This window comes from Podarcis melisellensis, assembly GCF_964234715.1.
Source record: "Podarcis melisellensis genome assembly, chromosome: 5".
NCBI lineage: Eukaryota > Metazoa > Chordata > Lepidosauria > Squamata > Lacertidae > Podarcis > Podarcis melisellensis.
In genome coordinates this window covers 54,535,862-54,758,443 of record NC_138537.1, presented here as the reverse complement: position 1 = coordinate 54,758,443, position 222,582 = coordinate 54,535,862, and the positions used below count along the sequence as shown (strand labels likewise).

Genomic DNA, 222,582 nt, shown 5'->3' with positions numbered 1-222,582 from the left:
CCGTAGAATCTCCTGGACTTCTTTCCTCCCCTTTGTGGGTCCTATTGTTAATCATTTCCTCCTGCATCTTTTATAATCACCCAAATCTTCCACATCTCCATTACTGTATATCCAAAATTCACTATTAAACTCCAAGCGTTGTTCCAACGCTACTAACAATTTTAACTGTTTACAATGGTTTTTAAGATAAATTATAAATTTCCCCCATTCTTTAATAAAGTTTTGGTTTTCCTGATTTCTGATTCTTCTGGTCATTTTTGCCATTTCAGCATAATCCATCAACATAATCTGCCATTCTTCTCTGGTTGGGACTTTATCTTCTTTCCATCCATCATGAGGCATTCAAGCCCAGAATGTGATCTGGAAAGGTTTCAACAATCCTTGTTGAAGTTAAGCAGGTCATAACATAATTGAAAGGTAGCCAATGTGGTACCCTCCAGGTGTACAACTCTAATAATACCTGACCATTGTCCATGCTGGCTGATGCTAAGGGAATTCAAGTCCACATCATCTGGAGGACACCATGTTGACTATTCCTGGTCTAGACAGTGCCTATGCAGGAGTCCACCTGGAAAGCACTGCCTTGAATGATATCATAGAATAAAAGTGGGATATAGAAGCAATAAGCAAGTGTAATAATAAATAATCCAATCAGGCACCCCCCCATAATCAGATTTATGATAGCTCAGGTGTATATGTTGCTGCTGCATATTTAATAATACTGCACACATGCTCAACAACCTGAGGGCAGTAGTCATGAGAAGAGGTTAAGCTGTCATCAGCTTTCCACCTTTCAAGGTTTGTCCAGCAAGTGGGCTGGATCATGCCAGATCCTTGATGCTCATAAGCTGTTCCCAATAACGTTGAGACCTGTTTTTTTCTCCCTTTGGGGTGTCCGTTGTTCTTCTTCCCTCCTTATTTGAAACTCATTTGAAAAAGAAAGTTTTACATTGCCAGGAAATGAATGGGCTCATGTTCTTGTGAGTTTCTGCAAAAAAATGAAGGAATATTGTTCATCCACAAACAGTCCACTCATTGCAAAATCGTCTGGGGGTATGAAATCTCCAGCTTTTCCATGGCTAAGAAACCAGAGGAGATTGGATCCTAATCCATAATGTTTGAACAACGCAACCAAAATGCGCTGGTTCCTTTCTTTGAACATAATCAGACCTACTTACCAATTATAACACACATTTAATCGATTAAGCTTTTTAAAACAATATTTATATTGTTTACTTTGACAATAGCCCTACATGGGCAAGTATTATCCTCATTTTAGAGATGGAGAACAGAGGCTGAGTGATTTCCACAAGACTACTCCTTGAGTCTATGGCAAAGTGTATGGTGGATTCTATGATCCATTTCAAACACCATGCTATGGACAACATTCTCCACCAGCAGAGAATATCATAAACACATAGGTCCACTCAAGTGATCTGTTCCACAGTCAGATGCTTCAATGGGCACATGGAACTCTGCTACCCACAAAAAATTCCCATTAACTTCAATGGAAGAAGCTGATTCCCATTTAAAAATATGAAGCTGTTTATAATTGCTTATTTATAAACAAACAAACTCTATTTCTTTGTGTGCACAGGTTGGTCTGCTCCTGCCATCAAAAGGAATAGTTCAGCCAGCAGAGCTGTGTGTACATTGGGAGAACACTCCGGGATCTGGATTCAGGCGGCTGTGATTTGGAACAATTACTGGGAATGAATAAAGGAATTGAAAATCCAAAGCATGTCCCCCGTTTAAAATGACCACTGATCCCAGTTTTTATTATATTGTAGCTGCACATTGCCCATTTGCAGTTAAAAGCATAAGATTTGTAAAATGTCACCTCTAGAAGCGCTGTGGTTCAGATGGGCTGGCTGCTTCACACTTCTTGATGCATTATTTGTTGCCGGCATTATATTCCTTGCATTACCTGATCTGGATTGTGCATAGCTCTCTCTCTCTCCTTCCTGCACATTTCCATGATTTATACAAATACTTTTGCAGCTATATTGTATTTTATTTTTATCTTTCACATTTTATTGGCACCAAACTACTCGTGCATTTACAGTGCTCCCATGCGTATTTACCTATTTATTCCGTGATTATTTATTGAAAGCTATCTCATGCTCAGTTACTTTCCTACTTTCTTTTGCTTTAAACATTAAACAGATGCTGTATATGTTCAAATCATTTCAACGTAATATCTGATGAGCGAATTCTCTCTCTCTCTGGCTTTTGCTGTGTCAGTGGTTTAGTTTTCTGGAGGGTTTGCTTCTTTCTGTGCAATCATCATAAACAAATTGTGTGCAGTCACAGGCAGGGAAAGTAAAGTCAGCTGTCTGTCGTAAACAAACCAGTGTTTCTGTTTATCAGATAAGTGTATTATTTTGGGGTTTGCTAAGCGGTTTCATTTCATCACAGGGGTGTTGAAAGCCTGCATGGCTTTTTCAAACAGATTATTAAGACACTGGAGAAAGTCAGGCCTGCCAACATTCCACATGAGAAAGCAGGTACCTGCTTGAAGTACCTCAGTACTCATTGCTGCCTGAGTCTACCACCACCAATATTACTGCATTAGTTTACTTTGAACTTGAGAAGAGCCCGGCTGGATCAGATCAAAGGCCAATCAAATTCAGCATCCCATTTTCACAGCAGCCAACCCAGTGCCTGTGGGAAGTCTGCAAGCAGGACATGAGCACAATTGCAGTCTTTCAACTTCTGTTCCCTTACAACTGATACTCAGAGGCATATTGCCTCTGACAGCAAACATAGCTGTTTTGAGAGCTTTATCCGCCATGAATTTCTCTTAAAGCCGTCCAACTTGGTGGCCATCATGATATCTTGCAGGGAGCTAATGCCATATTTTAACTGTGCACTGCATAAAGAAGTGATGCCTGTACTAATTTTACTACCTTTTCATCTGTCTTGAATCTTCCAACATTCATTCACGAGTTTTTTTGAGATCAGGAGAAATACATCTCTCTCTTTCCACTTTCTCTACACCATGCATAATTTTAATTATAGTCTTACAATCTCGTAGGCTATTCTTTGTCAACTTAAAAGGCAAGAAAGGCTGATTAACTGAAAGAACATCCTTGAGGAACAATCACTTAAGAAATGTTCACATGTTGAATCCAGTCTCCGTCCCCAATAGTTGAGCTGTACACTCGTATATTTATTCACGTGGAAAAGACGATGAGCCTGGGCATCTGTGTACACAATAGGTGAGCTGTACAAAGCAACAAGTGTAAACTCTTCACACTCCTGAACATATGTAGAGACTGCTTGTACCTGTGTAATGTGTGAGCAAGTCTCCTCTGCTTCATGGTTCCTGCATGCATAGAAGGGGGCAGTGAAACTGTGCTGCTGCCTTTGTCCCCAACAGTCTGTGTGCCACTGGCTGCACCCTTTTGATGTGCATGCATAGAAGGTATGCATGGGAAAGTGCAGGATGGTGAGGACCACTTGTCCTGCTCCCTCAGCTCCCCACTCCCTTTGTGTGCACAGGTGCACCTACTCACATGCAACAGTACACACAAAAGCACCTCTTGATAGTAGGTATGGGTGAATCAGTCAATTCTGCTTTTTCTCGGCTTGTTATTTTCCCAATCTTAAGTTCAGTTCTCTGCCTTTCCACATGAGTTCACAATTCATCAGCGTTTTAGTGTAATATCCTCCCAATATATGCATTTTTAATGGCAATTTTGCCTAATTTACGTAAGTTTTCTAAGCAATCTCTCCCAATCCATGGCATTTTTGTGTGGCATTTGAACGATTGTGCATATTTTTTTAATGCACACTTTGCCTTAGTGTATGCATTTTTGTACATGTTACTTGGCGGGAGGACTGAACTGCAGAATTCAGAAAATGCGAATTTTGAAAAATGGCTGTGTTTTGGTGTTTTCAGAAAGTGGGTATTAGGTTGATTCCCCTTTAAATGCAAATGGCTCTAATTTGAGCTCTTGTGAAATGTGGGTGGTAATTTTGACCCAATAGTGATTCTCCTGAACATCCACAGGCTGTGTCCTAGTCTGTATCCCAGTAATGAGTATCTCAATATCATGCACATCCTGCAGCCTGGAAAATCCAGAAATGTATTACATAGAGATGCTTGCGTTGGGATACCCAAAATGCAATCCTATGCACACTTCCCAAGGGCTGAATCCCACTGAACCCATTAGGGCTTACCTTGGAGCAGACATGCATAAGATGGTGCTGTTAATGGGTTACCTGGTCCCAAACACACTCACACCACCCAAATACTGACTCCGTTATATCTATATAAGGCATCCCTGGGAGAGAGAGAAACTTGGAGCTATTTACAGAAGAAGACTTATGAGCCAAACACAGCTAATTCTCAGAGGGCTCCTGTCAGCAAAAAATACTTTGGGGATTGGAGCCTAAATCTCATTGAAATTCACGCTGAGACTTTCAACAATGTTCCCCTTAATATTTTTGAAGGATTCTTTGGGGAAATACAGCTGTTTGAAACTAAAACTAAAGATTTCATCTTACTTTATGATACCAATATTTCTCATCAGCAGTCACTGCAGAGTGACAATATTTTATTGTTCACAGGGCACCGCTCCTGAAATGTGACTTTCTTTATACAAGTCTCCAAAGAAACAAATTTCTAAAACTGTATATTTCTTGGGTGGGTGGAAGGAAGGTCTTTCTTGAATTTACTTATACCCTCTTCTTCCCAAATACCACACAAGCACCCTTAATGGTCATCTAAGGGACGATCCTCTTGATTTGCCTCTTGATTTAAAAGGACTCACAAGGATGTCTTAGGTGGCAAAAAGGGGACACCAAAGACAGATGTATTTATCCATCTAAGGAAATACAAAAGAAGGGGGATTTCAACCAAGGAAAAGTGATATGAAGGGGGTTTTCAGAGATGAAAACGAATGCATTTTCAAATTCGAGAGGGGAAATAACTTGCACATTCATCCTGTCAAAAGAATCACTTGCACACTCTTATACCTGAAGGAGCGTCTCCACCCCCATTGTTCTACCCAGAAACTGAGGTCCAGCGCTGAGGGCCTTCTAGTGGTTCCCTCACTGTGAGAAACCAAGTTACAGGGAACCAGGCAGTGGCGCCTGCCCTGTGGAATGCCCTCCCATCAGATGTCGATAAACAACTATCTGATGTTTAGAAGACATCTGAAGGCAGCCCTGTTCAGGGAAGTTTTTAATGACGGAGGTTTTAATGTATTTTTAATCTTTGTTGGGGGACGCGGGTGGCGCTGTGGGTTAAAGCCTCAGCGCCTAGGACTTGCCGATCGCATGGTCGGCGGTTCGAATCCCCGCGGCAGGGTGCGCTCCCGTTGTTTGGTCCCAGCGCCTGCCAACCTAGCAGTTCGAAAGCACCTCCGGGTGCAAGTAGATAAATAGGGACCGCTTACCAGCGGGAAGGTAAACGGCGTTTCCGTGTGCAGCTCTGGCTCGCCAGAGCAGCGATGTCACACTGGCCATGTGACCCGGAAGTGTCTCCGGACAGCGCTGGCCCCTGGCCTCTTAAGTGAGATGGGTGCACAACCCCAGAGTCTGGCAAGACTGGCCCGTACGGGCAGGGGTACCTTTACCTTTACCTAATCTTTGTTGGAAGCTGCCCAGAGTGGCTGGGGAAACCCAGCCAGATGGGTGGGGTCTAAATCAGGCATAGGCAAACTCTGGCCCTCCAGATGTTTGTGACTACAATTCCCATCATCCCTGACCACTGGTCCTGTTAGCTAGGGATGATGGGAATTGTAGTCCCAAACATTTGGAGGGCCAGAGTTTGCCTATGCCTGGTCTAAATAAATATTATTATTATTATTATTATTATTATTATTATTATTACCCCTACTGCATAGTTTGTGACAGGATGGAAGTTTGTCAAGAATGAGGGGAAGCCTTTTTGGTTAACAAACAAACAAACAAACAAACAAATGAACGGGAGAGACATGTGCTGACATGCTGTGGCCTGTGAAGAAGCCAAATCTCAACCAATCATCCCTGTACCTCTACCTAAAACAAAACAAGCACATATGCTGGCATGGGGGGGGGGAGCAGCATTTTTTGTCTAGTGCGAGGAGGGCTAGTTCAAAGGGGTGCAGGAGAAGGACTTGTAACACCTTGTATCTCATGTCACTGATACTAGTGTGGTAACCTTCCCCACAAGTAAAAGCATGCTAGAGTCTCAGTTGGCAGAGCCAATTGCTTATCAGCCACTTGGAATCCTGATTTGGACACTCCCGCGTCAGTTGTGATTCTGCCCCAATGGGAGCGTTTGTTGAAATGACACCACCATCTGATTTATTACTACCACCCCACCTCATATTACAACAACAGCATTTGGAAGACTACTCCCAATTCTTATTACTTTTAAAGTCAATGGGACTTAAGCACTTCAGTCCCATTAACTGCAGTGTCTCTTAAACCTCTTCTGATTGTGCTACCAAAGTACAAAATCTATCGTTCAGTATGATGTAAATACATTGTTTGCTACACTCCCCCGCCCTCCTGCACCCGTCAGCTTCAGCTGATGAATGAACAAGTCTACAAGCCATGTCTCAGCAAAGAACTGCCATGGAGCAACAGCAAGAAGGAATACTTAAAAGAGGCACCCTGAGCAGAAAATGACAGCTTTCTGCTCTATACTCTGTCAAATGAGCCAATGTGTTCTCAAAAGTTTGTCTAGGAAAAAAAGGGTTCGCCCTCTTAACTCTGTTTTTACGATAGAATATATGGTGTGAATTTAATGTTTTTGACAGCTGGAAGGTAGGAGCTGTACAACATTCGCAGACACCCCGGAACTATGCACCTAACAAGGGCATTGCAATACAGACAGACCCTTTCTCGCTTAATCAAAGCGTTGTCACGAGTCACAGCGGAAGAAAGCCATAACTAGTGTTTAAAAGGAAACAATAATGGGCCAAGCTGTCATTGTGGATCTCTTCTCTCAACCACCTCAGCCGTGCAGACAAACCTGCTTGTGTTGGTTCCCAGCGCACAGTCACAAGTGTGTTCGGTTTTAGACATGCTGCTGCAAATATTGCTCTTTGAGTGAGGGCGATGTTCTACCTTTGCTGTCAGAGGCAGTAGGGCTCTGTGTGTCGCGAATTCCTCGCGGCGCTTTTTAGCGAAACGCTCAGAGTCCCAGGTTTCTTTTCAGTGCAGTCTTTTTAATGTGAGCTATATACAAGTATTTACAAAAACAGTCCATACAGAGTACCTGCTCCTTAAGGCAAACGAATACTCTCCACCACAGCACCACCACACCACAGCACAACCACCACAGTTACTGTTGAACAGGCTTTCCTTTTAAAACAGGTGATAGCCAATCACATTCCTGCTGAGTCACTCTGACCCAGCACTTCACAGAGTATTGCATCAGCCTTTGAAGCCTGCAGACTTACTCATCATCCTGCGAATCCCAACACTGTGCACCACTTGCTGGAAATCACAGCTGGGCAGAGTGCTTTTGTGCTTGAGCCCTACTTGTAGACTTCCCAAAGGCATCTGGTTGAACACTGTGAGAACAGGATGCTGGACCAGCCAGGCCTCTGACTGATCTGGCTAGGCTCTTCTTATCTACTTAGGAGTATGCCCAAATCAAACCCCTGAACACGTTTGCTGATCCTGAAATATACTCGGAGTCAAGAGTGGATTTCATGCTCTTTATTCAGCTCATAGTGGTGAGGAGGAATGGAAGTTCCCCCAGAACTTCCACGTGATTGGGTCCCACGTGATTGGCTAATTCCGGGATTCTCCTGTAGGCCAATCAGGTTGCGGATTCCCTTCCACCTGGAGCTGGATTGGGTGGCTCCTGTGGACCAATCAGACTTCTGCATTCTGGATCCTATTGTTCTAGGACCAGTCAGACTGCTGCATTCTGAATCCTATTGTTCTAGGACCAGTCAGACTGCTGCATTCTGAATCCTATTGTTCTAGGACCAGTCAGACTGCTGCCTTTTGGATTCTATTCAACTCAGTACATAACAGATCCACACAGCCATCTCACCACAGGCAGAAGTGGATGGACACCAACATGTGGAAGGCATTTTCTGTAGCTGCAGCATGTTGTTGTGATTGGGTGGAGGTGGGACACAATCCAGGGAAACTGAATCCTGCTGCGCTCCTTCATTCAAGCTTCATTCAAGCATGCCCCTTTGGCCTGCATTTCCACTGGGAACTTTTACCTTTAGCAACGCATGCTGAAACAGTGGCGGCGCTTCATGCTCCAGCACCCAGGGGGCAGAGAGCAGGTGGGGCGGGGCTGGTGCGCATCCTGAGGGTGTGACGCGCCGTCTGCAGGGGCATGGCACCCAGCGCAGGCGGGGCAGCAGCTGCAATGGCACCCCACTGGGATTGCGCTGCCAGTGGCGGTGCACTCCTCCCACACCCCTCTTCCTCCGCCAGTGAGCCTAAGTCTTCAGCTGTTTTAAGAGACTTCCAAATAGCCATTTAATTTGCAGATTGCTACAATATTTTTGAAGAAATTTTATCACATGTCATCTGAAGCATATTCATTTGAAATTAAGGAGAGGTTGGGGCAGGTGGAATTGACCTGCCTTCCAAGTAATGGAGAGAGGAAAAAGCTCTGTGGTTTAAATGGCATCTTGATTTTGGAGCTTAAGTAATAGGCATTGGGTTCTCTCCCCGCCCCCCATAGACTTTGTTGTCGTTTAGTCATTTAGCTGTGTCTTCGGACCTCATGGACCAGAGCACGTCAGGCACTCCTGTCTTCTACTGCCTCCTGCAGTTTTGTCAAACTCATTTTAGTAGAGTACTGTGTCCAGTTCTGGGCACCACAGTTCAAGAAGGACACTGCAAACTGGAACGTGTCCAGAGGAGGACAACCAAAATGGTCAAAGGCCTGGAAACGTTGCCTTATGAGGAACGGCTAAGGGAGCTGGGCATGTTTAGTCTGGAGAAGAGGAGGTTAAGGGGTGATATGATAGCCATGTTCAAATATATAAAAGGATGTCACATAGAGGAGGGAGAAAGGTTGTTTTCTGCTGCTCCAGAGAAGCAGACACGGAGCAATGGATCCAAACTACAAGAAAGAAGATTCCACCTAAACATTAGGAAGAACTTCCTGACAGTAAGAGCTGTTCGACAGTGGAATTTGCTGCCAAGGAGTGTGGTGGAGTCTCCTTCTTTGGAGGTCTTTAAGCAGAGGCTTGACAACCATATGTCAGGAGTGCTCTGATGGTGTTTCCTGCTTGGCAGGGGGTTGGACTCGATGGCCCTTGTGGTCTCTTCCAACTCTATGATTCTATGATTCTATGAGAACACTGTCCAACCATCTCGTCCCCCAATAGACATCGTATTCTGCTAAAAAATGCATTTATTTAGGTATTTTTGGGTCCCTTCTGAGGTGCTGAACTAGAAGTAGTCACTATATTTGACTGTATCTTATATGAAGTAAAACTCATAGGTTTTAAGGTCTTCAGTATTTAATCCAAGGACAGATGAGACATTTAAATTTTAGTAGCACTCAGTTATATACCTGACATAGAAAAATGGCTGCAATCCTTTTTATCAGATCAGAGAATTGGCATTAAATGACAAAATATTAGTCAGACGATAGATCCACAAAGCCTATAAGTTCTGAAGCAGCTTCATTAAATCTATTTCTTTTTTAGGGGACAGAAGGGTATTGTCTGATGCTGCCAGTTATTTGAGGCACGGGGAGTGGTTTTCTTTCTCTTTTTTTTGAAAGAATGCTGCCAGATACTTTATCCATCTGTCCATCTGTCCATTTTCATATTTATTGTTTTCCCAATCACTTTATCCATCCATCTGTTCATCTGTGTAAACCCATTTTTTTAAAATTTTAATTTTTATTTATAGACTGACCTTAATAAACTCTCTTCAAGTACCGTGTGTTTATCACTGTCATGGATGAAAACATTATTAATGACAGGCGAGTCGAACAGGGAAGATGACTACCCTTTAAATTCCTTTTCAGCTGACTGGGCCGGAGCAACTCAGCTGGTTAGAGGTGGCTCCGATCGATAAGGTCAGAGTTCAGTCACTGTTCCCATCACTTCTATCATCCCCATCATTGCCAGCTAACGATGCCTGCAGGTGAAGCGTTGCAGCTTTCTACATTTATGAATTGCCTGGCTTTCATATTGAAGTCTCATCAGCCCTGCAGGATTTAGAAACACACAAGCACACACACACCCCACATATTGCTATAGATGCTTATTTTGAAATGTGTACAAGTAAAGACATAGAGGTCAATAAAGAGGAAGAAGAAATCCAGAGTGTTAGAGGGGGAAAGGTGTACTCTAGTAGCTTGGAAAGGAGCAGTAATTGTACTTTGGGAAAAAGTGCAAGAAAACTCTGGTTGCCGAATTCGATGAAATTTGGCAAGATTCATTTAAGTTCTCTACAGGATCAGGCTAGGATCCACAAACATCCCTGACACCTCTGGGCTTCCCCCAGACATCAGCTTTAAAGCAAGCAAACAAACAAACAACAATTCTATGGCCATGATTTGGAGCCCCACCACAGAGAAGGAAGACAGAGGAGAGAAAGCCAGTGCTGAAACTGTGACTTGGGGAAAAAGAATGAGATTGGCTGTTATAGGGCATTCCTTCCTCAGCCCTGCCAGAGATCCATCAGATGTGTGGCTCTGTAGCTGAGGGAAGCTGTATGAATGGGGTGATGGTTGGGCAAAACAGTAGCAGGGAGGATGGACTTCCCTGCACTCCAGGGAAGGCTCCTTTTTGGAGTTTTCCTTCTGTTGTCAACCAACTTCCCCTGCCTCCAGCTTCCTATTCTCCTTGTGGGTGGGCTCCTCACCTTCTGTATGGGATGGGAGTTCTGATTGTGTCTCCACTTTTTAATATCTTCTGGGTTTCTTTAATTAAAAGAAGCATGATGTTACAAAATTTCACACTGTATCTGTCAGCAGTCCAGGTTCCCAGCTTGATAACACAGTAAGCGTAGGTAATTAAAAAGGAGGATTTATTGCAAAAACAGACAGCTAGCTCCAGACGACTCTAACAAAGCCTCCGACATCATTACTCAAGATGACCCTTCTGAAGATTCCTTCCGGTTTCTGCAGAAGATATTTTACTTTCACACCTTATGTCTCTTGTTTTGTTTCCTGTCTAACACCCCTCCCATTCGCCGACTCTTCAGACTTATTGGATCAGCTCCAGCCTCTTCCTTTTCCGACAGACTGTCCCTGTGTCTGTGCGTGCCTGTTGGAACTTCCTGAGATCTTTGGCTGTGTTCCAGCCTGCTCTCAGCTACTGCCTTATCAGCTTGCCCATCAAGGTCAGGAAGAGCCAACATCTGCAGCTGCTGGCTCTTCCCTGCCTGACTAACATCTAAGCCTCTCTGTTCCTGGGTGTTCTTTGCAGTTGGCTGCAAACCTTCACTAGGAGCTGGCTCGTTCCTGACAGTATCCCTTGGCTTTTGAATTTGAATTTCAGAACAGGGGGTGTAATTAAGATAAGAGTAAGGTTAGGGTTCTATCAGCACAAAGGGTTTTCCTTTTGCAGTGGAGCCCTCTCCCCCCCCCTGCACACATCCATAATCTACTGGGTGTTCTCCTAACCCTCTAAAGCAGATCTGGGGAAGGCATGTGATGTGCATGGGGGGAGAAGGGAGGGAATTCCCATTGCATTAGTGAAAATCTTTGTGTCTTAAATAATTCTTGATTTTTATTTTTAATTTAAATTTTGCTTATATACACCATGACTCTGTTCCTCTTACTTTCAAGGAAAACATCATTGAGCAACCACACATAGCATTGCACAGATGCGAATGGCGGCACTGACTATATCAACCCAAAGATGATGATGTTCCTTTGTCTCATAGTGTGCATTACCGGGTACCCATACATCCATATAGCTGTGTTTAATAGGAACTGACATTGTGGACTGCCCATTCTTGTGTAAGTTCACAGGAGCCAACTCTACATTTTTCAAACTGCCACTTTCTCTACCAAGCTTACCACAAAATTTCAGATATGAGTATAATAGATGTTGGTTTTTTTATTTTTACTGAAAGAAACTCTAATACAATAGCTCATGCAAAAGATTTGTTTCACTTCCACCACTGCCAAGAGGTGACTGGGGCTGCTGTGAGATCAACTCTTCAGCATCCAATTCTTACGTGGAGGCATTCTTTTACTGTAGGCAAGTTGCAGAGAGGATTGGTTATTTGACACTTGAAGGCATCTTTATATTTAACCATTTGCCTGGGCAACAAGGACTTGCATGTAGGGAACAGGCTGATAGAGTACTCCATCCCTCCTCTCTGCCCAGCATAGAAACCAAAGAGGATACAAGAAGGGGGAAGCCCCCTCTTTGGTGCTCAGCATAGATATGGACTGACTCTCCACCCTCAGGCTCACAATCTACAAAGACACTACACATGAGGAAAAAGGAATGGGAGGGAGGAAGCGAATGCAAGCTCCTAAAGCTGCGCCAATTTCAGGGGCAGTTTTGGCTGTTCTGCCCTTGATGAAGAGCAGTCTTCTCCCCCCCAGAAGGACCTCCCCCCCCCCAGATCTGATTCAGCAGCAGAGCTGGTGACGATGTCCAGGCCAGGATGACAGAGCAGTTCCTGCCACATGGTTCTTCCCTCAGACAGCTGACTTGAGGGCAGTTAGAATCCACACAGGAGGAGACCTGATGCAGTTACCCTCCTTCCTCACAGATACCAGTGACCTTTGTGGGCTTATTTACAAGGCTACCATCAGCTTGAATTTCCATTAAAACTCTCATAGTTTTAAAGGGGGCCTGTGCAAGCTTCCCAGAGGATGATGTACAAGGGTGGGGTCCCCGTAACCTTCCTGGTGTTGCTGAACTAGGACTCCTTTCACATTGAGCACAGTTGGGTGGGGAACCTATGGCCCTTCAGATACAGTCAGACAGCAGTTCTCAGTCAAGGCAGCCCTTGGCTAGGGATAGCAGTTGTAGTGGCAATCTAAAGGGTCACACGTTCCCCATCCCTGTTCTAAGTAGACCAGCTGATAGGATATTTTGCCCAGATTTTCTTGCCTAAAGCAGGTTACTGAAAACTTCAACTCAACAAGTAGAATTGGAACTTTCCCCTAACCCAAGGCAGATTTTCTGTTTTTATATTTTTCTTATCTAGCCTCACCTCTTGACAACATTCAAAGCTTGCCCACATGGTGTTTCTGTAGATCAACAGATCAGGTCCCATGTAGGCCCTGTAGGATAATGATGGATCACTTGGTGGAATAATATATGATATTCTGGTAGGCAAGCTGACTGAATCACAACTGGTTTGTGGATATGGACGCCCAATAAGCTACATATCCTGGGGTAATCCTATAGACATCAGTGAGACTATACCAGAGTAAGTTGTTGGTATAAGCTCCTGGGTATGCCCCGCCAAAAAAAAACATGGATAAGTGACACTAGACCTACTACTTAATTACAGGCAAAAAATATATGCTGACAAAATATATCTCTGTAGCACCTTAGGAATTGTAGTAAAAGTCACATTAATTTCAAAATCATACATTTCTGGGGGGAGCTGAGTTCAGATTTATGGGAGATAATGGTTAAAAGGTGGCTATAAATGCTTTATGAGTTCAGTAGGCTGACATAAGAGCCAACCTTGCTGGGGGAAAAATTACATTTTTTATGCAGGCGGCTTCAAATAGGTTTGACAAATATTTGGTGAGACAACCTAAGCCTTGTGTTTTATCTTTGGGTGGTATAGCTGGGGACTTTATTTCCTGTTACGGTGACACTGTTTGATTATTCAAGATATTGTGTGTGTGTGTGTGTGATGTTGTTTGATCCCAAGTTGTATAAGAATCATTAGAATGCTGAGCTTCCTAGCATGGATCTTAATATTGGCAGCCGTGACATAAAAACTGAGCCCCAGACGTATTTAATCTAATATCTATAATTCTGACAGTGAAATAAGCAACACAAGTGCATATGATAGTTTGTGACACACAATTTTAACTTCATTCAGTCACTTTGCTCTTGAGCCATGGTTACCTGCAGGATAGGGCGATAAAACAAGGATGTACAAGAATGTGTCAAACGTAGGGCTTCCCTAAATTACACTCGGAGGCACAGATTAATACATTTAATACATTCCAGTCATGAGTGAAGTACTTATAGCAGCGGCAACGTGCTCCTTCAGTGATATCATTCATGGGAATGAACTACAGCTAACAGTGACAAGCTGGAAAAATGCCCCCACTTTTCAAACTGTACAAATGGCATTTGGACACAGTAACTCAAAACTGGACACTTCATTTCAAGTTTAAAGCTAGTGGCCCAGTCAAAAGCTATTACTCCATCTTCTTTATTTGTAGTCCATGCTTTTGTGCTCTTTAAGAATCAAATAAATACTGGTGTAATGGTTAGCAACTGCCACTTCAACGAAAAATACTGCTAAATTCACCAATAAGTCTTCTTTCTACACACTCAAATTTATGACACTGAGAACTGGAGCCGTTCCTATTACGATGTCTGGTTAGGGGGGCCTCTTTTTGAATGCAGAAGGAGGCTCATTTTAGTGATAAGGGTTTAAACCTGATCTACTTTTTCTTTGCTTCCTTATAATACATCTCTCCCCCCCCCCCCACCGAGGACTGTGAAATAAACAATCAATACCTGCAAGCAAAGGCATACAGAGCTAATCCAGTCTGCTTTGAAGTTTAGTAAGAAGCACATCATTTCATTGTTGGAATACTGGTTTCCTTGCCACAATCTGTATTTACGATTATTGAAAGGGTTCATTATTATCCCAAACACAGAGCTTTGAATCGGCCATCTAACACCACCATCGTTTTGCAAATATATGAACAATACACTGATGAGGAGGTTGTTTTTTTAGCGTGAGGACCAGAATTCATTTTAGGCAACCTTCTCAGGGTTGGAGGGATGTCACTGGTGGCCATAGCCAGAAGCAAAAGTGGGTGGAGAAACTAAAGCTAATTAAAAAAAAAATTACAACAGGCTTGTTTCTTCAAACACCTCTCTGTCCTCTGTCCAGGTAAGCAATTTGAATTAACAGAGGCCAAAGACACATTATAGCCAAGCATAAACACTCAAGCAAAGCTGGTGAGGGGTATGGCCTGAGGAGAAGGTTGTGTCTGGGGAGGGCTTGGAGAGAGTCCTGAGGTCCAGATGGAGAGGCCCAGAGGACACTATTTGGTCCCCAGGCCTGAGTCTCCCATCCATGAAGTAGTAAGTAGAAAGGTGTGCACACTGTTACAATTAACACTATGTTATCTTGCTTTTGAGTTTTATCTTTACCAACAGTGATGAGTCTGGAGACATGGAGCAACATCCGAGTCTGTGTCATAATTTAACCAAGCAGGCCTGTTCCCACTACTTCCATTGCTCTGTAGTTGTAGATGTTGGCCTACTTTGCCACACAGTTGAAAGCTAAGGAGACAGCAGAGTTGTAATGATTTTGAAGTATTTGTTGATCATAAAAACAGAAGGTCCTTCAGTGGCTTTCATGTACTCAGAATTAATCAAAGACATGCCGTTGTGAAGGAGCAGGTCAATACTCAACTATAAAAACCCTACATTGTGGAGAATACTTGGGAATAGAGGCACTTAGCTTGAAATTCATGGCGTGAATTCATTGATTAGAGAAGGAGGAGGGGTGAAAGGGTGGTGGAACATTACAAAATGTGTTGACATTACATGACTAGTATCTTCTCCTTAGTCTATGCTTGTATATTCAAACTTAACTCGTCCTACACATCAAACACATTTCCTCTTAACAATTCTCCCTGGTAATTGTAAGACAGTGAACCTGGTAAGCTTCTGAAATTTTGGCATCCTGAAAGGTGTGATGAAAAATGACCATCTTCCCCATTATTTCTCCAGCAGGTAATGTTGGATAAAGAATAGCAACTTGTTTGGAAAGGGATGTGGCTCAATATTCAAACATTCTTCCATGCAGCTGGCCCCAGGTTCAGTCCTAAGCACCTCCAGGTAACGTTGAGGAAGAAGGTCTTCTTATCTGAAGCCCTTTAGAGCACAAGTCTTTGTAGCCACTATTGGATTAGATGAGCCAATGGTCTGATTCAGTATAAGGCAGTTTTCTGTGTTCTATGTTCATCAGCAAAAGTATTTGAAAAGGTTTTTTAAAGTGGAGGGTCAGCTACCCATTGGTCTGAGGCCGTCTGGCATCACATGTTCTCTGACCAAATAACCATTACTGAGCTATGGTTATCCCCTATCCCCAGTTCATACTGGAACTGAATGGTTCATTCATGGCATACTTAGTTTCACCTAACAGCAAGTCCAGCTTAACTCTCAAAGCAAAAATCTATGGATTTGCTGCGGCGTATATTTGTAGTCATATGTGCAGCAAAAATCAGAACATGGTTTTTACTTTGAAGCTAGTCAGTCACTTCCAATATGAATCCTGTCTTTGCAGGTTGATAGTGTTAGAATATGAGCATTGGAAAGATTTGTGTCACTTGCCATGAATTTCACAGGCATTAGACACCAGGTGAAAGTGTTTTTCTATAAACCAGGCCTTTTACTGATTAAACAACCTACAGACTTTGAATTGTGTTTGTGGGAGGGGCATGTTACTGGTTTGTTGGTTGGTTCAGTTATGTATTTTCTGTTCTTGTTTTGTATTTTTATGTTGTGAACCACCCTGTGATCTTCAGATGAAGGGTGGTATACAGATAACGGTGATGATGCTTATCATCATCATCATCACATTTATTTCTCTGCTTTCTAGATAGTGATCCATTAAATTGGTGGTGTTATCTGGACTCCAGCAATGATGTATCATGGTATGAGTACTACAAAAGAAAAAAAAAATAGATTTCTGAAATAGAGGTGCTTTCCTGAGGACAGGTACCTGGTTCTCATACCACACACAAGGAACAGCTGTGCATTTGCTGTAGTATAAACTGGAAAGGCCTTTAGAAGTGATATGTGATAACTATAAGAGGAGAAAGATAAATCTGAAAAAGGAGAATGCTAAGCCAGGTTGTGTCAACCCATTTTGTAATGCTCTTCTACCTTTCCCTCTCATCTTAGGAAAGCAATGAATTCACAACCTGGATTTCAGATGAAGTGCTATAAGCAGTTTACAAGTATAAAACCAATTACAAAAAAAATATATATAAATACACATTCCACGCTATTCACTCAATTTGGGCTTTTTATAGTTGAGTATTGACACTTTACAAGGGCATGTTTTTGATTAAGAAAGCCACTGAAGAACATTCTGCTTTTGTAATATACTATTACATTACTTAAAAAAATTAAAAAGGGACCATGTCACTACTGTCTCTTTTTACCTGTGACGTAATTGTGACACCCTCACTCAAGACCCAGATGCATTTCACCTAATCTTGGGCCCACTGTGGAAAGTTTGAGAAGAATTTATTTTTTCACACAGCATTTTGAAGTGGCATGACATTGTTTAATAGCTGTGCTACATTATGTTTTATGATAGATTTGTTAGCTTTTAATCGTTGGCCTGATCCTGACATTTTCTGGGTTTATAACTGACCTTAGGCACATGAAGGCCTGTTTTAAAATTGGTATTTATTTTGTTTCTTAAGTAAACTGTTTCCAGTCTCTGCCATTAACCATGATGCTAAAATAGCTGCAACTATGTTTGTTTTTTAAAATAATAATAATAATAATAATAATAATAATAATAATAATAATAATATCCCAACCATGGCTTACTGCCTGGTGGAAGTTAAAAGACTGTTGGAGCCGCTGCTGCATCTGCAAGGTCGAGTATATTTAGCTTGTATGGGACAATAGTAATGTGCTATGACCAGCCTCCCATGTAACCTGTTTCTGAGAAAATATGCACTGGATCATGCTGCATTGTTTATGAAGTGTAGGTGGGTTCCCACAAGGCAGGATACAGTGATAACAGCAAGAACCTGTATTGAACTAGCAGAACTAGACAACAGGGGCAAAGCAACTGCTTATATCAGTGTTTCCCAACCGGTGTTCCGCGGCACACGAGTGTGCCGTGAGACGTTGCCTCGTGTGCCGCGAGATGCCTGGAGGGAGGCGGGCGAGTCGGGCGGCGAGAGGCGGGGCGGCGGCGGCGAGGAGAGGCCGCGCCTCCTGCTGCTGCCTGGCGCTCCTCCTCGCAGCCGGCAGCGCTGCCTGGGCGCCTCCGCGCGACTCTGCCTCGCTGGGTTTGGTCTCCCAGCAGAGACGGGTCACACGCGCCCCTCCCTCCCTCCCTCAGCCTGCGCGGAGGGAGAGCCAGAGAGAGGCATCGCTCCTGCGCGGCGGGAGAGGGAGCAGCCGGAGCGATGCCCCAAACGAACGCATGGGACCGGAGGGGAAATCCTCTCCGAGGCGGATTGAGCGCAGCTGAGAGAAGGCTTTCGAGGAGCTGCCGTGTCCCCTGGAAACCCCCTTCCCAGCTCTGCCTCAGCCGCCGCCGCCTCAGTTGCCGCCGTCCCTCAGTCCCTCGCTCTGCTGCCTCCTCCCACCCCCAAAGCTTGGAGGTTCCCCAGCAAGGGGGAGGGAAAAAACTTTCACTTTTGTGCGTCCCTCCCGGCGTGACGCTGCGCGCTGACGTCACGGGGCGGGGCTTTAATGGTGGTGTGCCGCGAGATTTTTTTTCAGTAAACAGGTGTGCCGTTGCCCAAAAACGTTTGGGAAACACTGGCTTATATACATTTCCGAAGGCCTGAGCCACTCCAACTCCCAATGTGATTGGCCGTCTAAACTTCCAAGCTGTGAATCATGACTCAGAGTGTAATGGCCAATGGCAGAGGCCCAAATCCTGAAATGTTCTGTGATTGGATATCATGTATCGAATCAGAACACAGGGGCTCAGAATCTTTAGTCCAGACTCAAGCTCAGGCAAGCACGGACCACTGAATACATAACAGTTCATATCTGTGCTAAGATTTTCTACATTTCTAGGTGAGGCAGAGCACAATGGCTTTGCATTGTGAAGTCTCACAATGTGAAGAGAATCTTCTTATCATCTCATTAACAATGCCCATTTGTGAATGGCGCAGACGCTTCTGCGCTCTGACATTTTAACAGCTTTTTAACTGCAGCTAAGGGCATAACACTCACTGCCCTCCATTCTTTAAAAGCATAGATCCTTTTTGTCTTCCTCGCCCAAAGGCTGGTTGTCTAAAAGGGCCACTGACTATGAAACAGTATCTGAGCAGCTTTGATCCCAGACTAGTTGAGGGCAGTGCTTTAAAATTGCACCATCCTGTCAGACCTTGATGATGCCATCAGAGCCGTTTTCTCCCGCTTTCACTCTGAATGCTTCCTCTCACCTTCCTTCATTGTCTTCTTCTCTCTTGCCCTGGGGTTAGGATAGTTATTGTGTATGGCTGAGCAAAAGAAGTTCTGGCTGAGTGACTGCATTCAGCAGTTGAGAAATCAGACGCAAAAGAGAGGGCTAGGAAAATGAAAAGCCACCTGCACTGCACCACACACACCTTGGGGAATATTATGAGCAAATGCTGAATTGGGGATAAATCTGGGAATATCCAGGGAAATGCTACAGCAGAAATGTGTCTCAATAAAGAGGAAAAATACATGCAGTGTCTAATCTGGAGACATTTCTAGGTAGAATGTAAAATTAAATACATGAGCACATGAATTTGTCTATACAGTCTCTCTTACAACTGGGTGTCTTTATATATTTTAGTTATATATTACCATTTCTCCATAGAGTGCTAGTTTGCACCAGTTTGTTTCTGAGCCCAATTCGAAGGGCTGGTTTGACCTGTGAAGCCTTGCATGGAACACTGTGGAACATTTCTACCCATACAAATACAGTGGTACCTCGGGTTACATACACTTCAGATTACAGACTCCGCTAACCCAGAAATATTACCTCGGGTTAAGAACTTTGCTTCAGGGTGAGAACAGAAATCAATTGGCGGTGGTGCAGCAGCAGCAGGAGGAGGAGGACCCATTAGCTAAAGTGGTGCTTCAGGTTAAGAACAGTTTCAGGTTAAGAACAGACCTCCAGAACGAATTAAGTTCTTAACCCGAGGTACCACTGTATATCTACACTCTGCCAACATTACATCTTAGGCTCTTCTCTGGGTGTCCCCTCTAGGATATTTTGGAGGGTGTCACTGAAAAAACAGGCCACCCTCACCCCCTGGTCAATTGCTCCCCAGGGAAGTGTGCCTAGTGCCAACTTTGTCATCCTGGTGCTGAGTGAAACTATTATTATGCTCCTGAGTATTTGGACAGCACTGATGCCAAGGCTTTTGCTGGCTATTGTGAGTTCATCCTATGTGGAGTGGGGCCTATTTTGTGCTGTTTCAGAAGACTATTTCTTTGGATGAGCACTTAATTCATCCAAAGAAACAGTTAACTACATTTAACAAATAATATGATTAAATCTCACATGGTAGCTTAACACTGGATGGGGCAGCACTTGTCTACAAGAACACAGGGCACAGTGAGGGGAGGTTTAAGCTAGAAAAAAGCACTTTTGGGGAGGCCACGATCTTGCGTGGGTCACATAACTTGCGGATCCAGATGATGGCATCCTGGATTTGTGCTGCATCGTGATGGAAGTATGTTGGTTCAATCACCACCATCTCCACAAACATCTGGAAGAGAGCCCTGCTGAAGGCTTAGAAAGCCATTGCCACTGATGGGCCAATGGATAAGACAGCTTCTTATATTTTTCCTGTTTGCTAAGATCATTAATGTCATGTGTCATCAGGTCCTCAAAGATAGTGACTGGCCCCAAAATCACCCACTGGGTTTCATGGCTGAATGGTGATTTTAACTTGGGACTCTTTCTAGTCAAAGTCCAACAGTCAAAGCACTACCTCAGGGGTAACTGTCATGGTGCCTTCTGAATGTTGTTGGACAGGCTACAACCGCCATTAGCCCCAGCATGTTGGCTCTCTGATTGGCAGTTTTAAAACACATGGTTTAATGACAATAACAAAATTAACTTGGTCAATGCACTTAACCTGTTACTTACTGCTAGTTGCACTGACTTACTTTGTAGTGTGGTATCTTTCCTTTCCTTTGCATCACTACAGGATAATTTTTTTAAAAAAAATGAATAACAACTTCAGATTTTGGTTTTCTCTAATCCTGAGAAATAGAATGAATCAATATGCTTTCCAAAGTTATGCTAAAAGAGGTTTACTTTTGAAATGTGACACTCTTGAGAGACCAGTAGAATAATTTTAGAAAGTACTCTATGCACATTGATGTCTTTGTAGGAAATATATATTTGAGAATAAATTGATAAAATAATTGGATTTCATGCACAGAAATACAGATTTTGAGATAGTGAAGGTGCTCCCTCACTACTGATTTCTACAGAGAAGTCAGGTTTTCTTTGTTCGGTAGTCCTGAAGAGCTTGTAGTGCTTATTTACATATGAAAAGAGAAGTTTATAAAAGAGCTTTCCTCTTTTAAATTATTAACTATTAGATGGACTAAAATCTGCCACCATTATCATCCTATAGATTGACACAAACGGCATATGGATCATTTTGAAGCTGAGGGTTAGTTTCTTTTTAAAGAGAGAATTGTTTTAGTTTTTGCAGGAAATTAATCAGGGGAATGGGCTTTGTAGTGCTTGGAGCACATCTAATCTGTCCTTTGTTCGAATTTGCCTTGCTCCAATTCCTAGCAATTGTAGACAACATCACCTTTTGTTGGCGAGCCACTTGTTACATGCATAATTAGAGACCTCAGTAGCTGTGTTTAAAGAAAAACTGTTTTCCAATGTAATGTGTGATCTTGATAATAGTATTTTCATCAAAGGTAGCAATTACATTCATTAAGCCAGGACTGGCATGGCAGCAAGGAAATTAAGTGGAAGGTGAATAAAAAGCTCTCCCATTTCTTTCTTCCTTTTTTCTTTCTGTCTTTCTTTAAAAAACACACACAAAAAACCTCTCTTTATAAGTTGAAATGCACCATGTTGAGCTGTTACTGCAAAATACATACTGAATATGGCAAAAAATAATAATAAAGTCCCCTTAACCTTTCTGAATAATGATCCTGCAGATATCTCAGGGACATCTACTATAGCTGCACTTTTCAAATGAAAGGGCTTGAGTCTACATTAATTTCTTATGCAAGTTTTAAACGAGCTCAACATACGATGCAGGTCTTTAAAGGCTCCAGGGCTCAGTAGGATTAATTCACTGTTCTTTTCACACATAAATTAATTGTTTTGTGTTCTCAAAAACCGCAAACAGCACATAAATCAACCAGTTTAGAAGACAGGCAAGGCTTTCATTATCTGTTCAGAAATTATTATGGGGTACCTTTTAAAAGGAGAGAGGAGGGGAAAACCAGAAGCACTGCAAAATTAGGCCTTAGTCTGTATTAATTAACTCTATCCTGAATATGAAGCAATAGCCCTGAGAAATTTAGCTCTGGAAAGGAAATGTTCTAGAACACTAATGGAAGACTGGACTCAGATAAACATGGAAGAAGACTTGATGCTTCCTTTCCTCCCCAAAGGTAACTCATGGCTGTCCCACAGCATATAGACAGAAATGGGCACAATATACACAGATTGGAAGAGGATTAAAGGATACTTACTTGGTGGCTAACTCCATAAACATGTTTAATGGAGCTGAGTGCCATTAAACAAAAAACAAAAAAAGCAAGGGGGAGATTTCAAGCAGTGAAGTGGTAGGAGAGGGTTTTCATTTTTTGTTTTACTTGTCCTTCAGCCATTTCTCTGCTCCAAATTGCCTTGTAGACACATCATTCTCCCCTGTGAGTTTCAAAGCACACATTGACCATCGGTGTGGATCCTGCAGCCTTCCGGATGTCGTTAGATTCAAGCCAACACTAGCCAGCAAGGCCAGGAGTGATGGGAATTGGAGCCTAGTGACATCTGGAGGGCAATAGTTTCCCCCATAGACCCGTGGTTTGAACTTTGCAGTGGTGCTGGAGATGTTACAACAGTTCCTAAATTTGTTGTGTGTTGAAAGGATGCCATGTTACAAGGGCTTTGCTTGGTCAAGCCTATGCAGACCTATGCAGCAAGGTAGTTGTCAGAGGGGAGCTATATTCCCCTTTAGAATATCCCCCCCCCCTTGCAAAGGCAAACACGGACAGTGCATCACAGACCCAGCCATAGCAATATCTGGCCCTCTCCAAATGTGAATTGTGTTTGCTTTATTATTTTTGTTTTATTCCTACAGTAGTGCTTTAGTGCAAAAATTAAATGATTTTTTAAAAAAGGAAGAAAGCAAACAATAGGTGGAAAATAAATAAATAGGGAAAGGACCATTTATAGGGCATGCAATGATACAGCTGCAAGATAAATCAAGTTAAAATGCTACTAAGTCACCTGTTTGGCAGGAAAGTATTGAATCTAGCTCTTTATCAAAACAGTTTTGTATATTTTAACCTTTTTTAAAAGTCTTCATGGATTAAAAAAACAAGTAACGGTAGTACAGTCAGGAAATGTAGGTGAGCCCATCATCAGTTGTGTTCTGAATCACTCTTTTGTTCTAGCTGATGTTAAAGAGGTGGGATAAAAATATACAAATGACCCATACAGTGGTACCTGGGGTTACATACGCTTCAGGTTACAGATGCCGTTAACCCAGAAATAGTGCTTCAGGATGAGAACAGAAATCGTGCTCCGGGGGTGCAGCAGCAGCAGGAGGCCCCATTAGCTAAAGTGGTGCTTCAGGTTAAGAACAGTTTCAGGTTAAGTACGGACCTCCGGAACGAATTAAGTACTTAACCCGAGGTACCACTGTATCTGGTTTGACTGTAGGATGGATCTAATTCTATTCGTGGGACACTCTCCTGCAAGGAGAGAAGTGATTTCCATCCTTCTTTCTATGTGTGGCACCTCCCTAAAAATTGGAGGATCTTCTGAAACAAAAAGGGAAGTGATGTGGGGGAGTGTTTGTGTGCATATAAAAACTGGTGAAAATTACCTTCTCTCCTTTTTCCACTGAAAGCTTCTACTGAATTGGAGTTCTTTTCAAGGTGTGTCTAGATGCAACCCTATATATTGAATAGTTACAGTCAAAAGTCTTCTGTATTTACAGGGGTCACCCTATTCTCCAAGAGCTAGCAAAATGAAATGTATTTAATGTATTTAAATGAGGTTTATTCTTCTCCTGATAAGTGAATTTGCATCTTCCTTCCTTCCCTACTTCCTTAAAATTTGACCTCCAGGAGTGAGATGTGGGGACCACAATCCATCCAACCTACCTGTAGTTTGCTCTTTTATTGTATTTTCCATTTATTAACAAATCACGTTTTTGAAGAGATGGCTACTCAGTTAACAGGATTTGTTACCACCAAGAGCAGATAAGCCTACATCTACTGCTAAGTCAACTAGACATGGATTAAGCTTATAGGAATAATTGGTAACAGAAGACTTTGCTTCTGGGTGAAAGCAAGTTGGACCAGATGGTCTTCAGAAAATTTGTAAGTTTATGCAATTGCCTTATACAAGGTTCTAGCTTAGTGGTCTGTTGAGCACATGCTTTGCACGCAGATATAATCACTGGCACCTGCAGGTAGGGCTGGGAAGGAAAGGAAGTACTGAGATAGACAGAGTAATGGACCAACTCAGTTTAAACCAGCTTCCTATGTGAAATGTGGAGGTGGGAAGCACACTTCGTCTCTCCCCTTCCCAACCCTAGAAGAAAACAAAGCCAGCTGTGTCCTAATGAAAAACTGAAGTCTAACAGTAAGAAAAGGAATAATGAATGAACACTTCACTACATAAAAAGTCAACTTGCTCTGGTGCCAAAGAGGACTTACTGTTAACCTTAAAAAAAGGGAAAGGAATACATTTAATTATTTCTACACTGGCAGGCTTTCTTGGCATACTTTTCCACATCTTTCCCCCTCCAGTATCTTTGATGTGACAGTGATTTAGGCATTTTTTTATTTTAAAAAAATTGGCCTGTATGGAAGAGCTCCTATGCCCTCTACTGTATAGATTTGGATATGTTCAGCCTGTTTACTGGTAGATGGATGTCCCTCTAGTGGCTGGCTTAAGAGGGGGATAAGGTAAGCAATCACACTCAGAACTAAAGTCAAGATTGACTCCAGTACATCATTCATGCTTATGCAATACCTTTTACAAACCATCCCATGAGGGGAAAACGTGGGAATGCTACATTCAAATAGGTTGCTGATGCAATTTGCCTCTGCTGCCCCATAAATAGACAACTTTAGGGTCAGAGGTGAGGAATGTATGCATCTGAAAATATTTTATTCCACGTAGGTTGCTAGAGGCAATTTGCCACCCAATTTTGAAACCAATGTGGAACCAACTTAACAAGTCCAAAATGGCAATCCTAATGGTTTTACTTTGTTTTAATCATACATGCACCTGAGAAGAGTCAGCATTATTTGTGAATAAACAGGACTTACAGAACCATCTAAATGCCATAGCCAAGTCCATTATTATTGCTTAGCTTCTCATTCTGAACCAAGATCACAAATGCATCCTTGCTGTTCAGTTGGTTTAGTATGAAAACATTTGGTCTCTTGTGTTAACATTGCTCATAATCCTTTTTCTTGACTGTGACAGAGAGTAGAATATTTTTTTTTAAGCTTTTGGGGTGCCTTTAAGGGTACCTTAATGCCAGAGAAAGAGTGAGCAGAGAAGAAACTAAGAGAATCCCTTATGTGTGTTCTTGTCCAGGTGCAGAAAGCAATCTTGTATGAATTGTGCTTGCATTTGCAAAAACCTTCCAATGTCAGCCTATGAAAAAATTAGGAAAGCAAGAGATAGCAATGTGTGCCCGAGAAAAAAGAAGAGAGAGAGACAGTGAGGAAGGCATCTAGGCCTTACTTGTGCCACACAAGATCATTCTTCAAGTACTATCTCCATAGAATGTAGTTGTAGGGTAGATGGATAGACAGCACACACCACAGTCAGAAGACATTATCATATGCTTTGTTGATTGAGAAGAGGGTGTTACGTGTATGGCATTCATCAACCACAATCTTATTTTACAGTTTTATTCCACTTTCACTTAGTAGATGCATTTGCATTTAATCATTTTTATAGCCACTTTGTGGGGTGTACAATCATGGTGGAAGACATACAAAAATATTTGTAACAATGCACGCAGTACGCGTGCTGTACAAAAATACTTCACGTTAGATGCTCTTCATACAAACTGTACCTTTAACTTGAAATACTCATCAAGGGTTTTCCTTAATGTTTGGTTTAGAAGGAATCGGATTCCGATCAGCTGCATACAGCCCAAAGCAGATATAATAAACACACAGTTCAAAGTGATAAAAACTTGTATGCTAGATGCTTAATGCAAAAGCCATTTCAAGTTAGGGTTGTAACATTCCCCCCTGCTGAAAGTGGATTTCTGCTTTTTAAAAGCTGCCTCCTAGCTAGAATTTAAAGAAAGCTTTCCCAGGCATGAGTTGTTATGAGGAAAGTTGTGCCTGCTGAATCTCTGACTGACACACAGATGTTAAAAGACCCAGAGCCCCTCAAGAAAAAAAAAGAGGCGAATGCAGGTCCTGTAACAGGTATATAGCAAAGTATATTGAATCAAGTAGCTGGACAGTTTTCATGAGCAGCTTTGTACATTGTATAACTGGACTATGTGGCTATACTTATTCTTAACCCACAAAGGTAGCTCAAATGTAACAAAGACAAGCTTTCCATATTTTTTAATACAGCTAGATTGATTGAAGGCACAGTGGGGACCTTGTCATAGAAATGTTATAGCCAATTACTGCCAGCTTAAAGAGTAATGCTACCACTTATTACTGGGGCTGCAATGTTTTGTCAATCAGATTACTCCATCTGAAACATTTTAATAAATTTAAAAGATGGCTCTATTAAACTTGCAGATCTTTGCAATTATTTTTTAATACAAGCATTCATTTTAAAAAAGAATGCAGGCAGCACTCCCAGGCTGCGGAGTGAAGGCACATGAGGCCACCATCTTGCTGAAGCCAAGTAGGTCTGGACCTGGCTGGTGCCTGGAAACCACATGGCCTCCACCTTGGGTTCCATCAGAAAAGAAAGGTGGGAAATAAATGAATCATCGAAGAGAGATCACATCTTCTGTCACACAGAGGATATGCCTCTTCTAAGATGGCAGAAACAACAAGAAATTCAACATGTGCCTGCTGAATTTCTGGTTTCTTCCCTTTTTTGGGAGGGGGTTGCCTTTTAATGTGTTGTGCTTCTTCCAAAATGTGTGCGTTACCTAACAACAAAGTAGGCTTCCTCACCCTCCCCTCCTCTCCCCACCTTCAGAACACTGCTTATTCTGTTCCAGCACTACTACTGATTAAACCCAGCAGCTATCACAAGATCTGAGCATACAAGGAAATGCATTTGCCCTAACGTCCCCATGCATGATCTACAATTTAGCCTCAGCATTTTTGCAGCTCAAGCTTGGACTCAGCAATGTTTCTTCCCCACATACACAACCAAATGCTTGCCCCCGACCCAATCTGATGGATGAACTAATATTAGTAACAGCAATATTTATTATGAGGGTGCTTTCCAATGGGCATTTTCTTCCACTAATAGAATGGAAAGAAACGTGTGTATGTGTGTGTGTACAGTGGTACCCTGGTTTACAAACTTAATCAGTTTTGGAAGTCCGTTCTTAAACCGAAACCGTTCTTAAACTGAGATGTGCTTTCCCTAATGAGGCCTCCCGCCGCCAGTGCCCTTCCACCATTCAGATTCCATTCTTAGACCGAGGTAAAGTTCTCAAACTGGGACATTCCGGATCTGCAGAGTTTGTAAACTAAATCATTCTTAATCCGGACTGTTCTTAAACCGAGGTACCACTGTATTCAAGTTTCAAATACGGCATATATAAAAAGAATGCAAGATCACCTTGGTTGGGTACTCTTGTCTGCAACAGTTTCACCCAATGAGGTGTGGAAACAAGGTGATCACACTTTACATGTATGTGACTTTGGCACAAAAATTAAAAATTGCAGTCTAAAAGCCAACAAAGAAAAAGGGGTTTAAAGGAAACTGATAAAAACCCCATTGGCTTCAGTGGAACCAGCACTGCTTTCTCACTTAATCACTTGCAACCCTGCACAATATTTCATGATACTGTAGTGCCACTGACACCAGAATCTTATCTTACCTTTTTATGTTCCAGTGAAGCAGTTCTATGTAAAATACCTTCAAGCATTCTTCCTGGCCATACCCTCTATAGTATTAATGACAGAATAGTGCCATGGAAATGAACATATGCCTGGGCACCTTGCAATAGCCAAAATTAACAGGACTATTCAGAAGCAAACGTCTTACTTATTGCTGGCTCTGAGACCTTAATGCATTTTTTCAGGATGTGCAGGATAAAGCATGAAGTACTAACTTTTAACCATCCTATAGGAAAGGCCCTGTATCACTTAGTTCCTTCATCTCCATCTTAACAACCATAGGACAAGTCTGTTCCAACTCCCCAAGTACAGCGTTGCGAATCAATCAAAGAGGTGGGTTATTTTGTCCATTATTATCCTGTTTGGGCCATGTTTTCAAGCACCGACCACTGATACTTGTGTAGTTCACCGACATGTATGGGTTGTAGGGTATTTTTTTAGTGTAACTTCATTACAGCTCCCATGTGGCCATCACACTTGTGTGAATAGAATTTCAGAGATTTCTTGGCTCCTTAGTTCTTTTTCATAGTTTGTATATTTGTGTGTTGGATCTTGATAAGCAGGTGCAAAAGTTCATAGAGCCCACATGGTAAAGCAGAAAAGCCTTGATAGCCCAGAATCAACTGAAGTTATCAGTTCTACAAACCCCAACGTGTAGATACAAAAGAAGGTTGATTTTAACGGCATGTATCATTACAGTTGGGAAAATTAGTTATTATGGTACATTACTGAAGTGTAACAGTCTAGTCACTTATGCTGCAGTCTTGTACATATTTAAAATTACCACAATTTTTCTTATTTTGTCTTAGAAATTGGACATGAGGAAGTAGCCCGTGATTCACACCAGTACTGCAGCGGTAATTAAATCTCTTGATTTTCAGTATTCTTGAGCAATGCATTTTGCGATTGTGTTCAGCTGGATATTTGAAGTTCCTTCATATATGGTACCTGAAACAAGCCATCAGGGTGGGGGAATAAATGAAGCAATAATATAAACAGTGATTTAAGCATGTCATGGTAAACATTAGATATGAGGCAAAGCTATATAACAGATGCAGAGTGAAAAAGGTCTGATAATACAGCCTCAAGTTCTATCGCTGGAGTATTTTTTGTTGTGATCAGTGCAGTATGTTAAACAATTTAGTAGAAACTTTGAATGTGGTGTGGTTTTATTACAAAGGAAGATGAAAGGGCAAGCTCACAAAAGTTATGGATTGACTCCAGAGGTGACCGTGTGCTTCCATTTGCAGAACAGGACTTTTGCTTCCTCTCCCCTTTTTCTGCAGCCACCCACACAACTGCTCTGAGGGACTGGGGGACCCTCCAATTCAGATTTGGGAGGCACGTGGAAGCTGCAGGAGGGAGGAATAAGAAGCCCTGTTGTGCAAGTAGAAGTCTACTCACAAATGTTCAATACCACCCTATAACTTGTATGTGTAAAGTAGGTATTGCTTTCATATCCTCTTGTACATATTTTAGTGGAGACAGTCCATTATGGCAGGCTGCAGATCAGTGGGTGATGAGACTGTGATATCCACACAGATTTGTACAGTCTAACATAGATAGGGCTGGTCATAATTTTGCTGAAGAAAAAACAATGCATTTCCTAACAGAAATTAATCCCTGTATCTTCCACATCCAGAGGCATGGGGCCTGCTTTTCACTCATGCAATTCTGAGCAGCTAAGGATTGGAAGCGAATAATATAGCCGCATGGTGGGGCAGGTAGCATGGATTTGCCTATGCAGCTGTATGCGAAGAGACTATCAGATCTACATTCTGGGTAACGAACAAACTAAGGTATCTAATCAGTTTGCCTGTAGGTAGCTGGGACAGTGAAGAGGGTTAGGAACCTGGTGTGGCTATGATTGTAGATCAAAACTTGACAAACAATCAGACTTCCAGATTCTTATAGACTTGCCGCTCAATATCCATATCAGGAGATGGAGAATGGCAAATGCGCTTTGTTGATAACTTTCTGATCATTCAAACTTAAACTGGATAAAAATGCTACGTTTTCATTTTCAGCAGATGATCTCTAAGAAACTGCTACTTACCGATCTTGCAATCCCTGTAATATTTCTCAATAGGATAATCTTTTGTGAAGCCAACTCCGCCCATCCATTCAATACATTTACTTGTTGTTAGAGTAGCAACCTGCAAAAAACACATGAAGCATGCTGTGACTTTTGCTCAATTCAAATCAATACTGTACTATCCTCACCGTGAGAATACTGATATCAGATTGGTGCCTTCACTGTACTCTGTTTGTCAAGCCTATTCAGACATGTAGAATGTTTTAATCGGGTATTTGGCTTATTGCTGATTTTAATCATTTTTTAAATGTTTAAAATGCTGTTTTTAATGGGTGATTTTCTTGTTTCATTCTTTCAGTAAGCCACTTTGAGGCTGCATTACAATCCAGCAATATATATATATATATATTGTTCTAAATTGTGTGTATATGGTTGTTTTATATAGGCAAATGTTTTAATTGTATTGATAAGGAATTGTTCCATATATGCTTTTATTGCAAATTGCTTCAGGATGTCTCATGATAAGCTACCTGTAATAATATAAAGCCACAGTTCAGTTATGTTTCATTTAAAAAGAAAAGGCAAAAAAGAACCTCAAATACAGCTTACCTCTGCTGCATAATACTTGGCCATGCTTGACTCTTTTATGAATGGTCTTCCGCTTTCTGCAAGTCGAGCTGCATTGTAGGTTAACAATCTTGCAGCTTCTATCTGTACAGCCACTTGCGCAATCTGATGTTGCATTCCCTTGAAAGAAACAAGTTCCATGTAAAACTAAACCTGAATGAGAAAATCATCCTCCCTTCCCCAGCTGCCAAATATAATGCTCAGTTCCTGATCCTATGAGTGACTGATATGGCAATTATTTGTCTGTTTACTCAGGTGTAAACAGAACTGTATTCATTTCCAGGTAAGAAATGAAGTCTAAAGTGCCAAAAACAACCAAAAAAGCAAGGGGAAATCATTACTATAATTACCATTTTATAAACACATCCTGTGGCAACTACAGTGAAATATAATAATGCAAATATTACAGTGGTTAACCAAATTGTAGCTTGAATGACAAATTACAAATGAACTTTTAAACAATTCTACCAAGAATTGGTAGAATTGCAAGAAATAACTGCATCATGGTAGAATTGTGTAAAAATTCGTAGCTGAAGGAGTTCTCACTCAAGTTATAGAAAGTTGTGCCACACAGATAGTCAGAAAGGTATTACTACTTAAAATGTTTTCTTCATATTTACTCACAGGTAATCCTTCAAAAAAAAATGTGGCAGCAGTTAAGAAGTTATAATACTGTGGCCTACAAAATATCTCTGATAAGCATTTCTTTTTTTCCTTTTTGTTTTTAGACCCATTTTACAGAATGCACTAATCGCTACCTGAAAATCAAATGTGCTTTTTCCAAATTGGAACCTCTCCTTTGTATATGGGATGGTGTGGTCGAAACATCCTTGTGCTAATCCCAACATCTGTGAATGAACAACAACAAAAAGCAAATGTTACTAATGTGACAATTGCCAGGAGTGATTGGAGAGATTTTGTATTCCAGAAAGACTAACCCTCCCCCAGCAAACTTAGTTATATGCAGAATTCAAAAGGCAGTGAAAGAAGCTAGAAGTCGTGTATTTCTAAGAGCATCTCACCATCACTTACATTTTATTCATTTAATTTTCAATGCCCCATCACACAGCATAATAATACCTAGTCAGTCGCCAGCAGTCCATTTCACTGCTTAATATGGAAAGTGATAATCTAACAACATTAATGTGTAATGCCTTGATAAGGTTACTTACTTATTAATACTGTTCTCCTAAACGTAATAGCTCAGGGTGGGCTTTTTTTTTCATAATATGCTGATTAAATTCTAAATTAAAACCAGGTTTTTAATGGGGGCGGGGAGAGGAAGGGAACCTGGGTTTTTGCTCATGACATCTCTCTTTACTTCAAGATGTTGGAACATAGTATTTCGTTAAGATACTCTTGGTGTGAGTGGCGAAGGGAGGCTTCTAAAGAAGGAGACTGAAACCTAGTCACTGTGGCTAAAATTCAAAGAACTATGCAACTACTTCCATGTGCCCAAGGACACATAGAAAAGCAGCCCTCATTACAAAGCATTTCTGAAACCCAAGGGGCTATTCAAAAGCAGCTTGCGATATCACATGGAAACCTCTTGTTCAAAGGAAAAAAAGGCATCCCATTGGGCATGCCCAATAATTGTTGGGTCCGAGCCTATGTGCTTAAAGAATGTTAAGCCATGATGTGGAGCACTTTACAGTGGTACCTCTGGTTACGTACTTAATTCAGTCTGGAGGTCCGTTCTTAGCCTGAAACTGTTCTTAACCTGAAGCACCACTTTAGCTAATGGGGCCTCCCGCTGCGTGATTTCTGTTCTCATCCTGAGGCAAACTTCTTAACCCGAGGTACTATTTCTGGGTTAGCAGAGTCTGTAACCTGAAGTGTCTGTAACCTGAGGTACCACTGTATTTCTCCTAGAGAAAGGAAAGACTGGGAGCGTGTAGGTAGGGAATTATGCAATCCAGCAGCCAGCTCCTAATCTCTTTAACAACAGTTGTGGAAGACTCTTTAGCCATATTCTGTCTTTCAACCCCTCACATGATTCCAGCTGGGTGAAGGGGAAGCGTGTGACCCCACGTTCTCTGCCATGTTCTGAAGGGCCCAGCCCTGCTGCAAATCATATAATGGGGGAGGGAGTAATAGGTTTTAAGTATACACACCTTCAGCCACAGTGTCTGGACAGTGGTGGCTCTCCTGATTCAGGTAATTGTAACTTGATGACACTTAAAAGGACTTTTGTTACAAGTCTGCAACATCCTTTTTGAGATCAGGACTGGTGGGGGGCAGTCAAAACTGTATACACTCTGTGTTACATCTGCATTGGACCTAAGTAATTATGGCCATACTTACCTGTGCAGCTATTCCTATTCTTCCCGTATTGAGCATTCCAATGGCATACTTATAGCCCTGCCCAACCTGCCCAAGCACGTTGGTCACAGGAACCTGAGGAATTAAGCAAAATCAATTAATTGCTAGTAGCCCTTTACTTCCATCTCCACATTTATTGATTTTAAAAATATAGATCTTTTGAAAATAAATGCTTCCCAAGGAGGTTTACAAAAATGCACACAGACAAAGCAACAAACCACAATACGACTTTGAAACCAGCAACCTCACTACGCTGCTTCCATACAACTGCAGAGCCAAATGTGTATTTTACATTCAGTTATGAGGAACATAAAAAAGCAAACTACTGTATGGCTTTCGGTTGACAAAATTTTTGTAAATTTGGATCAATCATAAATCAACAGATTGCGTTCGTCTGTGATTCAAATCTAAATTTGCTATATTTCTAAATGGGTTTTTTTAAGCCAACCTCCTGTGAGTATTGCACCATTCATCTTCCAAACTCATGCTAATTTATGCAACTGCATCCCACTGAGCTGCTTGTACTGAGCTACAGTATTGCAACAATTTAGCCAAATTCCACAGCTTTAAAAGGACTACTGCACCTTCACATTTTCAAATGTTACAGGACATGTAGATGTGGCTCTGATTCCCAGTTTATCCTCCTTCTTTCCTACATGTAGGCCCTCTGTATTACGATCTACTATGAAACAGGTAATTCCTTTATAGCCCTAGGAAGGAAAGACATACGGAAAATTAACCGTGCTGATAATAAGGATGGGGTAGAAATTCAATTCAGTTCACATTAAAAGCAGATATACCTAATTCACACATTCTGAAAATGCATCAATCCTTTGAAATCTGCAGTGCTCTGATTTTTGCAGGGCAGTTTTCCAACCAAGTAATGTAAGGTTAAGATTGCATGAAAATGCATATATCAGTAAAAAAAATAGAACACAAAACTCATTATATTAGGCGGTGTTCCATACAAAAAAAGGTGTAATGAAATAAAATACTAGCGCATGTTTGTGAGTACCTTTAAAAAAGGATTAGGAAACTTATGTAGAACTGTGGAGAATCCAACTTAATACTGGAAAAATGAGAAGCTGCGAGAAACCAGAATTCACCCTCCTAGCTTGGGGTTGGATTCCAGCCAAGGCTGCCCAGTCTTTCCTTTTCAATATGCCATTTAAGTGAAGATCTTTATCCCAATCTGTGTCTGTATTAGATCTGAAATTATTTCTATTTACAGATTGAGTTTTATACATGGATTTGTTTTTATTGTAAAAACTTTTAACTGTGAAATTGACTGCAGTGGTACCTTGGTTGTCAAACGTAATCCGTTCCAGGAGTCTGTTCAACTCTGAAAACCGTTCAAAAAACAAGGCAGTTTCTGATTGGCTGCAGGAACTTCCTGCACTCAAGCAGAAGCCGCGTCAGAATTTCAGCATCCAAAAAACGTTCGCAAACCAGAATGCTTACTTCTGGGTTTGCGGTGTTCGGGAGCTGATTTGTTCGGAAGCCAAACTGTTCTAGTACCAAGGTACCACTGTATATAAATAAATGTTCTGGATTGCTGGTTGTGCAATACAGTGCCTAATAATGAACAGTGCAAAACTGTACAACAACTGTGTAACCACCTTTCTTTGTCTGACTGCATCCTTTACCATCCCATCTTATCCCTGGTCTGCCATTTGTTCCTCTGCGTTTTGTGGAATCCAGTGTGCCCACCAGCTGAAAGAACCTGCACCTGGAAATGCCCTCAAGCGCCATTTCTGCAACGCAACAATGCCACCCATTCTAATGCCTCTGAATTCCATGTTGCTCTCAACTAACAGATTTTTATTTTAGTTCATGTGTGTATGCTGCTGTTCCTCTCCCCACCCCCCAAAAAATGAAAATCAAGGTAGCTAATAATATACCAAAATGAATAAAAAATATCATCCTGGAAATTCCTAGAGGATGAATGTTTCAAAAAGTAAGTTACCAACAATTAATGGAAAATTCTGTCACAGCAACCCCCAAGGAGGCGCACACATAAAGTAGCAACCACGCAAGATACCAAGAGCTTGAGCACTAATCTTCTTGGCACTCAAGCTGTAATTATTTTTAAAACTCAGGACACGTAATTGCATGCTATGTATTAAGCATATAGTGGACCCTCTGGATACGAATGTACTTCGTTCCAGGGGTCCGTCCATACCCCGAAAAATCCGCAAGTAGAGGTGCCGCTTCTGTGCTTCCTGGTTTGCCACGCTCGCAACCCGAAAGGGTCCACTGTAACATGTGATTTGTCCTTTGTCACTCACTAGTAAAAGGTAAAAAGGTAAAGGACCCCGGACAGTTAAGTACAGGCAAAGGCGACTATGGGGTTGCGGCGCTCATCTCGCTTTATTGGCCGAGAGAGCCGGCGTTTGTCCACAGACAGCTTTCCGGGTCATGTGGCCAGCATGACTAAACTGATTCTGGCGCAACGGAACACTGTGACGGAAACCAAAGCACACAGAAACACCATTTCCCTTCCCGTACCTATTTATCTACTTTCACTGGTGTGCTTTCGAACTGCTAGGTTGGCAGGGCAATGAAAGCTCACCCTGTTGTGGGGATTTGAACCACTGACCTTCTAATCAGCAAGCCCAAGAGGCTGTTGTTTAGACCACAGGGCCACCCGCACCTTTACCTTTTTACTCACTAGTATGGATACTCCAGACAGGGCTTCTCAGATGCAAATAGGATAAGAAAAACACCAGGGCAGGCAGGAGGGATTGGGAGGCAAAGGGAGAGAAAGAGAGATCAAGGTTCCTAACTCTGCTCTTCTGCTGTTTTTAGCAAATTTCCAAAGCAACAGAACAAATTCCATAAGTTGAGGATACAGGAAGAAAAAGGAAGACTGCCAGTATAAGCAAGGTACAAGTCTAGTTTATACCTCGTAATTAATCTTGATGCAATGCCTTAGTAAAATCAAGCAATAACTGTTTTAGCTACTTACTGCGGAAGGGTTGGCATTTGCCATCACCAAAAACACTCCTGCATGCTCAGCAAAGCTAATCCACATCTTTGACCCACTGATGATATAGTAGTCCCCCTTCTTTTCAGCACGAGTCTTCAAGGAAAACGCATCACTGCCAGAACCAGGCTCTGAAAGGCAGAAGCTGCCCATCTGTCATTTTAAAATAAAGTCAAGTCACTAGATATATTCACTCTGCAAACATTTTGAGAACATAGGTACAGCAAGGTAATCAAGTAAGAAAGGATTTTTTTCCCAACCAGTGGCATATTTAATCCACAAGACAAGTAAATCCAAGTATTTACACAATATAGTCTCTCAAACATTTTCGCACCACTCCAACTGAAAAAACACCCAACACTTTCTTGGATGGCACTGGTTGGAAAACAAAGAAGGGCTGTTACTACTTATTGTTTCAGTCAGAGCAAATGGTTACCTAGAATTCCACAATCTCATTCATCCTGAACATAGCAGTGCTATGGAGGAAAGGGGGAACAGCTGCTGCAATAACAGGGACACTGTTATGCTGTGCATTGGCAGTGAGAAATATACAAAAAGCTCTGCCACAGGCCAGTTTAGTGGCCTCTTTAAGGGTGATGAAAATCAACAGTTTAACTCCAAAAACTTTGAATGATTTGGCTATAAAAATCTTTTACCCAACCGAAGACTCACAGGAGTCAATGAGACACGATTATGCCTAAACTCAACTGGTTTAGTATAACTAGGGCTAGGCTGTGGATGGAGCTCTTAGGCTGCAGTCCTATGCAAGCTTACTTGAGAGTAAGCTTCAATAAATTGGTGGCACTTACTCCTAAATAAATCTATGGTACATAGGTTTCTGCAGTTCGTTCCTTAAGGTGGAAATTCTAATATGCATATTTAACTTATGTGCTTCACCTACCATGTCTTTCGCCAGTCTAGGCAAATAGGTTTGCTTTTGTTCTTCTGTGCCATACGTCGTAAACAATTTATTGGTTAAGGTATTCTGGAGTTCACACATAAGTGATACTGATGGATCAACCTTGGCCAACTCCTCAACCACCAGAATAGTGGAAAAAAAGGAAAATCCAGTTCCTCCATATTTGGGATCAAGATCAATACCCATCAACTGAAAAAGAAAGAACAAGCTGTTGTTAGGAGTGGGTGGAGAAACCTTATGAATTCTGACTTCTACTCAACTTCCATAATCTTTGCTAGAAAAAAGAGCTATTGGGGTGGTATTCTGCTAAGTTTCACCCAGAGAAGGCCCAATGAATTTAACGAACATGACTAATTTCACTTAGTTTCAATGGGTCTACTCTGAGTAAAATTTAGCTGAATACCATTCATTGATTCCGAAAGGAATTTTCATGTGTACCTTCCTATAATCACAGCCTCCCACTGAACTCTAAGGATATGTTCACAAGATTTGGCTATCAGCATGCTCAAGTTTGAGATCCGATACTGTGATCCTACAGATTTGTTTGTGCTGTTGTACTCCTGAATCAGCAAATTTTAGTGGCATAATACTAAAACATTATTGTTACTTGTGCCTCTTATTTAACTAAAGAGTAATCAAAATACCCCAAAGTGCAATCCTAGCCATGTCCGCTCAGAAGCAACTCCTTTTGAATTGATTTGGGCTTGCTCCCTTGTAAGTGGGGTCAGGATGTAACCTTAGTCACCAAATGTTTTCACCTGAAATCTACCTCCAGTGAAACTACTGCATAAATTTTCTATCTGCTAAGAAGAAGAAGAAAAGCTACAAATATTTACAGAAAAACGGAATGAAAGCTAGCAGTCAGCCCTGTGACCATTTTTCAATTATATCATTCATCCTTTTGCTTATTGTGTTACAAATGTATACGTACAGTACTCAGTGTGCAAAAGGAAGAAGCTACATACTGCATTAAAAACACCAAAATATGTACAAACCCCTTGTTCAAATAGCCCTTGTACAATAGAATCGTCCATTTTTGCATCAGCATCCATTTTCTGTACCAATGGTAGCACTCGCTCATGAGCAAACTTTTTCACTATAAGGAAGAAAAGATATAAAGAATCTCATTGTTAGCCTTAAGTTGCAGTGAAGCCAGAAATTTAACAGATATAAAATTCACAAATGTAAGTTAGATAGCACTAGTGGCTACAGTTAGATTTAGGTCTTTTGACTTAAGTTTAGTGGAGTGGGGGAAAGGTAACAGTATTTACCCACTCTGTAACATAGAATTGTGTACATAGACTTAAACTGACATTTAATTCTACAAAATAACAATTTTTGAAAATGAGCTAACAATTTATGGTTGGGGTGAATTTCTTGCTTACAGAAGTGATTCGTTCTCTTCAGTGCATTATTATAAATCACATGCCATGTAGAAAATAATTGATTTAGTGATGGCAGACTTCGCCCATAGAGATAGAATTCAAATACATTACCCATTTCTTTGATCATGATCTCCTCTTCTGTAAATGTCTGAAGTGGAGCACAAGTTACTCCCTCACTGGTTAGGTTTGGTAAAGCCTCAGATTTGGAAGATTTAAAGAAACTGGGTTGCCTCATGCAAAAGTTTATGCATGGAAGCATATTCCATCTCAGCTGTGGATAAAACATATTTTAAGAAGGAGAGAACAATACCACTAGAGAAAATAATCTTAGCCTGAAACTACAAATAAGATATCTCCATGAAATCTCAGGGAGCAAGGGCAGACTCAGACCAAAGTGACTAATGAGGACATCATCACTAGACTTGGGTTGTGAACAAGGATGGATATTATAATTTGGATTACTGGAGAAAGAAACTGCTCCCAAGTGAACAAAAGTGTCCTACAAGACACTTCAGAATATAAACAGGATGAAAGTCAGCCCTATATCAGGAATAGTGCCCTCCAGAAGTTGTGGGTTCCTATTCCCATCAGCCCCAACTAGCAAAGCCACAATCAGGGGGGATGGGAATGTGCAATAAAGTATCTGGACTGCACCATGTTGGCTACCCCTGCAATACAGTATGCCCTTGACCTATGTGGGGGTTGCTACAGGTGTTGTGGAAGTTGTCTCTGTCGATCATGTTAGATCTTTTGAGTCACACATACAGGTTATCATTTGATTTGCTTTAGTAATCAACTGATGAGCATGCACATGAACAACTTCAAGAACTTATAAGATGAAACAACATTTGCATAGTCCAAGACTGTAAATTCTGATTTTCATTCTTTGTTTTAAGCAATCTTCTTTCTCTGGCTTTGTTGCTGAGAACACAAGTAAGACCACTCCCTCCCCAATGTTAAGAACACTTAGGAGAGACACCTTTCAACAGAAATCTGTTTAGGATTATCGTGCAACAATCCTTTGACTTGCTTATATCTAACAGCATATGTGCTTAAATTTAACATTGAAACAGACCAAACTTAATTTCAGGCAGAACAGACTGAAAGGTAATTTCCATTTTGTTAAGGTAACTTCAGCCTTTTTGAAAAAACTAGATTATAAAGAATCTACATAGATTTTTGTTTAGCTGCTCTGTAAAGTGATGGTGCTATATAAAACTACAATAACTATAAAATAAAAGGGCTTAGTACTGGAGCCTAGTGGCCTGATTTATGTTGTTAGGTCCTATGCAGATTTAAACACATTGGATACATTTAGATTCAATGCAAATGGTTTATTTAGTTTAAATAAACTAAATAGGCTTATACATGCAAACCTGTTTCGGTGGGCTTAGATATGGGCTAAGTACATAGGATTGGGTTTTAAGTTGCAAGTCAACCCACCTTCACATTAAACAAATTCTTGCTGACAGGCAAGTAGACCAAGATTGCTCTCACTTTATAAAAAGAGGCAACTCCCTGTTATGCTCTCTTCCACTATAAAAATTTACAATGGGCAATATACAGGAACATTTGCAAATAACTCCTGAATTATGTAGAAAGTTCACACTCTAGGGTTAGGCCCTTGAAAGGGGTTGGCACACATAAAATAAGTATACTGAAGTATTCTACAGCTCTCTTTTCAAAAATACTGAAATATGGGTTACCAAGTTCTCTTGTTCATTCCTACAATAAAGGACCAACATGAATGAAGTTTTATTTCCTAAGTCAATCTTGAACAGCTAGCAGTGTTGAACTTAGTAGCTTTATAGTAGTTCCCTCTTTAATTGGCAATGTGTATTAATTTTCTTCAGAAGCCAGGCCTGATGCACCTACCAGGGGGGCATCCTGCTTATTCTACACTCATATCTCATAGTGCTGCCCTGATGATCACTTAAATGCTTACACCCAGCTTTGCAGCAGAGTTATATGCATTTTCATTCAGAAGTCAGTGTTCAGTGGAGCTGAAACCTTGATGTTTAGAACTGTTGCGTTAGGCTTATTATTATTACTGGCACATCTTGACAAAGGGTATGCAAATTTAGCCTACTCCACAGAGTGAAAAGGGGTGTGGGATGAAGGAGAGATCACCTCATGGCTCTCCTGCGCACAAACATACCATTTATCCATTTCTAAAGAGAGAGTGAGAGGTGCCAGAACTCAGCAGCATCTGGAAATCCCGTTCTCCGATCTGGCAACTGTGCCTCCTAAATCCCAAAACGCATGGAGACTGTATGCCCCCACGCCCTCTAGTCCAAGTAGAGTTTAACCACCTTTTCCCGTGCATCCTCCTGAAATTCAACAACGGAAGCTTTCTCCGTGGCTGGATCTGTGCGTGGACACAGCTCACCTGTACAGGTGAGGTTTACAAAGGACTCTCCCTCTTACCAGGGACCAGACTACCTTGCAAATCTGGACTACGTTCCTCTTCTCGCACTGGCTTCCCGACGCTTTTTGACTCGAGATGCCCGGATTCTAACCTGCGACCATCTGCTTGCAAAGCAGCCGATCCACCCGCCCACCTGCAGCCTCCACCTGCCACCTGGATCTGAAAACAGCCCCCCCCCCCGCCGCCCCGAGCTGAGCCCCTGGAAAACAACGGCGACATTTACCTTCGCGCAGCGCCTGAGCGAAGACAGAGCCCCTGCCGCCGCCATCCCTTCTGCCGCCGAAGGCCGAGCGGACACCGAACTTGCTGGAGGAACCCAAAGAGGAACCTTCTGTCCACCTTTACGGAAAGCCTGCCGCGCAATGCACTTCTGGTTCCCAATGGAACCCTCCTCCTCTTCCTCCTGAGGGGCGAGAGTGTTTAGAAGCGCAACGACTCTCGTTCCCCAACTCCCCGCCCCCGATAAGGAGCAGCGTCGCTTTGATTTTTACAGGCGTTTGCGCATCCCCTTCGTTGTCGCCCCCGCACGGAGCCCGACGGTATGCGACTGGATACCGGAAGTTCTACAGAACTCAAGAGGAAAATAAAAACAAGCAAACCACCCGCTTTGGAGAGCGAGAGCGCGCTGCTTCCCACGCCTCCCTTTGAGAACGGCGCGCGCCGGCCGCGCCTGCTGGCGGAGCTCTCGCGGGATTTCGAAAGGGGGAAGGACGCGGGTTACGCCTGGGCTCCGGGAGACACAACAAACATGGAGGCGGCGGCGGCAGCGGTGACGGCGGGAGTCGAGTCCACCTGCGGCTGGCAAGTGCGGCGGAGGTGAGGCGGCGGCGGGGCAAGCGGCGTCCGGGGGGCTCCCTCCGCCCGGGCGGAGCAGGAGGAGACCTCGTCGTGCTCCTTCCCCGCTGGCGCCGCGCTCTGCCTGCCTGCCGAAGTTGGGAGCGCAGGAGGAGTGGCGCCGGCGAAGCCCACTTCGCCGAGGGTCGGTCGGGGAGGCAGCATGTCGGGAGCGGCGCTCCGGTGCGGTCGGGGAAAAGGCTGCGCGCTGCCCAGGAGGTGGGTCCGGTGGGCTGTGGGGAGCTGACCCCCAGCAGCAGCCCCCAAAGGGAGGCTTGGAGTCAGGGTCGCGGGAGGAGAGGTGGCCGCAGGGAGCCTGCGCTTTGCCCGGGAGTCGCTGGCAGCTCATCTTGCCCTAAGGAAAGCAAGAAGAAGATGCAAGAAGAAGAGGATGTCTGGGCTCCTCATGCATCCTACAGTTGTGCAGAAGAGGGGTTTTTTCCCAGCAGGTGCCGCTTGCATGACAAGCTGCCTCTGTGGACATCTCCATCTCTGCGCAACTATTAAGGGGCGGCTGGAACAGGAACACCCAGTCCTGCCTTTCCCCTCCTGGCCGCCCTTGCCCAGCGAGGGAGGATGAAATTGCCTCTTCCCCACACAGCTGTTAAGAGAGGCACACCTCTCCTGCGTTGCATCTCACCACCCTGGCGGCCGGCCAAGCGGCCCCCCTTCACACTTGGAAGGGGGGGTGTCCAGAGGCAAAAAGTGGCTCCCCGAACTGTTCCTGAGCCGACAGCTCTTTTTGCTCCTAAAACATACATCCTCGAAGGATGCTAGCTGATACTGTTGGGTGCTCTTTTAGCACTACCCGAGCCACCCAGGGTCTAGAAGTGACACTGTTTTGCTTTGTGATCACTCAATAAGCGACACGGAGTGGGAAATGTCTGACTTGAACTGCTTGGAGATGAGAGGGGTAGGTAGTGGAAGGGAAAAGCTGCAAGTTGGGAGGTTTTTGCATGGGATTGAAGAGATGGAGGGCTGGGAGGGTGGTGTGCCATAGGCTGTGTGCATGGAGTTCTGTGGAATGAAAAATCTGAGTTCTATTCCAACTGCCTTCCAAACATTAATTCCCTCTTACCGTCTCCTTGGTTAATTCTTTAGAGTAATTATATGAGCCATAATGTTGAGGATTAAATTGGCAAAGTAATTGGGAGCAAGTATTAAGAGATGAGAAGATGAAGTGGTATCTTCCAACAAGATTGGATCATACTGTATTTGTATCGTAGTACTCTAGGCCGCTGATTTGCAGCATTGGACAAAATTGCTGAGAGTTCTTCAGCTCTGCATCCCTTCAAGCCTCACTGCTCTGATCTGCAAGGATGGGGAGATGGGTTAAGTGTTGCCAGAAAGGGCAAAAGTGACAATATACTGGATGGAAATTATTGCTCCCGCAGTGTGGTTAATACAGTATAGCTTTGCTGCTGGTGAAAGAGCAAGCTCTGTAAAGTTACTTCCTGCATTTTCAAGTTCTTCCTATGGTTTGTGTCACCGTTGGCTATATATAATATGTTCTCCAGTGCCAGTGGGAGCAGAGGTACAGTGAAACATTTTAGCTGAATAATATAGCTAAGTCTGCTGTAGAGTATGTAGCCAGCTCATTTTTGCTGTTGCCTTCAGGGTGAAAGTTGGCAAGTGAGAATAAGACAACAAATGCATGGTCATTCAAGGCTTTGTGGTGGCTGAAATGTTGATCTTCCTCCTTATAGCACTTATGTTCTGCCTCTTGCACATTTTAATGTATAGACTTTGATACAGGTTTTGTCATGTTAACTTTTATGTTTGGCAAAAATCACTCTCTCTTTTGGACAATGTGGAACTGTAGAAATGTTAAGGTGTTATGTGAGCATACTTGAGAAAAGTCTCAAATTTTTCTTCCTTCCTTAGATTTCTTATATGTGAGCGTCACATGTCTGTCCTGCACAGAGCAGACAAATGTGGCATGTACATAAACAGCTCAACCACCTGTTTCAGATATGTAAAAACAGCATAAAAAACTTTAGCATTCAGGCAATCCAGCACTTGGATTGTTTCCTGCAGCTACAGTTCATTGTGAATATCCTAAATAGGGCTTTGTACAGCAGTGTCAGCTAGGAAAAGAAAAGCATATCCTTCTTACATAGGAAAACTATTGCCTAGGTTTATTCATGTAGATGCTGTATTTTACAGAAGATAATTTTTTAGCATTAACTTGGTAAGGATTTTGGTATGGGAATTACTTAAGCATGAAATGTGAGTTATAAAACTAAGGTTTTATGGCTTTCCTTAGGTATAATGTACTCTGTGCGTATTTTCAACACTAAAGCAACACCATTATCAGGCTTCGTTATTTTAAGGCAATGGCATCTAATTTAACTAACTCAGTTTGAAAATGCGGAACTTCACATTTTGATTTCCCTTGAGATTGCTTTAAAAACAATATTGAGTATGCAAAATTATGTCTTTTTTTATTCTGCAGTGTTCAACTAATGGAACCCAAGTTAACTTAAATCTATATGAAGCTGATGACTACAGAAAGAAGGTAGGCAAAACTATTGTATAAAGGAAAATTTGAAGCAACTGTTGCTGAGAATGACACTAGATCTTGCTCAGCACTAACCTAGTGATACTTTTATTGCTTTCTTTTTTTGTAAACAGCTTTGATGGTTTTTCAACCGATAAAGCATGAATAAGTTTTATGAAATAAATAATAAATAAATAAATAACCCAAGAACAGCACTGCTGGATCAGACTGAAGGCCTATCTAGTCTAGCATTCTGTTCTCACAACAGGTGTCTATGTGAAGACCACAAGCAATCATGAGCACAACATCAGTCTGTCCTAGAAAGATAGGGCTGCATAAAGCCTATTAAGGTTATTGTCTTGGTCATATGCTAAACCATATTGTTCCCCACTTAAAAAACAGCAAGAAAAGGCCATGGCAGCACTACACAACTTGTAAACCATGAAAATGATCACATCTCTACTAGGAGCGCTGCTCCTAGTAGCCTTTGGACATGGATGTTTATGGGGTTGGTGTGTTCTCTGCTCTGCTGCCGCCCCTGAGACTTTGAGGCAGACATTGCCAATGCCATCTGGCTCCCTGTTGTGGGCATTGGGCATTTGGTGAGCTAGTGTGTAGTAGACTAAAACAGGGTTTCCCAAACTTGGGTCTCCAGCTGTTTTTGGACAATTTCCATCATCCCTAACCACTGGTCCTGCTAGCTAGGGATGATGGTGGTAGTCTAAGAACAACTGGAGACCCAAGTTTGGGAAAGTCTGGAATAGAAGATGGACAAGCCCTCTCACCCTGGAGACTGGCAACAGAAATGTTTGTAAGCAGCCTTGAAGACTTAACTGGTGGAAATGCTTTTTAAAACCAATGTGTGCCCTAATCTCATTTTCTTGTAGACTAGAAAGGTATTAATCAGAGAAGTGTATTTCATATATGATGGAACATATATTTCAAGAGTGGATTTTTGATGTCTGTTTCACTGATTTGAAGTTGATTTGGAGGATTAAGGTAAAACTGCTGCACACGCATTTTAATGATCTCTTAAAAGTTATGTATCTTCATGTGTCAGTAAACTGTAATGAGCTATGCTTCGGTTTTTTGTCTGGAGGGAAGTAACGAGGAGGTTGTTGGAATATGCAGTGCGAAGCTAAGTCGGAATAAGGGAGCTATGGGTGCAAGTGGGAATCCTGGTAGTATTACTATTTCTGAAGGCAGCACTGTATAGGGAAGCTTTTTAATGTTTAGTGTTTTATTTTGTTTTTATATATGTTGGAAGCTGCCCAGTGGCAGGGGTACAAATAAATTATTATTATTATTTATTATTACTGAGAGAAGATGGGGTAGAGTAGGCTGTCTGAAAAGAAGGAGGCTTAGAAGACGACTAGTTCTAATTACATTCTTCAGTGTACTGTGGATATTTTTGAGGAATAATGAAAACAAATACTGTTGCTAAACCTGGGTAACTGTCAATAAGACTCACACTTCAAGAGTCTGAAACCTACCTTTGTCATTCCTCCCCTCCCTTCCCCACAAGTAATTTCAGTGTATTAATTTGACCATAATTTGAAACAGAATACTTGAATAGATAGGTCTTTTTACCTAATCCAGCAATGTAATATGTGTATTTTCATTGCTTGCCTGGTGTTTACTGCAAAATTTTACAAACTAAATATATTTTTCCTGGCAAGACTGAACAAGTATGCCTGTTCAAATATCTTTTAAGTTTTTAAGACTTCCAGGTGACTAGCTGCCTTACTGTGATGTGATGCAGTGTGTGTAGAAATGTTTTGTATGCTGTCAGCCTTCAGAGAAAAAAATGATTTTCAAATGTGATTATATATACCACTGGTAAAGCCTTAACAGGACACAGTAAAAGGGATTTAAGATTGGGGTGAAAAGGTTGTTTTCAAAACAAAGTCTGTAAAATGAGTAACTGAAATGCTTCTGTCAGTTTTATATATTATTTTGGTCTACCATTCCTGAAGCTTTCTTAAATTAGTTAATAAATGGTTGAATGTTTTCCCCCTTTTTTGTTGATAGGGAAAGCGGGACATGTGTGCTTTATTACTTATCTAATATCCTGAAGAAGAGTTCAAAATGTTTTCTACATAAAAGGAAAAAATTCAGGTATGACATGTCTATAATTATTTTTTGGGGAAAAGGCTGCAGTTCTTAGAACTTGCCTTTAAAAGTTTTTATCCACATCTAATCATTTTGCAGCAGTAGGTTGTATGCCTCTCTTTTCTTACAGCACACCAATAAAATGGAATTACGGAGATATTTGGTAGAGGCCAATGGAAGTCTAACATGAATTTTTAGTAATACAATATTAAATCTTTTGTAGTGATAAAAGACACCACAAATTGCACAAAATCATTGGCTGGTTAATGATTGTCAAATGGATTTGATAGTCATTTCACTTTATTCCTTAAAAAAAATATAGCCAAGTGAAAGACTGGGTGTGGGAACTAGGAATTTGCTAGACTGTGATTATCATATATAAATCAAAGAAACATGGATATAATATTAAACTAGTGAGCAGAGCGATCTAAATTCCATCTGGGGAATGGAGCAGCCACTGCTATATCCAATGTTTTATTGCTCGTGCCCACCAGGGTAGCAGGGGAAGGGTAGCTTTTGATGCTTATTTGTTGAGGGGGGCAAATTGGTGGCAGTAGGTGGGCATCCCTGCAGAACCCTAATCCCCTCCATAAGTGTGGGTGAAGGGGTAGTGATTCCCCCCCCCTTGCTGTTACGTGTTTGTCATTTTGTTGTATTGGATATATATGTTTAGGTTATATTACGTATAAGCTTCTCTGAACATTCCTTTGGGGGGAAGAAGCAGAGTAAAATCTAGTGAGTCAAAACAGAACCTGCATTTTCATCAGCAGACCAAGAGAAAAATTTACATGGAGTGGAGACACAAAAGCGGAACCTTTGAAATGAGAGGTGTCTTACTGAGGTTTCCACTCATCAGTTCTTTGAGTATTTGTAGATTTCACAGTTCCACAGGCTACCTTCTTTCCCTTGCCCTTGTGTTGCAAAACACCAAATTCTAGTTACCAAGATGGTTCCTTAACAATATAAAATGAGCCTTGCTGGGTGAGACAAAGGGCCTATCTAGTTCAATAGCCTGTCTCCTATGTTGGCCAACCAGATGTCAATGGGAAGCCTGCAAGGCTTCTGTGCTTTGTTTTTATCTTTTTGAACGACATAAGTTTAAACTCTTGATAATGGATAACTGCCTCCTGGAAACCTACTTTCTGTTTTCTGAAGGGCTTGATGTAGCATGAGTAGGTTTGTTGATATGAACAGTATAGGACTTGGGCTTTTGTTAAATGTTAGACATCTTCACACAGTGAAACTTGATATGGGGAGTCCGAATTGTTTCCCGATTCTGCTTTGATGGCTGCCTTTTTCAAGTCACCATCTACCATCCTAGCCTACCTCATGGGGTACTTGCAAGGCTAACATGCTGCTCTTCAAGTGAGAAATCAGTAATGATTTTCAATATTGTGTGGTTTTTGTTTGAATCCTAAGTTGGTTTTTTATTTTAGGCCCACAGGATTGTGAAGTTGTAGTATGAATATGGGTGAAAAGAAACCAGAACCTTTGGATTTTGTAAAAGATTTTCAGGAATATCTGACTCAGCAGACTCACCATGTGAACATGATTTCAGGCTCTGTTAGTGGGGACAAAGAAGCAGAGACTCTTCAGGGAGGTAGGTTCACCATGGTACAATTCAGCTTTCACTTTATTTAAACAAAAGGCTGGTTATTGTAGAGGGGAGCTTCCTTCCACCTGTCTCCCAATAGCCTGTTAATAGTATTCAAACTAAGTACAAGATAAAGGAAGAAACTTATTGGGGTTTCCCTTCTCTTTTTACAGCAGGGACAGAAGGTGATCAAAATGGACTAGATCATCCTTCAGTCGAAGTCTCACTGGATGAAAACTCTGGAGTGTTAGTAGATGGGTTTGAAAGAACTTTTGATGGAAAATTGAAATGTCGGTATTGTAACTATGCCAGCAAAGGAACAGCACGTCTCATAGAACATATCAGAATTCACACAGGTATGACCGAGTCTGCAGATTTTGTATCTCTCTGCTGATGGTATATATACCTACGCAAGCTTTCTTACTGTGTTAAACATGTGTTTTCCAGTCAGGAGATTTGTATCTATCTGTTAATGATCTTTCCCCTTCTATTTTTCCAGTAAGCAAACTTGATTATTAAAATTCACTTTTCAGCTAAATGTAGGAAAACCAGACTATATGAAATAACCTGTGTGACTGTCTAGGGAACTTGTTTTTTCAGCTCTAGATACTGCTTACACTTGCGATGTTGCTGATCCTTTACTTGTTCAACTTACCCTATGTATCTTCCAGCATTTACTGGTCCTAAGACATGAACCATAAAACTCATCTTTCATTTGACTGTTGTTTGTCACAGCTAATTCTGCCCTGGTTTCCTCGCTGGCCCAAATAGGACTAATTTTGCCAGCTAGCCCTAGTGATCATCTAATGTTTATTGGATGGATTTCCCCCGTAAATTGATTTTTGAATTCTGACTTTATTGTTATTCACGTTTTATACTGTATTTTATGCTGTTTTTTGTTGCATCAATTAAGTGTTTTAAATTTGTTGTTAGCTGCCCTGAGCCCGGTTTTCTGAACTGGGAAGGGCGGGGTATAAATAAACATTTTTTAAAAAATTATTATTAAGGATTTTAAATGGTTGCTTTAGATATTGTAGTGCTCTGTTTCCTCAAGTGACTCAACTAGTTTTTTCTCTCCTTTTTGTTTCTTGCAAAACACATGGTATCAAAGCAACAATAAAATCTTGTATTCTTTCAGGTGAGAAACCACACAGATGCCACTTATGCCCCTTTGCATCAGCGTACGAACGTCACTTGGAAGCTCATATGCGATCGCATACAGGTGAAAAACCTTACAAATGTGAATTGTGCTCATTCCGCTGTAGTGACAGAAGCAACCTGTCTCACCACCGCAGGCGCAAACATAAAATGGTGCCTATAAAAGGTACGAGGCCTTCTCTTAGTAGCAAGAAGATGTGGGGTGTCTTGCAGAAGAAGACCAGTAACCTGGGGTATGGTCGAAGGGCGCTAATAAACTTGAGTCCACCTTCCATGGTGGTTCAGAAGCCAGACTACCTTAACGACTTTACTCATGAAATCCCAAACATTCAGACTGAAGCATATGAAAGTATGGCAAAACCAACAGAGACTGGTGGGTTACCAAGAGATCCACAAGACCTTATGGTAGATAACCCTTTAAACCAGCTATCTACTTTAGCAGGACAGTTGTCTAGCCTGCCCCCTGAAAACCAAAACCCACCCTCTCCTGATGTTGTACCGTGTCAAGATGAAAAGCCTTTTATGATGCAGCAGCCTGCCGCGCCAGCAGCCGTTCCAGCAGTGTCAACCAGTATTCCTCAGAGTTCATCCCCTACAAGTCCTGATCCTCGCCCTGCACATTCTCAAAGAAACTACAGTCCAGTCGCAGGTCCCAGCAGCGACCACAGTGCTCATGCCAGCACCCCGAGCATAAGTAATAGTCAGCCAAGTACTCCAGCACCAACTCTTCCAGTTCAGGATCCTCAGCTTCTGCATCACTGCCAGCACTGTGATATGTATTTTGCTGACAATATTCTTTATACGATCCACATGGGATGTCATGGCTTTGAGAACCCTTTCCAGTGCAACATATGTGGTTGCAAATGTAAAAACAAGTATGACTTTGCTTGCCATTTTGCCAGAGGCCAACATAACCAGCATTGATTGAATATAAGTTATACCATGCATTCATTTATCTGTGTTTGTTTAAACACATTGCTGTCTGTCTCTTCGTTGCTACCGGAAAGGTTGCGTGCCCTTTTGGAGGAATTCAGTTAAGCAGATTTAACATCAAAGGCAATTACCTTTACACGCTTTCATGATTTGCTAGGGACGTGCTTGTTTACCATGGCGGCATTCTTTACATGGTTCCTAAAATAAGAATGAGGTTTGTAGTGCAATTATTATTATTATTACTATTAATGGATAATCAGTGCAACACAATATATACTGACCTAACATAATGTGGATCTTCTCGATCAACACTTGTGTCCAAGTACTTAACAAATACTTAACATTAAGCTGAGCTACTGGAGTAGCCTTTAGTTTAATTCCGTCATACATAATGTACTCGGATATTTTCAGTGTAGAAGCTAGATGCAACTGTGTATAAACTGACCATCTCATAAACTGCTATAAAATATTGTGTAAAGAGTAAACAAAGATAAAGTTGATGTCTGCAACAAAACTTAAATCTAGGAAAGGTTTAATTGCTGTGAGGCCTTTAATAAAGCTCCTGTGGTAATAGTGAGTCATGATGTGGAAAACTAGAAGAGTAAAAATGTGAAATAGGGAACAAAGACATCCACTTTCCATTACTGCTGACCCTCTTTTAAAGGAATACAAGGAACCAGTGCCTAGTATTAAATGTCTGTAATTTTGAAAACTGTGTGCAGAAAGAAAACATTGGAAGGAAATGGGTAATGTGTTAAAATACTGTACCATAATCTTCATACTTAGCTTGCATTGCATTGCAAAGAACTTCATTACCATTTAAATGTTTAAGTGTAAGTTGTTTTGTCTTTACCTTCTGGTAGTAATATTTTTACCTGAAAATGAAGTGGCAAGGAGGTTATGAGATTATGATAATCCATTCACATTTCACATGGGTCATTTTATCTGTGAATGATGAATGTACTTCTTGAAAAGAGCGTCCTTGTCCAGGTAAACAGCAGTCGAAAGAAAACATTCCATACTAGGTTTTTTGTTATAGTTCTGGACTTGACAAAGCAAAAAGTTTATACGAGGAATCACTGGCTAATTACAGTGGATAAAAACTCTTAAGACATAGCAGTCAACTGTTTCTGCCTTGATCTAGATAAGTGAATAGGCACTTTAAACAAACTATGCTAGCAAAAACTATGGTGCTAGCTTACAGCACATGAATCCTTAATATACAGGGGAAAACACTTTGACATGCACTTTTATTGTATATCTTCGTTATTTTATTTTAAGGGAAAGAGAGGACTTTATACTGCTGTCACTTGCATAAGAAGTAAATATGCACATGCGCATACAAACTTACGATAGTGTGCTTTTATTGGTTTCGCATCCCAAAGTACGTGCCTTTGTGTGAATAATGGTCAAGTATACTCCTCTCCATCTTCAGCTCCTCTTTTGGTTGAGGAGCATTCTTCTGATAGCCAAAATAGGAGCACAGATTAGAAAAGTCCTTTTGAGTCAGTTAAGTCATCACTGGTCAGTGCAAAAGAAAAACCTTATCAGTAGGATCCTATCTCGTAAGATGTATCTTACGCCAAAGTCTACTTGAGCAATTGGGTCGTCGTCGTCCCCTCCTGTAGCCACATGGCACCACAAAGGTCCTAAACTATAATAAGGTGGAGGGTGCACAGTATTTACTGAGGTAAACAGCATATAGTTTGAGCAGGAGAGGCTACTGGCATTGTACTTAAAGCAGACTAAAAAACTTACCTTCCCTTGTTGGAATTTTTTGTCTCTTTAAGTTTAGAATCATTTTTCAGAGGAAAAGCCCTCTCAAGCAGCTATATTTAAGACCTTAATTTCAGTTCCTGACATTCTCTTAGGTATCTTTCTCAAAGTTAATGTTCAGTGTCTTAATACATTTCTGTAACCGTACTCAATGTTTGCATTCCGACGTATAGAAGTATTTCGCCAGAATATTCTTGGAATTGCCTTCTGCCTCTCTAAAATGGCATAGCACCAAATTAGTCTTGCAACTTTAGTGCCATATATGTTGCACTCAGGAAGTCAGTGACAAACTTATCATTAGTCTTGTTTCATTGGGATTGCATGCTATGACAGCAGAGAACCTAAAATATACTATGTATGTTTTAATTACAGTGCTGGGTATGTTGAATGGACTAACACAGCTAAATAAAGGCTGCTTGTAAAAATCCTCACGTATATCCTAGCTGGGTCATCTTTATGAAATGTCTATAAATGATCTGATTGAATGAGCTGTTGTAGAGCAATGGACAACATCTGGTGGCAACTCCACTCCCAGCCTGTTCATGTCTTCCCTGGCCAAAACCAGATCAGCTGGTCTTAGCTGACCATGAAAGGGCAGCCATGCCGAGAAGGATGACAAAGAGGCCGACTGACAGCATAGGTATGGGGAAAAGATAGGGCAAGAAGTGGCCATCAAATAAGGTCAAGTTGAATAAGTGAAGGAAGGAGAAGCTTTATTGGGGACATCTCTACTTTTTTCAGTACAGTGTGTTGGCAAACTCTGAACATTACTGTGTACTAGAAATACAAAATAGAATTGAGCAATAAAGGCCTATGGTCAGGGTCATGGCTTCAATTTTTGTAGAGTTCCTGTACTCCTTAAAGTCAGGCAGATAGTCAAAAGGTGAGGCTTGGAAACATGTAGATAACCTGAGCAATTGCTTCAGGTCATGGCAGCTTTTGAAAACACGAGGCCACTGTTGCGGTGGGCAGTGGAAATGGAAACCCTGTGCACTACTGTTTTTTAGAGACCTTTCAGCCAAAGAGCTAGTAGTGACACCTGAGCTGCAGCAGACAACAGACTTAAACCAACAAGAAATGAGCTGGGACTAAAAGCAGATGCTCACAGATGATGTCACTTACCATTGGGATCTACAATGCCAAAATGCTCAAGAATGTTAGTACAAGGTATACTAAGTACAATAGAGCCTTTACTGCTTCCACTAAGTAAGGCATAAGGATGGGATGTTGCAGACTCTGGCTTTACCACTGATACAGAGCAGCTCGTTTCAGTAACAAAACATCCAGGATTGGTGTTTTGAAAAAGCGTATTAGCCTCATTCTATGCTACAGCATCAAAATTAATTTCTAAACAACATTTTCCACTGTCTCTTTCCCCATATTCAGGCCCCAAATAAGAAAAAATTCAATAGGAACTATTAATTAAAGCAAAACAAAGTCTTAATGTTATAAGGAGCCGCAAACCCGGGAGTGAGTGTTCCGGTTTGCAAACGTTCTTTGGAACCCAAACCTCTGATGCGGCTTCCAATTGGCTACAGCAGCTTCCTACAGCCAGTTATAAGTTGCGCCTTCGTTTCCGAACGTTTTGGAAGTCAAACAGACTTCTGGAATGGATTACATTCGACTTCCAAGGTACCACAGTACCTTTGATGGAAACAATTCACAAAATGTGGAATATATAGCCGGAAGTACTATATGCATACCCTTTATAAATAAAAATGAAACAGCAGTCTGGGAAGCACTAGATGGAACAAATATGGAAAGGCACAATCCTTTTGATTCTGGTGGTCTTTAATGTACAGTATTTTATAACAGTTCTAAAGCTACACACAGAAATCAGCCATAGGGCACACCGGACCATAGGGCACACCGTTTTTAGGGGGGGAAATCAAGGGGGGGAAATCTTACTTCCCCCCCAGCCCCAAAGAGCAGCGTACAGGATGCACGCAACCTCTCCCTGCCAGAGGGGTTGCTCGCGGCTATGTCACAAGTCAAGGCAGCCAGCGGGATGGATCCTGCTGGCTGCTTTGGCTTCCTCTTTAGCCCCACGCAACCTCTCCCTCCTGGGAGAAGCGGCGCGGGGCTAAAGAAGCCATAGCCACGTGCCGCTTCTCCCTGCCGGAGGGGCTGCGTGCAGCTATCCCTGAAGCTTAGAGAGCGAGAGGGGTCGTTGCACACCGACGCCTCTCGCTCTCCAGGCTTCAGCGAAAGCAACGCAAAGCCTTTGGAGCACAGAGTGCTCCCTCTGCGCTTCGGAGGCTTAGCGTGCTATCGCTGAAGCCAAGGAGCCTGCATTCGCTCCATAGGACGCACACACATTTCCCCTCAATTTTTGGAAAAGTGCGCCCAATAGAGCGAAAAATACGGTATATGCGTTGTATATGCGATTTAACACTGTGCCAACAGATGGCACTGTAGAGTCCTGTTTTTCTCTACAGTACTTGTTTTCCCTGTTTAAATTTACAACGCTTTTAACAGGAATGCTTCTTTAATGTGTCTAGATCCAGCCATTGTTTGCCCACTATGCCCCTTGCCCTCCAGTTGTTGGACTACAACTACCATCGTCCATTAGACCTTCAGCCATGCTAGTAGGGGCTGGTGGGACTTTGAAGTTTAACAACATCTGGGTCATATGTATGAGTCAATGATCCTGGCTGCAGACATATTTCAAATTATAGCAAAGAGTAAAATATTTCAGAAGGTAAATCTCACTATCTTTCTTCTCCCTATGGATCCTGAAGCTTCTTGGTACAACTGGTATTTTTGGCAGTCAGTCCGAACAGAGAGTGAGGGAATTGGCCCAGTTTTTTCCCCACTGAGACATCAGATGCCAAATCTCAGCAATATCTAGTATTATTGCCGAACCCACATGCCACAGCGTTATATCCCCCTTCACTGAATATATAAAAATGCTACTACTTCTCACTTAAATATTTCTTAACAATGCCATCTGCCTGTTGGCTGAATAAAGAGGTTACATTTATATTCAATTGGTTATTTTTCTCATTTTCTCTGTGCCTCAAATCTTCCAAAAATTCCACTTTCAGCATATTTAGTTCATCTGCCAAGCTCTTCATCTCCTTTGGGGTAAGGTTATTATCTAGGGAAACAAAATATACAGCACATGGTGATTTACCTACTGTTATATTAAATTTATCTTAAACCAGGCAGACAGCCTTCTCCGTAGTGACACCCACCCTGTGGAACACCCTCCCATCAGATGCCAATTAAATAAACAACTATCTGACTTTTAGAAGACAACTGAAGGCAGCCCTGTTTAGGGAAGTTTATAATGTTTGATGCTTTATTGTGTTTTTAGTATTCTGTTGGGAGCTGCCCAGAGTGGCTGAGGAGACCCAGCCACATGGGTGGGATATAAATAATAAAATTATTATTATTTTAAAGGGGAAGGAAGATCAAAAGTTTAAGAGGTTTAAGCAAAGCCACTATTCTTTTGAAAATGAATAGAGACTTACCTTTTCAGGAGTGGGATCTCCAAAAGAGGAATCTTCAGAAATAGAGGACAACTGGCATGTATAGGGCCTTTGTGCATAAGCAGTGTCTTTAAATAATAGTCATAAACTGCTGCACATGTATGGTTTTGTTGCACTGTGCCTTTCTAATTTAAGTGCATGCAAAGCAAGTTAAGCAACCTCTTGCAAATAAGCATACCTTTAGCAGTCTTCATGGTCTGAGAGACAGCTCGCCTGACAGCCTGGTCTGCTTGATGAAGAACACTGGCTGCACAAATAGCACGATCCATTTCCTAGCCGCAATCAACCAGAAAAAATGTTTTTAGAACTGGGCTCATATATATCTTCAAAGGGTAAATTGGGGCATTATGAGCACATGCACTAACTGGGGTGAGCTTTGTGCACCTTCCTCCTTGCATAAAGGGAGGAGAGTTGAAGCTTCCAACAAATTTTGCACTTTCAGACAAGTGTGAAACTACACAGAGGGAATTTTGGTACAGAGCACTCAAAGTTTGCCATAAGAACCTCTACTGAACATTCTCCACTTTTCAGAAATGCTGTGACACAAGAAAATTTACAACCATAAGACATGTGAAGACACTTTGATTCAGTGAAATGAGGTGGAAAAAGGCAGACTTCCCTCTTGTCTGCTACAGAAGGCTAACACTCATTTCCTTTGCCATCTATTGTTGACAATGGGACCTGATGGTTCTGGTAGTTCTCTCAGTTACAGCCACCGAGTTGTCCCATTCAGAGTAGACCAATTGAAATGAATAAAGTTAAGTTAGACATGATTATGAACTTCAGTGAGTTTCCTCTGAGTTAGGACTACTATAGGGTGGGATTCATCTAATGAACCCCACTATAGGAAGCCCTGCATAATGACTTCCACTTGTGCAGTGAGCCTTCCCCTATACCTCATTGGTTGAGGGGGGTAACCCCCAGAACTGTGTGAACCCCCAGAACTGTGTGAACCCCCAGAACTGTGTGTGACGGGGGGAATTATTCCATCTAGAAAGCCGATGTGCTTGTGCAGATGGAGTGTTTCTAATGACACAACACTAAATTCCACCAATTGTCTTTACAGCACAAACTCCTTTATGAGCAGAAAGTGAGTCTTAGATTTCCTGTGTAGGAAACATTCTCCTCCAAAGTGGACAATTCTCCACCGGTGGATTATTATCAGCAGAAGTGCCAGGCATCAAATGTCTATTTTATTACCAATGTAATAGTTCCATATTACCTTTACTTCTGTATTCTCTTCCAGGGGTTTCACTGGATTTTCCAGAGCAGTAGATAGCAAATCAAGCACTTGAAGACTGAAAAAGTCAAGAAAACAAACATGTTAAAGAAAGACTAACTATGCACATGCAATGTAAGCACTCGCCTAAGGATGGGACCCTGGCATCACAGAAGTGTCCAAGGCAAGAATTTTGCTGAGATCAATGAGGTTGGACAGCAGAGAAAAGAGTGAGCAAAGAGTAAATTGGGATCTAATCTTGGATCTCAGGGTGAGCCGCAGTAGATTGGCAAGGGTTTCTTTTGTTTTCTGATTCTCTATTTATATATATACAATAATTTTTATTAGTTTTCAGTTAGAATAATCCAATGGCAGCCTCATTATAACATTGCCAAATTATAATACAATTACTAATCCCAACCATCCAGATGACAAATTATATAATTTAGGTGGCCTCCCACTTGCTAGAATTGATGGTTTGGTGATTTACTTCATAGTTCTGTGTTCCAAAATTTTATTCATCTCAATTGCAATCCAGTCAAAATAACAATCCCTTATACAACTGTAACATTAACAACATCCATTCGTCAGACAGGATGTTGCCTTGCATTGAGTCAGACCATTGGCCGATCTAGTTCAGCTTTTGTCTACACTGACAGGCAGCAGTTCTCCAGAGTTTCAGACAGCCCTGCCTGGAGATGCTGGGGATTGAACTAGGGACCTTCTACATGCTCAGCATGTGTACTATCACTGAGCTATGTCCCTTTCCGCAGCTAGGTGCCCTGCAGCAAAGCTATTCCAAGGCAAATATCAATGAATAGAGAAGCGCTGCACAACTCCAGAGTTCTACACTCTTCTAGGCCCGCAGATGTCTGTGAAGCCTCCATTTAATTCAATGTAAATAATTGCTTTCATACATACTTATCTTCTACTGAACATTCTGTAGTCTTCAGAATGAGGCTGTTCTGCTCCCAGGCGTATTTCTCTGGATTTGGAACTTCCATTTTCTGCACCATTGCAAGGATGGTTTCTTCAGGTAATGGTTGTTTTCTCCGACTGTTTCTCTCTAAACAAACATCAGCCTGACAATCTAGGAACAACTGACAGAAGCCCAGTGTATCTAGACAAATATAAAAATATTCCTGGATGATAGGAGGGTCATTTTAATCTCTCCATGGTTTCTGAAAAGTGTAGGCGTAACACACACACAGGAATTTTGCACACAATAAGGTGGTCTTCTGTATCACCATGAAGTAAGGATGTGGGATCCTAAGTATTTCAGAGTTTAGTATTCATTATAAATAGAGCTTGCACAAGACTATGTAACACAGATTCTCAAACACCTGTTTTGGTTGCCTATTTGCCACCAAGGCCAATTGTTCAAGGTTTTGCTTCTAGTATATAAAGCCCTGAAATGGCTTAGGAGCTAGGTATCTGAAGGAACACCTCTCCTCATATAGTCCTGCCCAGACCCGGTAATTGTTTGGGGAGGCCTGGTATATCAATGACTAAGAACTTCCTTTCAGAGCTTTGACTGGCACCTACTTTATCTTTATTTTAGAACCAGCTGAATTTCCTTTTCTGCCAGGCCTTCTGAAGTACATGTACATGTGGGAACCTGGTTGTATTAAGCCGATGGAATGGTAATAATTATTCGTAATGTTATTTTACTTTTGGTTTTCACTGGTTATTGTGTCTGATCCAAGATCACTTAGGATGCGGAGGTGGGACAGAAATGCCATAATATGTAAAAATGAAGAACAACACTAAAAAGCATAACACAAGTAGCATAAAAATAACATCAGAGGGAACAAAACTGCTAAATAAATTAAATTAAAATGGAATTCCCTGAAAAAATGACATAGGGACCAGGCAAAACTGCCTGATGAGAGTTTTCCACAAGAGGGCACTGTAACAGAAAAGGCGGTGGCAGCAGCAGCAAGATGTTATTATCCAGGTGGCTGCTATGGTGGCAGGTAATCCTCCAGGTATCCTAGCCCCAAGCCATTAGGGCTTTCTAGGTAAAAATTATAACTCTGGAAACAGACCAGAAGCCAGTGAAGTTATTCAAACACTATTGAAATGTGATCCCAACTTCTGGTACGAGTTAGCAGCCCGGCAGCTATGTTTTGAACTAACTTGCAATTTCCAAACTGCCTTCCGTAACACGTTGCAGTAATCTATTCTGGAGGTTAACAGAACTTGGACTGCTGTACATGTCCAGAAGCAGGTGTACCAGCCTCAGCTTGTGGAAGGCACTCTGTGCCACACAGACAAACTCTTGTTCTTCCGGTGACAAAGCTGGGGACAACGAGCACCTCAAGATGCAAACTCGATCTTTCAAGGAGATGGCAGCTACATCTAGAACTACTGAGCACCACCTTCCCACCCAAACTACCCACCAACAGTACCTCAGTAATCCAGTCCATTACTGAGCCCAGACACCAGTTCAACGCTCATCAGAATCAGATATTAAGGAAAGAACTCCCAACTCCAAAACACTGGATGCCCTTGCAGTGATTGGTCTAAATATTACAAGGGGCGGGGGGGAAGATGAAGCCCTATGGAATGATATAAAATAAATGTACCAAGAACACAAACTCTCATTATCCAGGACCACTTTCTGAAATTAGCTACTCAGGAACTAAGCCATTGCTATTCAGGGCCTCCAGTTTCTAAACTAGCTACCCTGTTCAGGAGGCAATAGTCCAGAAAACAATTGAAAGTTCCAGACAAATTGGCTTGGTTCTATTCTCCATGTCTCGTTCCTGGCACTGGTCATGGCAGCCAAAGCAGTTTATCTGTCTGAACCACAAAATGTATAGGATGTCAGGTGGAAGGAAACCGACATCTGCAAGGAGTACAATCCCAGCTTCACTACCAATGGAGAAATGGCCAGTTCTGTATCACAAGTTGCTGCCCGGAATGCTATCATAGTTTAGGTGTTCTATGTAGCAGCTTATTAATCTTTGGGACAGATAGGAATCCCTAAGATACAACAAGAGAACTTTGCTCTGCTCAACAAGGATAGGAATCCCTTTTAGCCATAACATCCCAAATCATGGTTTGCACTGTTGAGTCATAAGGCTGAGCCACTACCTTAAAATATAATATCAAACTTACACTGGCGAGCTAACTGGTACACTTCATATCTCATACTCCGATAATAAAAGTTGTCATCTAAAATAAAATATATTGGTCTGAGAGGGATAAAATCTATTAAATATTGACAAGATGCGGTGTCTTCAGTTCCTGTTCTTGGATATATTAATTCTTGTTCTTTCAGATAGCAGGCAAACCTTTTCCATGTTGTTTCAGTTCTGTTTGGAGGAGGAGAATAATGGCATTCTTTAATAAAATTTTGAAGGAAATGTTCAAGATACAGCAATAATTCATGACGGTATAATCTCCAGTGTGACATCTATAAAGTAAAAAGACAATTATTCATGGTTAGAGTTCAAGATATTGGATAAAAACTGGAAACATTAACAGCAACGAAGGTTTTGCTATTGGCTGCAGTGTTAAATGAACAGCATTTGTCCTCTTGATATTTTAGATGATTTGCTATTCTTTCTTAGCATCAATCATGCCTATAATTCTCTGCATGGCCCACCCATGCCATTTTAACCAAAACTCTTCCCTCCTTACAGGCATTGTGCTGCAAAATCCCAGTTTAATAAAATATGCTGCTACCAGTCTTCCCCAACTATTAGTGTAACTACCACAAAACTGTTGTTTCTCTTGCAACAAACATGCTAACCCCTCTACAATGCATGTAAGTAGTAACTCCAGCAGGGTAACCATGTGAAAATGAAATAGTAATAATTACACACTATTAAGTTTTTATATGCTACCACAAATCAACAACAGATCAAGTAGTACACTTATTCTATCACAGAAAGTAATTTAGCCTTTTATCTTTCTTTTTCTTTTGGTGCCTTAAAGGCCAACAGATTTATAGCACAACCCTAACCATGCCTACTCAGAAGGAAGTCCTACTGAATTCTCCCAGGTAAGAGGAGTTAGGATTGCAGTCCTATTGCAGTGTAAATTTCATGGACTTCACTGAAGCCACAGGAATGTCCAAGAAGGGATTATTTTGCAACAAATTTGTCTTTAAGGTAATGATAAGCTCTTGGTTGTTTCTGTAAATGAATATTAAGTAATTTCACATCTTCTAAACAGCTTGTGTTGTCAACAAATGCCCAGACTGAACTGACTGCTTTGCAAAATACCACCACCACCGGTTTATTTATATATTGCCTTTCAGCCCAAAGGGCCCTGAACCAGCAACCAGCATACTGAAATGCTGTAAAACAAGACATAACACTGTGCTGGTTTATCAGTCCGTACAGGGGGATCAAAACAGCAAAACATTAAGATTCAGAAAGGGAACTTTCAGCAGAAAATAATAGAAAACAAGATGCTTTTTTTAAATATGCAGGCAAGTCTTGCTTAACTTCATGTTACTAAAATATATACAGATGGTTTAAAAACGAGCTCACTTTTCTTGATGCAAATTGAAATACGCAAAACCTTCTGCCGGCAGCTGGAGCAAATCACAGCCGATTTAGAAGAATGGTAAGTTTTGTCATTTATCGCTGCCATGCTACAGCAGATTACTTTAATAAAGGACGTGGGTGGCGCTGTGGGTTAAACCACAGAGCCTGGGGCTTGCCAATCAGAAGGTCAGCGGTTCAAATCCCTGCGATGGTATGAGCTCTCATTGCTCGGTGCCTGATCCTGCCAACCTAGCAGTTTGAAAGCATGTCAAAGTGCAAGTAGATAAATAGGTACTGCTCTGGCGGGAAGGTAAACAGCGTTTCCGTGCGCTGCTCTGGTTCACCATGCTGGCCACATGACCCGGAAGCTGTCTGCGGACAAACACAGGTTCCCTCGGCCTATAGAGCGAGATGAGTGCGCAACCCCAGAGTCGTCCGTGACTGGACTAATGGTCAGGGGTCCCTTTACCTTTACCAGGCTCCCTCAATACCCAGATTTTTTTTTTTTACTATTTTAGCAAACTTGGTGAGCAAACCCCGCAGGTGACCCTAAAGCACCAGATCTCCTAGCTGGATTCAGCTGCGAGGCATCAGAAGGAAAAGGATCCTTGGCAATGACAGCGTTAGGAAAATAAAGCTGGGGCGCATCCTGCTGCCAACCTGGAGCTGCTGTGCTAGCACTGAAAGATCACCCGGGCAGGCGAAGACCTTTCCCTGGCCAATGAGAATCGCAAGACCACATTGGCCAATAAGGAGCAGGGGGCGGAGGCTACTGACCAACGGCTGCTGCTCGCGCTGTCCCGAGCTCTCCTTTGATTGGTCGAAAGCTTCCGGAGGGATGAGGTCGTCGTAAGCGAGGGGGACGCAGCGCCACCCTTTGCGCTCCCTCAGGACCCGGCTCAGGGCCTGCGCCGCCGTCGTTTTGCCCGCGGCAGGTAAACCGCAAAGCAGACACAGCCCCAGCTGGTGGCCTCCGGCGCGCCGTAGCTCTTCCGCCATGAGGCCCCGCGCTCGTGCAGAGCGTTAAAACTCCCGTGACTGGAAGGGACCGACCGCTCACAGTTCTGCGCTTGCGCAGTTGACCGCGCGGTAGCACTGCGCAGGCGCGCTGGGGAGGGACTTCGGCGCAGGGAGTTCTAAAGAGACTGAGCTTCCTCCTTCTTCCGCGCACCGGACTTCCGGGTTGCTTTCGACGCTGGGCTCTAGAGGAGCAAAAGCGGTCGTTGCACGTAGGAGACAAGCGGGGAGCCCCGGCACCCCTTTGTCGCTTGCAGTGATTGGGCAGCAGTTTAGGGTGGCCACATGCAATAGAGGACAAGGCAAGTTTGTTCTGATTGTTGGTTGCGCTGTAAGTTGCTTTTAATGAAAACTGCTAAACGGTATTGATAGAGCAGGCATATCGATCTATTGTATGAAAATAAATTACATTTCTAATGATTTTTCAAAGAGTTATTGCTTTTAAATATTACCAACTTGCAATAAAAAAAACACACGTGCAAATTAAATAGCAAAGTATTTTATTTCTTACAAAATAGTTCACGGAGATTGCCATTGAAATACAACTGTGTAAAGTACCGGCATTTTCCTGCCGGTATTTAATAGCGATTTGTGCAAAATTGCATACAAAATGGTTATAGGTATTAGAAAAAGTAGTAGTTGAAAAGTATTGTTAGAAGTTTGATTTCTGTTGGCATTTTCGGACCTGTAAGCAAACCTTACAGCCCACATTCTCAGAAAAATAAGCTTAACTGTGGGGGTTAAAACCCCATGTTGGGCAAAAGATTCCTGCATTACAGGGGGTGGAATAGAACAGATGATCCTTGTAGTCCCTTCCAACTCTCTGATTGGGCAGACAACTTCATTAAAGTGTTTTAAATGTCTGCTAAAACTTTCAGCAAGCCTATCTGGGCATATAATTTCATTGCGTATTACTCATTTTTAAATGCTACTGCTTTTATCTATTGCTAATTATTTTATTGCTTTATATACACCACTTAGATATTTTTTTTTGAGCCAGCAAATAAATACCCGTACAAATAATTTACTGTTTCTAACAATATAGCATTCACAGCAATCGGATTGTACATTCATTCACTTCCAAAACAAAAACACTGTGGAATGGGTGTGATTAGGTATGATTTTGACAGTGTGAGCTGTTGCTACAATATTGTAACCAAGATTTAAATTACTATATATTAAAATTAAATAAGGAGGGTGCATAATTATGCCCCCTGCCACAGGTTTGGAATATAGAAATGGAAGACCAGACCGTTAATTTAGGAGTACTTTGCCTACTTTAGTGCAAAAAGGCATATTGAAAAATATCCATTTACAGTATTTTGGAACTTAACAACTGTGAACTTGGGCAATACCAGTTGAGGACAAACAACTGGAGTCAGCCCCTATTCTCAAACAAATTAATGTCCACTTTGCCAACCATGTAATTAGCACTCAGAGTCTGTAAAATCCTGCCCCTGACCCAATTTTCAGTATCAGTTCTATCTCCATGCACTTCCTTTGGTTCTGCACTCACAATTCCATGCATATGCCGCCCCCTTAGTGAATTGGGGGCAAATTACTCAGAAAATGGTTTTTCCCCCTTCATTGTTTTTCATTCACAGTTTGTTTTATGTTTAAAGCAGCTGAATTTTAAGGAACAATTATTCACAGAAAAGCTGTGGGCAAAGCTAGATGAAGTATCTAGAACTCGTGTCATGTTTTAAATATATATAAAATGGGTGTGTAGGGGAGTGATTTCCATCAGGATTGCAGTATAGCGGAGGATAGGTTTCACCTCTCTTTCCTCAGCTTTGAAAATAGCTTTAGGGCAGGCGTCCTCAAACTTGGCCCCCCAGATGTTTTGAGACTACAATTCCCATTATCCACTGATCCTGCTAGCTAGGGATCATGGGAGTTGTAGACCAAAAACATCTGGAGGGCCAAGTTTGAGGAAGCCAGCTTTAGGGTGAAAGCTGCCTTTGTCGTCAATGAGACCTTTTTTCTAAGGCTAGCAGCTGTGCCTTAGGTGTGTGTTGTGTGCAAGCTATTTTAATCAAGACCTCCATTTCTTGTGTGCTGCAATCCCAGTGGTAAATCACCCCTTGTGCATCCTTTAAAAAAAATATATCAAAATTTGGAAACCTAAAATGATTTCTAATTGCACATTTAGCATTGCATCAGTTTGTCCCTGTGTTGGGAGGGGTGTATTTATGTATATGTCCTGATGGCTAATGTGACACAACACAAACAGTATTCTGCTGTCTAATACATGAGTTCTGAGACTGGTCCATGGACCACCAGTGGTCTACAAACTTAGTTTATGTGGTCCGTGTGTTGGTATTAAATAATAATACTGATTTTAGATGCATTTTTATTGCTTCTTTAATTTCTTATATTGTATTTTAGTGTATTGTAATAGAGTAATACCATAAAATACAATAGAAGAAGCAATAAAAATACAATTTAAAAATCATACAGCATCTAGCACAGCACATTACCGTCGTTATAACAGGCAAAAAAATAATCATTCAATGGGCCATCAATACCCTCAGCAATTTTCAAGTGGTCTGCAGAAAAAAAATGTTGGGAATCACTGATCTAATGATTAAGGCAGCCTTAGTCTATCTAGAGATTCAGAAAAAAATTCCCATATTCTTTTGTTACCGTTTCAACAGTTTTTTTAGAAATTAAAATGAGGTCTTCACTTGTATATTGATAAAAAATAATACTTTCAAAAATATGTAACAGGTTTAGCACTGGCAGATTTCTGCTACCCTCTCATATGTTTAATGTGTCCATCTAACCCTCTTGAGAAATTCTCAGGATGGAGTTGCATAAACAGGTCTGGGTGGGATTGGTGGACGTAAAGGAGGTCTTGATGGACGTGGTCCAAGGTTTGCTTGTATGGGTGGCCTAAAGGAGATAACATGCAGTATTAGTAATGTGTATTTGGTGGCATATTTCAGAGGCTGGTCAATAGTGACAGACTTTCTAGAAACATAATGAATACTTCCACCTACCTATCTCCTTACTTATTTCGACTGTATCCTCTGTATGAATGACAGCTACTCTGCCAGAGTTCTACTACTTTATGCCATGGGTAGCCAATAAGGTATCCTTGTTTTGACCACAACTCCCATCAGCCCTAGCCAGCATAGCCAGTGCTCAGGGATAATGGGAATTGTACTCCAATAACATTCTGGAACGAACCACGGTTGATTACCGCCTCTTGCACATCAACTGCGAACTCTTTGCACAAGTGAAGCCATAGGTAAAAAGAGGTGAACAGGAAAAATGTTTATGGGCAAAATACTGCTGAAGGCCTTGCTGATATTCACACCAGGGATCTGGGATTCAAGAACCTTTCCCTGGATATTGACTCTCTGAGAAGGGATTCAGTGGGCAGTTCAAATGTTGCTGAATCTCCAGTCTTTGCTCAGTTTAAATGTTTGCCCCAGTTGTAGGCACAGATGCCTGTAAAATTAAGCTGAAAAGATTTAAAAGTGCAAACCTTGGAGCAGGAAAGTGTGATATCGTAAAGATTCCAGAATTTGACGTCGTAGGCTGCAGAGGGAAAAGAAATGTATCGTAAGGCAAATTCATGGTTCTTACCACAGCAGTGAAGCTTACTGCATCTTTTCATTCTAGCAAAATACCACGCACTATTTTAATGTAACTGATCTAACCTTCTGCAGAATTGCATTTCTGAATGAAAAATCATTGTCAAATCCACAGCGCCTATGGAGAGCCGAAAGATTAGCTCAAACTTCATTCATCAGTAGTAACTTCAAAGAAGACATTGCGATGAAAAAAATAAATATTCTTACCCGCCTATTATTTACTGGGGGCTTTGGTCCACCTGGAGTGCTGCTTTGTCTCGCCTGCCGTGCATTTTCAGCCCTTAAAACGTAACGTAAACAGGTAGGTTAAAATAATACATGTCTTTCTCCATTAAATATTCAATTTGGTTCTGGTACACACCATCTTCTGGGAGAAGGCAATCTGAAGCCCTGGGACCACAACTGATTTTCATTATTTTAGATACAGTATTTTGCTGCTGTTCACTGTTTTAACACTGCCTGACTTAACCTTGTCACAGATGCAGCACACATTTCTGGTTTTTAAAAACCGATCTTATTCTTTTCATACCTTTGGCGTCTTCTCCGTCCTCTGAAAATACGTCTTTTAATTGCATCCCTCTTGACAATTGCAACCGCTACTATAATTAGCAGGGGCAACACAAGCAGAAAAAACACCAGCAGGCCATCACGAAGTGATGTATCTAAAGGAGAAAAGGCAATGAAAATTATGTGTTTTGCTTTTAATATAGGATTAATGTCATGGTGCAACAGAAGAGAAGGTTCCTCATCTAGCACCACCTTCTTCATACCCAGCCTAATCCCTATGGCTCAGGGATTCCAAAATTTAGGTCTCCAGCTGTTTTTGGACTACAACTCCCATAATCCCTAGTTAGCAGGACCAGTGGTCAGGGATGGTGGGAACTGTAATCCAAAACAGCTGGAGGGCCGAGTTTGGGAAACCCTGCTCTAGCTCATTCTTACCTATGTGAGTTGGGCCACTGTCTATGCTACCACCGTATCCAGATTTGTCACAATAAGGAGGTGCCCATCCAGGATCACAGTGACAATTGCCTTTGTTGTTACATACCTACAGGAAAGAAGGACCAAAAAAGAGGTGAAGAATTAGGCTGGGGATGGTGAAGCTGTTGGCCATTGGTCAGGGATGATGGGAGCAGAAGTCTAGGAACAAACAGAGGGTTTTCCACCCCTGCATTAGGCACCATTATGTTCTGACTTCCTTGAGGAAATGCTACGATGAACAGCTTTCCTTGACTTCGGAAGAAAAAAAGCAATGAGTACAACCAGAGCAAACGACAGATACGTATGCTATGGAATAAAGAACATGGGCCTGATTTAGTGATATGCCATTTCTAAATGTGTTCCATGATGCTAACATTGTCTGGCTCCAGATTGTGTCTGCTGAAACCAGCAGCATGCATGATAGTTCCCACGTACAAAACAGGTGGGCTGCCAAATATTTTAATAGTTCTTAAATGTTTCTAATTGTTGCTGCTAATCATTTTAATATTTCTTGTAAGCTGCTTAGAGATTTTGCTACAATCAAGTTGTATATAAATTTTGTTAAATAAAAAACAAACTATTTTCTTATTTTATTAAATTTATATCGCACCTTTTCTCCCAAAGGAGCTCAGGGTGGCATGTTTGGTGCTACTGTGCAAATATATGGGAACAGAGCTTACCACCAAAACAGGTTCAGAATTACGATTCTGTATAGTGGGTGAATCCTGATTTTGAAACTGGTCTGAAAGCCATATTAAAAGGGCTTCACAAAATTGATGGCAAGGTGCAGGAAATAGCTATTCAAACCACATGCTGCCCACTCCTTTACAGCAATTGTTTCTGGTGGCAATAAAGACTGCAAGCAAATCTTCTCAGTAGCTGAACTGCTTTTATAGCCAGAATATTGGAATATTTTTTCTGCTCTACCACTGGAATAATAGGATCATCATTTTCTTACTTACTGCACGGTCATTGCATGTTTTCTTTACATCACAATTGTAGCCAAGCAGGCTTGCCCTGACACACTTGAAATCAACACAGGCCTGAAAAAAGAAAAAGGAACACAAGCTTTAAAGTTGGAAAGTATGTCTTTAAAAATACCAAAGTGTAATGCAGAAACAACGGGCAGGCTCAGACTTCATGCTAAATCATAAGTTTGGATGTAACACTAAACCATAGCTTAGAATTACCTGCATGAACCACAATAAGCCTTGGGCTCACACCATCCCTCCTTCCTCTGAACAACTCTTTTGCAACCAAGGAAAGGAGAGCAAAAGATTTCACATTCAACTATTTATTTATTTGCTGCATTTTATCCCACCTCTTTACACTTCAAGGAGCTCAAGGTGGTATACATGCATCTTCCTCTCCTCATTTAATCCCCACAGCAACCCTGTGAGGTAGGTTAAGCTGAGAGGCAACAACTGGCCCAAGGTCCCCCTGTGAGCTTCATAGTTGAATGGGGATTTGAACCCTTGTCTCCCAGGTCTTGGTCCAGCACCGTAACCACTGCACCACACCTTTGTGTCGGAATGTGAGGAACTCTGGATACTTTAAACTCTAGTTAGTTCAAGCAAGCTGGAATCACATCACGGTTTATGATTCTGATTTGTTTGGGTAGCTAGTGTTTTAACTAACCAGAGTTTGGGCACAGTGGGGAACTCTAGTAAGTTTAAAAATGGAAGTGGATGCTTCAAATCTCATCCTCTGGTGTGTGCTAGAGAGGGAAGGAGGCTGGGTGCCAGCATGAGGCTTGCTGCAGCCTATGCATATAACTCTTTAACAATGGCTTAAAATTACAGTGGTACCTCGGGTTAAGAACTTAATTCGTTCTGGAGGTCCATTCTTAACCTGACACCGTTCTTAACCTGAGGTACCACTTTAGCTAATGGGGCCTCCTGCTGCTGCCACACCACCGATGCACAATTTCTGTTCTCGTCCTGAAGCAAAGTTCTTAACCTGAGGTACTATTTCTGGGTTAGCAGAGTCTGTAACCTGAAGCATCTAACCTGAGGTACCACTGTACATCTGAAACTTGAAGCGCACAATTAAGGAACCAGGTTTCTGTGGATGGCTTATTATAAGGTTTCCATGAGATACAAATCGGCTTTTTGTTCCCAGGCATGGCATCTGTGCCTTCTAAAGCTATATGGCAGGTTGCAAGTGAATAGCTGCAACTGTGGAATCGCTGCTTATCAGGAGATGGGGTTAGAAAAAAATGGTTGGCCGTACAAACAATACAAAAAGGCAGTTTTGGAAATACAGACATAACTCGGACTGTAATTGAATCCTGTTTGCAGCTATATCATTGAGCAGGGAGTTGGTGATGTGAAGGACACTCTCTTACCTTCCCTTCTGCACAAGCTGTGCCTCTGTTAACCAAAGCTGGATCGGGAACATCTGATCCCAGAGCAAAATCAGTAGTCACACACCTAACGCCATTTTGAATCTGGCTGTATATCTGGGATGGAAGATTCTGTTGACTGACAGATGTGCAGTGAATTTTGCCACATAGGCTATTGCTGCAATAAAAATGAAATACAAAAATTAAGGGAACACCAGAGTAAATATCAAAATACCATCCATCTTTTAATGTTTATACAAGCATACATCTGTTTGCTTCAGTTTTTAAAATGCCACCAATAACATGTTTGTACAAACTAGATGATCCATATTAGCAGTTTAACAGCGTAAAGTCTGGACCGCATGTATCAGCTTCAGAGCAGCTATCCTGCATGGTTTATGAAGCTGTGGGAAAGCGCTGTGGCAATGTGTTTCTACTTCCCATTGTGTGCCAGCTGCTCTAAGATTCAGTCCTGTATTAATCCAGAGTTCCCTGTTATATCCAAACTGGGGGACTCTGGCTTAATATCATTTAACTAATGAGGATAATAAACCAGGATTGTATTCCAATTTGTTAACCAGCATTAAGTTGGGGTCCCCTGCTTTAAACATAATGGCTCGATGCCAACTAGAATCTGTGTCAAAACCAATGCATGATGGTAAATGGGGAAGTGTGAGAGATGAGCATCAGTGGTGAACTTTGGGCCCTGTATGATGCTAAAATTCGGCACCCCTGCCTCTTGCACTCCATTCTAAAAGCATTATTTTGTCACCCTCTGCAGCGTGGCACCCAGTGTGACTGCACCAGTCAAACCACCTCAAACCGCCTCTGGAGCTTGGCTACAGTTTCATAAAGCATGGTTTATGAAACCATCGCCTATCCTCCATCAGGATTTCGGCTTCCATGAAGCAACAGAGTATAAATATGACTTCCTGAGTACTTACGCTTGAGAACATTTAACAAACTCTCCTTTTGACATTCCACAGTTGCCGAGCCTGTCTCCATTACTATTGGCTGTTTCAAAACAAGCATTTGGCCCTTTCTTTGCTCCTATAAAAACAACAGAACTGTATTTGTCAAAAAATAGTCCGTTTTCTTAATGTGTAACATAGCTGTTTCTGCTAACTTAATATCAGTTGTGTTACATGGCCTATAAACCGTTTAAAACCTACCCTTTCCAAAGAGGGATTCACACTGAGAATCATAATTCTGACAAATTCCAGCATAGCAATAGTCTTTCATATTGTTGCATGGGTAGCCATCCATGATATACACATCATCTGGGCAGTTGGGATATGTTCCATTGCAATACTCAGGGAGATCACAGGCATTCATTTTTGGCCTGCACTGCACTCCTGCAACCTTGAACTAGAAAACAGAATTTTATTTATTTTGTTTGTTTGGTAACCATAACAAAAATGCTGTACATGGAACTGACACAGGAGAAAGAGGAGTAAAAATGCCTGTGACAGAAGCTTGTAAAAAGGGAGAAGAGGCAGGAACAATTCCTAGTGCTCAGCTTCAATAAAAGGGTAAGTTGATAGGGTTGCTAGCAATACTGAAGGAAATATGGCAGAAGGTGTAGTTGTTCCAACCATGGCAAAAAAAAAGAAGGCAAGAAGCAGGGCCAGCCCAGTAAATTTTGCTGCCCGAGGGGAAGAACAAGATAGAGCTCTCCAAACACTTCCCACCCCCAATTCCATGTTCTGAAACCAGGGATGTTGGCGAATCCTTCAAGAAATGCAAGCAGAAATTGCAGGTGTTTGCTTATTCATCCTATATCTGGAACAGAAATTGATGCAGGATGCAATCGGTATTCGCCATTGGTGTTGTTTTCAATGTGCAAATGGTATGTAATTTATTATCTCCATGCCTTCCATTTGCATTGTTTCCTTTGCATTGAAATTAATGGTGTAGAATAACGTAATGATTACAAATGAATTATGTAAAATTTCACCCTAGAGGACACTGAAATGAATAGCACTGTTTTTGTCAGAAGCCAAACTGCAGTGGAATGGAAACAGCACTGCATAGGACAAGTACAAGGCGGAACAGAAACCAGTGCCTTCTTACATTCCTCACTGAACCAGTAGCTCAATTTTCCTTCAGCACTGGTTATGGGTCAGCATCCTTCGCCACACCTAAGCTAGCCTAGGGGGAGCAGGACATGCAGGGTGACACACACAGCTCTGTTCTCTAACACCTCATGGCTACTCCTCGCCCTCCAGTGGGCTTGCTTCTGGGTAAATATGCATAGCATTGTGCTGCACATGTACAGAAAGGGCAATCTAGCTTACCTGACACTTCTCACAGCACAATCCTTCAGCACACTCTGATCCAGCTTTTAGCTTGCATGTAGCAGCATCACAACAAGGGTTGGTGCACTCCTGTTAAGAAAAAAGACTTCATTTGGACACTTGAGTGCTAAATTGTCAAAAGCAACTGAATCCCTCCTTAGAGAGTCCCCTTCAACTGGGGGGGGGCACACATGTCTTCCGTTCTTTTTAGAGGCTTTGATTTGGAGGGCTGCAATTCTAACCCCCCATTTTTCAGGTAGAAAGCCCCATTAATTCACTAGGACTTGCCTCTGGGTAGATCTGGTCAGAATCACACTGCGTGTTTTAGTTTATTGCTTGGGAGGGTGGGCAGAGAAGAGAATTTGGCTGGGCATTCCTCCCCACCAGTTTCCATTGCAGTGAACCAGTGCTCTGTAGGAATCTTTTATCTTTGCTCCAGGGGCTTAGAAAGGGAACCAGGGGTGTGTGGATGTGAAGAGAGGGTGGTTTTTTTCTTGTACAGCTCTCTTTGTCTCAGGGCGCCTCTACCCCTTACACAGAACAAGGCAGAAGATGACTGAGGCACAGTGTTATAAATGGCAGTAAAACCTCCCGTTTCGTGATCCCTTCCTTCTTGACATGATTATTAAGTATTTACCTTTTGTTACACATGGAGTTCCCCTTGTTCTCATAACCCTTTCCTCTATCCATGCCTAACAGAGCAGGTGTGAGGGCACACTGCTCTAGGCAATGTGCACCATTTCTGCCTCCTGACAGAAATGGTGCACATTGCCTAGAGCGGTGGTAACCTCCACATCTGTCAGGGTGACAGGGTGGTCAAACAAAATACAAAACCTCCTCTTCCCCTGCCCTGTTCTTTGACTCAGTCTGGAGTAGCACTGGATAAAAAATTTCACTAACTCGCTGTTGCACTACACCAAACACAGGGTGGGGGTAGTGGGAGGAACAAATTAATGCACCGAATGCTGTATCTAAATAATATTAATTCAAGAAACACCTACTTCTGGTGTGCCACAATCACATTCTTCATTTTTATCCACAATGTTGTTGCCACAGGCAGGCTCTGTGTAAATATCACTTGGCTTGGGAGGATTTCGAAGACAGGTTCCTCTGCCTCTCAAGATGAGGTCCTCAAAATCATTGGCGCTGCAGCTGCTGAAGTTCTTGGACCCACTAGAAAGCACAAAATTGCCAGTGTTTTGCATATCTATTTGTCCAGACTATGAAGTAGTGCATTTTGACACTAGAAATCGTCTTATCAATATCAACTACTTCCCATTTTAAGGAATGAAAACTGTGTGCGCTTTTTGCAAAAGAAGGAAAGGAACAGAGCTGGGCCACCCATAAGGCCCACCTGAGAAGAGGGATTGACTGTTAAATCACTCTGAAAATCGTAGCTCTGTGAAGGGAATAGAAGTCTCAGCAAATCACAGCTTCCTGGATTCTTTGAGGGGAAGACATGACTGTTTAAAGTGGTTTGGTACTGCTTTAGGTGTATAGCGCAGATGTGGCCTTTGATGGATCTTAAGCACCAACAGAAGATTGGCAGATAGACCCCCAATCTACAGATTAAAAATAAATAATAGAAGTTGCTATAATAAAATAAATAAGAGCTCTTACTTATCTGAACCGTGCATAATGTATTGACCTGGACATCTTCCGTCATCATGATTCATTCCCAAATTGTGTCCTAGCTCATGTGCAACAACTGTAGCGTGAGCTATCACAGCGTCATGGTTAAACTGGCAAAGAGATCGACAGTGTTAGCATTATGTGAAGTGATAGAACCTCTGGAGCAACAGTTCCTCCTTGCCTATATGAACAGGGGGGAAACCATACACAGATACCTCATTTCTCTATTCTCTCTTCCCACACTCTCCTTCTGACATTAAAATTTAGACTGCAAATTCACTAGGGATCTATCTACTACCAGGAGCAACACTTCTGGTTAATCAAGAAAATCCCCTAGCGGGAAGTTAATTCAGGATCTTGGGAGAACATGGTTTATATCATATATCATATCATATTTATTTACTTAAAAAGCATTTCTAAACTGCTTAATATTTCAAAGACTTCCAAACAATGTATACTATTACATAGTAGATTTTGCATCCCATTACTGTTTTACAGATTAGCAGCCCATTTCCCCACAATCCATCATAGTAAAGGCAGGAAAGTTCTCTTTTCTTCACTCCATTTGCTTAAATGGAACAAGGAAATATGAATACACATCTATGGTTGTATTCAGCCTAGCTCTATGGAGAATGTTCCATCTGTGCAAGGATTTCTCCTTGTGCAAGGGAATGTTTGCCCTGTCTCCTGCCCACTAAATCAGTTCTGGGGTTTTCTCCAACCCTCTGGAGCAGAAATGGTGGTATGCAGAGCGAGACAGTGTGAAATCCCCTTGTCTTAGTGCTAATGTCTAGTTAAATAACACCCATAGGCACAATCGTATGAGAGACTTACCCGAGTAGTACAGGAAGAGCCAACTCAAGGTATATTGTTGTCTAGGCAAAAACTAATTATCTGCCCCCCTCCCTTACTGTATCGTTTCATGGAGGGGAGAGAGAGTGGTCGATTCTATTTAACACGTCATGAATAGTTCAAATAGAGCATTATAAAAAGAATACTGTAGTAAACTTCTGCCCTATAATTATTACTCATATTATAGAAGTCCATGTTCTACAATCTTTTATCAACTCATAATTAACTGCATTTGTCCAACTCGTGTTCATCAGCCCTCAGCGATACCAGCAAGCATGGAATCTAGAATCTAGTACTTTCTGCAACACCCTTAGCTTCCATTTTTAACACTGTCATTTTTTTTCTTATTTTAAAGCACAGCTCTTAAGCATTGATTCTATAGACACTTATTGGAAACAAGTCCCATTAAACTCAGTGGAGTTTGTTTCCAAGTAGAGATGTTGAGAACTGCACTGTGCAGTCCATGGGATATGCTTCAAAAAGTATAATCATGCCTTATAAAATCACAGAAACGTGTGCAAGAGGTTGGATTGATTTTAAAAATAAGAAAACATATACGGCTCTAATTAATTTTCATTTTTAATTGAAATAGAATTTGAGCTATCATAGTACCAGTGGCGTAGCGTGGGGGGTGCAGGGGGGGCCAGCCGCACCGGGCACAACATCTAGGGGTTAGGGTTAGGGGGCGCAAATCCATGGGTTAAGGGGCGCAAATTCACGGGTTGGGGGCGCAAATTACTTGCCTTGCCCCGGGTGCTGACAACCCACGCTACGCCACTGCATAGTACAAAATTAGATTCTCCTTCCCATTGCACTGCAGATAGCTATACCAGAAATTATCATTCTGCTCACTATAATCCTTTTTAATGAGTGGTTATTTTGTTTTGCTGTTGACTGCATGTCTAAACATATAATCAAGGCAAAAATTGACTGAAGCTCTGCCAAAATCAAGAACTGGACTAAATGTATACAATGTAGATGTAGGTATGCCTTTGCTAGGACACTTTGCTAAGACATCTTGCTTTTTCATTACATATCTGAAAAACATTTTTTTTGTAATCCAGTTTGAGATTCTGTTACTGTCAAACAGTATGTGTATGTATTTAAATAAAATAATTGATAAATATAACGAGCAACCTCATGGCAAATCTTAAGGTCCTGTTGAATTGGCTGGATTTGGCACGCATTTTCTACTTAATAGGCCAACATGTCCACAACTGAGAGAATATAGTGTACTTACTGTGCTGATTGACCCTCCGTGATTCGGACTACAGACTGTGCCAACAAAAGCCATTCCAACCGTTGCACCAAATGCACTTCTCCCTCTGCAATGCAGGAAAAGAATGAATGTAGTGCGTTTCAAATATGTTCTGGGCTGTGCAGTGCGATCTGTGACATCTAATATGGCATCTAACAGAACATACAAGAATTTCAACTTTCACATCAGAAAAAAAAACATGCTGAGTCCTCCTGCTTGCAGGAATAAGGTCAAGACCTGTATGTTAAAGTTCTTTCTGCTAAAACTTCAGGAACGTATAAAGCCCAGGTATGCGGAAGGGCTATGGTTCAGTGGCAAAGCACGAGAAAGGTCAAAGGTTCAAAGGTTTCTGGCATTTCCTTGCAGGGCTGGGAGAAACCCTGGACAGCCACTGACCAGTGGTCTGAGCAGCTTCCTAGATTCACATCTGTTCTGTGGCTGGGTGATGGTGGGGCTGGGAGAAATGTTCTCCTCCTCACTTAACACAACTATCAAGCCAGTCACTTTTGTTCTCAGCCCTATCCCTCTCCGCCTTGGATTAATCCATGAACCACAACCTCTCTTTAAATAGCGGCCAGTTCCCAAGATAAAAAAACAAGAACCCACACAAGGCACTCAACCCACATCTTCTGCCAGATTCTCAGAACTTAAAATTGCACACTCTGAAGGGGAAAACCAACACATGTGACCGGACAAAGCATATGAAGCATGCAGGTTAAGTGCAGTTTCCTAAACTGAGTTGTTCCCTTGGGCAGCAGAATCTCAAGAGTTCAAGGTCCCAGTCAGTAATCATAGATAGGTTTATGTAGAGAACGGGAAACCTTACATGATGAGGTGGCTGACATCATTTCGTGACCTCTTCAGGAGATTTGTCTCCCTCCAGGATGCGAATTTGCCCAGCACATCTCCAGCTGAACCACTATCCACATCTATAGGGTTTCCTTGAGTCCATATTTCTAGCCCAATTAGGACAACTTGTATATTTAAAGGACTGAACATCTGCACATACAAAATTGTCATTATTATGAAGATATAAGAATTTGATTAGGTATTGTTTCCCCCAAATCCTCGGTGTTTGTCCACCTCTACCCACCAAAGGAAGGTTGTGCTACAAGGAAGGTAGAGGAGCCACCTCTGCTTCATCTGCTCCCAGTAGGTATGCATTCAACACAGTAAAGACAACACATTCTTTGATGAATTGTGCTCCCCATCATGCATACAGATGTACATCTAAACAAGCTCTGCATATGATTCACATCCCACAGTCACCCAACCTTGAAGCATTTCACCAAAGGCCGTTGCTCCCAATGAGAATTGTATCTGTGTTGGGGAACAGGACTCTTCAGGAGTGTAATGGAATTTAGTGTAAGAAGCACACATTCACAAATGACCTAAAGTACCGTGATTGCCAAAACTGGCTTCATGGGCTCTTAAAAACCACACCAGGTTGCAGGGTGGTGGTGCTAATATTTCTAAGTCACAAGGAGCCTATGAGCAACTGTGGGGCTTGAGATATTAAAAAAATCCACAACATACTCAATGCAAAGGGACAGGAGTAGCAATTGACACTGCTGAAACAGTAGTGAAACATGGCTCCGCAATGCCTTTCAAGATGTAGGGAGCTGTGGTGGTGGGAGGTTACTGGGCAGTCCTGTCTAACTAGAGTTAACAGGGCATTAAGCCAGTTGGCAGAGCTCTCCACCTGATATAATTCCATTTTACACTGCTATGGTGTAAGTAAAAAGGTAAAGGTACCCCTGACTGTTAGGTCCAGTTGCGGACGACTCTGGGGTTGTGGCACTCATAATGCTGTCTAATGTTTTTTTTTTTTTAAGAACACCAAAGAAGTGGGCTCTGGCAACATTTTTATCACTAGTTATATCCCTAATTTCAAGAGTAATTTTACTGTTAGGCAGGGCCATCTAAAGCATATCCGGCGTCGTGGTGCAAAGCTCCTTCCGGCGCCCCCCCCCCCATTTCCCAGAGTTTTTTAGGGAGGACAGTGCTGCCAGCGGAGTTGGAGGAGGTGGGCAGTGGCTGGAGGGCAGTTCCTCCGGTGGGGAAGAGGCGAAGGCTGGCTGCGGCACCTCCCAGCTCAGCTGGCCACTTTGTGCCATGGTGGCCATGGCAGATGGAGGCTCCGGATGCAGCGCTGCTTCGGCGTGGCATGGCAGAGGGGGGCGAGGGCGGCGAGCTGATGACAGGAGGTGCTGCATCCAGCCTCTGCCTCTTCCTGGCGCCCTCCAAAACTTGACGCCCTGGCACACCGTGCCACTAGCCTCTTTGGGTAAGACGCCCTTGCTGTTAGGTACCGGTAAATCTGTGGTGCTTTTGTGTTGCTGGAGAAAGACACACACACAGAGAGAGGGAGGGAGAGAGAGAGAGAGAGAGAGAGAGAGAGAGAGAGAGAGAGAGAGAGAGAGAGAGAGCAAGAAAGGACACAAGCTGCAAATCTCCAGCAAACTTAGGTAGCCTTCAGGAGCACAGTGGGACCTATTTCAGAGTAAAGTTGCTTAAGATCAGCTGCTCTTAAACCTGCTTCCATGTACAAACAACACTCAGGAAGATAATGAGAAAAGCTCTCCATTAGCCCCAGGCCATGGGAGCATAGCTGTTTATCTCTATCAGCACTATTGAAAATCTGTCTTCACATTAGATGCCCTGTGAAGCATTTTCCAATCTCAAAGCTCTCTCTCTCTCTTAAATTAGGAGGACACACAAACCAACACACACCGTTGACTGCAAGGAAGTAATAATGAAATCCTTGCTTTTTAAGTTTAACAGTGGGATTACAGATACTTGGCCAGTATCAGGACTGATGACTCTTCAAATGGGAACTTCGTGATTTCCTGAATGAGTACCTGTTCTTCAAAAGCTCCCCTGGTTTGCCAAGTGAGTGTTCCAGTTTTCGAATGTTCTTTTGGAAGCCAAACACCCGATGGGGCTTCCGATTGGCTGCAGGAGTTTCCTGCAGCCAATCAGAAGCCGCAGTTTGGAAGTCGAATGTTTTGGAAGTCGAAAGGACTTCTGGAAAAAGATTCTGTTCGACTTATGAGGTACGACTACATAATTTTTTAATTGGAGGTCACCAGAATAAAATATTTTTTCCCAGAGATATCTTGACTGGATTCATTTTCTTTCTTTTTTAAAAAAATATTTGTATATGCATTTTTCAGTTACAATCAGTTATATTTATTTCCATTACATACATTTTCTCCTATCTCATCTCGTATGGACTTCCCAACCTATCTTTCCTTGACAACCTATTTCAGTCTCTTTGGTTTGCTGCAACTCTGAGTTTTCTACTCTTTTCCTCCTCTGTGCTTCACTTTTTGTTTTGTTTATTTGTTCATATGTTCATCCCTACTTGCAAATTTATATTTATACCACTTTGTTTTAGATACCCTTCTAGTTATTCCCACTCGCTTACCACTGTTTTCCTATTTGTATTTCTTATTTTGGCCGTCGTAGAGGCTACTTTGACATATTCTGTTAGTTTAAGCAACCACTGGTCCTTTGTCATGATTTCCCTGTCCTCTCACATTTTAGCATATAGTAACCTTGCTGCTAGGGATGCGGGTGGCGCTGTGGGTTAAACCACAGAGCCTAGGACTTGCCGACCCATGACGGGGTAAGCTCCTGTTGCTCAGTCCCTGCTCCTGCCAACCTAGCAGTTCGAAAGCATGTCAAGGCAGGAAGGTAAATGGCGTTTCCGTGCGCTGCTTTGGCTCACCAGACTAAGAAGCGGCTTAGTCATGCTGGCCACATGACCCGGAAGCTGTACGCCGGCTCCCTCGGCCAATAAAGCGAGATGAGCACCACAACCCCAGAGTCGGCCACGACTGGACCTAACGGTCAGGGGTCCCCTTACCTTTAACCTTGCTGCTGCTGTTGTGTAAAGGAAGAGGTTTTTAAACTTTATCTGGAATATGCTGTCCTGTTATAGCTAACAAGAATGCTTCTGGTTTCTTCGGGAAGGAGCATTGGAGCATCTTCTTTAGTTCTTCATAAATCATTCCCCGGATTATTATTTTTTGCAAGTTTGCATTGCCACCACACATAGATTAACATGCCCTCCTTGCCTAAACATTTCCAGCATAAGTTGAATCCTCTTTTATACATCTTAACCAGTTTACTAGGCATTAATTACCATCTGAAAATCATTCTTTGGATGTTTTCTCTAATTGTATGACATGCTGAAAATTTTATCATGTTGTTCCATAGTTTTTCCCAGGCTGATAGTTCTATACTGTATCCAAAATCAGATGCCCAATGAATCATTGCCTCCTTCGCCAACTCGTCCTTTGTCTCCCATTCCAATAAAATGCTATAGGTATTAGATAATAATTTTTTGTTCTTCCCTAGAATTATTTTCCCAAATTCTGATTCTTCTTCAAATAATTTTTCCAAGAGATGTCTTGACTGGAATCATTTTCATACATGCGCCCAGTATTTTCAGGCTCTCTTAAATATTCTGAAGGATCGCAAACCTAAATCTTACAGTTTTGTATGCTTTTGTTAAGCACAATTTTTGCTGACTCCACAGTATGCAAAGCCTGGCAATAAACAAAACGATTACACATCTGAACATAAGAAGAGCCTGATTCTGCTAAGGCAGGCCATGCAATTAGCCTCTGCACACTTACTAATTTGATATAATCCAGTTGCTGAAGAAAATATTACTGTTGTGTTTTGACATTTTCTGCAAAATAGTGTGATAAAGCACAGTCTGATGAATGTCTCTGTGATGACTTACCCCATCAACATAATTAGCCAGTTCTACTGTTTCCTTTTGTACAGCTTCAGCATCAGATTTCTTCCGCAAGTACTGAAACAATTCAAAATATAAGATGTTCTAGAGCAGGAAATTCAAATACTTTGGCAAAATGCATTGGGTTGAGAGAGAAATTACCCTATTTTTATCAACAACCATATACAGTTCGACATATCTCTTCTCTGGCAGAACGGCTCGCCTTCTCTGTAACAAGGAAAACAGACCACATGACATTACATAAATTTCCACACTGCATTTTTTTTATTTTGATGTACTTTAAATAGATAAGCTAACTATAAAAAGTAAATAAAATGTTTTAGGAGGTGCCAGGCATCTAAGGAAAAGGCCAATTCGTTGGCTGAACTGGCATTCTATAATTTTTCTAACGCACCATTGTAAGTTGGGGGGGGGGGTCAGTCTAGATTATGTCCTTGGATCTCATTCTGTGATCTTGTATCCAGTAAGGGTTAGAATCTAGTAGAAGAGGCTGTGGAACCTGCCAAACCAGTTCCTTTGCTAAGGTAATGGCTTTGACTGCTCAATTAAGTGCCCTAAAATCAAGATCTCAAAGAATAAGCAAGGCAGCAATAGCTACAACTAAGAGATGCTAGTCATTCTCCCCACTCATCTCATCTAGCTGGTTGTCACATGATTCTAGGTATAAGAACTATAGCAGGGGTCAGCTTTTTCAGCAGGGGGCTGGTCCACTGTCCCTCAGACCATGTGGTGGGTCAGACTATATTTTGGGGGGGGAAAGAACAAATTCCTATGCCCCACAAATAACCCAGAGATATATTTTAAATAAAAGCACATATTCTACTCATGTAAAAACACACTGATTCCTGGACCGTCTGTGGGCCAGATTTAGAAGGCGATTGGGCTGGATCCGGCCCCTGGGCCTTAGTTTGCCTACCCATGAACTAAGTAGATTGTGTGAGCAAGCGAAACATGCCTTGCTCTGTGCTGAGCCTAAACTGGACTTAGGGGTTCCCTGGAAACCAATGGGGAAGAAAGATCTATTGGAGCGCAATGCTGTAAGCCCTTCCATCCCATGCTCTCTCTCTCTCTCTCTCTCTCTCTCTGTGTGTGTGTGTGTGTGTGTGTAAATAAAACCATATATCTTAACAACACCACAATAATTTGACTCACCTGGGGTATGGAGCAAGCAGAAAGGTGTAATGCAAATTATCTGAGTAAAACTGAAATTAGTATGAAAATATCCTTTTCTATTTCATCCTTGCCCTCTTTTTATGGGAATATTTTAACTATGAAAATAAAGTATCACAGAGAGATTTGTTGGAAATAAACCACCAGTGTCAGTTAAAAACCAGAAAGGATTGCTGCTAAAAGCTGGAATAAAAAGTTTAGACAAGGTGGACTGTTTTCGAAAAACAATGTACAAATGCTTTTTACCCTTAGAATTTTGTCCGAATTGAAGGGACTGTGTGAGATATTTGTGTATTTGAGAAAAGTCTTTGTGCTCTGCTCGTGGTCATCATCTGGCACACCACATGAAAAGGGCTCATGGGGAGAGTTTTCTAATGCATAGAAGAAGTGCTCAAATCGATCTGATCCATTGACTGGTTCCAAGCCATATCGCTTGCCGCCAATATGGAGCATTCCCCTGAAACCACAGAAAGCAAGAAAAGTTACCTGGCCGTGTCCTGCTCACCCCTACCCACATCGATAGCAATTCAGCCTAAGTTAACTACTGCTAAACCATTCGTAGCAATAGCATTTATTACAACAATATATAAAATGTGTTAAGTTTCTCGAAAGGCTAGTCAAGTTAACTGTCTAGGCTGCCTACACCATAACCCATTAGTAGCACAAAAGTGTAATTCCCCCCCCCCCCTTAAACCAGGATCATTGATGCTCATATTCAACAGGTTGCATTCAATCTAGACTGATTCTAGATCCTGACATCTACAAGAATGGGGGTATGTTTCTTTGATGCACATTTGAAAACCATGATCAGGTTATCCGTGCCTTTTCTTCCCTGCACAGGTCCCAGGTGAATGAATGAATCACCCTGCTGGGATAGCTCAGTCGGTAGAGCATGAGACTCTTAACCTCAATGTTGTGGGTTCAAGCCCCACATTTTGCATTGCAGGGAGTTGGACTAGATGTCCCTTGTGGTCCCTTCCAACTCCGCAATTCTATGATTCTATAAGAAGGTTGACTGTGATCTTGGTATTCACCCTATTATAAGAATTTTAAGGTCATATATATATATATATAATAAATGTTCATAACTGTATATATAAACCACATGTCTGAAACCCCATAGAAAAGGTCCTGAACAAATTGACCTCAAATATTTCTCTGCAAGGTCAAAGTGGGAAACCTCCCCATTGTCTCTTTCCTCACAAATCCTGTCTTAAGGGCACATTCAAGATATGAACAGGGTGTGAGCCTGTGGCCTGTGACCTAGATTCAGGAATTAAGTAGTTATTATAACAAAAGAATGGCCAAAACCCAGATACCTGCAATCAGGTAACTTGCCAGACAGGAGATAAACAACACACTCAGATTTCTGTTGTGGATCACCTTTTCTGTGTTGTATGTATGATGTATCTGAGGGGTGGTCTTGGGCTACACCCCTTCTGTGATGTATGTATGATGTTTCTGGGGGGTGGTCTCGGACTCCAGGGTGGGCAATTAAAAATGTCTATATAAGGGCGGGCACACCTTTGTTCTGGATCCTCCTCCTCTCTCCTGCGTGTGGGGGAGCACCCTGTTGCAACAGTTACGATAATAAAGATCAGGCTTAGTAGCTGCTTTGCTTCTCAATATTCTCTGGTTGGTCTCTGTTATTTTCTCATACCGATAGAACCCACAAAAGGACTCTATATGGGCTCTTGGGTACCCCATAAGGGGAAAGGAACAATTTTTTTTCTTATATCAATCAACACAACATTGGGCAGGTGGGGTTACACCCCTGCATTGCAAGGACCACTTCCATTTGTTTTCAAACAGCTGTACTCTGAGCCAATGGAGAATCAATTTGCAATAAGCTCCCCCCCCCCCCCCGGAATGAAACTGATTTCTCAAGAAGTGCTCTACAGGGGCAAGAAATAGGCAATAGATCTCGATTGTGTCTGGAATATGTAGCAAAAGCAAGCGCTCAGACTCCCATTGATTCTAAAATAAAATTTCAAACAGATTAAAACGTATTTGCCTCAAAATGAAGTTAGAATGAAAAGGTAGTACCTAAGGCCATCACAGGTACTGAGAGCAAGCAGAGAGTCCTCAATCCCTTCAACAACTCCACGGTAATAACAGTGGGCCTGAAACCAAACAATTAATAGTGTTTTTCTTATGCAAACAACAGACGCAACCTGTAATTTGGTGTACACAACTATGCTATGTTTACTCAAATTGGCACATACACACACACACACTATGTAGTTTTCTGGATTCTGATGCAACTGAAATGCCAGTGGAAAACAAAATAGGTTTAAAGATGCTCTCAATGCAATTTTTAAAAAAATGCAGTATAAGCATAGATAATTTAGAAACATTGGCCAGCAAGTGCTCCAATTGGAGAATAGCCTCTACCAAAAACGTCATCTGAAGGCAGGCCTGTTTAGGGAAGTTTTTATGAATGATGTTTTGATGTATTTTTAATCTTTTGTTGGAAGCTGCCCAGAGTGGCTGGGGAAACCCAGCCAGATGGGCGGAGTTTAAATAAATTATTATTATTACTACTTACTCTGAAGAAGCACGAGCTCAGGGAGAAAGGGAGAAACATGCTAAGAGGAAGGCATGTTTGGCAATTCCTCATTGTGATCAACTCCCGCCCAGAAACCTATGTCCCACTGTGGAAGGACGTGTGGATCCAGAATTAGCCTCCACAGTCACGGACACACTGTTAAGACCATATTCATGGAAGACAATCTTACTCAACTACAAGTGATTGCCAAATAAAGAAGAAGAAAAAATTGATCCAAACCATAGCAAGGACTGTGTTTAGCAGAACACAATGCAAGGGCAGGTCTATAAACTCCCACTGCGCTTTGGAAGTGAGTTGATCCAACCTCTCTCTATTCTCTCTTATTCTGGCCAGTAATATTACAGTTTCTAAGCCATGTTTTCCCAAACTGGTGCCCTGCAGGCTCAAAACAACAATAACATTTGGAGAGAATCAGGTTGAGGAAGGCTGTTCCAGGTACATGAAGCATTTTTAACCAACCATCTTATAGCAGTTTAGAGCAATTTAAACCAAATTCAAGAGAGACAGTGTGGTGTAGTGGTTAAGAGCGGTGGACTCATAATCTGGTGAACAGGGTTCGCGTCTCCGCTCCTCCACATGCAGCTGCTGGGTGACCTTGGGCCAGTCACACTTCTCTGAAGTCTCTCAGCCCTGCTCACCTCACAGAGTGTTTGTTGTGGGGGAGGAAGGGAAAGGAGAATGTTAGCCGCGTTGAGATTCCTTAGGGTAGTGATAAAGCGGGATATCAAATCCAAACTCCTCTTCTTCTTCTTTAACAAAGGGCTCATCCAGACTGGCTCTTGACCAATGCCTAGAAAGCACTGTCCAAGCAGTTTTCTGCTTCTCCTGCATTTTTGGGCACGGGTCTAAGCAGTTTTGCCCTTGCTCCACTGCTTTCCACCAGAAAACCTGCTCTTTAGTAATAAAAGTAAAGGGACCCCTGACCGTTAAGTCCAGTCGCGGCTTACTCTGGAGTTGCAGTGCTCATCTCACTTTACTGGCCAGCATGACTAAGCCGCTTCTGGTGAACCAGAGCAGCACATGGAAATGCCATTTACCTTCTCGCCGGAGCGGTACCTATTTATCTACTTGCACTTTGACGTGCTTTCGAACTGCTAGGTTGGCAGGAGCAGGGACACAGCAATGGGAGCTCACCCCGTCACAGGGATTTGAACTGCCGACCTTCTGATCAGCAAGCCCTAGGCTCTTTAGTAATAAATCAGAGCAATTGCCAATCTGGAGAAAAGCTGGTGGATGGTTGCTGTGATTCAGCGGTAAAGATCAGGTTTTCCGGGGTGGGGGTGGGGAGGAGTGGCGAGGCAAGGGCTTGTCTCGATGAACCCTAAGTTTTTACTCTGCATAGACTGTTGAAATTACTAGACATAGCTAAGTTACATCCATTTATGTCAGCAGGCCAATTCTGAGTAAGACACAGTTGAATAGTGCCCCCAGGGAGTTGTCTCTCTATCTCTCTCACACACATACCTTTTTCTTTTTGTTTAGCCATAAAAATACCTTTCTTGAGGTGGCCAAGAAAGATAAAGGTATCAGGGGTGTGAGACAATGTCCTGGGGCACTATAGCTGCTTCAGAAGGGATTACATCACCTGTATCCTCATTGAAATCAGCCAGTTATTAATCTATAGCAGCCTAGTGAATCAGTTGTTGCTAAAAGGGGTCTCTCCATTATGGAGGGGGTCTTCCACCATTACTGTACCTTAGCTTTGAAGGGAGTAGTCTCCAATTTGCCATCTTTTCTGTAGGTATATAGTATAAAATTCTCACCAATAAGGTTTCTGAAAGCATAAAAATACATTGCATGTGATCTTATGTTGGTTTTCTTTTCCTTACTGCATTATCTGCAGATCAGGAAAATCTGAATTTAATGTGGGGTAGTACAGGCTGCCCCTTGGATGAGGACAACATCATGTGGACAAGAAGGAAAATATGTGAGTGTGGGTTTTAAACCGCTTTGAGGTTTCATTACAATCAAGTGGTGCATAAATATAGTGAAATAAAACAAATACATAAATGCATTGAATCAATTTTAAACTGGCGTGTTTACACAGCCACACTCCACTCTGACCACTATTAGTATTGACTGGTGATAATTTTAAGCTTTTCCAGGAACGGCGCCTTTCTGATACTGAAGACCTGGTTCATAAGATTGCTGTGCTTATTGCCTTGTGGGCAACTATTTGATCTGCTAACTCTTTGTTTTGTTGCCATTCTAGCCTGTTGATATGTTGCAGTTACCTGTTCCAGAGTTACCTGCTCCACATTTATCAGGATGTGGTTTGGGAAGAACCTCAACTACCCTGGCGTTTTACACTTGAGATGAATAATTTTAGGACTCACTTTATTTCTGCGGTTCTGAACTGTTCTGAACTGTTTTTAACATTGTGTTTTAATTGTTGTAACCCACCCTGGGACCTTAGAGTAAAGGGAGGGTAAATACTGATACTTATAATAATATTTTTTTTAAAAAAAAATATTGTTTTGCTTAGATCTCTTTCTTAGAGATCCTGAAATGATCCCAACAATTTCCCCACGTCACTCTTTATGACACAGAGCCTAATGGAGAGGGTATGTAGTTTAGGGGTATTCCTGGATTCCTTTGCTATGACTTGAGGCTCAGGTTGCCAAGTCAGCTGGATTCAAATGAAGTTCAGTCACAACACACCCTTCACTGCTCCCATCCCAAAATTTCTCTGCTGCATCCAAAGGTAAAGGGACCCCTGACCATTAGGTCCAGTTGCAGACGACTCTGGGGTTGCGGCGCTCATCTCACTTTACTGGCTGAGGGAGCTGGCGTTTGTCTGCAGACAGCTTCCAGATCATGTGGCCAGCATGACTAAGCCGCTTCTGGTGAACCAGAGCAGCGCACGGAAATACTGTTTACCTTCCCGCCAGAGCGGTACCTATTTATCTACTTGCACTTTGACGTGCTTTCAAACTGCTAGGTTGGCAGGAGCACAGACCGAGCAACGGGAGCTCACCCCATCACGGAGATTTGAACCACCGACCTTCTGATCGGCAAGCCCTAGGCCCTGTGGTTTAGACCACAGTGCCACCCGCATCCCAAGATAGCTTGTGTTAAAAAATTAGGCCAGGATCTAGAGACACCTGTACCCATGTGTACCGTACTTCTGCATGCACCCAGAAGAAAGCGAAATTTCTCCCTTTCTGGTACAGCCTCTCATTCCTCATAGGATGCTATGAGGCCACTGGAGAGGCACATCAAGGGCACTGAAGGCTGTTTCTGGAAGGAGGAAGCTGAAAAGTCTGCTTGCATGCACAGAGAGCACCATACTACATGGATCCTGCTACATGGGTCCATATTGGGTCTAACAGCTAAGTTCACCACAGATGGATTGTTTAATATTTTCCAAAAGAAAAGTATATATTAAGTATACAAATGAAAGAGCCATGTACAAATATAAAAAAAATTCTCAGCTGCTACACCTTGCCTCTCATTCCTGATAATTTGTACACAAATACACATTTTAATACAAGCTATAAAAAAATCCCTTCCCTTGTAGTCTGCCATTCAACAGTACTCGTCCCAGTGAGATTTCATTGCAAATATTATAGCAACTAAAATAAAACATGAAAAGGCCTTAGAATGGTATACGTAAAACATACTTATTTTTCTTTAATTTCAGGATATATGTTCCATTTCCAGTTTGGATCAAGTAAGACAACTGATTATCTAAATGCTCCTGAAAAATAAATCACATGCAAAACATAATACGCAGTTCTTTAAATCTTCATAAAACCAGCAGTGCCTCTTAACAAAAACAAATTGCTACAGCTTTGCTCAGTTTTCTAAACAGGCAACAAATCTGCAGAATTCAGTCTAGCAGGGCATTGCACACTCTAGCATTAATTCCTACCAATTAGTTCTTTATATTTACCCATTATAATAGATCCTCTGCATTTTTGGGGGGGGGGGGGTTACACGAGCTGCAGCTGGTGCACAATGTGGCTTCTACTGCTGACACAGCTACAGCATCAGCCTATTCGAAGAGCACAGCACAAGCACATTCAACACTGTGTGCTGCCTGTCAGCTAAAATTATAGTTGTAGCTCGCTTTGTAAACCTACCAGGATACAGTACAGCTCAGCCTTCAGGAATGACATTGCACTCCTTCAGGCCACTGATCATGGCCAGAGCACTGCATTTGGCAAAAGGCATAGTTGCCTTATTAATACATGTTGGAGTGCTCTCAGTATCCAACAAAACAGAAACATGGGAAGCTGCCTTATCCCAAGTTAGACCATTGACTCATCTCCCTCAGTATTGTTGATAGTGACTGTCAATGGCCCTCCAGGCTTTCAATCAGGATCTTTCCCAGGGGATTAAACCTGGGATCTTCTGCAAGCAAAGCATTTGTATTTGTATTTGTATGTGTTCTACTACTGAACTATGATCCCTCCCTGGATCCATTCATGCCGGGGAATTGTATTATGCTGGCACAGCTCTTCTTTCACCTGATCCTTTGCTCTGCTAATGTGGTGGGACACAGATTGGGACCTGAAGTCAAACATGCTTATCTTGTTTATAAACATTATGGAAGAACCCCCTTGCAAACAAATCTGAAGGAAGGCTCAATAAACACCAGACATCGTATAACCTTCTCCCAAACTTTGTGCAAACAAATCACGAGGAACGCTCAGGAAACCAGACATATGGAAGCAAACTCAGTTCCAAGATGGAGACCGCAACGGGGGCTGAATAAGGCTGTGTATGTACTCCTGTTTTCTCTGCATTCAGTGCAATTGTCTGGGAAGCAGTGTACATATCACTTTAGCCACATGTCATCTATCCTGTATTTTTAAAATGAAATACTGTGTTTTGATGTTTTGATCTGAAGAAGAAGAATAACATAGCTGGGTTTTAAGCATGTAATGTGTACACAACCCTAGTCCCTGCCAGGTGCTATAGATATCAGATGATACACCTAGGATTCTGGGATAATGAAGAAATTAAGATAGGACTGGTAATCCAGTTGCAGCCCTTTCCTGGAGGGCCTTATTCAACCTGCTGCCTCCATTTGGGAGCTGAGTCTAGAAGACGACAACATCTAGCCTAATTTTTGTACTTTTTGAATACTTCCTTATCCTATCACCCCCTGCTTTGTCTAACTTCTAGTTTGATAAAGAGTTTCAGATAACTCAAAAAAGTGGTACAACCCTGTGAAGTTTAGTTTGGTCCTAATAATGGTATTGCACAGCTATGGATTTTTTCTTATGGACAAACATGGCTGCTTTTGCTTTTTTATTTGCTTTGGACAAGTAGGACACCATATGAAGAACACTAAAGGGGGACAAAAATTGAAGGAAAAACAAACCTTATGAGAATGCGTCCAGCGCTTCACCCTGTCAGTCAATCTTTGAGGAATTACAGTCTCATATGTGGAATGCCTAGAGATCTGATGAGCATACCCTCCTAAAAACAAGGTTAGAGTTTTTCAGTTTGTGTGGAGAGACCAGCCTGATAATGTCACAAGAAGATTTATTTTATAATGCCCCAAAGGATCTGGACTCATCCTGTAAAAGGATTATAGAAAACAAGGTTGGAACCCACAAAACCTTAGCATACTTACAAGGTCAGCAGATTTTCTTCAAGCTTGACCCTACCAAGTCCAATAAATCTTCCTATCTCTCTTTAATTTTAGACAATTTCTAGCCTTTATGGTTTATGCAGGATCCACACAAAAATTAAATGTTAAAAACAAACTAATTCCTCAAAGCCTGCAAAAGGCTTTGTGCGAGATCCAAAGTAGCAGAAGCAGGAGTCCACTAGCACAATGGCACTTCTCCACCCTCCCCTTCTCTCTACATCCCTCAGCCTCTGTGCCCTCAAAATCTGCTCCAGAGGGTTGGGGCACCCTCCAGAACAGACTGAGGGGGGCACGGAAACTGGAGGAGAGAAACTGGGAGTCTTGTTGCATGAGTGGAGTTTGTTTTCTACAAGCGAGCAGACATAATTGGATCTAATCCTATAGTCTAAAGAAGGTTTACAATAAAATAAAAAAATAGAATGGAATGAGCAATTGAGCAAACAGTTGGCAGTATGCCATTGGTCAAAAAAAAATTATGACCGTCTAGAAACAAAGAAGACACCTGTTGAACAGGTTATCCAGAGACTGCCCAATACTAGATTCCATGGAACTGAGAGTTCTCTCAACAATTTTTTATTTCTGACTCCTTAAAATGCCTTTGTGCAAAAATGGGGTGATAAATACCTATATTTTATCAACATTCTCAGGCACCCCTTACTTGCTTTGTCTATTATTACAAACAGGGTGAGCCCAAGACATTTTGCTGTCTAAGAAATATGGATATATGTGTCCCCACCCCTCCAGGAGCATAAGCTGCCCAGACTGGTAGCTGTATCTTACTTCAAAACTGTTGATGGGATTGTGTCTTCTACAGCACCTGAGGGCTCCAAATTTGCTTGGGAGGTGCTGGGTAGTCTGTTTGGCCAGGCCCGTGTGGTGGTGGGCAGCCAGGTACTTTGAGCCTTGGAAGGCTAAGACAGACAGGAGACTCTGCCAGGGGCCTGACGGTCTTATGCTGTCATGCCAAGAACACCCTGTGCCTTTCATCTACCCTGGGCTTCAGACAAGCTTTGCACAGGCCTGTGTGAGGCACGCATGGCTCAGCCTTCCACTTCAGCCGCCTGAAGCAGCTACCTCTTTATACCTAATGATAGGGCCGATTCTTGGTCAAAAATATCTTTATACTCTTGGTCAGCTCCCTGCGGTAGTTTATTGTTGTACTTCGTTTTTAAATTTATTATTGTACATTGTTTTAATTGTTTATTTTCCTTCTGTGACTGTACCCCCAAGTGTGTTCTATAAGCTGGTCTCCGACCGTAATAAATTATCTATATCTTTATACAAAACAGTACAGTGGTACCTCGGGTTAAGAACTTAATTCGTTCTGGAGGTCCATTCTTAACCTGAAACTGTTCTTAACCTGAAGCACCACTCTAGCTAATGGGGCCTCCCGCTGCTGCCGCGCCGCTGCTGCACGATTTCTGTTCTCATCCTGAAGCAAAGTTCTTAACTTGAAGTACTATTTCTGGGTTAGTGGAGTCTGTAACCTGAAGCGTCTGTAACCCGAGGCACCACTGTACATACTTTTAAACTACCTCAGTGGTACAAAATTAACTGGTTCACATATTATGTTGGTCACTGGATGAACTATCAACACAAGTTGGAAAGGACCACAAGGGTCATCTAGTTCAACGCCCCTGCAAGGCAGGAATCTTTTGGCCCAACATGGGGCTCAAACCCACAACCCTGAGATTAAGAGTCTCAGGCTCTACCCACTGAGCTACTGAAGCAACTATAAATTAAATGTATGAATTGCAGGCCTGACTCACTGGTGTCTGTTCTTACTTCAATATCAGGCAAACTTGCTTGGAAGATTTCTGTCCCTCTATGGTGCTGTATAAAGCCTGTTAATCAGTGTTTATAGAAAGGTTCTCACTGAGTAAACAGCTTTTTTAAAAAACAAACCAAGCTTCACATCTTCTAGAAATGGTCTTTGAAATACGAAAGTGTCCTTCCCTAAAAACCCCATATCTGACATACAACTTGTCTTTGTTACCTGTAATTCTGCTCACGAAAGGAGTCTCCCTCCCCACTATGCACCAGCTTCCTTTTGCACACTGAAATGCACCAGGTTCATTTAAAAACAAACAAACATGCTACTCATTAACAGCCGAATGCTAATATAGCAGAAACAGTTTTTAAAGAACACAGGCTACTTTAATTTATACACACACACCCTCTTCTGCATAATGATTTTTCAAAACAGATCCTCTTGTCAGTTTGAAACATTTCCAAAACGCCACATTATTTAAAGGTAAGTCCTTCATCATGTGATCTTTCATACCTATCTTATATTACAGCAGCACACCATATATTCCTATTCCAAATACCACCCCACCCCCAATTTCTTTTCTGAACAATGGGATGTCAACTCTTTGATGCGACTTTGTATACTCCTTGCTTCTTCAACATAGTTGATGATTTGACGGCGCTTAATTTCCGCAATTTCCTAACCAGCTCTGGTTTATTTGGGTTATAGTTTACTTCACTTTCCTTGTTTTGGCTTAAAGATTTCTAGGTTGGCATATATAAAACCTGCATTTGGATTTAAACTTACAAATCAATACATATTACCAAAAATTGATCAGGACCAATACTCTGTTCCATCCTAGGACTCAGCATCCACACTGTTTGTTAAAGATTGAAGTGGGCGTGAAAAGTAAACTTTTGCCACATAGTTATATAAATAAGGAGCTTAAACCACGGAATCTTTTGCCTAATATGCTCCTTTTAGGCTATGACTGGTTCCATTTCAGGAACTGCATCAAGAGATTCTAGCTGCCTGATTCACAACTTCTTCTGAGAGAAAGGAAGCATTCTTAAAACCCTGGTCTGAAATGGACTTTTTGTTTTTGTAGCACATAATAAACATTTGTCCCTATATGAGTGCTAAAGATCACAGCCTAAACCACCCCTCCAAGTACTGATTTGGGCATCAAGCTGCAAATGTAAACTTCTAATTGCTTTTAAAACAGACAGAAAACAAAGCAGAACTTACCCATTGTTAGCACTGGTTTTCCTATGCTGGTTAGTCCTAGCATGATTAAATAATACAGGCAACATTCTGACATGGTTTCTTCCTCCAGCTTCGCTGGCTAAGGTGCTCCAGCCTGGAATGCCCCAGCAATTTCACCTAATGGCCATAAAGCAACAGAACTGAATCTCAGGACGGCAGGCGACTGACATAGTAACACAAGAATTCAGATAACACTTCCAAGGAAAGGGGAAGTGACTCTCTGAGCCAACACTGCAGAAAACTGGTTTGTCAACTTACCATTTACAGGCGGTGTAACTGGAGAAATGTACCCTGTCCACTTCACTGTAAAGATGACAAAACTAGATTCCTCTAAAACTATTTTACAAAGCCCTAAGGCTTTTTTTCACAACTAAAGTGAAAAACATCCGTCTTTTAGCCTGGAGCATGTCACTTGTGACTGCAGCAAATATAGGATAGCGAGCGGAAAAGAGCCATTAAGACATCCTAGACAGTGTATTATTTCAGAATTGTAGCACAGACACTGGTGGGTGGGGTGGAGATGTTGAAACAAAAGACCTAAAATCCACTTCCAGCAGATTTAGTTTTATTATGAGATGAGTAAATAAAGTATGACAGCAATGCTGTTGCTAAAGTTGCAGCCGTGTACTCAGCTGACCAGGAACTGCACCAGAATGATTTCATTTGCAAGTGGGTCCCCACCCAGCCTTAAAAATATATTAAAATTCCTTTCAAAAGCAGCTCTGAAGATGGAAAGTGATGTACCTACAATGTAGAAATACTTGGCAGTGATGAACTGAGATTTTTTATCAATGCATTTGTATGTTTTGTGTATAATTCCCAACCTGGTGCAGTGATGTGTCACCAGAGAAGCAGGTCCCACAGAGCAGCCTAGTCCCTGCCTTGAAGAATAGTGGGGGGAGGGAGCGTCAGATCGAGGGACAATCACTAAGCTCCCCCCCCCCCAAACAGTGGTGGTCAATTCTTGGCCCTAGGCTACATTTTACGTACTTTTTCTTAATTCAAAAGCCCTCTGCAACTTCAGACCTCTGACATGAGTAATCTCTCCTGGTAAGTCCACTATGCAAGTGGGTTTTCTCTTTCTTTTATCGTTGCCTAAGAAGTGTGCAGAGACACACAATTATAAATGCACTTTCTTACCGAAAAAGGATTCACTTGAGGCATTAGGAATGTGGCAACTGTACAGAGAAATCCATAAACAGTTCCCAAGCAATGAACCTCTCCCTTGACATAACCCTATTTCAGGCTTCAGGGAGTGGAGCAAGGATCATATGGCACCCCTACTTCTCTCACCTTCTGCAGCCAGACTTTTGCCATCACTTCCTGGGCTCCCAGAACTGCCACAACGGCAACATGCTGGGCAGCCAAGCTACCCACCGCAGTGGACAATTCTGAATTCTAATCCCCAGCGTCTTTCTTTTCTTGGAGAAGTCTAGAAAGCCATCAAATCAGACTAAAAAGTGAGCGGTGAGAGCTCCCTCACTATAGGCACAATTTTAGGAAGGTGGGCCATAGAGTTTGCCAAAAATACCTAACTGAAAAAAAGGCTCTTGCCTTTCACATGCCTCTTTGCAGCACTCATGAAAGCTGGCAAAATGCTCATCAGCCTTACCTGGAGTCCAACAACTTTGCAAAACCCACCTAGGATTGCATTGCAATCCTCCTGTGGGTGCTGACCCATTAGTTGAAGACCTATGAAATATACTTTTGCTCCAGCTCATAATAGTAATATTTAAAAACCAGTTTCCACATTGGAAACTGGCACCAGCAAAATTCTCTAGAGGCCAGTGAAGACATGCAACTGAACAGTTCCGCTTCTCCTTTTGCTAACCACAAGTAGGCAGGAAAGATTTGTTTTTGATCTTATGACCCTTTTGTAAGGCAGACAGGTTTCACATCTGGGGTCGGGGAGTGGCGGACTGTTCACTTCGTAGAATGCTAGAAGTTTGGAAGCAGTGTTGCTATTCCACACCCGGTTTAAAACAGAACAGCAATGATAGGATAGCATTAACTTGTCTATGTCTGGGAGCAACCACGGTGTTAAGAGGGAACACAACATGTCTGCATATAATGAGCACTGGCTTTTTCTTTTTAGTGGGGAGGGAGGAGAGATACAGGTGGCAATTTAGGTAGATTTGCCTTTGCTGAAATTAGATGTGTATTTCCATACGGGATCTCCGTTGCTGTGTATAATAGTCTCTTTTCAACATAATGATGTGGTGATGATATAAAGTATTTTAGACTGCAAGCTGAACTCTGAACCTCCATACCTGCAGGGTGCTGTGGAGTAGTGTAGCCATCACCAGATCCACATCCTGCACACTTACAGTAGCAATGGTGTTACGGGGTGGGAAGGGCCATCAACATCTGTGAGACCAACTCAGGATCTAGCAAAACCTGGGCTGGCTCTGCCTTACCCTTTCTCTACCCTCTGAACACCCCACTTCAGGGCTTTCTGCTGGCAGGAATACACCAGTGGGCCTCCTGCCTGCACATGCAGCAGGAAGGTGGTTCAATAGGGAGAGCCAAGCAGAGGAGCACCTCCACTTAATCCCAGCCCACCAGTTAGGCATAAATGGGTTTTGATTAATTGCTCTGCCCCACTGTAACCCTATGCATGTCTAGTCAGAGTTGTCCCACTGAGAACCATGGAACTTATTCCCAGGAATAAGTGTATATAAGACTGCATCCTCATGCTGTGTACACACTATGCTGTTTAAAGCACGTTCAAAGCAGATTTCCCCTCTCAAAAAATTCTGGAGATTGAAGTTTTTTAAGGTTGCTGGGAACTGTAACTCTGCAGGGAGTAAACTGCTTTTTTGGGGGGGAGGGGATGTGCTATAAAGGTGTGTGTACACAGCCACAGTATTAGTGAAGTTCGCTTAAAACATCATTATAGCCCATTTCTGTATAAATGTCCTGCTGTTTCCATTCATGCTAGTGTTTGTATTGTACAGTATTGCAAATCTGCACCAGTGACAATATATTCTACAACTAAAGATCAAGCAGGTGATTTTTTTTTAAAAAAAAGATTTTATTAGAGCCACTATCTAGTTATACAAGCTTTTGTGGGATCAACAGCCAGTGCCTTGGCTCTACTTTTGGCACATGAAGGCTATCACACACCCTTTAGTGATGATGACAACAGCAATGAGAACATATGCCAAGAGCGATGCTTGATCCAAGTTGTTTCCTCTGTCACCTAGATATAGCCAGGAGGGGAGATGCTATGAGGACGATCTTTCTTGGTTCAAGATACAGGACCCTGGTGAAGTTATGCCTTTGCTTTTGGGGCTACAGTTGAGATCCAAGTGAGAGCGGGATGTCACTGAATATATTGAAGACAAAAGTCGGGCTTTCAGCTGCATATTTTGGTTGTGTTTGTTATTAAGTTTATAGCCGGTGTCCTAATATATAGCTTGTATCATAATGCAGAAGCCCATCTACAACACGGAGGTGCTTCTGTGTAGCTGTAATTTGCCCCTCCAGTTTACAATAGCATGGATATATTGTTTGATACAGTGGACTACACTACAGGACTACCCAAATGCATTTTTCTCTATATATGCACACACACACAAAAGCACGTTGCATTTTGGGAATGCACCGCACCGCACTGCAGCCTTGCCCACCCCACCCCCCCAATTTGCAACGGGGGAGGCTAATGACACTGTCAGATCTGCGTCGTAGGGTTGTCGCAAGGCACCTTTTTTGAGACCCCATGTGCAATATGGAGTGGGTAATCTGGAGAGTTTATTTCCCTCTTCCTAGAGCGAGCAGAGTTTGCTGAGAGCTGAAAAGCCGAATGTAAAAATACAAAACAAAACCAGAACAAAATACACGAATGGCATTTTCCCCGCCCCCCACACAAGAAGACCTGGGTTTCAACGAGAATGAACTTCTGTCTCTGCTTCTACTGGGGCGGGGGGTGCGCGTGGAATGAGCGGGGCAGGATACGGTCAAATCCCTGCAACGGCTTCCTCCGTGGTCTCTCGTGAGCGGCTCTCCCCGTTTCACCACTCAAACCAGAGGGAGCCGCGGCGTCGAAAGAAACTCGGTAATCCAGGCTGCGGACAGCCAAACGTCGCCTTTTCTCTATGGTCAGCTTTCATCCTATCATATGCTAATACGTCTACGTTTGAAGCTGCGGAAGGGCGGAAGTTCCTGCGGGGAAGAACCGTCCGGTGAGCCCCGCGATCTTGAGAAGCTGAGTTCCCCCCTCGAGAACCGCCCCTCTCCCGCCGCCCTTCTTCTTCCCCGCTGCCCGCGTATGGTCCCGCCGCGTAGCATCCTCTCGGCGCCCAGAGCCCGGGGGGCTTCCTGCTTGCCATGGCGAGCGGCAGCAGCCTGGCGGCGGTAGCTGGCCTCGCAAAAGCTCCCGCCGCTGGAGGCCCCGTCGCGCCCGCCGGCCGCCTGTCGGCCGCCTGCTCCTGGGAGTGCCGGGCGGACCTGGCGGGAGTCCTGCGCCTGGTCCCGGAGGGGGAAGCCGACGCCTGCGAGCCCCTGGGACACCCGCTGAATGGGTGAGGAAGGCGCCCGAGACCGGGGTACGGGGCGGGGGGATACACACGCCCCAGGTCGCGGGCCTTCCTGTTCTCTGGAAGGAGCCCCGGGAGCCGTGGGAAGGAGGCGAGGGGCAGCCGAGACGTGGCCTCGAGGGGCTTGGCGGGGGGCTGCCCCTCTTCCAGAACCCTCCCAACCCCCAGAATGACCGCCAAATGCTGAACAAGCATCAAACAACCACAGAGGCTTCCGCGTCGTGGCTCAGCGGGCAGGGTGTAGGTGTGTTTTTGCACGAAAAGGATCCCAGGCTCATCAGTTCCCGGCGTCGATCCCTGCCTTGGAAACCTTGGAGAGCTCCTGCTGTCCACTTTTCCCAAATTGAACCCAAACACATTGCACTCGGGGGACCCGCTTCTTAAATCTTTGGCCGTATAGTTTGCACGGTTGCACTTGGCGTCTGCTGCGACCCAATTTGGATCAATTGGAAGACCAGTGGGTATAGCAGCAGCCTGGCAAGAATACGCTCTTGTCCTCATTCCACCTTTTCAATCCACCCTTCCCCCCCTGGGGTAGCTTTCTTACTTGCTCTAGAACAGTGGTTACCAATCTTTTTTTGGCCATGCCCCACGTAAGTATCTCTAAAATCCTGATGTCGTCCCCGCTCCCTCTGCGACATATAATTCTTATTATTCAAAAAGTAAATTCCTATTCACGTGGAGGAAGCCTAAAATGACATTAACTTGGTCTAACTCATTCTTGAATTGTCCCTACCCCCTAAAAATCAAATTGCCCTCCTGCAGGGCGTTTACACCACATTGGGAACCACAGCTCTAGAACAAGTCCCTTTTATAAGTTAGGTTCCAAAGTCTCAGCTCCATTTTTCCATTCTGGCAACCTTGCAGTGACCCTTCACTACCTAAAACAGGGGTCCCAATTTACACATGGTAGCTCCTGTTAATTTGGTTAGCAGCTAGGTTTCCAAATCAGGGTAGTAGCCTGTTCTCCACTTAGAACACCGCCAGGGGCTACAGAGGGAAGAGGTTCCCCCAGAACCGAACTAATCCACTAGGGGTTCAGTGGACAGTACTGGGTTTGATGGGACCACTGCTCTGAATAGGTATAAGGCAGAGTCTTGTATAACGTTTATAGGCTCCAAAGCTGAGTAAACCCATTGGACACAGTGGGCCTTACTTTTGAGCAGACGGCCAAAGTTGTAGTACAAGCTATCATGGATCCAAGTATGAAAGCTTATTTTACAATGGCAGTGTGATTGTGTACATGCACCAAAGTAAGTATTATTTCACTCAGTGGGGCTTGCTCACAGATAAGTGTGACATAAAACCTTTTTTAAAAAGTGCTCACAAGACCTTTAGTTGTTTTTGCTGCAACTGACTAGGACAGCTCCTGGATCTTTTAACAGTTTCCTCAGAAATAGATTTTTCTTAAAGGTACTGCTCCATCTCTCTGCAATGGTTAGCCAGAGGTACCAGAATCATTCTTTTTTAAAACTGTGCCTATGAATGGTAGCACTAATGAATTGCAGCAGCTACAGCTTAGATCTGCTACAGCTTAGATCTGAATTCAAGTCCTCGTTTTCCAAAGAAGCTCATTAACTGATCTAAAACAGTAGTTTCACCAAGCCAACAGTGGTCAGATACTCTAGTATCCTATCATTCAGACATAGAAAAAAACCGTATTTGAACAATGTGGCAACAACAGGGGTAGATCCAGTCCTGTGAGGTATATCACTATTCTCTCATTTATTATACAGATGCAGAGTTTAAGTTATATTGGTGATTATATCTTACCGTGCAATCCTGTGCACATTCATTCAGAAGCAAGTCTTGTTGTATGTCCCAGTGGAGTTCATTTGCACAGTGCAGTTGGCACCCACAGGTTCTGATCTCAATTTAAAATGCAACACTATTCACCAACTAATACTTGTAAGAGGAGTATTTTAAAACACACACGCACACACTGTCATGAGCAGTTTGTCATTAACAAAACTTTATGGTTTAGTAACTGAAACTGTCAGTGCTTTGGCTAAATGTATAATTCTAGATGGACTTTCCCACCTTCTAGTGAGAATGTTGTGGTTCTTGAAGGACGATTACACAATGACAACGTCGCTCCATGCTTACTGTACTTGCACTGTGACCCCCACGGTTCAGAAGAAATTACTGGTCTTGGCATTGTCAGTGAGGCCCGGAACATGGAAGTCTACGTTGGTGACGAGTACTGTGGAACTGGCAGAGGAGCAAAAGTCTTTACTGGCCAACATAGCAGGTCAGTTGTTTTCTCCTTTTTTCCAGGTTGCTGACATGTTAGTTTTATGTGGCACACTGAAAGGAAAGAACTGTATGCATTCCACTTCACAAAAAGCTTTTCTACCTGATCACCTGGAGGCAGCTCCAATGCATTATAAGGCTAGCGTACTCATTTCTTACAAGAGAATCATTTTTTAAGTTGCATCTTTTTAAAAACTCAGCCATGGCATTTCAAGGAACTGTGGATATATAGGAAGTTTCTTTTAAAGAATGGATGGGGAAACTGTTGTTGGACTCTCAACTCCCACCAGCCCTAGCCAACGTGACCAATGGTCATTGATGATGGGAGTTGTAGTCTAGTAACCTCTGGAGGGCCACAGGTTCTCCACCCAAGTTTTAAAGCAAATGAGAGACTTGTCATTTAAAAGATAAAGACCTAGTTTGAGATGGACAATTTGGATTTTAGATAAAGCATGTTGTCACACTGCATAACCAAATTTTGTTGTTTCTACTTCTTTTTTTTTTACCAACTTATGCATTGATATTGCCATGCAGACTGCTTTCTGCTAGTGCACTGAAATGCAAAGCAACATTTGGGATGCTGGTTGGGAGCTACTGTTAAAAGAAGTTTCTCCCCCGAAGAAAAAGTGTCTGCATCTGACTCACTGAAGGGAGGAGGATAGAGGGTGAGAGGTTAGCAATGACACCCTTTGTGGATAGGGCAACCAGCCTCATGCCGCAAAAGAAAGAAAAGGCTATTGATAGGTAAAACTGTAGGTGTACTGGACAAAGCTGATCCTCCAACTACATGCGTTTCAAGAAGTTTATATGGGAATGGCACTGGGACAAGAGCCTTTATTATGCTTGTGCCCCTATGGTGCATAGTGGCCTCCTTACCCCAGCAGTGGAGCATATGCCCACACTGCCCGGGGGTGTGTGTGGTGTGCGCCCCCAAGGGGGCTGGAGGGCACCCTCCTAAGCGTCACAGTCCGAGGGGGGCAGGGAAGCTGCCACCAACTCCCCTCCTGCTCTTCACCACCAGGTCGGGCCTGACCCAACAGCAGAGCTGCTGTGGCCAAGGAGGGTAGGTGGCATTGTTGCTGCCCACTCTCCTGCTCTCCTCCCCCAGGTCAGGTCTGACCCAGGGGCGGAGCTGTGCCCAGGCATGAGCGCTGCGACCAAGGCGCAGCTCCTTCTCGCTCAGAGCTAGGCTCCAGTGAAGGAGCCTGCTTTGGGGGTGCCTGTCTGTGCCCCCTCACAAATTGCATTTGGGGCCATGGCCCCCATGGACCCCCCCCCGCTACACCTCTGCCTTACCCTAAGTGTCAGGACACCCTCTGGACCAGCATGATTGCATATGGGGCGAGGGGATGCCACTGAAAGGACCCAATTTGTGCATCCATGGAAGCCACACTTGTATATGTGGTTCTCCGGATCATAGTCTTGATACATACATTTTTATACTATGTTTAAATCATATTTGGACCCATCAAACCACTCAAAATATATCAAAGTTGTTGAGATTTTCAGTCATTCTTTTCTTTTCTTTTCCTGGGCATCAGTGTAAGCAGTACCTTGAAAAACAGCAGTAGGCTAATCTGTGTTGTGCTTCTTGTGAAAAGCTGTTGCATAAAACTTCATGCTTGTATTTTTTTTAATTTTCTAGCAAAAATGACCAGGTTTCATTATACCAAAAGTCACTTAAATTGGAGTGCTCCGCAGCCTCTTGTAAGATTAAGGTAGGAAGTTACAGAAATTATTTCTTAAATTGTGTTTATCAATCTTATTTATTCAAAAAGGCAGCACCAACACAGTGCCATGTTCTGTGTTCTGTTCTGAGTACTGAAATAAAAGGATAAAATATGATTCCTTTCAAAGAGCAATGAGAGTCTTGTATCTACAGTCAGACCTAGTGTTGGCAACTGATGTGATCAGGAATCTCCTGGATGCCTTGCATTGACAAAGGGACCAGTAATCAATTTGAGCTGATGCTGGACCTTAAACAAGGAGCCTGTAGCAGGAAGCACACTGAGATTCTTACTTTACTGTGGAAATTTCTGGGAGAGAATTGAGAGGGGGAAAGACCCACCTAGGCCAGGCCAGTTCTGCAACAATATCCCAGCCATCAATTTATCTGTGAGATGAAGAGGGAGACCACTGGGGGAAGAGGTGACCTACCCCTGGCCTGCCAAAAGGAAAAAAACAGCCCTGCATCATGGTGCTCCCTAGACAGCAACTCCATAATAATCACCTTTCAAAAAGTTCTTTTTTCTAGACCAAGTTTACTGCTTATAATCCATAATATTTTGTAGAGATGAGTGACTATTTAACTATTTCATCAGTTCACTCCTGTCTGTATCCTTCCCCCCTGCACCGTCCAGCTGCTGTCCATCCCTGAAAAACAAAGGGTCCTCATCAGTAAAATCATAGTGCAAGTCAAGCCGGTCTGTGTGAACCCTGTGCCAGACATTGCTGCCCTAGGATCAGGAATAGACTTGAGCAAAGTGCAAACAATAATGGAATCTATGGGATCCAAATTATCACCTGGGGCTCAGCAACTCCTGGATATGGTTGTATTTCAACAGAAGGTAAGTTATTATCCTTTATTTGAAGTTATATATGAAATGACTATTATCAATGGAGGTGGAGAACGGACATGGGTTCCCTGTGAGGGATGTATGGCATTTGTGTACTGAGACAAATCGTATGAATGCACTTAGTGGGATTTCAGCCAATAAGGGCTGATATTCTCACTGCCTGGAGCGAGGGCAAGATTTGCCTTCTAGATTTCAGCTGTAGAACTCAGCTAGAATAGACAACAACATAGGCAGCCCTTATGTAACCAGCCAGATGAACAGAGCAAACTCCTTACAGTGGACTGGGGAGAGGAGATGTGGGGTTAAGCAAGGTGTCCGTTTGTACCCAGCTCTCCTAGCTTCATCCACTTCCCACCAGCTGCCGCCAATGAAGTGATGCAAGGGGCATTCAGTTGGCACCAACCTCTCTTTCCCCCAGAACATGTGGGCGGGAGGGCCACTGGCAGCAGTGGAAAGCCCCTAAAGGATGCATTCCTAAGATGAGGGTGCGGTAGGATTGTGTTGGGGCAAGATCCCGCTGCTGTCATACAACAGCATCAGACTTATCCTGTCCCACCTTCTGCCATCTCTGCCATGAGCAGCAGGGGCATGGATGTGGTGGCTACTCTGCAAAGCCTCTTCACTGTGTGCAGTTGGAGGTTGGATTACACCCTAATGGATTTTATCACTGTGATGTTAATAAGAGATAGGCAGTCCTTTAAAGCACCTCTAAGATCCTTTAGCAAGTAGGCAGTGAAGACAAGAAGAGTAAAAATACTATGGATACCCAGTTGTGGTAGCTTGATTGTATGATAGAAATGCACTTGTGCAATGGGTCTTCTGGTTTCTCTTTCACCACCTCCGGTCCCCCATACACCCCCAAAATCCACTCTGAAATGTCCCCCAACCTTCTGGAGCAGAGTTTGGTGGTGCACAGGGGAACAAGGAAGGAAAAACACCTTTTGCATGAGTGGATGCCTTTTCACGCTATGTTGAATTGCACCTTCTATAGTTTCCTCTGTCTGCTGCCCTCTTCCTTTGCTCTGATTGCCCACATTTCCAGGCAATTTTGTTCTTCATTTATTGTACTACAGTAGAGGTTCCTAATGTAGTTGGTTGTCTCCCCATTCCAATTGTTGTGCAGTATACAAAATCATATTCACTATACATTTCTGTAAGCAATATTAATTAGTACCCAAGGTGAACAGGAACCAACAGGGAGAGCGGGGTGCAATTCGGGAGCAGAAGGTGGTAGATATGTGATCAGAAAAGAACAAATGCTCTTCCAGGCTGAGAGGGTGATAAAATGGCAAGAGAAGTAATCCCCAACCTCACGTTGCCTGTTCAAAACGAACAAGCCCAAAACGATGTCCTTGATGGATAGGGCTGCATGTATTGGCTTGTTTGGGCTTCACATTTAAGTTGTTAACATTTTATTTCTATTAGAATGGTCTTCCATTTGGAGGCAAGTTACAAAATGTCTTTGGGAAAAACGGATTTGGGTTTGAAAACAATCATACCATTGATGGATTGAAAAAGGTAGTTGATATTGGAAGATTAGACCACTTGCCCAATGGGCCATCTCTTCCAAGAGCTCATGCAGCAGCTGGAATGGCTATAGAAGAATTAAAGAGGCATGCCGATATGAACAAACAGATTCCTAATGCAGAAAATGTATGTGAGACTCCAGGACCTCTGGCTCCACAGCCCAGCGCTGGACTTTCTCAGAATGACTTCAAAGGTTTAATCTCATCCTTTTTGCAAGAGCAAGGAAGTGAAAACCCAAACGCACACAACTCCATGCTGCTGCTTCCACTCCTTCAAACGGTATGCGGTCAAGTAAATCGGTTACGAATAGATGAAAGGAATAAGCACTGTGAGAACAGATCCGCATCTGAGGAGGATGGGATTCAGACTTTTGGGTGAGTCCTGACTGCGGAACTTCGCAAACTACTTTTACTTCGGCAATTTCACTAGTGGCCAGAGGGAGGGAAGGAGGGAGGGAAGGAGGGGGCGGTTGGGATCCAGGTCACCAGTAAATAAAAGCGGGTAGTACTGAATAGTGTGGGGAGTAATAGTTCAGGAGTCCCATTGACGAGACAGGAGCAGCTGAGCTGGAGGGGACTCTCCTTAACCTGGGAGTTCCGGTTTCCCCCTTCAGCTGGGGGGATCTTCTGTCCTTTAGAGGTGTTGCTGCGTTGGAGGGCTGCAAGTCTAACTCCGCAGTTTCCTGGGAGTAAGCTCCAATTCATTCAGTGGGACTTGCCACTGAGTAGACCATTTCTTGGAGGCTTTGCTTTTGGGGTTGAGGGTGTTTGGGGTTGAAGGTGAGCAGAGAAGAGAAGAAAAGACAATTTGGCTGGGCATTTCCCCCCACCAGTTTCCATTGCAGTGAACCAATGCTCTGTAGGAATCTTTTATCTTTGCTCCAGGGGCTTAGAAAGGGAACCAGGGGTGTGTGGATGTGAAGAGAGGGTGGCTTTTATTGTACAGCTCTCTTTGTCTGAGGTGCACAGGTAGGATGCCTCTACCCCTAACACAGAACAAGGCAGAAGATGACTGAGGCACTGAAATTAAGGACTGTGACACTAAAGACTTCTGGGGTTGATGGTGAATGTCATAATTTGGATGCTAACTAAAGCTGTGTGCATTGAGTAAACTAGCCCAGTAGGTGGAGGGAAAAAACCTGTTGCCCTGCTGTGCTAGTCAACTAATTGAAGTGACACAGTTTTGATTTTAAGCACATCCTGAGTGGAGTCTGTATAGTACGGTCCACATTTATTCAGGCTGTTTACTTCCTAAGGTGTGGAGCTGCTGTAGTTGTTGTGCTGTCAGAGTAGGCCTTTCAGGTAGAAACTCAGCAAAAAGAGCAAGAGGGCTCCCAGAGACAGTAGAGACAGCGTACTTCCAACTAGGGTGACACACATTGGCTTCTAAAGGGTGTTTGTTGAAAAGCAAGAGGGCTCCCAGAGACAGTAGAGACAGCGTACTTCCAATTAGGGTGACACACATTGGCTTCTAAAGGGTGTTTGTTGAAAATTAAGAACATTGCCACTAGCAATTTAAAAGGGGTATTTAAAATGAGAGTTGTCATAGTGATTTGAGGTTAAAAGTAGAAGATGGCAAATATCTCCTCTTTTTTCCTCTTCAAAATATGGCAATCCTATACTTAGAGTGAAAAGATGAATAGTTATAATATATATATATATAGTTATAATAGTTATAATTTCTAAGTTTGCGTTGTTAACTGTATAGTTCAGAATTAAATCATATTAGGTGTTCAGTAACATAGTCCAGAAACACACTGACTCAGTGCCTTGCCTTCTGTTGAGGCATTTTAATTTCATGTAGTTAATATTCACAGTCAGTTATATTTTGGGCTGGAGTAAATTATTTCTTGTGTGTCCATTTACTGCAGCTTGGAACAGCAGCCTGTTTTTCTGCACATGGAAAAGGTCATCGCCAGAAACATGGAACTGATGGAGAAGAGATTGATGGACCATATTGATCTGCGTATGCAGAAACTTCAGGAACATCTCGATCATAAAGTTGCTGCTCTGTTTGATTTGGTTCAGAATTCCAATAATGTTTCAAAAGAACATGATTCTGAAGAATGCTCAGATGGGAAGAGGTAAGCAGTCTTTGAGACATGGGAGGCTTCAATGTAAGTGTTTTCCAAGGGCAACTATTTATTTTGCAAGCTTTTCAAAACTATGTGTATAAGCTTGTAAATACTTGAGACCTCAGTATTTGTACTTGTTACTGTAATTTCCCCAAGTATTGTACACTAATGTTAGTGTTTGTATATCTGTAACTTGCAAAAAAACAACAACCCAACAACCCAATATTTTTTCGGTTCAGAGATCTTTTCTATATTTCCTTAGGACTTATTTATTCATAAACATTTCAAAAAAAGTAACTGGTTTTGGGTGTTTGCCCCTCTTTCATTGAACTAAAGAAAAGTTCTCCAAATAAAGTAGTTTGCAGGTTTAACTGTGGTGTCTTATGTCCTACTGTAGGCAAGAATTAAATCAATTCTGTTTTCAGGCAGTGACCAATTTACACACTTCCAATTGTCACACGACTGCACCTGCGTACATTGCAGTGACCTGGAAGGGACCAGAACGGGGGGCGTGGGCATAACAGGGTGAAGCAGGCTTACGTGTCCTCTGCTGTCATGCACAATGACCGGAAACACAACCCCCCTGCAAATTGGGGGTTGCCTGTATTCATTTATTTACATATATGAAGAGCCTTATTTTTGGAGAAGTGCAGATGTCTTCAATATAGGGGTGGGTGTTTTATCTTGGCTTGTCTGCCACACCGGTTCCTAGATGGTTCTTCTAAGGTCTGTTCCATTTCTTATCCATCATTCACTCATTCCCTTTGGCTGGCGCTGCAATATGCCGCACATGTTTGAGCACACTGTTCCAGAATTAGAATTGCACATAAGGTGATATGAGTTTCTCTGGTCTTACAACAGGAACCGGCACAATTTCTAACAGTATAAGGTGCTTGGTTCTTTTGTGTTTTTGTCACATTAATTCACATTCTGCTTAGAAAACCAAGTAGAAACAGATAGCTTGAGTGCCTGTACATCTGCATAAATGACCAAGTTGAAATCGTGGATCCTAAGAAGTGAAGGAAAAATATCTCCCATCCCCTCCTCCCCTATAGCCTCTTGCACACCCCTGAAAAGCCACTCCAAAGCCGCCTCCTGAAAAAAATGGGGCACTTGTTGCTGCTGGGGGCATGAGGGAACCTGAGATTTTCCTGCAATGAAATTTCTTTATGGCAAGTTAGCTGAAGATTAATGTCTGACTTGGGGCAGTTCTCCCCCACTCCCTCAGAGGTCCCCAACACCCCATCTCCCAGAGAAGCTCTTTGTGGAGGTGTGCTGGTGGATGCAGAGGAGAGAAGAATCTAGGAAACTTCCATGAGCTAACTTACCTTAAAATCCTAGTCAGAAGTACATTTTGCAGTTTCTCACCCATTTATCCTTCCCAGATAAGTTTAATTTCCCTTAAACCCAGTGGTGGACAACATCTCTGTGATGATTTTATAGGCTATACTTAATCTCTTCCCCCTTTTCCATACATCATATTTTAAAGGTAAGATTGATGAAAACACAGATCTTCCAGTGTGTCTACATAAACTTAGGGTTCAGACTGAAGCAGGGAACGGGAGTGCTCTGTTAAGGGCTCTGCAACTTCTGGTATCTGTAGCCTGGTTCTCGAGTGAATAAACGCTTCGCTGCCAGACCAGCCAGGAGGACAGCATTTGCAGCCAACACAACAAACGTAAGGGTATACAGGCTCTTGGATGGTGTATTCTGGCTTTCCTCTGGATGAACTTGAATAGAAGAATCTGAATGTAAAAAGCAGAAAACAAATGGGAGAGTAAAATATAGTTCAAAAATTTATTACCTCTATACCAGCATGTACATGTACACACCCACCCACACACCTGTATAATCATTGGGAAAATATCCCTTTCACTTTCATTCATTTGCTAGATCAAGTGAGAGATTGTTGAGGACGAAGGACACTGCTTTCCTGCAATTTGATGGCGATGTTATAAATGTTCATTTTCCATGTCCCTCTTCCCTTCCCGTTTCCCTTTTATGTCATGCATTTTACACTGTAACTGTGCAAGCAGGGACTGTCTTGTTTTATTTAACTGATTGCATAGTAGCCAGCATGGGATGCTTTTCAGCTGAAGAATGGCACATAAAGGCTCACAATAACAAATGAGTAAATAAATCAGTGTTGGGGGACCTGTGGTCCTCTAGGTACTGTTGGATCCAAACCCCTTCAGCTCCAACCCACATCGCCAATGGGATGAAGAGAGTTGGACTAACAAAAACTTGTGGAGAGCCATGGGTTCCCCATCGTTTCTTTTACTGATAGTGTTTTAAGAACAGGGATATCTGTGTATATAAGATCACCCAAAGAAGCACCAGAAGGCAGTCTTCTTCTTGCAATATACACACCTGAGCGATCCATATAGCTGAGATCTCTCTTCAGGAGGATCGGTCCCACTGCAGCCTCCCCTTTCCATGTGTAGGAGGAAAGCTCTCTCTTATGTCGAGGGCGACAACCTTTGGTGCAGCGAGAATCAGGAGCCTTGCTGTCACAAATCAAAACTTCGCACCGGAGGTAAACAGATGGCTGATAGCGTAGGAACCTGAAGGAATTGAACCGGAATCTCCCATAATGTTCAAGGACCGGATAAGCCACGTAAGTGTCGTCTTCTGCGCATCTGCAATAGAATGTCCACATCACTTTATAATGATCAGCAGTCGCTTGGTCCTGTTTGCAGTAATATTAGATGTTTACCAGATAGGATGTTGATGGACTGATGTTTTAAGTGAAGAAAATGTGGAAAACAAATTACTCTGTGAATCTGACACAGGACCACCTTGCCATCGGCTTTACAGAAATAGCCAATTGAATAGAGGTTTGGCCTAGTGGCCTGCATTTTTTTTGCAATTGTATCTGTTTTAATCATTGTATTTTGAATTGTTTTCACCTGCCTGGGAATTTAAGATTAAGGATGGGTAATAGTAACTTGAATTATTGACCACCACCATCATCATCATAGCATCAGTATTGGGCAGTATAAAGAGATTAGCTATAAGGACACAGTCCGTAATAGAATACTCCCCACCTGTTGGTAGATAATTTTATTATTGCTATTATTATTTATTAGATTTATACTCCGTACCTTCTTCCAGAGGAGCCCAGGATGGAATACACAGTGATACTAATGCAACTGAAACTTCTTTAAAAAGTTTAAAACAATATACTAAAACAGTTTAATACCACTAAAAGCAATCACCTACTCTCAAACTAATGATTTCAAGGTTGCAAGGGTCCAAAACCTAGGTAAACAGGAACACTATAGAAATTTCCCTATAAGTTAATCATGGCAGCAATGGATGTCCCTCACTAAGGAGTACATTCCGCAAATGTTTACAAACACTTTCCTTCACCACACTTCCTGTTCCCTGAGTCTCAGTCTTCTGGACTGTATTTTAGCCATGATAAACTACATAAATATATGTGCTTCTGATACTTGAGTCTCATTTTACCCTACAGTTTTTGTGATACTTCAAAAACGTACAGTTTTGCGTACACACACCACAACACCGTATTTCCGTTCTTTTCTCATTGGTCCACTGCTATGCAGGCTCCTTTAGTCTCAAATTAGCCCCATTTGTTTTCTTGTCCCACCCACATTCTCCAAGCCTTCTGACATGCTGCTCCCTATGGCCAAAACCCCCCACTTATCTCCTCTGTTCATCAAACTGTTCATCAAACTCTTCCATTGCCAACTTACAATCTCCACTATCCCTTAGTTTTCTTTAAGGGTAGAAATTGTGTCACTTCTTCACATTTGAATCCACCAAGAAGGACTTTAATTGTAAATGCCAACCATACCGAACGGCACTCACCCGCTTTTGACCAATTCATATTTTGGTGATGTAGAATCAAGGTTTGGTGACGCAGTGCAGGTATCCACAAACACTAACAGATTGGCGTCACTGGAATGCAGACTGACTTGTGCATAGAGTGTTTGGTTCAAGTCCACAAAGTATGGTGAATCAAGCATTTGGGAGAAAGAATCGGAATCGTAGAAGGCCATGCTGAGATTGAATCTCCCTAAAGCACTTTCATCATCATTTTCTACATTTTTTGTTTCATACATGACTTCTACAGTTGAATTGTTTTCCATTATACACCTCACAATGAGGTCAACCTGTTTGTGGCGGGTAATCACATTGCCATTTGGGGAAGCAGTGATGCTGTTGGTGTAAGTGATCGTGTGGTTTTCTCCCTGTGTAAGACAGAAACAAAACATTACCCACTTTCCTTTTGGGGAAGAAAGGATATTGCAATGAAGAAGAGCACGCAGTGGGTCTTGGCTCAAGTTTTGGAATATAAAAACTACAACAAAGTCATCACATGCTAGCGTTAGTCAGGCACATCTTTAAATGATTACAGAATGGCCCAGCCTTTTGAGTTCAGCCTCTTAGGTATTTAGCAGTTTCTGCACTGGAAGACAGATCCAAATGTCTGTATGCAGTAGCTAATCTGTATTCTATGTTTTGGGGTCAGCATAAGATAGGGAAGTGGAGTAGAGGGGAGGAGACACACCAGCACTTGCCACAGTATTGCTAATCTGTTAATTCACTTTTTATGCTTTCTATGCTCCGGTGTGGGACGCGGGTGGCGCTGTGGTCTAAACCACAGAGCCTAGGACTTGCCAATCAGAAGGTAGGCGGTTCAAATCCCTGCGATGGGGTGAGCTCCCGTTGCTCGGTCCCTGCTCCTGCCAACCTAGCAGTTCGAAAGCACGTCAAAGTGCAAGTAGATAAATAGGTACCGCTCTGGTGGGAAGGTAAACGGCATTTTCGTGCGCTGCTCTGGTTCACCAGAAGCGGCTTAGTCATGCTGGCCACATGTACGCTGGCTCCCTCGGCCAATAAAGCAAGATGAGCGCCGCAACCCCAGAGTCGGTCACAACTGGACCTAATGGTCAGGGGTCCCTTTATCTTTACCTTTTATGCTCTGGTGTGCATTTGTCATTATAAGAAATGCAACCCACAGTCCTAGAAAAGAAAAAGGATGTATGTCCTAGGGGACATTTACTTCTGAGGAAACGAGTGGTGGATTGGACTGCCCTCTGTCCAGTCCATGGAGCTCATTTCATAATGCATGCCTATTCAGAAACAAGCTCCTTTGAATTACCTGGGACTTACTCCTATTATGCAAGTGTGTATAGGATTGCAGTTTTAAATGTCTAATATTTGGATCATAAGCACAGGGATGTGAACCTTAAGTTCTATTCATTTCAGTGAATCTTACTGAAGATATTCCAGCAGAATCCTACATATACCAATGAAAAGAAAGGAGCAAATCTTAGCCTGGTTTGTTCTGTGACATTTATGTTTCTGAGATACTTCTGTGGTGTTCTTCATGATATACTTTCTTATTATCCACCTCTCTGATTCTGATGGTGCTGATTTTCCCAGGCAATCCCAACGAAGTGGAGAAAAAATGTTAAGATAAGTTCAAAATTTGTCTGGGTAGCTCAGGCTTAAGTGCCTCTGGATGTTTTTGTGTAGGTAGATAAGAGTGGCCTGGAACAGGACAGACTTGGGTCCAGTCCTTGTAAGCTAGACTGTCAGGAGGCAAGCAAGACAAGAAACAAGATGGTTTGGCATAATGTGAGCTCAAAGGAACAGTTCACAGCAGTATGGTTTGACTGTTTTGTTTTGGTTATTTTTACCGTTTTAACTGTTCCGCAGCTGTTGAGTGGAAAAGAAAATGTCACTGGGTTTAACGCAACTGGTCTGCAAGACGGGTCATTTAGCGTCAAGTCCTTTTCATCATAGCCAAGTGCATCCAAATAGGATTTGCTGAGAATAACTGTCATCATGTCTGAAGAACAACTGATGGATTCTGACAATATAAGGAGGGAGGAAAGCAAAGAATAAAATACAATTCATACAGAACTGTCTCTGCTGTGGTAATGTCCTAGTTATTCTTTGTGGGCTCTAGCACTGCCTCCTTTTGCACGGGCAACAAAATTCACACTGCAAGGACTACAATGCAGTGTCAAAGTTCATTCTTTGCAGAGGATAAGTAATTGCTTAAATTGGCCTAATGAAGTTCTTTCAATAACTAGTGGGGTATGTCCCTCTCTAATCAGTTCCAATCAGCAGCTTAACACAGGCATTTTGTATGAAATATATTTTCTGAACAGTCTTCAAAAGCAGCCTCTTGCCCAACACATTGCAGTAGTCCATTCTAGGTGTTACCAGAGCATGGATCATAATTGTGCAACTGGCTACGAAAGGAGCAGACATCCCTAACTGTCACATGGTTTTGCAGAATTTCAATCCCAGAGCATATGAAAAAGGCAAATTTGACCAGACTGCCTGCCCTGTTTCAGAGACTAGAGAAGATGCTATAGATCATATTCCTCTCTGCTTATTTGTACATACCACATTAATTAAAAGATCGGCATGTCTTCCATATAATGAATCTTCAGTCTCTCTATATACACACACAAAACAGTCAGGAATCATTCTAGAGAAATGAGACTTACTGTTGGGCTCTGGTGTTGGTATTGGTTCACTTGTGTAGTGAGCAGAAAAGCCCTTGTATGAATTGGCATAGTCTGTAGACAATGCAACGGTCATCGCATTGGAAGAAGACTGAAATGCAGCAGATTTGCGCCCACACACTTGTTCGATTAAGCCAGAGTCCGTTGTTGCACCATCATAGATGGCAAGGAAATCAAATCTGCATTTGTCATCTAGTTCTAGACTACAGACATAAAGAAAAATGTCAAATAACTGATGGTAGCAACAGCAGCAGCAGTTTTTATTTTCATCTATGTGGTTCTTCAGGGACGCGGGTGGCGCTGTGGGTAAAAGCCTCAGTGTCTAGGACTTGCCGATCGAAAGGTCGGCAGTTCGAATCCCCGTGACGGGGTGCGCTCCCGTTGCTCGGTCCCAGCGCCTGCCAACCTAGCAGTTCGAAAGCACCCCCGGGTGCAAGTAGATAAATAGGTACCGCTTTATAGCGGGAAGGTAAACGGCGTTCCGTGTGCTGTGCTGGCTCGCCAGATGCAGCTTTGTCACGCTGGCCACGTGACCCGGAAGTGTCTCCGGACAGCGCTGGCCCCCGGCCTCTTAAGTGAGATGGGCGCACAACCCTAGAGTCGGACACAACTGGCCCGTACGGGCAGGGGTACCTTTACCTTATGTGGTTCTTCAGTGACTTCCAGGTAACACACCTTAACTTTTATTATTTTTAAAAATATCCTAACCGTTTTCCAAAAGAAGCCCAGAATGGTTCTTATCCTGTTTTACCCTGTAGACTAAATGGTAGAGACTAGCCCATGGTCACCCAATGAGCTTTCCGGATGAGGGGGGATGTGAACCTGGGTCTGGTGCTCTAACCACTACACCACACTGGTTGTTGATGACACGGTCTCCCCCCTCCAGTAGTACAGTATGTCATTACATTTTCATGATGAGCAGGGGCAGGGCTATATAACATCATGAAGATGCATAAGGATACCACACAAAACTCAACGTTTTAGCTGGGATCCAAAGAGCTGCATAGGCTCATGCGAGGGCCTTGTGTTAGGCCAAATGAATACTTGATTTTCCCATGTTTTGCTTGTTGATCTATACAATTTCATCCCCAATAAGGTAAGTTGATATGAAATATGAAAGTATACTTGCAAAATGTCATTGAAAGTTAAATTTATCTTGGAATTTTCTTCTGTTTGAATGTGCCATACACAATATGCAAATTCTGGATGTGGCTTGGGGTAATTGGGGCTGACGAATGATCCAACTGGGCCAGTAAGGTGACCCCCACAGTTTTCAATTTCGGCTGTGAAATAAACAGTCACCAGTTATATTTATCATACTAATATTGTACAAAAGAAAATGAAGAATCAACCAGAAGTAGGCCATTCTCCTGAATATCTATGACCCACAGATATTTAGCATTACAGCTGCTAAATGGACATTCTTCAACGGCTCATTGGCAAATCATCATGCGCTGGCTCGGCCTTTGACATGCTTGAAGCGTATGTGACAAATGTCTATAAAAATATAGTTCACTTGGAAAGTACAAATTCTGGAGGGTTTCCTTGTTAAGCCTTTTACAGCAAGCATGACAAGGTCTGGATTCTTAACTTAAAGTGGCATGTGAGAGTGGAATACACAGGATAATAGAAGGGCAATAAAAGGGCAATGATAATAGAAGGCTTGTTAAATACTGACTAGCTAGGCAAGCTGATTCATTTTCAAGAATTTCCCCCCTTATTGTCACTTATGTTCGATGATGTTCGATGATGACTCACGTGAATCTGGTGAGATGAAGTAATAAAATGCAAATATGGTCCGTGTAAATTCTGTGGAGTCTGTTGATATGCGAAATGTTAAGGAGCCAGAAGAAGAGTGGAAGATGGGAACAGATATGTGGGTTTTGCACACTTGTCCCAAGAGAGGCGCATCCGTTGAAGGGCCATCATATATTGCAATATTTTCTCTGTCACATGTAGATGATGGATTGAATCTGGAGCGGCAGGGGAAAGACACCACTATTTAATAAATATATCAGAGGATCCAGCTTAACTTGTATTACTTCCGTCGACTCAGAAGTACACCCCCTTATGCTCAATAGGGCTTAGTCTTGGGTAAATGTGTTCATTTATTTCTGGCACGTATAAAACACCAAATTTATCATTTCCCCTGTGCACTTCGCAAATTTAAAAACAGTTTAAAAAATGGACGGTATTGAGTTACGTTTTTGCACTAGTGCAAGTAATAGTACTAGCACAAATAGGTTTCCTTCCCTCTCCTTCCTCTGAGTATGCGCTGTGCCATCCCCAGATCAGTTCTGGAGGGTCAAGTGAACAGATTTCCATCCAGGGAGGGGAAGTGCCATTGCAAAAGTGGAAATCCACTGACGGAACAATTTGCTGAACGCTACATTGAATACAGGATTGCAGCTTTGGAATTCTAAATGAACAAAAGTGTTTGTTTGTTTGTTTGTTTGTTTGTTGTGATTTAACAACAAGAAGCCATTTTGGAAAGTCCAGTTCCATAAGTGGTTCACTTTCTGCCGTGGAAGGCAGCTATTTGAAAATCACAAAGATACACAAAGACTAAAAGTAAAGGTAAGAAGACTAGCATTAGAGTCACACACACAGACACACACACACCTACCTTGAATGTTAGCTAAAAATAAGTACCTGCCATTGGCTATAATTCCCTGTGAATATAGTGCGATGTTTCCTTATCTCTTGCTATCCTTCCTTTCTATAGTTTACCTATGACACCTGCGGGTGTAGGGTGCTATACAAATTCAATAAATAATAAAAATAAAATAAGGCCTGAGAAATTAATGTGGGGGAAAAAACAATTTTAGATGCAAGTGCCAATAAGGGCTGTGAGGGGGCTAATACTTCCTTGAATCGAAAGCACCTTTGTGGCATGTGGAACTATCTGTAACCTAGTTTGGAATACTTGAAGTATACATTTTAACCTTTCAAATTGTTGTAGATATAATGTATTCCTTCCTTTTAATGAGATTGGAGCACATGATGTGTTATTTTATGGTTTTTAAGATTATGAGAATATTTGAAATATATACTGTGGCAAATAAACTATTTTTTAAAAAAAGAAAAGAAAAACTAGCTGTTGGTACAACCTTCTAAAATTCAGTCTTATCAGTGTACTTTAGCTGTTCTTCAATGAATCTCAAAGTACTTGAAAATTAATCCCAAATATGTGTTTTTCAGCTGTACTGTTCAGAACCCATTTAAAGAATACTCACTCATAGGAAGAGAAGATGAGTCGGATTGTTTCATTCACATGCACTGTTGTATTAACATCTCTCTGTATTTGCCAGATACAATTTTCATTTGCCTTGAGTGTAAGCGGCAGTGCTTTATAGTTATTGTTCAGGATACCACCACATGCACTTTTTGCTATTTTTATAAAATCAGAAACCATTGGTTAATCTCAGTAATATTTTATGGAAGACCTTGGCCTAAAACATCTAATGATCAATCACTAGTAATGATAAATATAGATCTCATAGACCTCTCAAAACAGCCATTTAATCATTTTATTGCATGCATTACAATATGCTTTGAATTAGAGCACCACAACAGTTGTTCTTCCAGCTGTAGACAAAATCCTTATCAACTGTTGCAGTCAAATATAATTTAAGCTGCTTTCCCTGTTCCTGAGCATCACTGTTTAATTTCCTAAAGTAGCAATTTGGATTTTTTAAATGCTTTGCAAAATGTGGAAATGCCAAACCAAGTATGAAAATTTAAAGTGACCATCACAGGGTGTTGTTGTTGCTTTTACCTACCCGGAATAAAATACTTTGTGTATATATATTTATATATATGCAATGTAAACAGTTAGATATTTGGTTGCCAAACATTGTTGCCAAAAAACATCTGGAAACAATTCAGAGAAAATGAGAAAATGATTCCCATTCTTAAATCATGCCCAGTGAAATCAACAGGATTCAGGTTCTAAAACTGCAGACTTTGTTTAACATTTAAAGCAAACATTGTGATTTAGAAGCAGTTGCATCCTAAGAGTGCATGGCTTTAAATCAATTTTTTAAAAAAAGGTTTTGAAACTTCCATACCTTGGATTTCGTTCAGCTTATTTTCAGAAAGAGTCGAACCAAATAAAAGTGCCAAGAAAATGCATTGCCTGAAAGCTTCCATTTTGCTGAAGGCAGGAGGTCACTTTTCCTGGCCCTTTTTATATCTCTTCTTATTTCATAATCATTCTGGCTCACATGGTTCGATAACAGCTTGCATAATCTTTGCAGATCTTACTGGTGCTTTGAGCTGCGGCCGGAAATACCTGTGAGAAGGCCACAGGTGTTGCATGACATGCTAGGTGTGCTAGATAAGCAGGGGTGGGCAGCTTGTGTTGTGTTATCTTCTGTGAAAATGAACACGTAAAAACCAAAGACCTTGAAGGTCCACCAACAAGAGCCAGTTGTAAAATAGAGGTTCAGGAGGGAAGGCACAATTTAACAGTTATGGGAAGGGGGCCTCTGAGCACATGGTCAGCCCAAAACAAATATACCCCTCCAGGTTTGTCCCTAAACATTCTTTCAGTTTTTGCGTGTTTTGCAGTTGCTCAACGTCACTCATTGCGCCAGAACTGACCTAGAGTGCAACCCTTCTTTGGTGAGAGATGGGGAAGGAGTGGCTATGTTGCTGTATACACATTATACCTTCCGTGCACATTCAAAGCACAATTTGGCCCCTCCAAGAATTCTGGGCACCATAGTTTGTTAAGGATTGCTGGGAGCTGTAGCTCTGTGAGGGATAAACTACATTGCCCAGAATCCTTTGGGGGAAAGAATGTGCTGGGAACGTCCTTGAAAGGCATGGCATGCGTGCAGCCCATGTCGCCGTAGATGAAGGTGGGTGAATGAGTGGGTTGTCAATTAGGCTTAGTGTGTTTTTGTAGGCTAAACATTGCTGTTTAATAACTGGTTGACCAGGGATTAGATATCTGTACGGCTGGTGGGAATGCATGATAGTAAGACCGGGATAAGGACAATGTATTTGGGAGAAGTTACTGGGCAGGGAAGTGTGTTGCAGCTTCTATCATCATTATTTTATTTTATTAGGAATGATGCAATTTTGTGTTTGTTGTATATGATATTTATCCACAATCTTCTTCTAAGAGAATGCTCTATTTTTCTTTTAAATATGCCACTTTAGATGCGCATTTTATACTTGACCTTTACTGGTATTATTTTATTTTGAAATCTTGCAGTGTTATGTTTGCTGCTTTAATTTAGGCTGAAAACTGCTTCGATATTCTTTCAAAATTATATATAAAATGATATAGGAATGACTTAAGTAAATAAGAGAGAGAAGTTCTTTTTAAATTTAAGACTAGAGGAATGCAGGAGAATATCAAGGGGAAGAGTTCTGTGCTATGTGCTATGACGACAAAGGTCCTTGTTACAGGTTTTCCATGATACCAGCCAATGAGCCTGCCAGAGTCACAGATGCGATGCTATCCAAAGCCTGAGGCACATTGCATTAGATAGTATATGTGTGTGCGCATACTGGTGTGTGCATATGTACACTTGTACAGATATTCAAGGCAAATTTTCAAGGTGGAATGATGCAATGTGTTTTCTGATTAGAAAGCTAATGCAGCTGTGTAAACATAAGCAAATCCCTGGTAAAATGGGCATTCAGCTCATCCACCAATGCAGCCTAAATATGTTCATTTTTGCTATTGCTCATATGACTATATACGTGCATATATTCTTTAATACTGTTTATACCATGTGCCACCTGTATAGCTCCAGCAGCAGTGTCTTTGACCTTTGATCAGTTTCCTCCAAGAGCACCTGGATCTGGTCCACAACCAACTGCTCAGTAACCTTGGATGAAAGGTTGCCTGCTTTCAATGGGGTTGCCCAGGTGGCCTGAATGTGTGAATTATGGTATTGATATGATTAGATACGGGACGCGGGTGGCGCTGTGGGTTAAACCACAGAGCCTAGGATTTGCTGATCAGAAGGTTGGCAGTTCGAATCCCCGTGACGGAGTTAGGTCCCATTGCTTGGTCCCTGCTCCTGTCAACCTAGCAGTTCGAAAGCATGTCAAAGTGCAAGTAGAAAAATAGGTACGGCTCCGGCGGGAAGGTAAACAGTGTTTCCGTGCGCTGCTCTGGTTCACCAGAAGTGGCTTGGTCATGCTGGCCACATGACCTGGAAGCTGTACACCGGCTCCCTCGGCCAATAAAGCAAGATGAGTGCCGCAACCCCAGAGTTGGTCACAACTGGACCTAATGGTCAGGGGTCCCTTTACTTTATGATTAGATACAAGGAAACATGTTTTTTTTTGACAGCTAGCTTTATTTGTTTTGCTAAGTCAGTGAGCCAACTAATTGTGATGACTTCAAGCCAAAGGTTTTACAGATCTTTCATATTGACTACAAAGATACCAGATGATCGGAGTTACAAAGGCAGATCAAAGCATGTATTCTGGCATCTGAAGTGCCAGCTTCTCTATGGAACTGTCTACAGTGATGAATTACTTCAAGATAATGCCACAAACAGAGTCATTATGCAAGTATCCTCATTGACCTTGGTGGGCATTGCTAGGTGACACTACTTAATGAAGGTTAAATGGCCCAATAACTTGCACGTGTTCTTGACCAGCGCTTATTTCTCTCTTACGCCTGGGCATGCAGCCTTGGTAACATCGAGATCTAGAGTCATATGCATTGCACACCACAATTTTGCACTGAAGATAAACTGTTGACCATTTGAAGTTGGGTTTAAAGCTGAAGCGGGTGACCCTCTGTCTATAAGAACCTGTATAGGTATAATCTTTAACACACCTGAAAAAAAAATGGAGAAGGAATGATAAGCAATTGCAATTTTGCCCAATAGACACATTGTTGCAAAGCCGTATTCCATAATATAATGCATTTCTGTATGCTATTTTCCAGGAATACACGCATTTATATTCATACTTGACCCCAATATGTGCATTTTTGTACATCATAGAACTGCACTGAGAAATTTAGAGAAGGAAAGTGGAAAGATGAAAAAAAAATCCAGGGAAAGAGGTAGGAGCCAATCATGGCCAAATACAAGGTAGAATCTACAGAGACAAAATAATAAAAGGATGGCTGTGAGGAGCTTAGAGTCCTGGCAGGATAGAGCCAGCTGAAGTGAAAGTTTGACACAGGGTCTGCCCCCCCCCCCCCCCGTGTGTGTTTTCTAATAATTGACCCTGTCCAAAGTATGCAGAAATGTTTGTCAGCTTATTCTCCCCCTTACCCGTTCTGTATTAGAGTATGTGTTGTAGTTGTGAAGTCATGAGGGCTAGGCGAAGCCACACAGGTGTCTACGAAGAATATTTGCCTCCGATTACAGTTAGAGATTTCGACTTCAAAGTTTTTGTTCTGGTTAATCTTCATAAAGTAGGGCATGGAAGCTACTTGGTGTGCGAAGGAAGATGAGTCATAAAATAAAAATTTCATATGGAATAATCCACTTTGCTTTCGGCCTTCTTCCGTGGATTCCATTTCATCTATGTTGTGCGTCAGTTCCTTCATGGCTCTTGGCTCCATTTTGCAGATGAAGATAAACTGAGGATTTACACCAGTTCCACGGCTGCTGACAGTATTGGAGAAACTGCTAACCCCTCCATTGTTCTGTTAAAGCATTAGATTAGGCAAAATAGATTGACAGTAAGTTTAAATATACTGTAGCAAATAAAACCAGAGCAAAAACAAACCAGGAGCTAATCAACAAAGCATAGTTTCCTGGGTCAGATTAAACAGGAAACTACAGTTAATGGAAGACTTATTAGCTAGGTCATTCATGAAAAGAGGAGTGAATGGATTGTATGCATGTCCACGAGCCTTGTTCATACATGGTTTACAAAGCCAATATATGATAATTTGAATGCAAAGGGGCCCCAGGGGGTATAATTTGGCAACTGTATTATTTTTTGAAACTCACATCCTTAAAGTTACTCAAATAAAAGCTATCAAATTATACCAATATGTCTTACGATCAGATATACACTTCCTTACCTCCCGTCTTGTCCCGCAACCATCATATGGTATATAGAATATAAATTCGTCTCTTGTAATCTCAGGTTTGCAGGCTTGGTCACTCAAGTACAGATTGCACTCAGAGCAGCCTTTTGAAGTAAGGTATTCTCTGCCAATAACTGCCTTCATGTATTCGGGCAAACATGTAAGTGTTACTGGACAGGGGAAGGGGAAAAAAATAAGAAGTATTGTTGGATACTATAAGCAAAGAAAATAATAATGTAATGTTGTATACATGCACATATGCCCATCGGTTAAAAGAAACATTCTCACAGTACATTAGATTTCCACTAATTCCTTTCTGTTGTAGCCTATGGTCACTTTATATTGTTTTTTTCAATTATAGTGCTTTATTGGATTGTTTTTAGATAATTTGGTTTTATTTCACCCAGAGGACCTTGATATTTTGATATATGCAATTCTTATATATTTGTTTAGCTTTTTTGAGCTGTGAGCCATATTGTAAAATATAGAGAAGTGCAACATCTGAAGGACCATTAGGTTCCAAACTGTGCATTAGTCCAGCAGGTACTGGTTAGGTCAGTTTGCTTAAAAAGGAGGATCGAACAAAATTCTTATCCATCTCTCTTCCCGGCTATATGTTCTTGTAAATATTATTTCAGTCAACAAGTAGAACCACCTTTCCTTTTCATACTTCACCATGGCCTCAAGCAACAGGGAATGGAGAAGAATGAGAAGGCTAATTTTGAGGCCTTAGGTAAAAACTATACATGGATTCCAGAAATGTTCAAAACAGGAGGTGGGTAGCATTTTTGTCACTGAAGGAGGAAACATCATGGTCCAAGATATTCTTATTTTGCCAAAGGCCCACAAAATGTCTTAGTGAAATGTTTTATAATACATTAATTACGTAAAAAGCAACAATATCATTTTTAACATTACCAGGATCTGTAGTTGTTTCATCCACAGGAGCTATGAAAAAACAAATATGTTGTTGATGATAATGATAATGATGTGATGATGATGATAATAATAATAATAATATTTAGACCCCACCCATCTTGTCAGTTTCCAACACATATAAAAACATAATAAAATACCAGACATTAAAAACCTCCCGACACAGGGCTCCTTCAGATGTCTTCTAAAAGTTGTATAGTTATTTATCTCCTTGATAATAGAAGATAACATATAAAGACTGTTTGTTTATGACATTTTAGGAATATATTTTAGCAATATATTTTAGGAGTGGTACCTAAATGGCTCTCCAACACAAGAGTTATTCCATGGTCAAAAACGCCAGGGTAGGCCCCAGTTTCCTGACAAATACCAGGCATTCCTGGTGTTGTGAGACAGCACATATTTTCAGCTCTAAAAACATGCATGTCTGAATTATTTGTATATCACAAAAATATTAATTATTGTTAATTATTAAAAGGCTTGGGGGGCAGCCTTTGCTGTCATATAAAAAAGGATTGAAATGAAATTACTCATTTTTAAAAGTGGCATACATATTTGCAACATAATAAAAGTTATGCACCACCTGCACTTTTTTATGCTGCTTATTGGCAAATTCCTACCTGAGAAACCCATTCTACAATGTCTACAGAGGTAGGATATTATGAAATCACAAACCTCATGACTCATAATGCTCACCTTAAATACAAGGAAAGCATTACGTCCTTGAGATAAGGTCATCTAGGCTTCCTCATTTGGCTTGCAGAGTGGTTTGGTCCAAACTATGGCTACCTATCAATCACCTAACATCAAGTGATGTCAGGTGTGGAACAGATAAATCCACAGAACCAAACAGAAAAAAAGGAAGAATCAAACGGAAAAGGAATAAGATTCTCCCCTTTCCAGCCACCGGTAGAGTTCAGCACTTTTTAAATCCAAGATACGCTTGCAAAGGATGGGAGAACAAGTGCACTCCCGATTCTTCCTTTCAAGGTGAGTCACCTGGCATCATGTAGCATCAGTTGATTGACATGTGAAAGGCTTCACTCGTCTGTTAACATGGCCTACAGGAGGTGGGGGATTTCTGGAAATGCTCCCCTGGCCAGATCCAGTTCCCCCATCACTGCTTTGAGCAAATGACAAGATGGTGCCCTCCCACATTCTGTGTATGGAATCCCACTTACTTAAACACTGGCAATGGGCAATGGGAAAGTGTCACCCACCACACCGAAGGGCCTACTGAGGGGGTTCAAGGCAGACTGTGTAGTAATCTGCCAACATTTCATTGCTATTCCCCACCCCTCAGCATCTACTGCAGCTAAAGGCTATGCAAAAATAGATTGACTGAGACCAAATCAAGTATTCAGATGCCTCTGTAACCATTATTGCAGATAACAACCTCTTGAGAGCCAGTGTGGTGTAGTGGTTAGGAGCGATAGACTCGTAATCTGGGGAACCGGGTTTGCGTCCCCGCTCCTCCACATGCTGCTGCTGGGTGACCTTGGGCTAGTCACACTTCTCTGAAGTCTCTCAGCCCCACTCACCTCACAGAGTGTTTGTTGTGGGGGAGGAAGGGAAAGGAGAATGTTAGCCGCTTTGAGACTCCTTCGGGTAGTGATAAAGTGGGATATCAAATCCAAACTCTTCTAAAATGTAATTTGAGACATTGATCTCAAGGTGTCACATATTAGGAAAGGGAATGTTCAAACCAACCTTTAAGATACAGATAGGTAGCCGTGTTGGTCTGCCATAGTCAAAACAAAAAAATTCCTTCCAGTATCACCTTAAAGACCAACTAAGTTAGTTCTTGGTATGAGCTTTCGTGTGCATGCACACTTCTTCAGATACACTGATACTTCTTCAGATACTTCTTCAGATACTTCAGTGTATCTGAAGAAGTGTGCATGCACACGAAAGCTCATACCAAGAACTAACTTAGTTGGTCTTTAAGGTGCTACTGGAAGGAATTTTTTTGTTTCAACCTTTAAGACAAATTGTTTATTGGATACCAGTCACGTAGGCATTAACAGATCTTATTGTTATCCATTATCCAGAAACCCAAGTTTACCTGAGCACATGACAGCAGCATCTTCCTTGTGAAGACAATTATGTATTCCCCAGCCTCTGTGGGAGCACTGACTCAAGCTGTCTTCATTCCCAGTGCAGCGGACATCATCCATAAGAATTGGGCCTGAGCCTTCACCAAATTGCGATTTTCCTAGTGCTGAGACAGCGTCTCCACAACCAAGCTTCCTGCACACAACTTGTGCATGGGTCATGCCCCACAAATCGTCACAGACTGTCCCCCATCTTCCGTTGTGAAAGATTTCAACCCGCCCTTCACATGCATGTCTTCCATTGACTAGTTTCACAGCTCCTTCTAGAAAGACAAAAGAGAAGGATTGTTTGCAATGCTTAGCTCTATATAAACTTTGCCACATGTGCTGCTCATTGGACAATTCCTCCATGGGAAGCCTATTCCATAATATCTTCATGTTTAGAAGAAAGATTTAGGATTATATTATAGAGAAGGTGAGGAGCCTCTTACCTGTTGGAGCAGGAGTAGTCTGGACCGGTTCTTGAAAAGAAAGAAGAAGAGGAGTAAGTAGAATATACTGTTGCTGGTATCAACACTGTAAATAGGACTAATGTGGTTTAAAATGTAGCAGTAGACGCTCCTTATCAAGAAAAGTAGATTAGATGAATGTCATGGGGGGTTCTTGTATTAAGAAGGGTGAAGAAAGTGGAAAATAGCAATCCAATTTCTGCTTCAATTAGGGCGATGTTTTAGTTATCAACTTTAGTGGCATAATGTGAACAATATCTCCTTTAAGTTTTTTTTTTACACAAATAAAACGGTAAATGGGTGACTACAAGTGGGAAGCACTGTAACTGCATTTAAGTGCCTATCAAACCAGTGATTGTACGTGTTACCCAACCAACAGCATTTTACATATCTGTTCAATATTATGCAGATAATATAATTCCTCAAGAATTATTTTGTACTATATTCAATTTTGGTTATTATAAAACAGTGTACTTTCAATCTAAATGGTCTTAAATGGTCATTGCCCCCTCCCCAGTGCTGTACACATGTTTGGAATGAGTCAGCTTGGTGAACAAACACAGGCTGTCCTGGTTATTTGGAACAGTAATGGCTCAGGGTTTCAGCTCAGGGTTATAGCCTGAGCATGTTTGGCAAGCTGCCCCACTGCAGACATGCTCAGAGCACGTCGGCTCCTCTAGATCCATCTTTGCACCTCTGGCTCTTCTGATGTTGCTGAACTACAACTCATACCATCCCTGGCTACTGGCCATGATTGCTGGGGCTTATGGGAGTTGTAGTTCAGGAACATCTGGAGGGCCAAAAGTTCCCCACAATTGGTCTGTGTCAGGCTTGCTCAACCTCAGCCCTCCAGATGTTTTGGGACTACAATTCCCATCATCCCTGACCACTGGTCCTGCTAGCTAGGGATCATGGGAGTTGTAGGCCAAAAACATCTGGAGGGCCGAGGCTGAGGAAGCCTGGTCTATGTCCATTAATTTTTAATGAACTATCAACCTGCAATTGGAAAATACCTGCGCAGATGACACTAGCATCTTCACTGCGGAGGCAATTATGTACCCCCCAGCCTCTGTGAGAGCACTGGCCCAAGTGCCATTCATTCCCAGTGCAGGAGACATCATCCAGGAGGATTGTGCCTGGGCCAGGACCAAATCGAGCCTGTCCTGGTGCTGCGATAACAGGCCCACATCCAAGCTGCCTGCATACGACACTTGCATCAGTTAAGTCCCACGCATCATCGCAGACCGTCCCCCACCTTCCATTGTGAAACACTTCAATCCGTCCTTCACATCTGTGTCTTCCATTGACTAGTTTCACAGATGCTCCTTAGAAAAAGAAGAGAGAAACATGGGTTCACTACTGGTAGATAAAGAGGCCCAGTCACAATATCGGCATACGGAGCAAATGTTTGTTGCCCATCTGAACTATCATAACCATCCCATTTAATTTTGCTTTTCAGTTTTTTGGGGGGTGAGTTGGGGGCAGTGCTTTTTTCTGGGGGATGCAGGGGTACATATACCCCCTACACATTTTGTGAATCTTTGTACTTTTCTCCATTTATTTCCCCCTATTTGAACTATAAAATGGTGATTTTCTTGAGTCAAAATGAGAGTACCCCTAAAGATTATTTTTTTATATAGAAAAAAAGCACTGGTTTGGGGTGAGGGAGATCAGCAGAGAAGTGCCAGTTGAAGTGACTGCACAAACCACTGACATATTTATTAATGTGGTAACCAGAGGCATTCTGGCAATAGGTTAGAGTAAAAACTGGAGGAATCCATATTTCACCCATACATTCCCCTCTGAGGGTGACAGAATGTCATCAAGTTCTATTGCCCCCAAAGGAACTTGCTCTGTTGCATTCAAACAGTGTGGCGGTAAGGAGCACCATGAGCTAGACACTCCAGGTTGTGGGCAGCTAGATAACTGGTTCTGGAACTTTTTTTAAAAGTCAAGGAAAAAATAGCTAAATAGACAGAGGCAGCGCTACAGCTCATGGACCACCTTGCAAATAACTTTTGTTTTATTCATCTTTTTTTTTTACTTTCATATTTCTGATTTTTCAGAATGTCCCTTTAAAATCTGCACAGAGATGGGATGGGACAGACTTACTTCCATCTCCAAGCAGAACTGGGACAGACCTGACTTTTAGAGGGTCATCAATGCCTAGCAACTGCAGGGATGGGTGGTAGCATCACTGAGAAAAGCACCCTTGAGTGAATCATGTGCAGCTGCCAGCACCTTTATTTCCAAAGAGGTGGCAAGGTGACATTGGGGGTATGGATGGTGCATGTGAGATATGACATTTATACATTTATAAATCATTTTGCATTTGTGGGCTGTGCATTAGTCAATTCATCCACGAAAATACCTATTCTACAAAGCCTGCATAGCCAAAGCTAACATTTAGTGTGATATATCATGAGGAAGCTGAGGTATCTCTTACCGTTTGAAAGTGTAGTTTCCTTGCTAATTGCAGGTCCTTGAAAAAAACCCCACAAAAGATGGAGAAGAAAAAAAAAGAGAAAGTAAGAGAAATATTGTGAGGAACACAGTTTTCCTGAAGTAATTTTTACTGTAGTAAAAATAGAGTAAGTTATGTAGTTTAGTATGCAGTAAAAGTTACTCCGTTTAGTACAGAAGGAATCAATGGTTAAAACAGACTTATACACACAGAAATATAGATGCATTTAATAGATTTAAATGCCAGTTTGAATCTGTATACTAAAAACTAGAATTTAGGATTATATTATAGAGAAGATGAAATGTCCCTTACTTGGAGTAGGAGTGCTCACAGTTGGTACTTGAAAAGAAAGAGAAAAAGTGGAATAGCAGAGTAAATATAACTTCAGTGAAATCAAAATTGTACATAGAACATAAAACGTAAGAGAATATACTTCTTATCAGTGACAGCCAGTCATGTTTTGCCACCTGAAGCAAAACCAGAATGTGCCACCTCTTGCCCATCTATTGTGCTGCCCTGCCAGCCCCCCATTTCCACCACCAGAACCCCCCCCCACTAGATGAGATCAAGAAACTTTCCACAAGGCCTTGGCACTCATCTTCTCTGCCCCAGTGGCAGGGAAGAGAAGCAGCAATACTGCACAGCAGAAAACCTCCCTCTCGCCAAAGCCTGACAACAGGGGAATGTTCCGGCAGAAGTGGAGTTGTGAACTGGGTACCGCCTATTTCACTTCCGCTGGTGGAAGCAGTTGCTTCACGTCACCTAATAGGTGGGCCAGCTCTGCTCTTTATAAGAAAGTGACTACTGTGAGTGCTTTGGTTCTTTTGTTTTGGTTCTTAGCCACAAAGCCTTAGCCTACTGGCTTGGACATCATGCCAGCCCTGTATGGCATAACATCAGTGTTGATTATTATTATTATGAAGACTTTGCAGTTTGTGGCATTTTGGGTCATGGCCCCAACAAAGAGTGTGCCCTGCTGTGTATTTTGAAAGTTTTCCAATGGACCAAGTCAGTTTTCTCTGCCCGGTGTGTGTTCTGGAGAAACCCACGAAACATCATTTGAAATATTGATCACAAGAAATTAGATATTAGAATAGGGAATGTTCTTTACAATTGCTTTCTTGCATGAAGCCAGCAAAGGCAGACAAGGCATGAAGCAAAGGTAATTCCCTGACATCAGTCACTTTCAACACAATCCTATGCTTGCCTACTCAGATATAAGCCCCATGGACTTCAATTAGACTTACTCCCAGAGAAGTGGATATTGGACTGAAATTTTATATACATTTTCACTAACCAGGTGCCGACCAGATGTTTTGGATTATAATTCCCATCATACCTAACCATGGAACATGCTGGCTGGGGGTGACAGAAGTTGTAACCCAAGATATGTGGAGTGCACCAGCTTGGCAAAGGCTTTCAAGCCCTAAAAGGCCTCGGTCCAGTATACCTGAAGGAGCGTCTCCACCCCCATTGTTCCACCAAGACATTGAGGTCTAGCACCGAGGACCTTCTGGCTCCCTCGCTGTGAGAAGCCAAGTTACAGGGGACCAGACAGAGGGCCTTCTCAGTAGTGGCACCCGCCCTGTGGAACGCCCTCCCACCAGATGTCAAAGAGAAAAACAACTTTTGTTGGAAGCTGCCCAGAGTGGCTGGGGAAACCCAGCCAGATGGATGGGACATAAATAGATTATTATTATTAATATTCTATCATGCTGCAAACAAAGAGTACCTGAGCAAATGACACCAGCATCTTCTCTATGGAGACAATTGTGCAATCCCCAGCCTCTGTGGGAGCAGTGTCCCAAGCTGATTTCATTCCCAATGCATCTGACATCATCCATAAGAATTGGCCCTGAGCCTTCATCAAACAGAGCATTAGCTGTTGCTGAGCGAGCGGGCCCACATTTCTGCTGCCTGCACACAACACTTGCGTCGCTTAAGTCCCACTCATCGTCGCAGACTGTCCCCCAAATTCCATTGTGGAGTACTTCAACCCGTCCCTCACATCTGTTCCTTCCATTGACTAGTCTCACGGTGCCATCTTAGAAAGACAAAAGAGAAGCATTAGTTGCCTCCCACTGGCAGATCAAACTCTATGTAATAGACATATATAATCTGCATTTACTTATTTACCAATTCCTTCATAATAAACTTATTCTACAATACTGTATATCCAGATTTAATATTATGTCTTGGAGAAGAGGAAACAACTTAGATGAAGGAGTAGGTTTTTTTTGCAAGGCTGGTTTTTTTGACAACAGCCCATAGATTCCCTAGCCCAGTCTATGGTACTGATCATGCTTGACCTGTCAGTCCAAGAAAATCTGGAAGGTCCAGGTTGGCCACTGCTGCGTTACAAAATCAGGCACTGCCAAATGTAAACAAGATAACCAGGTTGTCCGTCTGATGTATTAAAATTATTTTTTTAAAAGTTTCACAAATGCATACAAGATGAGAAAAACGTACCTGGCAAAGCAGGATGGTTAGCTAGAAACAGCAAAAGAAGAGGGGGAAAGGACCAAATCAAATACTACGTTCTTTGAAGAAATTATTTCCAATAGCAGGACTGAAAACTACTAAGGCTGCAGTCCTATACCCATCTGCCTATAGTTAGCCCCCTTGAATTCAGGAGGACTTACTTCTGAGTGGATAGGTGTAGGATTGCACTGTTATTAAACTGAATTATGCTGAGATTAAATTTCTAGCTGAAGGCTTACCAGAAGTAGTGGACGCCTTGGTGCTAGGCCGAGGTACAGGAGTGGTACTCAGAGGTGTCAATGCTAGTTGAAAGAAAACAGTTACCCAGGTCATATGCTTCCTCAGTTTTTTTTTATCCCTACAGTAAATATTTGAAATAGAAAACCATCTATTCAGTAGTTCAAACAGCTAATTATTTCAAACAAAAGGAAAAGGGGAAAAAAGGATACAAGAAAAAACACACCTTATATATTCAATACAATGTTAGCTTATAGCAAAAAAAAAAAAAAATGCTTTATGGAGTAATCCTATACAAGAGTTCAGTGGGATGTAGTTATACACTATACCTTTAAAGTATATTCTTTCCATCTGGCAATTCTAGGCACTATAGTTCACCCCACACAGAGTTACAATTCCCAGTAACTCTTAAGAAATTATAGTCCAGAATTCTTTGAGAGAAAGAATGAGCTCTGAATGTGCTTTAAATGCATAGGGTGTACAGTCACACTCTCTGCTAAGTGGTTATATAGGTTTACAGTGCAATCCTGAACATGCTTGATAGTGAATTGAAAAAGACTTAGGACAGCTGCATTACGTTTTTGTGCTTTTTAAAAGTGTGTTTTAAATGCATTATAACACTGTGACACCAGATGGTGCTGTAGAATTCTGTTTTTCGGCAATTTCCCATTATGAGGTTTACAATGCGTTTTCCTGAAACATTTTTTTGATGTGTCTGGATCCAGCTTTACTTTTAGGTAAAAATACTTTGGAAGGCACTATTAATTACCAAGCATGAAGACCCTCTAATATTATATATTTACTACAGTTCCTATGCTTATTCACTTAAAATGATGAATTATTATATGACTGGGAAAAGATTTACGGTAATTTAATTTAATTTAATCCAACAGTATCAGGAGGCCAGCACATTGACTCTACCTGGATCACAGCCTATTAATGGAATGTGCTATAATTATAAAATACCTGGTGCCGTTGTTGTTGGATTTCTTGCTGGAGCTGAGGAAAGAATTATAATAGTATCATAGATAAAAACAAACAACAAAAAGGAAATACAGACACATTTGTGGCTTCCACAGCCTGTTAGGGACTAATCTTGTTTCATCCATACTTTTGTATGACTCCAGAAACAAAAAATCAATAGCATTTTATTGGTTTCTAGAGAATTCTTCTGTTTCCTTTTCAGGTTTTGACTGCTGATATTTACCAACATAGCAAAATATTGTGAACTCAACTAGGTTTTGCTTTGTGAAAAACATGCATAACGAGAAGGAATTTTGTACTTGGATGCCAACATTAAGATGTATGAGTTCTATTAAAATAACTTACTGTGACATTATGTGTACCATTCAGAGAGAACTGCTTCACTGGTGTGCTGATACATGATAATTCATGCTATCTATACCCATCGGAGTAAAAACCTCAGTGAGACTTACTTCTGAGTAAACGTGCATAGGCATTGCACTGTAGAAAAGATTCTTCCATAGTGCTAGGAAGATGGAACTTGTCCCATCAAACCCTAGAAGTGCTAATGTTCACATTCAGTTGGGAGAGAGAAGGGACCAATTAGGCAGAGATTCAGCTTCTGAGAAAATACACCTGCCAATATATTTTCTGTGGGGGCATAGGTCTCCCAAATCCCAGGTTTCTTAAAACCCATTTTCATGAAAACATGATATTGGGTTGGGACTACAGCCCCATTGAATATAAAGGTTTGGGAATTCCAGTTCCTATAATTTCTAGCCCTGTCCAGAAGAATGGGCCATACATTTGATCAATCTCCACGTGTGGAACACGGCCAGGCCATTTAGATTTGCCCCCAACATTGTTCACTCTGATGAATGACACCTTATTTAGAGATGAAGAAGTTTTAAAGAAGGCCCAAAAAACCTTGAGAGACTATTTTGAGATAAATATGGACACCAATGTGGAAAAAAGAGTAATCTGGGATGCCAGCAAGGCGGTTATGAGAGGGTTCTTGATACAACAGAATGCATTAAAAAAGAGAATCCAGAATGAGAAGAAGGACAAAATTTTGGAGAAAATAAAGGAAGGCGAAAAAAATTGAGAGCAAAACCCAAGTCGCAGGAGATTTTGAGAGAAATAAAGTTATACCAAGTGCAACTTATGAAAATGATGAACCAAGAGATTGAGTGGAAAATTAAACAAATGAGACAAAAGACATTTGAGTCAGCTAACAAATGTGGGAAACTGTTGGCTTGGCAAATGAAAAAAAGACAAAAACTAAATACAATCACAAATTTAGAAGTGGAAGGAAGGAATATACAGAACCCAGCTGAGATCAGAAACTGTTTCCAGAGGTATTTTAAACAATTATATACACAAGGGCCACAGAGAGAAATCGACATAGACCGATTCTTGAAGGAAAATGGATTACAAAAAATCTCTCAAGAAAATAAATGTTGAGTTATAAAATAACTGAACAGGAGATAGAAGGTGCCATCCAGAATATGCAATTGGGTAAATCTCCAGGACTGGATGGACTGACTTCTAGATACTACAGATCCTTAAGGGAATGGTTAGTACAACCTTTGAAAGAAGTCTGTAATGAAATAATGGAGGGGAAGATGGCACCAGAGTTGTGGAAAGAAGCATATATTACACTTGTACCGAAAACAGAGACTGAAAAGACGCAGCTCAAGAACTACCGTCCCATATCTCTGCTTAATGTGGATTACAAAATTTTTGCAGATATTTTAGCTAAAAGACTAAAAAGAGTGTTAGTGGAAGAGATACATAAAGACCAAGCAGGTTTTCTTCCAGGAAGACATCTTTCTGATAATGTGAGAAACATAATTAATATCATAGAGAAATTGCAAGAGAATATAAATACTAAGGCAGTTTTGATATTTGTGGATGCGGAGAAAGCCTTTGACAACATTTCTTGGACTTTTATGAAAAAGAACTTACAGGGTATGGGGGTAGGCCAAGGTTTTGAAAATGGTATAAGTGCAATATATTCAGAACAAAAGGCAAAATTAATTGTAAACAATGTGGTGACGGAAGAATTTAAAATAGAAAAAGGGACACAACAAGGTTGCCCAATTTCCCCATTGCTGAGAGCATTTGCAGATGACTTAGTATCGACGTTACAGGAGCCAGAATCTAGTACTAAAAGGGTTTTAGAACTGATTTATGAATTTGGTCAGGTCACTGGGTTTAAATTGAATAAGTAAAAAACCAAGGTTTTAGAGAAAAATTTAACACAAATTGAGAGAGAGAGGTTTCAGAACATGACAGGTTTAACAGTGGTTAAGAAAGTTAAATACTTGGGGATCAATATGACAGCAAAAAATGGGAACTTATTCAAAGATAACAATGAAAAATGCTGGGGTGAAGTGAAAAAAGACTTAGAAATATGGTCGAATTTGAAACTTTCATTGCTGGGCCGTATCGCTGCTATAAAAATGAATGTATTGCCTAGAATGTTGTTTTTGTTTCAGGCATTGCAAATTGTGGACAAGATGGATTGTTTCAAGAAGTGGCAGAGAGATATTTCAAGATTTGTCTGGCAGGGCAAGAAGCCTAGAATAAAATTTAAAATATTAACGGACGCAAAGGAAAGAGGTGAATTCGCTCTGCCAGACTTTAAACTTTATTATGAATCAGCAGCTTTCTGCTGGTTGAAAGAATGGCTACTTCTTGAAAACACAGACATTTTGGATTTGGAAGGTTTTAACAATGTATTTGGATGGCATGCATATCTGTGGTATGATAAGGTCAAAGCGCATAAAGCATTTAAAAACTATATTGTTAGGAAAGCATTGTTTAATGTTTGGATAAGATACAAGGATCTATTGGAAAATAAAACCCCAAGGTGGCTGTCACCGATGGAAGCGAAAGCTCAGAAAAAGCTCAATATGGAGGCTAAATGGCCGAAATATTGGGAAATTTTGGAACAAGATGGAGATAGACTAAAACTGCTGAGTTTTGAGAAACTAAAGAACAAAGTGCGAGACTGGCTTCATTATTATCAGATAATGGAGGCATATAATTTGGACAAGAAAATTGGCTTCCAGTTGGAAAAATCAAAATTAGAAACAGAACTGTTAGAACCCAAAACTAAGAATTTGTCAAGGATGTATAACTTGCTGTTGAAATGGAGTACTCAGGATGAAACGGTGAAATCTGTTATGATTAAATGGGCACAAGATGTTGGACACAATATTATGTTTGCTGACTGCGAACAGTTATGGACCACAGGTATGAAGTTTACGGCATGTAATGCCTTAAGAGAGAATATTATGAAAATGATATACAGGTGGTACATGACCCCAGTCAAGCTAGCAAAAATCTACCACTTGCCCGATAATAAATGTTGGAAATGTAAAGAAACTGAAGGTACATTCTTTCACCTTTGGTGGACGTGCCCAAGGATTAAGGCTTTCTGGGAGACGATATATAATGAATTGAAAAAGGTATTTAAATATACCTTCTTGAAGAAACCAGAGGCCTTTCTCCTGGGCATAGTTGACCAATCGGTGTTAAAGAAGGACAGAACTTTCTTTATGTACGCTACAACAGCAGCAAGAATACTTATTGCAAAATATTGGAAGACACAAGATTTACCCACTCTGGAAGAATCGCAGATGAAGGTGATGGATTACATGGAATTGGCGGAAATGACTGGCAGGATCCGAGATCAGGGAGAAGAGTCAGTGGAAGAAGACTGGAAGAAATTTAAAGACTATCTACAGAGACATTGTAAAATTAATGAATCCTAGAATGATGTTGGATTGAAATTAAGTGGTTTCTAGCTGTAATGGTATAAAAGAATATGAAAAAATGGTTTTTTATAAGTAAAAATTCAAGGTTATAATAATTTAAGATTAAAGATCTGGGTAGAATAAAGAGGGAAAGAAACTGCTGAGCTAATAAATTGAATTGGAATACAAAAAAGGGAGGTCCGAGGAGGTCCGAGAAACAAGTAAATGAAAAATAATGTGATGAAAAGATTGATTGTTTTTAACAACTTTTATTTTCTACTTTTTCTTTTTTCTTTTTCTATTTTGTAATCTAAAAATCTTAATAAATTTTTTATAAAAAACAAACAAAACATTGTTCACTCTGAGTGGCTCCTTTTCCTTATAATCTACACATACAGTGTGAACATCTGCAGGGCGGGGAGCCTTTACTCCTACTGTGCCATGCTTCCTACGTCTAAGCTTTATGTGTGGATGCCAGGGGATGGGTCTTCTTGGGGTGTGCAACATCCAGGGATGGTCTGGTTGTGTGGCCTTCCTCATGCACTGATAAAACAAATGAGCAATTCTTCTGTAAAGGGGTTCTCAATTCCATGGAGATGGTCTTATATGCAAAAGAACAGTATTTTAAATAACAACAAATCATAATGCTCCCAGCTTTCAATTAATACTCACTACTTATAATGGGGCTCCCTGTAGTATAGGAAACATTTCCTAAAACAATGAAAGAAAGAATTTAAAAAAATATGAATTTATACTGCAGAGAGGTTCCTTGCAAATATTACTACAAATAATGAATACTGCATAATATTTAATGTGTGAAAACCAATAGAAATGTACATTACCAGAGCAAATGACACTTGCATCTTCCTTATGTTTGCAGTCATGGACTCCCCATCCTTTATGGGAGCATTTCTCAAGAGAAAACTCATTCCCTTCGCACTGTACTGCATCCAGGAGGATACTGCCAGAGCCTTGGTCAAAATGGGCACTTAGTGGAGCTGAAGTGGCTTCTCCACAACCAAGTTCTTTGCACACGACCTGAGCATCATTAATGTCCCATTCATCATCACAGACGGTTCCCCACTCCCCATTATGATAGACTTCAACACGACCCTGACAGCTGTTCTCTCCATTCACCAGTCTTAGGGAGAAAGGGCTTGCTGATGTTCCCAATGAAGAATTATCTGCAAAAGTTGAGGAAAAATGCAACCTTTACTAATATATAATACTGACAAGTGTAAAAAAATTGTTATAACTTCACATTAGTTCTTACCAGTTGTAATGCTCTGTCCTGTAGACTGTGGTGGTGGAGTTCCTAATTTAAATATATACAAGATACAACACTAAATGTTTAAATCTTTGACTACGTATTTATTTCAGTGGTGTTTACTACAGTAGTCAAATTGCAGTCAAACATAACTAATGCATGAGTGCTAGTTAATGCATGAAGGTGTTAAAACCACAGAGCTGTTTTCCTAGACTCAGGTCAAAGAAGGATGTGAAGCTTCTTCTCTTCCTTTCTCTCACTATTTTCTCGCCACGTAATATACCAGAACGGACATGTCTGAACTTGCTCTAAGTTCAGACCACATGTTTGAAACAATAGTGTATATTTTGTACCCAAGTGTAATCTACCTGTGTTCTCTTTGCTGCTGCATGGAACAGTGCATGAATTAGACTTTTGGATTTAGTAAGGAAAGCTTTTAAACGTACTCAATAGCATGCTAGAGAGAAAAATTCCTGCAGAATTTTACCAACCAAATGGCAGGAGGGACTGCTGCTAATACATACCAGATGTAATGGGTGCTTCTGTGGTGGCTGGAGGTCCTGAAAATGGACAGAAGGATGCAAAAGAGAAAAATGAAACTTATTTAAATACTCGATGAGAGAAACTTAAAGTTATATGGGTCCTAGTTACAACATCTTAGCAGATAGCTATCGGAGAAATATAATGTTTATAAATTGATTTATTCTGATTGTGCTATTCTAAATCCTAGAATGAGTTCCAGATTGAGCCAGGGAACCTGACAAGCAGATTCAGTTTCCAAAGTTCTCATTTCCTGTCTTTAAAATATGGCATCTGCACTTTTCCTTTGTGGTACTTTTTAGATTTGGAAGATGTCAGGAAGTGAGCCCCTTTCACTTAGCACTCTGGCCTCAATCTCATCCATCACAATAATGGAACATCACATCATCTAATGAAAGTGATTTGCAGAAGATTCAAAATGGACTGAAGATACTTCTTCTTCCCACTACCTGTTATGAAACCAGATGACTTGCTACCACAACATATGCCCTGATGCTAATTGCTATTGAATATGATTCTAAAGGTGGAAAGTAAATTAGATGAATTCCAGTTCCAGATATCCTTGGAATATCACTTACTAGCAGGTGATGGCTCTAAAGACAAAGAGCACCTGTCACTTGCAGTATATTCCAATGGAGCTCCAAGACTTGTTGTATTATTAGCTTGAGTATGCCCACATACAGTATGTCTTTAGAGTCTAGCCTATGTCTTTATTATTGAAATTAGGTCAATGGCTGTGCAGTCTTTAAATAAATGTATCATCAGATGCAGCCGCCCTGGCCTTCAGAAGTTCAGCACCACTTATGAGATGAAAGAATATTCTCTGTGGTGGATGGAAGGGTTTTTAATTTAAAAAACAGAAATGAAAAAGTATAACTGTATCCTTGCAATACAGGCAGAATATATATATTTGGAAATATTTAGAAGAGATGCTGCAAACACATATGGAAAATAATTGGAGGTACCTGAGCAGATAACGCTGGCATCTTCCTTATGTTTGCAGTCATGGACTCCCCATCCATTATGAGAACAGTCCTCAAAAGAAGATTCATTCCCTTCGCAATGTACTTCATTCAGGAGGATGCTGCCAAAGCCTCGGCCAAAGTGGGCATTTGTGAGAGCTGCAGTGGCTTCTCCGCAACCAAGTTGTTGGCACACAACCTGAGCATCTTTCAAGTCCCAACCGTCATCACAGACTGTTCCCCAGGTCCCATCATGGTGGACTTCTAGGCGACCCTGGCAGCTGTTCTCTCCATTCACCAGTCTTAGGGAGAAAGGACTTGCTGATGTTCCTGATGGTGCAAAAGTTGATGAAGAATGTTACAGGACTATTTCTCGTTCAGTAATATATAATAATAACATTTGTGGAAAAATGCTAAAACTCCACATTAATACTCACCAGTTGTCACCCTCTGTTCTGTAGATTGTGGAGGTGGAGTTCCTAAATTAAAAGGAAACCAGATGCAATACTAAATATATTAAATCTTGTCCACATATAATGCCATTTTGTTTAAATATCTAAGGAAGGTTTTATAAATTTGCTCCTCAGGATTGTTTGCAAACTGGCCTATATATCTTTAACCTCTTCTCTGTGTTATAAATATGTTACTGTGTTGCCTCCAGATGTAACATGCAACATGTAATATTGCTGCCCCATGATACATGAAAACCAGGGGTATAATGTACACCATGTTATTTTCTCTGAAGAGGGCTGCGCCCTGAATCTATTTCTCTTTATATACTAAACAGCTGCAGGAGACAGCTTAAGGGAGGTTGGGCATTGGGCAACCAGGGTGAATGGGGGAAAACTGCAAAAGGTGCTACTGCTATCACACTCAAACTCTTTCCTTTCTGCCCTATGCTAAGAGCCATTCCAGAAGAATTATGTCAAACAATCGCAGCAGGGAAAATTAATCTGTTGGTTTGTCCTCCCCCCCTTTTTTATAAAACATGATAAAGTCAAAAAATACATACCAGATGTAATGGGTATTTCTGTGGTGGTAAGGGGTCCTGGAAATAGAAAGAAGCACAGCATAAAAATAATGCCCATTTAAAAACCAGAAAGGAGGAACTCATTGTTACTGCATATGGTTCTTAATTATGGCACCTCATCAAGCAGATATTAGAGAAATTTAATGTTTAGAACCTTATCTGCATTGTTCACTTTACTATAAGGGTGAAACTGATTGAGCAAGGAAGCCTGCATTTTAACTTGCCAGTTTAGTTTCTAATTTTCTTATTTCCTATTGTGGAACCTTCACCAAAATCTATGGGTATGTGTCCATTTTCATTACATGACAAATCTTTGCTTTGTGCTTTACTGTACACTGGGAAAATGTCAAGAATTATGCCCATTTCACTCAGTACTACGGCCCCACACCTATTCCTCACTATTCTGGAATACCAGACCATGTAATGAAAGTGAAAAATAGACTTATAATAGATCCAAAGCAAATATTCTCCTCACCACCTGGGATGAAATTAGAACTTCTTCTATCATGGGATGTGCACTGCTGCTGACAGCTATTGACTATATCTCTAATGGAGAAATCTAAATTAAATGAATTCCAAGTGAATTGGTTTGTCCGTGTATATTAGCTATCATCAAATCCATTATGTTCCTCAATACTATTCATTAAAAGTTGATAGGATCCAAAGGGTTTGAGTTTCTGGCCACTTGCAGGTTCTTCAAGTCCTTGAAGTCCTCTGACCTCATGCATTTAAGCATTTCTGCATGTCTTTTTGCTTTTAAACAATATATTATTGAAATTAGTTCAATCGATTGATGGATTGATTGATCTTTATTACGGCCATTGGCCCATCAATCGATGTGCAGTGTACAAATGTATAAGCAGATGCAAAAACAAACAAAACAAATGCACGGGAATAATTCCTTTGTGACTTATCATATGAAAAAATGATTCCCTGCACTGGATGGAAGAAATTCTAATTAAAAGGAGAGAAAAGAGGAAGTTGATTCATGGATTTACAACAGAGACAAAAGATTTGCAAATGCAGATCTAGACATTAGCACATATGGAAAATAGTTTGAGGTACCTGAGCAGATGGCGCTGGCATCTTCCTTATGTTTGCAGTCATGGACCCCCCATCCCTTATGGGGGCAGTCCTTAAGAGAAGATTCATTCCCACTGCACTGTACAGCATCCAGAAGGATGCTGCCGGAGCCTTGGCGAAAGTGGGCACTTGTTGGAGCTGAAATGACTTCTCCACAACCAACTTCTTTGCAGACAATGCGAGCATCATTAATGTCCCATTCATCATCACAGACGGTCCCCCACTCCCCATTATGAAAGACTTCAACACGACCCTGACAGCTGTTCTCTCCATTCACCAGTCTTAGGGAGAAAAGGCTTGCTGATGTTCCTGATGGTGCATTCTCTGCAAAAGTTGATGAAGAATGTCACAGGACTATTTCCCATTCATTAATATATAATAATGACATTTGTGGAAAAATGCTAAAACTCCACATTAATACTCACCAGTTGTTACCCTCTGTTCTGTAGATTGTGGAGGTGGAGTTCCTAAATTAAAAAGACACCAGATCCAATACCAAATATTATAAACCTTGTCTCCATATCATATCACTTTTAAATATGTAGTTAAAGTTTTGGACCCTAGCGCTTCGGAATTGTGCAAACTCGTCTGTACACCTGTAACTTCACCCTTGCTTTAGTTAAAAAGATAGGTCTGCTGTGAATCTCTTTCTTTCTAAAACAATACAGTGGTACCTCGGTTTTTGAACAGCTTAGTTTCCGAACAACTTGGAACTCGAATGCTGCAATCCCCAAAGTCACTGTTCCGGTTTGCGAACTTTGCTTTGGAAGCTGAACATGTTCCCGAGCTTCCGTTTTCTTTTTTTAAAAAAATAATTTTTATTCATTTTATACACACATAATAAGAATAATAATAAGTTTCCACTGTCGCGCTGCTAATTTGTGTCCCCCCCATTGTAATCAAAGCCTTTTCCCTCCTGTTTTCAGTGTTGCACTGCTAATTTGCACCCCCCCATTGTAACCAAAGCCTTCCATTTCTGATTGCAGTGTTCTGAGGTGATATTTGGAGCTTATATTTGGTGCTTTTGTTTTTGGTTTTTTTGTGTTTTAATTTGTGTGGCTTTTTTGTTTTTGGGACTGTGGTTTGTTCTTCATTTTATGATTTGATTGATTGTGTGACTACGGAAATAGATAAAAGCCCCCCATCCAAACAATAACTATCATCAGTGCAGGTAATAATTTTTTTTTTAAAAAAATTATCATCTACAGTACTTTCTTATTTATTTCATAGTACAGTACATTGATTATTACTTTCATTTTATGGATCAATGGTCTCATTAGATAGTAAAATTCATGTTAAATTGTTGTTTTAGGGGTTGTTTTTAAAAGTCTGGAACAAATCAATCCATTTTGCATTACTTTCTATGGGTAAGCATGCCTTGGTTTTAGAATGCTTTGGTTTTGGAAAAGACTTCTGGAACAGATTAAGTTTGAGAACCAAGGTACCACTGTATACAACATAGCTTGAAGAGAGAGCTAAAGGAGGTCTAGATATTAGGTGGCCAGATTAATTGACCAATGAAAAGGTGAATTATGTGCAAGCAGAGAATCTGAAATTAGTGGTACTGTATTGCCATTTGATTGGTTCCTCATTTCTGCTGCACAATGAGGACCATTCCAGCGGAATTATGCAAGCAATGGCAGCAAGGAGTGCCAGTATGTTTTGTTTTGTTTTTAAAATCAAGTGTAAGTCAAGTGAATACATACCAGATGTAATGGATGTTTCAGTGGTGGTGATGGGTCCTAAAATGAAAAGAAGAAAGCACAGAATAGACAGTAAAACTTCAATGTGTTCAATGCAGATGTAGAAGAGATGCTTTAGAAATAAGAATATACAGAGAAAAACTGGATGTACCTGAGCAGATAACGCTGGCATCTTCCTTATGTTTGCAGTCATGGACTCCCCAACCATTATGAGAACAGTCCTCAAAAGAAGATTCATTCCCTTTGCATTGTACAGCATTCAGGAGAATACTGCCAGAGCCTTGGTCAAAGTAGGCACTTAGTGGGGCTGCAGTGGCTTCTCCGCAACCAAGTTGTTGGCACACAACCTGAGCATCCTTCAAGTCCCAATCGTCATCACAGACAGTTCCCCAGGTCCCATCATGGTGGACTTCTAGGCGACCCTGGCAGCTGTTCTCTCCATTCACCAGTCTTAGGGAGAAAGGACTTGCTGATGTTCCTGATGGAGCATTCTCTGCAGAGGTTGATGAGGAATGTAAGACTATTTATTGTTTATAGATAACGTTGACAATCATAAAAAAGTTAAAACACCACATTAATACTTGCCAGTTGTCACGCTTTTTTCAGTAGACTGTGGTGGTGGACTTCCTAATTTAAAAAGAAACAAACCAGATAAAGTGCCAAATATTTCAAACCTTGTCTCCATATCATATCACTTTTAAATATCTAATTATAAATATATACCCTTCAGGGTTGTTTGTGATGACAAACTAGCCTATACACATTTAACCTTACTCTTATGTTATTTTTTAAAAAAAGCTCAATAAAGAAAATAAAACATCTATATACAAGTACTGATAGTATTACATGTAGAAAACAGTGTACGGCTGAACATTATCATTAAACTTATTATTCCAAATTCTCATCCAACAGATCACAGAGTTGCCCTCAGGTATAGCATGCTTACATTTAATCTATTCACCTCACGCAGAACAAACATAAATGTCATTTCTTGGTTTCTGGTTTTATAAAAACTCAAATACCCTGCTTGGTTCCTGGCTTGCAGATGTGACTTAAGAGCAAATTACCTTTTGTCTCCTGCATAGTTTGCTGGATTTGCAAATAAGAGAAAACTGCTTTGCTGCAAATTCAGAAGCTACATATAGCACAGAGAAGAGAATGCAGAAACTTAAGGGCATCCTGTTCAAATTTGCAGATGACACCAAACTGGGAGGGGTGGCTAACACCCCAGAGGACAGGATCACACTTCAAAACGACCTTGACAGATTAGAGAACTGGGCCAAAACAAACAAGATGAATTTTAACAGGGAGAAATGTAAAGTATTGCACTTGGGCAAAAAAAAAAACAAGAGGCACAAATACAAGATGGGTGACACCTGGCTTGAGAGCAGTACATGTGAAAAGGATCTAGGAGTCTTGGTTGACCACAAACTTGACATGAGCCAACAGTGTGACGCTGACAAACTGGAACGTGTCCAGAGGAGGGCAACCAAAATGGTCAAAGGCCTGGAAACGATGCCTTATGAGGAATGGCTAAGGGAGCTGGGCATGTTTAGCCTGGAGAAGAGGAGGTTAAGGGGTGATATGATAGCCATGTTCAAATATATAAAAGGATGTCACATAGAGGAGGAAGAAAGGTTGTTTTCTGCTGCTCCAGAGAAGCAGACACGGAGCAATGGTTCCAAACTACAAGAAAGAAGATTCCACCTAAACATTAGGAAGACCTTCCTGACACTAAGAGCTGTTCGACAGTGGAATTTGCTGCCAAGGAGTGTGGTGGAGTCTCCTTCTTTGGAGGTCTTTAAGCAGAGGCTTGACAACCATATGTCAGGAGTGCTCTGATGGTGTTTCCTGCTTGGCAGGGGGTTGGACTCGATGGCCCTTGTGGTCTCTTCCAACTCTATGATTCTATGATTTTATGATTCTAATGCTCATGCCTATTATGCCCATAATTCTGTGTCATAGTTTATAATTTTGGCAGTGTACAGAACATACATTTAAAGAACACACACACCACACTTATCCTTGGAAGTATTGTTTGTTAAGGGTGCTGGGAATTGTAGCTCTGTGAGCAGTATATTACAGCCCTCAGGATTCTTTCAGGCAAAATGATCTTTAAATATATGGTCTATATTTACCACCTTATTTCTCAGCCTATATCTCAGTGCAGTCTGTGTGTATTTGAAGAGCAACTCAAATTTTGTAAATCTTTACAAACCATATATGGCAGACCTTCCAGTGTCTTTGAATTTTCCATGAAATTAATTTATCCTAAGGCAGTGCAGATTCCTCTTATTATTTTAACTGACAATAAGGGAGATACATTGAATCTTTCTACACATACACATATACACAGAATCACCAGTGGAGAGAGCCAAAGGAAAGTTATGACATCTGATTGGTCCATCACTTCTGCAGTACACTGAGGGCTATTCCAGCAGAATTATGGCAAAAAATGGCAGCATAGAGTGGAAATCCGTTTTCTTTTTAAAGGCAAGCCAAATCTAGTACTGAGTGCTCACTGGAAGGACAGATCCTGAAGCTGAGACTCCAATACTTTGGCCACCTCATGAGAAGAGAAGACTCCCTGGAAAAGTCCCCGATGTTGGGAAAGATGGAAGGCACAAGGAGAAGGGGAAGACAGAGGATGAGATGGTTGGAAAGTGTTCTCAAAGCTACCAGCATGAGTCTGACCAAACTGCGGGAGGCAGTGGAAGACAGGAGTGCCTGGCGTGCTCTGGTCCATGGGGTCACGAAGAGTCAGACACGACTAAATGACTAAACAACAACAAATCTAATACATACATACCTGATGTAATGGGTATTTCTGTGGTGGTGAGGGGTCCTAAAAATAGAAAGAAGAAAGAATAGCATAAAGAGAAAGCTTATTTAAATACCAGAAGACTGAATCTCATAGCTGTATGGTTTTTAGTTATGGTAAACCTCAGTGAGCAGCTACCACCTTTTGGGGTGGGCGATGGTTGCGGCCCAGTACAGCACCACAGTGTGTGGGGTTGGGGCTTGGACTAGATGACTTTTGGGATCACTTCCAACTCTGTCATTATACTACCTGCAGCTACACTGCACATTGGCCTGCAAACCTATGTGCATGTTCCTTCCCCTCCCCCAGGCAAATTTTGCTTTGTGCCATGATTTTTATTACAGAGATGGCAGGCCCTTTCATATAGCACTATGATCCCAGCTTGAGCATGCCCATATATCTCTTTAGATTGCAGCCTATACATATATTATTATTATTATTATTATTATTATTATTATTATTAGCAGTAGTAGTAGTAGTATGATGTGTGTGCAGTCTTCAAATAAATGCGTAACCAGATGCAAAGAATTGTCAGAAAAACTTCAGCATCGCTTACAGTATTAGATGAAATAAGATTCACTGAAGTCAATAGATGATACTTGGGGTGGGGGTGGGGGTGGGGAGTCAAATCATTTCCTTTATATATAGACAGAGTAACTATTATGTTTGCAAATACAGATCTAGATAAGAAGTGTATGTGTATACAGAAAATAAATTGAGGTACCTGAGCAGATAATGCTGGCATCTTCCTTATGTTTGCAGTCATGAACTCCCCATCCATTATGGGAGCAGTACTCAAAAGAAGATTCATTCCCTTCGCAATGTACTTCATTCAGGAGGATGCTGCCAGAGCCTTGGCCAAAGTGGGCATTTGTGAGAGCTGCAGTGGCTTCTCCGCAACCAAGTTGTTGGCACACAACCTGAGCATCCTTCAGGTCCCAACCGTCATCACAGACTGTTCCCCAACTCCCATCATGATAGACTTCAACACGACCCTGACAGCTGTTCTCTCCATTCACCAGTCTTAGGGAGAAAGGACTTGCTGATGTTTCTGATGGTGAAATCTCTGCAAAAGGTGATGAAGAATGTTACAAGACCATTCTTAGTTCAGTTATATATAATATTGACACTTGTAAAAAAACAGCAACACCCCAAACTAAAAGCTCATATCAATACTTACCAGTTGTAACACTCTGTTCTGTAGATTGTGGTGGTGTTCCTAATTTAAAAAGAAACAGATAGAATACCAAATATTATAAACCTTGTCTCCATATCATATCACTTTTAAATAATCTAATTAATGTTTTAATGACACCCAACTGTTCTCTCCTTTCTGCCCCATGCTGAGGGTCAGTCCAGCAGAATTATACAAAGGAATGGCAGCAGAGAGTGCAAATTTGTTGCTTAAAAAACAAGATAAATTCAAGTGAATACATACCAGATGTAATGGGTGTTTCTGTGGTAGTTAGAGGTCCTAAAAATGAAAGAAGGAAGAACAATATAAAAAGAAAGACTGTTTGAACACCAGAAGACAGAAATGCATGATTCTATGGTTCTTAATTATGGCACCTAAGCCAGCAGCTATCAGAAAAATTTAATGTTTAGAACTTCATTTGTATTTGGAGTTGTGCTCAGAGAAGCACTACATAACTCCTACCACAAGTGGAACAACCTCTGCTTGTGCAATGGAACTTTCTTCTCCCCCCCCCCCACTGTCCACCCCCTAATCTGTTAGGGGGGTTTCTCCAACCACCAAGAGAAGGTTTGGGTATGAGACAGACTACATTTGTGGTAAATGATGGCACCTCTGGAGGAAGCTATCGAAGTAAGTTGATGTTTAGAACTCACATTGCTCAGGTCCTAGACTGAATCCCAGAATGAGCTAAGGAACCATTTTCACTTGCAGATTTAGCTTCCAAATTTTATACTTCCTGTTGTTGTTGTTGTTATAAATAATATGGACCCTGCACTTAACCTATGTGTATGTTTATGTTCCTTTCATCACCCATAAGGTAAACCTTTGCTTTGTGCCATATTACCATACTGAAGAAATGACAGAAAGTGAACCCTTTTACACATTATGGTCTCAGTATAATTCCTCAGTATACTGGGACATCAGATCATTTAGTGAATGTGATAAGCAGTATATTCAGGAAAGACCAGATACATTGCTTATCCCCACCATCTGAAATGAGCTCAGGTGACTTTCTGCCACAGGATGTGCACTGCTGCTGACAGTTCTTGATTATGGTTCTAAGGCATAGGGGTGAATCCAAGTGAATCAGTCTAGCGGTGGCTATTAGGCATATTACCTGAATGGAGCCTACACCATCATATCGTAGGGTTGCCATATTTCAAGAGGTAAAAACCCAGATACAAAAAGTTGGTGAGGGTTTTTTCAGGGCAATTTCCTGATAGGGCTATCAGGTATCGCACTGCCACCACTAAGCCCGAGCTGCCCATGCCCATGCCTGAGCCCTAGCCAGAACCTGGCAAGAGCCTGAGCCTGAACCACGGCTGCCTGTGCACCAAAAACAACAACAAGCCAACCCCAAATCCAGGACATTTGCTTTAAAATGTAACATTCCCCACAGATGAGCATGTGGGACACCCAAAAGAGGACATGTCTGGGAATTCCCGGATGTATGGCAACCCTATAAAATCCAGTGTGTCACTGAATACTAGTTACTAGCATTTTATGATGCCAAATAAGAATTTCTATCTCTTTGCAGAATATTTTAATAAGTGCTCAAAGACTTGTGATCTCATGTGCTTGAGTATGTCCATATCTCTCTTTTGATTCTAGCCTATACGTTTATACGTTTATTATTGACATTAGTTCAATGGGTGTGCAGACCGCATATAGATTCATAATGCATTGCAAAAAAGGAAACTTGCACAGAAAAACTCCAACAACATTTATGAATATGAAAGAAGATTCCCAGAAGTGAACTGAAGAGAGCATAAAAAGTCAAACCATGTTATTACAGTGTAGACACAATAACTTCAATATGTTTAATGCAGATGTAGAAGAGGTGCTTTAGAAATAAGCATATACAGAGTATAACTGGATGTACCTGAGCAGATAACACTGGCATCTTCCTTATGTTTGCAGTCATGGACTCCCCATCCATTATGAGAACAATCCTCAAAAGAAGATTCATTCCCTTTGCATTGTACAGCATTCAGGAGAATACTGCCAGAGCCTTGGTCAAAGTAGGCACTTAGTGGGGCTGCAGTGGCTTCTCCACAACCAAGTTGTTGGCACACAACCTGAGCATCCTTCAAGTCCCAATCGTCATCACAGACAGTTCCCCAGGTCCCATCATGGTAGACTTCAAGGCGACCCTGACAGCTGCTCTCTCCGTTCACCAGTCTTAGGGAGAAAGGACTTGCTGATGTTTCCAAAGGAGAATTCACTGCAAATGTTAATGAAGAATGTAACACACTATTCTTTCTTCACTTACATATAATACTGACAACTGCATTTATTTCCACTAAAACCCAGCATCGCTACTTACCTGTTGTAACACTCTGTTCAGTAGTTGGAGGTGGTGGAGTTCCTAATTTTAAAATAAACAGATACAATGCCAAATATTTTAAACCTTGTCTTATATCATATCACTTTTAAATATGTAATTAAGTTTTTCAAATCTGACTTTTCAGGGTTTCTTGTAACTGTGTATTGGCCTATAAACTTTTAACTTCAAGTGTCTTGCCTTCAGATATAAGATGTTTATATTTTATCATGTCCCCTCACATAGAATGAACAAAAGAAGTCATGTCTCAGTTTTTTGTTTCAATGCAACTCAGAAAATACATTTATTATTGTTTTGCAAACTTGGTTTGAATGTAAATTATTGGTTCTTATTTTTGGTGTATGCTAAAAAGATTTTTCTTTAGACCACCCAACTGAGCTATTTAGTATTGATGAGCATTTTAATCTGTTTTCAGTTTATTGTTGATTTTAATTCTTGGAATGTTTTCAAATTATTCCAATTCATTTTTAAAAAACACAATTACATTATTGTTTTATATTTTTTGTTAACAGCTTTGAGACATTTTATAATCAAGCGGTGTATAAATTTTAATAAATAAATGAAAATGAAGAGGCCTGATAAAAGTTTGTTTGAACTTCTCAACAGCTTTCTTTTCAAATTAATTCATTCTATGGAAGCGCAAACTCTTCCTATTGTTGCTTCATGAATGTGAAAACCAAGGGCAGAAGTTAAAACATGCTATTTTCCCCAGAGAAGAGGGTTGTACTGCAAATCTCTTTCTCTTTAAAATAATATGCTAAATAGTATTGTTAATGACTGACTGAATGAAATTTGTATATTGCCCTGTATCGACAGGTATACAAATAAATAGCCAGAGAGATAAAGGACGGTATAGATATAGGGCCAGACCAATGAAAGAAGGAATGGGTGGAAGAAGGGAAATTGCAATATATGCTGCTGTTAGGACACCCAATTGGACTCTCCTTTCTGCCCAACACTGAGTATAATATGCGCAGCATTATACCAAGAATGGTAGCATGGATTAAATCTCTCTCTGTCTCTCTCTGTCTGTCTCTCTCTCTTTCTCTCATACACACACACACACACAGAGAGAGAGAGAGAGAGAGAGAGAGAGAGAGAGAGAAGCGAGCGCCAGGTTAATACATACCTGATGTAATGGGTATTTCTGTGGTGGTTATGGGGCCTATAAATGGAAATAAGAAAGCACAGCATAAAAAGAAAGTACATGCAAGCATTAGAAAAAGGAAACTCATAGCTATATGCTTCTTAGTGATGGAACCCCACGAAGTAGAGGTCAGAGAGATTTAATGTTTAGAACCTGATTCGTCTAAGTCCTACCTTATGTCATGTATTGTGCAAAGAAACCACCATATTGACTTGCAAATTCAGGTTCCTAATATTTCAGGTTTTGTCTTTCAAAATATGGAACCTGCCCTTAAACTTATGACTTATCTCTCCCTCCCCCTCTCCAAGCAAATCATGGTGAGCCCTTTTCACTCCACACTATGATTCCGGTCTAATTCCTCACTACTTGAGAACATCAGTGCCTCTGATGAAAGAGATAAGCAGTAGATTTAGGATAGACCAGATGAATTCTTTCGCCACCACCTAGAATAGACTCAGAATACATTCTGCTGCAGGATGTGCACTGCTGCAGACAGGTATTGATCAGGAGAGTGTATACAACAAATTTCATGTGAATTGATCTATCAATGACTATTAGCCTTATTACCTTAATGGAGTTACACCATCAGATTCAGTGTACTACAGAGGTTACTAGAGTTACTGAGTTACAAGAAGTATGTGGAGACAAAGCTATAGACTTTTTGACACTTCACAGGATATTCTAATGGCATCCCAAGACGTGACTTTATGTGCTTAAACATGCTCACATTTGTCTTTAGACTCTAGCCCACACATTTATTTCTGAAATCAGTTCCGTGGGTGTGCAGTCTGCACATAAATGCACAATACGATGAAAAAACAAACAAAAACCCCCTGCACTCCACCATCATTTATCCGATGAAAGAAGATTCCCAGAAGTGAATGGAAGCGAGAGGAAAGAAATAGGGTCCTTACAGTATAGTAAAAAAACCAAAATAACTGGATATACCTGTGCAGATAACACTGGCATCTTCCTTATGTTTGCAGTCATGGACTCCCCATCCATTATGAGAACAGTCCTCAAAAGAAGATTCATTTCCTTTGCATTGTACAGCATTCAGGAGAATACTGCCAGAGCCTTGGTCAAAGTAGGCACTTAGTGGGGCTGCAGTGGCTTCTCCGCAACCAAGTTGTTGGCACACAACCTGAGCATCCTTCAAGTCCCAATCGTCATCACAGACAGTTCCCCAGGTCCCATCATGGTGGACTTCTAGGCGACCCTGGCAGCTGTTCTCTCCATTCACCAGTCTTAGGGAGAAAGGACTTGCTGATGTTTCCAAAGGAGAATTCACTGCAGAAGATGATGAAGAATGTAACAACACTACTCTTTCTTCAGTTATAAATAATACCGATAATGCATTAAAAAAACCAAAACCTAAAACCCAGTATCAGTCCTTACCTGTTGTGATACTCTGTACAGTAGATTGAGGTGGTGAAGTTCCTAATTAAAAAAGAAACATATCTAATACCAAATATTATACACCTTGTCTTCATATTGTATCAGGGCTGCTTGTAACTGCAAACTGGACTATACACATTCAACCCTTGTGTTATAAATAGATCACTGCATTGTCTCCAGATATAACATGATTATGATTTATCTTGCCACCTGTCATAGATCAAATGAAGTCATGTTTCTGTGGTTTCATCAGAACTCAGAAAATCCAATATGTTTTTGGTTTGCAAACCTTATTTGATTGCATATCATGGGTGCATTCAGATGTACAAAAAATTATGTAATTTTTGCACATTCCTACTTTAATTCCTCCATGATTTACCCATGAAAATGGCAGGAAATAACTATATGCTGATATACTGCCTCAAATTTGGTTGCTTTACTTTTGCATTTTTCTGGGATAATGTTTTTCCCCCCGGAAGCAATTAACAAGGAAATGAGCACTAAACACCTGATATAGTCTCCTAGATTTCTGGAAGTGTATTCTGCAAAAACTCAACTATAATTTGAAAATCAACCGATAGGGAAATGTCAGGAAGTGGAATGCACTGTCTTGTGAATGCAGCCTATGTTTTACCTCAGCCACAGTTTGCTGAATTTTAACATAATGGAAAACCATGGTTTGCTGCAAATTCAGAATTTGCCTATACAGTGGTGCCTCGCAAGACGAAATTAATTCGTTCCGCAAGTTTTTTCTTCTTGCGAGTTTTTCGTCTTGCGAAGCACGGTTTCCCATAGGAATGCATTGAAAATCAATCAATGCGTTCCTATGGAAACCGCCTTCAGACCAGGTCCGGGGACAGTCTGTCCCCCGACCTCTTCTGAAGGCTGGGGGGGGGACAAGGGCTTTTCTTCCCACCCCCAGCATTTTAAAAAAACCCGGGACAGCGGAGGACTTCTCTGCTGTCCGGGGCGATCTTAAAATGCTGGCGGGCGGCAGCGAAACCTTCGCTGCTGCCCGCCAGCATTTTAAAAAACCCCGGGACCTCTTTTGCCCCCCGCCTGGACCTCTTCTGAAGGCTGGCGGGGGGCGAAAGTCTTTGCTCCCCCCTGCCTGCCTTCAAAAGCCGTCCGGGATAGCGGAGAAACACGCTGCGTTTCTCCACTCTCCTGGGAAGGCAGGCAGGGGGGAGCAAAGACATTCGCCCCCCCGCCAGCCTTCAGAAGAGGTCCAGGACCTCTTCTGAAGGTGGGCGGGGGGCAAAAGTCTTTGCTCCCCCCGGCTGCCTTCAAAAGCCGTCTGGGGTAGTGGGAAGCGCTTCCCTGCTATCCCGGACTGCTTTTAAAATGCTGGCGGTGGGGAGCAAAGCCTTTCGGTCCCCTCCGGCCTTCCTGGACCTCTTCTGAAGGCCGGAGGGGGGGGAAAGGCTTTGCTCCCCACCGCCAGCATTTAAAAGAGGTCCCCGGAGATTTCCCTATGGGCTTTCTTCTTGCGAAGCAAGCCCATAGGGAAATTCGTCTTGCGAAGCAACTCACAAACGGAAAACCCTTTCGTCTTGCCATCTCTTTTTTCCCCCAAGTAACATTTTTTACAGATCAGTTTTGTTTGTTGAGACATTAGGAAGAAAAGGGGGAGAGAGGTGGAGAGGGGAAAGAAGAGTGGGGGTGGGCTCGGGTGGCGATGTTTCTATTTTACTTAGTATATGTGTGGTTTTGTGTCAGCGTCGCTTGTACAGGTTTTTTGCTATTCACTTGTGTTCCTTTGGTGGTGAGAGAGGTTGGGGTGGCCCAGGGTGTGGTTGTTCATTTGTGATTGTCTGTGGTGATCTTTGTTTTCATGTGTGAGTGGGGTGGGTGGGTGTTTTGGGTCAGGTTAGCCATATTGATTTGTATGTTGTTGGTGGATTCCCCCCCCCCCCCGTCTTGTTGGGCTGTGTATGTGATGAAGGGGAGCCATACCAGGGTAAAGATGTCTTCTTCTATTTGTCCACGTGTCAGTTTTAGTTTATTGGTTAATTTTTCTAGTAAGGCTGTTTCCCATACTATTTGGTACCAGTGGTCCATGCTCACTCCTGACAGGTCTCTCCAGTGTCTGGCTATGATTCTTCTGGATGCTGAGGGTAAGTGGGTTACCAGGCAGCTTTATTTATATTTTAAAAAGCAAGATAAAGTAAATACATACCAGATGTGATGGGTTCTACTGTAGTGGTTATAGGTTCTAAAATTGGAAAGAATGTGTTAGAAGCTCCAAAAATTTGAAAGGAGAAAGCACAGCATAAAAGAAATTCCATTTAAACACTAGAATCAAGAAACCCATAGTTACCAGGTGTGGTGGGTACTTCTGTGGTGGTTAGAGGTTCTAAAAATTAGAAAGAACAGGTTAGATGTTTTAAAATTAAAAAGGAGGAAAGCAGTGGAGGTAGAATAAAGCTATCAGGATTAGTAGCCATAAATAACCCCATGATTCCTCACAACAGTGGAATCTCTGTTCATTTAATGGTCATGCCAAGGAAGGTACTACTTTGTATGACCCATTTTGAAATCATATGAGTTGCTGATATAAGCTGTAGTGATAGCTGTTAATTATGGGTTTAAAGGCAGTAATAACGGAAATTTTAATTATTTGTAATTATAACAGTATTTCTAAACCACTAACTCATTCCAACACACACACACACACACACACACACACACACACACACACACAGCAGTATTCAGTAAAACTCCAACTGAATCAGTCTACTATCAGTGCCTGCTACCCATCTTGACCTGATACAGCCTATATTTTCAGATGCAGAATACATCTGAATACCTCCTATTTGCCATTTATTTACTTGGAGCTGCACCCCGGCCTGCTCTTCTCTGCTCTCCAACTCCCTGCTGCTATTCCCACTCTCTTTTTCTAACCCCATGGCAACCCCAGGGATGGGGAACCATTTTGCAAGGAAAAATCTGACAGCTGAGCGGGGCTGTCCACCTGCCAATCAAATGGTATCACAAATAACATAATGGTATGAAATATGGAACCAAGGGCTATTCTGCAGGCTGTTCTGGTGCTAGCTGTGTGTGCAATCCAAAGAGCCATAGGTGTAGCTTCTGTCCTCTCACAAAACCTTCTAAAGGCACTCCAAGACTGCACTTAGGCACCCACAGATCGGCCTTTGGATTCTGTCCTCTGGGTTTATAATTAAAATTAGTTCAAAGGGTGTGCAGTCTTCAAATAAAGGGATAATACTGGATGAAGGGCAAGCACTGGAAAGCTTCAGCACCGTTTCCCAGATGAAATAAGATTCTCGGTAGTGGATGGAGGAGTTTCCAATATAAAAAGAGCCTAATCATGTTCTTACAATACAAGCCATTGTATTTACATCAACAAATTATATACCGCAGTATACAATGAGGTTACCAAATAGATAGAAAAGATTGAATCACTACTATACAGTGGTACCACGTTTTTTGAATTTCTCCATTGATGAACGTTTCAGTTTTTGAACGCTGTAAACCCAAAAGTAAAGGCTTTTGTTTTCGAACACTTTTCGGAAGTTGAACGTGCCATATGACTTCCATACTGAGTTTTCCCTAAGTAAATGCTTCTGGAAGTAAATGCTTCGGTTTTCAAACGTTTAGGAACTCGAATGGTCTTCCAGAACAGATTACGTTCGAAAACCGAGGTGCTGTATCACTGTATTTGCCAATGCAGATTGAGAAGCTATGCTGCAAAATTTAACACATATGGAAAATAGTTTGAGGTACCTGAGCAGATGGCGCTGGCATCTTCCTTATGTTTGCAGTCATGGACCCCCCATCCCTTATGGGGGCAGTCCTTAAGAGAAGATTCATTCCCACTGCACTGTACAGCATCCAGAAGGATGCTGCCGGAGCCTTGGCGAAAGTGGGCACTTGTTGGAGCTGAAATGACTTCTCCACAACCAACTTCTTTGCAGACAACGCGAGCATCATTAATGTCCCATTCATCATCACAGACGGTCCCCCACTCCCCATTATGAAAGACTTCAACACGACCCTGACAGCTGTTCTCTCCATTCACCAGTCTTAGGGAGAAAAGGCTTGCTGATGTTCCTGATGGTGCATTCTCTGCAAAAGTTGATGAAGAATGTCACAGGACTATTTCCCATTCAGTAATATATAATAATGACATTTGTGGAAAAATGCTAAAACTCCACATTAATACTCACCAGTTGTCACCCTCTGTTCTGTAGATTGTGGAGGTGGAGTTCCTAAATTAAAAAGAAACCAGATGCAATACCAAATATTATAAACCTTGTCTCCATAGCATATCACTTTTAAATATGTAGTTAAAGTTTTGGACCCTACTGCTTCAGAATTGTTTGTAAGTGCAAACTCGCCTGTACACCTGTAACTTCACCCTTGTTTTAGTTAAAAAGATAGCTCTGCTGTGAATCTTTCTTTCTAAAACAATACAGTAGTACCTCGGTTTTTGAAAAAGCTTAGTTTCCGAACAACTTGGAACTCGAATGTTGCAATCCCCGAAGTCATTGTTCCGGTTTGCGAACTTTGCTTTGGAAGCTGATTGTGCACCTGAGCTTCCAGTTTCACTGTTGTGCTGCTAATTTGTGCCCCCCATCATTAATATCCCATTCATCATCACAGACGGTCCCCCACTCCCCATTATGATAGACTTCAACACGACCCTGACAGCTGTTCTCTCCATTCACCAGTCTTAGGAAGAAAGGGCTTGCTGATGTTCCTGGTGGCGAAATCTCTGCAAAAGGTGATGAAGAATGTGACAAGACTTTCTCATTTAATAATATGTAATCTTGACAATTGTATACTAATGTGAAAAAAGAGAGAAAAACAATCAATCCTTAACACCACCACCACCTTTTTCTGACTGATGGGGCTCAGTAATTTTCAGCCTACTCTGAGGATGCCAAATCCTTTTGTAGACACTTTACCTTGTGATGGGAGTCTTTACTAATCTAGGCGCATTTAATGGATTCAAAAGGGGGAAAAGAACAAGGAAAGAATTACCTGAAGTGCTAGGAACTTCAGTGACAACAGAGGGAGCTATTGCAGCAAAATAAAAGAGTAACCATGAAACACATAGTTGAAAAGCATACATTTCTGTGGCTGATTCCAATATACTTGAAACTGCATTGTGATAATTTATTTATTGGGTGTTTATACCCTTTCTAAATGCATGAGCTCAAGAAAGTCTACAATATGTTCTCCTTTCATCAGATTGTACGTCTGTTTACCTGAATTCAAGGTTCCTGAAGAGTTTTGAAATTTTCACTCTTGTGGCACAATGTATGTATGGGGTTATTCTGTGGTCACCATTCTGATACCAAAAATAAAATTTGCAACTTCTAGAAAATCCTCCCCTCTCTCCTAATCAAATTTAGATTGTGTCAAGAAGCAGAGCAGTATACAGAACAATGGTAGTAGGGAAATTTTGTGCATGTATTTTATGGCATGCAATGCTTCTCATGTCACTTCTACATGTACCTATATATGGTTGACCACATATATCCCAAGAGGAGCTGGAAACCCCTGGGTCTGTTTTGTTGGGCAGCACATGTGCAAAACCAAACCATAAACCAGTTTTGTAGCAGACATATTAACTGTTTGCAGACAGCAGCTTCCAGCAAAACTAGTTCGCCAACTTGGCGTCGCATCACACGTTGCAGAGCTGGCAAACACACCATGCATCAGATGCAGGGCTCTGCATGATGCCGAGCAAAAATAAAGGCATTAGTTACCTCATATCTTTCTGGGTTCACAGCAAAATCACATGGTTAATATGTGGGGAATGTGCTGATCTGTAATGTGTGACTTGCTTGTTATTTGAACTCATTACTATTCTCACCTTCCATTGTGATTAGCAGGTCAATAAAGAGATTCAGTCCCTATGTAAGTTACAAATGCACAGTAGATACCCACCCTGATTGGATATGCCCTAATTGTGCTTTTTGTCTTTCTCTGATTTTGTCTATCTATTAAATTTAAATAATTGAATTAAGCCACACAGTACCATGCACAGAGGTAAGACTAATTTTCTTAGACTGTTGTGTACCTCCTTGAGTTGTGGTTGGCATCTCAGGAGTAACCGTTTCCTCAGTTGTGCTTATTGCTTGGGTGGTTCCTTCTGTTGTCAACAATGTTGCAGTGGTTCCTTCTGGTGTTGTAGAATACGTGTGAGCTGCCAAGAGACGAAAATAATTTTGAGTTTCATAAAGATAAAGTCCAGAAGTGATAAATTTTGGATTGTGTCTATGCACAAAGATAGCATTTTTGGTGCAGCTCCAGGATGGAAAGAACAGATTCTTCTCATAGTTTCCATGTCCTTGAGTGATGTCAGCTTTGTGGAGTGGATAGACTAGGGCTGGGGAGACCCACGATAAAATCCCCACTAAGTTATGGAGCTCATTGGGTAATCTTGGACCAGTCTTTCAGTCTAACCTACCTCACATGGTGGAAAAAGAGGGTGGGGTGGGGAGAAGAATGTGTGCCATCTCAAGCTCTTTGGAGCACACATTGGATATAAATGGAATAACTTACTAAATTAGCTGGACATTTAACAAGGACACAAAGGGCAGTCCTGGAAACTTGGAACAGGTAGCACTTCATGTAGCTTCTCAAGACTTCTTTCCATCTGAAAAGCAGCATCTCCTACTACCTGACAAGCCAATCTATGAACTTGAAGCAGCCATAGGAGGAAAATAAATATTCCGCAAGAAGCCTTGGGCATGCATGGAAGGACTTGCATGCTGCCCTGAGGCTCATTGGCTCTTGCAAATTATTTTTGTAATATTTCTTTTTTAAATGCCAGACCTTTGTGTACAGCTCCTCCCCATTGTACTGTTGTCATACTTTCGCTACTTTTATGCTAATTGAAAGAAGCACCCTGTGTTGAGAGCCACTTTTGTTAGCATGGAGTGTACCATTCATGTGATGAATGGCAAATCACCATGTTAAATGCAACTATTCAACTCCCATCACCAAGCGCTATAGTAGTATGGAAAATGATGGTATGTTTCATTAAAGAACTGTTTAGATGTCATGTGTGTAGTGCAAAAATAAAATTAAAGACAACCCCCAACCCTCAGTCACGTGCAGAGAGCTTGTATGCATAACCCCCTATGGACTGTTCCAAAAAGTTCAGTGCTGTGGCTTTAGTGCTTAAATTGTAAGGGGAAAAGGTGTTGGGAGCCCTAGTTTGCCTAGATGAGTCCTTTGGACCTAAGAACATGACTTTGTAGTTCTGAGAGTTTGAGAACTATCTTGCTTTGGTTATTTAGTAGTAATGGGAAAAGACGCTGTGCATGCTCAGAGGTATTTTCATTCCTGTGTTTACTTTATACGTTCCAGCCTGATCCATGGCGAGATCATCTGGGCTCTCACAGACCACATTTACCTGAACAAATAACACCTGCATCTTCACTGTGATTGCAGTTAGTATTATATAATCCTTGATGGTAGCATTCTCCCAGACTTGTCTCATTTCCATCGCAATCCACATTGTCCAGAACAATGTCGCCTGTGCCTTGGCCAAAAGGAGCACCTTTCAGAGCCGAGACGGCTTCACCGCAACCAAGTTGCTGGCATACAACAGTTGCAGCTCTTATATTCCAGGTGTCATCACACACTGTTCCCCATTGGCCGTCAGAAAGCACTTCAACGCGGCCTTCACAGCTTGAGCTTCCGCTGGCCAACTGGACAGGCAAGTAACCTGTTGAAGACACAAAGAGCAGGATGTTGAACTGTGAATCAGACGGAGGTATTTGGCACAAGAAGGAAACCTGCTAGGATTATTTGCATCCCCAAGTTTCCAACAGGGAAATCCATAGTAGCCAGTTTCAAACCTGATGCCACTCCAGGTGTGGCAGAGATGGGTATGGTTTGCACAGTGCTATAACAGGGAGATTCTATAGCCAAGAGATTATGCAATTTAGGGTTTTGTTTCACTTTCCTCCCACGGTACTCGAGCACAAGATGTAAAATGGCCCTTCTGTGATCATCACGTGCCCTCTGCATGAGGAAGGACACGCTTGGACCAAAGCCACTGCAGCTTCACAAATACCACACAGTTTGGCATACTCTTCAGGTACAGAACACAAAAGAGACACTGTTCCTGGAGGGTTTATAATCTGCATCAGATGAAAAAGTAGGGAGAAAGGTTAGAGAAAGAAAGAGAGTAGGGAGAGAAAAGTCATGTAGAAATGGAGAAGTTAAAAAAGAGAAGCAAAAGGAGCAGGAAATGCTTTTGCTAAAGAGGTTACTGTGAAAGGCATGGAAGAAAAGGAATTACTCTGAAGAAGGGAGCAGGTCATTTAGCACTGTGCATTGTGGGCAGGATGACAAAAGACGGGACAAAGTAACAGGGGGAAATTCAGCGTACGCCAACAAGGAGAAACAAAGCAGATTGTTACCACTACCATGGAGAGCAGAATAGCCCTATTCCTTTAGGGATATTCTCACTGACAGCATGTAATACTCTTCACAGCCAAGGCATAACAAGAGCTCATCGTGGGAAAGTGAAGTGTGGTTGGAGTGGATGTTTTCTTCTTTCACTTCCAAGTGAAAGAAGACTTGCAAGAAGCAAATAATAAAAAAGAACTGTATGGCATGAATGACACCAGGTATGAATGATATTATCACTACCACCCCCTAGAGCAAGGATGAATCCAGCTAACATAAGCCCTAGCCAGCATAGTCAGTGGGCAGCGATAATGAGAGCTGTCATCCAACAATTGATGGAAGGTCACAAATTCCCCTGTCCCTTCCCAGGATATAATTGAAATCCCGCTGGTTGCAACCTACAAAGGAACATCCAACAATCTGGTGAATACTTTTGCCTATGCCACAAATAAACAGACTCACCTGTTGGTTGATCGCCAGCATCTGTAAATAAAGAAACAGAAATGGTTATTTTTATGGTTACTGAACTGTATCTGTGTAAAAATCACAGTGCTGTTAATATGTGATTTTAATGAAAATCCTTCTAGTTAAGCATGCTGCCCTGATACCTTTTGTACTCTCATGTTGCATTGATGAACATGATCCCATGGGGTTGTGATTAGTGTCATGTAGTTGTGCATTGCTGTGTATTGTATTGTTGGATTTTTTATTCATTCTTATTACAAAACTGGAATAAACACATGTGTCATTGATACTTAGGTTAACTGAATTATATAACTATCAAGACATAGAGTTAACCTTTTAATAGCTTTCTGCTGTCTCTTGCTTGCAACTCCCCACCCTTATTGAATAGTCAGTGTCATTAGAGATTACAAGTCTGTCATAGCTGAGTTCCAGATGAATTCATTTTTCTGTGCCCTATTCCATCAAAATATCTGCTTCCTTGGGATATCTCAGCTTCCATAACAGTAAAAAAGTTTAGTACTAGTCATGCTTAATCTGCTTGTGCATTGAAAGCTATGCTCTTTGATTCTCAAGCAGTCATCCAAATATTCTAATTGTCCACAGTCATTTGTTCTGTATGCAACATAACCCTATTCAAATTGCATTTCCAATTATTTAACTCTCTGATTGTTCAAATTGTATTACTCCCAAACCACCTGAATAAATGGAAATTGTGTTGTGCCTATAGTAAGTGGTTTGTCTGAAACACTCAACTTGCAACCAGGGATGGGCAAATTCATCATTTTTCAGTCCCTCATTTTTCCAATAATAAGTTCAATTCTCCACTTTTCCACATCAGCATATATATATATATATATACCGTATTTTTTGCACCATAACACTCACTTTTTTCCTCCTAGAAAGTAAGGGGAAATGTCTGTGCGTGTTATGGAGCGAATGCCTGCGGGTGGTGCATCTGCTGCAGTCGTGAGCAGAGGATCCATGGTTCCCCTTCCTTCCCTCCTCCGTGGTTACAAAGCATGGATCCACATGGATCCTCAGGATTTTTGCATTGGGCTACTCCAAACTCACTGTCAGATCACATGTCTGTGGCCACAGCATGAACCACAAAAATCATATATCCACTATTTCTTTTAGAATATTTTTTTTCTTGTTTTCCTCCTCTAAAAACTATGTGCGTGTTATGGTCTGGTGCGTGTTATAGAGCGAAAAATACGGTGTATATATATATATATATATATATATATATATATATATATATATACTCATGAAAATCCACCGGCAATTTAGTGTGAATTTCTCCTAATTTATACATTGTTGTATGAAGTTTTACTTGATATACACATTTTTCAAGGCATTTTCTCAAAATATAATGGTTGTTTGGATGTTATTCTAGCTAATATATGCATTTTTATGCACACTTTGCCCGGTATATTTTTGTTTTTACATATTTCTTGGTGACAGAACAGTATTCTAAAGTTGAAGAAGCACAAGTTTCATAAAAGAGCTGCTTTTTGGTTCACATATTGTTTCAGAAAATGTGAATTACTTGGTTTCCCCATTCGAATTGAATCTAATTTCTTCCCCATCCCTACTTGTAACATCATTCTTTGATGTGTTTGAAGTTTGTTTGCAATTGTAAAACCCTACATAGCGTACAGAGAGATGTTACCTGAGCAGACGACACTGATGTCTTCATTGTGTCCACAGTCATTTACCAACCATGTAGCATGAGGACAGTCCCAGAGGTAGAGTTCACTTCCTGTGCAGTTCACATCGTCCAGGAGTATGGGTCCAGCTCCTCGGCCAAAATAAGACCATCCATACACCGTGGTTGCCTCTCCACAATCAAGTTGTCTGCACACTACATGTGCATCTTTCTTATCAAAGTTGTCATCACAAACAGTCCCCCAAGTTCCTTTGTAGTTGACCTCAACTCTCCCAACACACTTGTTCCATCCATTCACTAAACGCAACTGCTGAGCACCTTTGTAAAACAAAAAACCCAAAATGGTTGTTAAGTTAAATGCAAGTATACCAGCTCTATAATGTTCTGTATTATAAGGAAACATAAAGTCTGCAAGTTTATTGAGTGTTTGGGAGCAGTGCAGGAGATGGTGGATACATACAAGTTTTATGATGTCTTAATTCCTGGGAGAACTTATTTTACCCACATAAATCTGTAGACAGGATTCTACAGCAGCAATTTTGTGAACTTTATTAACAATCTAAAGGGACAGATTCTACCTCCCTCCACCAACGTACAGCCTGATCATCAACTACTCCTTGATGCATATTCATCTGACCAAATCTATTTCTCGACTCACAACTGCCACCCTTTAAAATAGCCTTTCTTTAAACATCAACACACTGCTAAGGCTTTTATGCACATTCATGGGTAATGTGTAATTTGCTCTTGGGAATCACCAGTGAACTTGAGAAGGTGGGACACACTCCTAATAGTTAAGACACATAAATTCGGCCTCCTGCAGCTTTCGTCTGTTCACAGAAGGCTTTTGATCCAGTGGAGAAATCACACTGGTGAAATAGATGAGGAGACTTCCTCCCCCCATTCCTTCTCCATAATTTCCTCCCAAAATCTGGATGGCTGGAGGAACCTCTGGAAGAGTACGGCTGCAGGAGGAAGGAGGAATTAGCAAAAAATTACTCCCTTCTTCCTTCCATTGGTGGAAGCATCTTGGGCAGAATTCTGCTTTGGAATTGTTACTGCCAGTTGAGGGTAAATCTGAGTACAACCCAGTTTGCCTGAATACTCAGTTTTTATAATACATATCATTGAACTTTTCATCCTTGGAGTTCTATCCTTTTGTTTCTGTATGCCCATGGAACCAAGAGATAAAATTTAATCGTAGTTTTAGTAGACTTAATTGCTGAGTGGTTTCCTGCACAGTTGAATAGGCTCAGCTGCCTACCAGTTTCATGCCAGCCCACTTTTGCTGGGTTTTAAGCGGAGAAGCAACCCATCCCCAAGCCCAAGGCAATATAAGCACAGTACCTGATTCATGTAGGAGAGCAGAAGGTATCAACACCATCCAAAATAAGCGTATCTGGGCACCCATGTTTCGGGTGGGTTTCTGCTAAAATAAAGAAATGGTGAATTTCAGAATTTATAAGCATTCTAATCTGCTCCGGAAAGCATGTGGTTTGCAATTTGATCTTTCTTCTTGAACTCCCAGATCTATGTCACGGAAGTCCGGGATATTTTCATTTCACAATCCATATCCCTGGAAATAGACAGTTACTGATTATTATTGCTTTGGAGAAGCCAGTGGGAACATCAGTGTCCAACACTCAATAAAGCACATATAATGCCATCTGATTTAACTGCTCCAGGAAATACTAGTGTTTCCCCCCAGAGGTAATGGTGTTGTTTAATCTGCTTTCCAAATACCAGCATGTTATCCTAGATGTAAAGATAGAGTGCTCAGGTGAGAAAAAAGAAAGGCTCCTTTTACCATTAATAATTGTGTAGATGAGGGAATTTCAGCAAACCTTGCTTGTATGACAACTATGAATTGCATTTCCTCTGCCTTAGTTTATTTATCTATCTAGATTTGTAGACCACCCTTCATCACTTATACTGATCTCAGAGCAGTTTTCAGAATATTATAAAATAAACAACAGCTACAGAAATACACTTCAGTTAAAACAATAATTAAAACTAACAAAGCCACAGAAGAGCCCATGTTTCTTTGGATAGCAGAACAGCATTGCAGAGTTGGAACAATACCAAGAATGGCTGCTATTCGGTTCCCATATTGTTCCAGAAAGTGCAAATTAGTTGGTTTGCCCATTCGAATTGAATATAATTTCTCCCCCATTCCTCCTAACATTCTCCACAGAGTAGGTACACATTTTAATGTCAAAGAAAGTGTTTGGCTCTAAACCAGAGGTGGGAAACCTTTTCCAGCCCAAGGGCCACATTATTTCATCTTCTGAGGGCCACACACCAGTGGAGGGCAATTGCCGGAGGAAAAATGGATGTGGCTAGTGGTAGTGGATGTGGCAATAGCAGGTGAGACAGCAGTTGTGACGCTAAGCCTTGCATAGGAGGCTGCATTCTAAGCACACAGAAACCAGATGTTTCTATACACACAACTCCCACCCGGCAGATATTTATACACCCAATAAGAAGCCATACAGTGCAAAGTGCAAAGTAAACCACTCAAGGAAAACTCAGAGTAGGGCTGGTGAGAGTGTGTGACCTGGGGGGGGGGGAATCCAGAGGCCTGGAGGGGCCATACTACTGAGCAAACTACAAGAAATTGTGCTAAGATAAATCAAGTTTTGTTTGGGACTAATCCACAAAAAACAGGTGTTAGAGACTGCAAGCTTTATTTGCCAAGTCTTGCTCAATAATAGAGAGAAAAGCTGATCTTGAGCAGATAAGCTTGTGAACTGGGAAATTCCAGTTTCAAGGTGTGCCTCACCCCTTAAGGCATTGGAGAAGTTGTGACTACATGGTCACAGGTGAGCTGCCGTTCTTTCAACTTCACACCTCCCCAATCTGCAATCTAGAATAAGAATGCTGACATACTTTATGTGGTAGTATGAAGATTCCTGAGATGTAAGGGGGGAAGCTGAGGTTGGGAAGTGCTGAATAAATGCTAAGAATTATTTCAAACCCCCATTTATATTTCAAAATGGATTGGTCGTATACATTAAATGTTGATTGGGCCTCATGCTAGTTTCCCCCTTTTGATTTTGTTGGAAGAGATAAACGCCTGGTCCCCCAAGTGCCCTAGAACGCGTGGAAAGCAAGTCCATATTCAGAAAGGGTGGCGACCTAATAGATCTGCATTAATCCCCCCCCCCCCAGCTGCTACCATATTGCTTCACATGCAATGCCATTCCGGAGGCCCTCTTATATGGCTTGGGGGAGCGCAGAGGACTGCAGTGTGAAGGACAAGGGAGGAAAGCCTCATTTCACAAGCAGAACATCAATTACTCTGCTAGAGATTGCTGGGCCAAATTGGATAAGGCACCATTCATGCCTCTAGCAATTTTCTGAATAGCTTTTTGAAAAGTAAATAGCAGGGGTAGACCTCCGACCTAGATCAGAGGAGAAAATGGCTCACCCAGTAGAGTGGAGCTGCAAGGCTAGTTCTCAACAGGTGTGTTGCTGACCTTTATGGAAAGGGTCAAGGTGGCGAGGAGGTCGGCATGGTGCAGGTGCACCAGCAGAGCCAATCCAGCCCCCTCACTGCTTGACTGCACCTCCCCAACTTCCCCAATGCCTCATCTTTCTCCCTCTTGATAAACAGCACCAAATCAGGGCCACAGTGGATAGCAAAGGATTAAAGCCCCTTATCTCCCACATAATGTTCCCAGTCTACGTCAACCTGCTGTTCTTTTGCCAGTGCTGAAGTAAGTTTCCACTGCCAGCCTGGTCACCATTTGTAAGTGGAATGAGAGGTGGGAGAAGCATCTTGTACCTTGGCCCAGGCAGAAAAATGTATTAAATCATCTCTGCTGGAGTGTGGTAGGGAGACAAGCTGAAGTAGCCATCATGATGTTCAGTGAATGCAGAAATCAGCCCCTTAAGTCTCAGTCCCCGTGAAGGACAGTCATTCTCTGTGATGAAGTTAAATTGAAACTTAGCCTAAGATTTCAAGCTTTGCTAGCAACATGCCTTCAGACTTTGGTCACATCCATTTAAAACACTCATATACCACATTATACCACATTAAAGAATTTCCCAAGATTCTTTGTGGGAAGCCATGAGTGGGGTCACTGTGATGTAGAGGTTGAGTGTTGGACTGAGACACAAGAAATCCAGGTTTTAGACCCTGCTTGGCCATGAAACTGCTGGGTGACCTTTGGCCGGTCACTGACTCTCAGCCTAACCTACCTCACAGGGTTGTTGTGAGGATAAAATGGAGGACAAAGATTATGTAAGTCATTCTGGGTTCCAGGGAGGAGAAAAGACAGACTATAGATATAACAATAAATAAATGTGCATTCAATGTATGGGTGGTATTCTACCACATTTTCCTCAGAGTAGACCTACTGAAATTAATGGACCTAATTTACTCCTGTCCATTAATTTGAAAGGGTCTACACTAACTTGTCTGACTACTACACATTGTAGAACATAAATATTTGGATTATTTGCAGATACAATTGGTGAATGCATTAAATTTGGGAACTAGGGCCTAATCCCCCACTCCCGTCTCTGCACTGCCTTCCTTCTATTCTTGTAAGAGCACAATGACATGAGTAGGTATGTTGTCCACAGTGCATCACAACCAAGTTGCTCTGGTGTAAGGAACAAGATATTGACATCATAAAGAAAATTGCAAATCCAAAGAACAATAAATACTGGGCAATTTGGCTTCTTGCAGAGGCCTGAAACTGAGGGTAAAAAAACCACAAAGGTGCTTAGTCATTAATCCAGATATGATAGACAGATTTAATTTAAATAAGCAAAAGGGGGAAGAAGTGCAGGTGACATCAAGGCTGACCTTTGTGGACATGGAATGATTGTTAAAATGTTTCCTGCAATAACATCTGTTTTAAAAATATCAGTCAAGCCTACCTATGAAACAAAGGTGGCTTGTTAAAGTTTAGTTGATTGGCAGGAATCAGCTCTCTCTCTGTGCGTGTGTGTTGCTCAGTGTAGGAAATCCTGGGAACTACCTGTTCTTTCTGTCTTTCAAGACTTCCTTTCAATGCTTGAAATTAAACACGTGCCATATATATGGATGGGAATACAATTGCTAGTAGGCACTTCCTTGCCTTTTAGTGTTTGGATTGCAAACTTCACCTGGTAAGAATAGGATAACCTGAAGTATTACCCTACCCTATAATCTGGGGTGTTTTCCCCAAACCATGTCCATCTGCAGGTACCAGACACATCTGGATCAGCTGTGCAACTGAGCTCTTTCTCCCTCTTTTTCTGAGAAAGGAATGTGGTAAAAAGTCTCCCATTTATGATGCTGAGTTTCTATGAATTTCCGATCAAATTTAAAGAAGTGCATAATTCTAATGAATGTTTAAAAGTGATACAATAGTATCTCTTTAAAATTTCTGCTGGCAAAGTTCCCACTCAAAATAGCATGAGGAGGAAACCCTGCCCCCACACTGAGGTTTTTTCAGCACTTCAAGAAGAGGTGAAGAGGTTTGGCCTTTATTGTTAACCCTGCTCTGTTGGGCCAGGAAGGATCAGGAAATGTCCCCATAGACCTTGCATAAGGAAGCAGGAAGAAAATCCTGGAAGGTCATCAAGAATTTATTCCCTGGGTATTTAATTGTACACAATGGAGGGTGAGCTCTTTTTGTTTCAGGGCCAAAGTAGGGCCAGACATCAGACACACCATGAGCAATTGCATGAATGGCTTTTCCTCCCTTTTGTAGCAAGTAATGGCAAAGTAGCCTGGTTTTTGCAGGTCTAAAAGTACAGTGGTACCTTGGAAGTTGGACGGAATCCATTTTGGAAGTTTGTTCGACTTCCAAAATATTCAGAAACCAAGGCGTGGCTTCCGATTGGCTGCAGAAAGCTCCTACAGCCAATTGAAAGTTGCAAAAGCCTCACCGGACATTTGGGTTCCAGAGAACATTCGCAAACCGGAACACTCACTTCTGGGGTTGTGGTGTTTGGGAGCCAAAACGTTCGACTCGCAAGGCATTCGGGATCTAAGATACGACTGTGTCTGTATCACACACAATCTCTCTGAGACCCTGCAACAAACTGTTGAAATGTGGAATGTGGATCCACTAACCCTCTGAATCCTGAGTTCCACAGCAATCACTCAGCATTTTGTCCCCACCAAGCATGCTTTCTTCTCCTTGGGATCTTTGGAGTTAGGAAGAGGAGCACCCAGTCCCACCTGCATTGGAATCCTGAAATTTTCCATTGATTTTTATGGGAAGATACACTTAAAAATAGCATCTAGTCCACTTGGGAAGCCCTTCATCACAGTTGCAGGCCCCGCGTGAAGCAGCCACCATGGGGAAGCAATGTTAAGCAGCAGCCCTCGCTTCTGTAAGAACAGATCTTGGGGTAAAAGATGAGAGAAACTGAATGTGTCACATGCTGCTATTTCACACTGAGTAATAGTAAGATGGGAGGTGGGTGGCGCTGTGGGTTAAACCACAGAGCCTAGGGCTTGCTGATCAGAAGGTCGGTAGTTTGAATCCCCATGATGGGGTGAGGTCCCTGCTCCTGCCAACCTAGCAGTTCAAAAGCGTGAAGTGCAAGTAGATAAATAGGTACCACTTTGGCGGGAAGGTAAATGGCGTTTCCGTGTGCTGCTCTGGTTCACCAGAAGCAGCTTAGTCATGCTGGCCACATGACCCAGAAGCTGTATGCCGGCTCCCTTGGCCAATAAAGCGAGATGAGCACCGCAACCCCAGAGTCGGCCATGACAGGACCTAATGGTTAGGGGTCCCTTTACCTTTAATAGTAAGACCTTGAAGTGAAAGCCGCCGTGTGTGGTTGAAACATTAAAGTATTATGTTTTTTGCCTTTATCTCTGAGCACCTAGGCTAGAAAAGTTCAAGCATGCATAGCTATGGAGAGGTTTCCTTGCAGTGATGTTACCCAATGTGGGTAATTTAATCTTTAGGCTATAATTTGTTTGCTGTACTCAATTCTGCTGAGCATTCTAGTTTATAGTGTATGAAACGTGTTACACAATATATTTATTTTCCCATGGGTAGAAGGAAGCTGATCTACCCAAGTGAGAGATAACTTCTGATTATCTGTCTTAACTGGGTAGTTTGTTGCCTTATTTTATTTAGCAGATTAAGGCTCAATTCAGCTCCAAAAGATAAGATGCCACTCATCTCTCTTTCACCCCAAGAGATTAAGGCTCTGACCCTCTAGGTACTCAGTGGGACTTATTTTTGAGTAGACATGTATAGCTGGGTCTGTGCTGTAAGTTTCACAAGATAATGAGTAGTGGTTTTAGGCCTGCTCTATACAGGAATCACATTTGCCAGTGTATTCCCCACAAGGAATGTGATGGTAAAGCAGCACTCAGCATGACTGAACCTCACCCACTTTAATCACCCAGTGATATCAACTGATTGGCAGGTGCCGGTGGCTTAGGGAAAATGCCTGCTGACTCAAAATGGATCTGCTGGCGAGACAAGATTGGCCTGAGACTAGAGGAATTTCTAAAGTCATGGAATGACTTCTCATCCAGAACCTGGCCCAAGGCATTGCCCAGCTACCAAAGGACTCCATGTTTTCCCCAAATACCATAACTGTTGAATTCAAGAGTTGCCAGTCCAAGTGAGGGTGGTGGTGGTTGGCATTTATGTTTTATTCCATCTGTTTTATTATTAGTATTTGTTTGTTTGTTTGCTTGTTTGTTTAAAGAAAACCATTCACACTTAAATAGCTCAAAGGTAAGTCTTCCAGAAGAAAGTACAGTGCAAATATGAGTTCTCCTCTGGTATTGCTGATTCAAATTCAGTGGTCCCTTAAGAGCTAGAACATAGGTTAATTTAATTGCTTGGCTGCATTGCTCAGTTGTATTATTTGTATTCTATATTTTTGCTATGTGAACTGGCTGGGGAATATTGATAGAAGGGAAGATTATGATACAGCAGCTACATCTTTTTAAAGTACAAGCATCTGATTCCTCACAGAAAGGAAGTCATATGTTGAAGTAAAACACAATAGTCTCGCTTATGGAAAATCCAGTGAGCTATGCATATTGTCATTACAATTGTTACTTGAAAGACCAAACCAGATGTTCTGTAAAAAGCGGTCCTGGAGGAGCTTGTGAAGCATTAGGACTGTAGGCCAAATGGAAGCTTCCATCCCAATGCCAACAGCAGCTTGGTGAGGGGTGATTGTCCTTGGGACCACAGCAGGGAGGAAAGGTTCAAACTGTCCCTATCCGTCCCCTGTCGTCCTGGTCTCCCCAGTCTCTCTGTCTTCCTGTCTCTCTTTCTCTCTATCTGTCTGTCTGTCACTCTTTCCTACCCGCCTTGCTGGGGCCACTTTCCAAGTAAACATAATCATGAAACATTCACACTTCCACAGCTGGTGCATGCAAATTGATGCTTGAAACATATATTGATCTTCAATATATTCTGGTTTGGGAGCATAACCAGGTGTGAGAGGAAACAAGTCAACACAGAGTTAGGTCAAAACAAAAAAAATTCCTTCCAGTAGCACCTTAAAGACCAACTAAGTTAGTTCTTGGTATGAGCTTTCGTGTGCATGCACACTTCTTCAGATACACAGGTTGCCTATCTGAAGAAGTGTGCATGCACACGAAAGCTCATACCAAGAACTAACTTAGTTGGTCTTTAAGGTGCTACTGGAAGGAATTTTTTTTGTTTTGACTATGCAGACCAACACGGCTACCTATCTGTAACAGAGTTAGGGTTTTTTTTTAAATCTAGAAAATGGAAGAGGGAAGTGTATTGATTAGATTTTTCCTGGATATGTAGAGTGTTAGTTGTTTCTTTTGTTTTACCTGTAAGATAGTGTGTGTGTGGATCCCCTTTCCCACCATACAAGCACCAGTACAGGGGCTTGACAACAAGAGTTAAGATCTAGTAATACAAGACTAGTCTTGTCTCCTGTTGCTCTCATTAGTTTAAGTGTCCACAAGGTGGCATTGTTCAGCCCTAGAAAAACTATTTACACAGGGGCCCTAAGAAATCCAGAAAATTAGAAATAATATTTCCTTTTCCTCCCCTTATTCATATTTTAAGAATGGCTTAGTGCTGGGCCATCAGTGTGTAGAAATGAAATTAGGGGTCTCTTATCTGTAAGCCATGTTGTATGAAGAATTTGATTTCTTTTCCAAAGCGCTTAGTAAATTTCTAGTGCTATGTATAAATGTGTAGACCATAAAGAAGGCTGATCGCCGAAGAATTGATGCTTTTGAATTATGGTGCTGGAGGAGACTCTTGAGAGTCCCATGGACTGCAAGAAGATCAAACCTATCCATTCTTAGGGAAATCAGCCCTGAGTGCTCACTGGGAGGACAGATCCTGAAACTGAGGCTCCAATACTTTGGCCACCTCATGAGAAGACAAGACTCCCTGGAAAAGACCCTGATGTTGGGAAATATTGAGGGCACAAGGAGAAGGGGACAACAGAGGACGAGATGGTTGGACAGTGTTCTTGAAGCTACCAGCATGAGTCTGACCAAACTATGGGAGGCAGCGGAAGACAGGAGTGCCTGGCGTGCTCTGGTCCATGGGGTCACGAAGAGTCGGACATGACTAAACGACTAAACAACAACAACAAATGTATAAATGTGAGCTATTGAGTACATGTGGACGATGCTTTGTTAGCTGGAAGAGCAGTAGGTTGCTCCACAGTATGTTCCTATTAGAAAATCTCCACAATCCTATATATGTATACCCAGAAGAGAAGTAAGACTCATTGAGTTCAATGGAACTTACTTCCATGTAAGTGAATATAGGGCTGAAATCTTAAGGTCATCTATGCTATCTCCCAGTGCACCAATAATTTATTTTAGGTCATAGATAACAATGCATGGTCTTCACTGATTCAGTATCACTGGCTCTGCTCCTTGGCATGCTGGTAGGGGCTGATGGGAATTGCAGTCCACAACATCAGGAGGGGGCCATTTGGCTACCCATGATTCAGTAGAAAAACAGAAGGGTGAGTGCTTCATAACACTGTGAGACCACATAACACCGGTCTTAAAAGACCTACATTGACTCCCAGTACGTTTCTGAGCACAATTCAAAGTGTTGGTGCTGACCTTTAAAGCCCTAAACGGCCTCGGTTCAGTATAACCTGAAGGAGCATCTCCACTCCCATAATTCTGCCCGGACACTGAGGTCCAGCGCCGAGGGCCTTCTGGTGGTTCCCTCACTGCGAGAAGCCAAGTTACAGGGAACCAGGCAGAGTCTTCTTGGTAGTGGCGCCTGTCCTGTGGAATGCCCTCCCACCAGAGGCCAGAGAGAACAACAACTACCAGACTTTTAGAAGACATCTGAAGGCAGCCCTGTTTAGGGAAGCTTTTAATGTTTGATGGATTATTGTAATTTTATTATTTTGTTGGAAGCTGTCCAGAGTGGCTGGGGAAATCCAGCCAGATGGGTAGGGTATAAATAATAATAAATTACTACTACTACCACTACTACTACTATTACTACTACTACTACTATAAACATTGCAACCCAGCAGTGTCTGTGTCTCAGCAGAATGGACACCAATGGCTGATTCCCCCTTTTCCTGCATGCCTCATATTGGACACAATGCAGTAAAAATAAAAGGGAGAATATCCAGGCACATGAAGGATGAGATCATTTTAAAAGGGTTGCATTGTATAAAAGGCCAAGTTAGAGGCTCATGGGGTAAGTGGTCTGTGACTGAGCCACTTATGGTCTCAATCAGGTAAGGCAGAGTCATATCAGCACCTTGGACAGAGCAATGTTTAAGTGTTCTGGCTGGAGCCCTTCCCATTACACTGAACTTGTGTAGGGTCCTATGGTTTGAGGGCAATGGTTCCTGCTCAGCTAAAAAGGCTCAGTAGCAATTTTTGGCCAAATCAGTCTCTCAGTCTAGCTCATCTCAAGTGGTTGTTGTGAGATGAACATTGCAAACCAGTGTGCACAGTGAAAAGTGTGACAGAAACAACAACACCCAGCAGGAACTATAGCAATGCGTTCTTGTTGCACACCAGTTGTGAATATGAAATATGAAATGGAGAGTCTTCCATTACTACAGAGAACTAAAACATATATTTATGAAATGATTTTATTTAAAGGCTAATAATTGCACAATCAGTATGCTCAGAGCTGATAGAAACCTGATTAAAGTCGCCCATGAATCAATTAATTTTGGCATTCTGAAGTGGCGGTCTGCAAGATCAACCAGAGACAATAGGTGTATCAAAAGTACCAGTGTGCTCACATCTTAATTTTCAAATGGGAATTATGAAGTCCGTCCTGAAGAAAAGAATAAACAAATAATGCCATGAATGACTAAAACAGGTGTGAAACAGCAGATTTTCTGGAAGATTTTGTCTAGACAGATTTTGTTTAGACAAAGGATGTGAAAAATCTCAGGATTTTCACATAAACTATCTTAACAGTTTGAATTTATAATGTTAAAATATTGAGGCTGCTGCACTGAGGACAGTATCCCAGGGGCCATAGGATTTTGTCTGACTCACTTTCTACTGGTGGAGAGGTTGACCTTTGGACAGGGAGATCCTCCTATGACTGACTCTCTACAGCAGTGGCAGAAAGGTCTGCTGGTGGTTCTCTGGTGTTGGAGAATGCAAAAAGAGGATGTTTTTGGGAGAGTCTGGAATAGAGCGAGGTAGGCTTTGGACTCCAAGTCCTCCCCATTTTCCTGATATGCATTCAAGAGAGAGGAAATTATGCCTGGAGGCAGCATAAGCAAGGTTTGTCGGTGTGAAAGCAAACAAAGGGCAGTCAGTCTTGGAGACTGGAACTGAAAAAGAGACACAGAAGCCTATTTTTACTTTCTGCACTGGATCAAGTTCTATGTGTTAGGAAGCCCCTCTCCTCTGGAAACCCAACAGAGGAGTCAATATGTGAGTGAATTAATCCTGAGGACCTCATGTTCACAGAAAACATAATCTACCTCCAGTGACTTGAAGTCCAAGGAAACCAAGCCAAGGGGACATGCTGGCACTCATAAGACCTCTACACACACACACACACACACACACACGTTTGTGTGAGAAAGAGAGAGAGAGAGAGAGAGAGAGAGAGAGAGAGAGAGAGAGAGAATGCGCATGTACACACATTTACACACATATATACATATATACATATACATATACCACCCAGTACATGTATTCTCCCGCCCCTTGCAGGCTAACAGCAGTTTTACGATAGGTGATTTAGATCAAGGAACAGGACAGGGAAATTGGTGACATGCTCATTCCTCTACTACCATTGGTCCAATCAAACCAACCCCAGAGGGTTTCAAGTACCTTTGGCAAGCCCACTTGACAGAAGATTCCAGGCCCAGGCAGAAGACTGAGTGTGACAACTTTTTGATCTTTGTGAAGGCAGCTACCAAGAGCTTTTCTTTTGCATTAAATGTTTTGGAACGGGTAGAATTTTGCCAATGCAGCAGGCTAAGGAGTATTTTTCCATTTTGGATTGTTTTAAATATTTCAAAGGTACCATTTCGATGGGTTTTTGCTTTGCAACACCCATTTCCCCAGAGAAATCTATACAGATTTAGAGACTGAATTCCTTTAATAAGGATGGCTAGAGTTCTTAAATAATACCTGAGCAAATGACACTGGCATCTTCATGATGACCACAGTTATGTGTGCCCCAACCTGCGTGAGAACAATGAAGTAGGGAAGTTTCATTTCCTTTGCACTGGACATTGTCCAAGAGGATGTTGCCTGAGCCTTGACCAAAACGGGCACTTCCTGGTGCCGACAGAGCTGGTCCACATTCAAGCTCTCTGCAGACCACATGTGCATGATTCAGGTTCCAAATATCATCACAGACAGTCCCCCAGGTTCTGTTGTGATATACTTCAAGACGACCTTCACACTTGGTACTTCCATCAACCAATCGCAAGGGCGTTTCTTTGGGAAATATAAAAAACCCTTTTTACAACAAGAAATTAAAACTTGACATTGCAAAACTGGTCAAGAGACAGGGATGATTTGATGACTGCACTCTATCCTTTGATAACTTACAGATTAGAATAATACAATGTTTTATCCATGACGAAGCCTGTGAAGAGCTCTCAGAAATGTCAATCAATTGCACCATCCAGGTTCCTTTTTTGGGGTTACCTTTAAAACTCTGTTCTAAAAAGCTGCATTGGCTTCCAGTTTGTTTCCAGGCCCAACTGAAGGTGTTCACATTAATTCTTAAAATCCTAAAAGAGTCTGGCCACAAAACCTGAGACAACACCTCCTTCCCTACAGACTCAACCAGGTGTTAAGATTGCCAGATGGGGCCTCTTGGTAGTTCCACTACCCTCAAAATCTTGGGGTGCTGGTTGCATAAAAGAGGGCACTGTCTCTGGTAGCCTCTGTGTTGGGGAATTCCTAGGAGTACCTGAGCAGATGACACTGGCATCTTCCTGGTGACCACAGTCATGTGTTCCCCAACCTCTGTGAGAACAGTGAAGCAGGGAAGATTCGTTTCCTGTGCACTCCACATTGTCCAGGAGGATGTTGCCTGAGCCTGGACCAAAGCGAGCATTTCCTGGTGCTGACAGAGCTGGTCCACATCCAAGCTCTCTGCAGACCACATGTGCATCATTCATGCTCCAAATATCATCGCAGACAGTCCCCCAGGCTCTATCATGATATACTTCAAGGCGACCTTCACACCTGTTTCTTCCATTAACTAATCGCAAGGGATGTTCTTTGGAATATGCAAAAAATAAATATTATATAAACAAGACAATGAAACACTGCATTGGAAAACTGGTCAACACAATGGGCACTTAGCACAACTGCATCTTGAGATCTAGTGATATGAAAATGCTTGGTGACTCAGCTGCTTTAGCAATGGTGTTTTCCAAGTGAACTTCATTGATCCATTTCTGAACAATGTTGCTGGAGGAATAATGAATTAGACACAACTGCATCTTGGGTTTTGAGGATATTAAAATGCATTAGGTATCTAAGTGGTTGTGTCCCATGCCAAACATATTCTTATGCTAAACTTCAATATTTGGAAATCATTCATTTCTATGTATATTAGCAGAGCTACAATTACATGCTGGTTTAATAATCACTCTACCTTCTCAGGTAACTCAGGTATCATTAATCTGTGAGGACACTAGTGGTCTCAGCACTACAGTTCTCAGGATATATATATATATATATATATATATATATATATATATATATATGTATATATATATATATATATATATATATATATATATATATATATGAGAGCCAGAAATGCACCAAGTGGTATTATAGTGCTTTAAATGTACAGTGCAGATGGGCCCTACATCTTAAACATTTTATACCTCAACAAGCACAAACTATGAAGGAAATTAACTTGTATTAATAACAGACTAATTCATGTTTAATTAAAACTGGAAATTGGGTGAATATTTCCTTTAATAATTTCACTATATGTTTCCCAAAGAAGTTTACAAAGATTGAAAAACTGCATTTGAGCTATTGCCAAATTAGCCTAGTCTAGAATACCTGAGCAGATCACACTGGCATCTTCACGATGGTTACAGTTACGTTTTTCCCAACCTGTATGAGAACAACGAAGCAGGGAAGATTCGCTTCCTATGCAGTGTACATTGTCCAGGAGGATGTTGCCAAAGCCTTGACCAAAATTGGCCCACATTAAACTTTAAAATCCTAAAAGTGTCTGGCCACAAAACCTGAGACAACACTTCCTTCCTTACATACTCACCCAGGTATTAAGATTGCCAGATGGGGCCTCTTGGTAGTTCCACTACCCTCAAAATCTTGGGGTGCTGGTTGCACAAAAGAGGGCACTGTCTCTGGTAGCCTCTGTGTTGGGGAATTCCTTCCTTACAGAGGTGTGCCTGTCACTGTCAATATTCAGGTTTCAGCAAGTGCCTCTTTACCCTGATTTGTATTCTCAGGACCCACCCTATTCCCTTGATTGCATTAGCGAGCTAAATTAGCCTAGCCTAGGAGTACCTGAGCAGATGACACTGGCATCTTCCTGATGACCACAGTCATGTGTTCCCCAACCTCTGTGAGAACAGTGAAGCAGGGAAGATTCGTTTCCTGTGCACTCCACATTGTCCAGGAGGATGCTGCCTGAGCCTTGACCAAAGCGAGCATTTCCTGGTGCTGACAGAGCTGGTCCACATCCAAGCTCTCTGCAGACCACATGTGCATCATTCATGCTCCAAATATCATCGCAGACAGTCCCCCAGGCTCTATCATGATATACTTCAAGGCGACCTTCACACCTGTTTCTCCCATTAACTAATCGCAAGGGATGTTCTTTGGAATATGCAAAAAATAAATATTTTATAAACAAGACAATGAAACACTGCATTGGAAAACTGGTCAACACAATGGGCACTTAGCACAACTGCATCTTGAGATCTAGTGATATGAAAATGCTTGGTGACTCAGCTGCTTTAGCAATTCTGTTTTCTGTACTTCCCTTAAATTTCTAAGTGATTTTCATAGGTCCATTTCTGAACAATGTTGCTGGAGGAATCATGAATTAGACACAATTGCATCTTGGGTTTTGATGATATTAAAATGCATTAGGTATCTAAGTGGTTATGTCCCATGACCAAGCACATTCTTATATTAAACTTCAATGTTCAGAAATCATTCATTTCTATGTATATTAACAAAGCTACAATTCCATGCTGGTTTAATAATCACTCTACCTTATCAGGTAACTCAGGGAATCATCACCTTGTGAGGACACTAGTGGTCTCAGCACTACAGTTCCCAGGATATATATATATGTGAGCCAGGCATGCAACAAGTGGTATTATAATGCTTTAAATGTACAGTGCAGATGGGCCCTACATCTTAAACGTTTTATACCGTACCAAGCACAAACTATGAAGGAAATTAAATTTTATTAAAGACAGACTAATTCATGATTAATTAATTGTGGTGGATATTTTCTTTAATAATTCCATTATATGTTTCCCAAAGAAGTTTACAAAGATTGAAAAACTGCATTTGAACTATTGGCTAGACTAGCCCAGTCTAGAATACCTGAGCAGATGACACTGGCATCTTCACGATGGTTACAGTTATGTGTTCCCCAACCTGTATGAGAACAACGAAGCAGGGAAGATTCCCTTCCTGTGCACTCCACATTGTCCAGGTGGATGTGGCCTGAGCCTTCACCAAAGTGTGCACTTCCTGGTGCCGAAAGAGCTGGTCCACAACCAATTTCACTGCAGACAACGTGTGCATGATTCAGGCTCCAAATATCATCACAGACAGTCCCCCAGCTTCTGTCATGATATACTTCAAGGCGACCTTCACACCTGTTGCTTCCATTAACTAACCTCAAGTAATGTTCTTTGGGACATACAAAAAAATAAATGTTATATAAACAAGACAAACTCTGCGTCGGAAAACTGGTCAATCCAATGGACACTAAACACAACTGGTTTTGATGATATTAAAATGCTTGGTGACTCAGCTTCCTCTAGCAATTCCATTACCCGGACTTTCCTTTAAATTTCAAGGTGAATTTCTTAAGTCCATTTCTGAACAATGTTGCTGAAAGAATCATGAATAACATAAATTACACAAATACTATGTCCCAGGGCCAAGTATAATCTTGTCTTAAACTTCAATGTTAGGCAATCAAATACCTGTTAAGTGCCACAGCCAAAAGGGACATCCCATTTTTTCTACACAAGATTGCGGTAGCCATTTTGGGCACTGCACTCTTGCACTGTGCTCCCGCCCAGAAAAAACAATTTTTCCCCAGGGTGAGAGTAAGGTGTGGGTCACATGACTCACCTGGGAGCACTTCCTGGAAGAAGCACATCCTGGTTTTTGGTGTGAAAACCTTGGGCAGTATGAAATCATTCATCTATGTATATATATATTAACAGAACTACAATTCTATGCTGGTTTAACAGTCAATCTCCCTTTCTCAGGTAACTCAGGGAATTATAGCTTTGTAAGGAGACTAGTGGTCTCAGCACTACAGTTCATAGTTTTTTTGGGGGGCGCAGGGAAACCTGAGTGCTCAAAGTGATATGATACTGCTTTAAATGTGCTGTTCAGATTGGTCCAACATCTGAAACTTTGTATACCTCACCAAACATGCACCTTGAAGGAAATAAACTTTTATTAATAATAGACCACCTAATTCAAATTTTAATTAAAACTGGAGATTGTGGTGGATATTTTCTTTAATAATTCTACTACAGTATATGTTTCCCAAAGGAGTCTACAAAGATTGGAAAACTGCATTTGATCTATTGGGAAGCTAGATTAGCCGAGCCTAGGAATACCTGAGCAGATGACACTGGCATCTTCACCATGACCACAGTTATGTGTGCCCCAACCTGCGTGAGAACACTGAAGCAGGGAAGCTTCACTTCCTGTGCACTCCACATTGTCCAGGAGGATGCTGCCCGAGCCTTGACCAAAACGGGCACTTCCTGGTGCTGACAGAGCTGGTCCACATCCAAGCTCTCTGCAGACCACATGTGCATCATTCATGCTCCAAAGATCATCACAGACAGTCCCCCAGGTTCTATCGTGATATACTTCAAGGCGACCTTCACACCTGTTGCTTCCATTAACCAACCGTAAGAGAGGTCCTTTGGGGAGAGAGAAAACTTTTCAATCTGAAGACTAAATTTTGCATTGCGAAACTGTTCAAAGCCATGGACATATTCCTTTTGGAATCTGATAGTATGAAATTACTTTGTGACCCAGCTCCTTCCCGCATTGCTGTTACTTGGGCTTAACCTCAAATTTCAAAAGGATTTTATAAAACCATTTCCAAACAAAGTTGCTGGAGGAATCATGAATTACACAAACTGCATGAGGTATCTAAGGGATTAGGTCCATCACCCTAATATAATTTTATACTAACATTCAAAATTATGAGATGTTTTATTTCTATATATTTCAAACTGTTTGGAGAAAATACATGGATCCCAACATTAAATGAATTTCTTGCTGATCCCTACAAACAAGAAATAAAACTTACTACTCAGTTGAAGACGTCTGGTAGCTGTGAAAAATGATAAAAAGTCATTTCCTTTTAGCACTGATTTTATACACACACACACACACAACCAATAATTAAGTAATTTTTACAGTTGTTGTTATTTAAGGATTTGCTACATTACTTTGGTTGCTGAGGATACTATTAGAATATGCATGATCCATATCAGTTCAATGAAATCTTCCCTGCAATCTGATTTGGTGCCTGATTTGGTCTCATTGGCCTCCAGGAATAGCTTGAGGACAACCACAATCTGGGAGGCAATGTCCACATCCCCAACCCTGCTTGCTTCTTCCATAATGGCCTATTGCCCTTCACACTGTGGTAAAAATGCCCAGCAACCCTTCTGCAGGTTTTGAGGAGATCATGGGTAGCAAAGGAAGGAGGAAACATGTCACCTAAACCCAGGGCAACCTTCACAATCAGGTGGAATATGTGGGTGATGCGGTAGATGCCCACAAATCCACTTTCATGTGCCATCTTTACCATATTCACTTCCACATCCACCAATATTTTCCTAATATTTATCGTTCTCCACATTTCCACATCAGTTTGCAATGGAAAAAAAGGAAAGTTCTTAGGAAAATTCACCACTATTTTACTGCAAATTTCTAATATGCATGCTTGTATTAAACTTTCCCTAATGCACACATTGTTGCAAAGCAACGTCCCCTAAAATAACACATTTCTGTATGCTGTGTGTGTGATTGCTAATATAGGCATTTCTATGCACACACTTATCTAAGTATATGTATTTTTGTACAAAGTACTTGGTTGGAAAATTGCACTCCACGATTTGGAGAAGCTTGAATATAAAAGGATGGTTGTTTTGGTTTGTGTAGTGTTTTGAAAAGTACAAATTAATTAAGTCAGCCTGGATAGCTTAGTTGGTTGGCGCTTGGTGCTGATAATGCCAAGGCTGTGGGTTTGATCCCCATATGGGACAGCTGCATAATTCTGCACTGCAGGGGGTTGGATCTGATGATCCTAAAGACCCCTTCCGACTCTACAATTCTATTATTCTAAATTGGCCTTTAAGGTTAGATTGAATTATTATTATTATTTATTAAATTTATATACCACCCTTCATACAAACATCTCAGGCCGGTTCACAAGATAAAAATACAAGATAAAAGCACAAATTAATAGAACAAAGACATTGAATCCCCTACCCTATGAGAAAATCAAACTGGTGCAGACTTAATCACAACATGAGATTGATAATTATTTCCTTTGCTGGATCAAGGTATGTTGAACTAATAAAGTTATCAAGAATGTGAACTTACATGGTCTTCTTGGTTCTTTATTGCCTGTAAATAACAAACATGATACACTGTTATATATAGATATAGATGATATAGATATAGATATAGATATAGATGATATAGATAGATATAGATATAGATATAGATATATAGATATAGATATTAAATGCCCTAATCTAGATCAGTCAAAACACATGGTTCTTCATCTCTAACCAAAAAGGCCTCTCCTCCTTCTGGAGGAGAGGTGTTGTGAGCGGGAGACGATTCCCACGTCACGCAGGGGGCGTTTTGCCCCCTGCCCCATTCACATGGCTGGCGCGCCACGCCCCCGGCTGGGCATCCAACCAGGGGGCTTGGTGGGGGCGTGGTTTGCTGCTCAAATGCAGCCGCGCCAGCCATCCTGCCCATTCGGTCACCTTTCGCCTTGTGTCACCCACCCACCACTCCCTTTTAGGCTTAGCTCTTCTCATGACCTGGCTATGGACCTATGGTTGGTCGCCCAGGTTGCCCAGGTGGCCTGGTAGGAATTTTTTCCAACTGGCAAATTGGCACCAGCCTTTTGGTTTTTTTCGCCTACCTCGTAGCAATCGTTACAACTTTCTTGGTATTTGGCGGTTAGGCATTGGAATGTGTTGGTGTGTTGAAGGGCAAGGTGTGGCCATCGCCTACCCCTTCAATTTTGGGTATTCCATTAAAGGAATCCGGCGGTCGTGGATCCTGTCCGATGCCTGTGTGGTGGGGGGCCATGGCACGACCCTCGGTGACATCAGGGGAGAGCTTATAGTTGTATTAGCATCAACAGGCTCCCCCGACTGGTGGTTAACCCCTCCGCAGACTCACCCCTCTCCGAGTGGGTGGAGTCAAATCTTCCGTGGTCCAATGCCTAAGCCAATACCTTCTCACATGCTGTAATCAATAAAGTTGTGGCCTTTTCTTGCCCATTAACCTTGTATACACTGTGTCCACGTGTTTTTATTCCCCCAAGCGGGGATCGGGTTCTTGAATCACAACCTTAGCTTTAAGCACATACTCCTCTGGGGAGGGGAAAGTGGAGTGTATTTAGTTCTCATCACCCTTCCCTCCCTGATGATCAGCGCAGGAAACCTTTCAGATATGGACATGCTCCCAGCAGAAAAATAACTTAGTTCTGGGACATTAGAAGAAACTGCAAATTTGCTGATACATGGATTTCATCCATGACATCACTGTGTGGGGAATGGCGGCAGTTCAATGGTAGAGCCATTGGTAGAGCTGCAGTGGTAGAGCATCTGCCTTGCTTGCAGAAAAATCTATTTCAATCTCCAGCATCTCCAGGTAGGTCAGGGCAAGTCCACTTTCAGAAACCTTGGGTTGCCACTGCAAGTCAGCATAGATCATAATGAGCTAGGTGGACCAATGGTCTGACTTGGTGTAAGGCAGCTTCCTATGTTCCTATGGACACCTGTCACTTAACCTGAGGATATTTCATTTAGATATAAGCAAGAAAAAAAATGAAAATATTGCTCTCATCTGAATCATAAATGCTAAAATTAGAAAGAAGCATTGGTTCCTTTACAACTGATCTCCAGTCATTCAGACATTAAACATACATATATGTATAAAACCATCTTTTTAAAAAGGAAAAAAGAAGAGTACACCTGTGCAGATGACACCAGCATCTTCTACATGGACACAGTTATGGATTTTCCATCCTCTGTGGGAGCACTGCTCAAGAGAAGTTTCATTTCCTCTGCACTGCACATCATCCAGGAGAATATTTCCAGAGCCTTGGCCATAACGGGCGTTTGTTGTAGCTAATAGAGCCCTGCCACACAGAGCTTGTCCGCAGACCACGTGTGCATCATTTATGTCCCAACCATCATCACAGACTGTCCCCCAACTTCCTCTGTGGTATACCTCAAGACGGCCTTCACATCTGTTGGTTCCATTGACCAGTCTCAATACAGCATCTTTGAACAATAAATTAACTTTGTTTTAGAAGCTATGCTTTCTGATCTCAAGGAGAAAAATATTTCTTATCCTTGTTGCATTTCACTGCAAGGCTCTAAGGAATCATTAAACTCTCTGGGAAAATATAGATATAAACTAAACTATTAATTTACAGTTAATTTACAGGTACTATATTAATTTTCAGAAGGGTGTGTTGCACATAGTGGGTTGGATTCCAGACTTACCTATCTTACTTGGATTGCAAAATGAAGAGAACTTAAATTAGTCATAGTTAGATTAGTTCCTATTGATTTGAATTGTATCCTTGACTAATTTTGATTAAAACCATCTCTTTTGTACAGCTCCTAAACTTGCAGACAACTCGTATTAGCGATCATTGTTAAATTTTCAGAATTAGCATCCTACTTAATTTTGAAGAAGTTAGGTGTTGGAGAGAATAGATATACAGATATATATTCTGTGGAAACTATGAAATATCATAACCCTGTTGTTGTTGTTGTTGTTTAGTCGTGTCCGACTCTTCGTGACCTCATGGACCAGAGCACGCCAGGCACTCCTGTCTTCCACTGCCTCCCGCAGTTTGGTCAAACGCATCATACACCCTAGCTATCGAATTGTTTTAGATAGGTGAATATCTTGTCTCGACTCAGTTTGCACATGGAAATAGAGTATATCCTATAATTCTGCTTCTGCTTATACTCATTGAATGGGTGCTATATCTTGAGGTGTCAGACAAATTGACTAGCTGATTGCAAGTTTGTATCTTTGAAATAAAAAGAGACATACTAAGTTCCAGAACAACCCAACTGGTGATTAGTGCAACAGTGGATTTTTTCCAGCCCCCTTCAAAGTATGCTCCTCATAACAACTGAATAACTGCTCCTCAGTGTTCAGGAGTAAGATTTCAACACAATGCAATGGGGTAGTTTATTAGAAGAGTGGTGGTTATGGAATTCTTTATTATTTTATAATGAATATGGGGGGTGCCTTTTGCGTGGTCGCGCACAGCCCCCTGGATCCCATGCGGCTCCTGGCAGTACAGGCTGGCTTCGCCCTCCCCAGGCTGGATTCCTGGAGGTCTCCGCCGACCTCAGCCAATTGCCCAATCCCGCTTGGGGAGGCGTTACCAGGGGATTGGCCAGGTAGGGGGAGGGACCACCCTGCCCACACAACAGAGGGTGGATCTTACCTGGGAATCGTCAGTTGGCTCCACATTTCTAAAATAATAAAAAATAACCTATCCAAACTTGGGATGCTAAGCAACTGATAATGTTTTGATAGACAGAATAAAAGAGACTACACTTAGATATATGTAAGATACATTAACTGGCCAATTGATACACTAATCTAAACCACACATGCTAAACAATGTGGATGTGAGAAACACTTATTCCTTTACAACTGATCACCAGTCATTCAGAAATTAAACAGACATTTAGGAATAAAATGAAAGAAGAAAAGTGCACCTGTGCAAATGACTCCAGCAATATCCTGATGGCCACAATTATGAATTTCCAAATTGTGATGGGGACAATACCCAAAAGAAGTTTCGTATCCTCCACACTGCACACCACCGAAGAGAATATTGCCAGAGCCTTGGCCAAAATGGGTGCCTTTTGTAGCTGACAGAGCCCATCCACATCCAATTTGTCTGCATACAACGTGTGCATCATTTATGTCCCAACCATAATCACAGACTGTTCCCCAATTTCCTCTGTGGTATACTTCAAGGCGACCTTCACATCTGTTGGTTCCATTGACCAGTCTCAAGGACCCGTCTTTGAACAATAAAAAGAGTATCCATTAGAAATCAGTTTCTGTTCTCAAGAATTTCATGAGGAGAAAACAGATTAGATTGCATAATAAGACTCTAATAAACAAGGCCCTTCCTATCTCTAGGAAGATATAAACTAAAGCAGTGGTGGTTAAGTCATGGTCCATGGACTGCATCCCACCCTGAAAAGACCTACTTCAATATTTTGCACAGTGTCAAAAAGGAGATCGACTGATATGCATTTTAGGAGAGAGAAAGATTGAATCTTCGTCTATTTAAGTAGATAGTACCTGGAGGACCAAAAGAGCTGATTTGAGAATGCAAGTGTCTACCCTCCAGGTTCATACTGTCTCCAAAATATATTTATTGTATTGCATCAGGAATGGAACTTCATGGATTTATTAGAGTGGATTATGAAAGGCCTCTCCTCCTTTCGGAGGGGAGGTGTTGTGAGCGGGAGATGATTCCCGTGTCATGCAGGGGGCGTTCTGCCCCCTGCCCCACTCACATGGCTGGCGCGTCAAGCCCCCTGTTGAGCACCCAACCGGGGGGCTTGGTGGGGGCATGGTTTGCTGCTCAAATGCAGCTGTGCCAGTCATTCTGCCCATTGCGCTCACCTTTTCGCCTCGAGTCACCCACCCACCACTCCTTTTAGGGCTTAGCTTTCTCTTGACCTTGCTATGGACCTATGGTTGGTCGCCCAGGTTGCCCAGGGGGCCTGGCAGGAATTTTTTCCAACTGGCAAATTGGCACCGGCCTTTTGGTTTTTTTCACCTACCTCGTAGCAATCGTCACAACTTCCTTGGTATTTGGCGGTTAGGCATTGGAATGTGTTATTGCTGTGTGGAAGGGCAAGGTGTGGTCATCACCTACCCCTTCAATTTTGGGTATTCCGTTAAAGGAATCTGGCGGTCGTGGATCCTGTCCGATGCCTGTGTGGCGGGGGGCCATGGCACGACCCTCGGTGACATCAGGGGAGAGCTTATAGTTGTATTAGCATCAACAGCCTCCACCGACTGGTGGTTAACCCCTCGTTAGACTCACCCCTCTCCGAGTGGGTGGAGTCAAATCTTCCGTGGTCCAATGCCTAAGCCAATACCTTCTCACATGCTGTAATCAATAAAGTTGTGGCCTTTTCTCACCCATTAACCTTATACACTGTGTCCAGGTGTATTTATTCCACCAAGCGGGGATTGGGTCCTCAAATCACAAGCATCATATAACCTCACTGTTGTAGCTCAGAATAATCATACTGGATCTCAGATTGATCTTCATAACCAATTTAAATGAATTGGAAGCACAGAATGAGAATTCTCAGGGCTGAACTGTGTTGGATTCTACTCCCCTACCCACATTAATGAACACATCACAAATTAAATTTCATTGTCTTCATGGATGGTTTAGGGTGACATAAATTAGTCCAAATGCTGCTCTTCTCATGCACTGCCATACCTTGTCTGCACACAGTGCTACAGCTTGACACAATGTCACTAAGCGGCATTGCTGAAATGAACTTTCACAGGTAAAACACATTTATATCCAAGAAGCAGATCTTGTGATGCTTCACAAAACCAAGTTCATGAACAAGAATTTTTAAAGCACATTTATGGAACTTTAACAGTCATGATTTTCTAGGAAATCCTAGGAAGGTTGGAAGGAATTTAAAGGCATGGTGTGGATATGGACAGTCAATAAATGAGAATTCAGGAAACAGATTCATTTAAATGTGTGTTGTGTTGATATTTGCATTCACCAGATGGCTGAAACCAAGGTTGCTGTTAGTCATGGATAGGGAACCTGTAGCCCTCCAAATGTTGTTGGACTACATCTCCCACCATCCCTGACCATTGGCTTTGCTGGCAGGGGCTGTTGAGCACTGAATTCCAGCAATATGTGGAAGGCCACAGGTTCCTGGTGTAAGTGTTCAACTCTACTAATATTAGGATTTCAACAAGCTTGCTATTGGCATTTCATCTGAAGTGTAGTTTCCAAGTAGTTCTAATGAATTAATAAAAAATTAAACTTACCGAGTTTTTCCGGTTCTCTATTACCTGTAAATAATAAATATGATACATTTTACATTGTTTCATTTAAAACAAAATAGAACTCTGATTGAAGTTTTCATGCATGTAGCAAGCAGGCCACTGCCTGGAATGAAAAAAGGACATTCTTCCTGGACTAACCTACCAAAAATAAAATGAATAACATGTATCTGATCTCTCTCTATTTAACCTGAGCATATTTCAGTCAGATATAAGTAAAGAGAATTTCTCAGACTGACACAACCTTTTAATCTAGATTACCTGTAATATGCTATCAGGAAACAGTAACTAACTTTGACTATCAGTTGTTCAGAAATTGAGTAGACTTGTAGGATTAGAAAGAACAGAAACGTCTAATGAAGAACATAACAAAGGAGTACCTGAGCAGATCACAGCAGCATCTTCTACATGGACACAGTTATGGATTTTCCATCCTCTGTGGGAGCACTGCTCAAGAGAAGTTTCATTCCCTCTGCACCTCACATCATCCAGGAGAATATTGCCAGTGCCTTGGCCAAAATAGGCACTTCCTCTTGCCGATAGAGCCAATCCACATCCAAGCTGTCTGCAGACAACCTGTGCATCATTTATGTCCCAATCATCATCGCAGACTGTCCCCCAGTTTCCTTGGTGGTAGACTTCAAGCCGGCCTTCACATCTGTTGGTTCCATTGACCAGTCTCAAGAAAGCATCTTTGAACAATACAACAACATCCTTCTAGAAGCAATATTTTCTGCTCTAAACACTTGGTTCCCCCCCCCCCAATTGTAAAGTACACACATTAAAACAAACATTAATTTCTTAAGATATGTTTCATGGTCAGAAACCAAACTGAATAAATCATGATAATTTCTGGGAAGATACATTTTAAATATTTAGAATTTCAGAGCATTCTGCTGAGCACAGTGTTTTGTACATATCCAAGCATATAACAGAAAAAATTATTCAAATAATTTGGCAAATAAGAAATAAAATGTACCTGGTTTACATATCTGATCCTATAGAAGGTGTGGATGATTTAAAAACACCCAGTTATTTAGTTATAAATTATACAAACACAGAGTTATGTCCATAAATATATAGACTGTATTCACAATGCAATTTATTCCATTTCCCAATGTTTCTCTATTAATTTCTACATTGTAAAAGCTACTTCTAGAAATTTAGCAGAAGAGAAACTTTATTTGTGTTCTAATTTTTTAAACACAGATTACAAAGAGCTTGCACAATGAAGGTTTTCTTGCTCTTTGAGTGGTTTTTAACTTAAACAAACATTAACATTCCCTTGAGAGGATCTTTTATAGCAAACTTTTATAATATGTTCTAGATATGCTCTGTTTACATTAATAGTGATGCTGATTAATTCAGACATAAAATGGATTTACATTATCAGAAAATCTAGAAAAATCAGATGATAAATATATTTTGCTTAAAGAAGACAAACCTAAGAAATCCATATCGTCTTTCAAAATAGATCATTATCATTGTGATTGTGCCCAAAGTGACATGCAATACACACACACACACACACACACGGTATATAACAAAAAATATATATATCATACAGTATCCAATGAGTATGTTTAAAACTGGCTCTGTACATGCTCAAAAATGCAATAAGAAGCCATGATTAATAGAAGAATCTGACTTTTAATAATGCCTTCTTTAAACATTAAAGGAATTGTGGAAATAAAAAATAAAATGTACCTGGCATATCAGGTCCTCTGGAAGCTGGTGATGAAAAATGACAACAAGAAAGAATGTTTATCTAGCATGAATATTCAAATAGATTCCTCTATGCTCATAGATTAAGCACACCTATCTGCATTTTTCTTACTAGAATGCAGTTATATATGCTATTTCCACTAATATATGCATTTTGTGCTTAATTTTCCTTAGTATATGCATTTTCATAAACATTTCTTCATTTTTTTTTAGAAAAGTACACATTTCGAAGGAAAGCTGTGTTTTAGTTTGCATATCGTTTCAGAAAGCCCAAATTAGGTAGGTCCACCATAAAATATGAACTGAATTGAGTTTATTCCCCATTGTACCCGTAAAGCCAATATTCCCAATGGTGTGCTAAAAGTAGTGCTTGTATATACATCTGCATTTGTGTATACACTTATCTGGAAATTAGACTTCTTTGATCATAGTAAAAGGTAAAGGTAAAGGATCCCTGGATGGTTAAGTCCAGTCAAAGGCAACTATTGGGTGCGGCACTTATCTCGCTTCAGGCTGAAGGAGCCGGTGTTTGTCCACAGGCAGCTTTCCAGGTCATGCGACCAGCATGACTAAACCGCTTCTGGCACAATGGAACACCGTGACGGAAACCAGAGCCCATAGTAAACATGCATAGAATAATGTTGCCAGCCATTATATCCATGTGTTCCTCTTCATAAGAAATATCCTGCACTTATTTGCTTTCAATTCCTAATTCCACCTTTCCTTGTTGGATTTCCTAAGTATCTTCCCAACTTATTGATATTTCAGAAACAGGCAGGATTTTGACAAATCCAGAATGACCCCCACAATGCCAAAATTGAAAGCATCTTATGCGTTTTGATGGAGCTATAAATACCCATGTCATCTTTATGTGTTCCCTTGCAACAAGTTCTTCCCATCATTCACTGGCAGTTTGTAAGGTCTTACAGAGAGGGAGAACAAGAAAAAGAAAAGAGAAAGAAAGTTGATAGTTTAAGACATATTACCTGATGCACTTAGACATCTTCCATGCAACAGTAACAACAAAGTAAAGAGCACCAAGGAATCCATTTTCGCCAAATTGGCTTCTAGGTTGATTAGACATGCACCAGAATATATAGAAATAAGATCTGAAAGGGGGTGTGCCATGCAATTTGATATATTTACTTTATCTTTTGTTAGAGGAAGTAGCTTAGGTGGTTTTATGCAGGTAAGGAATTGCTTACAGTAATGGTATATTTTGTTGTTCTAAGTTTTTAAAAATTAGTTTCCTGGTCCAGAGATGCAGAATGCTTTGTTCAATTCTGGTAACCAAAATATAATAATCACTTGGGTCAAATGCAATGCAAATATTGGCAGAATGTATTGCTTTCATGAAACCTTGCTGTGGTCCTTATTGTTGTTGGCACGAGACACGAAAAATGCCTTTGATAGCGTAACGAGCCAATGGCCGTAATAAAGATCAATCCAATCCAATCCTTTGATAGACTCTGATGGGAGTTATTGTACAACACAGTGCAACTGCATCTACTATTACAATACCTATGGTTCATACATTATTATGTAGAATTCCATATCCTTTGGTTCATTGGTATTGGTTAGTGGAGAGTTTAATTTGCTGTTAAACACACTCTAATTACTGTTGCTATATACATGAAAGGACTTGCCCAGGCAGGCACATTATGTAACCAATTTTGTGGGTTAAAGCCTCAGTGCCTAGGACTTGCTCGAAAGGTCGGCGGTTCGAATCCCTGCGGCGGGGTGCGCTCCCACTGTTCGGTCCCAGCGCCTGCCAACCTAGCAGTTCGAAAGCACCTCCGGGTGCAAGTAGATAAATAGGGACCGCTTACCAGCGGGAAGGTAAACGGCGTTTCCGTGTGCGGCTCTGGCTCGCCAGAGCAGCGATGTCACGCTGGCCACGTGACCCGGAAGTGTCTCCGGACAGCGCTGGCCCCTGGCCTCTTAAGTGAGATGGGCGCACAACCCCAGAGTCTGTCAAGACTGGCCCGTACGGGCAGGGGTACCTTTACCTTTACCTTTATATACATGAAAGGACTTGCCCAGGCAGGCACATTATGTAACCAATTTTGTTGTTGTTGTTGTTTAGTCATTTAGTCGTGTCCGACTCTTCGTGACCCCATGGACTAGACCACACCAGGCATTCCTGTTTTCGCATTCAGGGCTGATTTCCTTAAGAATAGATAGGTTTGATCTTCTTGCAGTCCATGGGACTCTCAAGAGTCTCCTGCAGCACCATAATTCAAAAGCATCAATTCTTCGGCGATCAGCCTTTTTTATGGTCCAGCTCTCACTCCTGGGAAAACCATAGCTTTAACTATACAGAACTTTGTTGGCAAGGTGATGTCCCTGCTTTTTAAGATGCTGTCTAGGTTTGCCATCGCCTTTCTCCCAAGGAGCAGGCGTCTTTTAATTTTGTGACTGCTGTCACCATCTGCAGTGATCGTGGAGCCCAAGAAGGTAAAATCTCTCACTGCCTCCATTTCTTCCCCTTCTATTTGCCAGGAGGTGATGGGACCAGTGGCCATGATCTTCATTTTTTTGATGTTGACCATATTTTGCACTCTCCTCTTTCACCCTCATTAAGAGGTTATCTAATTCCTCCTCACTTTCTGCCATCAAGGTTGTGTCATCTGCATATCTGAGGTTGTTGATATTTCTTTCGGCGATCTTAATTCTGGCTTGGGATTCATCCAGCCCAGCCTTTCGCATGAGGAATTCTGCATATAAGTTAAATGAGCAGGAAGACCATATACAGCCTTGTCATACTCCTTTCCCAATTTTGAACCAATCAGTTGTTCCATATCCAGTTCTAATTGTAGCTTCTTGTCCCACATAGAGATTTCTCAGGAGACAGATGAGGTAGGAGCAAAATAGTAACAGTGTACAACAGTGGTTAGATAAAATTGGGCCAAATCTTTATTGACAACAGCAGGCAGGGTAAGGGTTGGTATGGCATTTAGTCCCAAGATCACTTCAACATTCCACAAGACCCATGTTGATGGAATGGATCCACCAGGTTTCGACCACCCCAAACCTGTTCCATGAGAGTCAGCCAGTGTTGAACCTTGCCGTGGTGCAAGCCAAGCAAAGACTCCAGGGTGCAGATTCCTGCTAAGCAAATACCTCAACACTGAACTTGGGAGCACTGTGGTTAATCCTCCCCTCAGGCCCCCTATGCCCCCCATACTATGTTAATCTTACCCAATGCCATTTCCGCCTTCATGCAAGCAACGTTCTTCACCTAACAAAGAAAGTATGCCTAACATACTTTCACTGAAGGAAAAATTAGGAAAACCGCCAGCCAAGTGCCAATCAGGTTGAGAAGGGGAAAAATACTTTCCAGCCCTGTCAACCAGTGACCCATAACTGCTCAGTGAAGGGTAACCCGAGGGTGGGAAGCTCTCAAGGCAAAATGGCCCTGAGCTCCATGAGAAACAGCCTTATACAGGCTTTTCCCTCCCATTTGCAAGAGCTCATAGGGCAGTTTCCCCCCCATGAGCCAACCACACAAACAATATACTGGGCAAAATCTTGCCCAGTATTTTGCTGCAATCTATGGAACACAGAGCCACTGGGCAAAAGTGTCTTGTGCTTACTGGGGACAGAACAAGGCATAAAAGGCACACAGGGAATCTGGATAATTACATAAGAAAAAATAAGCAAAATTCAGAGGGATATATATAAAGTAAAGTGGAATGAGTAGAATTACTATATAATTCAGTTCCCAAAACAAAAAAAAAAGTCTTGTGGCAGCTTCAAGACCAATATATTATCATCAGGTACATGAAGTGTTAGTCCAAATTGCAGGTACAGTGGCACCTTGGTTTACGAACTTAATCTGTTCTGGAAGTCCGTTCTTAAACCAAAGCTTTTTTAAACCAAGGCGTACTTTCCCATAGCAATGGGGGACTCAATTTACAAATGGAACACACTCAACAGGAAGTGGAACATGTTCTTAAACCAAGGCAAAGTTCACAAAAACCAAAACACCTACTTCCTAGTTTGCAGCGTTCTTAATCCAAGTTGTTCATAAACTAAGCTGTTCTTAAACCAAGGTACCACTGCATATGTACACATGGTTGGGGACTTCTAAACAGTGCAGCAGAAGGTCATGAAAATACAGTGAAATTGGGTAACACTTCAGAATGAATGGAATCAACTAATAATAAAAAATGGTCAAGACTATTCTACGAGTTGATCACTTGCCATTAATGAATATAAAGGGTTGTATCCAATTCAGCCCTAAGACAGGGTTCCATCTACATAAGGATTGCTGTTAGCACAATTAGCCCCCTTCTTCTTCCCCCATGTGTTCCTGAAATCTATTCTAGGGTTCCTCCAATCCTCTGGAACAGATCTGCGGAAAGATCAGGGAAAATCCCATTGCGCTCACGCTGACAAGATGAGTTTGTAGAATACCACCCTACAGGTACTGAAGAAAACAAGGTGTGAAGAGAAAGGATGCTTAGGTTTGCTTCTGTCATTGTCAAAGTTGCTTCGGACCGCAGATTATATCAGTTTCCGAAACTTGAAAGGAATTTAAAATGGATTGATTGACATTTTCATGTTGAAAAGGATCACATTGAAATTATTTGTTCCCACCAGAATTATGTGTAACAAAATTTTGTGTTGCATTTAGAAGCATAAAGCTATGCTGTGAAATTTGAACTTCTGTTACCAGGAAGAAAAGTCAAAAGAATGTACTGGAGTATTTTCTTGTGTTTGCGTTGTGAACTTTGCTTGTCAAAATTATGTTAATAGTAAAGACATATCCGAGTTGCTTTGACAGCTATTGAACTGGGGACAATAACAATATTTGGAAATTGTCTTCAGTGTGCTTACAGAGTTCAAATTCATGGCAACAAAGTGCCTCAATTGTTGTTTTACAAATTTGAATGCTGAACCCATTTATCTAGGGCAGGAAAGGACTCAGTACTAAGTGATGCAGAGCTATTAATGCGAATCTAAAGCAGTGTCTGGCTTTGGGTTTATAAACATCTGATCTAAAAACTTCATTTGCTTCTGCACTTCCAAAAATGACAGCCACAGAATGACAGAGAAAAAGACAGACAAAAAGATGATTGGATAATCTCTCTAAACCATAATAGTTAAGAATGAAGTATATCTAGCCAGATGTACTATATTTCTGATCACAAGTGGCTGGTGATGGACAACAGGGGCTGGCTACCTCCATTCAGCTTCCAAGAGCTTGTAAATGGCTAGTGTTGGAGCTCTGGTGTGGTCAAAGGAAACAACAATAACAACAACATCTTGTATTCTTATTCTGATCATGTAATCATATTCAATGTTATGCCACAAATTGGATCCTCCTATTCGAGGGTCTGTGTTGCACGCAGGCACTGATGGAGGAAGAGGAGTGCGGGGGGAGCGCACCGCCCTCGGCAGCACAATCCCATTAGGGAGCCATCGCAGCTGCCCCCCCCACTGGCGTTGGGCACCCTGCCCCCAGGACACGTGCCCCCAGCCCCGCCCCCACCTGCTCTCTGCCCCCCAGTGCAGGAGCATGAAGCTCTGCCACTGTGTGCAGGCCCAGGGCACCTCCATTACACTCATGAAGAGAAGAGGGGGATGATCCCGAGCCCGCACTGGCCCCGCGATCGCACCACTGGCCTGTTGGCCAATTAGAGAGTGGTGGTGTGATTGTGGGGGCCTTTAAAAGGCAGTGACGTGTTGTCAGGACTTCATCTGACTTCGTGCCACCAAACAGTGCACCAGTGCTTCTTCGTGGGGCTCGTGTGGCATTGGCTTATTATGATGTGGGGGAGTGGAGGGGAGGCCATCACCTGCCCCTCCAGGTACAAGGGTATTCTGTTAGAGGACTCCGTGGGTCTGGATCTTGTCCAAACTCCGCTTGAGGGGCTAGGGCCATGCCAGGACCCAACAGGAACCCCGGGGTGAGCTTCAGTTGGTCGCCATCGACAGACCTCCCAAGACCTTTTCAGACTTCCTGAAAGGCAGGCAGGAGTCAGTTATAGTTATTGCCAATGCCTAAGCCAATACCACTTACATTTCTGTAATCAATAAAGTCGTGGCCTAAATTTTGCCTATTAACCTTTCAACTAAAATTCTGTGTCAATGTGTTTTTATTATTCCTGAGGGGTGTACCTGGGCTGGGCCTTGTTGCGCAGTTAGGTTGTATCAACATGTGCACTACAACGCATCCTATGATGCCATGTAGCAGTGAACAATGTGTGCATGCATGAAAATGTCATGTGCTTGAAAAGTGCATTGGATGTGTTTTAATTTGGGTGCAGATCCACCCTGAAAGTATGGTTATGCAAACTATCAGGAAATTATGGGCCAGATGACTTTTCTGTAGTAATGACACCTACCTCGAAGAGCATCAATTCATGTTTTCTACTGGTATGGAATTAGCTGGAGGAAGTATGGCTTCTGTGTGGTTTGGAGCTGAGTAAGACAAACATAGCACAAGGGAGGAGACTGGAGGAATGCATTGAGAACAGGCACCTGTTTAGTGGTGGTGGGGAAGTGGACCCCGAGACCATATAACACCGGTCCTGAAAGACCTACATTGGCTCCCAGTATGTTTCTGAGCACAATTCAAAGTGTTGGTGCTGACCTTTAAAGCCCTAAATGGCCTTGGTCCAGTATAACTGAAGAAGCGTATCCAACCGAATCGTTCTGCCCGGACACTGAGGTCCAGCTCCGAGGGCCTTCTGGCGGTTCCCTCATTGTGAGAAGTGAAGCTACAAGGAACCAGGCAGAGGGCCTTCTTGGTAGTGGCGCCCACCCTGTAGAATGCCCTCCCATCAGATGTCAAAGAAATAAATAACTAGGTGACTTTTAGAAGACATCTGTTTAGGGAAGTTTGTAATGTTTGAAGTTTTAACCTTTTTTATATTCTGTTGGGAGCTTAACTACTACTACTACTACTAATAATAATAATTTTCTATTTTTTCAAGCCTTCAGTTCAGTTTACTACATTTCTACACCAGTTTGCAATTTTTAAAACAACAAATTCACCAACATTTTAGTGCAAATTGCTCCTACTGTACACATTTGTGGAATGAAATTTTGCCTGATATAGACATTTTCCCAAGGCCATTTCCCCACTTCACCCTAGTGTGCACATTACTGGACTGGAGAACTGCACTGCAAAATTCAAATGTGACCCAAACGTCTCTGTTGTCCCTAGGCACTTCATGCCAATCATGTATTTCCTTTGAACCATACAAATCAATTTATGTTTGCTTGTGAGGCAATGAAGAAAAATGCACACTGGCAACTTGCAGTGATTTTATTGGAAAGTAGTTGGAAGCAAAATAAATTTCATATCATTTGGCATAAATTTTCATTAAAGACTCTGACAAATCCTTCATGAAATATAGTCACTATTCACATCTGACATATAAAGTTTCCAACTGTAATGTTTATGCATAGAAAGGTTATTATCATAACTGGTATACATAGGGTCTGGGACTTTGATTTAAATGGTATAGCCATAGACAATAGAAGGGGAAGGAATTAAAAGGAGAATGAGATCCTTTCTGCAATGACATTAAGTAAAAGCAGCTGGGTATAACTAATGTTCTTGATCAGTATGAATATTAAATCCCAATATTTGGACTTAACTGAGTTCTTGCTTGTGCTAAAATGTAAATGTGTCCTTCTGTAGGTCTGTTGGATTACAAACCACTTTCTTAGAAGAAACATTACTTTTAGAAATACATGCTAGAAACAGAGATTTTTTGTGTGCTTAATTTTTACATTGGTGATGCATTGGAATCAGTTGGTTTCTGTTTGCTGCTTATAAGAAAGCCAGATGGAGACCGTGGCTGCCAGAAGTACAGTAGTAACAGTAAGTAGGATGCCAGCTTTATCCTTTTCTAGACTTGCACTCTAAGCCAATTCTGTAAATGAGAAACATAGTTTAGAACAACTTGTTAATCCATTTATTCATCAGATTTCCGATCTGCCTTCACCAAATGATCCCAGTAAAACATTCTATACAATTATCAACATATATGTCTGTTATTTTTGTAAGAGGTGTCCTTCAAACACCTAGTTTAAGGACAACTTTGCTTCTGCATGTTCATCATGGGATGACAACAACTGCTTTGAAGGCAAGAAGGTACCAGGTTCAGTTTCTGCTTTCTCCCAGTAGGGCTAGAGAAGAGCTCTATCTAAAACCCTGAAATGTGACTGCCTGTCGCTCTAAGGAACTCTGAGCTAGACTGACCAAGTGACTTTAAATATGACAACTTCCTACATCCTTAAGATAAAATGATCTTGCTCAGGTGTGATTCACTTCTCTCAGAGGAAACTATGGAGTTCTCATTGTACCTATTATCTCAGACATAATTTTTCTCCAAACAATACATTTCAACTACTAATCTGCAAGTCTTCAGTTGATGAAGGTGCATGTAACTTATCTGAATGTTTAAGAGCTATAGTTTGCATATTCCCGTTTGCTTCAATTGAACTGAATTTAGACCCCATTATTTAAGGGACAATATAACACAGGGAGACATATTTCCTACCCCCATTGTATTTGCATCTGAGGTAATAGTTAAAATGAGATCTTGGACCACATACAAACATTAATCTAAGGATGCAGAAGATCAATAAAGTCCAGAGTTGTATAGACCAGTATGTTATAGCTTCTTCCAAAGGATTTAGACTTCCACTTTCATCCCTCTTAAAGATCTAGGGCCTTCCCAGGTCACAACTTTCATGGACTCTACTCCTCATGCTTCTCTGCTGTTGATGGCTGGCTGAATTGTGTCCTTGAACTGCAACAATATATATTGATTGCCTGGAAGTGCAAGGTATGGGAATCCCAGTGCTGGGCAGGCACACAATAGAGTGTCAAATTTGCTCTGCTGCACTGCACAGTGTGACAGCTCCAAGGTCCTCGCACCTTGTCACACCCCTTCTCCCCCCAGTAAGTGCCAGCAGCATGCTGGATTTGGAACCTGGAGAGCAGTGATGCCCAACCTACGTTGTCACATGGGCCACTACTGTCTGTGCGTCTGTATAGAAACATCTGACTTTTGTGGGTCTGTAATGTAACATACTACATAAATATAAGAGTCAAATTCTTCACTCTGTCCACTTCTGCATCTGACTCTCTAGTCACTCCTGGCATAGAACTCCAAGAAAGTTGTCCACTAGGGAATGTGAGCTTAACAGGGGAACGTGACCTTAACAGGGGAAGCCAGGTAGAATGAGGTTTCATTGTGTGATGTTACTATGCTTTTGCCAAGCAAAATCGGAATATTGGTTTAAATACAGTTTAGCAAAATAGTAAAAAATTGTATTCTTTGGGCTACTTTAGAATATATTTTGAGAATCACCACTGTAACAAGAAAAGGAATCACAAGTAAAATTTACCCTGCTTTTTGTCTTCCTTAGCTTCTTTTTGAAGCTTGATTGGTCCTACAACCACATCAACCTTCTCCTGAAGTTCATCTGCATCCCTCTTCTTTCTAGTTAAGCATCCTTGGTAGCATCGGGATGAGTAATCATATGCCTTACACACTACTAGTTTGCACCGCAAATAAACTTCATTGTGATAGTTAAGAAACTTAAAGGAACTGAACATGAAACGAACTTCGTTTCTCCTTGGATTTCCCAGATATCTGAAGGTAGAATCTCGTGGACATCTGAAAATAAAAGAACCAGGTTTGTTTAAATAATGACTTTAGAGGAATCCTTTACTTAGAATACTAATAGGAGTCATTTCTGGAGTTCTGAAGCATGTTATCTCTGGAAATGAAGAACCATGTTGGGGAAGAATGGGAAGAAACTTCAATAAGTGGGAGGTGGATTTCAGAGAGCAAAATGGAAGACAAATACAGTGTATATGAAAGCAGTCACTCAAGATACTAGAACTCAGAGCCATCCAATGAAGATGAATGTTGGGGGGAAATCAAGAGCTTCTTCACACAGCACAGCTGATAGTTAAACTTTGGAAGCCACTCCCACAAGATGGTGATGATGACCACCAACTTGGATGGGGATTAAACAAATTCATGGAGGTTTGGGCTATCAGTAACTATGAGCACTGATGGCTGTCCTTTGACCTCCACTGTTGAAGGCAGTTAATCTCACATGGAGAGAGTGCCGTGACAATCAGGCCCTGTGTGCAGTCTTCTCAAAGGCATCTGGTTGGCCACTGGAGAAAAATATACTAGACTAGATGGACCTTTGGTCTGTTCCAGCAGGGCTTATCATATATTCTTATGTTCTAAATGGGTAGAGGCAACTCCACAAGCCCAGTTGGAGAATGCAGTGGAAGTGGTACAGTGTCTGGAGGACCACTGTGGGATTATGGCTGTCAGTCAGAACAGATATTTGAATGTTCTAAATGGATATAGTTTAATTTTCTTTCATAGAATTAGGAAGTTAGTCTCAACCAAAAAAGACATCTGGCAGGGACATCATGTGTATGCAACAAAAACAAAAACACTTTGCTCAGTCCAGTTCAAAGTATACTTTTGCCTTGCTTTTGTATGAGAAAATTTGGATGATGACACAAAATAGCAGCAAACATCCATCTTTATTATTATAATACTTAAGAAGTATTATGTCAGATTTAAAATGTGTGCTAATGTTCAAGTTTGAGAGAATAGCAACTCCTCTTGTCCATAACAAAAATAAACATTTAAGTGCATTCCTTTGCGTGCCTACTCAAAAATCCAATAGAGCTCAGTATGGTTTACTCTACATAATGTGAATAAGAGTGCATGTTTAGCCTTAAACCTGCTGCTTTATAAGCTTTATAAGTTTGTATCTAAACATTTTTATCTAAAACATACTCACCCACTCCTCCATAAGTCATAGGTCAGAGTTGTGAAGTCACCAGAGTTTGGAGATGCTTCGCACGTATCTAGAAATAGTACTAAGTTTGGATCAGAACTGTGGAGAGTAGCTTGGAGGTAGAGCGCTTGATTGAGTGACACAAAGTATGGAGAAGAGCGAACTTGATAGTTGAAAGACCACGAATCAAAGAAGGCAAGTGTCACATTGTAACTGCCATGTCCTAGTTCAGTAATGTCAGTGGAATTACGAGCAACAAACATTGTCTCTACAATAGCAGTCTTCTTCATTTGACACATGACGTGAAACTGAAAGTTACTATTTCTTGTAATGATATAACCAGAAGCTGATGTCTTGATTATGTTGGAATAGATGATGGTGTCATTATTTGCCTGCTAAAGGACAGGGCAAAACGAGATATGTCAGCAGTACGCAAAAATCAGTAACCACCATATATAAAACACCCTCTGTACTTAATCACTTTAAAATGTCCTGACATTCCAGACATACAATTATGAAAGTCACCTTGTATGTTCAGAAAAGTGTTTTTTTTAAAAGGTAGGAGAAAAATAAGAAATGTAAGATACTTTAAGAAGCTGAGACTAGAAACGCATATGTAGAAACAGGCAAAAATATTACAACATTTCTTCTTTTCTTTTTTTTAAAGGTAATTAATGTTGAGATGACACCTGACTTTCAACGTGTTGGATTTCTTTAAGAGTTTTTAAATTCTTTTTTCTTTCTTTTAAACTATGAGTTTTGTGCTCAAAAGAGAAGAAATTGGAGACAAAAAAATGGACTATACATATACACTTTTTAAAATGCAAAATATTCAAAGGGCCAGAATTAGCTGGCTTACTAAATTTGGGAGACAATTTCAGGAACATATGCTTCTTTCCTTCTCACATCACTTTCTCTTTCTGGAGCAAATTCCCCACTCCTGCTTTTTCTATAATTAAGAGAAATGTCAGAATTTACCTGCAATACTGTCTGCTTTAAATGGTATGGCAAATTGCTGGCATTTTCTCTTTATCCTAGACTCCGAAACTAATCTGGAATTCTAGTCTCAAATCCCAGTTAAGACTAACATTAAGTAGTGATCACATGGCTCAAGGTCAATTCTGATATTTCTTCTAAACATAGTAAACGAAAGAGGAGGAATCTGGATTCATGGCAGGGTAGAAAAGAGGCAGTGTGGATTTCCTAAAGGTTCCCTTAATGTTAGTGTTTGCTGGACCAAAAGATAGAATACTTTCCCCATCTTTAAAACAGCAAGTTTACAAAGCTTACATAGATAATGGCAGAATGTCGATTTGGTTTTTAAAGCTCTTTTTCTTACCTGTCTTATTGTGCCACACCCACTGAATGGTATATTGAAGACCACATAGTATTGTGTAATCTGAGGTGCGCAGAAAGGGTCTGAAGAATTCAGGTACAGACTCCATTCATTATAACCCAGCAACCGGAGATACGCCTTGCTGATGCGTGCAACCATGTATTCTCCAGAACATGAAAGGGCTAAACGATAGCACACAGAAGCAGCATTGAATTGTGTAAAATGCAAAAACACTTTTGTTAAATGTAATTGCTCAATTTCGCATGGGGCCACCCTCTTCCCACAAATGTCTTGCATGGAGTTCCAGATCAATCCAACCCCCCAACCCCATTATGCCATTCTGCAGCTGCATCCAAACCACCTGCTGACTTAATCTCCCTTAGAAAGTCCTCTCAGGAGTGTTTAATTGCATCAGAGAAGGGACAGAACTGAGCAGAATGCTCAAACTTTCCTCTGCCACTTGTCCCCCTCTTTTAGATGATTTCCCCATCTACTTGGTTTCACAGCCACTGTTGAAAGGTATCCCCGAGTCTCAAACACCATAAGGGAGGAGAAAATTTCAGAAGAAAAGCAACTGGGCAGTGAAGGCTGAATTGTTCCCTTCCCTTCCATCCCTTCCTCTTTGCACATCACCTCCTACTAAGGTACTTTGCAAAGAATAAGGGTTGCCTGTGACTTCCTTTCCTGTGTCCACACTGTACCTGTGACAGAAGGTTTATCTTAAACACAATTACATCTCTGTAAGCATCAGACATTGTATTGAGATTAGTTTGGTAGATTGCATTTGACTCAGTGCTTGGAATGAACTAGTTTACGAAATTCACAGAATTCAAAATCTTTGAACTCCACCTGAAAGCACTTCCTATAATTGCAGGCTGAACTGAATGTGATTAAGTTTCAAGGCTTTGATTTGATTCCAAGCTTCTTACTCATTCTCCCTGATTTTCAAAAGTATATCTTATGGAGAACTTTGAACTTACTTCTGGATTTAACTGCTGTGGAACTTGTAGGAAGAGCTGCAGAAACAAAAGCATGACTAAAGTGAAATCTATACGAATTTAAATTGTGCACAATCTAAAAGTGTAGGCATGAGGTTGACTTCTGTGCCATCACCTTTGCGCCACCAGTTCTGAGAAGGGCAATATTTTCATCATACATGGTCACTTTAACATTAGGCTTTGGTTATAAACAAAGATAAAAATGGAAGCCATGATTTGGAAGAAGGAGCATCAGTAAAAAGGTGCCCTCAAAGGCTGAGAGAATCAGACAAATAAGAAATAAAATGTACCTGTTGTATTAGGTCCTTCGGAAGCTGTGGATAAACAAATAATAAAAATATTCAGCTAGCATAAATATTAAGAAAAAAGACCCTTGATGTACATGAAATAGTGACATCTGCTGGTTGATATTCTGCATCTATTTTGTTACAATCCAGCAGAACAGATTTCCAGTGCTGATTCTCTGTAAGGATAAAGACACTGCAATGATTCCTGCCTATTTCCATCCGCATGGCAACATAGGATCTTTCCTTGACCAGAGCAACTTACATTCATGCCTTGCTTTCCTGTTGAAACAGGACGGATGTCACCACAACAAGTTATTTGCCTCTTTCTACAGAATGCACCTCCATCTTGGGAGGAGTGGAGAATATTGCACACATGCCCCTTTAAGGCTTTTTAATAACAATAATAATAAAATGTAAAAATGCCAATAGGAAGCAGAAGTGTGGCCACAGAATTTACCCAATAGACTTTATACCATTTCACTATTCATTCGGCTTCCTGCAATGAGATCTCCACTGTTAGAAATATATTAGAAGACTAAATACAAAGCATCAGAAAGTTACCTGAGCAGATGACACCAGCGTCTTCATGATGACCACAATTGTGACTTCCCCAGCCCCGATGGGAGCACAGCTCCAGAGAAGGTTCATTCCCTCTACAGTTTACATCATCCAGGAGAATCTGGCCAGAGCCTCGGCCAAAGTGGGCACTTCCTGGTGCTGACAAAGCCAATCCACATCCAAGCTTTCTGCAGACAACCTGTGCGTCATTTAAGTCCCAGCCATCATCACAGACTGTCCCCCAGCTTCCTCTGTAGTTGAGTTCCACGCGTCCTTCACACATGTTGTTCCCACCGACCAGTCTCATGGGAACATCTTTGAACAATAAAATATTATTCTTACATAGGCAAGACTTGTAAACTCAGGTTCTCTCCATCCCTAACCTAAGCATCAGACTCTACTGGCATCAGGATTTCAACATGTTGACTTTGTGCAGCTCATCAAGAGAGTAGTGGCTGTGGAGGCCTTTTGCATTCATAACTAATGAAACTTATCATATCTCCCCAGTTCTATATTGCTTTGAAAAAACAAATGTGTTGTATGTTAGGGGATTTCTTGCAATTGTGCAAAATATACTCCCCTCCCAAAAAGAAATGTTAATGATACATTATTCCTGTCAAAAGAAAGAGTTCCTTTTTTTGAACTTACCAAGCATAGTTTCCATGACCTTGAATGGAGTGTGCACTGCAGTGGACTGAACACATGTGTTTTGTAAAGGCAGCAATATGAACCAGAACGAGTTCCTTTTGGGTCATGCTGAACTTAAACTGATTCCTTTCTTAAAGGAACTTTCAAGCCTTTGATTTGACTCCAATGTTCTTGCTCATTCTCCACAATTTTCACAGGTCTACCTTACGGCGAACACTGAACTCACCTCTGGGTGAAACTGTCGGTTCATTTGTAGAGACGTCTTCTGCAGAAACAAACATGACAAAAGTGAGATCTTTTGGCATTTAAATTCTGCACCATCTAAAACTGTAGGCATGAGGTTGACTTCTGTACCGTCACTTGGGCCAAACCAATGACGAGCAGGTCAATATTACCACCATACATGGTCCAATGAGCCTGTTTAGCGCTGGGCTTTGTTCATGTCCAAAGATAAAAATGGAAGCTGTGATCTGGAAGAATCTACATCTTAAAAAATATTTCCCTTAAATGTTGAAGGAATAAGGCAAATAAGAAATAAAAGGTACCTGGTGTATGAGGTCCTACGGAAGCTGTGGATAAACAAATAATAAAAATATTCAGCTAGCATAAATATTAAGAAAAAGACCCTTGATGTACATAAAATAGTGACATCTGCTGGTTGATATTCTGCATCTATTTTGTTACAATCCAACAGAACAGATACCCAGAATAACAGCACGCAGTGCTGGTTCTCTGTAAGAATAAAGGCACTGCAATGAATCTTGCCTCCTTCCATCCACATGGCAACATAGGATCTTTCCTTGACCAGAGCAACTGACACTCATGCCTTGCTTTCGTATTGAAACTGGAGGGATGGCACCACAACAAGTTATTTGCCTCTTTCTTCAGAATGCACCTCCATCTTGGGAGGAGCGGAGAATATTGCACAGATGCTCCTTTAAGTCTTTTTAATAAAAAATATATATGTAATAATGCCAATAGGAAGGAGAAGCTGCATCCAAAGCCCCTGCTGACTCAATCTCCCTTAGAAAGTCCTCTCAGGAGTGTTTAATTGCATCAGAGAAGGGACAGAACTGAGCAGAATGCTCAAACTTTCCTCTGCCAGTTGTTCCCCTCCTTTAGATGATTCTTCAATCTACTTGGTTTCACAGCCACTGTTGAATGGTATCCCTGAGTCTCAAACACCATAAGGGAGGAGAAAATTTCAAAAGAAGAGCAACTGGGCAGTGAAGGATGAAGTGTTCCCTTCCCTTCCTCTTTGCACATCACCTCCTCCTGAGGCACTTTGCAAAGAAGAAGGGTTGCCTGTGACTTCCTTACCTGTGTCCACGCTGTACCTGTGACAGAAGGTTTATCTTCAACACAATTACATCTCTGCAAGCGTCAGACATTTTATTCAGACTAGTTAGGTAGACTGCATTTGACTCAGTGTTTGGAATGATCTAGTTCACGAAATTCACATAATTCAAAAATCTTTGAACTCCACCTGAAAGCAGTTCCTATAATTGCAGGCTGAACTGAATGTGATTAAGTTCATTTTGGGGGGTAGAACATTCAGCAATTTTTAGTTCATCTTTAGGTTCATTCTTTTATTTGTCTTTTTTAAATACTATATATTCTTTTGGCTTCCAAACATAAGGATTATATTGAAGTCTTCTTACGTAGATATTATACAGGAACAAGTTATAACATTCTGAATGCTGAAAACAAATTGGAAAGGATATGTGGGATGTACTAGAACTGAACTTTGAACTGAACATGAACTAAACGGCTAAAAGAGGTAAACTTGAACTGAACTAGTTACTTTTTAAAACAAACTTTCAAGCCTTTGATTTGATTCCAAGCTTCTTACTCATTCTCATCCCCGATTTTCAAAAGTATGTCTTATGGAGCACTTTGAACTTACTTCTGGATATAACTGCTGTGGGACTTGTAGGAAGAGCTGCAGAAACAAAAGCATGACTAAAGTGAAATCTATGCGCATTTAAATTCTGCACAATCTAAAAGTGTAGGCATGAGGTTGAATTTGCCTCACCAATTCTGAGAAGGGCAATATTTTAATCATACATGGTCAGTTTAACATTAGGCTTAGGTTATAAACAAAGATAAAAATGGAAGCCATGATATGGAAGAAGGAGCATCAATTAAAAGTTGACCTCAAATGCTGAGAGAATCAGACAAATAAAAAATAAAATGTACCTGTTGTATTAGGTCGTCCGGAAGCTGTGGATAAACAAATAATAAAAATATTCAGCCAGCATAACTATTAAGAAAAAGACCCTTGATGTACATAAAATAGTGACATCTGCTGGTTGATATTCTGCATCTATTTTGTTACAATCCAGCAGAACAGATTTCCAGTGCTGATTCTCTGTAAGAATAAAGACACTGCAATGATTCCTGCCTATTTCCATTTGCATGGCAACATAGGATCTTTCCTTGACCAGAGCAACTGACACTCATGCCTTGCTTTCCTGTTGAAACTGGAGGGATGTCACCACAGCAGGTTATTTGCCTCTTTCTACAGAATTCACCTCCATCTTGGGAAGAGTGGAGAATATTGCACAGATGCCCCTTTAAGACTGTTTAATAAAAAAAATATAGGTAATAATGCCTATAGGAAGCAGAGGTGTGGCCACAGAATTTACCCAATAGACTTTATACCATTCATTCGGCTTCCTGCAATGAGATCTCCACTGTTAGAAATATATTAGAAGACTAAATACAAAGGATCAGAAAGTTACCTGAGCAGATGACACCAGCGTCTTCATGATGACCACAATTGTGACGTTCCCATCCCGAATGAGAGCACAGCTCCAGAGAAGGTTCATTCCCTCTACAGTTTACATCATCCAGGAGAATCTGGCCAGAGCCATGGCCAAAATGGGCACTTCCTGGTGCTGACAAAGCCAATCCACATCCAAGCTTTCTGCAGACAACCTGTGCGTCATTTAAGTCCCAGCCATCATCACAGACTGTCCCCCAGCTTCCTCTGTAGTAGAGTTCCACACGTCCTTCACACATGTTGTTCCCCCCGACCAGTCTCATGGGAGCATCTTGGAACAATAAAATATCATTCTTACAAAGGCAAGACTTGTAAACTCAGGCTCTCCCCATCCCTAACCTAAGCATCAGACTCTACTGGCATCAGGATTTCAACATGTTGACTTTGTGCAGCTCATCAAGAGAGTAGTTGCTGTGAAGGCCTTTTGCATTCATAACTAATGAAACTTAACATATCTCCCCAGTTCTATATTGCCTTGAAAAAACAAATGCGTTGTATGTTAGGAGATTTCTTGCAATTGTGCAAAATACACTCCCCTCCCCAAAACAAATGTTAATGTTACATTATTCCTGTCAGAACAAAAAGTTCTCTGCTTGAACTTGCCAAGCATACTTTCCATGACCTTGAATGGAGCTGTGAACTGCAGTGGACCGAACACGTGTGTTTTGTAAAGGAAGCAATGTGAACCAGAACGAGTTCCTTTTGGGTCATGCTGAACTTAAACTTAAGCTGGTTCCTTTCTTAAAGGAACTTTTAAACATTTGATTTGACTCCAGTGTTCTTGCTCATTCTCCCTAATTTTCACAGGCCTATCTTACGGCACACACTGAACTTAGCTCTGGGTGAAACTGTTGGTTCATTTGTAGAAACGTCTTCTGCAGAAACAAACATGACAAAAGTGAGATCTTTTGGCATTTAAATTCTGCACCATCTAAAACTGTAGGCATGAGATTGGCTTCTGTACCATCACTTTGGACAAACCAAATAGGAGCAGGTCAATATTACCATCATACATGGTCCAATGGGCCTGGTTGCGTGTTGAGGTCCCCCAAAACCCCTTCCCCAATAACTCACACATCACACGTAATTTTTGTTTAAGGTTTTTGGCATAATTTTGGCCACAACTTTATTTGCATACAAATTGAGAGTGGTTGCTTAGGCATTGGTTATGACTATCTGTCACCCCCCGCCATGGGGGACAGCACTGACTCCCTAGTCAGTCCCGGAGGAACACGGGACAGAGTCAGCTGGAGCTGCGTCACAGGCCCTTAGCTACTCCGCGCATGTTCCTTGAAGCTTACGCGGCCCGCACCCTGCCGTCAGGGTTTGGACAAAGGGGATGGTAAGCTTCAGAATTCCTTTAACGGAATACCCGTCAGCAGCAGCATAGGAGGGGCAGGCACAGCCAATCCATACCCCTCCACCAACCAATTTTAACCAATGCCTAACCGCCAACCTTACAAGTTGTGACGATTTGCTAAGCAGTAGGCAAAACCCAAAAGGCACGCACTAATCAGCCAATTGGAAAATTCCTACTGGGCCCTCGCAACAATGCGAGCGACCCCATGACAGGCAAAGCAAGGTCAAGGCGCAAGCCCAAACAAGGGAGGGCGGGCGGGAGATCCGGTGTCCACAGCAAAAGAGAAAGAGAAAGCTGTGGACCCTGCTTATAAAGCCATTGACCCCACCCCTAAATTGGCAACATCAAATTTGCCCCAGTAACAACATCCACCTATCTGCTCCCAGGCCTCTAGCCATCTATGGCCTAGCCACTAAAATGGGGTTTTGTTCGGCCCCAACCGCAACACGTGCTCTCTTTTATGTGAACACGCTTTATCACTGGGCTTTGTTCATGTCCAAAGATAAAAATAAAAGCCGTCATCTGGAAGAATTGACATGTTAAATTCCCCCCCCCCCTAAATGTTTTAGGAATTAGGCACATAAGAAATAAAATGTACCTGTTGTATTAGGTCTTCCGGAAGCTGTGGATAAACAAATAATAAAAATATTCAGCCAACATAAATATTGAGAAAAAGACCCTTCATGTACATAAAACAGTGACATCTGCTGCATTGATTTTGTTACAATTTAGCAGAACTGATACCCAAAAGACCTGCATGCAGTGCTGGTTCTCTGTAAGATTAAAGGCACTGCCATGAATCCTGCCTCCTTCAATCCGCAGGCAACATAGGATCTTTCCTTGACCAGAGCAACTTACATTCATGCCTTGCTTTCCTGTTGAAACAGGAGGGATGTCACCACAACAAGTTATTTGCCTCTTTCTACAGAATTCACCTCCATCTTGGGAGGAGTGGAGAATATTGCACACATGCCCCTTTAAGGCTTAATAGTAGTAGTAGTAGTAGTAGTAGTAGTAGTAGTAGTAGTAGTAGTAAATGTAATAATGCCAATAGGAAGCAGAAGTATGGCCACAGAATTTACCCAATAGACTTTATACCATTTCACCATTCATTCGGCTTCCTGCAATGAGATCTCCACTGTTAGAAATATATTAGAAGACTAAATACAAAGCATCAGAAAGTTACCTGAGCAGATGACACCAGCGTCTTCATGATGACCACAATTGTGACGTTCCCATCCCGAATGAGAGCACAGCTCCAGAGAAGGTTCATTCCCTCTGCAGTTTACATCATCCAGGAGAATCTGGCCAGAGCCATGGCCAAAGTGGGCACTTCCTGGTGCTGACAAAGCCAATCCACATCCAAGCTTTCTGCAGACAACCTGTGCGTCATTTAAGTCCCAGCCATCATCACAGACTGTCCCCCAGCTTCCTCTGTAGTAGAGTTCCACGCGTCCTTCACACACGTTGTTCCCACCGACCAGTCTCATGGGAACATCTTAGAACAATAAAATATCATTCTTACAAATACAAGACTTGTAAACTAAGGTTCTCCCCATCCCTAACCTAAGCATCAGACTCTAATGGCATCAGGATTTCAACATGTTGACTTTGTGCAGCTCATCAAGAGAGTAGTTGCTATGGAGGCCTTTTGCATTCATAACTAATGAAACTTAACATATCTTCCCAGTTCTATATTGCCTTGAAAAAACAAATGCGTTGTATGTTAGGGGATTCCTTGCAATTGTGCAAAATATACTCCCCTCCCAAAAATAAATGTTAATGTTACATTATTCCTGTCAGAACAAAAAGTTCTCTGCTTGAACTTGCCAAGCATACTTTCCATGACCTTGAATGGAGCTGTGAACTGCTGTGGACCGAACATGTGTGTTTTGTAAAGGAAGCAATGTGAACCGTAACGAGTTCCTTTTGGGTCATGGTGAACTTAAACTTAAGCTGGTTCCTTTCTTAAAGGAACTTTTAAACATTTGATTTGACTCCAGTGTTCTTGCTCATTCTCACCAATTTTCACAGGCCTATCTTACGGCGAACACTGAAATTACCTCTGGTTGAAACTGCTGTTTCACTTGTAGGAACTTCTTCTGCAGAAACAAACACATGACAAAAGTTAGATCTTTTGGCATTTAAGTTCTGAGCCATCTAAAAGTGAAGGCATGAGGTTGACATCTTAGATACTAAGTCATCTAATACATAGTATGTATCATGTAGCAGATTTTTAAATAAATAGCAGATTTTCCTTACCGGTAGTTTGCGGGAATTCTGTGGTTAATGCTTTGAAAAGATAGGAATATAGGAAAAACAAGAATTAAGAGCAACATTTCTGAAAATCCCAGCTTTTGTAGCAATGAATTTTGTTTTAATACTAAGTCATCTAATACATATTATGTATTATGTAGCAGATTAGGAAATATGTAGCAGATTTTCCTTACCGGTAGTTTGCGGGAATTCTGTGGTTAATGCTTTGAAAAGAAACAAACAAAAAGGATTCAGATCAGCATTAAATTAAACCCATTTGCATTTCCAGTCACTTAACATGCCCCCAAACTGGGGAGGTAACTATATCAGTTCCAATTTCCTCATCAAAATGTCATTCCGTATTCTTCCCCCCCCCCCATTTAATACACTTTTCCTATTTCTACATTTAAACACACCAAGATCCAGTCAATCCAGATTAAATGAGAAGATAATATGGGAGTGGCTGCATTTTGATGTAGATTATACCATGCGGATGCTGTGCAAAACTTGAATGCATGAGCAGTACCAAGTCTACAGTAAACAGCCTTGTGAAAAGACCCAATGCCACTTTCTGCAGCAGCTCCCTGCAGCATCTGGAGATGCTGTGCACAAAATGTGGGACCTTTGCATGCAAACATGTTCTGTGCCACTCAGCCATGGCCTTCCCACAGTGAACATGGCACTCTGAAGACAAGCAGAGGTCACAGCAGGCACCCCCCTCAAGTGACTTCACATTACAAGGTGGCTGTAATGCACAAAACCCTCTGGAGGGATCTGCCTGCAATTTGGCAGGCTTACAACACTCTTGAGGGGCTCATTAGCCTACAAACACCAAGCAATTCTGTGACGGGGTGGGGCAGTATAGCCAATGTGGGGAAAACAGAAATTCTGATTTAACAGAGCTGATTTGGGCCCAAATAACAAATCTTATGGGAAAGACACAAAATGGGTCCACAACAGACTGACTTGATCCTAATGATACAGATGCATATACAACGTAAATCTTATGGGCAGTACTTTTATTTTATTTTATTTTATTTTATTTATTTTAATAAATAGCTCTTTTCCCAACCCACACTGGCCCATGAGAGTTGGGTGAATGATCTAACTCTTCCAAAATTTTGCTCCATGAGGAGGACTTTGGCTGCATTAGGCTCCTATATTTTATTCCCAAAACAAAATCTCAGATGCCAAAAGTGTTGAGATTCTCGTCCAACAAAAATCAAAGATATTTGGCTGTAGGGAAAAGAAATGTATGAGTTCCAAGATTACCTGCTATATTGTAATAGGCAAAAAAGCCAGAGCCTGTACGATAGGACTGTCTGTGGAGCAGAACTGTCATAGTGCCTGTATAGGAAGTGAATACCCAGCTCCAGCCACTGCATATATTCCCAAGTAGTGCTGATTGATAAACATTTCCATCATAGACATGAATATATTCATGAGTACAGTCTAAACTGTGAAGATAAAAGAGGACAAAACCATCTTACTTCAAGCAAGAGCTCCTGGGTCCCATCCCATCCCATCCCATCCCAAAGTTTGCAGTATCAGTACTTACTTCAGATAGTCAAGAGTTAGCACTATAGGGCTAGAATCATGGGAATGGATTGTCCAGAGACACTGTATGATGCTTCCATCACCATTGTAATACGGGCCATAAAATGACTGATATGGATTTGAGAAAGTATTGCCACATCCATGGATTCCTAGTAAACATACAATTAAACACTGATTATCTCAGTCCCCCCCCCCCAAGCAATCCTGGTAACAATTCTCTATCTTCACCAAGGACTGAGTTTCTTGTGGTCCTTCTTTTTCCTTCAGCCAGCAGAAATATCAGGTTTGCTTGTCTTGCGAAACAGTCATTTCAGCCAAATGACCCATGTACCACAAGCAATGAGCTGCCATCAGTAGAGGAATAAGGACTAGACCCAAAAGCCCAGTGAATCCAGGTTACCCAATCTCCAGCATAGGATCCTCTATAACACAGGATATATTTCATGGGCCCACCCAATTCAATATGTTTGTTTGTTTGTTTTTTAAATGCTATTTTATCAGGCTAGAAATACAACATTTCTTAAAAAGTGATGTTTTCTTGATCAAAGAACAAGGGAAAGAAGGAACAGTGTTTTTATTCTAAATCAGGTGTTTATGCTTCGCAATACAACATGCCCATTGCTTCCAGTTCCACACTTATATGTGAATTTCCATGCAACTTTTCAAAGTCATTTCCCTTTTTGCTTTGTGTCAAAAAATATATGACTCAGCAACCTTAAAAACATTTCTCACTGAAGCTTAGACACTCCACCATATAGCAGACAGCCCTGCTTGCAAAAAATCCACACTTGGAATGTGAAAAAGTAGAAGGCAGGCACTCACCAGTAGTTTGTGCAGAAGCTGCTGGTCCTAAAGAAAGATGAACAATGATCAGGAAATTTAAACATTTGTTTGTTTGTTTGTTTATTTATTATGGCAGGCTTAAAACACTCCTGAAGGGCTTCTTTCCCCACAAATACCAACCAATTCTCTCTAGAACATGGTGTTTGGCATAGAAGGGAGGTTTATTCTGCCACCATCCCTGCTGCCTCTGCTTCCCTTGGCCTAAGGTCAGTTTCTGGGCCTTGGAGAATGGAAAGGCAGTGGAGGTTTGCTATAGCTTCCAAATCCGGTTATCAAATGATCCATACACCACAAGCAGAGAGCTACCATCAGGAATAAGGACCCACAAGCCCAATGAATCCAGCTTAGCTCCTTGCCCCACCCCCAGCATAGGTTTAAAGAGAAAGGTTCTCTTTTTAGAATGATAAACCTGTTCACAAGGAATTCAACAGTTTGCCAAACCATTCATATTTGAGGTGGGGTGGGGTGGACAACCTGATTTACTTCCATTTAAATCAGAAATGGCTAACCACAGCCTAGAAACGGCAACAGGCACCACAAGGAATTTTCACCCCTCAAAGTCTTTTTCATTTTTCCTTTGTGTCAAAACAATGGCTCAGCTACCTTAGGAACATTTTTCACCGAAACGCGCATGTGCTCCACGTAGCAGACAATCTTGCTTGTGAAAAAAGGCACACTTGGGATGAGAAAAAGTAAGAGGGAGGCACTCACCAGTAGTTTCTGCAATAGTTGTTGTTCCTAAAGAAATAGGAACATTGATCAGCAAATCTAAATATCAGTACTGTATATTATTTTGGCACACATAAAACACCCCTGAAGGACTTGTTTCCCCACAAATACCAACCAATTCTGGCCTAGACAGATTAGGAGTGAGGTGCACTGTTTGGTACTGGTCCTGCCGGAGCTTGAGGCAAGGGCTGTTTGCCACCCACCATCCCTGCTCCCCTTGCCTTCCCTTGCCTTTTGGGACTTGGAAAATGGAAAGACAGTGAAGGTAGATACATATTCTTACACCTTGGTGAGCATTTACATCTAATGCTCACGATGTCCTCCAGCTAAAACCTGTGCTCACTAGAGCACTTTTCACTGGGTATTCATTATTTTCAATTGTGTGTACACAGAGAGAAGGCAACAAAATTGCAACTGAATGTCTAATTATTCAGTTGGAGGTTTGATTCTGTATGATTCCTACTCTTATCTGGAACTGAGACATCATTCGCCATAGTAAATCTGTATGGAACTGTGCCCGGAGCCATGATATCTAATAGTCCTTCATCATCAAAAATATCCTGTACATACTCATTTTCACATTCTAATTCTTTTCCGCCTTTCCTCATTGACTTTCCCCAGTATCTTCTGCTCATACCTGCACATCATCAATACATTAGAATTTTCAAATGCAGGTAAGATTTTGCCAAATTTAGGATGAAGCTAACAACATCTATATTGAGAATAGCTTGTATGTTTTGATGGAGTCTTAAATACTCAAGTCAGCTTCATGTGTTCCTTTGCACCAAATTCTTCCCATCATTAACTAGCAACTTGTAAGGTCAGCATAGAGAAGGGGAACAAGAAAGAGCAAGAGCAAGAATGTTCAGAATTTAAGCCATATTACCTGATGCACTTAGACATATTTCATTAAACAGGAACAGCCAAGTAAAGATCAGGAAGGAACTCATTTTTGCCAGATTGCCTTCTAAGTTGATTAAGCATGCACCAGAATATATAGGAATGAAAACTGAAAGGGCGTGCCATGCAATTTGATATTTTTTAGTTTATCTCATTATAGTTGGACAGAGGGCTACTGTCTAATGGTATTTATGTTGTCAAGGCATTGCTTATAGTAATGCTACACTTTGTTATTCTAATTTTTTAAAAAAATCCATTTCCTGGTACCAAGACATGGAGTATTGTTCAATTCTTGTAGTGAAAAGATAATAATCGCTAGCGCCAATTCAAATGCAATGCACATGTTGGCAGAAAGTATTGTTGTCATTAAACGCTGCTGCTTGCAAAGTGAAAATGCAAATAAAGTAGGATGCTTAAAATGCATCAAAAACCCAGCAGAATAAAAATATCTTAACAACCCAGTTAAAAGAGACGCAAAGAAAGGACCAGCAGTGAAAATGCTGCTTCCATTATTAAAGTGAAATGTTGGCTTCCTGTTCAAAGTGTACATGTCAAGGGGCTAGAATACTTAACATGACAGAATTTTGTGAGATAACCAGACCATATAACTAACATGCTTCCTGATGCTGCGGGAAGAGGAGACTATTTTGGAATTCACTTGGGAAAACATATTTTAAAGTTCTAACAGTCTATACTTACATACTTCATTTTGCTGCATATTTTGTGATTTCATTTTTGGGGGGGTTCTCTCACAAAAGACTACTTGCCCCAAACTTGGATCTTGGCATCCAAGGAATTCTCCTTTTGTACCTTCCCTTCCCTCCGCTTGCCAACCGACAAAAATTGTTCATTCTAATTTTAATTTGGTGGTACTCTAAAAAAACACCTTTGAATGATCCAACTGCCAGTCAATATCTTTCATGTAAAGCTACCAAGGTAAAGATTATAGCCATAATTATCTCCTTGTCTACCAACAGGCAACCATGCTAGTCTCAAGACAAGACTTGAGGAACAGAGTTATAAACAATGGGATAAAAATGAAATGGAAGTCAAGGAAATCTCTGGAGGAGATTTGTGCATAATTCTCCCCATGGAGGCAGTCAATGACTGCCACAAACAGATCATGTTCTTTAAAACATACACACCACCTAATTTCCAGGTTTCTCATTTTCAGATGCTCTCCAGGAGAAACCTATTCTTTGATATTTGCATGTACATACTCAGGACTAGGATTTAGCACTTTATTATGAAGAATATTAGAAGCCTCCTTACCAGCTGGAGTAGGCTCTTCTGAAGTTAGTTCTTGAAGGAGAACAAAATAACAGAGTCAGAGAAATTGCAAAGTAAATTAAAATGTCACTAAAATAAAAATGGTGTTTTGAAGTGATGCTTTTAAATATGTAGCAGATTTTCCTTACCTGTTGTTTGCACTTCTGGGGCTGTTTATTGCAAAAGATAGGAAAAACAAGAATTAAGAGCAACATTACTGATAATCCCAGCTTTTGTAGCAATGAATTTTGTTCTAAGTCATCTAATACATATTATGTAGCAGATTTTAAAATAAGTAGCAGATTTTCCTTACCTCTGGTTTGTGGGAATTCTGTGGTTAATGCTTTGAAAAGAAACAAATAAAAAGGATTCAAAGCAGCATTACAATTAAACCCATGGGGGGGGGAGGTAGCACTGGCAGTGACTTTTGTTTTAATACCAAATGATCTTACAAGTATACAGCATTTACTTGTAAATGAATGGTGAATTGTTGAAAATGGGGGGGGGGGGAATAAACTATGTGAATATAAAAACAATATGTCCTTCAACCGTATCTATGGTCCCTGGGATGGTGTCCTGGGGCCATAGGAAGCACTGGATCTTTCTCACCAAGGGTGGAAAGAGCTGTCCAGCCTTGAAGAGGACAATCAGTCCCTCCTCCTCAGTGCCAAGCATCTTGTCCAATCAATATGGAGCAAAGGGTTTCAGACGAAGATGCAAAAAGTTCCCATCTATACCACATTTACCCATGTTAGGGAGGATCCATCGCGTTTCCATCCTGAAGGATTCAATATATTTCCAGTCACTAACATGCCCCCAAACTGGGGAGGTAACTATATCAGTTCCAATCTCCTCATCAAAATGTCATTCCATATTCCCCCCCCCTCCATTTAATACACTTTTCCTATTTCTACATTTAAACACTCCAAGATCCAGTCAATCCAGATTAAATGAGAAGATAATATGGGAGTGGCTGCATTTTGATGTAGACTATGCCATGCGGGTGCTGTGCAAAACTCGAATGCATGAGCAGTATACCAAGTCTACAGTAAACAGCCTTGTGAAAAGACCCAATGCCACTTTCTGCAGCAGCTCCCTGCAGCATCTGGAGATGCTGTGCACAAAATGTGGGACCTTTGCATGCAAACATGTGGTGTGCCACTCAGCCATAGCCTTCTCACAGTGAACATGGCACTTTGAAGACAAGCAGAGGCCAAAACAAGCACCCCCCTCAACTGACTTCACATTACAAGGTGGCTGTAATCACAGACTGAGATTTGTATTCTCAGGACCCACCCGATTCCCTTGATTGTATTAGGTATATTATCCCAGCCTAGGAGTACCTGAGCAAATGACACTGGCATCTTCATGATGACCACAGTCATGTGTTCCCCAACCTCTGTGAGAACACTGAAGCAGGGAAGATTCGCTTCCTGTGCACTGCACATTGTCCAGGAGGATGTTGCCTGAGCCTGGACCAAAATGGGCATTTCCTGGTGCTGACAGAGCTGGTCCACATCCAAGCTCTCTGCAGACGACGTGTGCATGATTGAGATTCCAAATGTCATCACAGACTGTTCCCCAGTTGCCATTATGATATACCTCAAGGCGACCTTCACATCTGTTGCCTCCATTAACCAATCTCAAGGCTATGGAAATATTTAAATATTTACAAATGTATTTCTTATTGTCAAACAAGTCAAAAATATCTTGATTATTTCCTTTTCCCACCATTAAGATCAACCCAATTGCACAGTGAAAGAAAGTAAAGACTCAATAGATATTAACAGTGCATATTGTACATTGTTCTATTAGATGGCACTGGGGATAGTTGCTTTGAATTAGAGATGACTTACTAGCGGCTCTCGTCACTGTTGGATTCCAACCCCTATGAGCCCCAGCCAGCATGGTCAGTAGCCAGGGATGATGGGAACTGTAGTTTAACAACACCTAGAAGGCTGTACTTTAGCTACCCCTGCTTTAAATACTTCCTCCCCCCCAAAAAAAAAAAAAAAATTCAGGAAAGCCAGGAAAGTTGAGGGACGTAGCCTGGTAATATCCTACACCTGCAATTCTCTGTTTCCCATTCCTTCTACAGTACTGACCAACTGAGCAGAGGCTTTTGGATTCCTGGAACTTGAGTGCAAGAAGCCTGAAACTTTGTGGGAAGTTAAAGCAACAAACAGAGCATACACACTCTTTAAAAAACCACTTAGTGCTGCCAGCAGTGTGCCACTGGAACCCCACAGGGTTTCAACTCCCTTTGGCAAGCCCATTTCACAGAAGATTCCAGGGCCAGGCAGAAGACTGGGTATTATAACTTTTGGAATATGTGAAGGCAGCTACCAAGAGCTTTTCTATTGCATTAAATGTCTTGGAATGGGGAGAAGTTTGCCAATGCAGCATACTAGGGACTGTTTTTGCATTTTGGGTTGTTTTAAGTAATTCAAAGGTACTATTTTGATGGGGGGGTTGTTTTGCAACACCCATTTCCTTACAGAAATCCAGACAGATTCCGAAACTGAATTCCTTTCATAAGGACAGCTAGAGTTATTAAGTAATACCTGAGCAAATGACACTGGCATCTTCAGAATGACCACAGTTGTGTGTCCCCCAACCTCTGTGAGAACACTGAAGTAGGGAAGATTCACTTCCTGTGCACTGCACATCATCCAGGAGGATGTTGCCTGAGCCTGGACCAAAATGGGCACTTCCTGGTGCTGACAGAGCTGGTCCACATCCAAGCTCTCTGCAGACGATGTGTGCATGATTCAGGTTCCAAATATCATCACAGACTGTTCCCCAGTTGCCATTATGATATACTTCAAGGCGACCTTCACATCTGTTTCTTCCATTAACCAATCGCAAGGAAGGTTCTTTGGAATATGCAAAAAATAAATATTATATAAACAAGACAATGAAGCACTACATTGGAAAACAGGTCAACACAATGAGCACTCAGTAATACTGCATGGAAATTTCGTTCCATAAGACAGATTTGACTGCATTAGGCCCCTATATTTTAATCCCAAAGATTTTGAGATTCTAGTCCAACAAAAAGCAAAGATATTTGGTTGTAGGGAAAAGAAATGTATGACTTCCAAGGTTACCTGCTGTATCGTAATAGGCAAAAATGCCACACTTGGGATGAGAAAAAGTAAGAGGGAGGCACCCTCCAGTGTGCTCATACCTGCACATCATCAATATATTAGAATTTTCAAACGCAGGTAAGATTTTGCCAAATTTAGGATGAAGCTAACAACGTCTATATTGAGAATAGCTTGTATGTTTTTATGGAGTCTTAAATACTCAAGTCAGCTTCATGTGTTCCTTTGCACCAAATTCTTCCCATCATTAACTAGCAACTTGTAAGGTCAGCATAGAGAAGGGGAACAAGAAAGAGCAAGAGCAAGAATGTTCAGAATTTAAGCCATATTACCTGATGCACTTAGACATATTTCATTAAACAGGAACAGCCAAGTAAAGATCAGGAAGGAACTCATTTTTGCCAGATTGCCTTCTAAGTTGATTAAGCATGCACCAGAATATATAGGAATGAAAACTGAAAGGGCGTGCCATGCAGTTTGATATTTTTAGTTTATCTCATTATAGTTGGACAGAGGGCTACTGTCTAATGGTATTTATGCTGTCAAGGCATTGCTTATAGTAATGCTACACTTTGTTATTCTAATTTTTTAAAAATCCATTTCCTGGTACCAAGACATGGAGTATTGTTCAATTCCTGTAATGAAAAGATAATAATCACTTGCGCCAATTCAAATGCAATGCACATGTTGGCAGAAAGTATTGTTGTCATTAAACGCTGCTGTGGTCCTTCATTTACCCTGGCATGAGACATGAAAAAGGCCTTTGATAGGTTGTGATGGAAGTTCTTTTACAGCACAATGCAACTGGGCCTACTATTTCAGTACCTACCATTACAATTATCCAGATCCATTTACCTTTGCCTGTGATCATCATCTAAGGCCCTTCTTCATGTGCCTCCTCCACAAGAGGTCTGGAGAGTGGCAACATGAGAACAGACTTTTTCTGTGATGGCTCCCCATTTGTCAAATTCTCTCCCCAGGGATGCTTGCCTAGCACCTTCATTACCTATCTTTAGACGCCAGGCAAAACATTCTTCTTTCCCCAGACCTTGGCTAATTAAATAATCTATGGCCTTTAAAAGTGTGTGTGTGTGTGTGTGTGTGTGTGTGTGTGTGTGTGTGTGTGTGAGGTATTGTGTTGTTTGTTACTATGTTATGTATTTTTGTGGGTTTATATTGTAAACCTCCATGTGAACCTCGGATGAAGGGCAATATAGAAATTTAATTAATAAATAAATAACTTTGGAACAAATTTTCATTCGATCTGATTTCATGTGATACTACATTTATAGTCATAGAGCTATGTTGTGGGATTTTAACTCTTGTTACCAGAAAGAAAGGCAAAAGAATATGCTATTGTATCTTTTTTGTATTTGTGTTGTGAACTTTGCTTGTCAAAGATTGCCACCCCTTGCTGTTTAGTGGGGATGAATTTGCCACACACTCCTTCTCGGAAGAAAACACACATTGGTCTCTCCCAGAGACATGAGATTTGGGGGATCATATAGGCAGGAGTTCCCAATAGGAGCAGAATAATCAGGCTGCTATTTAAGCCTGTGCCACCCCCTCCACTTCCTTCTTCTCTTTTGCAGGCCTCACCCTCCCTCCATCTACAGTGTGGGTGGGGTTGTGGTTTTTGCTAGTCTCTCTATCTGGGAGCTAAATCTAAATTTGGGGTAAGTCCCTGATTTCTCCTTGCAACTCTCCTTTTTCACCCACCCTGTAGGGTTATTTCATTTGCTGCTAATATATGTACTTATTTGGTCTGTTTGGAATTTAGTGTGGGTAGGTAAGCAAATTTAAAAAGTCCATTGGCAGGCACTCTGAGGCATTATGGGGAGAAGGGGCATTTTGAGTCCTCCTTTGCAGCTTTCAACTTCAAGAGTCCCTTGGGCTGCCCTTTAGGCCTGGCCTGTGAATCTTGGTGAATGCTGGGCAGTGGGCCCCAGGTATGCATGTTGAGTAGACATTGCCAAGACTCACATAGCAAGGAGGAAGAATTTTATTCCAATTCCTGGCCAGAGAGTCACAGAATGCAGTTGTTTGCATGCCCCTGTGGAGTGGAGTAATGCTTTCCTTATACACATTAATTATAACCCATCTGCCCACAGTTACATAATTTGGTTATTGTTTGGCAGATTTTGAATAAATATGACCTTTTCAGCATTGCTCTTGTCTCTCAAGTCTTCTTCCAGAGTGTGTTTATAAATGTTTATAGCAAGGACATACCTCTGTTGGTTTGACATTTTTTGAACCGTGGATGTTAACAGTAACTGGAAAATTTCCTCAGCATGTTAACAGCTTCAAATTAATGCCAGCAAAGTGCCTCAATTGTTTTACAAATTTGAACACTTAACCTGTTTATCTAGGTCAGAAAAGGACTCTGCACTAACCAATGAAGAGGTATCAAAGCTAATCAAAACTGTACAGCGCATAGCCTATAAAGCAGTGTGACTGTAACTGCCACAAACAGATCATGTTCTTTAAAACATACACCCCACCTAATTTCCAGGTTTCTCATTTTCAGATGCTCTCCAGGAGAAATCTATTCTTTGATATTTGCATGTACATACTCAGGACTAGGATTTAGCACTTTATTATGAAGAAGATTAGAAGCCCCCTTACCAGCTGGAGTAGGCTCTTCTGAAGTTAGTTCTTGAAGGGGAACAAAATAACAGAGAAAGAGAAATTGCGAAGTAAATTGAAAAGTCACTAAAATAAAAATGGTGTTTTGAAGTGATGCTTTTAAATATGTAGCAGATTTTCCTTACCAGTTGTTTGCACTTCTGGGGCTGTTTATTGCAAAAGATAGGAAAAACAAGAATTAAGAGCAACATTACTGAAAATCCCAGCTTTTGTAGCAATGAATTTTGTTTTAATACTAAGTCATCTAATACATAGTATGTATTATGTAGCAGATTTTTAAAGAAGTAGCAGATTTTCCTTACCAGTAGTTTGTGAGAATTCTGTGGTTAATACTATGAAAAGATAGGAATATAGGAAAAACAAGAATTAAGAGCAACATTACTGAAAACTCCAGCTTTTGTAGCAGTGAATTTTGTTTTAATACTAAGTCATCTAATACATATTATGTATTATGTAGCAGATTTTTAAAGAAGTAGCATATTTTCCTTACCGGTAGTTTGCGGGAATTCTGTGGTTAATACTATGAAAAGATAAGAATACAGGAATAACAAAAATTAAGAGCAACAATACTGAAAATCCTAGCTTTTGTAGTAGTGAATTTTTGTAGCAGTGAATTTCCATATCATTTTGCAATTATTATTCTTAAAAAAAATCATGAAAATTCATCTCATTTTAATGTTTATTCTCTTTCACTAATATATGCATTTTCCTTGCACAATTGGCCCTAGGATATTGCTTGACTGAGTCTACAAGCTTGAGTTTATATGCCGCTTTTCCATAATGAGCTGTGCCTAAAACAAGTTACAGCAAGCATTAAAAACATCAAAAAATATAAGAAACACAGCATGGCAGTAAATTTAAAAATCACAAAAATCAACAATATGGCAAACACAAAATACGTTCAATATTACAAAAAAAGAACAACAACAATCTGGATTGAAGTACATAAGGACAAATTGAACAGGTTCAATTTTAAATATGAGCTGGATTAAATCCCCCCCCCCAAAAAAATATTCTGCATTTGAAAAAACAAAATCCCCAATGGTGTGCTCAAAGGAGCTCTTATATAGACAACTGTCCTCACATATACCCTTATTTGGCAATGATACATTATTTGTCATAGTAGACATGTATGGGACTGTGCCCCCGGCCATTATATCTAATAGTCCCTCATCATCAGAAATATTTCCACATTGATACTTTCCCAAGTATCTTCGACTCATACCTGCACATAATCAAGATATTATCATGTCAGAAGCAGGCAGGATTTTGCCCAATTTAGGATGACCCTGACAATGCCTCTGTTGAGAATATCATGTGTTTTGAAGGAGTCATAAATACTCAAGTCAGCTTCATGTGTTCCTTTGCTACAAATTCTTCCCATAATCAACTAGCAATTTGTAAGGTCAGCACAGAGAAGGGGAACAAGAAAGAGCAAAAGCAAGAATGTTTAGAATTTAAGCCATATTACCTGATGCACTTAAACATAATTCATTAAACAGGAACAGCCAAGTAAAGATCAGGAAGGAACTCATTTTTGCCAGATTGCCTTCTATGTTGATTAAACATGCATCAGTATATATAGGATTAAGAAGTGAAAGGGTGTGCTATGGAATTTTATACTTTATCTCGTTATAGCAGGACAGTCAGTGTTTTAACAAAAAGATACCACTTCTGTCAATTCATATGCAATGCAAATATTAGCTAAATTATTGACCTTGGCATGAGATGTGAAAAAAGGCCTTTGATGTGGTGAAAGTTCTTGTACGTCACAATGCAATTGGACCTAATATTGAAGAACCTACTGTTCATACATTATCTTTTCTTATTTCATATCTCTTTCCATATTTAACCTCCTTCCGTCGGGCCTGTAAGACAGCTATTCTGCCTGGCCTTTAATTTGAATTCAGCCTGATCTTTTATTTCCCTTCTCTTCCCTCCCCCTCCCCTTTTATGAAGATTACCCGCTCTCAGATCCCACAGCTAATTCTCCCCTAGCCTCCTCTCTGGCCCAAGTAGGACCAATTCAGTCAGCCAGCCCTGGGGATTATGTAATGTTTATTTCCCCTAAATTGATTTTTGATTTTTGAATTTTATTTTATTTATATACTGTATTTTATGCTGCTTTTACAATTAAGTGTTTTAAATTTGTTGTTAGCCACCCTGAGCCCAGTTTTTGAACAGGGAAGGGCGGGGTATAAATAAATTATTATTATTATTATTATTATTATTATTATTATTATTATTATTATTATTTATTTGTTAGCAGTAGGTGGAGAGTTTAATTTGTTGGTAGGTATACTCCGATTTGGACACAAGTGGCGCTGTGGTCTAAACCACAGAGCCTAGGGTTTGCCGATCAGAAGGTGGGTGGTTTGAATCCCCGCAATTGGGTCAGCTCCCGTTGCTCAGTCCCTGCTCCTGTCAAGCTAGCAGTTCAAAAGCATGTCAAAGTGCAAGTAGATAAATAGGTACCACTCCGGCGGGAAGGTAAACAGCATTTCCATGCGCTGCTCTGGTTCACCAGAAGCGGCTTAGTCATGCTGGCCATATGACCCAGAAGCTGTCTGCGGACAAACGCTGGCTCCCTTGGCCAGTAAAGCGAGATGAGCTCCGCAACACCAGAGTCGTCCACGACTGGACTTAAGGGTCAGGGGTCTCTTTACCTTTACCTTATACTCCAATTTAAAATATACAGTTATTATATACACAACAGTATCTGGATGATTAAGGGTGGGGGAGATTCACTATATGGTTCAATTACAGTGTTGCAGCAAACCCAACAAAGAATCTTTTGGCAGCTTATAGTCCAAATTTATTATGGTACAAACCTCTAGGACTTTGGCCCTGTTCATCAGATACATGAAATGTTAGCCTGAGTTACAGGTATACACACACATACCAGCACACACAGATACACAGACACCCCCACCCACCCACATGGTTGGAGGAGGGATTGAAAACAGTACAATAGAAGGTCCAGTGAATACAATGAAATTGGGTTACACTTCAGAATGTATAGAATCATCAACTAATTAAGAAACTAAGGTGGCCTATGTGCTGCTCTCTTGCCATGAATGAATACGTATGAGTTGTATCCAATGTAGCAATAGATCAAGGTCTGATCAGCACAAGGATTACTGCTAAGGCATTTGGACTTTTCCTCCATCCTCCTCCATGTGCCCCCTTAATCTATTTCAGGGATTCCCCAACCTCTGACACAGATTAGAGGAAAGCTCAGAGTGCATGCAGGAATAAAAAAAGGGAGAAAGCTAGCTGTAATCCCTGCGTTGACAGAATGAGTTAGTAGAATATATGTATTGGAGAATACAAGGTAAGTGGAAGAGAAAGGATGCTCAGGTTTGCTTCTGTTATTGCCAAAGTCATAGCAGAGAATGTATGAGTTCCTGGAACTTGAAAGAAATTTTAAGGGGGTTGACCTTGGAATAACATTAGTTGTTCAAATGAAATTCACATGTGTGTTCAGCAGGAAAAACTAATGTTTATTTTATTTTATATATGCAAATTTTACATCATGAATACTTTGTGCCAGTTCTAGTGTAGAAAGATTGAAAAATCTTTATAAAAATATTAAAGGTATTACAGAAGGCTTAATATAATTCTCATTTTTCTGTTAATTCCCATTCTCTTACTGTGAATTTCCTGAAGAGAAATATCCAGACTTTCAGCAACATTGAGACCACATATTCCACATTCCTATCCTTTCCACAATCCTCTTGTTAAAAACTTTTTTGTGGCTCTTTTTCTTTTTCCTCAGTACATTAGCATGCACCTGTCTTTTTTAAATGCAAGAAATGATAATTACAAAAGAAATCAATTTTTTCATCTATCTATTTCTATATTATGTATTCATATTCAAAAAGAAAATAATGGCTTAAAGAGTAGTGTATACAGTGTGTATACAGTTATTAGTTGTGCTTGGTTCCTGTTATATATTAAGCAGGATGTCAAATTATGTGTGAAAATGATATAGAAGTTTAGAGACTGATAATTATTGGAAAGTAGGGACGCGAGAGGTCTGTGGGTTAAACCACAGAGCCTAGGACTTGCCAATCAGAAGGTCCCGTTGCTCGGTCCCTGCTCCTGCCAACCTAGCAGTTTGAAAGCACGTCAAAGTGCAAGTAGATAAATAGGTACCGCTCCGGCGGGAAGGTAAACGGCGTTTCCGTGCGCTGCTCTGGTTCGCCAGAAGCGGCTTAGTCATGCTGGCCACATGACCCAGAAGCTGTATGCCAGCTCCCTCGGCCAATAAAGCGAGATGAGCACCGCAACCCCAGAGTCGGTCACGACTGGACCTAATGGTCAGGGGTCCCTTTACTTTTACGTTACTAGAATTCAATGACAAACAGACTCCATGTTTCAATAAATCTGGTACACATTCTTCAATATCTCTTTTATAATAAGTAGGTTTTGTCATCTACATTATATCCCCTACATTTCAAATTTATTGGTATGACTAGTCTAGCTACAGTGACCATCGCTGTCAAAAACTTCAAAACCTTCATTTGAAAAAGGAAGACTAGCTATCCTGCCATCACAAATTTTATCTGTCTCTACTACTGTCCTTCTTTTCATCACAGAAGGTCAGAATATGGCACCAATAGCGGCTAGAGGTGCTAGTACAGCTCTAGGACTTTATTTAATAGATTACACCTGGCTTTGATAGTGTTATCTGTATTCTGTATTATGTAATCAATTACGTCCTTCCTTCAAAGTCTTTAACATCCTCCTAAACACCCACACAGCTGGCTTTTATAATCCTTATCAGTATT

The 222,582-nt window shown here is 41.5% G+C and overlaps 10 protein-coding genes across 21 annotated transcripts; 2 read left to right on the top strand and 8 right to left on the bottom strand.

Moving 5' to 3' along the window:
- Positions 1-27,431: 27,431 nt before the first annotated feature.
- ACADSB (acyl-CoA dehydrogenase short/branched chain) lies at positions 27,432-41,203 on the bottom strand. Its single transcript, XM_081912815.1, has 11 exons — positions 41,014-41,203; positions 38,474-38,633; positions 37,973-38,073; positions 36,960-37,166; positions 36,041-36,211; positions 33,657-33,782; positions 33,055-33,147; positions 31,509-31,598; positions 30,733-30,870; positions 30,145-30,244; positions 27,432-29,036 (listed from the first exon to the last, which is right to left on the bottom strand). Exons 1-11 carry the CDS (start codon positions 41,056-41,058, stop codon positions 28,966-28,968), a joined length of 1,302 nt encoding a protein of 433 aa, XP_081768941.1. The 5' UTR covers positions 41,059-41,203; the 3' UTR covers positions 27,432-28,965.
- A 249-nt stretch (positions 41,204-41,452) lies between these two features.
- On the top strand, positions 41,453-52,124 carry IKZF5 (IKAROS family zinc finger 5). 8 transcript variants are annotated; one of them, XM_081912823.1, is made up of 7 exons: positions 41,453-41,606; positions 44,080-44,142; positions 45,012-45,123; positions 46,156-46,242; positions 47,673-47,836; positions 48,004-48,186; positions 48,969-52,124. In XM_081912823.1, exons 5-7 carry the CDS (start codon positions 47,698-47,700, stop codon positions 49,910-49,912), a joined length of 1,266 nt encoding a protein of 421 aa, XP_081768949.1. In that variant the 5' UTR covers positions 41,453-41,606; positions 44,080-44,142; positions 45,012-45,123; positions 46,156-46,242; positions 47,673-47,697; the 3' UTR covers positions 49,913-52,124. The 8 variants fall into 8 exon arrangements, with proteins under 8 accessions (XP_081768949.1, XP_081768950.1, XP_081768955.1 ...); XM_081912825.1 differs by lacking the exon at positions 41,453-41,606 and adding an exon at positions 41,622-41,843; XM_081912826.1 differs by lacking the exon at positions 41,453-41,606 and adding an exon at positions 42,637-43,158.
- Positions 52,125-54,122: 1,998 nt separating this feature from the next.
- Positions 54,123-123,987, bottom strand: PSTK (phosphoseryl-tRNA kinase). Its single transcript, XM_081912842.1, has 7 exons — positions 123,869-123,987; positions 61,690-63,754; positions 59,534-59,831; positions 57,332-57,530; positions 56,414-56,489; positions 55,370-55,463; positions 54,123-54,797 (listed from the first exon to the last, which is right to left on the bottom strand). The coding sequence occupies exons 2-7, from the start codon at positions 61,909-61,911 to the stop codon at positions 54,613-54,615; spliced, it is 1,074 nt and encodes a 357-aa protein (XP_081768968.1). The 5' UTR covers positions 61,912-63,754; positions 123,869-123,987; the 3' UTR covers positions 54,123-54,612.
- On the bottom strand, positions 62,413-95,997 carry LOC309370690 (disintegrin and metalloproteinase domain-containing protein 9-like). Of its 3 annotated transcripts, none has more exons than XM_081912674.1 (23): positions 95,867-95,997; positions 92,009-92,143; positions 88,738-88,835; positions 87,029-87,105; positions 85,101-85,179; positions 82,883-82,959; positions 81,083-81,293; positions 79,808-79,873; positions 79,652-79,723; positions 75,722-75,894; positions 74,878-74,962; positions 72,774-72,895; positions 72,155-72,326; positions 71,154-71,243; positions 70,029-70,224; positions 69,801-69,906; positions 68,860-69,034; positions 67,475-67,555; positions 66,474-66,579; positions 66,061-66,193; positions 65,739-65,811; positions 65,423-65,475; positions 62,413-64,824 (listed from the first exon to the last, which is right to left on the bottom strand). In XM_081912674.1, the coding sequence occupies exons 2-23, from the start codon at positions 92,079-92,081 to the stop codon at positions 64,731-64,733; spliced, it is 2,412 nt and encodes an 803-aa protein (XP_081768800.1). In that variant the 5' UTR covers positions 92,082-92,143; positions 95,867-95,997; the 3' UTR covers positions 62,413-64,730. The 3 variants fall into 3 exon arrangements, with proteins under 3 accessions (XP_081768800.1, XP_081768801.1, XP_081768799.1); XM_081912675.1 differs by having other exon boundaries at positions 95,904-95,922; XM_081912673.1 differs by lacking the exon at positions 95,867-95,997 and adding an exon at positions 92,285-92,733.
- LOC309370724 (ATPase PAAT) lies at positions 95,940-105,365 on the top strand. 2 transcript variants are annotated; one of them, XM_081912793.1, is made up of 6 exons: positions 95,940-96,210; positions 98,612-98,815; positions 100,463-100,535; positions 101,178-101,384; positions 102,819-103,294; positions 104,791-105,365. In XM_081912793.1, the coding sequence occupies exons 1-6, from the start codon at positions 95,966-95,968 to the stop codon at positions 105,005-105,007; spliced, it is 1,422 nt and encodes a 473-aa protein (XP_081768919.1). In that variant the 5' UTR covers positions 95,940-95,965; the 3' UTR covers positions 105,008-105,365. The 2 variants fall into 2 exon arrangements, with proteins under 2 accessions (XP_081768919.1, XP_081768920.1); XM_081912794.1 differs by lacking the exon at positions 95,940-96,210 and adding an exon at positions 96,239-96,549.
- LOC309370533 (CUB and zona pellucida-like domain-containing protein 1) lies at positions 105,547-116,237 on the bottom strand. 2 transcript variants are annotated; one of them, XM_081912366.1, is made up of 9 exons: positions 116,180-116,237; positions 114,743-114,896; positions 113,265-113,479; positions 112,636-112,789; positions 111,489-111,709; positions 110,667-110,839; positions 108,829-109,211; positions 107,365-107,633; positions 105,547-106,739 (listed from the first exon to the last, which is right to left on the bottom strand). In XM_081912366.1, exons 1-9 carry the CDS (start codon positions 116,190-116,192, stop codon positions 106,567-106,569), a joined length of 1,755 nt encoding a protein of 584 aa, XP_081768492.1. In that variant the 5' UTR covers positions 116,193-116,237; the 3' UTR covers positions 105,547-106,566. The 2 variants fall into 2 exon arrangements, with proteins under 2 accessions (XP_081768492.1, XP_081768491.1); XM_081912365.1 differs by lacking the exon at positions 116,180-116,237 and adding an exon at positions 115,577-116,162.
- On the bottom strand, positions 117,811-120,514 carry LOC309369467 (scavenger receptor cysteine-rich domain-containing protein DMBT1-like). The gene is made up of 4 exons (XM_081910257.1): positions 120,448-120,514; positions 119,524-119,699; positions 118,763-119,139; positions 117,811-118,317 (listed from the first exon to the last, which is right to left on the bottom strand). The coding sequence occupies exons 2-4, from the start codon at positions 119,671-119,673 to the stop codon at positions 118,089-118,091; spliced, it is 756 nt and encodes a 251-aa protein (XP_081766383.1). The 5' UTR covers positions 119,674-119,699; positions 120,448-120,514; the 3' UTR covers positions 117,811-118,088.
- LOC309370638 (scavenger receptor cysteine-rich domain-containing protein DMBT1-like) lies at positions 122,502-160,407 on the bottom strand (the record flags this gene model as incomplete). Its single annotated transcript, XM_081912551.1, has 38 exons — positions 160,309-160,407; positions 158,965-159,279; positions 157,290-157,310; positions 155,824-156,138; positions 154,483-154,608; positions 153,003-153,168; positions 152,178-152,476; positions 151,237-151,401; positions 150,607-150,642; positions 148,428-148,469; positions 147,978-148,319; positions 147,012-147,047; positions 145,865-145,906; positions 145,421-145,762; positions 143,782-143,817; positions 143,524-143,562; positions 143,068-143,409; positions 142,332-142,367; positions 139,674-140,015; positions 139,526-139,561; positions 138,245-138,286; positions 137,802-138,143; positions 136,719-136,754; positions 136,144-136,185; positions 135,710-136,057; positions 134,729-134,764; positions 134,211-134,252; positions 133,780-134,121; positions 133,610-133,648; positions 129,205-129,209; positions 128,213-128,381; positions 127,962-127,982; positions 127,225-127,536; positions 125,805-125,831; positions 125,475-125,510; positions 124,042-124,353; positions 123,011-123,040; positions 122,502-122,842 (listed from the first exon to the last, which is right to left on the bottom strand). The coding sequence occupies exons 1-38, from the start codon at positions 160,370-160,372 to the stop codon at positions 122,502-122,504; spliced, it is 5,664 nt and encodes a 1,887-aa protein (XP_081768677.1). The 5' UTR covers positions 160,373-160,407.
- A 9,635-nt stretch (positions 160,408-170,042) lies between these two features.
- Positions 170,043-188,918, bottom strand: LOC309370637 (scavenger receptor cysteine-rich domain-containing protein DMBT1-like; the record flags this gene model as incomplete). Its single annotated transcript, XM_081912550.1, has 13 exons — positions 170,043-170,207; positions 171,530-171,841; positions 172,323-172,634; positions 173,912-174,223; positions 174,965-175,276; positions 176,227-176,538; positions 176,858-176,909; positions 178,209-178,261; positions 179,854-180,165; positions 181,633-181,944; positions 183,968-183,991; positions 184,363-184,674; positions 188,909-188,918. 13 exons carry the CDS (start codon positions 188,916-188,918, stop codon positions 170,194-170,196), a joined length of 2,649 nt encoding a protein of 882 aa, XP_081768676.1. The 3' UTR covers positions 170,043-170,193.
- A 4,053-nt stretch (positions 188,919-192,971) lies between these two features.
- On the bottom strand, positions 192,972-219,349 carry LOC309370681 (scavenger receptor cysteine-rich domain-containing protein DMBT1-like). The gene is made up of 31 exons (XM_081912634.1): positions 219,261-219,349; positions 218,280-218,309; positions 218,092-218,121; positions 217,915-217,935; positions 217,769-217,798; positions 214,601-214,912; positions 213,380-213,685; positions 212,350-212,379; positions 212,186-212,206; positions 212,040-212,069; positions 209,850-209,876; positions 209,118-209,144; positions 208,297-208,444; positions 208,011-208,195; positions 206,933-206,962; positions 206,745-206,774; positions 206,546-206,584; positions 205,669-205,980; positions 205,081-205,104; positions 203,082-203,393; positions 202,537-202,560; positions 202,244-202,279; positions 200,883-200,906; positions 200,564-200,602; positions 199,693-200,004; positions 199,135-199,158; positions 198,827-198,862; positions 197,850-198,028; positions 196,514-196,905; positions 195,083-195,354; positions 192,972-193,599 (listed from the first exon to the last, which is right to left on the bottom strand). The coding sequence occupies exons 1-31, from the start codon at positions 219,322-219,324 to the stop codon at positions 193,589-193,591; spliced, it is 3,357 nt and encodes a 1,118-aa protein (XP_081768760.1). The 5' UTR covers positions 219,325-219,349; the 3' UTR covers positions 192,972-193,588.
- Positions 219,350-222,582: the final 3,233 nt, after the last annotated feature.

Bases quoted from the DNA above. Each gene is read 5' to 3' on its own strand.
- PSTK (XM_081912842.1), bottom strand. From the start codon at position 61,911: ATGGCGGAAGAGCTACGGCGCGCCGGAGGCCACCAGCTGGGGCTGTGT. The intron at 56,490-57,331 runs GTATGTATGAAA...TGACTTTTTCAG, and splicing joins GAATGTTCAGTAGAAGATAA to TCTTCAAGTGCTTGATTTGC. The intron at 55,464-56,413 runs GTAATATGGAAC...GATTGCGGCTAG, and splicing joins AAGAGAATACAGAAGTAAAG to GAAATGGATCGTGCTATTTG.
- IKZF5 (XM_081912829.1), top strand. From the start codon at position 47,698: ATGAATATGGGTGAAAAGAAACCAGAACCTTTGGATTTTGTAAAAGAT. The intron at 47,837-48,003 runs GTAGGTTCACCA...CTCTTTTTACAG, and splicing joins AGCAGAGACTCTTCAGGGAG to CAGGGACAGAAGGTGATCAA. The intron at 48,187-48,968 runs GTATGACCGAGT...GTATTCTTTCAG, and splicing joins ACATATCAGAATTCACACAG to GTGAGAAACCACACAGATGC.
- LOC309370681 (XM_081912634.1), bottom strand. From the start codon at position 219,324: ATGAGTTCCTTCCTGATCTTTACTTGGCTGTTCCTGTTTAATGAATTA. The intron at 218,310-219,260 runs GTAATATGGCTT...ATCTTTTCATAG, and splicing joins ATTATGTTTAAGTGCATCAG to TATTAACCACAGAATTCCCG. The intron at 218,122-218,279 runs GTAAGGAAAATA...ATCTTTTCATAG, and splicing joins AGAATTCCCGCAAACTACCG to TATTAACCACAGAATTCTCA.
- LOC309370533 (XM_081912365.1), bottom strand. From the start codon at position 115,658: ATGGAAGCTTTCAGGCAATGCATTTTCTTGGCACTTTTATTTGGTTCG. The intron at 111,710-112,635 runs GCAAGTATACTT...TTATGTCTGTAG, and splicing joins TTAACTTTCAATGACATTTT to TCTAGAACTAGATGACAAAT. The intron at 109,212-110,666 runs GTAAAAATAACC...TGTCTTACACAG, and splicing joins GCTGCGGAACAGTTAAAACG to GGAGAAAACCACACGATCAC.
- LOC309370690 (XM_081912674.1), bottom strand. From the start codon at position 92,081: ATGTCAGAATGTTGCCTGTATTATTTAATCATGCTAGGACTAACCAGC. The intron at 67,556-68,859 runs GTAAGAGAGTGT...TTCTTTTTTCAG, and splicing joins CAGCTTGTGCAGAAGGGAAG to GCCTGTGTTGATTTCAAGTG. The intron at 66,194-66,473 runs GTAAGAATGAGC...TTTCTCCTTTAG, and splicing joins CAGTGGCCCAACTCACATAG to ATACATCACTTCGTGATGGC.
- LOC309369467 (XM_081910257.1), bottom strand. From the start codon at position 119,673: ATGAAGGCAGTTATTGGCAGAGAATACCTTACTTCAAAAGGCTGCTCT. The intron at 119,140-119,523 runs GTAAGGAAGTGT...ATGCTTTAACAG, and splicing joins GTTGCGGGACAAGACGGGAG to AACAATGGAGGGGTTAGCAG. The intron at 118,318-118,762 runs GTAAGGGGGAGA...TTTTTTTTTCAG, and splicing joins CATACTCTAATACAGAACGG to GTGTGTTAAAGATTATACCT.
- ACADSB (XM_081912815.1), bottom strand. From the start codon at position 41,058: ATGGCGGCGGCAGGGGCTCTGTCTTCGCTCAGGCGCTGCGCGAAG. The intron at 37,167-37,972 runs GTTTGTACATAT...TTTCTTTTTCAG, and splicing joins AAGGGCTATTTGAACAAGGG to TTGATGGGTATTGATCTTGA. The intron at 33,148-33,656 runs GTGCAGTAGTCC...TTAATTCCTCAG, and splicing joins TAACATTTGAAAATGTGAAG to GTTCCTGTGACCAACGTGCT.
- LOC309370724 (XM_081912793.1), top strand. From the start codon at position 95,966: ATGAGCGGGGCAGGATACGGTCAAATCCCTGCAACGGCTTCCTCCGTG. The intron at 101,385-102,818 runs GTAAGTTATTAT...TATTTCTATTAG, and splicing joins TGGTTGTATTTCAACAGAAG to AATGGTCTTCCATTTGGAGG. The intron at 103,295-104,790 runs GTGAGTCCTGAC...CATTTACTGCAG, and splicing joins GATGGGATTCAGACTTTTGG to CTTGGAACAGCAGCCTGTTT.